This window comes from Coregonus clupeaformis, chromosome 1 (genome assembly GCF_020615455.1).
Source record: "Coregonus clupeaformis isolate EN_2021a chromosome 1, ASM2061545v1, whole genome shotgun sequence".
NCBI classification, from domain to species: Eukaryota; Metazoa; Chordata; class Actinopteri; order Salmoniformes; family Salmonidae; genus Coregonus; species Coregonus clupeaformis.
The window spans coordinates 68099936-68388293 of NC_059192.1; the positions used below are offsets into that span (position 1 = coordinate 68099936).

Here is a 288358-nt window from a genome sequence, read left to right on the forward strand (position 1 = left end):
TGAGTTGCCAAACGCCAGCCTCGAAACCTTAATAACTTGGAGAAGATCTGCAAAGAGGAGTGGGACAAAATCCCTCCTGAGATGTGTGCAAACCTGGTGGCCAACTACAAGAAACGTCTGACCTCTGTGATTGCCAACAAGGGTTTTGCCACCAAGTACTAAGTCATGTTTTGCAGAGGGGTCAAATACTTATTTCCCTCATTAAAATGCAAATCAATTTATAACATTTTTGACATGCGTTTTTCTGGATTTTTTTGTTGTTATTCTGTCTCTCACTGTTCAAATAAACCTACCATTAAAATTATAGACTGATCATGTCTTTGTCAGTGGGCAAACGTACAAAATCAGCAGGGGATCAAATACTTTTTTCCCTCACTGTATGTAACAGAATACTACCTCAACATATGGAAGCAGTAGAAGATAAAACAATCTTCCAGATGGTCAACAAACAGGGTCATCTTCTCTACCAACACCACGACTAGCTGGCGTAACTGGGTACAGTTATGGAGGAGGTCCTCCGCGTTCTCCACCACCTCGACACCACCAGAGAAGATCTTCATACCACTATCAGAGGGCCTCCTACCATGGTTCATCACAGTGAGCCAGTCCCCTAGGCTACCCAGCAGTCGGCCCAGATCAGCGATGCCCGACTGTATGACGGTACTCCATCCAAATGCCGTGGCTTCCTACTCCAGTGCTCCCTCTATTTCGCCCATCAGACGGGAGCCCCCACCACGAGAGGTCCAAGGTTGCCACGGTCATTTCCCTGCTGACCGGGCGGAAGTTGGAGTGAGTTACGGCAGTCTGGGAGAGAGGAGAGGAGGAGCTGGGTTCCTATGAGAGGTTCATGGCTCTGTTCAGGGCGGTCTTTGACCATCCTCCAGAGGGCAGAGAGGGAGGTGAGCGACTTCTCCAACTCCATCAGGGTGTCCAGACCGCTGCGGGGTACGCCCTCACCTTTCAGACTGAGGCAGCCTCCAGCGGATGGTGAGCCGGCATTCCGCACCCTATTCCGGAGAGGACTGCACGAAGAGGTCCAGACGGAGTTGGCGTGTGGTGATGACATTTCCTTGGACACACTCATCGCGATTGCCATCTGTCTGGATAACCTTCTTCGGGAGCACCGTTGACCACCTTGCCACTCACCTCCCTCCTTTGGCCGTCCTGAGGCAGAGCCTGAAGTCATGGAGATAGGGTCCACACACCTCCCCGCAGTAGAGCGGCTCTGCTAGAGAAAGCTGGGGCTCTGCGCCTATTGTGGCCAGGAGGGGCACCAGCTTCAGCGATGTCCGAACCCGGGATCCATGAGAGCAGAGGGGCTTCCCCAGGAACATTCATCTCCCAGGGAAAGGCGTGAGTACTCATCATGGTTTTCAAACAAACCATTCCTGGTTTCCATTTCACTGGTTGGCTGTCCCTCATGGGTTGTTTCTACCGCTCTAGTGGATTCAGGTGCAGCAGGGAATTTAATCAACCAGGCCCTTGTCTCCTCCATGAATATCTCCTCGTATCCGCTCTCCTCTCCTCTTCCAGTCCATGCCCTGTATAATCGACCAATGGGATCCGGCATTATCACACACATCCTACCACCACTCACCTTCACCATGTGCGCCTTCCCTTCCTCATCACCGCACCAGTGCACAAAGTAATCCTCGGCCTCCTGTGGCTCCAACGTCATGACCCCACCATGTCCTGGTCGAGGATGGAAATCAGCGACTGGTCACCCGGAAATCAGCGACTGGTTTCTCAGTTGTCTGTAGACAGTTCTCCTTGTCCTTTGTTGTCTGGTTTAACTCTTACTCCTACACTCACACATTCTAACACATTTCACACAGTTTCAGGGTGTAATAATTAGTCATTAATAATGAATCTATCAATCCACCCTTTGACTAAATATTACACACATACTCACAAAATATATGTTGTTATAGAAATGAATCGCACACATTGAAGCATATAAGTTGATTTGCATATAAAAACATTACAGATTGTCTCATTCAATACAGGTTCATCAGGGTTACCCCATGATTAAAAGCGTAACGTTACTCTTTAGCAATGGTACCTAACCTGTTTACCCACTATCTGGAAACAACAGTCTAAGCCTATAGTGAAGAACATTTGCTTCATCATATCCTGCAACATCGGTTAACTAGTACATCATACTTAAAACAAGACTTTAATACTCAAAAAATCATTACAATAACTTTTAAACTAGAGATTTATAGTTCTAGGAAAACATCCAGTCACAGTTCTTCGTTAGATTTTCACTGCAACCTTCACACATTAGAACTAAGAAAAGTTTTATCCAGTCTCAAACTATCTGAATAGTCTCACCATCTGTTGGGAAACTGCATTCTCCAACGCCTTGCTCACCAACCCTCGGACACAGGGAATAAGACAACATCCACAAAGAACAAGCATACCCATAGATGCGATTGCCGTGCCTAAAATAGTTACAATAATAGTTTTCCATTTACCAAACATTTGATCAAACCAACCGTTTAGTGAGCTATCAATACCAGTTCTCAGCCAGTTCGTTCGCCAGCGTGGTGAGTCCCTGAAGAGCTTTGGTCACGGACCCGTCCGGTGCTGTATTGTTGGGAATGAAAGTACAGCACATAGATCCAAACAGAACACAAACTCCGCCCCGCTCAGCCAAAAGCATATCTAAAGCTATTCTATTCTGCCATGCCATTAAGCTAGTTGCCGCTGTTTGCTCAGCCAATCCCTTTATTGCATCACGAGTGTGGTTTATAAATCTTTGCTGGTTATAGTAAATATAATTTATCCAATCTACGTTTTTATTAATTGTTGACCACCAGAAAATACTTGATTCAAAACCAGCTGCGATCTGATTCCTAGCTTTGAATTCTTCTGGAACCCCTCGAGGTACACCTATTCCATCAATATATATCCTTTCATCAAAGGATCCCGGGAGGAGGTCCCGTTTTCTACGTGCCAACTCAACAGTCTCTGACACATTTGATTGTTTGATGAGAGTGAAGGGCATTACCAGTTGAACTAACGCACAGGTTCCCGTCCAATTCGTATGTAGGTGAGGCCACAATCTGTCATCACAACACAACCACCAGATGTCAGCACGGGCCTGATTTTGGTTCCTAAAATCCTCTGGCTGCAACAAAGAGGAGAGATTAGTCATGGTCGCTTTAGTGGTGACATTCTCTGTGTGGGAGCAGGAGCTAAGATGGCCCACCCTGTACCCTATGTTATTTGTCCTCGAAAAACAATAATAAGAATCCCCTGAGACTTCAAACGGAGGTAACCTAGGTCGGGGTGACTTTGTTATCGGGGGATACAGATAGTGCAAGTTGCTACAAGACTCCTTCACCACATTCCCAGGTGGCTTGAACAATTTAATCATGCAGGATAAACCTGACGGAGAGTTAAAGCCCGTCAAGGGGAACGGAGTAGTTGTTAACCTTGGTTTGGCTGTCCCACAGGCATAACAGTCCTCTTTAGACATGGTTCTTGCCGTATACTGAATCCATTCCAACCACAGGTTAGGATCCCTATACCCCGTCTCCACCTGTACTACTTCCTTCAGGTCTATAGTTTGCACTATCTTCACCACAGCCCCGGTCTCACTACCTCCCTCAGAGAGGTTTACTCTTTAGGGTGCCCCAGTTGAAGAGGATATCTCACTTGTCAGGTCTGTAACATCTGCTGGGTTGATTCCTACCCAGAAAGCCACTAATTGGTCTTCACAACATTTGCGGTCAAATCCTATGTACCACATTCCCTAATCCGTAGCCTTTACCTGTTTTAGCGTAATTCGGACTTTCAGACAGTACCTACCCTTACATGGGTCGCATTGCCATTTCTGGTAATTCCCTACTTTCACAATACTCCACCTGTCCTTAAACTGTGTATGGAGATTGACATATCCCCCCCTCTCAGTATGAGCAACTACATGGTCCCAGGATGTTCATGGTGACATACATATATATCTCCCATCCTTTACGATACTACCAGCCAGTAGTCCCCAACTCCCCAACTGGTCCACAAAGACCTCGAAGGTGATGTCCTTTCCTTCAGTCACTAGTACTTCCCTTTTCCCTATGTCAAGCTGTCTCCTATGCCTACGTAGACTGTGCTCTGGTATTATTTTATCAACTTGTGTTAGGTTAACTACTACTTCTGGCAGATCAGGAGGGTTTGAGTGTGCTAGGAATATGGCCCCCACAATCAGACAGCTACCTACCATCAGGAGACTTGTGAATCCCCACCCTCGCCCTGAGAACATGTCAGACGCCAGAGGCCAACCCATTGCTTTACCTTCTATTGAACTCACACAGGGATTATCAGACAGGGTAAGGGAATCTTCGTTAAGGAGCCAACCCCGAGCCCTAGTGGTGATCGGTTCTTTCTCCTAACTCTGTGTTTGTTCGTCAGGTGTAGCTGGGTTTACCTTTTTACAATGTGTGACATGCACCCAGGTGGATCTTTCCGCAATTCTTACAGCGAAGGCCATCACCAACAGGACCTGATATGGACCTCCCCAACGGGGCTGCTTCCAGTTTTTCTTCTTAAGGATTGGATCCACACCCAGTCACCTGGTTGGATGGAGTGGGTTACCTTCTCCTTTAGTTCTCCTGTGGGGCACAAAATATTTGACATACGTGTTTGGTTAATGAACAGTCTTCAACGTGTCTTCTACCTCTATGTCTGCCTGTTCTGGCCCTGCCAACTGTGGCGTCCTGGAAGGTCTTCCAAACACTTTCTCAAAGGGGGACAATCCATTCTTATCTGGCGTTATTCGGATAGTCATTAGTACAACAGCATAACCAGTTGCATTCGTGCCATCAGGATTCTTCCTAGAAGATCCATCAACAAACATTGTTACTTCACAACATGGTATAGCTAAGTCTGTTAAGTCAGGCCTGGGTAGTACTATTCTTTCAGTTTCTTCAATACAGTTATGGGGACTACCATCATTCACAACTGGAACTAATGTTGCAGGATTGAGCGTTGTACATTGTTCAATAGTTAGATTTGGCATGTTCAGCAATATTATCATACAAGATAGGTGTCGTTCTGGTGACATGTACGCCATCTTGTGTTCCAATAGCAGAACTGACACTGCATGTGGAACTTTTAAGGATAGATCATGGTATAGTACTATTGAAGCTGAATCCTGCACTGCATTAGCAGCTGCCACAACTGATTGCAAACAGACAGGCATTGCCTGAGCCACCTCATCAAGTCTTGAAGAAAAATATGCTACCGGTTTATTTTTGTCCCCATGTTTTTGTGTCAGTACTGATGTCATATATCCCTCTCTACAATCCACAGTTTGAGTGAATGGTCTATCATATCTAGGAAACGCCAGCACCGTTGAAGAGGTCAATATTTGCTTAATTTCCTCAAATTGCAAATCAGCCTCTGATAGATGAATTATTAATGACTAATTATTACACCCTGAAACTGTGTGAAATGTGTTAGAAATGTGTGAGTGTCGGACCAGTAAAGACTATGGCATTGAGCCACTATTTAGCAATGTGAGTAAGAGTTAGACCAGACAACAAAGGAGAACTGTCTAAACCAAGATAAAGGGGCCTCCCAATTTAGGGAGGAGAGAAACTGTTAGACTTTTTGAGGAGTATGCAGGATATTGTGAGGATGCGATAACTGAAGTTTGCCACCTGGCCGAGCAAGGAGTAGGAAAAGATAAGAACAGTGTGTGACCTAATGGTCAGGATAGCAGAGGAAAACATGAGCTGAACCGAAGTGTGTGTGTGCTTACAAGATGTGTATAGTGGAAAAATATGATTTTTCGTATGATTTATGTGTATAAAAGGATTGTACCACCATTTTGTTTTAGAATTCTCAATGAATAAAGCCTGATGATTGTATGCTGGGCTACTTGGTCTGATTATTAGAGATATACAACCTCTGGGATACAGACTGAGTAATAAGTTCATTTTTGAAATATTTGGGATAGAAATTCACATAACAGCCTCGTTATTCCAGATTATTTTATCATGTGCTGCCATAACTTTTCCATAGATAAGATCACTCAATTTTCCAGTGTGTAATGAACAATGGGGAATCCATGCTCGGCAGTAATTTATCATTCCCAAAAAGCTCATCATTTGTTTCTTATTCAGAGGTTTAGGAGCTTCTAATATTGCTGTTTTTCTTGACGAGTTTAGGGTTCTCCCATCCTGCATTATCGTATGACCTAGATATATTACCTCTTTCTGCCAGAGTTGTAGTTTCTTTTTACTGACCTTGTGTCCTTGTCCTGCCATAAAGGTTAACAACTGGAGAGTATCCTTTTTACACCCCTCCTTCGAGGGGTTTGCTACCAGTATATAATCGACGTATATCAAAATTTGGCTCCCCTATTGGGGTTCAAACATTCCCAGGTTACGTGTGATATCCTGGGAAAAAATTGTAGGACTTTCCTAATAACCTTGTGGAAGTCTCGAGTACGTGTATTTCTGACTTTTGAAGGTAAAGCCAAACCATCCTTGACTATCAGGATGTACAGGTATACTAAAGAAAGCATTAGCTATGTCTATCACAGTAAAGTAAGAATGTTCTGGTTTCAATTGATTCAATAGAGTGTGTGGGTCTGGAACACAGGGTGCTCTTGGAATTATGTTCTTATTTACCCCCTGTAGGTCCATTACCATTCGCCAATCATTGCTTGGAGCTGCCTTCTTTACTGGAAATACAGGTGAGTTACACTGTGCCTCATCCCCCGGGATTATCACTCCACCTTTGAGCAAATGGTCAAATATGGGAGTAATCCCTATAATGGCTTCTGGTTTCATTGGATATTGTTTTTGGTATGGCCTATGGTTTGACCGCGGAACCACCTGGACTGGAGTTACTCCCTTAATTATCCCCACATCGGCTGGTCCCTTAGACCACAACTCTAGAGGTACAATGTCAAGGTCTCTTTCTTGTTCCTCTGTGAGGAAAATGTCTGGTCATGAATTATCACATCCTATGTCTAGGTGCACAGCGGGTGTGCAACCTGCTCTCCAATTCAACTTCCTACGATATCGGCCGGTTGATTGGCTATGTTGGTCCCCGTTAGGAGCAGTCTGCCAGTCTTAAACATACTTTGCCTGTGTCACCCATTTCCCCAGATCTAACCACTCCTCTTGAGCTTCCTTTTCCAAGGAGACATGAGGGCTCCATCTCTCTCTAGAATTGCTGACTCTGTGGCCCCAATTCGACTTCTGCTGCTGCATGGGTGTCATCATAATGAAACCATTTCAAGCCTATTGTCCTTTCTGTGGTTTTAAACAGAGCTTCCTCATATTCTTTACTAGGGCCAGAGTGTGTATTATACCACAGAGTACAATGTAAGTCATCCTTGGTCATTTTAGGTGAGTCAGGTACTAGGGTTTTAGTGAAGTCTACTAAGGTCTTTGGTATGTCTGAGTTACCTCCCCTCAACAGGTCCTGGCTATACCAATAACATGGTTCCCCTTCACCACTTACAACCATATTATCCTTTACCACATGAGCCTGCATTCCCCTCACTGTCGGACTTACTGCTATGTTTAACTGCGTCATCGCATCTCTTCCCAATAGATTAACAGGACATTGTACTGAAATCAGTACAGGCAGAGTAGCTTCACTCCCTGTCTTTACATGTTTCAGTGTTACTGGTGCAGACAGTTGTTCATTTACATTTACGTCATTTAGCAGACGCTCTTATCCGACTTACAAATTGGTGCATTCACCTTATAGCCAGTGGGATAACCACTTTACAATATAAAAAAAAAGGGGGGTAAGGGGGGTAGAAAGATTACTTTATCCTATCCCAGGTATTCCTTAAAGAGGTGGTTTCAAGTGTCTCCGGAAGGTGGTGAGTGACTCCGCTGTCCTAGCGTCGTGAGGGAGCTTGTTCCACCATTGGGGTGCCAGAGCAGCGAACAGTTTTGACTGGGCTGAGTGGGAACTGTGCTTCCGCAGAGGTAGGGGGGCCAGCAGGCCAGAGGTGGATGAACGCAATGCCCTCGTTTGGGTGTAGGGACTGATCAGAGCCTGAAGGTACGGAGGTGCCGTTCCCCTCACAGCTCCGTAGGCAAGCACCATGGTCTTGTAGCAGATGCGAGCTTCAACTGGAAGCCAGTGGAGTGTGCGGAGGAGCGGGGTGACGTGAGAGAACTTGGGAAGGTTGAACACCAGACGGGCTGCAGCGTTCTGGATAAGTTGTAGGGGTTTAATGGCACAGGCAGGGAGCCCAGCCAACAGCGAGTTGCAGTAATCCAGACGGGAGATGACAAGTGCCTGGATTAGGACCTGTGCCGCTTCCTGTGTAAGGCAGGGTCGTACTCTCCGAATGTTGTAGAGCATGAACCTACAGGATCGGGTCACCGCCTTGATGTTAGCGGAGAACGACAGGGTGTTGTCCAGGGTCACGCCAAGGCTCTTTGCACTCTGGGAGAAACTCACAACGGAATTGTCAACCGTGATGGCGAGATCATGGAACGGGCAGTGCTTCCCTGGAAGGAAGAGCAGCTCCGTCTTGCCGAGGTTCAGCTTCAGGTGGTGATCCGTCATCCACACTGATATGTCTGCCAGACATGCAGAGATGCGATTCACCACCTGGTTATCAGAAGGGGTAAAGGAGAAGATTAGTTGTGTGCCGTCTGCGTAGCAATGATAGGAGAGGCCATGTGAGGATATGACAGAGCCAAGTGACTTGGTGTATAGCGAGAATAGGAGAGGGCCTAGAACTGAGCCCTGGGGGACACCAGTGGTGAGAGCACGTGGTGCGGAGACAGATTCTCGCCATGCCACTTGCTAGGGGCGACCTGTCAGGTAGGACGCAATCCAAGAGCCGCGCCGGAGATGCCCAACTCGGAGAGGAGGATCTGATGGTTCACAGTATCAAAGGCAGCAGACAGGTCTAGAAGGACAAGAGCAGAGGAGAGAGAGTTAGCTTTAGCAGTGCGGAGAGCCTCCGTGACACAGAGAAGAGCAGTCTCAGTTGAATGACCAGTCTTGAAACCTGACTGGTTTGGATCAAGAAGGTCATTCTGAGAGAGATAGCAAGAGAGTTGGCTAAAGACGGCACGCTCAAGAGTTTTGGAGAGAAAAGAAAGAAGGGATACTGGTCTGTAGTTGTTGACATGGGAGGGATCAAGTGTAGATTTTTTGAGAAGGGGTGCAACTCTCGCTCTCTTGAAGACGGAAGGGACATAGCCAGCGGTCAAGGATGAGTTGATGAGCGAGGTGAGGTAAGGGAGAAGGTCTCCGGAAATGGTTTGGAGAAGAGAGGAGGGGATAGGGTCAAGCGGGCAGGTTGTTGGGCGGCCGGCCGTCACAAGTCGCAAGATTTCATCTGGAGAGAGAGGGGAGGGCAGTGTGAGCAGGACCAGCAATGTCATTTGACTTAACAAACGAGGATCGGATGTCGTCAACCTTCTTTTCAAAATGGTTGACGAAGTCATCCACAGAAAGGGAGGGGGGGAGGGGGAGGAGGATTCAGCAGGGAGGAGAAGGTGGCAAAGAGCTTCCTAGGGTTAGGCAGATGCTTGGAATTTAGAGTGGTAGAAAGTGGCTTTAGCAGCAGAAACAGAGGAAGAAAATGTAGAGAGGAGGGAGTGAAAAGATGCCAGGTCTGCAGGGAGTCTAGTTTTCCTCCATTTCCGCTCGGCTGCCCGGAGCCCTGTTCTGTGAGCTCGCAATGAGTCATCAAGCTACGGAGCAGGAGGGGAGGACCGAGACGGCCAGGAGGATAGGGGACATAGAGAGTCAAAGGATGCAGAAAGGGAGGAGAGGAGGGTTGAGGAGGCAGAATCAGGAGATTGGAGGGAGAAGGCTTGAGCAGAGGGAAGAGATGATAGGATGGAAGAGGAGAGAGTAGCGGGAGAGAGAGAGCGAAGGTTGCGATGGCGCATTACCATCTGAGTAGGGGCAGAGTGAGTAGTGTTGGAGGAGAGCGAGAGAGAAAAGGATACAAAGTAGTGGTCGGAGACATGGAGGGGGAGTTGCAGTGAGATTAGTAGAAGAACAGCATCTAGTAAAGATGAGGTCAAGCGTATTGCCTGCCTTGTGAGTAGGGGGGACGGTGAGAGGGTGAGGTCAAAAGAGGAGAGGAGTGGAAAGAAGGAGGCAGAGAGAAATGAGTCAAAGGTAGACGTAGGGAGGTTAAAGTCACCCAGAACTGTGAGGGGTGAGCCATCCTCAGGAAAGGAACTTATCAAGGCGTCAAGCTCATTGATGAACTCTCCAAGGGAACCTGGAGGGCGATAAATGATAAGGATGTTAAGCTTGAATGGGCTAGTGACTGTGACAGCATGGAATTCAAATGAGGAGATAGACAGATGGGTCAGGGGAAAAGGAAAGAATGTCCACTTGGGAGAGATGAGGATTCCTGTGCCACCACCCCGCTGACCAGATGCTCTCGGGGTATGCGAGAACACATGGTCAGACGAGGAGAGAGCAGTAGGAGTAGCAGTGTTTTCAGTGGTAATCCATGTTTCCGTCAGCGCCAAGAAGTCGAGGGACTGGAGGGTAGCATAGGCAATACCTGGAGGGTAGCATTGTTCAATACCTTTATGACCAGAGGCTGATCGCACTATACTTTTTTCTCCATTAATGTCAATTCCCTCTGGTGCATTATCTTTACAAATACAGGTACGGTCTGCCCCAGTATCACAGAGAAATGTTATCTTTTTACCCATTACTGTCAATGTTAGGTATGGTTTATGTTCCTGTTGTAATGCCAAATCTACAAGAGACAGATCAAACACCTCCAGTTCTCTGTCCTGCTTCTCCTGCTTCTCCTGATTTCTCTCTTCCTCCCACTCTAGTCATGCCTCCTCTTCTTCCTCTGATTCTGGCTTTCTCCCCCTGTCTCTTCCTCCTCTGCCTGGATTATACTTTCGTCCTTTTCCTCTCTTCCCCTTCTTCCTACAGTCTCTTGACTGGTGCCCTTTCCTTCCACAGTGACAACACGGTTCCTCACATTCTCTAGCAAAATGTCCCGTTTTGTCACAATTGAAACACTTCCATTCACTCCTGTCTCCACTATTACCATTGCCTCTCTTCTCTCCTAGGTCCTTCCAGTCTCTCCTACCTCCCAACTCCCCTAGGGCTGTCACTAGGTACTCAGCTTCCTTCGCTTCCATTCTCTTGTTTCATTCCTTTACATTCTGTTCATGATGGATTGCATAACGTTTAACCTCAGCTAAGGTAGCCGTCCCCCAGCCAATTAGGGTATTTTTTATTGTTTGAGAGATTTCTGGCCTCATTCCACTTAGGAAGGAAATCTTTAACTGCTGGTGATACGGACCCTCTGGTGCCCCTGGTCCTGGATCTATTAACCCACTGTTTGCATTGAACACATCTCTCAGTCTCTCTAGGTATTGACTAATAGTCTCACTGTCTCCCTGTTTACACTCATGGACTTTGGAGAAGTCGGCATGTCTGTGATAATATTCTCTCAGATTATCACAGAGTTGTGCCAACTTATCTCCTCAAGCCCCTCCTTCTGCCCACTCTATGACCTGCACATTCCCATCCCCAGGAATCCAGTTTCCCCTCATTGCTGCCCAGTCCTTTAACACTATCTGTCTGACTGCCCTCTCTAGTTCCCCTGTATTCAGCTTAAAGCTGGCGGTCAGCCCTTCCATATCTCTTCTGAATTGGTGTACCCCCGTCTTGGGGTGGGGTATCCCTTCCACTGCTCTCACTACATCTCTCTGAGTCCATGCTCTGTATATTTGTAAGGTATCAGGCTGGTTGTCTTCTCCTGCTCTGGGGTTTGGCAGGGCTATTAAGGGATAGGATTGCTCCATCTTACCCTTACCACTGCCAGCCCCATCTGACTCTTCCCCTTTTGACTCATCATTTCCCTTTCTCTTGGCCTCAACTCTGTACTTCTGTGCCTTTCTCCTTTTCTCTGCTTTCAACTCCTGTCTGACTTTCTCTGCCCTCGTTCTGTACTCCTCTACCTCTGGCTCTTCCTCACCTTCGTCTTCCCTTCCTCCTCCAGCCCCTCCTTCCTCATAGGGAGGTGGGGCCGGTGGGGGGGCGACGTTATTCCCCTGCACTCTCCTTCTCCTCACTACGTACTCATCATCTGGATTTTCTCTCCATGCCTGGTCTGCCAAGTTTGGATATAACCTTTCTGCCCTCTGCTCTGGGGGAGGCACTGAGACCTCAACCTTCACTTCTCTTTTACTCTCACTCACTTCTCTTTTCTTGCTCCCTTCTTCCCGCTTTCTAGCTTCTGCTAGCCATATCCTGGCTGTTTCTAAGCCCTCTCTTTTCTGTTTCTTTAGATCAGTACCACAATTTACATGCATTTGTTTAATCATGGATTCCAGTTTAATTACATCAAGTCGCCCAGTAAAGCCATATTTCTTTCTCCAATTAGGTCCATAATACACATTTCGTTTGTCTCACATTTCCATGTATTTCTCGTCCCCAGTAAATTCTGGGACCTCTTGTGAGGATTTGCCCCCCATGGTTGGTACTGTTAAAAAAATCCCTTAGCCACCTCTTCTATATAACAAGTTATTCAAAACAGTTTCACACAACAATTGTAATCACCCCTTCCTGTATAGGTAGTTGTCCCCCAGAATTATCTCCTACTCTACGGAGGAATTCATCCCCACAATGTAATCTTGATAATTCCTGACAGTCTCAAACAACAGGAATGGGTTCTCCCTCCTCTAGCCACCTCTTCTATATAACAGGTTAGTTAAAACAGTTTCACACCACACCTGTAATCACCCCTTCCTGTATAGGTACTAGTCCCCCAGAATTATCTCCTACTCTACGGAGGAATTTATCCCCACAATGTAATCTTGATAATTCCTGACAGCCCCATACAACAGGAATGGGTTCTCCCTCTCCTGGTGATCTTAACCGTCTAAATTTACTCAATTATATCCTCTCTTTTCTTTTTGTATTTGTTTAACCCGGATTATTTGTTGACTGTTCTATAATCTCTTACAGGTTACATCCTATAGGTGTACTTTTAATAGTTCCTTCTATTTCAACACCGGGTAGTTTATTTTGGTAATGGCCTATTACCGTGAATCGTTACGGACCCACCAACATTTCACTTAAAATGGCTACGCATTGATCAATTTGCTACTTTTCAATATTTTAGCAAGTTCTCAAATCAATTTCACCAAGTAATGAATAAAGACTACTGACCTTATCCCTGCAGCCGAGATTCAATGTAGGTTTGGATTCCGTCACCGTCTCTGTCATTAATCAGGTGTCCTCTGACCTGTCTTAACCCTTAATGTCAAAGGGCAGGACTTTCTATTTACGAATGTATCATTCGCCCGTCAACGGTTTTCAGAGTTACCTGGAATGACAGAGGCAGGTATTGGGTTCCGGCTCAGAAGTACCAAGCTGTTATGATAATTATTTAACAAACTATTTCAGTGTCTCTGTGCGTCTCCCAAAAGGATCAAGAAACGGACAGAGTCCCGGTCTGCCTAGTCAGAGATCTTTATTCATTGAGAATTATGCCATCACAATTTTAGAGTCCATCTTTTATACTCACACGTCATACAAAAATCCCTCCCCTCTTTAGGCGGGCTGTAGTTTTCCACTTTAAAACTGCTCTCCTGACCATCAGTACACAGACACACACACACACACACACACACACACACACACACACACACACATGCATACACACATACATGCATACACACATACATACATATACACACATGCATTCCTTAGTTATCGCGTCCTCACAATATCCTGCATACTCCTTAAAAAGCCTAACAGTTTCTCTCATCCCTAAATTGGGAGGCCCCTTTAGTTGTCTGTAGACAGTTCTCCTTGTCCTTTGTTGTCTGGTCTAACTCTTACTCACATTGCTAAATAGTAGCTCAATGTCATAGTCTTTACTGGTCCTACACTCACACATTCTAACACATTTCACACAGTTTCAGGGTGTAATAATTAGTCATTCATAATTAATCTATCAGAGATGTTCTCCAAGATCCAAGCCACCTCTCTCTCTTCATCGCCCCTGGGACTGTGCCATCGACCTGCTAGAAGGCTCTGCGCCACCGCGCAGCCGCATCTACCTCTGTTGGTGGCTGAGGCCATAGAGGAGTACATTCAGGAGGCTCTCCAACAGAGTTTTGTCCGCTCATCCACCTCTCCTGTGTAGGCAGGCTACTTCTTCATAACCAAGAAGGATGGGGGGTCTGCGTCCCTGCATAAATTACAGAGGTCTCAATTCCATCACCACTAAGTACCGCTACCCTCTCCCGTTGGTACCGGCTGCCATCGAACAGCTCCGCGGGGCCCATTTTTTACGAAGCTGGATCTGTGGAGTGCCTACAATCTTATCCACATCCGAGAGGTGGAAGAGTGGAAAATGGCCTTCAGCACGACGTCTGGGCACTACAAGTACTTGGTGATGCCTTATGGACTAGCCAATGCCCCATCAGTGTTTCAGGCATTCGTAAACGAGGTGTTCCGGGACATGATCGGGCGCCAGGGGGTCGTGTATGGAGGGCGCCAAGGAGCCATTCCTCATCCTCACCGACCATCAGAACCTGGAGTACATACAGACGGCGAGGCGGCTGAACCCACACCAAGCAAGGTAGGTCTTATCGCACAGGTTCTAAAAACATCAAAGCCAATGCCCTATCCCGTCTCCACGATTCAGGAGAGGTTCCGATCCTAAGTGAGCCCATCATTCCACCCTCTCGAATCGTTGCTCCCGTGCTTTGGGACGTAGACGTGGACATCCGCCAAGCTCTGGAGAGGGAACCTGCGCCTGCTACCTTCCCTCCGGAGCGCACCTACGCCCCTATGGGGGTAAGGGGTCAGCTGTTGACCTGGGCACATACAATCTTCGCCACTGGACACCCAGGTATCACCCACACCATTCAATCTCTCTCTGCTAAGTACTGGTGGCCCACCTTCGCGCGGGATGTCGCCCGCTATGTCAATATGTCAACTCCTGCTCCGTATGTGCCCAAACCAAATCTCCCCGGCACGCTCCAGCAGGGAAACTCCTTCCCCTTCCTGTGCCTCAGCGGCCTTGGTCCCATCTGTCCATAGACTTTGTCACTGATCTCCCTCTTTCTGATGGGTTTACCACAATTATGGTTATTGTTGACATATTCTCTAAATCCTGCCGTTTTATCCCACTCTCTGGTCTACCTACCGCTCTCCAGGCCGCTGAGGCACTATTCCAGCAGGTCTTCTGGCACTATGGCCTTCCGGAGGACATAGTTTCTGATCGTGGTCCCCAATTCACGTCGCGGGTATGGAGAGCCTTTATGGAGAAGCTGGGAGCTACATTCAGTCTCACATCCGGGTACTGGCCTCAGTTCAATGGGCAGCTGGAGAGGATCAACCAGGAGCTGGAGAGGTTCCTTAGGAGTCACTACCAGGACCGACAGGGGGAGTGGGCCCGTTTCCTTCCCTGGACGGAGTACGCCAAGAACTCACTTCATTATTCCTCCGCCACCAACAGTGAGGCTCCCGTGTTCAATCCTGGTGATGACGTCTGGCTCTCCACCAGGAACCTCCTGTTCAGCCTGCCCTGCTGGAAGCTGAGCCCCCGGTTTGTGGGGCCCTTCAACGTCCTCCGGAGGGTCAATGAGGGGTAACTTATCTTCTACAACTCCCCACCAACTACCGGATATCACCCTCTTTTCATGTTTCTCTCCTCAGGCCAGTGGTTCCTGGACCTCTGGCTAATGCAGTCCCCCGCGACACCACTCCACCTCCCCTGGACATCGAGGGGACACCCGCCTATGCCGTTAGGTCCCTCCTGGACTCACGACATCGTGGGGTCGGCTCCAGTACCTGGTGGACTGGGAGGTGTATGGTCCTGAGGAGCGCTGTTAGGTCCCGGTGGCCGACATTCTGGACCCCAACATCGTCTTGGAATATCCATCTCCGCCGCCCGGACTGGCCTGCTCCTTGCACACATTTTGTTCAGTTACAAAACTTTTATACAGTTGGAGTCGGAAGTTTACATACACTGGAGTCATTAAAATTCGTTTTTCAACCACTCCACAAATTTCTCGTTAACAAACTATAGTTTTGGCAAGTCAGTTAGGACATCTACTTTGTGCACGACACAAGTAATTTTTCAAACATTTGTTTACAGACAGATTCTTTCACTTATAATTCACTGTATCACAATTCCAGTGGGTCAGAAGTTTACATACACTAAGTTGACTGTGCCTTTAAACAGCTTGGAAAATTCCAAAAAATGATGTCATGGCTTTAGAAGCTTCTGATAGGCTAATTGACATAATTTGAGTCAATTGGAGGTGTACTTGTGGATGTATTTCAAGGCCTACCTTCAAACTCAGTGCCTCTTTGCTTGACATCCTGGGAAAATCAAAAGAAATCAGCCAAGACCTCCGAAAAATAATTGTAGACCTCCACAAGTCTGGTTCATCCTTGGGAGCAATTTCCAAATGCCTGAAGGTACCACGTTCATCTGTACAAACAATAGTATGCAAGTATAAACACCATGGGACCACGCAGCCGTCATACCGCTCACAAAGGAGACACGTTCTGTCTCCTAGAGATGAACGTACTTTGGTGCAAAAAGTGCAAATCAATCCCAGAACAACAGCAAAGGACCTTGTGAAGATGCTGGAGGAAACAGGTACAAAAGTATCTATATCCACAGTAAAACGAGTCCTATAGCGACATAACCTGAAAGGCCGCTCAGCAAGGAAGAAGCTACTGCTCCAAAATCGGCATAAAAAAGCTAGACTACGGTTTGCAACTGCACATGGGGACAAAGATCGAACTTTTTGGGAGAAATGTCCTCTGGTCTGATGAAACAAAAATAGAACTGTTTGGCCAGAATGACCATCGTTATGTTTGGAGGAAAAAGGGGGATGCTTGCAAGCCGAAGAACATCATCCCAACTTTGAAGCACGGGGTGGCAGCATCATGCTGTGGGGGTGCTTTGCTGCAGGACGGACTGGTGCACTTCACAAAATAGATGGCATCATGAGGAAGGAAAATTATGTGGATATATTGAAGCAACATCTCAAGACATCAGTCAGGAAGTTAAAGCTTGGTCGCAAATGGGTCTTCCAAATGCACAATGACCCCAAGCATACTTTCAAAGTTGTGGCAAAATGGCTTAAGGATAACAAAGGCAAGGTATTGGAGTGGCCATCACAAAGCCCTGACCTCAATCCTATAGAAAATGTGTGGGCAGAACTGAAAAAGCATGTGTGAGCAAGGAGGCCTACAAACCTGACTCACTTACACCAGCTCTGTCAGGAGGAATGGGCTAAAATTCACCCAACTTATTGACCCATGTTAAACAATTGAAAGGCAATGCTACCAAATACTAATTGAGTGTATGTAAACTTCTGACCCACTGGGAATGTGAAGCTGAAATAAATAATTCTCTCTACTATTATTCTTACATTTCACATTCTTAAAATAAAGTGGTGATCCTAACTGACCTAAGACAGGGAATATTTACTAGAATTAAATGTCAGGAATTTTATTTGTCACATACACGTGTTTAGCAGATGTTATAGCGGGTGTAGTGAAATGCTTGTGCTTCTAGTTCTGACAGTGCAGTAATATCTAACAATTTCACAACATATACCCAATACACACAAAACTAGTAAGGAATGGAATTTAAGAATGGGCTCCCGAGTGGTGCAGCGGTCTAAGGCACTGCATCCCAGCGCTTGAGGCATCACTACAGACCCCCTGGTTCGATTCCAGGCTTGTCATTGTAAATTTGAATTTGTTCTTAACTGACTTGCCTAGTTAAATAAAGGTACAAAATAAAATAATATATACATATATGGACAAGCAATAACAGAGAGGCATGGACTAAGATACAGTAGAATGTTATAGAATGCAGTATATACATATGAGATGAGTAGTGCAAGATATGTAAACATTATTAAAGTGACTAGTGTTTCATTTCTTAAAGTGGCCAGTGATTTCAATAGGCAGCAGCAGCCTCTAATGTGCTAGTGATAGCTATTTAACAGTCTGATGGCCTTGAGATAGACACTGTTTTTCATTCTCTCGGTCCCAGCTTTGATGCACCTGTACTGACCTCGCCTTCTGGATGATAGCGGGGTGAACAGGCAGTGGCTTGGGTGGTTGATGTCCTTGATGATCTTTTTGGCCTTCCTGTGACATCGGGTGTTGTATGCGTCTTGGAGGGTGGGTAGTTTGCCCCCAGTAATGCGTTCGGCAGACCGCACCACCCTCTGGAGAGCCCTGCGGTTGTGGGCGGTGCAGTTGCAGTACCAGGCGGTGATACAGCCCGACAGGATGCTCTCAATTGTGCATCTGTAAAAGCTTGTGAGGGTTTTAGGTGCTAAGCCGAATTTCTTCAGCCTCCTGAGGTTGAAGAGGCTCTGTTGTGCCTTCTTCACAACACTGTCTGCGTGTGTGGACCATTTCAGTTTGTCGGTGATGTGTACGCCAAGGAACTTGAATCTTTCCACCTTCTCCACTGCGGTCCCGTCGATGTAGATAGTGGGGTGCACCCTCTGCTGTTTCCTGAAGTCCACAATCATCTCCTTTGTTTTGTTGATGTTGAGTGAGAGGTTATTTTCCTGGCACCACACTCCCAGAGCCCGCACCTCCTCCCTGTAGGCGGTCTCGACATTGTTGGTAATCAAGCCTACTACTGTTGTGTCGTCTGCAAACTTGATGATTGAGTTGGAGGCGTGCTTGGCCACGCAGTCATGGGTGAACAGGGAGTACAGGAGGGGGCTGAGCACGCACCCTTGTGGGGCCCCAGTGTTGAGGATCAGCGAAGTGGAGATGTTGTTTCCTACCTTCAACACCTGGGGGGCGGCCCGTCAGGAAGTCCAGGACCCAGTTGCACAGGGCGGGGTTCAGACCCAGGGCCTCGAGCTTAATGATGAGCTTGGAGGGTACTATGGTGTTGAATGCTGAGCTATAGTCAATGAACAGCATTCTTACATAGGTATTCCTCTTGTCCATATGGGATAGGGCAGTGTGCAGTGTGATGGCGATTGCATCGTCTGTGGATCTATTGGGGCGGTAAGCAAATTGAAATGGGTCTAGGGTGACAGGTAAGGTAGAGGTGATATGATCCTTGACTAGTCTCTCAAAGCACTTTATGATGACAGAGGTGAGTGTTACAGGGCGATAGTCATTTAGTTCAGTTACCTTTGCTTTCTTGGGTACAGGAACAATGGTGGCCATCTTGAAGCATGTGGGAACAGCATACTGGGAAAGGGAGAGATTGAATATGTCCATAAACACACCAGCCAGCTGGTCTGCGCATGCTCTGAAGACGCGGCTAGGGATGCCGTCTGGGCCGGCAGCCTTGTGGGGGTTAACATGCTTAAATGTCTTAATCACGTCGGCCATGGAGAAGGAGAGGCCACAGTCCTTGTTAGTGGGCCTCGTCAGTGGCACTGTGTTATCCTCAAAGCGGGTGCAGAAGGTGTTTAGCTTGTCTGGAAGCGAGACGTCGGTGTCGGCGACGTGGCTGGTTTTCTTTTTGTAGTCCGTGATTGTCTGTAGACCCTGCCACATACGTCTCGTTTCTGAGCCGTTGAATTGCGACTCCACTTTGTCTCTATACTGATGTTTTGCCCATTTAAATGCCTTGCGGATTGAGTAGCTACACAGTTTTTTGTATTCTGTCATATTCCCAGTCACCTTGCCATGGTTGAATGCGGTGGATCGCGCTTTTAGATTTGCGCGAATGCTATCCACGGTTTCTGGTTAGGGTAGGTTTTAATAGTCACAGTGGGCACAACATCACCTATACACTTCCTGATAAACTCAGTCACTGTTTCAGTGTATTCGTCTAAATTATTTTCGGAAGCTACCCGGAACATACAGTGAGGGAAAAAAGTATTTGATCCCCTGCTGATTTTGTACGTTTTCCCACGGACAAAGAAATGATCAGTCTATAATTTTAATGGTAGGTTTATTTGAACAGTGAGAGACAGAATAACAACAAAAAAATCCAGAAAAACGCATGTCAAAAATGTTATAAATTGATTTGCATTTTAATGAGGGAAATAAGTATTTGACCCCCTCTCAATCAGAGAGATTTCTGGCTCCCAGGTGTCTTTTATGCAGGTAACGAGCTGAGATTAGGAGCACACTCTTAAAGGGAGTGCTCCTAATCTCAGATTGTTATCTGTATAAAAGACACCTGTCCACAGAAGCAATCAATTTATCAGATTCCAAACTCTCCACCATGGCCAAGACCAAAGAGCTCTCCTAGGATGTCAGGGACAAGATTGTAGACCCACACAAGGCTGGAATGGGCTACAAGACCATCGCCAAGCAGCTTTATGAGAAGGTGACAACAGTTGGTGCGATTATTCGCAAATGGAAGAAACACAAAATAACTGTCAATCTCCTCGGCCTGGGGCTCCATGCAAGATCTCACCTCGTGGAGTTGCAATGATCATGAGAACGGTGAGGAATCAGCCCAGAACTACACGGGAGGATCTTGTCAATTATCTCAAGGCAGCTGGGACCATAGTCACCAAGAAAACAATTGGTAACACACTACGACGCGAAGGACTGAAATCCTGCAGCGCCCGCAAGGTCCCCCTGCTCAAGAAAGCACATATACAGGCCCGTCTGAAGTTTGCCAATGAACATCTGAATGATTCAGAGGAGAACTGGGTGAAAGTGTTGTGGTCAGATGAGACCAAAATCGAGCTCTTTGGCATCAACTCAACTTGCCGTGTTTGGAGGAGGAGGAATGCTGCCTATGACCCCAAGAACACCATCCCCACCGTCAAACATGGAGGTGGAAACATTATGCTTTGGGGGTGTTTTTCTGCTAAGGGGACAGGACAACTTCACCGCATCAAAGGGACGATGGACGGGGCCATGTACCGTCAAATCTTGGGTGAGAACCTCCTTCCCTCAGCCAGGGCATTGAAAATGGGTCGTGGATGGGTATTCCAGCATGACAATGACCCAAAACACACGGCCAAGGCAACAAAGGAGTGGCTCAGGAAGAAGCACATTAATGTCCTGGAGTGGCCTAGCCAGTCTCCAGACCTTAATCCCATAGAAAGTCTGTGGAGGGAGCTGAAGGTTCGAGTTGCCAAACGTCAGCCTCGAAACCTTAATGACTTGGAGAAGATCTGCAAAGAAGAGTGGGACAAAATCCCTCCTGAGATGTGTGCAAACCTGGTGGCCAACTACAAGAAACATCTGACCTCTGTGATTGCCAACAAGGGTTTTGCCACTAAGTACTAAGTCAAGTTTTGCAGAGGGGTCAAATACTTATTTCCCTCATTAAAATGCTAATCAATTTATAACATTTTTGACATGCGTTTTTCTGGATTATTTTGTTGTTATTCTGTCTCTCACTGTTCAAATAAACCTACCATTAAAATTATAGACTGATCATGTCTTTGTCAGTGGGCAAACTTACAAAATCAGCAGGGGATCAAATACTGTTTTCCCTCACTGTATCCCAGTCCGCGTGATCAAAACAATCTTGAAGCGTGGATTCCGATTGGTCAGACCGTTGAATAGTCCTTAGCATGGGTACTTCCTGTTTGAGTTTCTGCCTATAGGAAGGGAGAAGCAAAATGGAATTGTGGTCAGATTTGCCGAAAGGAGGGCGGGGGAGGGCCTTATAACCATCCCGGAAGTTTGAATAGCAATGGTCGAGGATTTTAGCAGCACGAGTACAACAGTCGATATGTTGATAGAACTTCGGCAGCCTAGTCCTCAAATTTGCTTTGTTAAAATCCCCTCAGGATATGTGGTTTCCAGTCTGCATAAAGTCCAGTGAAGTATACACGGCCGTGACTATAACCGAATAAAATTATCTTGGTAGATAATAAGGTCGGCATTTGATTGTGAGATATTCTAGGTTGGGTGAACAGAAGGACTCGAGTTCCTGCATGTTACTACAATTACACCATGAGTCGTTAATCATGAAACACAAACCTCCGCCCTTCTGCTTCCCGGAGAGATATTTATTCCTGTCTGCGCGATGAACTGAGAATCCATCTGGTTGGACCGATTTCGACAGAATATCCCAAGAGAGCCATGTTTCCGTGACACAGAGTATGTTACAGGCCTTGATGTCTCTCTGGAAGGAAATCCTTGCCCGTAGTTTGTCAACTTTGTTAACCAAAGATTGAACATTAGCGAGTAGGATACTTGGAAGCGGTGGGTGGTGTGCGCGCCTCCTAAGTAGAACCAGCAGGCCGCTCCGAGTGCCTCTCCTCCGCCGGCAATGTTTTGGGTCAGCCGCTGGAATCAGTTCAGTTGCCCTGGTGAGAGCAAACAAAGGAGCTGCTTCGGGAAAGTCGTAGTCCTGGTCGTAATGCTGGTGAGTTACCGCCGCTCTGATATCCAATAGTTTTTCCCGGCTGTATGTAATGATGCAAAACACTTTCTGAGCTAATAATGTAAAAAATAATACATAAAAGGTGTATGTAAACTTCCGACTTCAACTGTACATGCCTTCCTGGTGGAAAATATATGGAATGATGGAGGGAGGAAAAATAGAAATAGAGAGAGTGGAGGAGCATGAACAGGTGGAGTTGAGGAAGTAAGAGAAAAATGGATAGATCCTGACAAACCATTTCTGTATGGACCTCGCTTTGCGCACGGGGGCATTGTCGTGCTGAAACAGGAAAGAGTATTCCCCAAACTGTTGCCACAAAGTTAGAACCACAGAATCATCTAGAATGTCATTGTATGCTGTAGCGTTAAGATTTCCCTTCACTGGAACTAAGGGGCCTAGCCCGAACCATGAAAAACAGCCCCAGAACATTATTCCTCCTCAACCAAACTTTACCAGTTGGCACTATGCATTCGGGCAGGTAGCGTTCTCCTGGCATTCGCCAAACCCAGAATCGACCGTCGGACTGCCAGATGGTGAAATGTGATTCATCACTCCAGAGAATGCGTTTCCACTGCTCCAGAGTTCAATGGCGGCAAGCTTTACACCACTCCAGCTGACGCTTGGCATTGTGCATGGTGATCTTAGGCTTGTGTGCGCCATGGAAACCCATTTCATGAAGCTCCCGACGAACAGTTATTGTGCTGACGTTGCTTCCAGATGCAGTTTGGAACTCGGTAGTGAGTGTTGCAACCGAGGACAGACGATTTTTACACGCTATGCACTTCAGCACTTGCCGGTCCCATTCTGTGAGCTTGTGTGACCTACCACTTCTCGGCTGAGTTGTTGTTGTTCTTAGTCGTTTCCACTTCACAATTATAGCACTTACAGTTGACCGGGGCAGCTCTAGCAGGGCAGACATTTGACGAACTGACCTATGTCGGTGCCACGTTGAAAGTCACTGAGTTCTTCAGTACGGGCCATTCTACTGACAATGTTTGTCTATGGAGATTGCATGGGTGTGTGCTCTGTCAGCAACGGGTGTGGCTGAAATAGCCGAATCCACTCATTTGAAGGGCTGCCCACATACTTTTGTATATATAGTTTAGAAGGCTTGAAAATGCTATAGTGTGACATATACAGTGGGGAAAAAAAGTATTTAGTCAGCCACCAATTGTGCAAGTTCTCCCACTGAAAAAGATGAGAGAGGCCTGTAATTTTCATCATAGGTACACGTCAACTATGACAGACAAATTGAGGAAAAAAAATCCAGAAAATCACATTGTAGGATTTTTAATGAATTTATTTGCAAGTTATGGTGGAAAATAAGTATTTGGTCACCTACAAACAAGCAAGATTTCTGGCTCTCACAGACCTGTAACTTCTTCTTTAAGAGGCTCCTCTGTCCTCCACTCGTTACCTGTATTAATGGCACCTGTTTGAACTTGTTATCAGTATAAAAGACACCTGTCCACAACCTCAAACAGTCACACTCCAAACTCCACTATGGCCAAGACCAAAGAGCTGTCAAAGGACACCAGAAACAAAATTGTAGACCTGCACCAGGCTGGGAAGACTGAATCTGCAATAGGTAAGCAGCTTGGTTTGAAGAAATCAACTGTGGGAGCAATTATTAGGAAATGGAAGACATACAAGACCACTGATAATGTCCCTCGATCTGGGTCTCCACGCAAGATCTCACCCCGTGGGGTCAAAATGATCACAAGAACGGTGAGCAAAAATCCCAGAACCACACGGGGGGACCTAGTGAATGACCTGCAGAGAGCTGGGACCAAATTAACAAAGCCTACCATCAGTAACACACTACGCCGCCAGGGACTCAAATCTTGCAGTGCCAGACGTGTCCCCCTGCTTAAGCCAGTACATGTCCAGGCCCGTCTGAAGTTTGCTGAGTGCATTTGGATGATCCAGAAGAGGATTGGGAGAATGTCATATGGTCAGATGAAACCAAAATATAACTTTTTGGTAAAAACTAAACTCGTCGTGTTTGGAGGACAAAGAATGGTGAGTTGCATCCAAATAACACCATACCTACTGTGAAGCATGGGGGTGGGAACATCATGCTTTGGGGCTGTTTTTCTGCAAAGGACCAGGACGACTGATCCGTGTAAAGGAAAGAATGAATGGGGCCATGTATCATGAGATTTTGAGTGAAAACCTCCTTCCATCAGCAAGGGCATTGAAGATGAAACGTGGCTGGGTCTTTCAGCATGACAATGATCCCAAACACACCGCCCGGGCAACGAAGGAGTGGCTTCGTAGGAAGCATTTCAAGGTCCTGGAGTGGCCTAGCCAGTCTCCAGATCTCAACCCCATAGAAAATCTTTTGAGGGAGTTGAAAGTCCGTGTTGCCCAGCGACAGCCCCAAAACATCACTGCTCTAGAGAAGATCTGCATGGAGGAATGGGCCAAAATACCAGCAACAGTGTGTGAAAACTTTGTGAAGACTTACAGAAATGTTTGACCTGTGTCATTGCCAACAAAGGGTATATAACAAAGTATTGAGAGACTTTTGTTATTGACCAAATACTTATTTTCCACCATAATTTGCAAATAAATTCATTAAAAATCCTACAATGTGATTTTCTGGAAAAAAAATTCTCATTTTGTCTGTCATAGTTGACGTGTACCTATGATGAAAATTACAGGCCTCTCTCATCTTTTTAAGTGGGAGAACTTGCACAATTGGTGGCTGACTAAATACTTTTTTTCCCCACTGTAATTTTAAATACATTTGAGTCATTTAGCACGCACACTCTCATCCCAATTTGTGTGTCCTCACCCACTTTACCATCTTTTAGCCCCCAAACTGATGTTGGACTGCTCAGTGGACTTGCTTTTCCTCTTAGAGGGCTCTACCACTCTCAACCTGGAGGAGTTCCTGCGCCTCAAGACCTTCCTCAAGCGCTTCTTGCAAGCTGTCATGGGTCCCGACACCCCCGCTAAACTGGGACTGGCCGTGTATGACGGGGAGGCTCGCGTGGAGGCCCAGGTGGGCAAGTTCCAAGGGGATATTAAGGATCTCCTTAAAGCCGTTTAGGGGCTTAAGTCCCCGGGTGGGTCGAGGCGAACGGGCAACGCGTTACTCTATGTGACGCACCACGGCTTCCTGAGCGCGCCAGTGTTCGCTGATGTCCAGGACGACCTCCCCCACGTGGTAGTACTGCTCACAGCCAGCCCCACCACAGACGAGGTGGTTGAGCCTGCCAAGTATGCACAGGAACGGTAAATCTTCCTCATAGGGGTAGGGCCAGATATGCTCAAAGGACAGCTGAACAACATAACAGGGAACCCCCAACGCATGCTCACCTACCCCTCCCTAGTTAGATTCAACGCCAAAATCCCAGAGCTCAGGGCCAAGATCTGCAGCGTGGACAGTCAAGGTACTGTAAAATGAAGGGATTTTCTGATTGAACAGATAGTGAGAGAGGGTGACAGTGGGGAAAGATAGAGTGAGGTTGTGTCAATGGGCAGAAGGCTGGATTCAAACCCATGCCGACACTGTAGCCTAGACGTATGCCGGTCCAGTTGCAGCCACAAACCAAAATACATTTTGATCTCTGAAATCAAATTATTTTTTTTTATTATAATTTTTTTTGTCATTTAGCAGACGCTCTTATCCAGAGCGACTTACAGGAGCAATTAGGGTTAAGTGCCTTGCTCAAGGGCACATCGACAGATTTTTCACCTAGTCGGCTCAGGGATTAGAACCAGCGACCTTTCGGTTACTGGCACAACGCTCTTAACTACTAAGCTACCTGCAGCAAAATCAAACCTTATGCTTTACTGCTTTTTTTAAGTTACACAAAACAATGATACTGGTGGATTTAAAAAAAAATTACTTCCTAGTGTAGTGGCTTCGTAGTTGCATGAAATCACACAAATAAATTACGATTCCATGTAAATGCCTGCTGTGCAATGTTAATGTAAAATGTGACCATTTGGCTTATTTTGGCAACTCAATCTCCACTTCCTCTATTGTCAACCTTATGTGCATCTACTCCAGAACATAGTTTGTGATAATGTAGTCAGTCCCACTCCTTTCATGATTTTTAGATAGGACAGTGAAATGATAGGGGGAGAAGGTGGTGGATGTGCTAGAATAGCAGTGGGTTGGTTTCGAAGGCAGTGGCTTAAGCCACTAGACCACCCGAGGCCACTTTATTTATTATTTTATTTATTTAACCTTTATTTAACTAGGCAAGTCAGTTAAGAACAAATTCTTATTTACAATGGCGGCCTACACCGGCCAAATCCGGACGATGCTGGGCCAATTGTGCGCCGCCCTATGGGACTCCCAATCACGGCCGGTTGTGATACAGCCTGGAATCGAACCAGGGGGTCTGTAGTGACGCCTCAAGCCCTGAGATGCAGTACCTTAGACCGCTGCGCCACTCGGGAGCCCACTTGATGTGATATTGTTGATGTTTGGCCCTCAGGTTGCCTGAGTCAGGCGATGGACCTGGTCATTGCACTGGACGGATCGGCGGGCATGGGCAACAACAACTTCACCAACCTCAGGGACTTTGTCCGCAGCGTCAGTGTACAGTTCGACATCAACCACGACATGGCCCGGATGGGCCTGGTAGTTTACGGCCGTCAGCCAGTCACCGTCTTTTACCTCGACACCCACGATTCGGGCTCGGCCGTGCTCTAGGCCGTTGCCGAAGCAACCTACGTGAGCAGCTCCAGCTCTACGGGCTCTGCACTCCTCCACATCCATTCCAAGGTGTTGACGGTCAAAAAGGGGGCGCAGCCAGGGGTCAACAAGGCCATCGTTGTGGTTACGGACGGCGCTGGAAGGGACGACGCAGCGGTGCCTGCCCAGAAGATCCGGGACAACGGCGTGTCTGTGTTTGTCATTGCGATCAGGGACATGCAAAGGGAGAGGCTGCTGCGCATTTTCAGGACGGAGGACCACATGATTTCGGTGCTGTCTTACGAGGACCTGAAGTACTTTGAGGATGTGCTGATGCAGATGGCGTGCTCAGGTAAAAGGATGGATAGAGACACTCTTTTATCAGAGGTGAAGAAGCCAGTAAACCTGTGTAAGCCCAACCCCTTTATGAATGACGGGACCTGCATCCTATCAGGCGGGAGCTTCCGCTGTCAATGCCGAGGCTACGAGGGCCCACACTGCAAGACACGTGAGTTGCGCATTTTACTAAGAATAATCACCTCCTTGTAATGCACATGGTTTAAAAAAGTTTCACATTAAATAACACTCCTAGATTAAAACGAGTTATACAGATTTCTTTTGCACATACCTGTGGTCTTTTGTGTGATAAAAATGTATCCGTGTGTAATATGGTACTCGTTGGTGTTCAGTATGTGTTTTTACAGGGAGTAGCAGGGCTTCATCTAGGGGAGATCTCCCCAGGCCTTCAGGACTCAAGAAGAAGAACAGGTAGAAAAATAGCCACCAAGAGCTACTGCGACTCTACAAAGTACACCACAAAAGACACACAGCCAGGGTAGCCTAACACACACACACAGACACACACGAACACACACACAAAGGGAAGCATTATAGAGAGGGCACATGCACATTTTCAGATTCAAAGTCACTCAATATCATATTCCTAACAGAATACCTTTCCTACCTATCTAAGCTCCATAACACATCATTATACTCAGACCCAGGAAGTGGACTCACATAGTGTATCAACATGAGACCTGGGTTCAAATACAGTTTGACATTTTTCAAATGTGCTTTTAGTCTGCTTTGTGGTGTACTCTCTTTATAAGTCTGAAGAAGAAGGGTCTCGCAAAAATGCAACAAAACACATTTAGTAATGATTTATTTTACAGTTCTATTTCCATTGGTATTTACTTGGTATTTGATGGCGGTACATTTTGGTATTTGTTTCAAATAATTAAATAAAACCGGTAATACCTGGTAATAAATGGTGCTTGGTGGCACCAGAATCCGCAAGAATCCCAACAACAATCTATAAGAACAATATTCCTGTATTTTATGTATATTCTCATTATCATGTTATAACCATTTTACAATGTTATGTATGAGTAAATACTGTAAGTACTGTATTGTACTGGTATAAACATGCAATTAATCCTAAAAAAATAATGCATAAGACTGTCTTACAACTGCAAGCATAACTGGTATCTTTTGCTTAGTTATTCATTCTAGGGTAGTCGAATGTTTACTATATTTTATTTAGCCATTGAATATCCCTTGTTGCACTTTTGGCAGCTCTTTTCCTGCCATGTTTTGCCTACACTGTTCCCCTTTTTCCATTCCTATTTTTATGTCTCTTTATAAGAATATCATAATGCCTCATCATGACTGAGTATACATACTGGCCGTGTCCGAATACCCATACTTGCATCCTAAATAACAGGCAGTTTGAGTATGCAATTTTTTTTACGTTTTAAAATATGCAACATTACGAAAATCGAGCATACAGTGGGGAAAAAAGTATTTAGTCAGTCACCAATTGTGCAAGTTCTCCCACATAAAAAGATGAGAGAGGCCTGTAATTTTCATCATAGGTACACGTCAACTATGACAGACAAAATGAGAGAGAAAAAAATCCAGAAAATCACATTGTAGGATTTTTAATTAATTTATTTGCAAATTATGGTGGAAAATAAGTATTTGGTCAATAACAAACGTTTCTCAATACTTTGTTATATACCCTTTGTTGGCAATGACACAGGTCAAACGTTTTCTGTAAGTCTTCACAAGGTTTTCACACACTGTTGCTGGTATTTTGGCCCATTCCTCCATGCAGATCTCCTCTAGAGCAGTGATGTTTTGGGGCTGTCGCTGGGCAACACGGACTTTCAACTCATGCTGAAAGACCCAGCCACGTTTCATCTTCAATGCCCTTGCTGATGGAAGGAGGTTTTCACTCAAAATCTCACGATACATGGCCCCATTCATTCTTTCCTTTACACGGATCAGTCGTCCTGGTCCCTTTGCAGAAAAACAGCCCCAAAGCATGATGTTTCCACCCCCATGCTTCACAGTAGGTATGGTGTTCTTTGGATGCAACTCAGCATTCTTTGTCCTCCAAACACGACGAGTTTAGTTTTTACCAAAAAGTTATATTTTGGTTTCATCTGATCATATGACATTCTCCCAATCCTCTTCTGGATCATCCAAATGCACTCTAGCAAACTTCAGACGGGCCTGGACATGTACTGGCTTAAGCAGGGGGACACGTCTGGCACTGCAGGATTTGAGTCCCTGGCGGCGTAGTGTGTTACTGATGGTAGGCTTTGTTACTTTGGTCCCAGCTCTCTGCAGGTCATTCACTAGGTCCCCCTGTGTGGTTCTGGGATTTTTGCTCACCGTTCTTGTGATCATTTTGACCCCACGGGGTGAGATCTTGCGTGGAGCCCCAGATCGAGGGACATTATCAGTGGTCTTGTATGTCTTCCATTTCCTAATAATTGCTCCCACAGTACCTACCTGCCTGAATGTAAAGTGCCAACTGTAAAGTTTGGTGGAGGAGGAATAATGGTCTGGGGCTGTTTTTCATGGTTTGGGCTAGGCCCCTTAGTTCCAGTGAAGGGAAAATATTAACGCTACAGCATACAATGACGTTCTAAACAATTCTGTGCTTCCAACTTTGTGGCAACAGTTTGGGGCAGCCCCTTTCCTGTTTCAACATTACAATGCCCCCGTGCACAAAGCGAGGTCCATACAGAAATGGTTTGTCAAAATCGGTGTGTAAGAACTTGACTGGCCTGCACGGAGCCCTGACCTCAACCCCATCAAACACCATCGGGATGAATTGGAACGCCGACTGCGTGCCAGGCCTAATAGCCCAACATCAGTGCCCGACCTCACTAATGCTGTTGTGGCTGAATCGAAGCAAGTCCCTGCAGAAATGTTCCAACATCTAGTGGAAAGCCTTCCCAGAAGAGTGGAGGCAGTTATATTAATACCCATGATTTTGGAATGAGATGTACTTTTGGTCATGCAGTGTAGTATGCGACATTTCGAAACTTGAGTATGGTTTAAATGCCAGGATGTTATACTAATTTCCGCTCTTCATCTAGTAGAATTCGATGTACACTTTTCCATAATGCATTGGAAGAGGTGCGCTGAGTGTAATCGGCCCTAGTTCTCTTCAAATAGCCAAACAACAAAACTAGGCTACTTAATTGGGAAGATGCCCGAAGCTCCTGTGGTGTTCAAACAGGCTAAGTCGTTTTTGTTCTCCTTAAAATGATCACGAGTATTGCATCGTAGGCTACATCTTTGATAACATAAGTATTTGTTTATTTTATTTACCCAAAGTGGATTTCTGTTTTTTCACTGAAAAGTGTTTTTTGTTCTCTTGGCCTTCGTCAGACCTTTTAAACTAAATACTAACCCATATTTTGATTTCTAAATGTGTCGGCATCGGGGACTCGGGATGTGGCTGCGTTATTGATGTCATGTTAATCAGGCCTTTTGGACATATGTATTGTTTGTTTTGTAGGCTAGGCTACCTATTTCATTTATGGATCAAGACTTAGCAGTCATGATCAGTTCTTTAGTTTATTATGTTGCTGTCCAGCGGTTCTGAATTTGCGATGCACCCGACTGTCCACGTTTTTATGTGCAACAGCTTTTTGAGTTGAACATTTGGTGTGTGTACTTTTTTATTTAATTTATATATGTTACATCACTTTGGTTTCACTAATAAATATTTTGAAATGCAACCAAATGATCTGTTTGTCTTAAGTCCTTTTTAAATAGAATACATGGGCAATATGGTCTACTACGGTATAGAACAGTTTAATAGCTTCAAACAATGTAAAATACAGAGTTTAGAGAAATTAATCAAATTGGAAATGAGCTATTATCAGCCTGGTTAATGTGATGCATGTCTGTTGAATTTGGAAAAATCCACCGCACTCGCCCCGCCCCACCTACTCAGTCAATCAGGTGTTGCGGACGTGGCATACTGCATACTTTTTACTAAACGGTATGTGCTAAATAGTATGTGACGATGAGTAAATAGTATTCAGTTTAAGTATGTACTACACTAGTATGGGTATTAGGACACGGGCCAATGTATCTTCTTTCTGGAAAGAAGAAGACTTGAGTATTTTTTGACTGAAAAAAATTAATATATATATCCTTAGCTACTATAGTATTGTAGTATGCAAATAAAAAATGACTTGCTTTATATACAGAGAAATGTGTTTGTGTCAACATGAGCATGATACGATGTATGAATTGTTTGTCTTTTTAAAGTCTGATTTCTGTTTTTAATTTATAAATAGAGGAGTGTTCATGAAGACCCATTTGAGTGTGCTGGCAACTTTTAATTAAATTCCATTATGAAATGCACATAAAATGTATCGGCAAGCAAGTATTTCTGTCAGTACTAAGTTCTTTTATTTGAATAAAAGTGCAAGTTTTAGCTAGCATACAAGTTAAAAAGTTAACAGAACAGAACAGTGTAATATGTATTTACATCTTGGCTATCAGCATACATGAACCAAGCTACAATCTAGACTGTACCAAATGGTAGACCTAGTAGGGGTGTCATCCCCTGTGGCATGCTGGTGTAGGAGGAAAGTGGCTCGCAGTGGTCTCATCTTTGGGTATTTAGGTGTTATTTCCATATTTCCCAAAACAATCCGGTATATTATCAAAAAACCTCAAACATTTTTTTTTTATGTGAAGATATGAAAATGTGACTATATGAAAAAAAAACGACTTCAATAGTTTTCAAATCTAGAATTGTCCAGTGGCATTGGTTTTCCAGTAGACAGGTGTGCCTGGTCTCTGATTGGCTTTCTGCGGAGCCATTCGTTTCTGTCCTATTCTCTGGTTGGACAGAGGCAGGTGGAGGGGCAGGGAGGTGGTGGGGGTGGTACCCTTTGCCTCCCTAGCCCCCCAGTGCAGCCCCTCCTTGCCAAAGCATAGCACCTGACCTGGCCATAGGTCATAATGATGACCTCAAATGTCATCAGAGATCAAAGGGAAAGTCTTGCTCACCCCTAGGTGGTGGATTTCTTCTCCCATTCCTGTGTGTGCAGAGAGAGAACAGCGTTAATGCCAACAATGATCGTTTCTGTATTTTACATTGTTTGAAGCAATTAAGTTGTTCTCATGGCTCATCCAATGAATTCATTTGAGTGGTTAAATTTCTTCAGCGTTGACCCTGAAAACAAGCTGAAAACAAAAATAATTGTACCTTTAAAGCAGTGGTCACCAACCTTTTCTGAGTCAAGATCACTTTCTGAGTCAAAATGCAAGCCGAGATCTACCGCTCAGATATTTGTTTTTGAAACATGACTTCAAAAATGTAAACCTATGCAGCATTAACCTAATAAAAACAGTTCTGCAGGAATGAGGTTTGTGCAGTAGGCCTAATACATTATCACAGCATATTGGCTATGTTTGGCCTGACAATATTGTCCTTCTCAGACCATATTATATTTCAAAACTTGAGCTACATGATAACAAAATAGATCAGTTGTTGTATTACTTGCGAGGCACTGCTGAGCATACATTTAAATAACGCAGTTTTTTATTTTACCAGACTAAATGGTACCTGCATGCATCTGAGCAGAGCATCTCAGCAGAGGGAGGGAGAGAGCAGCAGAGGGTCCGCCTCTCACAGTCCCTGCTCTCTCCCACCGGTGAGACTGACCAGAGAGAGGGGACAATGTCTTCTACCTGATGACGAAACTCGAGAAGCACCGTATTATTTCTGTCTCATGCACAAATTCATGTTGTTGTTCCTTTGACCAGAGAAAGTTAAATATTCCTCGATATTAAAATAGACACGACGAGCCGCTAATAATAAAAATGCAGGCCTATCAATATACTTGGCTACTCATTAATTGCAGCTGCAGTGCTGGTTGTAGTGCAAGTGGAAGTAGGGAGAAGCACATTTGTAAAAGTGTTGAATAAAAACAGTGTTGACAGTGCTGAATAAAAACGTAAACATGAACTCACTCTATGCTATATTCTTTGACTGTCTCTCACTGTCTCTCTCTGGTCATGGTTTTAAAAATTATGAAATCTCACATAGGCTAGTATCAACTTTGCTGTGGGTGGGGTTGTGGAAGCTGCAGGCAAAGTGATTTGAGCTATCCGATTGGTCAGTAGTAGGTGCTTTGATTTATCTCTCCAGGTCCGTCGGGTAGGCAGAGTTTGTACCTTAAGACAAATCAAATGGTTCAAAATGGGAACACTTTGCCTACCCGGCATGTAGGGCAGTTGAATCAAGTACACCTACCACCAACAGCGCAAGACTAATAAATAAAAAATAGACCCGCAAGGCTTAATCGTTGGATTTCTACAGAAATGTTTGTAGATCGACTAGGAATGCCTTGAAGATCGACTACTTTAAAGCACTGGTTCTCAAACCTCTCCTCAGGGACCTCCAGACGTTTCACACTTTTGTTGTAGCTCTGAACTAGCTCACCTGATTCACTCACCTAGTTAAGGGCTTGATAGGTTGAATCAGATGTGCTAGCTAAGGAATAAATCAAATACATGGAACGGCTGGGGGTCCCCGAGGAAAGGTTTGAGAACCACTGCTTTAAAGGATGTCAATCTCAGAGGCAGTATTGCAATAGTCTTGCATTTTGCCACCTTTCCTCTGGCCAGTGTAAGAACACTACTAAGTCAGAGTAAATGTATGTGTGCGAGTAAAAGAGTAAAAAGTGTGTTTGTGTGTGTGATCATATCAACAACATACACTGAGTATACAAACCATTACGAACACCTGTTTTTTCCATGACTGACTGACAAGGTGAATCCAGGTGAAAGCTATGATCCCTTGTTGATGTCACTTGTTAAATCCACTTCAATCAGTGTAGATGAAGGGGAGGAGGACAGGTTAAATAAGTATTTTTAAGCCTTGAGACAATTGAGACATGGATTGTGTGTGTGTGCCATTCAGAGGGTGAATGGGAAAGACACAAGATTGAAGTGCCTATGGTAGTAGGTACCAGGCGCACCGGTTTGTGTCAAGAACTGCAATGCTGCTGGGTGTTTCACGCTAAACAGTTTCCTGTGTGTATCAACAATGGTCCACCACCCAAAGGACATCCAGCCAACTCAAAAAGTGCATACATCAATGACCTTTGAAAATATGGGTTCTCTTTCATTAAATCAAATCAAATCAAATTTTATTGGTCACATGCGCCGAATACAACAAGTGCAGACATTACAGTGAAATGCTTACTTACAGCCCTTAACCAACAGTGCGTTTATTTTAAACAAAAAAAGTAAGAATAAAACAAAAAAAACAAAAAAAAAAAAAAAAAAGTGTTGAGAAAAACAAAGAGCAGAAGTAAAATAAAGTGACAGTAGGGAGGCTATATATACAGGGGGTAACGGTGCAGAGTCAATGTGCGGGGGCACCGGCTAGTTGAGGTAGTTGAGGTAATATGTACATGTGGGTAGAGTTAAAGTGACTATGCATAAATACTTAACAGAGTAGCAGCAGCGTAAAAAGGATGGGGTGGGGGGGCAGTGCAAATAGTCCGGGTAGCCATGATTAGCTGTTCAGGAGTCTTATGGCTTGTGGGTAGAAGCTGTTGAGAAGTCTTTTGGACCTAGACTTGGCACTCCGGTACCGCTTGCCGTGCGGTAGCAGAGAGAACAGTCTATGACTAGGGTGGCTGGAGTCTTTGACAATTTTGAGGGCCTTCCTCTGACACCGCCTGGTATAGAGGTCTTGGATGGCAGGGAGCTTTGCCCCAGTGATGTACTGGGCCGTACGCACTACCCTCTGTAGTGCCTTGCGGTCAGAGGCCAAGCAGTTGCCATACCAGGCGGTGATGCAACCAGTCAGGATGCTCTCGATGGTGCAGCTGTAGAATTTTTTGAGGATCTGAGGACCCATGCCAAATCTTTTTAGTCTCCTGAGGGGAATAGGCTTTGTCGTGCCCTCTTCGCGACTGTCTTGGTGTGCTTGGACCATGATAGTTCGTTGGTGATGTGGACACCAAGGAACTTGAAGCTCTCAACCTGTTCCACTACAGCCCCGTCGATGAGAATGGGGGCGTGCTCAGTCCTCTTTTTTTTCCTGTAGTCCACAATCATCTCCTTTGTCTTGGTCACGTTGAGGGAGAGGTTGTTGTCCTGGCACCACACGGCCAGATCTCTGACCTCCTCCCTATAGGCTGTCTCATCGTTGTCGGTGATCAGGCCTACCACTGTTGTGTCGTCGGCAAACTTAATGATGGTGTTGGAGTCGTGCCTGGCCATGCAGTCATGGGTGAACAGAGAGTACAGGAGGGGACTGAGCACGCACCCCTGAGGGGGCCCCCGTGTTGAGGATCAGTGTGGCAGATGTGTTGTTACCTACCCTTACCACCTGGGGGCGGCCCGTCAGGAAGTCCAGGATCCAGTTGCAGAGGGAGGTGTTTAGTCCCAGGATCCTTAGCTTAGTGATGAGCTTAGAGGGCACTATGGTGTTGAATGCTGAGCTGTAGTCAATGAATAGCATTCTCACGTAGGTGTTCCTCTTGTCCAGGTGGGAAAGGGCAGTGTGGAGTGCGATAGAGATTGCATCATCTGTGGATCTGTTGGGGCGGTATGCAAATTGGAGTGGGTCTAGGGTTTCTGGGATTATGCTGTTGATGTGAGCCATGACCAGTCTTTCAAAGCACTTCATGGCTACAGACGTCAGTGCCACGGGTCGGTAGTCATTTAGGCAGGTTATCTTAGAGTTCTTGGGCACGGGGACTATGGTGGTCTGCTTGAAACATGTTGGTATTACAGACTCGGTCAGGGACATGTTGAAAATGTCAGTGAAGACACTTGCCAGTTGGTCAGCACATGCTCGGAGTACACGCCCTGGTAATCCGTCTGGCCCAGCGGCCTTGTGAATGTTGACTTGCTTAAAAGTCTTACTCACATCGGCTACGGAGAGCGTGATCACATAGTCGTCCGGAACAGCTGGTGCTCTCATGCATGCTTCAGTGTTGCTTGCCTCGAGCGAGCATAGAAGTGGTTTAGCCTCGTCTGGTAGGCTTGTGTCACTGGGCAGCTCGCGGCTGTGCTTCCCTTTGTAGTCTGTAATAGTTTTCAAGCCCTGCCACATCCGACGAGCGTCAGAGCCAGTGTAGTATGATTCAATCTTAGACCTGTATTGACTCTTTGCCTGTTTGATGGTTCGTCGGAGGTCATAGCGGGATTTCTTATAAGCTTCCGGGTTAGAGTCCCGTTCCTTGAAAGCGGCAGCTCTACCCTTTAGCTCAGTGCGGATGTTGCCTGTAATCCATGGCTTCTGGTTGGGGTATGTACGTACGGTCACTGTGGGGACGACATCATCGATGCACTTATTGATGAAGCCAGTGACTGATGTGGTGTACTCCTCAATGCTGTCTGAAGAATCCCGGAACATGTTCCAGTCTGTGCTAGCAAAACAGTCCTGTAGCTTGGCATCTGCGTCATCTGACCACTTTTTATTAACCAAATCACTGGTGCTTCCTGCTTCAGTTTTTGCTTATAAGCAGGAATCAGGAGGATAGAGTTATGGTCAGATTTGCCAAATGGAGGGCGAGGGAGAGCTTTGTATGCGTCTCTGTGTGTGGAGTAAAGGTGGTCTAGAGTTTTTTTCCCTCTGGTTGCACATTTGACATGCTGGTAGAAATTAGGTAGAACGGATTTAAGTTTCCCTGCATTAAAGTCCCCGGCCACTAGGAGCGCTGCATCTGGATGAGCGTTTTCCTGTTGATTAATGGCCTTGTACAACTCATTCAGTGCAATCTTAATGCCAGCATTGGTTTGTGGTGGTAAATAGACAGCTATGAAAAATATAGCTGAAAACTCTCTTGGTAAATAGTGTGGTCTACAGCTTATCATAAGATACTCTACCTCAGGCGAGCAAAACCTCGAGACTTCCTTAGTATTTGATTTTGTACACCAGCTGTTGTTTACAAATATACAGAGACCGCCACCCTTTGTCTTACCGGAGCCAGCCGTTCTGTCCTGCCGATGTAGCGTGTAGCCTGCTAGCTGAATGGTATCATTGTTGTCGTTCAGCCACGACTCCGTGAAACATAAGATATTACAGTTTTTAATGTCCCGTTGGTAGGATAACCGTAATCTTAAATCGTCAATTTTATTCTCAAAAGATTGAACGTTGGCTAATAGTATTGATGGGAGAGGCAGTTTACTCGCTCGCCGTCGGATCCTCACAAGGCACCCCGACCTACGTCCCACGATATCTCCGTCTCTTCCTCAGGCGAATGACGGGGATCTGGGCCTTGCCGGGTGTCTGTAGAATATCCTTCGCGTCCGACTCGTTGAAGAAAAAGTCTTCGTCCAATGCGAGGTGAGTAATCGCTGTCCTGATATCCAGAAGCTCTTTTTGGTTATAAGAGACGATGGCATAAACATTATGTACAAAATAAATTACAAATAACGCGGAAAAACACACATAATAGTACAATTGGTTAGAGGGCTGTAAAACGGCAGCCATCTTCTCCGGCGCTGTTCAAGATTTTCAAGTTGTCAAATGCCTGTGTGTGCACGTGCGTGCCTTTGTGTGTGTGTGTGTGTGTGTGTGTGTGGGGGGGGCAATAACCTCTGACCTTAGCCTTCTGCAGGACGTTGCCTTTGCTGGATGCCATGATTGACGGGGGTCTATTCTTTAGCGAGGTGGCGGAGTTGACAGGAGAGGAGTCCCCATAGTTTGTGGGGGGAGAGGGAGTCTGTGGGGGGCCCATGGATGCTGCTTTCGCCTGTAACAAGAAAATCAAGAGCTGAATGCTTATTCTGAATGTTTATCAAAGTTAGCTGTTTAACTTAGTGATGCTGAGGGGTATACTACGATGCAAGCTATATCTACTCAGGGTTTTCTAAAGATGGCCAGCTTCAGTTAACTTCACATTCCAGCTCAGACTTCATCCGAGTTACGACGTTGGATATTGCTCGCCCGCCAGCCGCTAACTCTAGCAGGCTTGTAACTGCACATGCATGTCATAAGTGGCTAGTCGAACACCAAACTCCTCATTGAGACAATGCTGAAACATAAATCCATGGGCGAGTCAGTGCCACATTTTCATTTGTGCGAAATCAAAATGAAAGAAAAGTTATCTTGCAAATTGCACACACACACACACACACAATCCATGTCTCAAACTCTCCATGTTGAATCAAATATAATTGAAAAGCTTGTTTTCCGGAGCATATCGTTAGCTAGTCCATGCATGGCTACATCCTTTGTAGACGTAGTGCTTTGTGCTGAAAGATTAGTAATTTCCTGAAATCCGATTGGTTACTGGAATTTAAAGGCCCTTTCCGGCAACCTGATTGGTTACAATGCCTCACGTGCCGCGCAGCACTTCCTTGTTTGAAAATATCTCCCATGTAGAATCCCCGTGAAGAGAGACAAAATGAGCACATCTCGAAGAATATACCTACAGTATGTGAGTAAAAATAGGCGATCTCAGTTAGCCAATGCGAGAAAAGCAGTGAATGAAAGAAAAAATTAGCCTGATCAGCCGATCGAGGCAGTTGCAGTACAGTTAGAGGAGGAAAAGGAGGGAGCCGGCAGCAGCGCGTCGAGATGCAAATGAGTTGAGATGAAGATGACAGCTAGCAGCGATCAACCAGACAGCAGCCAGCCAACAAATAAACCAACTTGTACATGATTTGATTTGCCCTAAATGTCTAAACACTGGACTGAAAATTAACATAGACCCCACCAACCAGGGATTCTGTAATTCTGTCATGATAGAATGTGCACACTGTGAAGGTGATCATGATGCATTTAGGAGGAGTGTTTACACTTCCTCCAGGCTGCAGGAGTGCTCCAGGGGAGATGTGGGATTTGATAAAAATGGGAGGATGGTTCTTCTAGCCCACGAACTTGGACTTGGTTATGCAGCTCTAAAGAAAATAAGCAAAGCCCTAGGGATTCCTTCCTTGTGTCTCAGCTCATATCAGAGACATGACAGGAGAGTGACAGGTAAATAAAAAGGGAGAGTAGCCCATTATTGTCAGGTGAATTGCTGTGTATAAATAATATATAGTTCCTTGCTCCAGCAAATTTATTCAAAGTGAATAAACAGAGTGATTGGAAAACATAACTATACAATCAGACTGTCACATAGGCCTGCAGTGTCATAGGGCTGTAGCCTACTGTGATTACTGAGAAATTAGCTTTACATAAAGTAAATACATGCTGATATGCTAATATTTACGTAGGGTAACATGCTGATATTTAGTCCTGCAGTTATGACTGTAATGTTGACAGACATCATAATAAGTAACTTCCCCCCCCCCCCACTTTAGTTGCAGAGATTCAGAGAGGGCTACAGTCAATGGAGAGTGCTGCAAAGCTAATTAGAAGAGCATAATACGATGCTGTCAGATGGTGACAGTACTGCATACAAGGCAGTTGTCAAATTAGATCCCTACCCAGGCATTGAGATAGGGAAACTAGAATGCATCAATCATGCCCACAAGAGGATGGGAACAGTGCTTCGTAAACTTAGTTCAGAGAAACACCTTGGGGGGAGAGGTGTATGGAAACTCACTGCACAAAAATGTAAGAGTCTGCAAAACTATTACAGGGGTGTAATTATTGATAACCAGGGTGATGTAGAGGGCATGAGAAATGCTATGTGGGCTGGTCTTGTCCATTCCATGTCAACAGACAAAATCCCTAATCACGGTAGATGCTCGTCATCTTGGTGCTGGTACCAGCGAGCCCTAGAAAATGGTGAAGATCCACCCAGTCACAAAAAGCATGGAGGCCATCCATTTTTGAATAGAGAGGTTGCACAGAAAATGGTACCTGTATATCATAGGATGTCAAATGATAACCTCCTTAAAAGAATGCAGCACGGAGGAACCCATAATGCAAATTAATGTCTGAACTCTGTAATATGGTCGCGATGCCCCAAAACTGTCTTTGTGGGCAAAAGCCGCATTGACGCAGCAGCTAGTATGGCAGTAGCCACGTTCAATGAGGGAGCCACTGCTATATCAAATGTGATGGACAAATTGTGGCTTGACAGCACTTTGGTGACACTGGAAGCAATCAGAGAGGAGGATGTGAGGCGTGTTGTGAAAGCTGATGCTGCTTCAATGGAGTGTGCCAAGCGTAGGCGCAGGTCCCATGACACAGTCAAGAAAGAAAAGCGGCACCACAACTCAAAGAGGGCCTTACATATGGGGCAGGCATAGCTGATTCATGTTCTGCACATTTCACCAGCCATACAAAAGCCTTGCATGTGACAAATCGAGCAAAGTGATATGAGAATTTGTCCAAAACTGCAGATTTGCCCAACAGTCCAGTATTCAAAGCATATACTCTATTGCTTGAAACAAATGTATTAAATTTGCTAATGTATTTGTAAAAGGTATATTTGATGTTTATTTGTCAGTTTAAAAGTGATATATGAAGAAGAGATTAATTAATGTGACATTAATGGTCATATTTATGGAAAGTACATTCTAATTGCATTAGCCTATCTTTATCGGCCATTTTGTCAGAATGACCTTTCCCGTGCGCCAATAAATTTTTCTAAGTCGTCAAAGGACGTACATTCACATTATTCCACACACAGGTTCGTAGGTCTTATAGTCAGACTTATACAGAGGTTTTTTTTTTATATCTTGTGTAGTTTAGATTTTAAGTGTCATTTTATCTGTAAATATATGCAAAATATGCATCTGTCATACATGTGAATAGTGTTTTTAAATAATTCCATGAAATTACAATATTTTGAGAAACTGTTCTGTGAAAGTCTTACCATTGAGTGTCTTATCGCAATAAAACAAAAACATTCTGCCTTGAAGCAATGTGTTGAAAAACCGATTCTCGTAATATGCAAATAAGCACATATTTAAGGTATGCCTAATTTGCATATTTACATAAAAAAATAAATAGAACTTGTAATACAAAAATATATTGTATTTATGTATACTTTAAACTGGTAAAGTTTCAGTCTGATAAGAGTAAATGGACAAATAAATCCCTATTAGCCTGGCCTTAACCATAAGTGGAGAAAAATACAAAAATGACCCAAGATCAGCATCCAGGGGCAAATTTCCTATAAACAGTGTTAACCTACACACCATGGGTGTGTCCAGGAGGCAGCTGTCCAATGTGGTGCCCAGAATGAAAGGCCCCGCCTCTGCTTTCCTCAGACTCTCCTTCACCTCCATCAATCGTAGCTCCACCTCCACCCGCCACTGCTCCGCCTCCCGGCACGCCTCCTCCTTCTGCTTCAGACATGCATCCAGCGAAGCCTGCTGCACTGGGTCTGAGTAACATGGACATGTGTCAATCAGAACGTCAAACCTGACGTAATTACAATCATAATGACATGTGGATGCCAATCATGATCTCAGTGATTGAGAATGTTCTTAAGTGACATGCTTGTTTACTTTACAGCTACATATGGCATATGCAGAGGGAAAGTCATGAAACAAGCATCATGTTAAACCATGTTAACTGTTTCATACTAAAGGCTAGAATAATTCAGAATTTGCCCAATGTGTACCTTTTTAGTAGGGGATAAAATACACAAAAACAAAGATTACACATGAAGTTGTCTTTTATACTTTAATGTCTTAAAAAACAGCATAGACACTAAGTAAATGCTCGATTCAATCAGATCCGCTTTAGCTGACATTCTGCATAGTGGTTGTTTTGGGGGTGTCGGAGGTGGAACTGCGTTAGAGCTGTCAAATCCACAAGCGGCTCCCGGCGTTATACCTATTGCAGACATTGCCATTGGATGCAACGAATCCACACTCGACTTTATCATCCGACAAATCCCATGCAGCCGCGTTAGACGTTGCAGCTGCGTTACAAGTTCAAACACTCGAATGGGTGATGTTCTATTGGGCGCTTTCGAGCGGATCCATTTGTCAAGTCGGTGACCATCGTTGGTCACTGCCTTTCAAAGTGTGTTACATTTGTGCCTACATGTCGACTGCATGAACTTTACAATGTGATCAAAGATCATGCAGTTTTTGACGAAGTCGCCTTCAAGTCACTGTACTTGCTTCTCACCAACTGCACCATGCAGCCATCGCCTGGCTAGTGAGGAGATACTATATGTCAAGTAATCATTAGGGTGTTTTTGGTTGACCTGTGCTAACATGACCAAAGACGTGACTGAAACAGGAACCAATTTTGCCGCGATTCTAAAGCTACAGAGGATACAAATTAAAGAGATAATTGAGTCCTCTCTCTAAGCTATTTATTGTACACACATTATATTTCAGTTTGTGAGAGTGTGATATGGAGGTATAGACAATTATAAAGAAAAACTTCTATAAACAATAGCTGCTATGTTGACACTGCCATGTTGATCTGAGCCATTCTGTTGGAAAACCAATACAGTGTCCGTCTTTTGGCTGTCACAGATGCACCTCCCAAAATTCACTCATTGACGTTCATATACAGTCGGCTTCGTTAGCCTTACTACTCGAACACACCCATTGTCTACACCTCGATTAGACTGATAGGCTATGAATTCCCCCATCAAAATTAACATGAAAACATGCTTACATTAAAAATTCACTACGAAATTTAGACTACTCACTAATAGCCTATGATTTATCAATTGATGGCATGCCCATTGCCGTCCTTGTGATTGCACTTTGGCCATAATAATTTGCGGGATAATATCTTAATTTATTAATTCTAAATTTATGTTCAAGTGATTAATAACTTATACCTATATTAGCCTCCACACGTGAAATCAGTTGGCCATCTGCCATGGTCAATGTATAAATAGAGGACAGTTGCAAGTGTGTTTCTCAATGTCACCAACAATGGAAAACACTAGTTTTAGTTAATAAAAAAGTGTAGCCTATTTCCTAGGAATGAATTGCATGCATAAAGTACAACATGATGCTAATTTCATATCCACTGCACATGTAGAAAAAGCGAACAGAAAACAGAAAGGAAAGGAGAAGGAATCGGGGGGAAAAAAGAGGCACCGATTCACCCCTCGAGATGAGTATTATTTATATTTATATTATTTATTTATTACATTTGAGTCATTCTATCATCGACAGAGTCTACACTGTCTACCACCGTTTTTAACTAATAACGCATTAGAGATACTAAGAAAGGGAGTGGTTTGTGACACTCGATAGCAGCCGCTCACTGATATGTCAGCTCATACCTTAGTTACACCTCCAACACTACACGTCCAACACGGGTTTAAAGCTCGTTTTGATTTAATCTAGGCCTGAATCTAGGCCTAAATCGCGCCCTATGCATTTAGGAATTTAATTGGCTCAATTCATCTCCTTGCCTTCTCAACCGTATTGGAAGAGAAGGTCCAAGGTCCCTCCCCTCAGGCCTTCTTCTCCAATGGGTTTTGAGGAGCCCACTGGGCACACACTGGTTGAATCAACGTTGTTTCAACAGAATTTGTCAACATATTGTGACGTGGAATCACTTGGATTTTTTAAAAAGTCGTCCACCAATACTGTTTTCATCTCATTTCAGCCAGGGTTGTAAACATTGAAATTAGGGTAAAACTTCAACTTAAATACATTGACTTAACTTGACTAACAGGTTGTTAAATCAATCTAATTTCAACATAATCATCAGAACTATGTATACGTTGAAATTGTATTGAAAATTCCACATAGAAATGTAAAAAATATTTTGCATCCTATATTCAATAGGATATTCAACTGAGTATACAAACCATTAAGAACACCTGCTCTTTCCATGACAGACTGATCAGGTGAATCCAGGTGAAAATTATGATCCCTTATTGATGTCAATTGTTAAATCCACTTCAATCAGTGAAGATGAAGGAGAAGAGACAGGTTAAAGAAGGATTTTTATACCTTGTGACAATTGAGACATGGATTGTTTATGTGTGCCATTCAGAGGGTAAATTGTCAAGACAAAAAATGTAAGTGCCTTTGAATGGGTATGGTAGTAGGTGCCAGGCGGACAGGTTTGTGTCAAGAACTGCAACGCTGCTGGGTTTTTCACGCTCAACAGTTTCCCGTGTGTATCACGAATGGTCCACCACCCAAAACGTATGTGTTATGGCTTTACACTCCCTGCTATATTGTGGATAAAGAGTTACCTGTTTAACAGAACACAGAGGGTCTTCTTTAATGGAAGCCTCTCCAACATAATCCTGGTAGAATCAGGAATTCCCCAGGGCAGCTGTCTAGGCCCCTTAATTTTTTCAATCTTTACTAATGACTTCTAATCAAATTGTATTTGTCACATACACATGTTTAGCAGATGTTATTGGGGGTGTAGCAAAATGCTTGTGTTTCTAGCTCCAACAGTGCAGTATATCTTACAATTCACAACACTACACACAACCTAAAAGTCCAAGAATGTAATTAAGGAATATATAAATATTGTAAATATTAGGATGAGCAATGTCGGAGTGGCATAGACTAAAATAAAGTAGAATAGAATACAGTATATACATATGAGATGAGTAAAGCAAAAATATGTAAACATTATTAGAGTGACTAGTGTTCCATTATTAAAGTGGCCAGTGATTTCAAGTCTATGTATATGAGCAGCAGCCTCTAAGGTGCAAGGTTACGTAACTGGGTGGAAGCCGCCTATTGATGGCTATTTAACAGTCTGATGGCCTTGAGATAGAAGCTGTATTTCAGTCTCTCGGTCCCAGCTTTGATGCACCTGTACTGACCTCGCCTTCTGGATGATAGCGGGGTGAACACGCAGTGGCTCGGGTGGTTGTTGTCCTTGATGATCTTTTTGGCCTTCCTGTGACATTGGGTGCTGTAGGTGTCCTGGAGGGCAGGTAGTTTGCCCACGGTGATGCATTGGGCAGACCGCACCACCCTCGGGAGAGCCCTGCGGTTGCGGGCGGTGCAGTTGCCATACCAGGCGGTGATACAGCCCGACAGGATGCTTTCAATTGTGCATCTATAAAAGTTTGTGAGGGTTTTAGGTGCCAAGCCAAATTTCTCCAGCCTCCTGAGGTTGAAGATGTGATGTTGCGCCTTCTTCACCACACTGTCTGTGTGGGTGGACCATTCCAGATCGTCAGTGATGTGTACGCAGAGGAACTTGAAGCTTTCCACCTGCCCCACAGCGGTCCCAACGATATGGATAGGGTCGTGTTCCCTCTGCTGTCTCCTGAAGTCCACGATCAGCTCCTTTGATTTGTTGACATTGAGGGAGAGGTTATTTTCCTGGCACCACACTCCCAGGGTCTTCACCTCCTCTCTGTAGGCTGTCTCGTCATTGTTGGTAATCAGGCCTACTACTGTTGTGTCGTCTGCAAACTTGATGATTGAGTTGGAGGCGTGTGTGGCCACGCAGTCATGGGTGAACAGGGAGTACAGGAGGGGGCTGAGCACGCACCCTTGTGGGGCCCCTGTGTTGAGGATCTGCAAAGTGGAGGTGTTGTTTCCTACCTTCACCAACTGGGGGCAGCCCGTCAGGAAGTCCAGGACCAATTAAACAGGGCGGGGTTCAGACTCAGGGCCCCGAGCTTAATGATGAGCTTGGAGGGTACTATGGTGTTGAATGCTGAGCTATAGTCAATGAACAGCATTATTCCTCTTGTCCAGATGGGATAGGGCAGTGTGCAGTGCGATACCAATTGCATCGTCTGTGGATGCATTGGGGCGGTAAGCAAATTGAAGTGGGTCTAGGGTGTCAGGTAAGGTAGAAGTGATATGATCCTTAACTAGCCTCTCAAAGCACTTCATGATGACAGAAGTAAAGCCAGTGTGCCTATTTATGCGGATGACTCAACACTATACACGTCAGCTACTACAGCGTCTGAAATGACTGCAACACTTAACAAAGAGCTGCAGTTAGTTTCAGAATGGGTGGCAAGGAATAAGTTAGTTTCAAAAACTAAAAGCATTGTATTTGGGACAAATCATTCACTAAACCCTAAACCTCAACTAAAACTTGTAATGAATAATGTGGAAATTGAGCAAGTTGAGGTAACTAAACTGCTTGGAGTAACCCTGGATTGTAAACAGTCATGGTCAAAACATGTTGATACAACAGTAGCTAAGATGGGGAGAAGTTTGTCCATAAAGCGCTGCTCTGCCTTCTTAACAACACTATCAACAGCCTACAGGCCCTAGTTTTGTCACACCTGGAGTACTGTTCAGTCGTGTGGTCAGGTGCCCCAAAGCTGGAAAATTGCAATTGGCTCAGAACAGGGCAGCACGGCAGGCCCTTGGATGTACACAGATCGCTGTCAAATGTGCTTCAACAAAGTACTGAGTAAAGAGTCTGAATATTTATGTTTTTTATTTTTAATACATTTGCAACAACCACTTTTTTTTTTTACTTTGTCATTATGGGGTATTGTGTGTATATTGATGAGGGGAAAAAACAATTTAATCAATTTTAGAATAAGGCTGTTATGTAACAAAATGTGGAAAAAGTTGAGCGGTCTGAATACTTTCTGAATGCACTATATATACAAAAGTATGTGGACACCCCTTCACATTTGTGGATTTGGCTATTTCAGCCACAGCCGTTGCTGACAGGTGTATAAAATCGAGCACACCGCCATGCAATCTCCATAGACAAACATTGGCAGTAGAATGGCCTTACTGAAGAGCTCAGTGACTTTCAATGTGGCACCGTCATAGGATGCCACCTTTCCAACAAGTCAATTCGTCAAATTTCTGCCTTGCTACAGCTGCCCCGTTCAACTGTAAGTGCTGTTATTGTGAAGTGGAAACATATAGGAGCAACAATGTCTCAGCCACGAAATGGTAGGCCCCACAAGCTCAGAGAACGGGACCGCCGAGTGCTGAAGTGCGTAGTGCGTAAAAATAATCTGTCCTCAGTTGCAACACTCACTATGGAGTTCCAAACTGCCTCTGGAAGCAACGTTAGCACAATAACTGTTTGTCGGGAGCCTCATTAAATAGGTTTCCATGGCAGAGCAGCCGCACACAAGCCTAGTAGCCATGCGCAATGCCAAGTGTTGGTTCGAGTGGTGTAAAGCTAATTCTCTGGAGTGATGAATCACGCTTCACCATCTGGCAGTCTGAGTACGAATCTGGGTTTGGAGGAAGCCAGGAGAACGCTACCTGCCAGAATGCATAGTACCAACTGTAAAGTTTGGTGGAGGAAGAATAATGGTCTGGGGCTGTTTTTCATGGTTCAGGCTAGGCCCCTTAGTTCTAGTATAATAATAATAATATAATAATAATAATATGCCATTTAGCAGACACTTTTATCCAAAGCGACTTACAGTCATGTGTGCATAAATTTTTATGTATGGGTGGTCCCGGGGATCAAACCCACTACCCTGGCGTTACAAGCGCCATGCTCTACCAATTGAGCTACAGAGCCTACATACTAGTGAAGGGAAATGTTAACGCTACAGCATACAATGACATTCTAGACGATTCTGTGCTTCCAACTTTGTGGCAACAGTTTGGGGAAGGCCCTTTCTTGTTTCAGCATGACAATGCCCCTGTGCACAAAGCGAGATCCATACAGAAATGGTTTGTCAAGATCGGTGTGGAAGAACTTGACTGGCCTGCGCAGAGCCCTGACCTCAACCCCATCAAACACCTTTGGGATGAATTGGAACACCGACTGCGAGCCAGGCCTAATCGCCTATTATCAGTGCCCGACCTCACTAATGCAGTGTGGCTGAATGGAAGCAAGTCCCGGCAGCAATGTTTAATATAATATAATATGCCATTTAGCAGACGCTTTTATCCAAAGCGACTTACAGTCATGCGTGCATACATTACATGTTCCAACATCTAGTGGAAAGCCTTCCCAGACTTCCCAGAAGAGTGGAGGCTGTTATGGCGGCAAAGAGGGGACCAACTTCATATTAATGCCCATGATTTTTTAACGAGATGTTCGACGAACAGGTGTCCACATACTTTCGGTGTCCACATACTTTTGGGTGGGGCATAGACCCACCCATTTGCACCCATTTGGGAGCCAGGCCCACACACTGGGAAGCCAGGCCCAGCCAATCAGAATGAGTTTTTCCCCACAAAAGAGATTAATTAGAGACAGAAATACTCCTCAGTTTCATCAGCTGTCCGGGTGGCTGGTCTCAGACGATCCCGCAGGTGAACAGGTTGGATGTGGAGGTCCTAGGCTGGCGTGGTTACACGTGGTCTGTTGTTGTGAGGCCGGTTGGACATACTGCCAAATTCTCTAAAATGATGTTGGAGGCAGCTTATGATAGAAAAATGAACATTAAATGATCTTGCAACAGCTCTGGTGGACATTCCTGCAGTCAGCATGCCAATTGCATGCTCCCTAAAAACTTGAGACATCTGTGGCATTGTGTTGTGTGACAAACCTGCACATTTCAGAGTGGCCTTTTATTGTCCCCAGCACAAGGTGCACCTGTGTAATGAGCATGCTGTTTAATCAGCTTCTTGATATGCCATACCTGTCAGGTGGATGGATTATCTTTGAAAACATGAAATGCTCACGAACTGGGACATAAACAAATTTGTGCACAAAATTTAAGATAAATAAGCTTTTTGTTCGTATGGAACATTTATGGGATCTTTCATTTCAGCTCTTGAAACATGGTACCAACACTTTACATGTTGCGTTCATATTTATGTTCTGTGTATTATGAATTTTGCTATTTATAGGGCTAATGGTAACTACTTCTAAACTTCTAATGATCCAATCAACCATGAACGAATAATAGTATACCTAGCTTCACCTTGAAATGATGGTGTCCTTTGGCAAATCAGATGCCAATGTAGCCTACATAAACCCAACCTCACTCCAAATTGTATTTCAAAAAAGTTTGAGGAGTTACTTTCAACTATTCAACGTTATTAGTTAGTCTACGCAAATGAGTATGGCAGCTGATCAGTATCTAAACATGTTGACATGATAGCTCAGCTGAATCGAACACAGCTTGTTTCCAATACTAAGCTGGGTACATAGAGGTAGGCATCTGGATGGTAGACTTGTTCTCACTGAAGTGCATTACTCCTCATTTACCAGTAGGAGTCACTGTTGGACTGTGGCTTCACATTTCATTACAATATACCTCTTGATTTATGATGTTGATTCAAACATACCATTGAAAAATATTTTTAACGGAATTTCAACGTATACATACAGTGAGGGAAAAAACTATTTGATCCCCTGCTGATTTTGTACGTTTGGCCACTGACAAAGAAATGATCAGTCTATAATTTTAATCGTAGATTTATTTGAACAGTGAGAGACAGAATAACAACAAAAAAATCCAGAAAATGTCAAAAATGTTATAAATTGATTTGCATTTTAATGAGGGAAATAAGTATTTGACCCCCTCTCAATCAGAAAGATTTCTGGCTCCCAGGTGTCTTTTATACAGGTAACGAGCTGAGATTTGGAGCACACTCTTAAAGGGAGTGCTCCTAATCTCAGTTTGTTACCTGTATAAAAGACACCTGTCCACAGAAGCAATCAATCAATCAGATTCCAAACTCTCCACCATGGCCAAGACCAAAGAGCTCTCCAAGGATGTCAGGGACAAGATTGTAGACCTACACAAGGCTGAAATGGGCTACAAGACCATCGCCAAGCAGCTTGGTGAAAAGGTGACAACACTTGGTGCGATTATTCGCAAATGGAAGAAACACAAAATAACTGTCAATTTCCCTCGGCCTGGGGCTCCATGCAAGATCTCACCTCGTGGAGTTGCAATGATCATGAGAACGGTGAGGAATCAGCCCAGAACTACACGGGAGGATCTTGTCAATGATCTCAAGGCAGCTGGGACCATAGTCACCAAGAAAACAATTGGTAACACACTACGCCCTGCAGGACTGAAATCCTGCAGCGCCCGCAAGGTCCCCCTGCTCAAGAAAGCACATATACAGGGCCGTCTGAAGTTTGCCAATGAACATCTGAATGATTCAGTGGAGAACTGGGTGAAATTGTTGTGGTCAGATGAGACCAAAATCGAGCTCTTTGGCATCAACTCATCTCGCTGTGTTTGGAGGAGGAGGAATGCTGCCTATGACCCTAAGAACACCAGTCTCCAGACCTTAATCCCATAGAAAATCTGTGGAGTGAGCTGAAGGTTCGAGTTGCCAAACGTCAGCCTCAAAACCTTAATGACTTGGAGAAGATCTGCAAAGAGGAGTGGAACAAAATCCCTCCTGAGTTGTGTGGAAACCTGGTGGCCAACTACAAGAAACGTCTGACCTCTGTGATTGCCAACAAGGGTTTTGCCACCAAGTACTAAGTCATGTTTTGTAGAGGGGTCAAATACTTATTTCCCTCATTAAAATGGAAATCAATTTATAACATTTTTGACATGCGTTTTTCTGGATTTTTTTGTTGTTATTCTGTCTCTCACTGTTCAAATAAATCTACCATTAACATTATAGACTGATCATGTCTTTGTCAGAGGGCAACCGTACAAAATCAGCAGGGGATCAAATACTTTTTTCCCTCACTGTAGTTTTGATGATTATATTGAAATTAGATTGATGTAACAACCTGTTAGTCATGTTTAGTCAATGTATTTTAGTTGAAGTTTTACCCTAATTTCAATGTTTACAATGCTGGTTGAAATGAGATGAAAACAGTACTGGTCAACTACTTTTTTCAATTCCAATGTATTTTCCACGTTGATTCCACGTCACAATACGTTAACAAATTACGTTGAAACAACGTTGATTAAAACCAATGTGTGCACAGTGGGAGGTGAGGAGAAAGGATGCAAGCAATTGAGGAAAGATGAATTGAGAAAGAGCCCTTGTGTAAAGGCTAACCATGTGTTGTGCTCCAACACAAGGGGTTGATGGTCTACCTTGGCAGGTGCTGAGTTCCTCCTTGGTCTCCCTCCTCTCCTTCTTCAGGTTGGCTAGGCCGCTTCTTATCTCTTCCTTCTCCCTCTCCAGCCGGTCACGCTCTTCCGTGTAAAGCCGCATGTCCGCCTCCGTTCTGTTCTTCCCCAGCTTTACCTCGATGGCCCCGGGGCAGGCTAGGAACCAAGAGGAAGAAGAGGAAACATCTCAATACCATCCTTTTTTATTTTTAAAGGAGATTAGTGGGAGTCGAGAGTGTTACTGCTCAACCAGACTCCGGCACATCTCAATACTATCTTCACATTTCAATATAATCAATAGAGTGTTTCTCTATCATTCTTTTCTTCTTTCTTTTAAGTGTCTTTGCCTCCTCGCCTCATTCGTTTAGCTTTGCAATAATTTGATATATCTGAATACCCAATTGACCTCACAATATCCATATTGCTTTCACCTACATTTGACTGAAATTATATTGACTTTTGCACACTGACAGATAGCCCATAGGTGCATAGTTCAGGTAAAACATTCCACATGGGATGAATAGTGTATACTAACAAACACGTCTGTCTCAAGTTTATTGCCTGTCAGTTTGCACATCGTTCACTTTTTTAACTGTGTGTATAGACTATCCTAGCCTATACTAACAAAATAAACATTAATTCACTTTGATCGTAATGGGATCCACCTTAGGATAAACAAATAGATACATTTATAGTGTGCCGGTTTCCATCCACTCTGTGTAAAAAGTTTCTACTTGATTAGAGTGACTGTTCAATTACATTGCTTTCCAATTTCCTCTGTGTCTTTGGTTCATCTCTCACCTGTGGATAAGACTTTGGTCCTTTGGTCTCCACTGCTGGCACTCCGAAGTCTGAGAGGTTGGGGACTGTGAGGGGGAAGGCTGAATACAAGAGTGGTAGCTGCAGGACTCTGAGGGGTTTTGGGGGGCTGTATGTTAAGGGTGGTTGTGCTGGGGTCCTGGGGGTGCTGTATGCCTGGACTGGCCCTCCTCGGCATGTCTTGGCTGAGGAGGGAGGTCTTCTGAGTCTGGGTATGGGGCCGTAGAGGGCTGGGAGACAGGGGGCACTCCTGCTCAGGTCTGTTGGTGGGAGCAGTGGGATCCACTCCATTGTGGGATGGTGGAAGCTCTTTCTCAGACTGGTTGCTCGAATCAACCTAGGAACGTAGATATACATTACATTTAATTAATTATTTTATCAACACGTACAAACATTTCTCGTTTTATTCTAACATTGTTCAAACCTTTGTATTAAAATCAGGGTAAGCTTAATTCAATTCATATAATGAATTGATACTCACTGAATTTACTTAAGATATTCACTATCGTTCAAAAGTTTAGGGTCACTTACAAATTTCATTAAAAAAAAATAAAAAATCATTAAAATAACATCAAATTGATCAGAAATACAGTGTAGATATTGTTAATGTTGTAAATGGCTATTGTAGCTGGAAATGGCTGATTTTTAATGGAATAGCTACATAGGCGTACAGAGGCCCATTATCAGCAACCATCAGTCCTGTCAACAGTGAAGAGGTGAGTACGGGATGCTGACCTTCTAGGCAGAGTTGTAAAGAAAAAGCCATATCTCAGACTGGCCAATAAAAAGAAAAGATTAAGATGGGCAGTCTGAGATATGGCTTTTTCTTTGCAACTCTGCTTAGAAGGTCAGCATCCCGGAGTCGCCTCTTCACTGTTGACGTTGAGACTGGTGTTTTGCGGGTACTATTTAATGAAGCTGCCAGTTGAGGACCTGTGAGGCACCTGTTTCTCAAACTATACACTCTAATGTATTTGTCCTCTTGCTCAGTTGTGCACCGGGGCCTCCCACTCCTCTTTCTATTCTGGTTAGAGCCAGTTTGCGCTGTACAGCGTTGTACGAGATTTTCAGTTTCTTGGCAATTTCTCGCATGGAATAGCCTTCATTTCTCAGAACAAGAACAGACTGACGAGTTTCAGAATTAAGTTATTTGTTTCTGGCCATTTTGAGTCTGTAATCGAACCCACAATTGCTGATGCTCCAGATACTCGACTAGTCTCAAGAAGGCCAGTTTTATTGCTTGTTTACATTTTTTTTTTTACATTAGCTCAGTTGGTAGAGCATGGCGTTTGCAATGCCAGGGTTGTGGGTTTGATTCCCACGGGGGGCCAGTATGAAAAAATTTATGCACTCACTAACTGTAAGTCGCTCTGGATAAGAGCGTCTGCTAAATGACAAAAATGTCAATGTAAAATGATAAACTTGGGTTAGCAAACACAACGTGCCATTGGAACACAGGACTGATGGTTGCTGATAATGGGCCTCTGTACGCCTATGTAGATATTCCATAAAAAATCAGCCGTTTCCAGCTACAAAAGCTACAACTTTTCCATACTGACCCCCCGTGGGACATGATTACAATGGATACTGTATTAGCCTTGGGTTTAGATCCTGAATGATTTGGTTCCATACCTGACTAGGGAGGTCCTGCTGCTCCTCAGGGGGGGTGGGTGAAGGGCGGGGGGGTTCTTTGTTTGGGGACCCTCTGCCACAGGACGTGTGGAGGAACGAGCGTACAGGAATGAGGTCCAAGTAAACCTTGTCTGTTGCAACCTGCCCTGCACTGTCCACCACCACCACATCGCCATCTTGACCGCACGGTCCAGTGCTGTCCTGACGACATTGACCACTGCTCTCCTGATCATCCAAAAGACCGCTCTCCTCTGCATCCTGTCATGGCAGGAACAGAGGGACACACAGCACTGAGACACTGTTTTTCCAGTCTCCCTACATCATTATGAGTGATGAGAGGTGTTTCAGACATAATTATGCATCATAGCGGCATTTTTGAATTTTTTGCGCAGAGAGAGTTCAACCAATGACGTCAGTGGTTGATTGAGCCTGCAGTCTGATCCAAAAACGAATGGATTCATGTTTTGTAGCAATTATTGTGGCCTTAGTGTTTCACCAATTGCACAATCACTCTAGCAGCGAGTAGATATGGTTGTCCTTGTTCAATAGAGCCATTGGACTTGTCTCAACGATGTTCCTATCTGCCACGACATTGCAGGATATCTTGGTTGACAAATTTTCCCTGGCTTTGTAAAGACTACAGCCTGACGGGAGCCCTTCTTCCTTGTACAATGGTGTTCTTACCCTCGAAGGCGGGGTTTTCAAAACCGGGGCAGGACTAGTTTCTACAGGTTCACGGGAGCTATGTTACCGTGCACTGTCTATCCAAGATTATTAAATAAGTACAATGGCTGCTTCTGATGATTCATGAAGATTGATTGATTGATGAGAGGGGTGCTGAAGATGTTCTTCAGAACCTCCAAGATCAACTAGCGGCAGCAGCCTAGGAGGGCAAATGACATTGTTGTTTTTTCTGTAAAAATCTCTCTTTTTACATGAGGCAGTGTTGTTCAGTACAGTATAATTTTGTGATTGATTCGGCCATAACAGGGACCACTACAAGTTAAGCTAGCCAGGTTGAGCTAGCTAGCTTTGTTTGCTACACCCAAAATGTACTGTTGCCTAACGTTACAGCCTCAGTGCATCTCATTAGGAGCAAAAATGTATAAATGTTTTGATGATGATGACGAAGAGTAAAGGAATGACCAATCAAGTTGTAGAAACATCTCAAGGATGATCAATGGAAACAGAATACACATGAGCTCAATTTCGAGTCTCATAGCATGTCACCTGAGTGGCGCAGTGGTCTAAGGCACAGCATCGCAGTGTTAACTGTGCCACTAGAGATCCTGGTTCGAATCCAGGCTCTGTCGCAGCCGGCCGCGACTGGGAGACTCATGGGTGGCGCACAATTGGCCCAGCGTTGTCCAGGGTAGGGGAGGGAATGGCCGGCAGGGATGTAGCTCAGTTGATAGAGCATGGCGTTTGCAACGCCAGGGTTGTGGGTTTGATTCCCACAGGGGGCCAGTATAAAAAAAAAAAGATGTATTCACTAACTGTAAGTCGCTCTGGATAAGAGCGTCTGCTAAATGACTAAAATGTAAATGTAAATAGCAAAGGGTCTGAATAATTATGTAAATAAAGTCTTCCTGTTTTTAATTTTTAATGATTTGCTAACATTTCTAAAAACCTGTTTTCGTTTTGTCATTATGGGGTATTGTGTGTAGATTTATATATATATATATATATATATTTTTTAAATACGTTTTAGAATAAGGCTGTAACGTAACAAAATGTGGAAAAAGTCAAGGTGTCTGAATAATTTCCGAATGCACTGTATATCCACTAGTTCCAATATATCCATGATATTCGTGATTTCCTTAAGTGCATGAGGGTGATAGTTTGTATGTGATGTCCTTTACGGTACATTGAGGTATTTAAAACCGTATTATAATCTCGTACCATAATAATAGTCTTGTATTGCTTATAGGTTTAATAAATTATTATATATATTTTCAAACAAGCGCGGATCATCATTATTTAGACCGTATAGATTAATGAGACAAATCTGTTTATGGTCCAATAACATATTTCAAATAATCCATCTACCTTGATCTGTTTGAACAATTTGCACATTCTGATAAAAATAATTGTTAATTAATATGATCACCCCTTTTGAGTTTCTTTGCCCATGGGAGAAGTATACTCCCCCAGTCCCTTTTCCACACAACATAATCTAAAATTGTTGAATGAGTTTCCTGTAAACAATAGATATTATGTTCCTTGTCTTTTAGCCAGGTAAATATTGATGGTTGATTTGCATTTTAATGAGGGAAATAAGTATTTGACCCCCTATCAATCAGAAAGATTTCTGGCTCCCAGGTGTCTTTTATACAGGTAACGAGCTGAGATTAGGAGCACACTCTTAAAGGGAGTGCTCCTAATCTCAGTTTGTTACCTGTATAAAAGACACCTGTCCACAGAAGCAATCAATCAATCAGATTCCAAACTCTCCACCATGGCCAAGACCAAAGAGCTCTCCAAGGATGTCAGGGACAAGATTGTAGACCTACACAAGGCTGGAATGGGCTACAAGACCATCGCCAAGCAGCTTGGTGAGAAGGTGACAACAGTTGGTGTGATTATTCGCAAATGGAAGAAACACAAAATAACTCCCTCGGCCTGGGGCTCCATGCAAGATCTTACCTTGTGGAGTTAAAATGATCATGAGAACGGTGTGGAATCAGCCCAGAACTATACGGGAGGATCTTGTCAATGATCTCAAGGCTGCTGGTACCATAGTCACCAAGAAAACAATTGGTAACACACTACGCCGTGAAGGACTGAAATCCTGCAGCGCCCACAACGTCCCCATGCTCAAGAAAGCACATTTACAGGCCCGTCTGAAGTTTGCCAATGAACATCTGAATGATTCAGAGGAGAACTGGGTGAAAGTGTTGTGGTCAGATGAGACTTCACCGCATCAAAGGGACGATGGACGGGGCCATGTACCGTCAAATCTTGGGTGAGAACCTCCTTCCCTCAGCCAGGTCATTGAAAATGGGTCGTGGATGGGTATTCCAGCATGACAATGACCCAAAACTCACGGACAAGGCAACAAAGGAGTGGCTCAAGAAGAAGCACATTAAGTTCCTGGAGTGGCCTAGCCAGTCTCCAGACCTTAATCCCATAGAAAATATATGTGTTGGGAGCTGAAGAGTTGCCAAATGTCAGCTTTGAAACCTTAATGACTGCAAAGAGGAGTGGGACAAAATCCCTCCTGAGATGTGTGCAAACCTGGTGGCCATCTACAAGAAACGTCTGACCTCTGTGATTGCCAACAAGGGTTTTGCCACCAAGTACTAAATCATGTTTTGCAGAGGGGTCAAATACTTATTTCCCTCATTAAAATGCAAATCAATTCATAACATTTTTGACATGCGTTTTTCTGGATTGTTTTGTTGTTATTCTGTCTCTCACTGTTCAAATAAACCTACCATTAAAATTATAGACTGATCATGTCTTTGTCAGTGGGAAAATGTACAAAATCAGCAGGGGATCAAATACTTTTTTCCCTCACTGTAGCTACCTCAATTACCTCGTACCCCTGCACATCGACTCGGTACTGGTACTCCCTGTATTTGTAAGTCGCTCTGGATAAGAGCGTCTGCTAAATGACGTAAATGTAAATGTATATAGCCATGTTACTTTTACTTCATATTGTTATTCATTATTCACTGTGTATACATTTTTTGTGTCATTTTTTTATTTAATTTTTTATCATTATCTTAACTCTGCATTGTTGGAAAAGGACCCATAAGCATTTCACTGTTAGTCTACACCTGTTGTTTACAGGTGACAAATACAATTTGATTTGAGTTGTAAGCATACTAGGCATTCTATATTAAACTACATCAGCCTAACTGAATATGGATGTTGTGTTGGCTGAATGTTCCAGGCAGTGTCCTGAATGTTCTTCAGTTGGTGAACTTCATCTTATGTTTGGTCAATGGCAGTTGGTTTAGTAGGCGTTGGCGCTGTAGCGCTGTTGGCAGGGATGTTGGGTTTGGGGAGCTGTGACTTTGGCTGCTTGTAGACCACTGTCTTGTCCTTTCTTCATTAGGGGGTCCTGCGTGCTCTGGGCATTACTGACTCAAATGAACGAAATTAGTCGAAAGATTCATTATTTTGACTGAACTAGTCAAAAAGACCTGAGCTTCCCCTCACTATAAGATATGAGACAACCTAAACCATCTAAACTGGAAAAATCATTTCAGTAACGGGTGCAATTTGTAACAGATTGGATTAGTTTAGAAATATGTATGTTATTTATATTTGAGTAGCATAAGATTAATTCATCAAACATGCAAAAACATAAATACTGAAATAAACAATTCTAAAAATCAACCAGCAATAGAACATGCTGAGAAATATGATAATGATGGGCATGATTTTTGTTTAACACTGGCTATTAACATCAACACTGGGGTTATTTTACACCAATTAGTGTTAATTTAACACTGGTATCAACACTAGAAATGTAACACTGAAAAATCAACGCTAGGTAACACTGGCCAACTTGCTGTGAGCAAATGTAGCACGTATCAACCCACTCAGAGATACATTATGTTTCCATTAGCTCTCTGCACTCCAAACTAGCGCACACCCAGAAAGAGCAAGAAGCTATACACACTCAGCTATACACACCCCATACACACTCAGGTTGTATAACTGATGTACAACACATTGGACACAACAGATATTTCTGTGATACAACAGTGAGTTTGTCTGCACACAAATGTTTACACAACCATTGTGCTGTGTGTCTCAACAACCGTTGTGTAACCTTTGCTGTGCAGACAAACTTGCTGTTGTGTCAAATGGGTTGTGCATCAGTGGTACAAACTGTGTGTATGTGGCCAAAATAATACTCTTGAATGTGTTGTTGTATTGATGTAGTGAGCTCACCTCTTGTTCGCCCTCTATAGAAGCCACATCGTCATATATGTCATCTGAACCGTGGGGGGCCGAGGAAAGGCTGTCTATGTAGGTGCTAGGCTCTGAGTACCTCCTCTGCATCAGACTGAAGAATACACACACATATTACTGTATAAGCTCTCTCTCTCTCACACACACACACACACACACTGTGATAAATTGACTCACTACAAGGAGGTCTTGGCTGCATTGACTATGCTGGAGATCCTTTCGGAGTTGACATAATCATAGGTGAGTTCTTCAGGGTCTGTCTTAGTCCCAGTCTGGGATAGCAGAAGACCCAGCCAGTGACCCATATCAGCTGACGACTTGGCCTGGGAGTGGAAAGGGGCATAGAGGAGAGGACAGGGGAAGAGGGGAGGAGAGATGGGAGCAGAGAGGACAGAAGAGGAGAGGAGTGGAGAGGAGGGGGAGAGGAGGGGAAAGAGTAGAGGAGCAGAAAGTATTTGATCCCCTGCTGATTTTGTACGTTTGCCCACTGACAAAGACATGATCAGTCTATCATTTTAATGGTAGGTTTATTTGAACAGTGAGAGACAGAATAACAACAAAAAAATCCAGAAAAACGCAATATTATAAATTGATGTGCATTTTAATGAGAGAAATAAGTATTTGACCCCTCTGCAAAACATGACTTAGTACAACCCTTGTTGGCAATCACAGAGGTCAGACGTTTCTTGTAGTTGGCCACCAGGTTTGCACACATCTCAGGAGGGATTTTGTCCCACTCTTCTTTGCAGATCTTCTCCAAGTCATTAAGGTTTCGAGGCTGACGTTTGGCAACTCGAACCTTCAGCTCCCTCCACAGATTTTCTATGGAATTAAGGTCTGGAGACTGGCTAGGCCACTCCAGGACCTTAATGTGCTTCTTCTTGATCCACTCCTTTGTTGCCTTGGCCGTGTGTTTTGGGTCATTGCCGTGCTGGAATACCCATCCACGACCCATTTTCAATGCCCTGGCTGAGGGAAGGAGGTTCTCACCCATGATTTGACGGTACATGGCCCCATCCATCGTCCCTTTGATGCGGTGAAGTTGTCCTGTCCCCTTAGCAGAAAAACACCCCCAAAGCATAATGTTTCCACCTCCATGTTTGAGGGTGGGGATGGTGTTCTTGGGGTCATAGGCAGCATTCCTCCTCCTCCAAACATGGCGAGTTGAGTTGATGCCAAAGAGCTCAATTTTGGTCTCATCTGACCACAACACTTTCACCCAGTTCTCCTCTGAATCATTCAGATGTTCATTGGCAGACTTCAGACGGGCATGTATATGTGCTTTCTTGAGCAGGGGGACGTTGCGGGCGCTTCAGGATTTCAGTCCTTCACGGCGTAGTGCGTTTCAATTGTTTTCTTGGTGACTATGGTCCCAGCTGCCTTGAGATCATTGACAAGATCCTCCCGTATATTTCTGGGCTGATTCCTCACCGTTCTCATGATCATTTTAACTCCACGAGGTGAGATCTTGCATGGAGCCCCAGGCCGAGGGAGATTGACAGTTATTTTGTGTTTCTTCCATTTGCGAATAATCACACCAACTGTTGTCACCTACTCACCAAGCTGCTTGGCGATGGTATTGTAGCCCATTCCAGCCTTGTATAGGTCTACAAACCTGTCCCTGACATCCTTGGAGAGCTCTTTGGTCTTGGCCATGGTGGAGAGTTTGGAATCTGATTGATTGATTGCTTCTGTGGACAGGTGTCTTTTATACAGGTAACAAACTAAGATTAGGAGCACTCCCTTTAAGAGAGTGCTCCTAATCTCAGCTCGTTACCTGTATAAAAGACACCTGGGAGCCAGAAATCTTTCTGATTGAGAGGGGGTCAAATACTTATTTCCCTCATTAAAATGCAAATCAATTTATAACATTTTTTACATGCGTTTTTCTGGATTTTTTTGTTGTTATTCTGTCTCTCACTGTTCAAATAAACCTACCATTAAAATTATAGACTGATCATTTCTTTGTCAGTGGGCAAACGTACAAAATCAGCAGGGGATCAAATACTTTTTTCCTCACTGTACATGTTTGTCACGCCCTGACTTATGGGACTCTAGTATTTTGAGTGTGGCTATGTCATTATTTCCATGTTCACATTCTAGTTATTGTATTTCTATGTTTGGCCAGGTGTGATTCCCAATCAGAGGCAGCTGTCGCTTGTTGTCTCTGATTGGGGATCATACTTAGGCAGCCTGTTTGCAATCATTAGTTGTGGGATCTTGTTCCGTGTTAGAGGCTTGTATTGTGTTTAGCCAGAAGACTTCACGTTACGTTGTTTTGTTGTTTTGTTCGTGTTTATCGTTGAAATAAACATGTATGCATTTCACGCTGCGCCTTGGTCTGACCCGTCCTTAAACGAACGTGACAGAAGATCCCACCAAACACGGACCAAGCAGCGTGCCCAGGAGCAAACACCCTGGACACAGGTGGGGAAGATTTGGTCTTGGGAGGAGATATTTGCGGGGAAGGGACCCTGTGCGAAGAAGGAAGCACAGGCAGGAGTGGAGCAACGGCAACACAGAAGGCGCCGGCCGAGGAGGAAGCCCGAGAGGCAGTCCCAAGAAAAAAAAAATTGGGGGCTAAAGGGGTGGTCGGGGAGCGAGAGAGAAGAGCCCCGACCACTGCACCCGGTGGGTTTCCAGGTTGAGTCCCTACGACCATGGGAAGAAGAGTGGGAACAGTTTTATACTGAGGAGTCGGAGGATGACGACGATGAGTTTCTGTTCCCTAACTCGTGGGGGCTCCCGGAGGAGTCCTCACTGGAGGAGGAGTGCCGAGAGAGAGAGAAGGATCGGATCTGCAGGGTAAGAGAGGAGGCCACCACATTACAAGGGCTGATAGCAAGAATAGAGCGGGAGAGTTCTATTCAAGAGGAGGCACTGCAGGAGGCTCGTAGGGAGAAGGAGGAGGTAGATGCACGGAGAGAGGAGCTGGTTAGGCAACATAAGGAGCGTGGGTTAATAGAGGAACCCATGTATGCAGAGATACGCACTGTATCGCCAATGCGCATGCACAGCCCAGTGCGTTCTGTGCCAGCGCCCCGCACGTGTCGTGCGAAAGTGGGCAGCCAGCCAGGACGGGTTGTGCCGGCTCAACGCTCCTGGTCTCCAGTGCACCTCACCAGTCCGGCCCGGCCCGTGCCTGCTCCCCGCACCAAGCCAGTGTTGCGTGTCGCCAGTCCGGCCCGGCCCATACCTGCTCCCCGCACCAAGCCAGTGGTGTGTGTTCCCAGTCCGGCCCGGCCCGTTCCTGCTCCTCGCACCAGACCTGTGGTGCGTGTTCCCAGTCCGGCCCGGCCCGTTCCTGCTCCTCGCACCAGACCTGTGGTGCGTGTCTCCAGTCTGGCCGGGCCCGTTCCTGCTCCTTGCACCAGACCTGTGGTGCGTGTCTCCAGTCCGGCCCGGCCCGTTCCTGCTCCTCACACCAGACCAGTGGTGCGTGTTTCCAGTCCGGCCCGGCCCGTTCCTGCTCCCCGCACCAAGCCATTGGTGCGTGTTCCCAGTCCGGCCTGTTCCTGTTCCTCGCACCAGACCAGTGTTGCGTGTTCCCAGTCCGGCCCGGCCCGTTCCTGTTCCTCGCACCAGGCCAGTGGTGCGTGTTCCCAGTCCGGTACGGCCCGTGCCTGCTCCCTGCACCAAGCCAGTGGTGTGTGTCCCCAGTCCGGCCCGGCCCGTTCCTGCTCCTCGCACCAGACCAGTGGTGCGTGTTCCCAGTCCGACCAGGCCCGTTCCTGTTCCTCGCACCAGGCCAGTGGTGAGTGTTCCTAGTCCGACCAGGCCCGTTCCTGTTCCTCGCACCAGGCCAGTGGTGCGTGTTCCCAGTCCGGCCCGGCCCGTTCCTGTTCCTCGCACCAGGCCAGTGGTGAGTGTTCCCAGTCTGGTACGGCCCGTGCCTGCTCCCCGCACCAAGCCAGTGGTGTGTGTCCCCAGTCCGGTCCGGCCCGTTCCTGCTCCTCGCACCAGACCAGTGGTGCGTGTTCCCAGTCCGGTACATTTACATTTACATTTTAGTCATTTAGCAGACGCTCTTATCCAGAGCGACTTACAGTTAGTGAATACATATATATATTTTTTAATACTTGCCCCCTGTGGGAATCAAACCCACAACCCTGGCATTGCAAACGCCATGCTCTATCAACTGAGCTACACCCCTGCCGGCCATTCCCTCCCCTACCCTGGACGACGCTGGGCCAATTGTGCGCCACCCATGAGTCTCCCGGTCGCGGCTGGCTGCGACAGAGCCTGGATTCGAACCAGGATCTCTAGTGGCACAGTTAGCACTGCGATGCAGTGCCTTAGACCACTGCGCCACTCAGGAGACGGCCCATGCCTGCTCCCCGCACCAAGCCAGTGGTGCGTGTCGCCAGTCCGGCCCGTTCCTGCTCCTCGCACCAAGCCAGTGGTGCGTGTTCCTAGTCCGGTCCGGCCCATGCCTGCTCCTCGCACCCGACCAGTGGTGCGTGTGTCCAGTCCGGCACGGCCCGTGCCCGTTCCACCGGTCAGCAGCTCCACTCCGGAGCCAGAGCAGTCCGCTCCACCAGTGCACAGTCCAGCTCCGGTCAGCAGCTCCAGTCCGGAGCCAGAGTAGTCCGCTCCACCGGTGTCCTGTCCAGCTCCGGTCAGTGGCTCCAGTCCAGACCCAGACGTCAGCCCCTCTCCAGGTTCGGGGTCTCCCACACCAGGGTCCAGACAGGGCTTGGTACATCGTGGGAGGAAGGAGAGGGGAAGCAGCGCGCCAAGGTCCAGACCAGACCAGGGGCGCAACGGGGGAGGCTGAGAGAATGTGGTTGTCACGCCCGGAGCCGGATACGCCTCCGAGGTGGAATGCCCACCCGGACCCTACCCTGTTATGTCAGGTTTGTGTGGTCGGTGTCCGCACCTTTGGGGGGGGTACTGTCACGCCCTGACTTATGGGACTCTAGTATGTTGAGTCAGGGTGTGGAGATCTATGTCATTATTTCCATGTTCACATTCTAGTTATTGTATTTCTATGTTTGGCCGGGTGTGATTCCCAATCAGAGGCAGCTGTCGCTCGTTGTCTCTGATTGGGGATCATACTTAGGCAGCCTGTTTGCAATCATTAGTTGTGTGACCTTGTTCCGTGTTAGAGGCTTGTATTGTGTTTAGCCTGAGGACTTCACGTTACGTTGTTTTGTTCGTGTTTATCGTTGAAATAAACATGTATGCATTTCACGCTGCGCCTTGGTCTGACCTGTCCTTAAACAAACATGACAATATTCTTCACCACAACAACATTGGGCCAATCCAAAGAGTGGTTCCACACCCTGTGTCTGTGCGATGTGTGTCTGGCGGGTGGGGTTTGGTGTGTGCGTGCATTTCTAGAATGGGGACTGTTCTCAGTAAGTATATGGGAGAGGGACAGGGGCCAGGTTCTCATATGAGGTCAACTCCTGCTGTACTAGGGACTTAGTAAAGGGCTTTTACAAGAGCTGTCCTGATTACTGATTTCCATGGAATTATAAATTATATGTAATGGTACAACATGCAAGAATACAGTGTCAAGGCCAAAGATGTGTGTGTCTGTGTGTGTGCGTTCATTTGTGTGTGCATATCATCTCTCTCTCTACCCCAAAGCCCTCCCCTTGCCTACCTCCCCCCTCCTACCTCTAGCGTGGCTAGCTGTACCCCATCCATCTCGATCCGGAAGGAGTAGAGGTGCTCAGGGCTGGGGTTTGGCAGGACCATGCATCCCTCCAGAGGCACAGGCTGCTGGGCCACTTTAGTCTTGCCCTTGTCCTGGTAAAACCCCAGCTGCCCATTTTTTATCAGACACCAGCGGCTCCTCCACTGACTGTTTACCAGCACGTTGAGGTAACCTGAAAGAGAGACCATGTTGTTATATGTTTACTTTGGCAATGTAAGTTTAACTTGCCATATCAATTAAGTCTACTGAATTGAATTAAATTGTGTGGTGAGGGACAGAGAGAGGGGAGATTGTGAGCGAGAGAGGGTGAAAGAGAGAATTTGATATCCCTGTTATTACTGTACTGTACTACTAATTGTGATCATTCATTGTATATTATACTTTCCTGTCCGTCATAATATATTTAATAGGTTCCTATGGGCCTTTTGCAACCAGCATTGGGCACCATATCACCGCAGGATGATCTCTGGTTAAACCATCAATAAGCGCTAAGATCACCCGCACAGCTGATCTCAATTGCAACCACTATCGGCCATTGTATTACACTCCGTAAAGCTGATGTGGGTGTTAACGTTAAGTTGTGGTTGCTGCCAACATTTTTCTAGATATTTCCGTCCTCTGGTGGGTATTATCATTGGTACAAATAAAACCTCCGCTTTGAGCAGACTAAGAGTGAGTTATCTATTTGCCAATCATTCCATACAATACAATAATTTACCACGGCAAATCTACAGTGGCAATTTACTCTGCACATTTTTTTAATGGAAAACTCATGTTGGTGTACATACTTTTTCATTTCCAATTTATGTAATACATTAATAACAACTTGTCTTAATACAGTATGGTCATTTCTTATCAAGGGGCGAATAATAAATAAATAAATATCCCTGAACTGTCCACACCTAAAATGTGTAACCATAAACAGCCAATCATGATTGAGTTAATATAATCTCTGTTTTCATTCAATCATCGTCTAATAAAAGTATTTCAAATGACACAAATTATATTCTAATTAAGTTGAAATTCAAGATGAAATGTTTGTATGAAATATAATCCTATATTCTTACAATAAGTATTTTATATGAATTACCAGCCTTGCGATTTTCAATGTTACCGCTAGGTCAATACTTTTTGTGGGGCAGGAGTAGAGAACCTAGACACAGCTGTCTAGTATCAGACTCGCTTGACATGGTAACAACATGAGATCAACTGATCTGCTGGTTTAGTCTGGGTTTTCAGTCGCAAGGAAGTTTATTTTAACATGCAGGTACATATAATCTCCCGTTAGTAACATTTTAAGAAATCCAGCACTTATACACAGCTGCACGTTAAGTTCTGCCTCATGGTTGCAATTGGCCCTCTATGTTTGCTTTGAGAATGTAAGATTTAGAGGAGGCTGGTGGGTGGAGGTATAGGAGGATGGGCACATCGTAATCAATGGAATAGAATAAATGGAAAGGTATTAAACATATAAACCACATTGTTTCCATGTGGAATACTGTTCCATTACTTTCATTGCAGCCATTACAATGAGCCCATCCTCCGATATCTTCACCCACCAGCCACCACTGGTAAGATTATGGAATTTCATGCCAATAAAGCTCAACAAATTGAAATGAAAGAGGGAGGGGAAAGGAAAGTGAAGGCCAGATAGAGAAGAGGGGATAACAGAGACAGAGAGCAGGTGAATAAGGAGACAAGAAAAAGAAAGAGAGATAGGGCTGGATTCAAACAAACCGCAATATGCAGTCATCGTACTGCATTGCGGTTTGTTTGAATCCTTTCCAGTGACTTTGGTTGTACTGTATGTTGGCAGGGGTAATGGCTAATGTGCCTAGCCCTAGAGGCCCTCTCCATTCACCTGAGGTGTCGACACATTTCTCTGGACTGTCTAAGGAAGAGGTCTTCTTCTTGCCAATGTTCATTAAGTTACTGAATTTCAGGCCTGCACTGTATTTCTTCTTCACTGTAAAGGATGAAGGCAGAAAGGTTCTAAACCAAGAGACCCAACAACAACATTTTGGTATATACAGTGAGGGAAAAAAGTATTTGATCCCCTGCTGATTTTGTACGTTTGCCCACTGACAAAGAAAAGATCAGTTTGTAATTTTAATGGTAGGTTTATTTGAACAGTGAGAGACATAAAAAAAAATCCAGAAAAACACATGTCAAAAATGTTATAAATTGATTTGCATTTTAATGAGGGAAATAAGTATTTGACCCCCTCTCAATCAGAAAGATTTCTGGCTCCCAAGTGTCTATTATACAGGTAATGAGCTGAGATTAGGAGCACACTCTTAAAGGGAGTGCTCCTAATCTCAGTTTGTTACCTGTATAAAAGACACCTGTCCACAGAAGCAATCAATCAATCCGATCCCAAACTCTCCACCATGGCCAAGACCAAAGAGCTCTCCAAGGATGTCAGGGACAAGATTGTAGACCTACACAAGGCTGGAATGGGCTACAAGACCATCGCCAAGCAGCTTGGTGAGAAGGTGACAACAGTTGGTGCGATTATTCGCAAATGGAAGAAACACAAAATAACTGTCAATCTCCCTCGGCCTGGGGCTCCATGCAAGATCTCACCTCGTGGAGTTAAAATGATCATGAGAACGGTGAGGAATCAGCCCATAACTACACGGGAGGATCTTGTCAATGATCTCAAGGCAGCTGGGACCATAGTCACCAAGAAAACAATTGGTAACACACTACGCCGTGAAGGACTGAAATCCTGCAGCGCCCGCAAGGTCCCCCTGCTCAAGAAAGCACATATACAGGCCCGTCTGAAGTTTGCCAATGAACATCTGAATGATTCAGAGGAGAACTGGGTGAAAGTGTTGTGGTCAGATGAGACCAAAATCGAAATCTTTGGCATCAGCTCAACTCGACGTGTTTGGAGGAGGAGGAATGCAGCCTATGACCCCAAGAACACCATCCCCACCATCAAACATGGAGGTGGAAACATTATGCTTTGGGGGTGTTTTTCTGCTAAGGGGACAGGACAACTTCACCGCATCAAAGGGACGATGGACGGGGCCATGTACCATCAAATCTTGGGTGAGAACCTCCTTCCCTCAGCCAGGGCATTGAAAATGGGTTGTGGATGGATATTCCAGCATGACAATGACCCAAAACACACGGTCAAGGCAACAAAGGAGTGGCTCAAGAAGAAGCACATTAAGGTCCTGGAGTGGCCTAGCCAGTCTCCAGACCTTAATCCCATAGAAAATCTGTGGAGGGAGCTGAAGGTTCGAGTTGCCAAACATCAGCCTCGAAACCTTAATGATTGGAGAAGATCTGCAAAGAGGAGTGGGACAAAATCCCTCCTGAGATGTGTGCAAACCTGGTGGCCAACTACAAGAAATGTCTGACATCTGTGATTGCCAACAAGGGTTTTGCCACCAAGTACTAAGTCATGTTTTGCAGAGGGGTCAAATACTTATTTCCCTCATTAAAATGCAAATCAATTTATTCTGGTTTTTCTGGATTGTTTTGTTGTTATTCTGTCGCTCACTGTTCCAATAAACCTACCATTAAAATTATAGACTGATCATGTCTTTGTCAGTGGGCAAACGTACAAAATAAGCAGGGGATCAAATACTTTTTCCCCTCACTGTACATGAAGTAGTCATGAATATGAACATTTGTAAATTGTGTTAAGATCATTACAAGAGTATATTTTTATAATCAAAGAGTATATTTTTATATTAATTCATAATCGTCAATCTCCCAAAATCGATTGCCTCAATATTCACAGAAAGTACTTAGCTACTTTAACCAGGTTTTCATCCAACCTTTTTATGCGAGTAAAGTACGTTGGATAAAAAATGTCACAACAGGCCTGATGGAAACAGTAAATTTGGTGGTAAACTTTCCAAATGTCGACAAAACAAAATACGCTAGATAAGGTGGGATCTGTTCGTGTATGTAAAATTAATTATGCAAGAAATAACCAATAACCATCATGCAAATATTGATATAATAACCATCACACCAAAGTAAACTTGGAGTCACACGATGATATGTTGTGTGGTCCTCTCACTGCGACTTGGGAAAGTATGCAGTTTACTAGGTTACAGATTAAATAAATTATGATGAACTTCACAGGGTGGTGAAAGTGCATGGTGATGATTTTCAAGCTCCTTTCCAATAAATATTGAGGGTCTTATTCTGTTGACATGATGATCGATGCTTGGCTACCGTTTGACAAATAAAAATGATCTCTTGTTCATAATAATGTAATCATGTAGTAGGATATACCTTCATTGTATCTGCGAGCTGTTGGCTAGAGCAGGGTTTCCCAAACTCGGTCCTGGGGACAAAGCTTATTCCCCCTCAGGAGACTGCAAAGATTTGGCATGGGTCCTCAGATCCTCAAAAAGTTATACAGCTGCACCATCGAGAGCATCCCGAATGGTTGCATCACCGCCTGGTATGGCAACTGCTCAGCCTCCGACCGCAAGGCACTACAGAGGGTAGTGGGTACGGCCCAGTACATCACTGGGGCCAAGCTTCCTGCCATCCAGGACCTCTATACCAAGCGGTGTCAGAGGAAGGCCCTAAAACTTGTCAAAGACTCCAGCCACCCTAGTCATAGACTGTTCTCTCTGCTACCGCACGGCAAGCGGTACCGGAGCACCAAGTCTAGGTCCAAAAGGTTCTTAACAGCGTCTACCTCCAAGCCATAAGAGTCCTGAACAGCTAATCATGGCTACCTGGAATATTTGCATTGCCCACCCCCCTCTCTTTTATGCTGCTGCTACTCTGTTTATTATTTATGCATAGTCACTTTAACTCTACCCACATGTACATATTACCTTAATTACCTCGACTAACCGGTGCCCCCGCACATTGACTCTGTACCGGTACCCCCTATATATAGCCTCCCTACTGTTATTTTATATTACTGCTGCTCTTTAATTATTTGCTAATTTTTATTTTTTACTTATCAATTTTTTTACTTAACACTTCTTTTTCTTTTCTTATAAACTGCATCGTTGGTTAAGGGCTTGTAAGTAAGCATTTCACTGTAAGGTCTACCCCTGTTGTATTCGGCGCAAATTTGATTTGATTTGTTTTGGTTTTAGCCCTAGCACTACACAGCTGATTCAAATAACCAACTCATCATCAAGCTTTGATTATTTGAATCAGCTGTGTAGTGCTAGGGCAAAAACCAAAACAAATCAAATCAAATTCAATTTAAGAGTAAGGGTACACAAAAAAAAAATCTGTGTTGTTTGGATGGCGGAACCGCTGGGTTGCAGGCATTGGGTCACTTAGTTGGGTTATTTTCTTTAAAAGGGCAAGGTTGGGTTGTTGATGCTGGATGATTGATACTGGGTTCTTGAGATATGACCCAACAGGTCAGATCAGAAGATGTGACTTAGTAGGGGCGTGGCTTTCAGATAGTTCTTTTTGGCCACCCATGAGGTTAATCTGTTCTGTTGTATTGTTAAGGTTGAACACTGATACTTTTGTATTTTGTTGGGTTCTAGTTTGAAATACTTGCTATACTAGAAGTTAATGGTTACATGTATGCGGAATGTACACTACCATTCAAAAGTTTGGGGTCACTTAGAAATGTCCTTGTTTTCGAAAGAAAAGCAATTTTTTTGTCCAAAAGTATGGGTCTGAAAAGTTACTAAGTAAGGGAAAAGACAATCACATGGTTGCGGTCACTGATAAGGGTGGATAGCTGTGGATTAGTGAGGAATGTGGACCGAGGTCAGGTCAGGTAACACGAAGGGAGAAGGAACAGTTTATTGCCCACATCACTTAACTTCCTGCATAGCAACAAAGATGTAGTGTTTAGAGAAAAGGAGGAGACTCCGCCTAAAGGAGCGTTTAAATAAACTCAGCAAAAAAAGAAATGTCCCTTTTTCAGGACCCTGTCTTTCAAAGATAATTAGTAAAAATCCAAATAACTTCACAGATCTTCATTGTAAAGGGTTAAAATATTGTTTCCCATGCTTGTTCAATGAACCATAAACAATTAATGAACATGTACTTGTGGAACGGTTGTTAAGACACTAACAGCTTACAGACAGTAGGCAATTAAGGTCACAGTTATGAAAACTTAGGACACTAAAGAGGCCTTTCTACTGACTCTGAAAAACACCAAAAGAAAGATACCCAGTGTCTCTGCTCTTCTGTGTGAACGTGCCTTAGGCATGCTGCAAGGAGGCATGAGGACTGCAGATGTGGCCAAGTCAATAAATTACAATGTCCGTACTGTGAGACGCCTAAGACAGCGCTACAGGGAGACAGGACTGACAGCTGATCATCCTCGCAGTCGCAGACCACGTGTAACAACACTGGCACAGGGTCGGTACATCCGAACATCACACCTGCGGGACAGGTACAGGATGGCAACAACAACTGCCCGAGTTACACCAGGAACGCACAATCCCTCCATCAGTGCTCAGACTGTCCGCAGTAGGCTGAGATAGGCTGGACTGAGGGCTTGTAGGCCTGTTGTAAGGCAGGTCCTCACCAGACATCACCGGCAACAACGTCGCCTATGGGCACAAACCCATCGTCGCTGGACAAGACAGGACTGGCAAAAAGTGACCCCCCCTTTGTTCAGGGACACATTATTCAATTTATGTTAGTCACATGTCTGTGGAACTTGTTCAGTTTATGTCTCAGTTGATGAATCTTGTTATGTTCATACAAATATCTACACATGTTAAGTTTGCTGAAAATAAACGCAGTTGACAGTGAGAGGACGTTTCTTTTTTTGTTGAGTTTATATGTACTTGTGGAAACATGTTTTTGTCTTTGCAGCTGTTTGACCCAGTGGGTAAATAAACTTGGTTTGAGCTTTTCCTAGTCGTCCATTAGTTTTTTTCCTGTTTATTTAGAACCTAACAAGCTTTAATGAGTTCTTCAAGAGCCTATGCATATCCCAATGTTGGGATAGTTACCACTTTGTTACAATAATGTAAATTATAATGTTATTAATTAATAAATACAAATATTCTAAATATTCTATGAAAATTGCAGTGCACAAACTTAACATGATGAACAGGAATTACATTTATTGCCACGGGTGGCCAAAAATAACTATATGAAACCATGCCCCTAATAGGCCACACCTCCTAAAATTAACCTATGGATTACATTAAAAAAGACCCAGCTGCTGGGTCAACCCAGCATGAAAGTGAATAAAAACCCAACTATGGTTAAATTAAGCCATGTTTGGGTAATCCAAAAAAAATATCATAATCCAACTGCCTGGGTGAAAATAACCCAGCGTGTGTTCTGTCCAATATTTACCCAGCGCTGGGTTACCAAATAACCCAAATTGTTTTTTACCCAGCATTTTTTAAAGTGTAACACACTTTTATAACATGTTCCATCTGACATAATGCACTACCATAAAACTCTCTATTGGAGGTAGAGCATTCTGAGCGGGTTGGTCAGATTATCAGAGCACTCCTCCAGTTAGGATCACTCTGGGGGAAGCGTCCCCTAGGTACAACTCTAGGATCAACTTCTCCTCCCGCAATCCTAACCTCAACCATTAGTGGGGAAAAGGCTAAACTGACCCAAGGTCAGCCTCTAGCGGCAACTTCACCATACTTGATGAGGATCAGTGCTGAGACGTTACTCACCATCTTTAGTTTCAAGGGTCTCAGCATGGCTGTCTGTGCTGCTGCCACTTTCAGATGCAACTGAATACCTCTCACTGAGCTCCCCCTGTGTATAGAGACCGCCACACACATTTACTATACACACACAACTTAATCACACACACACATACCATACAGACACTAACTCTACTCAAACATAAACAATTGTACACAACTCTTGTGAAGCATGACTGACTATTGATTGTGTTTTTCAATCCATTCCTGGCGGACCCCCAAGGTGTGGACATTTTTGTTCTAGCCCAGCTCTAACATCACCTGATTCAATCAGGCCCTTTCTACAAGCTCCCAGTACCAAGGGAACAGAAAGCATGTCCCATATTCCCTATTGAAACCCCATTATGAAGTAGTTACTTGTACTTACACTAGTCAGATAAAACCGTGCTTGACAGCAGTTTTGTAACTTTAACATATAACCAAGTTATAACCAATCTAATCTCAGAAGCCCAGAACAAAAATATTGCGTAACTGTATCAGTTCTGGGGGTAGACGTGTTAGAAAATATATTAGAACGAGGAGTGGAAGCAGGGTGGTAGCTTCAGCTCCCACTATTTAGAAGTTAGGGGCAAGTATTCACACCCCTTGACTTTTTCCACATTTTGTTGTTACAGCCTGAATTTAAAATGGATAAAATTTAGATTTCTTTTGTCACTGGACTCCACACAATACCCCATAATGTGAAAGTGGAATTATGTTTTGAGAATTTGTTTAACTAATTAATTTTAAATGAAATGCTAAAATGTCTTGAGTCAATAAGTATTCAACCCCGTTGTTATGGCAAGACTAAATACGTTCAGGAGTAAAAATGTGCTTAATAAGTCACATAATTGTCACGATCGTCAGGGAGAGACCAAGGCGCAGCGTTGAATGTGAACATGATAAGACTTTATTAAATCAAGCACGAACAAAACAATAAACGACTCGTAACGTCCAACGGTAAACATATACCGACACGGAACAAAAACCCACAAACCCAAAGGGAAAAACATACAGTTTAAATATGGCTCCCAATCAGAGACAACCAGCCAACAGCTGACACTCGTTGCCTCTGATTGGGAGTCACACAGGCAAACATAGAAATCAACAAACTAGAACCCCCAACATAGAAATAAACACATAGAATAAACACACCCTGGCTCAACAAATAGAGTCCCAGAGCCAGGGTGTGACAGTACCCCCCCCTAAAGGCGCGGACTGCGACCGCGCCTCAACTAAACAAAACAGGGGAGGGCTGGGCGGGCATACCTCCTCGGCGGCGGTTCTGGCTCCGGCCTTGACCACCACCCTCCAATACACCCCCCATAGCGCCCCTGGTGCTGTCTGGCCCCGCCGGCTGGAGCCGAACTGGACTTAGCAGGAGCGGTTAGCTTCAGCTCCATCGTGGAGCAGTTGACCGGTACCTTACCAGGCACCGGTGACCCAGGCACAGGTTGTGCTGGACTGACGACGCGCACCCCTGGCTTGGTGCGTGGAGGAGGAACGGGCCTTACCAGGCTGACGACGCGCACCCCTGGCTTGGTGCGTGGAGGAGGGACGGGCCTTACCAGGCTGACGACTCGCACCCCTGGCTTGTTGCGTGGAGGAGGGACGGGCCTTACCAGGCTGACGACTCGCACCCCTGGCTTGGTGCGAGTGGCAGGAACAGGCCGGTCCGGGCTGGCGACGCGCACCGTAGACTTGGTGCGAGTGGCAGGAACAGGCCGGGCAGGGCTGGCGACGCGCACCGTAGACTTGGTGCGTGGAGCAGGGACAGGCCGGACCGGGCTGGCGACGCACACCGTAGGCTTGGTGCGTGGAGCAGGGACTGGCCGGACCGGGCTGGCGACGCACACCGTAGGCTTGGTGCGTGGAGCAGGGACAGGCCGGACCGGGCTGGCGACGCACACCGTAGGCTTGGTGCGTGGAGCAGGGACAGGCCGGACTGGGCTGGCGACGCACACCGTAGGCTTGGTGCGTGGAGCAGGGACAGGCCGAACCGGGCTGTGGAGACGGATAGGAGGCCTGGAGTGAAGAGCGGCCACCACCCGTCCTGGCTGAATGCCTACCCTCACACACTCTGTGTGAGGCATCCGCACAGGACGTACAGGGCGGTGTACCCCTGGCCTGGTGGCCTTCTGGATCCGCCCCCTTTTCTCCTCCGTCAGCCCCGTCGTCCATGCCGTGTGCCCCCCCCTAAAAATTTTCTGGGGTTGCCTCACGACCGTCTGACGACGACCCTGATCACGCCGTAGCTCCTCTCTACGGCGCGCCTCCACCGTCTCTTCTCCCGGCGCTTCCTCCCATGTCCAGCCCAAGAGCTGCCCCTGGACACGCTGCTTGGTCATTGGCGGGTGGGTTTTTCTGTCACGATCGTCAGGGAGAGACCAAGGCGCAGCGTTGAATGTGAACATGATAAGACTTTATTAAATCAAGCACGAACAAAACAATAAACGACTCGTAACGTCCAACGGTAAACATATACCGACACGGAACAAAAACCCACAAACCCAAAGGGAAAAACATACAGTTTAAATATGGCTCCCAATCAGAGACAACCAGCCAACAGCTGACACTCGTTGCCTCTGATTGGGAGTCACACAGGCAAACATAGAAATCAACAAACTAGAACCCCCAACATAGAAATAAACACATAGAATAAACACACCCTGGCTCAACAAATAGAGTCCCAGAGCCAGGGTGTGACAATAATAAGTTGCATGGGCTCACTCTTTGTGCAATATAAGTGTTTAACATGATTTTTGAATGACTACCTCATCTCTGTACCCCACACATACAATTATCTATAAGGTCCCTCAGTCAAGCAGTTAATTTCAAACACACAGATTCAACCACAAAGACCAGGGAGATTTTCCAATGCCTCACAAAGAAGGGCACCTATTGGTAGATGGGTAAAAGAAAAAGCAGACATTGAATTAAGCATAAAGGCCTGAGGGGGTGTGATACAGTATATGGCCAATATACCACGGCTAAGGGCTGTTCTAACGCGCGACGCAATGCGGAGTGCCTGGATACAGCCCTTAGCCGTGGTATATTGGCCATACCACAAACCCCTGAGGTGGCTTATTGCTACACTGAACAGAAATATAAACGCAACATGTAAAGTGTTGGGCCCATGTTTCATGAGCTGAAATAAAAGATCCCAGAAATTTTCCATATGCACAAAAAGCTTATTTCTCTCAAATGTTGTGTACAAATGTGTTTACATCTCTGTTAGTGAGCATGTTAGCTTTGTCAAGATAATCCATCCACCTGACAGGTGTGGCATATCAAGAAGCTGATTAAACAGCATGATCATTACACAGGTGCACCTTGTGCTGGGGAAGATAAAAGGCCACTCTAAAATTTGCACACAACACAATGCCACAGCTGTCTCAAGTTTTGAGGGAGCGTGCAATTGTCACAATAGCTGCAGAAATGTCCACCAGAGCTGTTGCCAGAGAATTCAATGTTCATTTCTCTACCATAAGCCACCTCCAACGTCGTTTTAAAGAATTTGTCAGTACGTCCAACCGGCCTCACAACCGCAAAGCACATGTAACCACGCCAGCCCAGGATGGGGGGTGCTGAGGATTATTTCTGTCTGTAATAAAGCCCTTTTGAGGGGAAAACCTCATTCTGATTAGCTGGGCCTGGCTCCCCTATGCCCTCCCAGGCCCACTCATGGCTGCGCCCCTGCCCAGTCATGTGAAATCCATAGATTAGGGCCTAATTTTTTTATTTAAATTGACAGATTTCCTTATATAAACTGTTTGACATTGTTGCATATTGCATTTATATTTTTGTTCAGTGTATTATAAGCTGGTTACCAATGTAATTAGAGCAGTAAAAATACATGTTTTGTCATACCTGTGGTATACGGTCTGATATACCATGGTTGTCAGTCAATCAGCATTCTGGGCTCGAACCACCCAGTTTATAATAACTCTTTGCACATGGTGAAGTTATTAATTACACTTTGGATGGTGTATCAATACACCCAGTCACTACAAAGATACAGGCGTCCTTCCTAATTCAGTTGCCGGAGAGGAAGGAAACCGTTCAGGGATTTCACCATGATTTTAAACAGTTGCAGAGTTTAATGGCTGTGATAGGAGAAATCTGAGGATGGATCAACAACATTGTAGTTAATCCACAATACTAACCTAAATGACAGAGTGAAAAGAAGGAAGCCTGTTACAGTTTTGACTTAAATCGGCTTGAAAATCTATGGCAGGACTTGAAAATGGCTGTCTAGCAATGATCAACAACGTAATTGACAGAGCTTTAAGTATTTAAAAAATATTAAAGTGCAAATATTGTACTATCCAGGTGTGCAAAGCTCTTAGAGACTTACCCAGAAAGACTCACAGTAAATTAGATATTTCAGTATTTCATTTTTAATAAATTTGCAAACCTTTCTAAAAGCATGCTTTCACTTTCTCATTATGGGGTATTGTGTGTAGATGAGTGAGAAAATAAAAATACATTTTAACCCATTTTGAATTCAGGCTGTAACAACAAAATGTGGAATAAGTCAAGTGGTATAAACACTTTCTGAAGGCACTGTATGTCCCCTCCTCTTCCAAAATGTTAAAGATGTGAACACCAAATGATCAGTGACAAAAAATCTGCACATCGTAACAAAGTTCCTTGTTATTCGTTGCATCCCACAGTCTGTTGACAGACGCTACGATACCAGTTATGTTATGTGTGTCTGTCCACGAGAGGTTATAACCAATCTCACCCCTGATAGCCATAACTACCAGTAAATAAATTGATTGTGCTCTTTTGATGGTGTTCTACCTTAGTGCAGATGAGTCGTGGGGAGTCGGACACAAAGTGCTGCATCTCAGAGCCCTCTGCTGGTTTAGGGCTGATCTCCTGGATCACCTGATGGGGGAGACAAGGAAACAAGACCAATAGGTATGTGCCCCCTTCCCTTTCTAAAGCATCTGGAAAAGCTCTATATCAATCCAATCCATTATCATCATTGACATTATTGTATATAAATCAGGGTTGGGGATTGATTCTATTTTAATTCAGGAAATCAACAGAAATTCAAAATGTTCTCATTGAAAAGCAAATTGTGAATTTTTTTTAATTGGAAATTCGGTTTACTACCTGAATTGACTGAATTAAAATGGAATTGACTCCAACACTGAAGTGACAACCATGCAGTCTGACTCCAACCCCCACCAATCGTCTCTCCATCTCCAGTCCCTATACCTTAAGCCACTGCTCTGTCTGATCCTTGCTCTGCAGGCCCAGAACAATGGCCTCTCCTCCCATGAGGATGATCTTCAGCTTGTGCTCCTTCCTCTTGGGCTGCTTCTCCTTGTAGACCACACTGCAGCCCAGCAGGCTCACGTCCAACAGCGGCATCTGCTCCTTGGAGCTCTTGTAGCACTATTGGAACACCAAGAGGGTACAGTGGTTGGTGATGGAAAGATGGCTTAGTTGGTTGGATCAATGTCTGCCAACTCATTCCAGGGAGGTGCATATTTTTGTCCTAGCCCAGCACTAACATACAGCACCTTCAGAAAGTATTCACACCCCTTGACTTTTTCCACATTTTGTTGTGTTACAGCCTGAATTTAAAATTGATTAAATTGAGATGTTTTGTCACTGGCCTACACACAACACCCCATAATGTTAAAGTGGAATTATGTTTTTCAAAATGTTAACAAATTAATTAGAAATGAAAAGCTGAAATGTCTTGAGTCAATAATTATTCAACCCCTTTTTTATGGCATGCCTAAATAAAGTTCAGGAGTAAAAATGGAATTAAAAAGTCACATAATAATAATGTTTAACATGATTTTTGAATGACTACCTCATCTCTGTACCCCACACATAAAATTATCTGTAAGGTCCCTCAGTCAGGCAGTGAATTTCAAACACAGGTTCAACCACAAAGACCAGGGAGGTTTTCCAATGCCTCGCAAGGAAGAGCACCTATTGGTAGATGGGTAAAAAAAAAAAAAGTAGACATTGAATATACCTTTGAGCATGGTGAAGTTGTTCATTACACGTTGGATGGTGTATCAATACACCCAGTCACTACAAAGATAAAGACTTCCTTCCTGATTCAGTTGCCGGAGAGGAAGGAAACCGCTCAGGGATTTCACTGTGAGGCCAAAACAGTTACAGAGTTTAATGGCTGTAATGGGAGTAAACTGAGGATGGATCAACAACATTGTAGTTACTCCACAATACAAACTTAATTGACAGAGTGAAAAGAACGAAGCCTGTACAGAATAAAAATATTCCAAAACATGCACCCTGTTTGCAACAAGGCACTAAAGTAATACTGCAACAAATCTGTCAAAGCAATACATTTTTGTCCTGAATACAAAGTGTTATGTTTGTGGCAAATCCAATACAACACATTACTGAGTACCACTCTCCATATTTTCAATCATAGTGGTGTCTGCATCATGTTATGGGTATGCTTGTAATCATTAAGGACTGGGGAGTTTTTCAGGATAAAAATAAAGGGAATGGAGCTAAGAACAGGCAAAACTCTATAGAAAACCTGGTTCAGTCTGCTTTCCACCAGACACTGGGAGATTAATTTACCTTTCAGCAGGACAATAACCTAAAACACAATGCCAAATCTACACTGGAGTTGCTTACCAAGAAGGCAGTGAATGTTCCTGAGTGGCCGGGTTACAGTTCTGATTTAAATCTACTTGAAAATCTATTGCAAGATCTGAAATGGTTGTCTAACAATGATCAACAACCAATTAGACAGAGCTTGAATAATTTTGAAAAGAATAATGGGCAAATGTTGCACAATCCAGGTGTGGAAAGCTCTTAGAGACTTACCCAGAAAGACTCACAGCTGTAATCGCTGTAACACAACAAAAGGTGGAATAAGTCAAGTGGTATGAATACTTTCTGAAGGCACTGTACATGATTCAACTGATCAAGTGCTTGCTATTAGTTGATAAGTAGAATCAGGTGTGTTAGTGTGGGGCTATAACAAAAATGTGCTCACTCAGGGGGTCCCCCAGGAATGGACTGAGAAACATTGGGTTGGAGCCTGGTTAGTACATTATGGTTGTGGGTTTGATTGTGTCACGCCTACTCCCGCTCCCCTGCTCTACATCGCCGGCCTAACCACCGGTCCTGGCAACCATTATTACGCACACCTGCTCCCCATCGTTACGCACACCTGGACCTCATCATCACCTTGATTACTCTCCCTTTATTTAGCCCTCAGTAGCATCAGGCAGTGTTGGTTTTGGTCACATTCAGTACGCTTCTCCTATTTTGTTTATCTGCCTCATTCTTACCTTCTGCACCTGCTTCCTGACTCCCAGCGTATACGTTACAGATTGCCACATGGTACACATAATATACTGGGTATACATACAATTGAATTGTCAATTGTTAGAATTTAGTCGCTTTGGAAAAAACTGACTAAATGACCATATTAACATTTACAATTGAGTAATTTAGCAGATGCGCTTATCCAACGCCTATACTTTAAAGGAAGCTAGGCCAATTTCGACAACAGCCCATGCCTATGGTCCATTAGGAAACAAAATTATCATTATCGTTAATGATCCCGGGGAAGGACTGCCCGCTCCATGGTCTCGCCATCACGGTTGACAACTCCATTGTGTCCTCCTCCCAGAGTGCAAAGAATCTTGGCGTGACCCTGGACAACACCCTGTCGTTCTCCGCTAACATCAAAGCGGTGACCCGATCCTGCAGGTTCATGCTCTACAACATTCGCAGAGTACGACCCTACCTTACACAGAAAGCGGCACAGGTCCTAATCCAGGCACTTCCCGTCTGGATTACTGCAACTCGCTGTTGGCTGGGCTACCTGCCTGTGCCATTAAACCCCTACAACTTATCCAGAACGCTGCAGCCCGTCTGGTGTTCAACCTTCCCAAGTTCTCTCATGTTACCCCGCTCCTCCGCACACTCCACTGGCTTCCAGTTGAAGCTCGCATCTACTACAAAACCATGGTGCTTGCCTACGGAGCTGTGAGGGGAACGGCACCTCCTTACCTTCAGGCTCTGATCAGACCCTACACCCAAACGAGGGCACTACGTTCATCCACCTCTGGCCTGCTAGCCCCCCTACCTCTACGGAAGCACAGTTCCCGCTCAGCCCAGTCAAAGCTATTCGCTGCTCTGGCACCCCAATGGTGGAACAAGCTCCCCCACGACGCCAGGACAGTGGAGTCACTGACCACCTTCCGGAGACACTTGAAACCCTACCTCTTTAAGGAATACCTGGAATAGTATAACAGTAATCAGTAAGCTATTTTCACTATAGGGCCTACAAGTAGTATGTGAACATAGTCCCCCACACACGATAAGGCACCTCACTTGACAAGAGAGTAATGTGGTTGGTTTATGAGCATGGCTGTGTAGGTAGTGGCTATATCTCTATGTCACCATCTTTCTACCCCTTTTTCCTCCTCTCTCAGTATTTACATGTATTAATGTGTGTGTGTGTGTGTGTGTGTATGTGTTTGTGTGTGTGTGTGTGGCCTCAGACGAGCTGGTAGGGACAATCTAAACCGTCTAGTCCTACAACCCACCAGGAAGCGATGTTCTCGAATGACACACAGCTGCTTGGCCCACTGGCCCAGCCACTTCTTCCTCCAGAGGAAGGCGCAGATGCGCGCATCCTTCATCAGCTCGATGGACGCCTCGGTGGACGGCCACTGGTGCTGCGCCGATAACGATGACTTCCCCTTGGTCACTTCCTCCTCATCGTAGGACTCGTAGGAGCTGCTCACTGCCTCACCGTCGTCTGGGAGACACAGGGAGGGGGGTCAGAGGTCAGGTTAGGACAAGGAGGAAGTGGAAGATGATGAGGAGGATGAATGAAGTTGTAATTGGAAATGTGTGTGTGACTTTTCGTTACCCTGGTAAGTAGGCAATTAGTTGGCTCAAGGAGGTGAGGACTACACACTCATCACAGAAAGGTATGAAAACATGCAGTTGACCCCTCGCCTCCCAAGCCCACAAGCATGCACACACGCACGCACGCACTCACACACGCACACTGATAGGAGATAGGCAGGTACCCCTTGTGATCACAGCATAGACCACATTGTCTGAGCTCTTTACACGTGTCCATGCTCCCGAGAGGAGACCAAAACAACCCACATCTACAGGGAGAGGGATAAAGAAGGAGAGAAAGAGAGGGAGAGGGAGGAGGAGGGAAGAAGAGGACAAGAGTGAGGAAAACGAGACAGGGTTGCACTATCCCAATGCTATACAGTATAAATGAAACTATGAAAAGAGAAGAGCAACTAATATATAAGTACTTAAAAATTGGAATGAAATGTATTCTATTATATATTTTTATAAACCTGAAAAGCCTGGATGCATACACTATCGGAATTAAAAAGGTAGCAAACAGAAGCTAAGCTCGGTGAGACGTTTTTTTTTTCATGGCCACATTAATACGTATAGTCAATAAATAACCTTTTAACCTACCTCTATCTAAGAAAAGATGAGTGAGAATAACCGCCCACAAACCAGCATGTGTATATGCACTCATGTTGAACAATGTTTCCGAAGGGTAGCATTTATCAATAGTATTAATTCTCATGTTGGAAACATGGCTTGCTAATTGTGACTTGTGGGTGAGCAGATTATTTTCTATGGAACCAACAGTGCATTTCCTGTGACGTGAGAAACGTCTAATGTTAGTGTCATTTTAAGTTGTGGTCAAACCAAACACACAGCCTTCTAAAGAGCAAAGGAGACTTGACCTGAATGACAGGGTTAACTTTCAAAGCTGGGTTACACTTTTGTAACTTTTAAAAATGTAACCTTCATTTAACCAGGGCATCTCGTTGAGACAAAGAATATGTTTGTCAAGAGAGACTAAAAAGTCATCTCCACAGTTTAGTTACATTAACACCGTAAAAAAACAAACACACATCATTCAAAGCATAAAGTAATCTTCCACTGACTGCCGGTGTGGGTGCAGGCTTTTGTTTGAATGAAACATGCTAACTGTCCACTTAAATGACCCGCAACTGTGCTGTCTCTGTCCTACTGTCAAGTGAATGAAAGGGGTAAAAGTTTAAATGGAAGTATACTCTTCCCTTTTGTCTCCTCCCTCCGCCCCCTCCCTTCCGCTATCCCACGTCACCCTAGGCTATAGTCACAGTTCCCTCCCTGTATGTCTGCTTACAGCAGAACAAAGGACACTCCTATGTATTCCCCTGCTGTCTGCCTCTCCCTCCTTCCTGTCTTCTCGCTTGCTTTCCTTCATTGCACTAATCTGAAAGAACTGACCAAACTGTGAAGTCTTTCTCCAATCAGTGGAGATGACGTGAAGGAGACAAGGAGGGGATGGATTTTTAAGCAATTGAGACAGTCAGAGCGACAGACAGACAGAAGCCTCGTTTATGGGGCCTCCCGAGTGGCGCAGCGGTCTAAGGCAGTGCTAGAGGCGTCACTACAGATCCAGGTTTGATCCCGGGCTGTGTAGCAGCCGGCCACACCCGGGAGACCCATGAGGCAGCGCACAATTGGCTCAGCGTCGTCCGGGTTAGGGGAGGGTTTGCCTGACTGGGATGTCCTTGTCCCATCGCGCTCTAGTGACTGCTTGTGGCGGCCGGGCGCATGCACGCTGACTTCGGTCGCCAGCTGTACAGTGTTTCCTCCGACACATTGGTGCGGCTGGCTTCCAGGTTAAGCGAGGAGTGTGTCAAGAAGCAGTGTGGCTTGGCGGGGTCGTGTTTCAGAGGACGCATGGCTCTCGACCTTCTCCTCTCCCTAGTCCATACGGGAGTTGCAGTGATGGGACAAGACTGTAACTACCAATTGGGAAGAAAAAGGGGTCAAAAGTAAAATCAAATTTGGACTGCCTGTGTAAACGCAGCCAATTACATTTTCTGCCCAATGACTGAAGACACAACGTTTTGGTCTGGGTGGGTGCGAAAGTGCTTCAGAGGATGACAGTCATTTTTACATTTGGGTTGGCTATCGATGAATCGGCTGACGGTGAACTACCCCTTTAACAGAATTGCATGTTGAAGGCATTATATTGCCACTCAACAGGGAGGTAGGATTCAGCCCATGAATACATCTACAACTGACAAAATGTGGCTGGAGAAGAGGTTTAATTTCTTACATGTACTCTGATCTTCAAGTTCTGATAGGGAATGAGGAAGCTTTGAAGGCTTGCATAAAGTAGCAGGTGTAAAAACGGTGTGGGCACTTTTATGCATATGTTTTTGTCCTGCCCTGAACTGGGCAATTATTGAGAAGACATTCAGATCTTATCACAGGTCACCCCTGCTTAGACCAGCATAAATTTCAAGCTGGTCCATGCTGGTTCATGCTGGTCAGAAGCTGGTCAAGCTGGCCGACCAGCATGGTCTAGCTGGTTATGCTGGTAGACCAGTATGGTCTAGCTTGTCAAGCTGATCTGACCAGCATGGTCTAGCTGGTTATGTTGGCAGACCAGCTTTCATTGTGTTTTCGCTGGTGTCCAGCCTTCGTTGTGTTTTCACTGGTGAGCAGCCTTCGTTGTGTTTTTCGCTGGTGACCAGCCTTCGTTGTGTTTTGGCTGGTGACCAGCCATCGCTGTGTTTTGGACACTGGTGACCAGCATAAGCTAAAGCAAAACCAGCATCAAGTCACATGCTGGCTTGCAAAGTGATGTTTAATTCCAATAGGAATCGAGCCTGAATAGATTTCCACAATCTGCATTCTGAATGACTGCCAGGGTTATAATTAATTAATTAATTAATGAGACAACCTAAACTATCTTCTTCTTCTTCTCTGGTATTATGGCAGTCCACAAACAAATGTAAAAGGTGCATGCCGCCACCTACTCTACAGGTAGTGAACAAGAAAAATAATCAATTGGGGGAAATAAAAAATAAAAAATAAAAACATCATATACAATACAAAAAAAAATAAAAAATCAGTCATAGTCCATATCTTATATTTTAAACTAAAGTAATGCAATAGGCTACAATTATAACATTATCAGAAAAAGGCACAATTTAATGTGAAATAGTTATTACAAGTGTCATTGATCCAGTAATGATAGAAGGATAGTAAAGGAAAGGCAAGGGATAAAATCTCATTTTAAGGAAAGAAGAAAAGTATGAAGATATATTATGAAGAAAAATACCATTAACTGAGGGATATAAAACATTTAGCTGAGAAAGACAACAGGAATAATTTACCTTACACCCTAATATAGACACTGAACCACACAAGAAGTAGAGATGGCAGGAACACCAGTAGCAATCATGAAGAGAAGGTTCCCAGAAAATAGTAATATTGGTAATATCTCTGACAAATGGGAAAAAAGGACCAGGAAAATAGTAACTAAATGGCCAAAGGAGGGAACATTTGATGTAACAATGTGAGAGGAAATTGATGAGATAAGGGAACAAATAATAAGAACAAAATTAGAAGAGAGAGAAAGAGAGAAAATGGAGAGAGGGAGTGAACCAAAAAAGGCTGGTTCAACTACACCACCACCATACACAGAAGGGGGGCAGTATTCTCCGGTCACAGGGTTAGTCTCAATAACAGGGCATGTAGAGATAGAAGTAGAAAAAAGGAAGCAGCAGGTTTCCACACCAAGGAGATGAGAACAATCACATTTAGGTATAAACTGTTATTTTGGACTAGGGGACAGGACTAACTTTTTGTAGGTTCTGGATTGATTACACAACAATTTATATTTTTACTAAAATCAAGGCAGCAAGTTGAAATGATTAGAATACTGGAAAGTGGTTATGGATTTGTTATGTTATAGGTGTATATTCCACTTAATGAAACATTAAAATGTCCGATGTGTCTTGATTGGGAGTCTTTCTTCACGGATTGATGGAAATCCCCTACAGTATGAATGATGAGGGAGACTCCCGAGTGGCGCAGTGGTCTAAGGCACTACATCGCAGTGCTAGCTAAGGCACTGCATCGCAGTGCTAGCTGTGCCACTAGAGATCCTGGTTTGAATCCAGGCTCTGTCGTAGCCGGCCGCAACCGGGAGACCAATGGGGCGGTGCACAATTGGCCCAGCGTCGTCTAGGTTAGGGGAGGGAATGGCCGGCAGGGAGGTAGCTCAGTTGTTAGAGCATGGCGTTTGCAACGGCAGGGTTGTGGGTTCGATTCCCACGGGGGGCCAGTATAAAAAATAAATAAAAAATGTATGCACTAACTGTAAGTCGCTCTGGATAAGAGCGTCTGCTAAATGTAAATGAGATGTAGGAGACCACGTCTCAAACAACATTTTAATAGATACTTGGGATCAAATATCACTGATTCCTTACACTGAGGAATTGACTGTATTTGTGAGAGGGAAAAGTATTACATTCAGTGGGGTTAAAGAATCCTTCCGAGGGTCAAATATAATGAATTCTGAAAGGTGAAATGTAAATTGACAGTATGTATGGTGACAGCGCGAATGAGGGTTACAAATGGTCAAATGGTGTATCATGCTGCATTTAAACAATCGCTAGAGGGGTTGAATTTGAGTGTTATGGATTGTAGTAAAGTGTTATGGGTGTTGAATGACGATGACGCTAATGGGCGAAACCATCATCACATTAGTAAATGATTTTATAGGAGGGGGGCCACAGGGCATGTGGGAAAGTACAACCAACGAGGCAAGAGATAGCATATTTGAGTTTTCGACGTCACAAAGCATGTTGGGGGTGATTGAGTGGTAGCAGTGCGGCTAAGGAAAAGCCTAGGGGTTTAAATCATATGGGATTTTATTTCATTTTATGTGCGCTGGATTGTGGAATTCATCGGAGAAGGGAGCAGTCACAAGTGATGTTCTTGAGGGTTGTCTGAAAGAAGGGATCAGGAGATGTGGCAAGAGAGTGAGAATTTCGAATTTAGATTGTGTGGACGGATTAAGAGGTATCAAAATGGAAACAAACTAAATGTGTACTTTTTCTTCCAGGAAAAAGGGGGGAGTGATTTTATTTTCTTTGAAATATTTTCTGAGACTATAAATAAGGCCTGGCCGTTTTTTGTTTGTTTATTGTTTTACTATATGGTGTTCAAATAACCACAAACAAACCACTTAGTATGAAATGTTAGCTGTATAGGATTTTTATTTGTATTTTGGTTTTTTTCACAGGATGGAAGTGAAATATCTTAAAGTGGCAAACACATGTAATTTGGGCTTATATTTACTGAGGGATAAGTAAATGCGTGTGATTTATTTTGAAAATAACTGTACTAAAGACATACTGCACACTTGGGATACAACATTTATGAAATGTTTTGATGGTTGTTAATGAGTAGTATACTATTTGATGGAAAAATTAATTGAATGATTTCAATGACCTCTGCAATCTGTCCTGGCTTTATAGTGTGGCCTGATCATCCACACTGTAAATCCGGAGGCATGCTGAATTGGGGGTTGATATTAATAAGGAATTGTAAAGAAGTATATAATTTGGCATTAATCCTATATATCATCCCAAACAGGACAAGGATGAAGTGAGAGAGTTAGTCTTGAAGGAGAGATATCATTGAATAATGTTATCGAATGCAATTGGGTTAAGATATCATCAAGGGTTGTCATTTTAAGTTCAGTTATTGTTTTTGGTTTAACAAGCAATATTGTTGTTGTTTTGTTTTTATAACACATGAATCACGATGTGATGCATGTGTCCAAAGGGGGGAAGGTGTTAACGATTTTAATGATTTTTGGGCTTATAGGGGTTTTACAGGTGTTTTAATGATTTTTGGGTTTACAGGAGTTTTAATGGTTTTTAATGGTTTTAATATTTTTAATGTTTTTGTGGTAAGATATGCAAATTGTATTAAGGATATGAGCAGTAGTAATAATGTGTTATGGGTTAGGTTAAATATTTTTTGTTTTTGTGATAGGAGGCAGGGTGTAGAGGGGGTCTGTCTATGAAATCAGTGGACTACAACGAGCTGGAAGCAGGTGCGCTTCCTAATCTCAAGGCTTCTCCTGACGGATGAGAGGACATAAGTAGCATACTGTGTCTCACCTTACCTAACAATGTTCTTAAGATTTCTTTCCCATGGGTGAAGGGAACTCTGCCCAACGGAGTAGGAGAATCTGAGTATTTTCTGCGCCCTGGAGACTATGTGATGGTAAAAGACTATGGAAGAAAGAGTTGGAAAGACCCTATGTGGAGGGGTCTGTACCAGGTGTTGTTGGCTACCTCAATGATGGTAAAAGTGGCGGAGACAGATACTTTGATCCATGTTTCCCACTATAGGAGTGTTCCAACCCTAGCCATTGGGTAGCATTGTTGTCTTTTGTGTGTGTCTGTGCTTGTGTGTCCTTGCAGCAGTAACTCCAAGCATCCTTATGGGTAGGCTGATAGAAGGACACTCTTCACAGACCGATGTCGATAGATTGAGAGGGACTCTGGCTGATCCGGAGTCCCTAGTGAAGGAAGAAGGTTAACAGCTAAAGTGACCATACATCATCGTCCAGGTTACACCAACGGCAGTACGGATAGAGGGGAGCGCGATCGGGTATCATCTAAACCATTGTACAAGAGTGAGGGGACTGATGACTAAGAGACCAGCGAGAGATTCCAGACCTCCAAGACATTCCAGACCACCGAGAGTTTCCAGACCTCCAATACGCACCAGATATCCCCATCATTGATTTCTCTGCACTTGACTAGTTCCCTGAGAATAAGGGGAATGGGGTACTGATAATAGTAAAGAGCAGAAGAACAAGACATAGAAGGGATATAGACAGGATTAGAATGTATATTCCTGCACAGGCAGGAACCATAACAAAAATACAGAAAGGGATCACTATTAAAATACAAGGGTTAAATGGTTATTGGTGTGGGAAGAACCAGCACAAGGAGTATGGGGAAATCACACGGGGTAACGGTGACCTTAAGATAATAAAATAAAAAGACAGATGGATCATAGACATTAGGATAACAGTTCAAGACTTAGATAAACAATTTGATGTAGTACTTAGTGTTAGAGTTCCAGGGGGAAGTGTTGTTGGAGTAGTTATTCCTTGGGAAGGTGCACTAAACCCTGTACATGTTAGAGCCATACCAAATACAGAAGAAAGGGAATGGAAGGAGTCGTTAAACAATGATTGGTATAGATGAGTACAATATCTTACAATACAATTAAATAAAGAAAATAGTCTAATATGCACCACATCTCCGTTAAAATAATTAACAGTAGTTCAAAATCTTCACAGTTACCAGGACTGTGTGCTAGGATTCAATCACAACTTTTGTAATATTTAGGAAATTCTAACTATAAGCAATTTTATGATCAACCAGAATGAGGAGAGAAGTGTAAGCAATTGTTAGAATAGGAACAAGGGAAAGGGAAACACCAGAGTAATATCAAATAGATTATGAGGAAATATAGGAATGTTACAATAAAACAATTGGGTTATATAATTTGGGATAATTCAAGGGAGAATGTGAAACTAGGGGGCGTTTAAACAGATAGCCTTTGGAATACAGAGACCCCTCAAAGAAAAATCTATCAGGCAGCAGGATCAAGTATTAGAAATGGGTATTAAGAATGAGTGGTGAAACATAATGATTTGTCATATAGTCAATGTTAATAGGGATGTTTTGGATTTGAAATTAACTCAACTAAACTGTTATGATCTGTCCTTTCCTGAGGTTACTACGGGTGGTGTTGTAATGCATAGCAGAGATAATTCGGTCCAGAACGGTGTAAACCTCAATAAAAACCAAAAACCCTCTACCCGGCTGAAGAGGAGCAACAAAGGCATTGAAGACGTTCCTGTCCGATACCACCTCTGCCAGGAGACCTGAATCCAGCATCAAATCAAAGCAATCAATTGCCTTCTCTTTTGTGCCTTTTCTCTCAAGAATGTGACAGGAGTCCATGTGGAGTGAGCAGGAAGAAAGATCTATGCCAATACAACATTCTTCATAGTATTGGGTATAATGGTTGGCAAAATGGACAAAACAGAATGATGGTGGAGGTGGGGCGGCTCATTTGTACTCCCGAGTGGCACAGTGGTCTAAGGCACTGCATCGCAGTGCTAGCTGTGCCACTGGTTCGAATCCAGGCTCTGTCGTAGCCGGCCGCGACCGGGAGACCCATGGGGCGGCGCGCACAATTGTCCCAGCGTCGTCCAGGGTAGGGGAGGGAATGGCCGGCAGGGGATGTAGCTCAGTTGGTAGAGCATGGCGTTTGCAACGCCAGGGTTGTGGGTTCGATAAAAGAATAATGTATGCACTAACTGTAAGTCGCTCTGGATAAGAGCGTCTGCTAAATGACTAAAATGTAAAATGTAAAAATGTAAATTTGTGACATTGGAATTGGGACATTGCCATGGGCAATCCAAGATGAATTATGAAGCTATCTGAAGAACATAAGGAGGACGCCAGAAGATTGAGTGCCGGTAGAGGAAGGGAGTGTTAGTTGAGGTAGTATGTTGAATTGAGGAGGTAGTATATACTGCTAAATGTATAGTAATTTAGACTAGGAATGCATTGGGATACTGATCTGTTGTAATTTTCGTTATGAGGAAGGTCATGTTAGAATTGTGATAATATATACAGTATGCCAGTGTCAATATGTGCCAAGGTGAGAGTTTTAACTTTGAATGATGGAACCAAGGGGACTAACTAAGAATTGTCATTCAAAATTTGTTTTTGGGTAATTAATATGAGTATGATTATGAATTGTAAGCTGACTGATTGATCTGAATGAAGTTATGTGAGTTAAAGATATTGATATTATTCTTAAACATGTCCTAGGTAGTATGGCTAAAACAACGTTACGTCAGTTTTAATGTGTTAGGATACTAACACTTATATTGGCATTGGTTGAGGTAGAAATATTAATATTGTTCATTATGAGTATAACTTTGAATGCAAGGATGGTTGTTGATAGTATAAACATAATATACTTTTGTAAATGTATGGGATTAGTAATCCCATTAGGAGGGATATGATGTGTATTCTTTATTGAATTAGGAGATAGAACTGGGTTAATCACGAACATTGAGTTAGAATTGTTTGTTACTGGGCTAGGAATTTATTTCGGACATTTCACTGTGTGTGTGGGGGAGTAGAGAGGAAATCTGCCCTAGGGTCAGATTGTTTGCTCTTACTTAAATCCATGGCGGTCTTATCTGATGAGAGACTGAAACTAGCTTGTGGCCTTTTGTCTCTCTCTTCAAACACAGTGAGCGGCACCAGGGTTGAATAGAGTTTGGGCTAGACCTTTGTCTCCTTGGTATCTTCTTGATTGATTACTGCATGAGGGGGTGAGGTTTGTGTAATTTAGTGCCTTGTCATGTTTAAACTAAACATGAGTGTGTGTGCAAGACAGGGGAGCGAGTGATTGGTTTGAGTAATAGTTCAGCCATCCTCAGAGACAAAGGAAGTGGGTGTGGAGCAATAAAAGAGCGGGAAAACTGAAAAGGACTATATAAGTTGGAGGGAGACCGTAAGGATGGGTGCCACTCTGCAGATTGGTATCGGCTTTGTTGAAATTTTAATAAAGTAATTTCTTGATGCAACAAAAACTCTGTAAGACCTTATTTGTAATAAAGTATTGTGGTTATTTTCCACAACACAACTAACAGATTGGATTAGTAAAAAAAAAAAAAAAAAGTATGTTATTTATCTTTGTGTAGCATAATCAATCAATGTAAATGCCAAAACACAGATATTGCAACAAACAATTTAAAAAAAAATCTAACTGCAATAAAGCATGTTGGCCGTGGTTTTGCAGATCAGCAAAATTCTGATTACTTGGGAGTCAACCTCACTTGGGATGGGAACTCACAACCTCTCGGTTGCCAGCAACCTGCATTTGCTGCTACACCACTGGATCTGTGGGTATGATAAAGATCATAAAACAATTAAAACCAATAGACATTCTGTCATTTGTGCCTATGGGGAAACACTTTTGGGTGCCACGTAGGGGAACCCTTTTGAGTTCCATTTAGAACCCTCTCATGAAGAACCCCATGGTTCCTGGTAGAGCCAATGGCAGGTTCTACAGTTATACTTATAGGATACTTCAGATGTGCTTACTGAGTTGCAGTAAAAATACAGTATTTCTACAGTTGAATTATTGTTGTTTACCTTACTTTTACTGCAATTTGAATGTAAGTGTGGGCAATGTGCTGGTGGGTTCTCATTAGCATATGTAGGGGCATGGTCTAAAATATGTTGTATTTGTGCCAAACATTAGTAGAAGTGTTGTACCATTATAAGTGGCTTTATCGCTATGTTTATGAAGGTTGAGCACCTCATTTGTCCACGCCCAGTTCTACAATCTTTGTAAGAGCTTGTGACAATCAAGAGCTGTTACTGTGCATTTTCCATTAGCTTAATAGCAGTTGTGATTGGGAAGTTCATTTTACATTTTCAATAACTTAATGTCAGCTTGCTGCAAGTAGTTATTGTAAAATTCACACTAACTTACTGTGGCTGATCTCTGTCACGCTCACTGACCTGATGGTGTGACAGGAAGGTCAGTTTGCTGCCAACCAAGAGGTTGAGGCCAGGGACCTAATTGATAACTGTTGCGTACATTTAACACTAAATACAAATATGGAGATTTATACTGAGATTTACACAGTACCAGTCAAAGGTTTGGACACACCTACTCAATCAAGGGTTTTTCTTATTTTCACTATTTTCTACATTGTAGAATAATAGTAAAGCCATCAAAACTATGAAATAAACATATGGAATCATGTAGTATATTTTATATTCTTCAAAGCAGTCACCCTTTGCCTTGATGACAGCTTTGCACACTCTTGGTACTCACTCAACCAGCTTCACCTGGAATGCTTTTCCAACAGTCTTGAAGATGCATCCACAGATGCTGAGTACTTGTTGGCTGCTTTTCCTTCACTCTGCAGTCCAACTCATCCCAAACCATCTCAATTGGGTTGAGGTCAGGTGATTTTGGAGGCCAGATCATCTGATGCAGCACTCTATCACTCTCCTTCTTGGTCAAATAGCCCTTACACAACCTGGAGGTGTCTTGGGTCATTGTCCTGTTGAACAACAAATGATAGTCCCACTAAGAGCAAACCAGATGGGATAGCATATCGCTGCAGAATGCTGTGGTAGCCATGCTGGATAAGTGTGCCTTGAATTCTAAATAAATCACAGACAGTGTCATCAGCAAAGCACCCCCAGACCATCACACCCCCTCCTCCATGCTTCACGGTGGGAACCACACATGCGGAGATCATCCGTTCACCTACACTGTGTCTCACAAAGACACGGCGGTTTGAACCAAAAATCTCAAATTTGGACTCATCAGACCAAAGGACAGATTTCCACTGGTCTAATGTCCATTGCTCATGTTTCTTGGCCCAAGCAAGTCTCTTCTTCCTATTGGTGTTCTTTAGTAGTGGTTTCTTTGCAGCAATTTAACCATGACGGCCTGATTCATGCAGTCTCCTCTGAACAGTTGATGTTGAGATGTGTCAGCTACATTTATTTGGGCTGCAATCTGAACTTATCCTCTGCAGCAGAGGCAACTCTGGGTCTTCCTTTCCTGTGGCGGTCCTCATGAGAGCAAGTTTCATCATAGCGCTTGATGGTTTTTGCAACTGCACTTGAAGAAACTTTCAAAGTTCTTGAAATTTTCCGGATTGACTGACCTTCATATCTTAAAGTAATGATGGACTGTCATTTCTCTTTGCTTATTTGAGCTGTTCTTGCCATAATAGGGACTTGGTCTTTTACCAAATAGGACTATATTCTGTATACCACCCCCTACCTTGTCACAACACAACTGATTGGCTCAAACGCATTAAGAAGGAAATAAATTCCACAAATTCACTTTTAACAAGGCACTCCTGTTAATTTAAATGCATTCCAGGTGACTAACTCATGAAGCTGGTTGAGAGAATGTCAAGAGTGTGCACAGCTGTCATCAAAGCAAAGGGTGGCTATTTAAAAAAATTATTATTATATTATTTAAATTTTTGTGGGGTAGAATAATCTCAAATATAAAATATATTTTGATTTGTTTAACACTTTTTGGGTTACTACATGATGCCATATGTGTTATTTCATAGTTTTGATGTCTTCACTATTATTCTACAATGTAGAAAATAGTAAAAATAAAGAAAAACCCTGGAAAGAGTAGGTGTGTCCAAACTTTTGACTGGTACTGTACAATTGCCCGACACCATGCATATGCATGTTTCCTGTTATAAAACAGACTTGTTGCACAACTGTGTGCGCGCGAACAAGCATTATAACTCCGCCTGAAAAATGCCCATCATTCAACTTTGATGGTGACAATAACAACCTTATTCGCTGTATACTTTGGAAGTATTGGAATTAGGTCAAGACAGTATCTAAATAAAATAGCAATGCATTGCAAACTTGATCAAATGTCTTTGGAGGTGTTGGCAGAATGTTTTTGCTGTATCTGATTGTTTCTGAAAGACAATTGCAAATTGTTGTAGACATGTACAAAAATTGTTTGAATGCAATAATGCAATAATCAATTTTTCCTGAACCTAAATATACTGCCTGCTAATTCTGAATCATTGTCTACTCTACCTAAAACACAAGGCCAAATCTACACTGGAGTTGTTTCCTGAGTGGCCGATTTACAATTATGACTTAAATCTACTTGAAAATATATGGCAAGACCTGAAATGGTTCTTTAGCAATGATCAACAACTAATTTGACAGAGCTTGAAGAATTTTGAAAAGAATAATGTGCAAATGTTGCACAATCCAGGTGTGGAAAGCACTTAGAGTCTTACAGTGAGGGAAATAAGTATTTGATCCCCTGCTGATTTTGTATGTTTACCCACTGACAAAGAAATGATCAGTCTATAATTTTAATGGTAGGTTTATTTGAACAGTGAGAGACAGAGTAACAACAAAAAAATCCAGAAAAACGCATGTCAAAAATGTTATAAATTGATTTGCATTTTAATGAGGGAAATAAGTAAAAAAAAAATAAAAAAAATATGCCATTTAGCAGACGCTTTTATCCAAAGCGACTTACAGTCATGCGTGCATACATTTATTTGTGTATGGGTGGTCCCGGGGATCGAACCCACAACCTTGGCGTTACAAGCGCCGTGCTCTACCAGCTGAGCTACAGAGGACCACATTTGATCCCCTCTCAATCAGAAAGATTTCTGGCTCCCAGGTGTCTTTTATACAGGTAACGAGCTGAGATTAGGAGCACACTCTTAAAGGGAGTGCTCCTAATCTCAGCTTGTTACCTGTATAAAAGACACCTGTCCACAGAAGCAATCAATCAATCAGATTCCAAACTCTCCACCATGGCCAAGACCAAAGAGCTCTCCAAGGATGTCAGGGACAAGATTGTAGACCTACACAAGGCTGGAATGGGCTACAAGACCATCGGCAAGCAGCTTGGTGAGAAGGTGACAACAGTTGGTGCGATTATTCGCAAATGGAAGAAACACAAAAGTACTGTCAATCTCCCTCGGCCTGGGGCTCCATGCAAGATCTCACCTCGTGGAGTTGCAATGATCATGAGAACAGTGAGGAATCAGCCCAGTACTACACGGGAGGATCTTGTCAATGATCTCAAGGCAGCTGGGACCATAGTCACCAAGAAAACAATTGGTAACACACTACACCGTGAAGGACTGAAATCCTGCAGCGCCCGCAAGGTCCCCCTGCTCAAGAAAGCACATATACCGGGCTGTCTGAAGTTTGCCAATGAACATCTTGCCGTCTCCCGAGTGGCGCAGTGGCCTAAGGCACTGCATCGCAGTGCTAGCTGTGCCACTAGAGATCCTGGTTCGTATCCAGGCTCTGTCGTAGCCGGCCGCGACCGGGAGACCCATGGGGCGGCGCACATTTGGCCCAGCGTCGTCCAGGGTAGGGGAGGGAATGGCCGGCAGGGATGTGGCTCAGTTGGTAGAGCATGGCGTTTGCAACGCCAGGGTTGTGTGTTCGATTCCCGCGGGGGGGCAGTATGCAAAATAAAAAAAGTATGCACTCACTAACTGTAAGTCGCTCTGGATAAGAGCGTCTGCTAAATAGCTAAAATGTAAAATGTAAACATCTGAATGATTCAGAGGAGAACTGGGTGAAAGTGTTGTGGTCAGATGAGACCAAAATCGAGCTCTTTGGCATCAACTCAACTCGCCGTGTTTGGAGGAGGAGGAATGCTGCCTATGACCCCAAGAACACCATCCTCACCATCAAACATGGAGGTGGAAACATTATGCTTTGGGGGTGTTTTTCTGCTAAGGGGACAGGACAACTTCACCGCATCAAAGGGACGATGGACGGGGCCATGTACCGTCAAATCTTGGGTGAGAACCTCCTTCCCTCAGCCAGGTCATTGAAAATGGGTCGTGGATGGGTATTCTAGCATGACAATGACCCAAAACACACGGCCAAGGCAACAAAGTAGTGGCTCAAGAAGAAGCACATTAAGGTCCTGGAGTGGCCTAACCAGTCTCCAGACCTTAATCCCATAGAAAATCTGTGGAGGGAGCTGAAGGTTCGAGTTGCCAAACGTCAGCCTCGAAACCTTAATGACTTGGAGAAGATCTGCAAAGAGGAGTGGAACAAAATCCCTCCAGAGATGTGTGCAAACCTGGTGGCCAACTACAAGAAACGTCTGACCTCTGTGATTGCCAACAAGGGTTTTGCCACCAAGTACTAAGTCATGTTTTGCAAAGGGGTCAAATACTTATTTCCCTCATTAAAATGCAAATCAATTCATAACCAGGCTCTGTCGTAGCCGGCCGCGACCGGGAGACCCATGGGGCGGCGCACAATTGGCCCAGTGTCGTCCAGGGTAGGGGAGGGAATGGCAGGGATGTAGCTCAGTTGGTAGAGCATGGCGTTTGCAACGCCAGGGTTGTGGGTTCGATTCCCACGTGGGGGCCAGTATGAAAAAAAATAAAACAATAATAATGATAATAAAAATAAGAACGTCTGCTAAATGACTAAAATGTAAATGTAATAACATTTTTGACATGCGTGTTTCTGGATTTGTTTGTTGTTATTCTGTCTCTCACTGTTCAAATAAATCTACCATTAAAATTATAGACTGATCATGTCTTTGTCAGTGGGCAAACGTACAAAATCAGCAGGAGATCAAATACTTTTTCCCCCTCACTGTACCCAGAAAGACTCACAGCTGTAATCACTTGTGATTATAACATGATATTGACTCAGGGGTATGAAAAATTATGTAAATTATATATTTCTGTATTTCATTTTCAATACATTTGCAAACATTTCTAAAAACCTGGTTTCACTTTGTCATTATGGGGTATTGTGTGTAGATGGGAAAAAATTATAACATTTAATCAATTTTGAATTCAGGCTGTAACACAACATAATGTGGAATACGTCAAGGGGTATGAATACTTTCTGAAGGCACTGTATATTTAATATCTTTAAAATGAAATATTGTCTCCTCGAGAAATTTGACATTACAGTATTCAGACGTAGCCTACAAACGTCTATTGAAAAGGTGATCCATCTGTTCTATCGTTAAACTGCACTTCGGATCGGATCGCATAGAGCAAAATACTTGAAATAGCTTAACTATTTACTACTGTGAAGTGGGTCCAATTAAATTGTACGAATGATAGCCTATCCTAACTTGTTTTAGGTCTATAGGCTATTTCGCAAGTACGAAACCATCACAGTCAGAAAAGGTGAGGAATGTATTCTGCAATGATCATGGAAATGAAATAAATAATAGGAAATATTTGCCTATTTCTAATTACTTTAGAATACAATGATAAAATACATGTATTTTCGCTCTTCTCACTAACGACAAATGATTGCATCTTGTTATTATATTTAGCTACCTGTTTTTTGTTATGAATAAGAGTGTCATCATATATTCCTGACATATATTCCCGATACTTTTGCCTTCTTGCAATACAATACTTCAATCAATAGAAACTGTGCGTACGCATGGCCTAAAGTGAGAGGATGAGCACATTTCCATGTCCAGTTTTTATAAATTCCAACTTTTGCATGAAAACTTGCGCACGCATGTTTTCAGGCATATTTTGTGCATGCACAACGTTTATAAATGGGCCCCTGATGAGGCTGGGTCCCAAGTGTGTTCACCACAAAGAATACTTAGTATTTGTAAACTAATGTTATAATCTTTCTTGTCATCAGAAAAGTTCAGTGAAGGTACAGTGAGCTACTGGCAGCTAGTTGCAAGGAAGTCACTGTGCATTGTATGATAAATTACTGACATCTGATTACCAGTTAGGTTGCCAGTTAAGCTGCCAGTAAGTTACAGGCAGTTAGTTGCCAGTGATTTACTAGCAGTTACTGGCTATTACGCTACTGTGAATTGTACAATAACTTACTGACAGCTGGTTGCCAATTAGGTCAAGCAAACTTCACAGCAACTTCCAGGCAACTAACTGTCATTAAGTTACTGTGAAATTCACAGTAACCTCTTAACAGTGCAGCTCTTTAATATCACATGCGCTTACAAATTCTGCAGAACTGACAGTGTTAAAAGAGGTGCTCAACCTTTGACAACATAACCATCAACCACACATACATACACATATTTTAGATCACCCCCCAAATATGCTAATGAGCCTTAATGGTACATTACCCCCACCTACGTTTCAAAGCACAGTGAATACCTTTTATTTACCATTATACTAGATTATCTGTACCCTAAAAGGAACCGACCAATACCATGTAAAGGTACCTTATGTGTACCTTTTACCTTTTTGTACCCCAGGAACAACAATGTGGTCTAACTGTACCCTAATTTTGGGAGTGTGTTGATATACACTGCTCAAAAAAATAAAGGGAACACTTAAACAACACAATGTAACTCCAAGTCAATCACACTTCTGTGAAATCAAACTGTCCACTTAGGAAGCAACACTGATTGACAATACATTTCACATGCTGTTGTGCAAATAGAATAGACAACAGGTGTAAATTATAGGCAATTAGCAAGACACCCCCAATAAAGAAGTGGTTCTGCAGGTGGTGACCACAGACCACTTCTCAGTTCCTATGCTTCCTGGCTGATGTTTTGGTCACTTTTGAATGCTGGCGGTGCTTTCACTCTAGTGGTAGCATGAGACGGAGTCTACAACCCACACAAGTGGCTCAGGTAGTGCAGCTCATCCAGGACGGCACATCAATGCGAGCTGTGGCAAGAAGGTTTGCTGTGTCTGTCAGCGTAGTGTCCAGAGCATGGAGGCGCTACCAGGATACAGGCCAGTACATCAGGAGACGTGGAGGAGGCCGAAGGAGGGCAACAACCCAGCAGCAGGACCTCTACCTCCGCCTTTGTGCAAGGAGGAGCAGGAGGAGCACTGCCAGAGCCCTGCAAAATGACCTCCAGCAGGCCACAAATGTGCATGTGTCTGCTAAAACGGTCAGAAACAGACTCCATGAGGGTGGTATGAGGGCCCAACGTCCACAGGTGGGGGTTGTGCTTACAGCCCAACACCGTGCAGGACGTTTGGCATTTGCCAGAGAACACCAAGATTGGCAAATTCGCCACTGGCGCCCTGTGCTCTTCACAGATGAAAGCAGGTTCACACTGAGCACATGTGACAGACGTGACAGAGTCTGGAAACGCTGTGGAGAACGTTCTGCTGCCTGCAACATCCTCCAGCATGAACGGTTTGGCGGTGGGTCAGTCATGGTGTGGGGTGGCATTTCTTTGGGGGGCCGCACAGCCCTCCATGTGCTCGCCAGAGGTAGCCTGACTGCCATTAGGTACCGAGATGAGATCCTCAGACCCCTTGTGAGACCATATGCTGATGCGGTTGGCCTGGGTTCCTCCTAATGGAAGACAATGCTAGACCTCATGTGGCTGGAGTGTGTCAGCAGTTCCTGCAAGAGGAAGGCATTGATGCTATGGACTGGCCCGCCTGTTCCCCAGACCTGAATCCAATTGAGCACATCTGGGACATCATGTCTCGCTCCATCCACCAACGCCACGTTGCACCACAGACTGTCCAGGAGTTGGCGGATGCTTTAGTCCAGGTCTGGGAGGAGATCCCTCAGGAGACCATCCGCCACCTCATCAGGAGCATGCCCAGGCGTTGTAGGGAGGTCATACAGGCATGTGGAGGCCACACACACTACTGAGCCTCATTTTGACTTGTTTTAAGGACATTACATCAAAGTTGGATCAGCCTGTAGTGTGGTTTTCCACTTTAATTTTGAGGGTGACTCCAAATCCAGACCTCCATGGGTTGATACATTTGATTTCCATTGATCATTTTTGTGTGATTTTGTTGTTAGCACATTCAACTATGTAAAGAAAAAAGTATTTAATAAGATTATTTCATTCATTCAGATCTAGGATGTGTTGTTTAAGTGTTCCCTTTATTTTTTTGAGCAGTGTATGTTCTTGGTGGCACTGCTGAAACATTAATGTACTGCCGCCCAAAAGCTTGCAAGTTCAAATCCCCAATGCATTTACACACACTTTACATCAAGTGTCCCTGAGCACTGCTATTTTTTACATTGGTGTTGGCAGATAATCGGACAATTATTGACTTGATTCTGGGCAACTTTTAGCAAAGTGTAGAAATGTATTCTTGCCATTAAATGTCACGATGTCCACCGAGGCTGCCCCTCCTCCTTGTTCGGGCAGGCTTCGGCATTCGTCGTCACCAGAGTACTAGCTACTGCCGATCTCATTCTCATCAATCCACTTGTCATGTCTTGTCAATCACACACACCTGGTGCTCATTCCCCTAATTAGTATGTGTATAAGTGTTCCCTCTGTTCCCCTTGTCTTTGTGAGTGATTGTTTATTGTGAGAGCATGTTAGCTCGGTTGAGCTACTCAACATTGTATTTATACCAAGGTGGATGTTTTCCCTTGAGCTTGTTCCTTTTGACGCTTGGGGTGTTTGATATATGTGAAAACACAACGAAGGCTGGTCTATACTTTTTTTCCAGACTAATATGACTGTACCACTAGAATAGATCAGTGGAATAAATACACAGTGAATAACGGATAATTAATAACGAGTAAAAATAATGGCTATACACAGGGAGTACCAGTAAGGAGTCGATGTGCAGGGGTACAAGGTAATTGAGGTAGATATGTACATATAGGTAGGGGTAAAGTGACTAGGCAACAGGATAGATCATAGACTGAGCTGAAAATAGTCTGGGTAGCCATTTGATTAGAAGTTCAGGAGTCTTATGGCTTGGGGGTAGAAGCTGTTTAGAAGCCTCTTGGACCTAGACTTGGCGCTCCGGTACCGCTTGCCGTGCGGTAGCAGAGAGAACAGTCTATGACTAGGGTGGCTGGAGTCTTTGACAATATTTAGGGCCTTCCTCTGACACCGCCTGGTATAGAGGTCCTGGATGGCAGGAAGCTTGGCCCCAGTGATGTACTGGGCCGTACCCACTACCCTCTGTAGTGCCTTGCGGTGGAGGCCGAGCAGTTGCCATACCAGGCAGTGATGCAACCAGTCAGGATGCTCTCGATGGTGCAGCTGTAGAACCTTTTGAGGATCTGAGGACCCATGCCAAATCTTTTCAGTCTCCTTAGGGGGAATATGCTTTGTCGTGCTCTCTTCACGGCTGTCTTGGTGTGCTTGGACCATGTTAGTTTGTTGGTAATGTGGACACCTGCCCCACTCCAGCCCCGTCGATGAGAATGGGGGCGTGCTCGGTCTTCTTCTTTTTCCTGTAGTCCACAATCATCTCCTTTGTCTTGATCACGTTGAGGGAGAGGTTGTTATCCTGGCACCACACGGACAGATCTCTGACCTCCTCCCTATAGGCTGTCTTGTCGTTGTCTGTGATCAGGCCTACCACTGTTGTGTCATCTGAAAACTTAATGATGGTGTTGGAGTCATGCCTGGCCATGCAGTCATGAGTGAACAGGGAGTACAGGAGGGGACTGAGCATGTACCCCTGAGGGGCCCCGTGTTGAGGATCAGTGTGGCGGATGTGTTGTTACCTACCCTTACCACCTGGGGGCGGCCCATCAGGAAGTCCAGGATCCAGATGCAGAGGGTTTAGTCCCAGGGTCCTTAGCTTAGTGATGAGCTTTGAGGGCACTATGGTGTTGAACGCTGAGCTGTAGTCAATGAATAGCATTCTCACATAGGTGTTCCTTTTGTCCAGGTGTGAAAGGGCAGTGTGGAGCGCAATAGAGATTGCATCATCTGTGGATCTTTTGGGGCGATATGCAAATTGGAGTGGGTCTAGGGTTTCTGGGATAATGGTGTTGATGTGAGCCATGACCAGCCTTTCAAAGCACTTCATGGCTACAGACGTGGGTGCTATGGGTCGGTTGTCATTTAGGAAGGTTACCTTAGTGTTCTTAGGCACAGGGACTATGGTGGTCTGCTTGAAACATGTTGGTATTACAGACTCAGACAGGGAGAGGTTGAAAATGTCAGTGAAGACACTTGCCAGTTGGTCAGCGCATGCTCGGAGTACACGTCCTGGTAATCCGTCTGGCCCTACGGCCTTGTGAATGTTGACCTGTTTAAAGGTCTTACTCACAACTGCTACGGAGAGCGTCATCACACAGTCATCCGGAACAGCTAATGCTCTCATGCATGTTTCAGTGTTACTTGCCTCGAAGCGAGCATAGAAGTAATTTAGCTCATATGGTAGGCTCGTGTCACTGGGCAGCTCGCGGCTGTGCTTCCCTTTGTAGTCAGTAATAGTTTGTAAGCCCCGCCACATCTGACGAGTATCGGAGCTGGTGTAGTACGATTCGATCTTAGTCCTGTATTGACTCTTTGCCTGTTTGATGGTTCGTCGGAGGGCATAGTGGGATTTCTTATAAGCTTCCGGGTTAGAGTCCCGCTCTTTGAAAGCGGCAGCTCTACCCTTTAGCTCAGTGCGGATGTTGCCTGTAATCCATGGCTTCTGGTTGGGGTATGTATGTACAGTCACTGTGGGGACGACGTCATCGATGCACTTATTGATGAAGCCAGTGACTGATGTGGTGTACTCCTCATTGCCATCGGAAAAATCCCGCAACATATTCCAGTCTGTGCTAGCAAAACAGTCCTGTAGCTTAGCATCTGCTTCATCTGACCACTTTTTTATTGACCGAGATACAGGTGCTTCCTGCTTTAGTTTAGATTGTAAACAGGAATCAGGAGGATATAATTATGGTCAGATTTTCCAAATGGAGGGTGAGGGAGAGCTTTGTATGCGTCTCCGTGTGTGGATGTGAGTGCCATGGGGCGATAGTCATTTAGGCAGGTTACCTTGGGCACAAAACTATGGTGGTCTGCTTGAAACAAGTTGGTATTATAGACTGGGTAAGGGAAAGGTTGAAAATGTCAGTAAAGACACTTGCCATCTGGTCAGGTCAGCGCATGCTTTGAGTATGTGTCTTACCCGAGGCGAATATTAACCTGTTAACCTTACTCACATCGGCTACGGAGAGCGAGATCACACAGTCGTCCTGAAAAGCTGGTGCTCTCATGCATGGTTCAGTGTTGCTTGTCTCAAAGCGTTTAGCTCATCTGGTAGGCTTGAGTCACTGGGCAGCTCACTGCTGGTTTCCCTTTGTAATCTGTGATAGTTTGCAAACCCTGCCACATTCCTCGAGCGTCAGAACCGGCGTAGTAGTATTCTTTCTTAGTCCTGTATTGACGCTTTGCCTGTTTGATGGCTCGTTGGAGGTCGTAGCGGGATTTCTCATAAGCGTCCAGATTAGTGTCCCACTCCTTGAATAGCGGCAGATCTAGCCTTCAGCTCAGTGTGGATGTTGCCTGTAATCCATGGGTTCTGGTTGGGGTATGTACGTACAGTACGTACCGGTGACTGTGGGGACGACGACGTCGATGCACTTATTAATGAAGCCGTGACTGATGTGGTAAACTCCTCAATGTTATTGGATGAATCCCAGAACATATTCCAATCTGTGCTAGCGAAACAGCCCGGACAACTTCCGTATTGAGCGCGTCACTGGTACTTCCTGTTTGAGTTTTTGCTTGTAAGCAGGAAGATAGAGTTATGGTCTGATTTACCAAATGGAGTGTGAGGGAGGGCCCTGTGTGTGGAGTAAAAGTGATCTAGAGTTTTGTCGCCTCTAGTTGCACAGGTAACATGCCGGTAAATGTGGTAAAACAGATTTCAGTTTCTCTGCAATAAAATCACCGGCCATCAGAAACGGCACCTCTTGTTTGCTTATGGCCCTATACAACTCGTTGAGTGCGGTCTTAGTGCCAGCATCAGTTAGTGGTGATAAATAGACAGCTACGAAAAATATAGATGAAATATAGATGGTCTGCAGTTTATCATTAGGTATTCTAAATCAGCCAAGCCAAAACTCAAGACTTCCTTAACATTAGAGATTGCACACCAGCTGTTGACAGGGAAGGGACAGGGCAGGGACTCACCGTTCATGGCCGAGTCATAGGGATGGGCCTCCTCGTAATATCCCTCCTGAAGCTCCAAGCAGGCCGGGGCTGGGGCAGAGGGCTGGAGGAAGGGCTCTCTCCCTACATCAACCTGAGAGAGAAGGAGAGAAGGAGGCAGGGAAGGAGGAGGGAGAGAGAAGGATAGGAGGAGAGATAGAGGGAGGTCAGGTTTCTTCTATTTTCTCTTGTACTCTATCTCAGGGTTTCCCAAACTCGGTCCTGGTGCACCCCCCTGGGTGCACGTTTTTCGGAAACCCTGCTCTCTCTCACAAAATTGAATTACACACACACACACCTCCATTAAAAAATTTAAAAATCTGGGGGTTCCCCTGAAGCACAATGATTGGTCAAAGCACCTATCTCTCGACTGGGCTCTCCTTTCTGAGTAAGAGGGGGGAATTTCACATGTAACAAATCCTCCTCTGACCTTACCCTCTGCCTGGACTAGGATGGGAATTCCACACGTGTTTGCCTTGGGGAGGTAATGCAGCACACAGCACAGGCTGGGCTACCTAGCTACCTATCCCCAGGGGTCCAGTCATCTACTATTCACACTGTTATAACATCCCCTCAGGCAAGCTGTTTGCTGAGTTTCTCCACAACGTCTACTGCTTGAACCACTTACTGCCTGGCCAGACTTGTCATTACATGAGGATGGATATATAGTAATAATTAAGACATTCTCGTCTTCCGTCAAAACAAATTGTTTGAAAGGTCCCAAACAGTCATTCTGATTCCCATTTAAAATAGCCTTTTGAGTGACTTAAATATCACCCATAATATTTTTGGGGGATAGAAATGCCCAAAATTTGAGGGCTAACGACCAGGAAGTTTGAAAAGACAGGCAGAGTGGGTGGGGTGCTTATATTCATGAGCTCTCCTTGACTGACAGCTCTTTGAACTGCCTATGTCAGGAAACTTGGATGCAGTGAGCAGTGTTGCAGTAAAATAATCTCAAACTAATTTGGTGATACACAAAGCAACTCAAACATTGAAATTGCATCAATTATGTAATTTATTTTATACATATTCCATTTGGCATGTCTCTTGTGATGAAATACACAGCAGCACTGACAGATGTCTTGACATGACAACTGCGTCTGAGTTTTTAAAGACCCTTCCTGCCCCTTTTGTTCTATGCTGGCTGAAGACCTAGATAGCCAGTAACTAGCTAACACCAGACACAGATAAAAGGGGAAACATATACATATATTTGCTATAGATTAATAGTGTAAACTTTGAATTATATTTGCTGACACCCTACAGTCAAATGTTGGCACCAGTAGAGTAGCTCTCTAGCTATATAAACCACGCCCCTCTGCAAACACACCTTCTGCGATGTGGGTTACAAGGCGGGATTTATTTAAATTAGGTAAGGGAATATCATGTTACCACTGGTGTATTAAAATTTGAGTTAGGGTGATGTCACCCTATCCCCTTAATAATCCCGCCTCCTGAGTCCAAGTGTTTGACATGGGGGAGAGGACCAGTAACTTTATGATCAAACATTATGAATCAACAGTAATTTTTCATACTTTGGTCATCATACTTTGATCTGGTTTAGGGCTGACCCCATTTAGTAGACTGGTCGATTGCTTGGTCGATAGGCTGTTAGTCAACCGAGATTTCTTTAGTCGAGCAGTAGCAAAAATATATATATACAGTACCAGTCAAAAGTTTGGACACACCCACTCATTCCAGGGTTTTTCTTTATTTTTTACTATTTTCTACATTGTAGAATAATAGTGAAGACATCAAAACTATGAAATAACACATATGGAATCATGTAGTAACCAAAAAGTATTAAACAAATCAAATAGCCACCCTTTGCTTTGATGACAGCTTGCACACTCTTGGCATTCTCTCAACCAGCTTCATGAGGTAGTCACCTGGAATTCATTTCAATTAACAGGTGTGCCTTCTTAAAAGTTAATTTGTGGAATTTATTTCCTTCTTAATGTGTTTGAGCCAATCAGTTGTGTTGTGACAAGGTAGGGGGGTATACAGAAGATTGCCCTATTTGGTAAAAGACCAAGTCCATATTATAGCAAGAACAGCTCAAATAAGCAAAGAGAAACGGCAGTCCATCATTACTTTAAGACATGAAGGTCAGTCAATAAGGAACATTTCAAGAACTTTGAAAGTTTCTTTAAGTGCAGTCGTAAAAACAATCAAGAGCTATGATGAAACTGGCTCTCATTAGGACCACCACAGAAATGGAAGACCCAGAGTTTCCTCTGCTGCAGAGGATAAGCTCATTAGAGTTACGAGCCTCAGAAATTGCAGCCCAAATATATGCTTCACAGAGTTCAACTAACAGACACATCTCAACATCAACTGTTCAGAGGAGACTGTGTGAATCAGGCCTTGCTGCAAAGAAACCACTACTAAAGGACACCAATAAAAAGAAGAGACATGCTTGGGCCAAGAAACACGAGCAATGGACATTAGACCAGTGGAAATGTGTCCTTTGGTCTGGAGTCCAAATTGGAGATTTTTGGTTCAAACCACTGTGTCTTTGTGAGATGCGGTGTGGGTGAACGGATGATCTCTGCATGTGTATTTCCCAGCGTAAAGCATGGAGGAGGAGGTGTTATGTGTGGGGTTGCTTTGCTGGTGACATTATCAGTGATTTATTTAGAATTCAAGGCACACTTAACCAGCATGGCTACCACAGCATTCTGCAGCGATACGCCATCCCATCTGGTTTGGGCTTAGTGGGACTATCATTTGTTTTTCAACAGGACAATGACCCAACACCTCCAGGCTGTGTAAGGGCTATTTGACCAAGAAGGCGTGCTGCATCAGATGACCTGGCTTCCACAATCCCCCGACCTCAACCCAATTGAGATGGATTGGGATGAGTCGGACCGCAGAGTGAAGGAAAAGCGGCCAACAAGTGCTCAGCATATGTGGGAACTCCTTCAAGACTGTTGGAAAAGTATTCCAGGTGAAGCTACACCCAAATGAGGGTTCATCCACCTCTGGCCTGCTAGCGCCCCTACCTCTACGGAAGCACAGTTCCCGCTCAGCCCAGTCAAAGCGATTCGCTGCTCTGGCACCCCAATGGTGGAACAAGGTCCCCCACGACACCAGGACAGCGGAGTCACCTGACCACCTTCCAGAGACACTTGAAACCCTACCTCTTTAAGGAATACCTGGAATAGTATAAAAGTAATCCTTATACCCCCCATCCCCCACCCCCCATAAAAAAATAAAAAAGTGGTTTTCCCACTGGCTATCATACATTGAATGCACCAATTTGTAAGTCGCTCTGGATAAGAGTGTCTGCTAAATGATGTAAATGTAAATGTGTTCTAAAACATTTGACTGGTAGTGTATTTATGACTATGCCAGAAATACTCATATCTGGCTATACATTGCTTTGACCTAGCTAGTTAACGTTATCAACCAGAGAGACATGTCTTAACTACAATTCCTAGCTAGTTGTCTAATGCTGGCTGTAAACAGCCGAGTTGACTTCCTATTTTAAAAGGCCTTGATGAGCAGAATAACTAGCTAGCTAGTTAATAAGGATCTGACCCTTTTTTTTTCAATTTTCGCCTAAAATGACATACCCAAATCTAACTGCCTGTAGCTCACGACCTGATGCGAGGATATGCATATTCTTGATACCATTTGAAAGGAAACACTTTGAAGTCTGTGGAAATGTAAAAATAATGTAGGACAATATAACACATTAGATCTGGTAAAAGAGAATACAAACAAAAAACCATACGTTATTATTTTTTATTTATATCATCTTTGAAATGCAAGAGAAAGGAAGCAATATAATATTGCTAAATTGGCCAATAGATGGCAGCATTGTGCGTGCAAAGTTTCAGGTTGATCCAGTAAAGCATTGCAATACTGGATACATTTTCAAGTATATACAGTTGAAGTCGGAAGTTTACATACACCTTAGCCAAATACATTTAAACTCAGTTTTTCACAATTCCTGACATTTAATCCTAATAAAAATTCCCTCTCTTAGGTCAGTTAGGATCACCACTTTATTTTAAGAATGTGAAATGTCAGAATAATAGTAGAGAGAATTATTTATTATTATTTATTTCTTTCTTTCAACACATTCCCAGTGGGTCAGAAGTGTACATACACTCAGTTAGTATTTGGTAGCATTGCCTTTAAATTGTTTAACTTGGGTCAAACGTTTCAGGTAGCCTTCCACAAGCTTCCCACAATAAGTTGGGTGAATTTTGGCCCATTCCTCCCGACAGAGCTAGTGTAACTGAGTCAGGTTTGTAGGCCTCCTTGCTCACTCACACACGCTTTTTCAGTTCTGCCCACACATTTCCTATAGGATTGAGGTCAGGGCTTTGTGAAGGCCACTCCAATACTTTGACTTTGTTGTCCTTAAGACATTTTGCCACAACTTTGGAAGTATGCTTGGGGTCAATGTCCATTTGGAAGATTCATTTGCAACCAAGCTTTAACTTCCTGACTGATGTCTTGAGATGTTGCTTCAATATATCCACATAATTTTCCTTCCTCATGATGCCATCTATTTTGTGAAGTGCACCAGTCCCCCCTGCAGCAAAGCACCCCCACAGCATGATGCTGCCACCCCTGTGCTTCACGGTTGGGATGGTGTTCTTCAGCTTGCAAGCCCCCTTTTTCCTCCAAACATAATGATGGTCATTATGCCCAAACAGTTCTATTTTTGTTTCATCAGACCAGAGGACATTTCTCAAAAAAAATACGATCTTTGTCCCCATGTGCAGTTGCAAACCGTAGTCTGGCTTTTTTATGGCGGTTTTGGAGCAGTGGCTTCTTCCTTGCTGAGCGGCCTTTCAGGTTATGTCGATATAGGACTCATTTTAATGTGGATATAGATACTTTTGTACCTGTTTCCTCCAGCATCTTCACAAGGTCCTTTGCTGTTGTTCTGGGATTGATTTGCACTTTTCGCACCAAAGTAATTTCATCTCTAGGAGACAGAACGCGTCTCCTTCCTGAGCGGTATGACGGCTGCGTGGTCCCATGGTGTTTATACTTGCATACTATTGTTTGTACAGGTGAACGTGGTACCTTCAGGCGTTTGGAAATTGCTCCCAAGGATGAACCAGACTTGTGGAGGTCTACCATTTTTTTCTGAGGTCTTGGCTGATTTCTTTTGATATTCCCATGATGTCAAGCATAGAGGCACTGAGTTTGAAGGTAGGCCTTGAAATACATCCACAGGTACACCTCCAATTGACTCAAATTATGTCAATTAGCCTATCAGAAGCTTCTAAGCCATGACATCATTTTCTGGAATTTTCCAAGCTGTTTAAAGACACAGTCAATTTAGTGTATGTAAACTTCTGACCCACTGGAATTGTGACACAGTGAATTATACGTGAAATAATCTGCTGTAAACAATTGTTTACACAAAGTAGATGTCCAAACCGACTTGCCAAAACTATAGTTTGTTAACAAGAAATTTGTGGAGTGGTTGAAAAACAAGTTTTAATGACTCCAACCTAAGTGTATGTAAACTTCCGACTTCAACTGTAACTATAGAGAACATACAAAAATTATATGGTAATACAAAATGTAAGTTTACACACTCCCAGGAATGTCATACATGATGGATCTTTAGCTTATACACTAACTTTCACACATCTAGATGGCCGGGCGGGGTGGGTGTGGAGCCAGAGACAGCAGGGGTTCAAACTGTAGAACCCAGTTCCTACATTTTAATATATGAATTGATTTTATCAAACAAAACTATGCTACATTGTATCTCTGGGACCCTCAGGATGACAGATCAGAGCAAGATTACTGAATGTAAGTGCATTATTTACCTTTAAAGGTGGATATATCAAACCAGTCACTGTGATACGTTTTTTGTTGTTGTGCACTCTCCTCAAACAATAGCATGGTATTTTCTCACTGTAATAGCTACTGTAAATTGGACAGTGCAGCAGTTAGATTAACAAGAATTTAAGCTTTCTGCCCATATAAGACATGTCTATGTCCTGAAAAGTTTGCTGTTACTTACAACAGTCATGCTAATCACATTATCGCACGTTAGCTCAACCGTCCCATATACGGGACACCGATCCCGTAGAGGTTCATTAACGTTAATATTTGAAACCATCCAGTCCTATGATTAAATGTCTTTCATTAACAAAGTGTTACTTGTTTCAGGCAGTGTAGATCTGATATGATGTTTTCTTTACCACGTTTTCTAGATCAAGGATATCCACCTGTAATCCACCAATACATTTGAAAGTACAGTACAACCCCAATCAAATTAAGTACAGACTAAAATATTTTTTTTTACTTTGACCCTTTACTCAATATTGTAATATTGTTATAACATGATGTTCTACTGGAAACCTGCCTTTATTTATGTACTTGGGTGTGTGTAATAATGTATACATCTCCCTCCAATGCCACACCCTCAGGTGTGAGCCTGCTTTGAGAAGGTTCTGGAGGAGGTGACCCGCTTCACCCCTCGCTACATGGAGAAGATAGAGTCTATCTTTGACCAATGACAGGAGTAGGAGAGGAAGAGGATCAGCAATGATCCGCAATGGATGCCACCAACAATAAGAGGTAGGCTACACCTGCAGTTAGACTGTTATTAGGTGGGTGTGTGTGGATGTGGGTGGTCTTTCTTAATCTCATCTCTCACTGATCATTTCTGCCATGCCCTGATCTCTCATTCCCCCTCTCTCTCCCTCCCCTTTCTATCGTTCTCTCTCTCCACCTTTTCTCTCTCTAAGTGTGAAAGCTGTGTATAATGAGCTGTAGATAGTTGTGTATCGACCAACAATGTGACCATTATTAGACTGCTAAAGGGTTATATATTGGACAGGCCTGCCTTGTTGTTCAATGGAGTCTAATGGAACCTCTCTTTCAGGAGTGGACACCAGAAAAGAAAAGAAAAAAAGGGGAGAAAGAGGTAGAGGCACAGAAAGGCACAATAGAGGTGAGCATGTCTCCATCTGTCTTTATGACCTCATACTACAGTATAACTCTATCTCAATTATGCTAAGTAGTTGGAGTCATTCAGTACTAATTTACCATCTTTTATTTTATTTTATATATTTAACCTTTAAACAGGGAGTCACATTGAGATTTAAAATATATTTTACAAGAGAGCCCTGTATACATTACAATAAAACAGAATAATAAAACAACATACACATATGTGTATAAAACAATATAATTCAGCACACAATAAACAAACAAAAAAACATATTTAATAAAAGCAATCACTGTCACGATCGCTGACAGATGAAGCGGACCAAGGCGCAGCGTGATAAGCGTACATTCTTTATTTACTTAACACACGATCAAAACAATAAACAAATGATACGTGAAGTCCTAGGTTACAACACAAAACCTTACGGAACAAGATCCCACAAAGTAACATGCCAACAGGCTGCCTAAGTATGGTCCCCAATCAGAGACAACGAGCTACAGCTGCCTCTGATTGGGAACCACCCTGGCCAACATAGATCAAAACGAACTAGAACCAAAAACATAGAAAACAAAACATAGAAAATCCACACCCTGGCTCAACAATTAAGAGTCCCCAGAGCCAGGGCGTGACAGTACCCCCGCCCCCAAAGGCGCGGACTGCGAGCGCGCCACACCAACACAACAGGGTAGGGGCCGGGTGGGCATTCCGCCTCGGAGGCGGATCCGGCTCCGGGCGTGACCACCACTCTCTCTCTACCCCCCCGTTGCGCCCCTGGTCTGGTCTGGCCCCGCTGGCCGGAGCTGGACTGAACACCGGTGGAGCGGATTGCTCTGGCTCCGGAGTGGAGCAGCTGACCGGTGCCGGACCAGGCACCGGTGGAACAGGCACGGGCCGTGCCGGACTGACGACGTGCACCACTGGCTTGGTGCGGGGAGCAGGAACGGGCCGGACCGGGCTGACGACGCGCACCACTGGCTTGGTGCGGGGAGCAGGAACAGGCCGGACCGGGCTGGCGACGCGCACCACAGGCTTGGTGCGGGGGACAGGAACAGGTTGGGCCGGACTGGGAACACACACCACTGGCCTTGTGCGGGAATCAGGAACGGGCCGGACCGGACTGGTGACACACACCACTTCCTTGGTGCGAGGAGCGGGACTGGGTTTCCTCATAAACCTCCGCTCCCTCTGCTGCCTAACCAGTTCTTCTCGCCGTGCCTCTACACTCTCCTTCTCCCTCGTGACCAATAGCCCCCGTAACCTGGTGGCCTCCTCTCCTAGTCCGCCGATTCGCCCTGTAGCTGCCTCCAGCAGCCCCGTCGTCCACGCCGTGTGCCCCCCCAATTTTTTTTTTTATTTGGGTTGCCTCTCGCGTGTCCGTCGTCGGCACGGTTGGCGCCGTTTCTCCTCTCCTGCCTGGGCATTTACTTTTGCCCATGGCCCTCTGCCCGCGAATATGTCCTCCCATGACCACCATTCGCCCACCTGAGCCATCGCCCTCTTCTCCTCCTGGGCACGCTGCTTGGTCCTCTGGTGGTGGGATCTTCTGTCACGATCGCTGACAGATGAAGCGGACCAAGGCGCAGCGTGATAAGCGTACATTGTTTATTTACTTAACACACGATCAAAACAATAAACAAACGATACGTGAAGTCCTAGGTTACAACACAAAACCTTACGGAACAAGATCCCACAAAGTAACATGCCAACAGGCTGCCTAAGTATGGTCCCCAATCAGAGACAACGAGCTACAGCTGCCTCTGATTGGGAACCACCCTGGCCAACATAGATCAAAACGAACTAGAACCAAAAACATAGAAAACAAAACATAGAAAATCCACACCCTGGCTCAACAATTAAGAGTCCCCAGAGCCAGGGCGTGACAATCACATTCAACTACATAGAGGTCCTCAATCAATCATTTAAACTGCCTGAGTGGCACCAGCACATCTGTTCCACAAATTAGAGGCAAAAAAACAAAATGCGGAGACTGAAGGGATCTCTAGTGTTATCCATTATTGAGAACGGGTTTGGTAACTTATGATTCTTAACTTAATTAATGAAGTAAGATTGCTTTGTAAATAAATAAAAGAGACCGAGGTCCATCCCATATTCTTATACAGACTACAATGATGAGTCCTAAAATTGTCCCCTGCAATAAAACATATTGCGGAATGGTAGACTGCGTCCAAGAGTTGCCACATGCATGTAAACAATATCACCAAAATCCAATACAGGGAGAAGTGTTGTTTGAACAATCTTTCTCCTATTTTCAATACTGAGGCATGATTTATTTCGATATAAAAAAACAATCTTGGATCTTAGCTTCTTAGTCAGATTTTCCATATGCGATACGAAGGACAACTTGTTATCAATCCAGACACCCAGGTACTTACAGTTGAAGTCGGAAGTTTACATACACTTAGGTTGGAGTCATTTAAACACGTTTTTCAACCACTACACACATTTCTTGTTAACAAAATATAGTTTTGGCAAGTCGGTTTGGACATCTACTTTGAGCATGACACAAGTAATTTTTCCAACAATTGTTTACAGACAGATTATTTCACTTATAATTCACTGTATCACAATTCCAGTGGGTCAGAAGTTTACATACACTAAGTTGACTGTGCCTTTAAACAGCTTGGAAAGTTCCAGAAAATTATATCATGGCTTTAGAAGCTTCTGATAGGCTAATTGTCATACTTTGAGTCAATTGGAGGTGTACCTGTGGATGTATTTCAAGGCCTACCTTCAAAGTCAGTGCCTCTTTGCTTGACATCATGGGCAAATCATTAGAAATCAGCCAAGACCTCAGAAAAACTATTGTAGACCTCCACAAGTCTGGTTCATCCTTGGGAGCAATTTCCAAACGCCTGAAGGTACCACGTTCATCTATACAAACAATAGTATGCAAGTATAAACACCATGGGACCACGCAGCCGTCATACCGCTCAGGAAGGAGACGCGTTCTGTCTCCTAGAGATGAACGTACTTTGGTGCAAAAAGTGCAAATCAATCCCAGAACAACAGCAAAGGACCTTGTGAAGATGCTGGAGAAAACGGTTACAAAAGTATCTATATCCACAGTAAAACGAGTCCTATATCGACATAACCTGAAAGGCCGCTCAGCAAGGAAGAAGTCACTGCTCCAAAACCGCCATAAAAAAGCTAGACTACGGTTTGCAACTGCACATGGGGACAAAGATCATACTTTTTGGAGAAATGTCCTCTGGTCTGATGAAACAAAAATAGAACTGTTTGGCCATAATGACCATCGTTATATTTGGAGGAAAAAGGGGGGACTTGCATGCCGAAGAACACCATCACAACTGTGAAACACGGGGGTGGCAGCATCATGCTGTGGGGGTGCTTTGCTGCATGAGGGACTGGTGCACTTCACAAAATAGATGGCATCATGAGGGAGTAAAATTGTGGATATATTGAAGCAACATCTCAAGACATCAGTCAGGAAGTTAAAGCTTGGTCGCAAATGGGTCTTCCAAATGGACAATGACCCCAAGCATACTTCCAAAGTTGTGGCAAAATGGCCTAAGGACAACAAAGTCAAGGTATATGAAAAAAAAATTAAAAATGTATGCACTCACTAACTGTAAGTCGCTCTGGATAAGAGTGTCTGCTAAAATGACTAAAATGTATTGGGGTGGCCATCACAAAGCCCTGACCTCAATCCTATAGAAAATGTATGTGGAGAACTGAAAAAGTGTGTGCGAGCAAGGAGGCCTACAAACCTGACTCAGTTACACCAGCTCTGTCAGGAGGAATGGGCCAAAATTTACCCAATTTATTGTGGGAAGCTTGTGGAAGGCTACCCGAAACGTTTGACCTAAGTTAAACAATTTAAAGGCAATGTGATTAAAGAAATAAAAGCTGAAATAAATCATTCTCTCTACTATTATTCTGACATTTCACATTCTTAAAATAAAGTGGTGATCCTAGCTGACCTAAGACAGGAAATTTATTATAGGATTAAATGTCAGGAATTGTGAAGAACTGAGTTTAAATGTATTTGGCTAAAGTGTATGTAAACTTCCGACTTCAACTGTATATTGAGAAACAAGCTCAATTTGGACAAGCTCAATTTGGATATGCAGGTCCTCAGGGTCAACATTTCATGAAATAGAGAACAGCATGAGCTTGCTTTTACTTGTATTTAACACTCATTTAAGATCTGTAAGTGATTTCTGAATTGAATCAATGTCATGCTGACGTTCACGAAAGGCCTGCTGCACTGAGGTGGCACAGGAATACAAAACTGTGTAATCTGCATAGAGATGAATGTTACCTTTTTGTACCTTTTTGAATCTCAAGAAATTCAGATTCACCCCCATCTGTGAAGATGGCCTGAGTTATGTCACTAAGATAATACTGAAACCATAAAACAGGCTGTATATCCCAGGCCTATTCTTGATAACTTCTTCAGCAAAACAGAATGATCAACAGCGTTGAATGCCTTTGACAGGCCAATAAACAAGACAGCACAGCTCTTTTTAGCATCCAAGGCATTGACAAGATCATTAACAACTAGCGTGGTTGCTGTAGTCGGACTATGTCCAGGCCTAAACCCTGATTGGTTTATATTAAAAATACAATTATCAGATAAAAAGGAACGAAGTCGTACATTAACCAAGGATTCAAGAATCTTAGCTAAACAAGGTCGTCTTGAAATTGGGTGATAGTTGTCAAGATCATATGGCACAAATGCGGATTTCCATGCTTTTGGAATACTTCCTGATAACAATGTTAAATAAAAAATGTGGGCTACTGAGCCAGCAATAAGTGGAGCTGATATGGAATCGCCCAGGTGCTTTGTTAATACGCACAAGCACGCACACATGCATGCACACACACACATATTCAATATAAACATATACAAACATATCACACACGCATGGATAGGCACATGCATGCACGCTAGCAAACGCACACACACACACACACACACACATTCTGGAGGATCTGAATGGAGCTCTTTGTGTCATGCCCAGGCCGGGGACAATGTTCACTCTGAAGGAAGAGGAAATTAATGTTCAGCCGGTTCTGTATCTGTTGGGAGAACAAGACTTTACCAGTTCAAAGGTTAAAATTAATGATCTGGCTGGTGAATCACGACAGGTCTTTATTTGAAGGGTGATGTTCTTTTTACTGATGCTTCAGCCCGCTCGCGCACACAAGCACACAGGCACATATACACTACTCAAAAGTTTGGACACACCTACTCATTCAATAATTTTTCTTAATTTTTTATATTTTTTACATTGTAAAATAATAGTGAAGACATCAAAACTATGAAATAACACATATGGAATCATGTAATAACCAAAAAAGTGTTAAACAAATTAAAATATATGTTATATTTGAGATTTTTCAAAGTAGCCACCCTTTGCCTTGATGACAGCTTTGCACACTCTTGCCATTCTCTGAACCAGCTTCACCTGGAATGCTTTTCCAACAGTCTTGAAGGAGTTCCCACATATGCTGAGCACTTGTTGGCTGCTGTTCCTTCACTCTGCGGTCCAACTCATCCCAAACCATCTCAATTAGGTTGAGGTAGGGTGATTGTGGAGGCCAGGTCATCTGATGCAGCACTCCATCACTCTCCTTGGTCAAATTGCCCTTACACAGTCTGGAGGTGTGTTTTGGGTCATTGTCCTGTTGAAAAACAAATGATAGTCCCACTAAGTGCAAACTAGATGGGATAGCGTATCGCTGCAGAATGCTGTGTTAGCCATGCTGGTTAAGTGTGCCTTGAATGCTAAATAAATCACAGACAGTGTCACCAGCAAAGTACCCCCACACCATCACACCTCCTCCTCCATGATTCAAGGTGGGAACCACAGATGTGGAGATCATCCGTTCACCTACTCTGTGTCTCACAAAGACACGGCAGTTGGAACCAACATTTTCAACTTTGGACTCATCAGACCAAAGGACAGATTTCCACCGGTCTAATGTCCATTGCTCGTGTTTCTTGGCCCAAGCAAGTCTCTTCTTCTTATTGGTGTCCTTTAGTAGTGGTTTCTTTTCAGCAATTCGACCATGAAGGCCTGATTCATGCACACTCCTCTGAACAGTTGATGTGTCTGTTACTTGAACTCTGTGAAGCATTTATTTGGGCTGCAATCTGAGATACAGTTAATTGCCGATTTCTGAGGTAGGTAACTAATGAACTTATCCTCTGCAGCAGAGGTAACTCTGGGTCTTCCTTTCCTGTGGCGGTCCTCATGAGAGCCAGTTTTATCATAGTGCTTGATGGTTTTTGCGACTGAACTTGAAGAAACTTTCAAAGTTCTTGAAATGCTCTGGATTGACTGACCATCATGTCTTAAAGTAATGATGGACTGTCGTTTCTCTTTGCTTATTTGAGCTGTTCTTGCCATAATATGGACTTGGTCTTTTACCAAATAGGGCTATCTTCTGTACACCAACCCTACCTTGTCACAACACAACTGATTGGCTCAAACGCATTAAGCAGGAAAGAAATTCCACAAATTAACTTTTAACAAGGCACACCTGTTAATTGAAATGTATTCCACGTGACTACCTCATGAAGCTGGTTGAGAGAATGCCAAGAGTGTGCAAAGCTGTCATCAAGGCAAAGGGTGGCTACTTTGAAGAATCTCAAATTTGTAAGGTGTGCTCACATGCTCCACTAAGGCAGTTATTTATCTTATAACTTGTCCTTGTGGTAAAAATGATGTGGGTAAAACAAAGAGCGAATTAAAAGTACGAATCCCGGAGCATCGTAGCACCATTAGGTGCAAAAACTTGACATACCCAGTTGCGGCCCACTTTTTGGAAACAAACCTCTAGATTTCGTCCCTACGTTATATCAGCATCGAACATGTCACCCTCCCTAGGAGAGGTGGTGACCTCCACAATTTATTGTTAAAACGAGAGGCTGCCTGGATCTTTAATTTAAAGACCCTTGCTCCCTTTGGTCTCAACGTAGACTTTGATCTGAAGCCATTCTTGTGATTCTTGTGATTTTGCTATTCATTGTAAATGTTTGTAGGCCTATGTAGCCAAATTATATATATGATCGTATGCTATCCATTCATGTTTTTTGTATGTTCTGTTTATATCTGTGAATTAACAAATGATATCAGGCCATACCAGGCCATGATTACAGACACTATATGTGTGTGTCCTTTGACACTATATAAATTAGTGACCAGCTGTCTTTGTCATTATACCCTGATGAAGACAGCTTGTCTGTCGAAACAATGGTTATTAGGTTATTAAATGATTGCATCTGAGCTCCTAGAGTGTGCGGCTCTCTTTTTCTTTTTCAAGTGTTTTACTCCGCTAGCCAGCACCTCACCTAAACAGGTGTGCGTTTCTTTCGCCTCCAGATTAAAGTTTGTTGCAGACAAGCCATGTGTAGCCAATGTGATTTATAGGATATTTATTTGTATCAGGATATTTTCTACCTGCTACAATGTTTTTATTTGTTGGCTTTATGTAGGCTATTTCTACATAGTTGGCAATGGCAATATAATGTAATGTTTAGGCTTGAAACATTTTCATTTAGATTTGGATAGAATTTTGATTAACTACATGACAATGATTTTGAGATATGAAGACATTGCTATAAATTAAATGAACTCTTTCACGAAAATGTGCATATGAAAACCATAACTGGCATGCAGATCGGTAGAAATGTAGCTGACTCCTCGTGTTGCCTATTACCGGCAACTTCAGGAGGGCAGGTAGCTTAGAGGTTAAGAGCGTTGCGCCAGTAACCGAAAGGTCGCTGGTTCTAATCCCCGAGCCGACTAGATTAAAAATCTGTCGATGTGCCCTTGAGCAAGGCACTTAACCCTAATTGCTCCTGTAAGTCGCTCTGGATAAAAGTGTCTGCTAAATGACAAAAAAGAAAAGAAAAAGAAAAAGGAGGGTAAAGGCAGAATCTGCAAAAACCAGCAGCAGGAGGAGGATAATATTTGGGTCAGGTTAAGTTTTTTTTAAAATTCTGGTTATCTAGCTTTCTAGCGCCCTTGAGGCATTTGTCTTATTTCATCAAACCATAAACTTAAAACATCAGACAAGCTCAATGCATATAGTTCCTTTTGTTAAAACACATAGGGTGTGTGTATACAGCACATGGAAAAATACATGTTTAAAAATGTTGACCAATCGATTGGTCGAAAAAACTGACGACTTTCGGTCGATCAATCAATTTTTAGTCTTGGACTGCCCTAATACACACACACACACACACACACACACACTCGTGCAAACACACTCGCACACATACAGTGCCTTCGGAAAGTATTCCGAACCCTTGACTTTTTACACATTTTGTTACATAACAGCCTTATTCTAAAATTGATTAAATATTATTTTTTTCTCAGCAATCTACACACAATACCCCATAATGATGAAGCAAAAAAAAAAATTGGGGGACATTTTTGCAAATTTGTTACAAATAAGAAACAGAAATAACTTTTTATGTAAGTATTCAGACCCTTTGCTTTGAGACTCAAAATTGAGCTTGGATGCATCCTGTTTCTTTCTTGAGATGTTTCTACAACTGGATTGGAGTCCACCTGTGGTAAATTCAAATGATTGGACATGATTTGGAAAGGTGCACACCTGTCTATATAAGATCTCACAGTTGACAGAGCATGTCAGAGGAAAAACCATGCCATGAGGTCGAAGGAATTGTCCGTAGAGCTCCGAGACAAGATTGTGTCGAGGCACAGATCTGGGTAAGGGTACAAAACGATTCTGCAGCATTGAAGATCCCCAAGAACACAGTGGCCTCCATCATTCTTAAAAGGAAGTTGTTTAGAACCACCAAGACTCTCCCTAGAGATGGCTGCCCGGCTAAGCTGAGCATTCAGGGGAGAAGGGCCTTGGTCAGGGAGGTGACCAAGAACCCACTCTGACAGAGCTCTAGAGTTTCTCTGTGGAGATGGAGAACCTTCCAGAAGGACAACCATCTCTGCAGCACTCCACCAATCAGGCCTTTATGGTAGAGTGGCCAGACGGAAGCCACTCCTCAGTAAAAGGCACATGACAGCCTTCTTGGAGTTTGCCAAAAGGCACCTAAAGACTCTCAGACCATGATAAACAAGATTCTCTGGTCTGATGAAACCAATATTGAACTCTTTGGCCTGAATGCCAAGTGTCACGTCTGGAGGAAACCTGGCACCTTCCCTACGGTGAAGCATGGTGGTGGCAGCAACATGCTGTGGGGATGTTTTTCAGCGGAAGGGACTGGGAGACTAGTCAGGATCGAGGCATAGATGAACGGAGCAAAGTACAGAGAGATCCTGGATGAAAACCTGCTCATGAGCGCTCAGGATCTCAGACTGGGGCGAAGGTTCAGCTTCCAACAGGACAACGATCCTAAGCACACAGCCAAGACAACGCAGGAGTGGCTTCGGAACAAGTCTCTGAATGTCCTTGAGTGGCCCAGCCAGAGCCCGGACTTGAACACGATCGAACATCTCTGGAGACCTGAAAATAGCTGTGCAGCGACGCTCCCCATCCAACCTAACAGAGCTTGAGAGGATCTACAGAGAACAATGGGAGAAAATCCCCAAATACAGGTGTGCCAAGATTGTAGCGTTATACACAAGAAGACTCCAGGCTGTAATCGCTGCCAAAGGTGCTTCAACAAAGTACTGAGTAAAGGGTCTGAATACTTATGTAAATGTCTATACTTAATACACCCAAAACTAGTAAGGAATGTACATATATGGAAAAGCAATGACAGAGCGGCATGGACAAAGATACTGTAGAATATTATAGAATAGAATGCAGTATATACATATGAGATGAGTAGTGCAAGATATGTAAACATTATTAAAGTGACTGTAAACATTATTAAAGTGACTAGTGTTCCATTTCTTAAAGTGGCCTGTGATTTCAATAGGCAGCAGCAGCCTCTAATGTGCTAGTGATGGCTATTTAACAGTCTGATGGCCTTGAGATAGAAGCTGTTTTTCATTCTCACATGATTAAGACGTTTAAGCATGTTAACCCCCGCAAGGCTGCCGGCCCAGACGGCATCCCTAGCCGCGTCCTCAGAGCATGCGCAGATCAGCTGGCTGGTGTGTTTATGGACATATTCAATCTCTCCCTTTCCCAGTCTGCTGTTCCCACATGCTTCAAGATGGCCACCATTGTTCCTGTACCCAAGAAAGCAAAGGTAACTGAACTAAATGACTATCGCCCTGTAGCACTCACCTCTGTCATCATGAAGTGCTTTGAGAGAATAGTCAAGGATCATATCACCTCTACCTTACCTGTCACCCTAGACCCACTTCAATTTGCTTACCGCCCCAATAGATCCACAGATGATGCAATCGCCATCACACTGCACACTGCCCTATCCCATCTGGACAAGAGGAATACCTATGTAAGAATGCTGTTCATTGACTATAGCTCAGCTATGTTGGGATGTAAGCTACATTATCGTTTTGGAACTAAACCTCCATTTGTAACACCTTTTGCTCATCATCTGCTCTTTAAGCAAAGTATTCCCATCGTTCGCGGGCGTGGAAGTATGATGTTTTCATTTGAAGAAGCCATGCTGTCAGCATTTCTCCTCTCGCTTGCTTCTCAAGTGACTTGCGCTGTGTCAGTTGTATGAGCAAGTGCATGTAGCCTGGCTAACTTACTACTGCCCCCTTGAGAAGATTCAGTCAAATTACTAGACAGATTTGATCCTCTCAATCCGTATATGACGAGACACATTTTACTAAAGTACCGAAAGTAACAAGAATTCTAGTACCAAACCATTTTTCATGTTATAGTATCGAATAAGTACAGATGTTTTGGTACACTGTGCAAAACAAATGTGTGCTGTGACTGTCTGTCTGTTGTAGCTGCCCCTCCTTTTATTTGCTCCCGCACACTCATCCTGACGTCACCCTCCTATGTCCAAACAGTCTCACTTCACACAGCGACCAGAATCCCCCCTCCCACCCTACCCCACACACATAAGCTGCGTCCTAAATAGCAACCTATTCCCTATACAGTGCACTCTCTACTTTTGACCAGAACCCTATGGGCCCTGGTCAAAAGTAGTGAACTGCATAGGGAATAGGTTGCCATTTGGGATGCATCCATACACACACTCAATAACCCCTGCCTCATCACCACGGAAACGGCAGGCCAGGGAAGCGGTTCAGGAGTCAGGGCAAAAATAACAGTAGAGGGGGAAAGAATAGGGGGGAGTGCTTTCAGAAAGAGTGGGAAAAAACCCAAATGAACACCCAGAACATGGAAAGTCCCTCATTCCATGCCAAGAATCCAGCTCAGCGAAAACACACTCACTCAGGGCTGGGAGTGAGGGAGAAGGTAGTGATAAAAAATAATCAGCAGGGCTGCTGTGTTGTTAAGCCTGGGTCCAGAGCTCTGATACTGTCCCTGTCTATCTCCCTGTTCTTTAACTCACTTAGATTTACTGTATGGTTTTATGTGACACAACTATGGACTCTTTGGTCCCAACTTTTATACTTGTCAGTAAGGGGAAACAAATTGAATTGCTCAATCATTTTCAAACATGATGAAAATTAAGTACAGTTGTTAGCATAATAACAGTCATTACAATAGAATACAAAAATGTATTTGACCATATTGTTATTGTCATCACAATATAAAATTAAAGCAGTTTTTACTGGTGGTAGCCTAGAATGTCACGCCCTGACTCAAGGGACTCGTATGTGTTGAGTCAGGGTGTGTATGTTCTATGTTGTATATTTCTATGTTGATGTTCTAGTATGTCTATTTCTATGTTAGCCGGTGTAGCAGCTGTCGCTCGTTGTCTCTGATTGGGGACCATACTTAGGCAGCCTTTTGGCACTAGTTAGTTGTGGGATCTTGTTCCGTTAAGGTATGTTGTGTTGCCTTGGACTTCACGTATCGTTTGTTTATTGTTTTGTCGTTGTGTTTATTCGTTAATAAACATGTATGCATATCACGCTGTGCCTTGGTCCGTCCCGTCTGTAAACGATCGTGACAGAAGATCCCACCAAATGAGGACCAAGCAGCGTGTCCAGGAGCAGACAGCCTGGACATGGGAGGAGATTCAGGCCGGGATGGATCGCCGTCCTTGGGAGGAGACAGTGGAGGCGCCGTATAGAGAGGAGCAGCGGCAACGCAGAAGGTGCCGGCCGAGGAAGAAGCCCGAGAGACAGCCCCAATATTTTTTTTTGGGGGGGGCTAAAAAAGGGTGGTTGGCGGAGCCTAGTGTTAGAGCAGAGCCAGCGCCCCGCATGTGTAGTGCGAAAGTGGGCAGCCAGCCAGGAAGGGTTGTGCCAGCTCTCCGCTCCAGACCTCCAGTCCGCCTTCGCAGTCCAGTCCGGCCCGTTCCTGCTCCTCGCACCAAACCAGTGATGCGTGTTCCCAGCCCGGCCCGGCCTGTTCCTGCTCCTCGCACCAAACAAGTGGTGTGTGTTCCCAGCCCGGCCCGGCCTGTTCCTCCTCCTCGCACCAAGCCAGTGGTGCGCGTCGCCAGCCCGGTCCGGCCTGTTTCTGCTCCTCGCATCAGGCCAGTGGTGCGCGTCGCCAGCCCGGCCCGGCCTGTTCCTGCCCCTCGCACCAAGCCAGTGGCCAAACTGAGCAACTCAGGGGAGAAGGGCCTTGGTCACTCTGACAGAGCTCCAGAGTTTCTCTGTGGAGATGTGGAGATGGGAGGACCTTCCAAAAGGACAACCATCTCTGCAGCACTCCACTGATCAGGCCTTTATGGTAGAGTGGCCAGGGTAGAGTGGCCCAAAGGACTCTCAGACCATGAAAAACAAGATTCTCTGGTCTGATGAAACCAAGATTGAACTATTTGTCCTGAATGCCAAGCATCACGTCTGGAGGAACCTGGCACCATCCCTACGGTGAAGCATGGTGGTGGCAGCAGCATGCTGTGGGGATGTTTTTCAGAGGCAAAGACTGGGAGACTAGTCAGGATCGTGGGAAAGATGAACGGAGCAAAGTACAGAGAGATCCTTGATGAAAACCTGCTCCAGAGCGCTCAGGACCTCAGACTGGGGCGAAGGTTCACCTTCCAACAGGACAATGATCCTAAGCACACAGCCAAGATGTAACACCCTGGCTCTGGGACTCTATATGTTGAGCCAGGGTGTGTTCTTTCTATGTGGTGTATTTCTATGTTGGGAGTTCTAGTTTGTTTATTTCTATGTTGGCCTGAGTGACTCCCAATCAGAGGCAACGAGTGTCAGCTGTTGGCTGGTTGTCTCTGATTGGGAGCCATATTCAAACTGTCTGTTTTTCCCTTTGTGTTTGTGGGTTCTTGTTCCGTGTTGGTCTATGTTACCTAGGACGTTACGAGTCGTTTGTTGTTTTTGTTCATTGTCAGTATTTATCACTAAAGGTAAATAAACATGTTCGTTCATCACGCTGCGCCTTGGTCTATTCCCTACGACGCTCGTGACAGAAGAACCCACCATACAAGGACCAAGCAGCGTGTCCAGGAGCAGGCAGACTGGACATGGGAGGAAGCGCCGGGAAAGGAGATGGAGAGGTTGGCGATGGCCCAGGTGGGCAAATCGTGGTCCTGGGAGGACATGCTCGGGGGCAAAGGGCCATGGGCTAGGATTAAGGCCCTGGCGAGAGAGGAGCAGCGGCGTCAGCAGTGTCATCGTCGGACGGACGAGAGGCAACCCCAAAACATTTTTTGGGGGGGGCACACGGCATGGGCGGCTGCCACAGGGCGATTTGGAGAGGAGGCCACCGGGTTTTGGGGGCCAGAAGGCAGGTTGGCGGAGCCTGGATGGAGAGCAGAGCCAACTCCCCGTACTCAGGCATGGCAGCATGAGACTGGGCAGGTTCCGCGGTATGCGGAGCTGCGCACTGTGCCACGAGTGGTCCGGCATAGTCCGGTACGTCCTGTGCGAGCACCCCGCACGTGTTGTGCGAAGGTGGGCATGCAGCCAGGACGGAGTGTGCCGGCTCAGCGCTCGTGGCCTCCAGTGCCTCTCCTCGGTCCCGGATATCCTGCGCCAGTGTCACGTGCTGTTATGCCAGTACGGGTACACAGCCCTGTACATCCTGTGCTGATGCCTCACACAGAGTGTGTGAAGGTAGGCATTCAGCCAGGACGGGTTGTGGCAGCTCTTCACTCCAGGTCTCCTATCCATCTCCACAGCCCGGTCCGGCCTGTCCCTGCTCCATGCACCAAGCCTACGGTGTGCGTCGCCAGCCCGGTCCGGCGTGTCCCTGCTCCTCGCACCAAGCCTACGGTGTGCATCGCCAGCCCGGTCCGGCCTGTCCCTGCTCCTCGCACCAAGCCTACGGTGTGCGTCGCCAGCCCGATCCGGCCTGTCCCTACTCCACGCACCGAGCCAGGGGTGCGCATCGTCAGCCCGGTCCGGCCCGTTCCTACTCCACGCACCAAGCCAGGGGTGCGAGTCGTCAACCGGTCCGGCCCGTTCCGGCTCCACGCACAAGCCAGGGGTGCGCATCGTCAGTCCTGTCCGGCCCGTTCCTACCCACGCACCCAAGCCAGGGTGCGCATCGTCAGCCTGGTTCGGCCCGTTCCTACTCACGCACCAAGCCAGGGGTGCGAGTCGTCAGCCCGGTCCGGCCCGTTCCGGCTCACGCACCAAGCCAGGGTGCGCGTCGTCAGTCCAGCACAACCCGTGCCTGGGTCACCGGTGCCTGGTAGGTACCGGTCAACTGCTCCACTCACGGAGCTGAAGCTAACCGCTCCTGCTACGTCCAGTTCAGCTCCAGCCAGCGGGGCCAGACCGGACCAGGGGCGCTATGGGGGGTTTATTGGAGGGTGGTGGGCAAGGCCGGAGCCAGAACCGCCGCCGAGGAGGAATGCCCACCCAGCCCTCCCCTGTTTTGCTCTAGTGGAGGCGCGGTCGCAGTCCGCGCCTTTAGGGGGGGGTTACTGTAACACCTGGCTCTGGGACTCTATATGTTGAGCCAGGGTGTGTTCTTTCTATGTGGTGTATTTCTATGTTGGGAGTTCTAGTTTGTTTATTTCTATGTTGGCCTGAGTGACTCCCAATCAGAGGCAACGAGTGTCAGCTATATGTCAGCCATATTTAAACTGTCTGTTTTTCCCTTTGTGTTTGTGGGTTCTTGTTACGTGTTGGTCTATGTTACCTAGGACGTTACGAGTCATTTGTTGTTTTTGTTCATTGTCAGTATTTATCACTAAAGGTAAATAAACATGTTTGTTCATCACGCTGCGCCTTGGTCTATTCCCTACGACGATCGTGACACAAGACAAGGCAGGAGTGGCTTCGGGACAAGTCTCTGAATGTCCTTGAGTGGCCCAGCCAGAGCTGCACAACAAGCTCTATTTTGGTATCCTCTGGTACATTCTAATGCCTGGATTCCATCCGAAATACACAGCTAAATCATTAATGCCTGGATTCCTTTTATACTTGCTTAGTCAGTGTGGGGAACCAAATAGAATTGCTCAATCATTTTCAAACATGATGAAAATGATTTAGAGTTGTTAGCATAATAAGTCGTTATAATAGAATACCAACATTTATTTTACCATATTGTTATTGTCATCATAATTTAAAGTAAAAGCAGTTTGTTCTGGTGGTGGAAATACACAGCTAAATTATTAATGCCTGGATTCCATCCGAAATACACAGCTAAATTATTGAATACTTTAATGACTTTACCTCCCAGATTGGTAAAATTAGTTTTGGTACTGAGTAGAAAGACATGACTTGACAGTTAGAATTATTGAAAATGTATGAATTCAGTGTGTTGTTAGTTGTTTTGGATATCGTCTAGGCCTATATGATCAGGACTATTTTTGAAGTAAGATAACATTTTTTAACATTAAACCTGTCTTCTCTTGGGGGGACAAAATGGTGCCGTAGCGTGAACAACGTGTTTCAGCGAGCTCCTGTGGCATTCGTTAATTTATCTATTTGTATTCATTTCTTAGCTTGAGAAAGTAGTACAAGTTGTAATATAAGTTACTCTACAATGAGTCTTGACAATTATTTCTCAAAGGTTTCCGACAACATGCCTGGCAGAACTAAGAACTTGACAAAAACCAACACCTCTGTAGATGTGCAGGATGAGCTAGCTAGCGAGGTTAACAGAATTGCGGATCCAGGCACAATGGATCAGGTGATCCAAAAGATGACTGACAACATTACTAAGGTGATCGATGTCAAAGATAGGAACTGTCTTGGAAGCAATAACAGGCCATTCAGCCGAACTACGGAAGGTTGTCAAGCATGTTGATAAGGCGGAAGGAAGAATTGCTACTGTGGAAACCTTGGCTACATCAATGGACACTAAAATAAAGGCACTTGAGAAGCGAGCGAGCTATAATTTTATAAAAGGAAAAATACAGTTGAAGTCGGAAGTTTACATACACCTTAGCCAAATACATTTAAACTCAGTTTTTCACAATTCCTGACATTTAATCCTAGTAAAAAATCCCTGTCTTAGGTCAGTTAGGATCACCACTGTATTTTAAGAATGTGAAATGTCAGAATAATAGTAGAGAGAATGATCTATTTCAGCTTTTATTTATTTCATCACATTCCCAGTGGGACAAAAGTTTACATACACTCAATTAGTATTTGGTAGCATTGCCTTTAAATTGTTTAACTTGGGTCAAACGTTTCGGGTAGCCTTCCACAAGCTTCCCACAATAAGTTGGGTGAATTTTGGCCCATTCCTCCTGACAGAGCTGGTGTAACTGAGTCAGGTTGATAGGCCTCCTTGCTCGCACACACTTTTTCAGTTCTGCCCACACATTTTCTATAGGATTGAGGTCAGGGCTTTGTGATGGCCACTCCAATACCTTGACTTTGTTGTCCTTAAGCCATTTTGCCACAACTTTGGAAGTATGCTCGGGGTCATTGTCCATTTGGAACACCCATTTGCGACCAAGCTTTAACTTCCTGACTGATGTCTTGAGATGTTGCTTCAATATATCCACATAATTTCCCTTCCTCATGATGCCATCTATTTTGTGAAGTGCACAAGTCCCTCCTGTAGAAAAGCATCCCCACAGCATGATGCTGCCACCCCCGTGCTTCACGGTTGGGATGGTGTTCTTCGGCTTGCAAGCACCCCCTTTTTCCTCCAAACATAACGATGGTCATTATGGCCAAACAGTTCTATTTTTGTTTCATCAGACCAGAGGACATTTCTCCAAAAAGTACGATCTTTGTCCCCATGTGCAGTTGCAAACCGTAGTCTGGCTTTTTTATGGCGGTTTTGGAGCAGTGGTTTCTTCCTTGCTGAGTGGCCTTTCAGGTTATGTCGATATAGGACTCATTTTGAATTTGAAGACCCCTTGAAGTATAAAAAAAAGAAACTAATAATTTTGGGCCTTACTGCTATTAGCCCATGCAAATGCATTGAATAACCGATTTACTACATGGAACAACAGATAGTCCCCCCAAAAAATTAAGTTTGTTCTGAATTGTTTGTCCTATATCTATATATGTTTTACATGTATTTAACCCTTATTTTTGGCACTAAACAGTCTCCATATATACACTTCATTAATTATTTTTACTGGTACTGGGGGACCTTCAGACGAGTCTTGTGAGGCCCATGGGCTTCCTAGAGCAAAACAACTGACGTGTTCGTGAGAGTCTCACCTTTCCAGAGAGGGGTGTGGAGCCCAAACTGTTCAGACTCTACAGACAGAAGTTGGCAGATTGGCTGTACCGAGTCCCAAGAAGGAGAACGCAATCATGTTTGTTAGTCTCATCTTTCCATAGAGGGGTCATAATAGTTTGTAGGCCAAACCGTTCGGACGCTACAAACGATTTTGTGAGAAGATGTCTCATGGTCTGACAAACACAGCTCTAGCTCTGTCAAATTCATATTTACTCCCCCCCCCCTCCACTGCCCACCGGCCTGATTTTCTCACTAAGTTGTTTCTAGACTTTTCAGAATTAAACTCAGATAATGCTGTGGTTGGAGGAGATTTTAACTGTTTATGGAACCCCCTTATTGACAAGTTTCTCAGCAGCATAGCTTCTCCCTCTCCTCAAGCTATGTCGCTTTAAGCTATTTGTGAGGATCTGGGGTATGCTGATGTTTAGAGAGACTTTCATCCCTCCAACAGAGTTTACCTTTTTCTCTGCATGGATGTCAGACTAGAATAGATTACTTTTTTATGCCCAGGACCTCTTTGCAGTCAGTTTTTTTCTGCTAATATAAGAAGAAGTCATATCTAATCATGATGAGGTGATCCTTGACATAAAACTTAATGGGGCATCCAATCCATCAAGATACTGGAGATTGAATACAACCATTCTTAAAGACCATACACTTACATCATATTTTACCACAGAGTTAAAAGCCTTTTTCTCTATTAACTCTCAATCAACAGATAACCCTTCACCTCTTATGGAAACCTGTAAAGAGTATGCCAGGGGCCTGATTATGTCATACTCTGCCACGAAAAGGCAGAACAATGCTTGAAAAGCAAAAAACAGAGGGTGAATTGACAACTAAAGAGAAGGACTCAATTAAAACACCCACTCCTGCCCTATTAAAGGAAATATCAGTCCTTAGATCAACGTTGGACTCTCTCCTAACATAGGACGCTGAAAAGAAAATGAGATATCTCAGGCAAAAGTTTTACAAACGGTGATAAACCCAAAAAGTTTTCGGCATACCTAGCTAAAAAGAGAACTAACTCTGTCTATTGCTTCTATTACTGATTCTGAAGGCAGCCATTTATAAAAAAATAAATGGACTAATGAGTCATTTAATACATTTTATGCAAATCTTTATGCCTCAGAACAGACAAACGATGCACCCATACTAATGGAATACTTATTTTTTAAGATTGAGCTCACTACTATTTCCGAGCAACAGAGGTCTCTCCTTAATGCCCTATTAACAAGGAAGAAATAAAGTTTGCAATTAAGAATCTGTAAAATGGTAAGGCCAGATGGGTTTTGTAGTGAGTTCTAAAGGAGTTCCATGGTCTGGTCCTTGAGCCATTGCTTGATATGTTTAAACCACTCATTTTCAAATGACTGTCTCCCTTAAACTCTGAGGTAAGCTAACATATCACGTATTCTCAAAAAGGGGAAATGCCCAGAGTCTTGTTCCTCGTACAGGTCTATTGCCCTTCTGAACGTGGATAGAAAATTGCTTTCTAAAATCCGGTGTTTCTATGTCAAAGGGTTTTGTTATATTTCAGTCTCCTGTGATGTATATAAAGTGTAATATTAGGATGCAAACTCAAAATGGAATACATTTCAACTCTATGTATGACATGGTACAGGTGTCTTCTATTTTTTAAGCCCATAACCATATGTGAGATGTATAATTTTCTTTCAAAGTAGATTTGTTTAAGATTACCAAGAAGCACTGTGTAACTCTAATTTAGCCCACTGCAATAAAAGGGTATTAAGGGTCGTAACTCTTGTAATAATGTCAGACGGCTTCCTAATGTTATTCAAGCCTACAAACAAAGTTCTGTAGATGGTCCTGTACTCTCCCTAGATTCTGAAAAAGCATTTGACCGTGTGGAGTGGTCCTACTTATTCTTTGCACTGAGGACATTTGGTCTAGATGACAACTTGATAAAATGGCTGCTGTCCTTACTAATGGACTAAGGTCAAATAGCTTCTCCACACACAAAGGTACTGGACAGGGCTGTCCTTTGTCCCCTCTCCGATTTGCGCTAGCTATAGAACCATTGGCCGAGGCCATCAGAGTAATGCCTGCTATTCAGGGTCTGCTCATTGGTGACATTCATCATAAAATAAGCTTGTACGCTGATGATGTTCTGATATTCATTTCTAGCCCTGAGACTTCAATTACATCTCTTGTTAATATAATTTACTTATTCAGTGTATTCTCAGGCTACAATATTAATTAAATTAAATCAGAGGCTATGCCACTTGGTAGCATTAGCTCTGTACCAAGTAACTTTTCCTTTTCAATGGTATCTGGGTATATTCGTAACTCCCTAATTCCAGAATATGTACAAAGCCAATTTTGTTCCCTTATTTGACACAATAAGACAGAATCTGGAGCGCTGGAACTCTCTTCCGATTTCATGGTTGGGCACAATATCTTACCTAGACTACTTTACCCACTCCAAATGATCCTGATCTTATTTTCCAATAAGGTAATAAAATATTTAAACGGTTGGTTAAGTTCCTTTATATAGAGTAAACGCAAGCCGAGACTTAAGATGGGAATGTTGCAGCTGCCAAGTTCTATAGGGTGCTTAGATCTGCCCAATATTAGGTTTTATCAGTGGTGTGCCCACTTTAGGTATATTTCTGACTGGGTCACAAATGATGACACCTCTATTTGGTTAGATATTGATACTTCTTTTTCAAAATACTGCTGGCAGGATCTTTTATTGTTCAGAAGCTTCAAATCTGTAAAAGATAGCTGTGATAATCCAATAACACTTTCTACAGTCAAGGCATGGAGATCAGTTCAACGTTTTGAGGGAAGGTCCAAACTAACCTCTGCTCTTACCCCAATTCTTAACAACCCCAATTTTGTACCAGGATTGCTGGATGTTGGCTTAAACCTTTGGCTTAATAAGGCCTCAGACAAACTAAATGATTTATTCACTGACAAGATCTAATGTCATTTGAGCAGATGGTTGAGAAATATCGGCTCCCAAAGTAGGACTTCTCCCACTTTCTACAAGTCAGACATTATATTTTGAAGAGCACCACTTTGTTTGGCAACCCTGTCTTTCATTTAAATAATGTTGTTTTTTTCACAAAGGAAAATGTCTATGTTATTTTATGATGCTTTAAAGTCCTTTTCTACTGTAGACACACAGGGGGTCAAGCGAGTGTGTCACGGTCGTTGAGAGACAGGTCAGACCAAGGTGCAGCTTGGTATGCGAACATGTTTATTAAACTGAATACACACTGACAAAACAACAAAAGTCAACGAAAAGTAACGTCGGAACGCTATACACAAACAAGCCAAACTCACCGAAACACAAACAAGATCCCACAACCCAGGCAGGAAAACTGGCTGCCTAACTATGATCCCCAATCAGAGACAACGAGCGACAGCTGCCTCTGATTGGGAATCCCACCCGGCCAAACATATAAATATAAATACTAGACTCTAAACATAGAATCTAAACAGAAAACTCACACCCTGACCCAACCAACAAGAGTTCTCTCGATCAGGGCATGACAGTACCCCCCCCCCCAAAGGTGCGGACTCCGACCGCAGCAACCTGACTCATTAGGGGAGGGTCCGGGTGGGCATTCAGCCTCGGAGGCGTGACGACCTCTTCCTCTCAGCCTCCCCGTTGCACCCCTGGTCTGGTCTGGACCTCGGCGCGATGCTTCCCCTCTCCTTCCTCCCACGATGCACCAAGCCCTGTTTGGACCATGGTGTGGGAGACCCCGAACCTGGAGAGGGGCTGACGTCTGGGTCGGCAATCCTCCCGCGATGCACCAAGCCCTGTCTGGACCCTGGTGTGGGAGACCCCGAACCTGGAGAGGAGCTGACGTCTGGGTCTGGACTGGAGCCGCTGACCGGAGCTGAACTTGACCCCGGTGGAGCGGACTGCTCTGGCTCCGGAGTGGAACCGCTGACCGGAGCTGGACTAGAAACCGGTGGAGCGGACTGCTCGGCTCCGGAATGGATCCGCTGACCGGGTCTGGATTGGGCACCGGTGGAGCGGACTGCTCTGGCTTCGGAGTGGAGCCGCTGACCAGAGCTGGACTGGGCACCGGTGGAGCGGACTGCTCTGGCTCCGGAGTGGAGCTGCTGACCGGAGCTGGACTAGGCAACGGTGGAGCGGACTGCTCTGACTCCGGAGTGGAGCAGCTGACCGGTGCTGGACCAGGCACCTGTGAAATGGCAATGGCCGTGCCGGACTGGGAACACGCACCACTGGCTTGGTGCGAGGAGCAGGCACGGGTCGGACCGGACAGGGAACATGCACCACTGGTCTGGTGTGAGGAGCAGGAACGGGCCGGGCTGGACTGGAGACACGCACCACAGGTCTGGTGCGAGGAGCAGGAACGGGCCGGACCGGACTGGGGACACACACCACTGGCTTGGTGCGGGGAGCAGGTACGGGGCGTACCGGGCTGGCGACACGCACCACTGGTTTGGTGCGAGGAGCAGGGACGGGCCGTACTGGACTGGGAACACGCACCACTGGTTTGGTGCGAGGAGCAGGGACGGGCCGTACTGGACTGGGAACACACACCACTAGCTTGGTGTGAGACGCAGGCACAAGGTGTACCGGACTGGGAACTGACGTTAGAGATCTCCGACTGTACCAGTCTTTTACTCTCCGCGCCCAGTCCTCCTCCAGTGAGGACTCCTCCTTGAGCCACCACGAGTGCAGTGACCACCCTTTTAGCCCCCCCCCCCAAAAAAAAATATTGGGGCTGTCTCTCGGGCTTCCTCCTCGGCCGGCGCCTTCTGTGTTCCTTTCCTTCGCCCAGGGTCCTCCACCAACCAATATCTCCTCCCAAGTCCAAAATGACTTCCCCATCTGTGTCCAGGGTGTCTGCTACTGGGCACGCTGCTTGGTCCATTTTTGGTGGGATCTTCTGTCACTGTCGTTGAGAGACAGGTCAGACCAAGGTGCAGCGTGGTATGCAAACATGTTTATTAAACTGAATACACACTGACAAAACAACAAAAGTCAACGAAATGTGACGTCGGAAGGCTATACAAAAAAAGCCAGACTCACCGAAACACAAACAAGATACCACAACCCAGGCAGGAAAACTGGCTGCCTAAGTATGATCCCCAATCAGAGACAAAGAGCGACAGCTGCCTCTGATTGGGAATCACACCCGGCCAAACATAGAAATATCAATACTAGACTCTAAACATAGAATCTAAACAGAAAACTCACACCCTGACCCAACCAACATGAGTTCTCTCGGTCAGGGCGTGACAGAGTGTAGGAAAATGAACTGTCTGTTACTACTGATGAGGAGATGTGGGAGGACATTTGGAGGTACGCAAAAACAATACAGTGCCTTCGGAAAGTATTCAGACCCCTTGACTTTTTCCACATTTTGTTACGTTACAGCCTTATTCTAAAACGGATTTAAAAAAGAATAATCCTCAGCAATTATGGTAGAATGAAACACCTATATACCTTAAATGTTTATGGATTGAGAACCAGTTGAAGGGTTAATACAGAGCAGAGACATTTCTGTGTTTTTCATAACTCCCTGTAGCTGGTCTGGGTATGTCAATGACATGTGATGGAGATACAACTCCTCGTGGTGGCTGTGTGGAGATTGGAGTAACAATGGAACTAGTGTTATCATTTGTTTGTGCTTATGACCTGACACATAGCCACATGCACATAATCTCAAGGGCCAGGGAGGATGGTAAATTATAAATGCTTAAATGTATGTGGTTGAGAATGGGTTACGGATGACATGTTTAAACCATGTTTAAGTATTAATTGATATGTTTTATAATGTGTTATGAAATGATAAAGGTAAAACAGAATGAACATGATTGATACTTTGTACTTCAGATTATGTCTGGATAGTGAATATAGAGTGTGATTGTTCTATAATGTACGTATGTACATAATTTTTTGAGTCACACCACTAATAAGATACAGAGGCCCCATTTAGAGAAGCGCAAGTAGCCCCCGTGAGTAGCCAACATGTGATAATGAAAATATGTTATTCATTCACATAGAGAGGAGTAACTATGTATGTTGACTATGCATTTGTGTCTGTATAAAAGGAGGGCTCCGGTTCAGGGCAAGCAGTTGCTCCATGGAGCAAGCTCGGCTTTGTTATGCAAATAATAAAAGTCTAATTTTTGGATTCACAAGCTCCAGTCTCTTGAGATATTTTTGAGTTGACTACTTTTGAGTCAAATATTTCTACGACACAATCTACACACAATACCCCATAATGACAAAGCGAAAACATGTTTTTAGAAATTTTTGCTAACGTATTAAATATAAAAAACGGAAATACCTTATTTACATAAGTATTCAGAGCCTTTGCTATAAGACTCAGAATTGAGCTCAGGTACATCCTATTTCCATTGATCATCCTTGAGATGTTTCTACAACTTGATTGGAGTCCACCTTTGGTAAATTCAAATGATTGGACATGATTTGGAAAGGTACACACCTGTCTATATAAGGTCTCACAGTTGACAGTGCATGTCAGAGCAAAAACCAAGCCATGAGGTCGAAGGAATTGTCTGTAGAGCTCAGAGAAAGGATTTTGTCAAGGCACAGATCTGGGGAGGGTACCAACACATTTCTGCAGCATTGAAGGTCCCCAAGAACACAGTGGCCTCCATCATTCGTAAATGGAAGAGGTTTGGAACCACCAAGACTCTTCCTAGAGATGGCCGCCAAGCCAAACTGAGCAATTGGGGGAGAAGGGCCTTGGTCAGAGAGGTGACAAAGAATCCGATGGTCACTCTGACAGAGCTCTAGAGTTCCTCTGTGGAGATGGGAGAACCTTCCAGAAGGACAACCATCTCTGCAGCACTCTACCAATCAGGCCATTATGGTAGAGTGGCCAGATGGAAGCCACTCCTCAGTAAAAGGCACATGACAGTACGCTTCGAGTTTGCCAAAAGGCACCTAAAGACTCTCAGACCATGAGAAACAAGATTATCTGGTCTGATGAAACCAAGATTGAACTTCTTGGCCTGAATGCCATGTGTCACGTCTGGAGGAAACCTGGCACCTTCCGTACGCTGAAGTATGGTGGTGGCAGCATCATGCTGTGGGGATGTTTTTCAGCGGCAAGGACTGGGAGACCAGTCAGGATCGAGGCAAAGATGAACGGAGCATCTTTGTACAAAGTACAGAGAGATCCTAGATGTAAACCTGCTCCAGAGCGCTCAGGACCTCAGACTGGGGTGAAGGTTCACATTCCAACATGACAACGACCCTAAGCACACAGCCAACACAACATAGGAGTGGCTTCGGGACAAGTCTCTGAATGTGCTTGAGTGGCCCATCCAGAGCCCAGACTTGAACCCGATCTAACATCTCTGGAGAGACCTGAAAATAGCTGTGCAGCAACGCTCCCCATCCAACCTGACAGAGCTTGAGAGGATCTACAGAGAAGAATGGTGTGCCAAGGTGTGCCAAGCTTGTATCATCATACCCAAGAAGACTCAAGGCTGTAATCACTGCCAAAGGCGCTTCATTAAAGTACTGAGTAAAGGGTCTGAATACTTATATAAATGTTATATTACCGTTTAAAAAAAAAATATATATATATATATTAGCAAAAATGTCTACAAACTAGTTTTTGCTTTGTCATTATGGGGTATTGTGTGTAGATATGGGGTATTAGAATAAGGCTGTAACCTAACAAAATGTGGAAAAATTCAAGTGGTCTGTATACCTTCCGAAGGCACTGTATCTATCTGTAATCGCACTAGAGCAATCCAATTAAGAAAAATACACAGATTGCATATATCTCCGAATCGCAGACATGTTTTTAACTCTTCCTCCTCCCCTCAGTGTCTTAAATGTAAAACTGATACAGGCACACTGACACATTGCTTATGGTCATGTTTCAAATTACAAAGGTACTGGTCTTATGTCTTTAAAGAAATGGAAAAAATTATAGGTGTAGACCCAGTTTCTTTGCTGTTAGGTCTCCCTAGTAGGCATGTTACTTCTGCCGGTAAAAGGACGCTGTACAACAGCCTTACCTTCGCAGCGAGGAAAAACATCCCCTTACAGCAGATTAGTGACAAGGTCCCATCTATTAACGGTTGGCATACTATACTATTTGAATGGGTTCCATTGGAATATTTGACATGTACAGTGAGGGAAAAAAGTATTTGATCCTCTGCTGATTTTGTACGTTTGCCTACTGACAAAGAAATGATCAGTCTATAATTTTAATGGTAGGTTTATTTGAACAGTGAGAGACAGAATAACAACAAAAAAATCCAGAAAAACTGTAAAATGTCAAAAATGTTATAAATTGATTTGCATTTTATTGAGGGAAATAAGTATTTGACCCCCTCTCAATCAGAAAGATTTCTTGCTCCCAGGTGTTTTTTATACAGGTAACGAGCTGAGCTTAGGAGCACACTCTTAAAGGGAGTGCTCCTAATCTCAGTTTGTTACCTGTATCAAAGACACCTGTCCACAGAAGCAATCAATCAATCAGATTCCAAACTCTCCACCATGACCAAGACCAAAGAGCTCTCCAAGGATGTCAGGGACAAGATTGTAGACCTACACAAGGCTGGAATGGGCTACAATACCATTGCCAAGCAGCTTGGTGAGAAGGTGACAACAGTTGGTGCGATTATTCACAAAAGGAAGAATTCACAAAATAATGAAATGATCATGAGAACGGTGAGGAATCAGCCCAGAACTACAAGGGAGGATCTTGTCAATGATCTCTAGGCAGATGGGACCATAGTCACCAAGAAAACAATTGGTAACACACTACGCCGTGAAGGACTGCAATCCTGCAGCGCCCGCAAGGTCCCCCTGCTCAAGAAAGCACATATACATGCCCTTCTGAAGTTTGCCAATGAACATCTGAATGATTCAGAGGAGAACTGGGTGAAAGTGTTGTGGTCAGATGAGACCAAAATCGAGCTCTTTGGCATCAACTCAATTCGCCGTGTTTGGAGGAGGAGGAATGCTGCCTATGACCCCAAGAACACCATCCCCACTGTCAAACATGGAGATGGAAACATTATGCTTTGGGGGTGTTTTTCTGCTAAGGGGACAGGACAACTTCACCACATCAAAGGGACGATGGACGGGGCCATGTACCGTCAAATCTTGGGTGAGAACCTCCTTCCCTCAGCCAGGGCATTGAAAATGGGTCGTGGATGGGTATTCCAGCATGACAATGACCCAAAACACACGGCCAAGGCAACAAAGGAGTGGCTCAAAAAGAAGCACATTAAGGTCCTGGAGTGGCCTAGCCAGACTCCAGACCTTAATCCCATAGAAAATCTGTGGAGGGAGCTGAAGGTTCGAGTTGCCAAACGTCAGGCTCAAAACCTTAATGACTTGGAGAAGATCTGCAAAGAGGAGTGGGACAAAATCCCTCCTGAGATGTGTGCATACCTGGTGGCCAACTACAAGAAACGTCTGACCTCTGTGATTGCCAACAAGGGTTTTGCCACCAAGTACTAAGTCATGTTTTGCAGAGGGGTCAAATACTTATTTCTCTCATTTAAATGCACATCAATTTATAACATTTTTGACATGCGTTTTTCTGGAATTTTTTTGTTGTTATTCTGTCTCTCACTGTTTAAATAAACCTACTATTACAATTATAGACTGATCATGTCTTTGTCAGTGGGCAAACGTACAAAATCAGCAGGGGATCAAATACTTTTTTCCCTCACTGTACATTACATTCTAAAACAGATCAGTTCTACAAAGTGTGGGAACCTTATTTGAATGACCTAGAACCTGATTTATCAGCTATTATACAGCTGGTGGGTCTAATCCTGAATGCTGATTGGTTAAAACCGCATTCCAGCCTGTGTCTATTCCACAAGTTACCACCGGCTAAATCTATGACGTTAAAATGCCTATTTATTATGTTCCATCTGACTACGCAATCGACTGTCTCATCAGCCCAGCCAAGCAATTTATAAACTTGATCTCCACTATATTATCTCATATTTCTTTTAGACTACCATTTCGTTTTCAACAGTGGATATTTGTATAAACCTTGCTGTATGTCTCTCCGACATTTGCAACATTGTTTCAATATTCAAATTCGATCTCCAGCTGTCACATAGTAATGAACGTGTCGGGAGTTGGGATGAGACAGACACACAGGCAGGCACCTTTTCTCTGCCAGTCGAAATAATGAATCAGCATCATTTTTATGGATATACACTACTGTTCAAAAGTTTAGGGTCACTTAGAAATGTCCTCCACAGGATATGGCATGGCGTTGCAAAATGGAGTGATAGCCTTCCTTCTTCAAGATCCCTTTTACCCTGTACAAATCTCCCACTTTACCACCACCAAAGCACCTCCTAGACCATCACATTGACTCCACCATGCTTGACAGATGGCATCAAGCACTCCTCCAGCATCTTTTCATTTAGTCTGCGTCTCACAAATGTTCCTCTTTGTGATCCGAACACCTCAAACTTCGATTCGTCTGTCCATAACACATTTTTCCAATCTTCCTCTTTCCAGTGTCTGTGTTCTTTTGCCCTTCTTAATCTTCTCTTTTTATTGGCCAGTCTGAGATATGGCTTTTTCATTGCAACTCTGCCTAGAAGGGCAGCGTCCCGGAGTCGCCTCTTTACTGTTGACGTTGAGACTGGTGTTTTGCGGGTACTATTTAATAAAGCTGCCAGTTGAGGACCTGTGAGGCGCCTGTTTCTCAAACTAGACACTCTAATGTATTTGTCCTCTTGCTCAGTTGTGCACCGAGGCCTCCCACTCCTCTTTCTATTCTGGTTAGAGACAGTTTGCGCTGTTCTGTGAAGGGAGTAGTACACAGTGTTGTACGAGATCTTCAGTTTGTGGCAATTTCTCGCATGGAATAGCCTTCATTTCTCAGAACAAGAACAGACTGACTAGTTTCAGAAGAAAGTTATTTGTTTCTGGCCATTTTGATTCTGTAATCGAACCCACAATTGCTGATGCTCCAGATACTGAACTAGTCTCAAGAAGGCCAGTTTTATTGCTTCTTTAAATCAGCACAACCGTTTTCAGCTGTGCTAACATAATTGCAAAAGGGTTCTCTAATGATCAATTAGCCTTTTAAAATTATAAACTTGGATTAGCAAATACAACATGCCATTGGAACACAGGACTGATAATGGGCCTCTGTACGCCTATGTAGACATTCCATAAAAAATCTGCAGTTTCCAGCTACAATAGCCATTTACAACATTAACAATGTCTACACTGTATTTCTGATCATTTTGATGTTATTTTAATGGACAAAAAAATTGCTTTCCTTTCGAAAACAAGGACATTTCTAAGTGACCCCAAACTTTTGAACGGTAGTGTATACAAAAAACTATCAATAGAAAACAGGTCAAACGAAACTGAAGTGCCACTAGTTTGCAGTCTTTCTAGCTTCAGTTTGAAGTGATTGTGTTAGCTGTGTTATTGTCTAGCTCCTCTGGAGAAACAATGTCCTGGAGAAATCGCACCTCAGCTCATTGTTATGGATGTATCCAAATAAATGTCACTAGAAAACAGCTTAAACAAATGCAAATGCAGCTACTTTGTTGTTATTTGGGCAGCACTGTTTCACGTGATGTTAAGTTAGCCGTAGTTAGCTAAGTAGCAAGCAAGGTATAAAAACGTTGCCAGCCAGTATGGCAATAGAACATTTAGAACGAACGATACAGATACAGAACAAAAAGACTGAACGACTGGGTCGCGTCTCTAGCAACCGAATCGATAGAACGAATGACCAGCCGGCTTGGGTAGCAACCCTAGATTTGTGTCGGGACTATATCTTGTGGAAGGATGAAATAGTATGAATAAATTCATTAAAATAACGTTCTTAATGAAAATATGTAAATAATTATTTGAATATGATGGTAAACCATTGTATAAAAGTGATAATGCCCTCGAAGCTGGTGTTTGGAGGATATATTGGCACGGTTTTCCAGCCCTAGACTTCATCTTGCACCTAATAACACCTGTGCCAATATATCCTCCAAACACCGGCTTTTCGACCATTATCAATTAATTATGCTACAAGGATTCTCTTAGAATGGTTGTTGTTTACTTCAATCATGATTATACTGTACGTTCCATGTATTGGGCCTAATTCCTTTATTTAAACTGGGCTTTACAGATTAATTTCCTTTCTTTCTTTTTTTTCTTTATTGTTATTTGATATATACAGTGGGGAAAAAAGTATTTAGTCAGCCACCAATTGTGCAAGTTCTCCCACTTAAAAAGATGAGAGAGGCCTGTAATTTTCATCATAGGTACACGTCAACTATGACAGACAAATTGAGAATTTTTTTCCAGAAAATCACATTGTAGGATTTTTAATGAATTTATTTGCAAATTATGGTGGAAAATAAGTATTTGGTCACCTACAAAAAAGCAAGATTTCTGGCTCCCACAGACATGTAACTTCTTCTTTAAGAGGCTCCTCTGTCCTCCACCCGTTACCTGTATTAATGGCACCTGTTTGAACTTGTTATCAGTATAAAAGACACCTGTCCACAACCTCAAAAAGTCACACTCCAAACTCCACTATAAGACCAAAGAGCTGTCAAAGGACACCAGACACAAAATTGTAGACCTGCACCAGGCTGGGAAGACTGAATCTGCAATAGGTAAGCAGCTTGGTTTGAAGAAATCAACTGTGGGAGCAATTATTAGGAAATGGAAGACATACAAGACCACTGATAATCTCCCTCGATCTGGGGCTCCACGCAAGATCTCACCCCGTGGGGTCAAAATGATCACAAGAACGGTGAGCAAAAATCCCAGAACCACACGGGGGGACCTAGTGAATGACCTGCAGAGAGCTGGGACCAAAGTAACAAAGCCTATATCAGTAACACACTACGCCGCCAGGGACTCAAATCCTGCAGTGCCAGACGTGTCCCCCTGCTTAAGCCAGTACATGTCCAGGCCCGTCTGAAGTTTGCTAGAGTGCATTTGCATGATCCAGAAGAAGATTGGGAGAATGTCATATGGTCAGATGAAACCAAAATATAACTTTTTGGTAAAAACTCAACTCGTCGTGTTTGGAGGACAAAGAATGCTGAGTTGCATCCAAAGAACACCATACCTACTGTAAAGCATGGGGGTGGAAACATCATGCTTTGGGGCTGTTTTTCTGCAAAGGGACCAGGACGACTGATCCGTGTAAAGGAAAGAATGAATGGGGACATGTATCGTGAGATTTTGAGTGAAAACCTCCTTCCACCAGCAAGGGCATTGAAGATGAAACGTGGCTGGGTCTTTCAGCATGACAATGATCCCAAACACACCGCCCGGGCAACGAAGGAGTGGCTACGTAAGAAGCATTTCAAGGTCCTGGAGTGGCCTAGCCAGTCTCCAGATCTCAACCCCATAGAAAATCTTTGGAGGGAGTTGAAAGTCTGTGTTGCCCAGCGACAGCCCCAAAAACATCACTGCTCTAGAGGAGATCTGCATGGAGGAATGGGCCAAAATACCAGCAACAGTGTGTGAAAACCTTGTGAAGACTTACAGAAAACGTTTGACCTGTGTCATTGCCAACAAAGGGTATATAACAAAGTATTGAGAAACTTTTGTTATTGACCAAATGCTTATTTTCCACCATAATTTGCAAAAAAATTCATACAAAATCCTACAATGTGATTTTCTGGAGAAAAATTGTTTTTCTCAATTATTCTGTCATAGTTGACGTGTACCTATGATGAAAATTACAGGCCTCTCTCATCTTTTTAAGTGGGAGAACTTGCACAATTGGTGGCTGACTAAATACTTTTTTCCCCCACTGTATATATATATATCTTGTTTAGATAAGTATTCAACCCCCTGAGTCAATACATGTTAGAATCACCTTTGGCAGTGATTACAGCTGTAAATCTTTCTGGGTAAGTCTCTAAGAGTTTTCCACACTTGGATTGTGCAACATTTGCCCATGATTCTTTCAAAATTCTTCAAGCTCTATCAAATTGGTTGTTGATCATTTCCAGACAACCATTTTCAGGTATTGCCATAGATTCTCAAGCTGATTTAATTTAAAACCATAACTGGGCCACTCAGGAACATTCACTGTCTTCTTGGTAAGCAACTCCAGTGTAGATTTGGCCTTGTGTTAAAGGTTATCGTCCTGCTGATAGGTGAATGAATCTCCGATTGTCTGGTGGAAAGAAGGTTTTCCTCTAGGATATTGCCTGTTCTTAGCTCCATTCTCTTTATCTTTATCCTGAAAAACTCCCCAGTCCTTAACGATTACAAGCATACCCATAACATGATGCAGCGTCCGCTATGCTTGAAAATATGGAGTGTGTTGTATTGGATTTGCCCCAAACATAACTGTCAGGGTATGCTGATGTGGAGGTGAAGTCAATCGCAGGACACAGAGGATAAGTCAAGATGACTATACTGAAGAACTCTATAATACACAAAATAAACGGCCTCGAAACACTGGAGGCGAACAAAATACGCGGGGTGCGTAAAACCAACAATAGATGCCAAGGTTCCGAACCAGTACGCATACGACAAGCGGACAATAACACACAACTTGCAAACATAACAAAGGGGAACTTATAGGTGACATAATCAATACAGAATACGAAACAGGTGCACCAACTAGACATAACAAAACAAACATCGAAAACATCAAGCGGTAGTAGCTAGTACTCGGGGGACGACGAACGCCGAAGCCTGCCCGAGCAAGGAGGAGGAGCAGCCTCGGCGGCATCCGTGACAGTACCCTCCCCTTGACGCGCGGCTCCAGCCGTGCGCCGACCCCGGCCTCGGGGACGGCCAGGAGGACGCAGAGCAGGGCGCGTAGGATGACTCCGGTGGAACTCCGTCAGGAGGGAGGGATCTAAAATGTCCCTCCTAGGCACCCAGCACCGTTCCTCCGGACCGTACCCCTCCCACTCCACGAGATACTGCAGACCCCCCATCCGACGTCTCGAATCCACGATGGACCGGACTGAGTACGCCGGAGCCCCCTCGATGTCCAGTGGGGGCGGAGGAGTCTCCCGTATCTCACTGTCCTGGAGTGGACCAGCTACCACCGGCCTGAGGAGAGACACATGGAACGAGGGGTTAATACGATAATCATTAGGCAGTTGTAACCTGTAACAAACCTCGTTCAATCTCCTCAGGACTTTAAATGGCCCCACAAACCGCCGACCCAGCTTCCGGCAGGGCAGGCAAAGGGGCAGGTTTCGAGTCGAGAGCCAGACTCGATCTCCAGGTGCGCACACTGGACCCTCACTGCGGTGGAGATCGGCGCTCGCCTTCTGCCTACGGATAGCCCGCTGCAGATGTACATGCGCAGCGTTCCATGTCTCCTCCGAGCGCCGAAACCACTCATTCACTGCAGGAGCCTCGATCTGGCTCTGATGCCATGGTGCCAGAACCGGCTGATACCCCAACACACACTGGAAAGGGGTCAGATTAGTAGAGGAATGGCGAAGAGAGTTCTGGGCAATCTCTGCCCAGGGGATATACCCCGACCACTCCTCCTGCCGGTCCTGGCAATATGATCTCAGAAACCTACCCACATCCTGGTTCACTCTCTCCACATGCCCATTACTCTCAGGGTGAAAACCCGAGGTAAGGCTAACCGAGACCCCCAAGCGTTCCATGAACGCCCTCCAGACTATAGAGGTGAATTTGGGACCCCGATCAGACACTATATCCTCGGGTACCCCGTAGTGCTGGAAGACGTGGGTAAACAAGGCCTCAGCAGTATGTAGGGCAGTAGGGAGACCCATGACTATGTGGAAGTGCAGCACCTGCCTGGAGGTCTATCGCACAATCCCCCTGTCTATGAGGTGGCAATCACGTCGCCCTAGTCTTGCTGAACACTAGTGCCAAATCATCATACTCAGGAGGAATGTGCAGTGCGGGCAATTGGTTCGGACTCTCCACCGTGGTCGCCCCTAAGGAAACACCTAGACATCGCCCAACACACTGGTCAGACCACTCCTTGAGAGCCCTCTGTTGCCACGAAATGGTGGTGTCATGGGCGATTAACCAAGGAAGCCCCAGCACCACGGGATACGCAGGAGAGTCGATCAGATATAACTGAATGATCTCCTCATGAACCCCTGTGCCTTCATCTTTAGTGGCGCTGTGACCTCCCTAATCAACCCAGATCCCAACGGACGGCTATCTAGGGCATGAATAGGGAAAGGCAAATCTACTGGTCGGAGGGGAATCCCTAACTTAACACAAAAATTACGATCAATAAAATTCCCAGCTGGGCCTGAATCGACTAGCGCCTTATGCTGGCAATGAGATGCAACCTGGGGGGAATACTACTGGTATACACATGTGACCAACAGAGAGCTCCATAGGGCTCGGCTCTGAGGTGCTGGGGGATGGAATGGACGGCCCCAACTCCGGACGTCCGCGGGTAGCCAGCAGGGTATCCAGACGGATTGACATGTCCACCAACTGGTCGAAGGTTAGATTGGTGTCCCTGCAGGCCAACTCTCGTCGAACGTCCTCTCGCAGGCTGCACCGATAGTGGTCGATGAGGGCCCTCTCATTCCACCCCGCATCCGCCGCTAGAGTCCGGAAGTCCAGGGCGAACTCCTGTGCGCTCCTCTTCCCCTGTCGGAGGTGGAACAGACGCTCCCCCGCCGCTTTACCCTCTGGGGGATGATCGAAAACAGCCCTGAAGCGGCGGGAGAACTCTGCGTAGCTGATGGTGGTGGCGGCTATTCCCCTCCATTCGGCATTGGCCCACTCCAACGCCTTGCCGGAGAGACAGGAGATGAGGGCGGAAACGCTCTCGTATCCCGAGGGCGCCGGGTGTATGGTTGCCAGGTAGAATTCCACCTGAAGGAGGAATCCCTGACACCCGGTTGCGGTGCCATCATATGCCCTCGGGAGCGAGAGCTGAATCCCACTGGACTCCGGAGCTGGTATGATGGGGCTGGCCGATGGTGGTGGTACGGTAGGAGGAGGTGTGGGCAAGCCTCCTCTCTCCCATCGGCGCAGGGTGTTCATGACGTCTTGCATGGCGGTGCCAAGTCGCTGGATCATGGCGTCCTGGCTGCTGACCCGCTCCTCCAGTGACTCGGTCACCGCCGCTGCACCTGCTGACTCCATAGGTGGTGTGTTATTCTGTCAGGGTATGCTGATGTGGATGCGGTGGTGAAGTCAATCGCAGGACACAGAGGATAAGTCAAGACGACTTTACTGAAGAACTCTATAACACACAAAATAAACGGCCTCGAAACACTGGAGGCGAACAAAATACGCGGGGTGCGTAAAACCAACAATAGATGCCAAGGTTCCGAACCAGTACGCATACGACAAGCGGACAATAACACACAACTTGCAAACATAACACAGGGGAACTTATAGGTGACAAAATCAATACAGAATACGAAACAGGTGCACCAACTAGACATAACAAAACAAACATCGAAAACATCAAGCGGTAGTAGCTAGTACTCCGGGGACGACGAACGCCGAAGCCTGCCCGAGCAAGGAGGAGGAGCAGCCTCGGCGGCATCCGTGACAATAACACTTTTTATTTAGGACAGAAATTATTTGCTTTGCCACATTCTTTGTAATTTTACTTTAGTGCCATACTGCAAACAGGATGCATGTTTTGGAATATTTGTATTCTGTATAGGCTTCCTTCTTTTCACTCTGTCATTTAGGTTAGTATTATGGAGTAACTACAATGTTGTTGATCCTTCCTCAGTTTTCTCCTATCACAGCCATTAAGCTCTGTTTTAAAGTCTCCACTGGCCTCATGGTGAAAACCCCTGAGCTGTTTCCTTCCTCTCTGGCAACTGAGTTAGGAAGGACGCCAGTATCTTCGTAGTGACTAGGTGTATTGATACACCATCCAAAGTGTAATTAATAACTTCACCATCATCAAAGGGATATTCAATGTCTGCTTTAAAAAAAAATTGTATCTACCAATAGGTGCCCTTCTTTGTGAGGCATTGGAAAACTGGTCTTTGTGGTTGAATCTGTGTTTGGAATTCACTGCTCGACTGAGGGATCTTACAGATAATTGTATGTGTGGGGTACAGAGATGAGGTAGTCATTCAAAAATCATGTTAAACACTATTATGGCACACAAAGTGAGTCCATGCAACTTATTATGTGACTTGTTAAGCACATTTTTACTCCTGAACGTATTTAGGCTTGCCATAATAAAGGGGTTGACTCAACACATTTCAGCTTTTCATTTTTAATTGATTTGTTAAAATGTCTAAAACCATCATTTCACTTTGACATTATGGGGTATTGTGTGTAGGCCAGTGACAAAACATCTCAATTTAATCCATTTTAAATTCAGGCTGTAACACAACAAAATGTGACAGTATGGACAGTATATAACTAGAAAAGGTGTGTATAGCAGTAGTTATAAAGGATTAGCCTTGACTAGAATACAATATATTCATATGAAGTGTGTAAAACAGTATGTAAAGATTATTAAAGTGGCCAGTGTTCAATGACTAGGTACATAGGGCTGCAGTCTCTAAGGTGCAGGATAGAGTACGGGTGGTAGCCGGCAAGTAACAGTGACTAATGTTCAGGGCAGGGTACTGGGTGGAGGCCGGCTAGTGGTGACTATTAACCACTACCCGTCCTATGATGACCTGGAGATAGAAGCTGTTTTTCAGTCTCTCGGTCCCAGCTTTGATGCACCTCTACTGTCTCCGCCTTCTAGATGGTAGCGGGGTGAACAGGCCGTGGCTCGGGTGGCTGAGGTCCTTGATTATCTTTTTTGACTTCCTGTGACACTGGGTGCTGTAGATTTCCTGGAGGGCAGGCAGTGTGCCCCCGGTGATGCGTTGGGCTGACTGCACCACCCTCTGGAGAGCCCTGCTGTTGCGGACGGTGCAATTGCTGTACCAGGCGGTGAAACAGCCGGACAGAATACTCTCAATTGTGCATCTGTAGATGTTCGTGAGGGTCTTAGGGGCCAAACCAAATTCTTCAGCCTCCAGAGGTTGAAGAGGCGCTTTTACACCTTCTTCACCACATTGTCTGTGTGAATGGATCATTTCAGGTTGTCAGTGATGTGCATGCCGAGGAACTTGAAGCTTTTTACCCTCTCCACTGTGGCCCCGTCGATGTGGATGGAGGCGTGCTCTCTCTGCTGTCTCCTGAAGTCCACGATCAGCTCCTTCATATTGTTGACGTTGATGGAGAGGTTATTTTCCTGGCACCACTCCGCCAGGGCCCTCAACTCCTCCCTGTAGGCTGTCTCGTCGTTGTTGGTAATCACGCCTACCACAGTTGTGTCGTCAGGAAACTTGATGATTGAGTTGGAGACGTGCGTGGCCAACGCAGTCATGGGTGAACAGGGAGTACAGGAGCGGGCTGAGCATGCACCCTCGCGGGGCTCCGTGTTGAGGATCAGCTTCGCGGAGGTGTTATTGGCTAACTGCACCACTTGCGGAAGTCCAGGACCCAGTTGCACAGGGCGGGGTTCAGACCCAGGGCCCCGAGCTTAGTGATGACCATTCTTACATAGGTAATCCTCTTGTCCAGATGGAATAGGGCAGTGTGCCATGGCCATTTGAGTCATCCGTGGATCTGTTGGGGCGGTATGCAAATTGTAGTGGGTCTAGGGTGTTGCGTAAGGTGGAGGTGATATGATCCTTAACTAGCCCCTCAAAGCACTTCATGATGACAGAAGTGAGTGCTACAGGGCGATAGTCATTTAGTTCAGTAACCTTCACTTTCTTGGGTACAGGAACAATGGTGGACATCTTGAACCAAGTGGGGACAACAGACTGGCAAGGGGAGAGATTGAATATGTCCGTAAACACTCCAGCCAGCTGGTCTGCACATGCCGAGGACGCGGCTAGGGATGGTGTCTGGGCCGGCAGCCTTGCAAAGGTTAATATGCTTAAATGTCTTACTCACGTCAGCCATGGAGAATGAGAGCTCACAGTCCTTGGGTGCGGCGGTGCCCCACATCGGCGGCTCAGTGTTTTCCTCGAAGAGGGTGAAGAAAGGGGTTTACTTTGAACGGGAGAGAGGCATCGGTGTCCACGACGTGGCTGGCTTTCCCCTTATAATCCGTGATTGTCTGGAGTCCATGCCACATACAGTAGGTCTCGTGTCTGAGATGTTGAATTGCGACTCCACTTTGTCCCTGTACTGTCATTTTGCCTCTTTGATTGCCTTAAGGAGGGCATAGATGGTCTGTTTGTACACATTCATGTTCCCAGTCACCTTGCCATGGTTTAATGAGGTGGTTCGCGCTTTCAGTTTTGTGCGAATCTATCCACGGTTTTTGGTTTGGATAAGTTCTAATCGTGACAGTGGGAACAACATCCTCTATATAATTCCTGATGAACTCAGTCACCGAGTCAGTGTATATGTCGGTACTATTCTTGCAGGCAACCCGGAACATCATAGATTCCGATTGGTCAGACCAATGTTGAACAGTCCTTACCACGGGTGCTTCCTGTTTAAGTTTCTTCCCATAGGAGGGGAGGAGTAAAATGAAGGGAGGGCCTTGTAGCCATCCTAGAAGGGGGAGTAGCAATGGTCAAGAGTGCTCGATGAGCGAGTAGCACAGGAGATTTGTTGATAGGACTTCGGTAGCGTTTTCCTCAGATTTTGTTTATTAAAGTCCCCAGCTACAATAAATGCGGCCTCAGGATATGCAGTTTCTAGTTTGTACAAAATCCAGTGTAGTTCCTTGAGAGCCGTCACGGTGTCGGCTTGGGTGGGAATATACATGTCCATGATGATGATCGAAGAAAACTCTCTCGGGAGAACAGAAGGACTTGAGTTCATGTACATTACCACAATCACACCCCGAGTAGTAAATCATGAAACATACACCTTCCTGACCACGCGATAGACAGAGAACCCTGCGGGCTGAATGGACGGGGACAGTATATCTGGAGAGAGCCACGATATTGTAAAACAGAGTATGTTACAGTCCCTGATGTCTCTCTGGAAGGAGCTCTTTGCCCGGAGCTCGTCTACTTTATTGTCCAGGGAATGAACGTTAGCAAGTAATATACTCGGAAATGGTGGATGGTATGCACGCATCTGGAGTCTGACTACTCCTTATTCCTCTTCTCCAGCGGTGGCGTTTTCGAGCAGCCCCCTCGATGAATGGAACTGCCTCTGGGAGTTCTAACAAAGGATCCAATTCATGTAAATTGAATTTCTGGTCGAAATGCTGGTGAGTGATCACCAATCTAATATCAAAAAGTTTTTTTTCAGCTGTAGGTAATAATGCAAGAACTGTTCTAAGCAAGTAATGTCAGTAAAAACACTAAAAGAACAAAATACTGCAAAGTTGGCTAGGACCTAGAAACAGGGCGACCACGTCTGTCGCCGCCATCTTGTAAACATATAACTACGTTGTGTGATTTATGAATAGCAAAGGGATATAGGAGATTGACTTTATTCAGTCAGTTCGACACCTTTTATAGACTAGTCAACACAAGCTGTTCGGTCGTCAATCAAAGAACAGTAAATAGCCTATGGCTATGCGCCCAGACTCTGTGGCTGGCTATAAGTTTATGAAACACGCGAAAGAAAATACATGAATGTGCCACAAAACATGAAGTGGATTTTAACTCATCGTTAGCTCTTACATTATTATTTTGTATTTAACCTTTATTTAAACAGGGAGTCATGCCGAAACCACAGTCTCTTTCGCAGGTGAGCCCTGCATGACCACATCAATAAACAACAATTACACTATACATATCTATACACACATCAATTACATAATACATGAAAAGCAAACACAAAACACGAAAAGCAAAACACAATCATATGAAACAAACACATTCTTCAGTAAAAAGGCCCTCTAACATCCGCCTGAATTGCCCTAGAGGCACCAACTCCACCAACTCTAAGGAGTTTTGGAGATCATTCCTTAGATGGGACGCGTAAACTCACTCACAGGAGACAATGAAGAAGCATCATGCTCTCCCTCCATGAAAAATGTTTGACTGCAGCCAACCACAGCACACAACAACAACATACACTGAACAAAAATATAAACGCAACATGTAAAGTGGTGGTCCCATGTTTCATGAGCTGAAATAAAAGATCCCAGAAATGTTCCATATGCACAAAAAGCTTTTTTCTCTCAAATGTTGTGCACAAATTTGTTTACATCCCAGTTAGTGAGCATTTCTCCTTTGCCAAGATAATCCATCCACCTGATAGGTGTGGCATATCAAGAAGCTGATTAAACAGCATGATCATTACACAGGTGCACCTTGTGCTGGGGACAATAAAAGGCCACAAAAAAATTTGCAGTTTTGTCACACAACACAATGCTACAGATGTCTCCAGTTTTGAGGGAGCGTGCAATTGGCATGCTGACTGCAGGAATGTCCACCAGAGCTGTTGCCAGAGAAATTAATGTACATTTTTTACTGAAAAGAAGCCTAGTTAAATTTATTAAGTGGAAAAAGTAGACAATTAATCTGTTATCGGTGTTACTACTCCTACTGGTGGCACAACATTATCATAATGGTAAAAAAGGTTTACAGTCATTAAGCTGGCACATTAGTTGATTTAGAATGAGAAGATGTACACAAATACATTCAATAAAACAAATTCTAGAAAACATATGATTTTTTTCCAAAATGCCATGTCCAAATGCTAACGCAATTCAAGAACAACCCAATAATTACTTATTCAACAAAAATGTCAACCAATGAGAGGCTTGCTATGAGTTTAAACTGCAGCCTGTTGTAATGTTCCTTAGATGTCAACAGTTTCCCTTTGCTATCTGACGCTCGTGAGCGGTGCTGTTGCTATCTTTAGCACCACTCTATTTTCAGAGCAGGCAGAGAGGCATCAATACAACTCTGCACACTCCTACCACACTTTTGAATATCGTCAAGCCTGGGGAAAACTTTGACAGTCCTAGCCCGTGTCACCTTTGCCATAGTGCATTGTCACCAGGGCACAGGTTTGGGGTAGAGGAACCAAGCTCGGGATCAGATGGAGGCCTCCAGAAGCCAGGGACTCGACAGGGCTGCCAAGGCCCAAAGTGAGAAAGGGAAGGGGCACTAGCCCCAAGCTGGGGGAGGGAGTGCCGCAGGCAGGCTCTCCGAGGGTAACGGTAGAGGGGATCGTTTTCACTGTGAACTGGGCTTTGGTGGAGCAGTGCAGAGAGTACTTCCACGCCGTCTTCCAGTCTGGCTAGGAGGATGAGCTGCATCTAAAAGGAGGAGTGTATGCAGGGGTTTCCTGATCGCTTTGGTTGTGTGCAGGGGCGAGAAGCCTTCCCTACATTGTAAACCCCAAGGCAAATTGTAAATCAAATACTTCTAGTAAGTTGAACTCAGTCAATGAAAAGTCATTATTACTTAAAATGTTTGTGGTACTACTGAATCAAAACTATTTTTTAAAAGTTATGATAACAAATTTACATTTCAGTCATTTAGCAGTCTTATGCAGAGCGACTTACAGTAGTGAGCCTACATTTTTGTCATTTTTTTTCTCGTACTAGTCCCCCGTGGGACACACAGGAACTTTTTTCCCCAGCATGCTCTACTGCAGGTTGATATTTTTTGAATTATTTTAAATATATACTGAACAAAAATATAAACGCAACATGTAATGTGTTGGTTCCATGTTTCATGAGTTGAAATAAAAGTTTGCAGAAATATTCCATATGCACAAAAAGCTTATTTCTCTCAAATTGTGTGCACAAATGTGTTAACATCCTTGTTAGTGAGCATTTTATCATTTGTCAAGATAATTCATCCACCTAACAGGTGTGGCATATCAAGAAGCTGACTAAACAGCATGATCATTACACAGATGCACATTGTGCTGGGGACAATAAAAGGCCACTCTAAAATGTGCAGTTTCGTCACAAAACACAATGCCACAGATGTCTGTTTTGAAGGCGCATGCAATTGGCATGCTGACTGCAGGAATGTCCACCAGAGCTGTTGCCAGGGATTTAATGTTCATTTCTCTACCATAAACCGCCTCAAACGTCGTTTTAGTGAATTAGGCAGTATGTCCAAACAGCCTCACAACCTCAGACCACGTGTAACCACGCCAGCCCCTGCCCAGTCATGTGAAATCCATAGATTAGGGCCTAATTAATGTATTTCAATTGACTAATTTCCTTATACGAATTTTAACTCAGCTAAATGTCTGAAATTGTTGCATGTTGCATTTATATTTTTGTTCAGTATACATTGAGTGATTGATTGATTAATGTTATGCTACACAAAGATAAATAACATACATTCTCCTAAACTAATCCAATCATTTAGTTCGATTTTTTGCACCCGTTACTGAAATGGTTGTTCCATTTCAGCCTCGTAATGAACCTATTTTCGTCACAATTGGCTGGAAAGCCAAAATGCTTCACGAAGCTTTGTTGCCCCATCACTAGTTTACAGGCAAATCAGAGAGTAGACCTCTGTCAGGTTCAAAGCCACTTAAATCAAAGAGATCACCATCAAAGAGATCACAGACAGTAAGAAAACAAAGTGCCTATATCCGCTGTAAATTTTGTGGAATGTAGTTCTCCTACTTAGCTTCTTTAGTGAATCATGCAAGAAAGCATGCACAGGACAAAGAATGTCTATGTGGTGTGTGTGGAATACACTTAGAGTCCACAGAAAGTATGTTTGGTCATCTAGAAACCCATGTTGGAGCTAGAGTTTGTCATGTTTGTGGTACATTTTTCCCTGGGAGTGCTGAGCTGAATGATCATATGAAGGTTCACCCAGGGGAGAAATCATTTCGCTATCATGATTGTGGCAAGTGTTTCAGAAAAAAATCCAGATCTCAGAGCGCACAAGAGGATTCATACAGGGGAGAGACCATACCGCTGCCAGTTTTGTGGCAAAGGATTCAGCAGTAAATCTTATATGAACACACACATGAAGATTCACACAGGGGAGAGGCCATTTTGCTGTCGTGTTTGTGGAAAATGTTTCATAAGAAACCCTGATCTGACAGTCCACATGAGGACTCATACAGGGGTGAAACCATATAAGTGCCAGTTTTGTGGCCAAGGCTTCAAGCAGAATTATCACCGGAAACTGCACATGAAGATCCACATGGGAAAAACCATATCATTGCATCTACTACAAGACCATGGTGCTTGCCTACGGAACTGTGAGGGGAACGGCACCTCCTTACCTTCAGGCTCTGATCAGACCCTACACCCAAACGAGGGCACTACGTTCATCCACCTCTGGCCTGCTAGCTCCCCTACTTCTACAGAAGCACAGTTCCCGCTCAGCCCAGTCAAAGCTATTTGCTGCTCTGGCACCCCAATGGTGGAACAAGCTCCCCCACGATGCCAGGACAGCGGAGTCACTGACCACCTTCCGGAGACACATGAAACCCTACCTCTTTAAGGAATACCTGGAATAGTATAAAGCAATCCTCCTACCCCCCCAATAAAAAAAAGAAGAAGAAAAAAAGTGGTTGTCCCACTTGCTATCATAAGTTGAATACACCAATTTGTAAGTCGCTCTGGATAAGAGCGTCTGCTAAATGATGTAAATGTAAATCACATTACGCTGGCTTGCCAAGTGATGTGTAATTCCTACTAGAAATCAACCGCAACCTGCATTTAAAATGACTGCCAGGGTAGGGAAGATTTCTTACTGAGACTACCTAAATCATCTAAACTGGAACAACCTGTCACGCCCTGGCTCTAGGGACTCTTTTATGTTGAGCCAGGGTGTGTAGTGTCTATGTGTTGTGTTCTATGTTCACGATCTAGTTTATGTGTTTCTATGTTGGCCGGGGTGGTTCTCAATCAGAGGCAACGTGAATCAGCTGTTGCTTGTTGTCTCTGATTGGGAACCATACTTAGGCAGCCTATTGTGCAATTGTCTTTTGTGGGATCTTGTTCCGTGTAGGTTTGTGTTATTGACCGAGGACTTCACGTATCGTTTGTTGTTTTGTGTTGTAATTAAGTACCTATTAAAGTATGTACTCATATCACGCTGCGCCTTGGTCCACTTTTCATGACGATCGTGACACAACCATCACTGTAATGGGTAAAATAAGTCCAACTACTAACCAATTGAATTAGTTTAGAAAAATTGATGTTATTTATGTAGCGTAAGATTAAACAACTAATCAAATGTACATGCAAAAACACAGACATTTAAACAAACAATTCTCAAAATCAACCTGTAGTAAATAGACCATGCTGAGAAATATGATAATGATGGGCGTGGTTTTGAGTGTTTTAAAAATGACACAATCACACTCAACTCTGGGGTCTTTTACACCACAGAGTGCTAAATTAATTTAACCCCTGAATCAACACTAGAAATGTAACACTGAAAAATCAACACTAGGTAAAACTGGCCAATTTGCTGTGTACCGTACAATACACTGCTGGTTCACGCATTCTCTCTTCTGAATAAAATCACAAAATTTGAAAGACAGAAATCAGGACAAAGATATGAACTATGTCAGTACTGTATATGTTAAATGGACTTACGGAAAACCAGATACATGCTAAATATTCCCATACACCTATCAGATTACTCAAACTCCTGATGTTAAAGTTTGAACACTGAGATAAACACAAATTCTCAGGCACTCTTTAAAAGAAAGAAAAATAATTACAATAAAAAAGCTTATTCCTATTCAGAAGATTTCTATGTAGAACCCCTCTTGCCTTCCAAAGAATCATCAAATAACCCTTTCTTCCAAAAAGGGTTCTTCAGAGGAAACTGGTTCTTGGTAGAACCCTATCCCTCCGCAAATAATCATTTCTAAGAGTGTACACACCCATGAGACAGCCAGTGCGCTGTATCATATTTTCACTAACTGTTTCAGCAGCTGTAACTGTTTTACGTCTGTCAGTGGGTGCTGTAGGTGGGTGTGGTGCAGGAATCAGGCGCAGGATGCAGAAACTTAGTCCAAAAGACTTTAGTGAACAATCACTTAGAACACGAGCCAAAAAAGCCCAGAGGCGAGAAAATACGCACACAGGCGTAAATAACAAAATGCGCACTAACATGTGCGAGAACCCTCTCCAAACAGAGAAGGAAACAACGAAGCACAGACAAACAACAGTAGCGCAATCACACACAACACATGACAAAACACAACGAGAACTTATAGGACAATAATGAGTGCTAAACGATAACAGGTGTACAACATAAAGACAAAACCAAACGAACATCGAAACATACAACGGTGGCAGCTAGTACTTCGGGGACGACGACCGCCGAAGCCTGCCCGAGCAAGGAAGAGAGGCAGCCTCGGCCGAAGCAGACTATGTTTTCAATGCCAAAATCACAGAGTGATGCAGCAGTAAAGGCCAGTTTCTACCTTTAAAATCAGGCCGGACATACACCAAAGGTGATTTTATGAAGCAGTGCAGAGATAAAGTTAGCAAAGTAGTGTGCCCAGAAAAAACGCAAGCATCTGCAAATGTCAGCCTTAGCAGTGGGGAGAACAAGTATTTGATACACTGCCGATTTTGCAGGTTTTCCTACTTACAAAGCATGTAGAGGTCTGTAATTTTTTATCATAGGTACACTTTAACTGTGAGAGAAAAATCCAGAAAATCACATTGTATGATTTTTATGTAATGAATTTGCATTTTATTGCATGACATAAGTATTTGATCACCTACCAACCAGTAAGAATTCCGTCTCTCACAGACCTGTTAGTTTTTCTTTAAGAAGCCCTCCTGTTCTCCACTCATTACCTGTATTAACTGCACCTGTTTGAACTCGTTACCTGTATAAAAGACACCTGTCCACACACTCAATCAAACAGACTCCAACCTCTCCACAATGGACAAGACCAAAGAGCTGTGTAAGGACATCAGGGATAAAATTGTAGACCTGCACAAGGCTGGGATGGGCTACAGGACAATGGGCAAGCAGCTTGGTGAGAAGGCAACAACTGTTGGCGCAATTACTAGAAAATGGAAGAAGTTCAAGATGACGGTCAATCACCCTCGGTCTGGGGCTCCATGCAAGATCTCACCTCGTGGGGCATCAATGATCATGAGGAAGGTGAGGGATCAGCCCAGAACTACACGGCAGGACCTGGTCAATGACCTGAAGAGAGCTGGGACCACAGTCTCAAAGAAAACCATTAGTAACACACTACGCCTTCATGGATTAAAATCCTGCAGCGCACGCAAGGTCCCCCTGCTCAAGCCAGCGCATGTCCAGGCCCGTCTGAAGTTTGCCAATGACCATCTGGATGATCCAGAGGAGGAATGGGAGAAGGTCATGTGGTCTGATGAGACAAAAATATAGCTTTTTGGTCTAAACTCCACTCGCCGTGTTTGGAGGAAGAAAAAGGATGAGTACAACCCCAAGAACACCATCCCAACCGTGAAGCATGGAGGTGGAAAAATAATTATTTGGGGATGCTTTTCTGCAAAGGGGACAGGACGACTGCACCGTATTGAGGGGAGGATGGATGGGGCCATGTATCGCGAGATCTTGGCCAACAACCTCCTTCCCTCAGTAAGAGCATTGAAGATGGGTCGTGGCTAGGTCTTCCAGCATGACAACGATCCGAAACACACAGTCAGGGCAACTAAGGAGTGGCTCCGTAAGAAGCATCTCAAGGTCCTGGAGTGGCCTAGCCAGTCTCCAGACCTGAACCTAATAGAAAATCTTTGGAGGGAGCTGAAAGTCCGTATTGCCCAGCGACAGGCCCGAAACCTGAAGGATCTGGAGAAGGTCTGTATGGAGGAGTGGGACAAAATCCCTGCTGCAGTGTGTGCAAACCTGGTCAAGACCTACAGGAAACGTATGATATCTGTAATTGCAAACAAAGGTTTCTGTACCAAATATTAAGTTCTGCTTTTCTGATGTATCAAATACTTATGTCATGCAATAAAATGCAAATTAATTACTTAATAATCATACAATGTGATTTTCTGGATTTTTGTTTTAGATTCCGTCTCTCACAGTTGAAGTGTACCTATGATAAAAATTACAGACCTCTACATGCTTTGTAAGTAGGAAAACCTGCAAAATCGGCAGTGTATCAAATACTTGTTCTCCCCACTGTATACAGTGGCCGATCGTGTGGATGAGCTAGCCACCGATCTACAAGAGAAGCTCGCTGAAAAAGCAAAATACTTTGTAGCTTACTCACTTGTTGTTGACGAGCGCATGGATGCTACAGACACTGCTCAGTTGTCAATGTTCATGCCTGGGGTGGATTCGTTAGTGAAGAGCTCTTGGATGTTAAATCAATGCATGGCACGACCATAGTAAATTATATTTTTCAACAAGTTGAGAAATTTGTAAATGACAAAGTTACCATGGGATAAACTTAATGGACTAACAACAGATGTGGCACCTGATATGTGCGGTGGGAGGAGCGGATTGGTTGGGAGGATGTGAGAGAAGATGCAGGAGGAGAATTGCCCTGACGAGCTGACAACATATTACTGTACTATACATCAGGAGGCACTTTGTGGTAAAGTACTGAAGATGGAATATGTAATGAGTACCGTAACGAAAACAGTAAACTTCATCAGGGCTAAGGGCTTGAACCACCATCTGTTTCAGTCATTTATTGATGAGGTTAATTCAGAATATGAAGATGTGCGCTACCACACATAGGTGCGTTGGCCAAGTTGGGGTAAAGTGCTGAAGAGATGTTTTGAGCTGCGTGAGGAAATCTGTCATTTCATGGAGAACAAGGGGAAAGACATCACTGAGCTCTTATCCAGCCACCAAAACAGCTCTCAAACCACAGCAACAGCAGCTGTTGCTAATCAGAAAACAGTGATGGGTGTGTCTCTCTGTGTGTGTGTGTGTGTGTGTGTGTTTGTGTGTTTGTGTACGTGTGGAGTTCAAAGACTCAGCGGGAACGCTATAATCCCATCCTCCTGTCTGTCTGTGACCCCTCCAATCTCACACAGCGCTAATTCAGTAGACCCCTAGCCTCCTCAGTCAACATTAAACACACCACTCCTCTCAAGTCTCACACACTCATTTCCACACAAATGTTCCCATTTTATCACTCAGAGGGATAAAATACCTGTTTCTGTGGGTGATTACAACACATATTAAAGCCTTAATTATTAATGTTACCTCAGGCCTGGGATTTATAGTTACGGGAAAAAACATGGCTGTGCTACTACGACCAAATGAATGTGAGTAAAACCAGGCTAGAAATGGATGCTTAACAGTCATGCTAGCAAGTGAGTTACGTTAGTGTTTGATGTTAATCGTAGCCCTACACAAGGTAAAACACATGGTGTGGATATTATTATTATTATTAAAAGTTGTATTATATTCTATGTAATAAAAAATGTACTATAACTGAAATGTATCATCAAAAGATAAGAGGTGCCAAAATGTCTTGTGGCACACCCCATTAAAGTTTGTATGGTTCAATACGCAAAGAACAATTTCCTCAATACTCATGGATGTCCCAGCATGGATGTTAGGTGTAATTTGAAAAGATGTAGTAAGATAAATGAACATCACTCACTGTTCTTGGTGGTGGCAAGTCTGGAAGACTCTTCTGTGGGGCGGGAACATGTTTTCCTGCTCTCCCATTGGCCAGGGCATCTGATCTGTTGTCTGGTAATTTTGACACAAATTAAGAAGGACATTAGATGAAAAGCAACAATGACCATCGAAAGGAAGATAGTCATTTCACAAATGCAAAGAAGAATAGTGTCTAAGAGAATCATATAATTATTAGAATATTAAAATCAGGATAAAAACAACACGTATGAGCCTTTTGTTAGAACGTAATATTTTTCACTACGTCTTAAAGGACTTTACTTTAAACATGGGATTGTCATCCCCTTAGTAACAATTTATATCGAACTATATAAACTTCCTTCTTAAACCCCAATGTATAGCATCCACCTGGGTGATGCATGCTGGCTACATTAGCCTTCTAGCCAAAATTATAATGTTAACATTTTGCCTCACATTTGCCTGATAGTTATTTGCCTATTTCTCTGTTTATCATAACAGTGGGTCCTTGTCTCTAAGCTACTGTATGGCCATGCCATAACAGCAGTCTTCCCCTCTCTTCAGACATTCCACTGACTTCCTCTCAGCATGTAGACATCTGGGTTGCCATAGGAACCCAAGCAGAGTGCTTTATAGTGGACACCTCTAGTCGTAAATCCACAGGAGTCACTGAAAGTTACAGAAATTACATTCAAACAACTCTGCAGAGCTCACAAATTCAAAACATCTGGATGTTATCACTAAATAACTATGATGTTGACTTAAACACATTCAAACCCTCATATTGAGGATGAAAACAGTTGGTTGAAATAAAGGCTTTCTTTCTAACCATGTGGGTACATGAGATGAAAGTTAGACAAGACACCCAACATGATATGTATTCCCTTTTGTGTCCATGCAGATGCAGTCTTTAATCTATGTTATAATAAATACCCTTCCCAGCCCCTCCATTCAAATAAAGAAAATGGTAGATGCATGACAACAAGGGGACAGCATCTTTTTGATCTCAAAACGCCCTTGTACTTGGGGTGGCTGTAAAAGAAAGCCTGTGGGGTGGATGTGTGTGAAGTCTAGTGTTCGGTCTGCTTATTCTTCATCACAGTCCAAACAAAATGACTGGCCTCAGATGGTGGGTTTAAGAGGGGGGACAAAGAGATAAATACTGATAAATACACAGGAAACAAGTGGGGGGGGATTGGTGTGGACAGGGACAGGATGTTTGAGGGTGGTTTTCGCACTCATTCTAAACACCACTGACAACTACTGTTGGAAAATAAAATAAATCCGTTATTACTTTCCAACCCCACCACCCCTTCCCTAATTGGAGTAAACTAGTGAACAACAATGCTTAGGCCTCTACTTCCAGCTTATACATACTATATACATTTTATGGACAGTCAATTTTACAATAATTCTATTTTGTTTGTTTTTACTCCTGAACTTACTCTACCCTCAACCTCTCCGATCATTTTCATGATGTCCATCCGGTTAGCTTCTATATGCCATATCTTTCTAACTGTGCTCTTTCACAAAAGCTCTCAACCTATAACCTATATACTTATTATGGACACAATATGCTTTACATTAGTTATCTTGTTGTTATTAGTTGTTGTTAGTTGTTATTAGTCCCATCCTTCAACTCCATTCAATACCACCCATCTATCTCTTAACACCATCCATATTGGATTTCTATTTGCCATATACAGTGGGGAGAACAAGTATTTGATACACTGCCGATTTTGCAGGTTTTCCTACTTACAAAGCATGTAGAGGTCTGTAATTTTTATCATATGTACACTTCAACTGTGAGAGACGGAATCTAAAACAAAGATCCAGAAAATCACATTGTATGATTTTTAAGTAATTAATTGGCATTTTATTGCATGACATAAGTATTTGATCACCTACCAACCATTAAGAATTCTGGCTCTCACACACCTGTTAGTTTTTCTTTAAGAAGCCCTCCTGTTCTCCACACATTACCTGTATTAACTGCACCTGTTTGAACTCGTTACCTGTATAAAAGACACCTGTCCACACACTCAATCAAACAGACTCCAACCTCTCCACAATGGCCAAGACCAGAGAGCTGTGTAAGGACATCAGGGATAAAATTGTAGACCTGCACAAGGCTGGGATGGGCTACAGGACAATGGGCAAGCAGCTTGGTGAGAAGGCAACAACTGTTGGCGCAATTATTAGAAAATGGAAGAAGTTCAAGATGACGGTCAATCACCCTCGGTCTGGGGCTCCATGCAAGATCTCACCTCGTGGGGCATCAATGATCATGAGGAAGGTGAGGGATCAGCCCAGAACTACACGGCAGGACCTGGTCAATGACCTGAAGAGAGCTGGGACCACAGTCTCAAAGAAAACCATTAGTAACACACTACGCCGTCATGGATTAAAATCCTGCAGCGCACGCAAGGTCCCCCTGCTCAAGCCAGCGCACGTCCAGGCCCGTCTGAAGTTTGCCAATGACCATCTGGATGATCCAGAGGAGGAATGGGAGAAGGTCATGTGGTCTGATGAGACAAAAATAGAGCTTTTTGGTCTAAACTCCACTCGCCGTGTTTGGAGGAAGAAGAAGGATGAGTACAACCGCAAGAACACCATCCCAACCGTGAAGCATGAAGGTGGAAACATCATTCTTTGGGGGATGCTTTTCTGCAAAGGGGACAGGACGACTGCACCATATTGAGGGGAGGATGGATGGGGCCATGTATCGCGAGATCTTGGCCAACAACCTCCTTCTCTCAGTAAGAGCATTGAAGATGGGTCGTGCTGGGTCTTCCAGCATGACAATGACCCGAAACACACAGCCAGGGCAACTAAGGAGTGGCTCCGTAAGAAGCATCTCAAGGTCCTGGAGTGGCCTAGCCAGTCTCCAGACCTGAACCCAATAGAAAATCTTTGGAGGGAGCTGAAAGTCCGTATTGCCCAGCGACAGCCCCGAAACCTGAAGGATCTGGAGAAGGTCTGTATGGAGGAGTGGGCCAAAATCCCTGCTGCAGTGTGTGCAAACCTGGTCAAGACCTACAGGTGTCACGGATTCTGCCAAGGCTGCTCCTCCTCCTTGCTTGGGCAGGCTTCGGCGTCCGTCGTCCCCGGAGTACTAGCTACTGCCGATCGATGTTATCGGTGTCTGTCTAGTCTTGTCTGTATTGTTTACACCTGTTCATCATTATGTTTGATTGTTGCCCTATAATTACCCCTGCCTCTCATCGTTATCTTGTGTGTGATTGTTTCCCTTCACGTATGTCGTTTGTGAGCGGGTATTTTCCTCCCTGTGTGGAGTTATTCTGTGTTCATCTTTTCATTATCGGATTAAAGTACGTTTCCGAGAGTTCCGTGTCCTGCGCATGACTTCTTCAACCGCATCTCACTGACAGCCGTGACAGAATCACACACCACAACATGGAGTCAGCAGGAGCGACGGCACCGACCGGATCACTCGAGGAGCGCGTCCTACAACAGGCAGCTATACTTCAAGATCTTGGTGCCGCCATGGATAGGGTGATGAACACCTTGGGACGATGGGAGAGAGGAGGTTTGCCCACACCTCCTCCAACGATACCACCACCATCGGCCACTCCTATCGTCTCACATCAGGAGTCCAGTGGGATTCGGCTCTCGCTCCAGAGGGCTTATGATGGCACCGCAGCCGGGTGTCAGGGTTTCCTGCTCCAAGTGGAACTTCACCTGGCAACCATTCACCCGGCACCCTCGGGATACGAGAGCGTGTCCGCCCTCATCTCCTGTCTGTCCAGCAAGGCACTGGAGTGGGCCAACACTGAGTGGGGAGGAATAGACGCCGCTACTGTGAACTATGCGGAGTTCACCCGCCGCTTCAGGGCGGTGTTCGATCATCCCCCGGAGGGGAAGGCGGCGGGTGAGCGTCTGTTCCACCTCAGACAGGGGAGGAGGAGCGCGCAGGAATTCGCACTGGACTTCGGGACTCTGGCTGCCAATTCGGGATGGAATGAGAGGGCCCTCATCGACCACTACAGGTGTAGCTTAAGAGAGGACGTTAGTCGAGAGTTGGCCTGCAGGGACACCAACCTAAGCTTCGATCAGCTGGTGGACATGTCGATTCGCCTGGATACCCTGTTGGCTACCCGCGGACGTCCGGAGCTGGGGCCGTCCATTCCATCCCCCAGCACTTCCGAGCCGAGCCCTATGGAGCTCGGGGGTGCTGGTAGTAGGGAGGCCCGGAGAGGGGCTGTCCCCTGCACCAACTGTGGCCGCCGAGGACACACGGCGGTTCGGTGCTGGGGAGGGTCTCCTCGGAATCGAGGCAGCAGGCAACGCACTGATGAGTCATTCCAGGTGAGTAAGGCCCCAACTCACCCAGAGCTCTCTGTTGTTCATATGTGTATTCAAGTTATGTTTCCAGAGGTTTCTTCTTACTCCCAGCATAAGGAGCTAGTAGATTCAGGCGCAGCTGGGAATTTTATCGATCACCATTTCTCTTATAAGTTAGGAATCCCTATATTACCAGTCGATGTGCCCTTCCCTATCCATGCCCTGGATAGCAGGCCTTTGGGGTCGGGATTGATTAGGGAGGTCACAGCGCCACTGAAGATGAAGACGCAGAAGGGTCATGAGGAGACTATACAGTTGTATTTAATTGACTCTCCTGCGTTTCCTGTGGTGTTGGGGCTTCCCTGGTTAACATCTCATGACCCCAACATTTCATGGCAACAGAGGGCTCTCAAGGGATGGTCTGATCAGTGTGTGGGGCGGTGTGTAGGTGTTTCCATAGGGGCAACGACGGTGGAAAGTCCGAACCAATTGCCCACAATGCACATTCCTCCTGAGTATGCCGATTTGGCACGCGCCTTCTGTAAAAAGAAGGCGACTCAATTACCACCTCATCGACAGGGGGATTGTGCGATAGACCTCCAGGTTGGCGCTGCGCTCCCTCGTAGTCATGTGTATCCTCTGTCTCAGGAGGAGACGGCCGCTATGGAGACCTACATCACCGAATCCTTGAGACAGGGATACATACGGCCGTCCACTTCCCCTGCGTCCTCAAGTTTCTTTTTTGTGAAGAAGAAGGATGGGGGTTTACGCCCGTGTATTGATTACCGTGGTCTCAATCAGATCACTATTAAATACAGCTATCCTCTCCCTCTGATTGCTAGTATGACGGAGTCATTACATGGGGCGCGCTTCTTCACAAAATTTGATCTCAGGAGCGCTTACAACCTGGTGTGCATTCGGGAAGGAGATGAGTGGAAGACAGCATTCAGTACCACCTCGGGTCACTATGAGTACCTCGTCATGCCATACGGTCTAATGAATGCTCCTTCAGTCTTCCAATCATTTGTGGACGAGATTTTCCGGGATTTGCATGGACAGGGGGTAGTGGTGTATATTGATGACATTCTGATATACTCCGCTACACGTACCGAGCATGTGTCCCTGGTACGTCGGGTGCTGGGTAGACTGTTGGAGCATGACCTGTATGTGAAGGCAGAGAAATGTCTGTTTTTCCAGGAGTCCATCTCCTTCCTGGGGCACCGGTTGTCTGCGTCAGGGGTGGAGATGGAGGTTGACCGCGTTTCAGCCGTGCGTAATTGGCAGACTCCCACTACGGTAAAGGAGGTGCAGCGTTTTTTGGGTTTTGCCAATTACTACCGAAGGTTTATCCGGGGTTTTGGACAGGTAGCAGCTCCCATTACCTCCCTGCTAAAGGGGGGCCCGGTGCGTTTGCAGTGGTCGGCTGAGGCGGACAGGGCGTTTAGTCATTTGAAGGACCTGTTCACCTCGGCTCCGGTGCTGGCACATCCGGATCCCTCTTTGGTGTTCCAAGTGGAGGTGGATGCGTCCGAGGCGGGGATCGGTGCTATACTGTCTCAGTGCTCGGGCACGCCTCCAAAACTCTGCCCCTGTTCTTTCTATTCCAAGAAGCTCAGTCCGGCGGAACGCAATTATGACGTGGGGGACAGGGAGCTGCTAGCGGTGGTCCACGCCCTGAAGGTGTGGAGACATTGGCTTGAGGGGGCTAACCACCCTTTTCTCATTCTGACTGACCATCGTAACCTGGAATATATCCGGGCAGCGAAGAGACTGAACCTTCGTCAGGCTAGGTGGGCCATGTTTCTTGCCCGGTTTGTATTTAAGATCACTTATATCCCAGGGTCACAGAACGCTAAGGCAGACGCCCTGTCCCGACAATATGACACAGAAGAGAGGTCCATTGAGCCCACTCCCATACTACCGGAGTCTTGTCTAGTGGCACCGGTGGTGTGGGAGGTCGACACGGAAATCGAGCGGGCGTTACGTACCGACCCTACTCCCCCAGAGTGTCCCCAGGGGTGGAGGCACGTGCCGCTCGAGGTCCGTGACCGACTGATTTATTGGGCTCACACGTCACCCTCCTCTGGTCATCCGGGTATTGGTCGGACGGTGCACTGTCTTAGCGGGAAGTACTGGTGGCCCACCTTAGCCAGGGACGTGAGGGTTTACGTTTCTTCCTGCTCGGTGTGCGCCCAGTGTAAGGCGCCTAGACATCTGCCCAGAGGTAAGTTACAACCCCTACCCGTTCCACAATGGCCGTGGTCTCACCTGTCGGTGGATTTTGTCACGGACCTTCCCCCCTCCCAGGGGAATACCACGATCTTGGTCGTTGTGGATCGGTTTTCTAAGGCCTGCCGTCTCATCCCTATGCCAGGTCTTCCTACAGCCCTACAAACGGCCGAGGTCCTGTTTACTCACGTTTTCCGGCACTACGGGGTGCCTGAGGATATAGTGTCTGATCGGGGTCCCCAGTTCACCTCTAGAGTGTGGAGGGCGTTTATGGAATGTTTAGGGGTCTCGATCAGCCTTACCTCGGGTTTTCACCCTTAAGGTAATGGGCAGGTGGAGAGAGTAAACAAATATGTGGGTAGGTTTCTGAGGTCCTATTGCCAGGACCGGCAGGAGGAGTGGTCGGGGTATATTCCCTGGGCAGAGATAGCCCAAAACTCACTCCGCCACTCCTCCACTAATCTTACGCCTTTCCAGTGTGTGTTGGGCTATCAGCCGGTTCTGGCACCCTGGCATCAGAGCCAGATCGAGGCCCCTGCGGTGGATGAATGGTTTCGGCGCTCGGAGGAGACATGGAACGCTGCGCATGTCCATCTGCAGCGGGCCATCAGACGGCAAAAGGCGAGCGCCGATCGCCACCGCAGTGAGGGTCCGGTTTATGCACCGGGAGATCGGGTCTGGCTCTCGACCCGAAACCTGCCCCTTCACCTGCCCTGCCGGAAGCTGGGTCGGCGGTTTGTGGGGCCATTTAAAGTCCTGAGGAGATTGAACGAGGTATGTTATAGGTTAAAACTGCCTATTAATTATCGCATTAACCCCTCGTTCCATGTGTCTCTCCTCAGGCCGGTGGTAGCTGGTCCACTCCAGGAGAATGAGATACGAGAGGCCCCTCCGCCCCCACTAGACATCGAAGGGGCTCCGGCGTACTCAGTCCGTTCCATCATGGATTCGAGGCGTCGGATGGGGGGTCTGCAGTATCTCGTGGAGTGGGAGGGGTAAGGTCCGGAGGAACGGTGCTGGGTCCCTAGATCCCTCCCTGTTGACAGAGTTCCACCGGAGTCATCCGACTCGCCCTGCTCCGCGTCCTCCTGGCCGTCCCCGAGGCCGGGGTCGGCGCACGGCTGTGGCCGCGCGTCAAGGGGGGGGTACTGTCACGGATTCTGCCGAGGCTGCTCCTCCTCCTTGCTCGGGCAGGCTTCGGCGTTCGTCGTCCCCGGAGTACTAGCTACTGCCGATCGATGTTATCGGTGTCTGTCTAGTCTTGTCTGTATTGTTTACACCTGTTCATCATTATGTTTGATTGTTGCCCTATAATTACCCCCGTCTCTCATCGTTATCTTGTGTGTGATTGTTTCCCTTCACGTATGTCGTTTGTGAGCGGGTATTTTCCTCCCTGTGTGGAGTTATTCTGTGTTCATCTTTTCAATATCGGATTAAAGTACGTTTCCGAGAGTTCCGTGTCCTGCGCCTGACTTCTTCAACCGCATCTCACTGACAGCCGTGACAACAGGAAACATATGATCTCTGTAATTGCAAACAAAGGTTTCTGTACCAAATATTAAGTTCTGCTTTTCTGATGTATCAAATACTTATGTCATGCAATAAAATGTAAATTAATTACTTAAAAATCATACAATGTGATTTTCTGGATTTTAGTTTTAGATTCCTTCTCTCACAGTTGAAGTGTACCTATGATACAAATTACAGACCTCTACATGCTTTGTAAGTAGGAAAACCTGCAAAATCGGCAGTGTATCAAATACTTGTTCTCCTCACTGTATTTTTCAACTGTACTGTGATGTTTTACAAAAGTTCTGAACCTTTCTATTATCATTGTTTCTACAAATTCTAAATTGAAAATAAACATTTTTGCTAAAAGTATTATTATATTATTGATCGATTGACTATGACATTTCAGATCACCCAGCAGCACTATCTGCAGGGTTAGCTCTAGGTAAACTGCAATCCTTTAGCCATTCCTGGACCTGTGTCCAAAAACAAGCCACAAATGGACAGTACCAAAACAAATGCTCTAATGATTCTGTCTCTTCGCAGCAAAATCTTCAGAGCTGGGAAGATTGTATCCACCATATAAATAACATTATATTGGTAGCAATAATTTTTATAATAATTTAAATTGAAAAATTATAAGTTTTGAATCCGGCGTCGTTTTACGTATCAGTTCATAAACACTATGCCATGGAATCAGTACGTCAAAATTCTTTTCCCAACTATTTTGCAATCTATATGGGACGGCTGTCAATCCTTTGGTCCTTAAATGAAACTGGTATACTTTTTTATTTATCACAATTAATTATGTTCATTAATGCAGGGCTGACATTCAAGTTCTTTACTTTTTCCCCCTTCCACTTTCCTCTTCCATTTTTGCAGTAATGCTGCAATTATTTGGTTGTAATTTTGGGTAGAGCAGACATTTCCATATGTTTTTGTTAGCTGCATGTGCGACATAACTCCACCAGTCCTACCTATGATATAATTTACGAAGATTATACATTTTTTAGACATTTTGTCAAAAAATATTGTTTTTTTATCAATTCGTAAATTTGAGTTTAACCACAATATTTGTTGCACTATTTGTTCTGCCATTTCTGGAGGATTAAATTGAAATTGCAACCAACATTCTACGGCTTGTTTTAGAAATAGTGATATTTGGGAGATTATTTCCTTTTCAAATAACTGAAAGTGAGAGGTTGTAATCTGAATAAAGGGAAAAAGGGCATTCTTGAACATTGGGTGAGACAATCTTACTAATTTGCTAGAGAACCAGTTCTGATTTAAGTATAACTTCTGTATGACTGATGCTTTTAGTGATAGGTCTAATGCTTTAATATTTAATCATTTCTGTCCTCCGAATTCATATTCATGTCACGAATTCCGCCGAGACTGCTCCTCCTCCTTGTTCGGGCAGGCTTCGGCGTTTGTCGTCCCCGGAGTACTAGCTGCTACCGTTTGATGTTCTCTATGTTTGTTTGGTTTTGTCTGTTTGGTGCACCTGTGTCTTATCACTTATTGATTATATCACCTATAAGTTTCCTTTGGTTTTGTTTGTAGTTGTGTGTTGTTGTCCGCCTGTCCGTTGGGGTTTTGGATTTTGCTCTGGTGTATTTAAGTGTATTGACGCACTGTTTGCGCATCGCTTATATTTCGTGTTTTACGCACTGTTTGCGTATCGCTCGCCTCCGTTGTTTGAGGCCCGTTCTTTTGTATTGTCATATTTTTGACTAGTAAAGTCTATTGGACTAAGCTTCTGTGTCCTGCGCCTGACTCCAACACCACATCCACTTCAAACACTGACAATTCATTATATAAATAGGCCTGTTTAATTTAGTCTGGTTTGCCGTTCCAAAGAGAACTGAATATTTTTTTCACATTATTTAAAAAACTGTTCGCTAGGCGTATGCAAGACCATAAGAAAATACAGTGAGGGAAAAAAGTATTTGATCCCTTCCTGATTTTGTATGTTTGCCCACTGACAAAGAAATGATCAGTCTATAATTTTAATGGTAAGTTTATTTGAACAGTGAGAGACAGAATAACAACAACAAAATCCAGAAAAACGCATGTCAAAAATGTTATAAATTGATTTGCATTTTAATGAGGGAAATAAGTATTTGACCCCCTCTCAATCAGAAAGATTTCTGTCTCCCAGGTGTCTTTTATACAGGTGACAAGCTAAGATTAGGAGCACACTCTTAAAGGGAGTGCTCCTAATCTCAGTTTGTTACCTGTATAAAAGACACCTGTCCACAGAAGCAATCAATCAATCAGATTACAAACTCTCCACCATGGCCAAGACCAAAGAGCTCTCCAAGGATGTCAGGGACAAGGTTGTAGACCTATACACGGCTGGAATGGGCTACAAGACCATCACCAAGCAGCTTGGTGAGAAGGTGACAACAGTTGGTGCGATTATTCGCAAATGGAAGAAACACAAAATAATGAAATGATCATGAGAACGGTGAGGAATCAGCCCAGAACTACAAGGGAGGATCTTGTCAATGATCTCTAGGCAGCTGGGACCATAGTCACCAAGAAAACAATTGGTAACACACTACGCCGTGAAGGACTGCAATCCTGCAGCACCCGCAAGGTCCCCCTGCTCAAGAAAGCACATATACATGCCCTTCTGAAGTTTGCCAATGAACATCTGAATGATTCAGAGGAGAACTGGGTGAAAGTGTTGTGGTCAGATGAGACCAAAATCGAGCTCTTTGGTATCAACTCAACTTGCCGTGTTTGGAGGAGGAGGAATGATGCCTATGACCCCAAGAACAACATCCCCACCGTCAAACATGGAGGTGGAAACGTTATGCTTTGGGGGTGTTTTTCTGCTAAGGGGACAGGACAACTTCACCACATCAAAGGGACGATGGACGGGGCCATGTACTGTCAAATCTTGGGTGAGAACCTCCTTCCCTCAGCCAGGGCATTGAAAATGGGTCGTGGATGGGTATTCCAGCATGACAATGACCCAAAACACACGGCCAAGGCAACAAAGGAGTGGCTCAAGAAGAAGCACATTAAGGTCCTGGAGTGGCCTAGCCAGTCTCCAGACCTTAATCCCATAGATAATCTGTGGCGGGAGCTGAAGGTTCGAGTTGCCAAACGTCAGGCTCAAAACCTTAATGACTTGGAGAAGATCTGCAAAGAGGAGTGGGACAAAATCCCTCCTGAGATGTGTGCAAACCTGGTGGCCAACTACAAGAAACGTCTGACCTCTGTGATTGCCAACAAGGGTTTTGCCACCAAGTACTAAGTCATGTTTTGCAGAGGGGTCAAATACTTAGTTCCCTCATTAAGATGCAAATCAATTAATAACATTTTTGACATGCGTTTTTCTGGATTATTTTGTTGTTATTCCGTCTCTCAATGTTCAAATAAACCTACCATTAAAATTATAGACTGATCATTTCTTTGTCAGTGGGCAAACGTACAAAATCAGTATGGGATCAAATACTTTTTTCCTTCACTGTAGGTAAACTGGGATAATACTAAACTAAAAAATACTAGTTAATCAGGGTGATATTTTTCCACAAATGTACAGGTATTTACCTTTCCATGGTAGCAAGATCTTATCTATTTTTGCTAACTTTCTATTAACATTTATTGGAGTGAGATCATTTATTTCATTTGGGACATGTATTCCGAGTATATCTACATCACCATCAGACCATTTTATTGGTAAACTACATGGTAATGTAAATTCTTTATTTTTTTGTGATCCAATACATAATATAGTACATTTATCATAATTTGGTTGTAATCCAGAGAGATTAGAAAATGTATCTAGATCCTCTATGAGGCTGTGAAGGGATTCAAGTTGTGGATTTAAAAAGAAAACATTAATCAGCGTACAATGACACCTTTGTTTCTAATCCCTTGATATTATTGTTGGATCTGATTTTAATAGCTAACATCTCGATGGCCATAATAAATAGATAGTGGACAACCTTGTTTCACTCCTCTTGACAGTTTAAATCTTTCTGAGAAATAGCCATTATTTACTATTTTACACCTAGGGTTACTATAAAGATTTTAACCCAATTTATAAGAGATTCTCCAAAATTGAAATGCTCCAGGCATGTATATGTAAACCCCAGTCGTACTTTATCAAATGCCTTTTCAAAGTTTGCTATGAATAGCAGGCCTGGTTTCCCAGATTTTTCATAGTGTTCTATTGTTTCCAGTACTTGCCTTATATTATCTCCAATGTATCGTCCATGTAAAAAACCTGTCTGATTAGAATTAATAATGTCCGACAATACCTTTTTAATTCTATAAGCTATACATTTTGCTAGAATTTTTTGCATCACTACACTGAAGTGTAAGGGGCCTCCAATTTTTTAAATGGACTGGATCTTTATATTTTCCACTTGTATCCTGTTTCAGTAATAATGAAATCAGACCTTCTTCTTGAGTGTCTGATAATCTACCATTTACATAGGAGTGGTTAAAACATGCTAATAACGGTCCTCTGAGTATATCAAAAAAGGTTTAGTATACCTTGACTGGTATGCCATCCAACCCTGGAGTTTTCCCGGACTTAAAGTCTTTAATTGCATCCAGAAGTTCCTCCTGTGTAATTTCACCTTCACATGAGTCTTTCTGTATGGCTGTTAATTTTACATTATCAATAGAAAAAAAATATCTACAATTAGCTTCAGTTAGAGGAGATGGAGGCGATTGAAACGAAAACATTTGCTTGAAGTACAGTGGGGAAAAAAAGTATTTAGTCAGCCACCAATTGTGCAAGTTCTCCCACTTAAAAAGATGAGAGAGGCCTGTAATTTTCATCATAGGTACACGTCAACTATGACAGACAAAATGAGAAAAAAAAATCCAGAAAATCACATTGTAGAATTTTTAATGAATTTATTGGCATATGATGGTGGAAAATAAGTATTTGGTCAATAACAAAAGTTTCTCAATACTTTGTTATATACCCTTTGTTGGCAATGACACAGGTCAAACATTTTCTGTAAGTCTTCACAAGGTTTTCACACACTGTTGCTGGTATTTTGGCCCATTCCTCCATGCAGATCTCCTCTAGAGCAGTGATGTTTTGGGGCTGTCGCTGGGCAACACAGACTTTCAACTCCCTCCAAAGATTTTCTATGGGGTTGAGATCTGGAGACTGGCTAGGCCACTCCAGGACCTTGAAATGCTTCTTACGAAGCCACTCCTTCGTTGCCCGGGCGGTGTGTTTGGGATCATTGTCATGCTGAAAGACCCAGCCACGTTTCATCATCAATGCCCTTGCTGATGGAAGGAGGGTTTCACTCAAAATCTCACGATACATGGCCCCATTCATTCTTTCCTTTACACGGATCAGTCGTCCTGGTCCCTTTGCAGAAAAACAGCCCCAAAGCATGATGTTTCCAACCCCATGCTTCACAGTAGGTATGGTGTTCTTTGGATGCAACTCAGCATTCTTTGTCCTCCAAACATGACGAGTTGAGTTTTTACCAAAAAGTTATATTTTGGTTTCATCTGACCATATGACATTCTCCCAATCCTCTTCTGGATCATCCAAATGCACTTCAGACGGGCCTGGACATGTACTGGCTTAAGCAGGGGGGACACGTCTCGCACTGCAGGATTTGAGTCCCTGGCGGCGTAGTGTGTTACTGATGGTTGGCTTTGTTACTTTGGTCCCAGCTCTCAGCAGGTCATTCACTAGGTCCCCCGTGTGGTTCTGGGATTTTTGCTCACCGTTCTTGTGATCATTTTGACCCCACGGGGTGAGATCTTGCGTGGAGCCCCAGATCGAGGGAGATTATCAGTGGTCTTGTATGTCTTCCATTTCCTAATAATTGCTCCCACAGTTGATTTCTTCAAACCAAGCTGCTTACCTATTGCAGATTCAGTCTTCCCAGCCTGGTGCAGGTCTACAATTTTGTTTTTGGTGTCCTTTGACAGCTCTTTGGTCTTGGCCATTGTGAAGTTTGGAGTGTGACTGTTTGAGGTTGTGGACAGGTGTCTTTTATACTGATAACAAGTTCAAACAGGTGCCATTAATACAGGTAACGAGTGGAGGACAGAGGAGCCTCTTAAAGAAGTTGTTACAGGTCTGTGAGAGCCAGAAATCTTGCTTGTTTGTAGGTGACCAAATACTTATTTTCCACCATAATTTGCAAATAAATTCATTAAAAATCCTACAATGGGATTTTCTGGATTTTTTTTTCTCAATTTGTCTGTCATAGTTGACGTGTACCTATGATGAAAATTACAGGCCTCTCTCATCTTTTTGAGTGGGAGAACTTGCACAATTGGTGGCTGACTAAATACTTTTTTTCCCCACTGTACTTTGTTTCCTCCTTCAAAATATAATTTGGTGAATCATGGGTGACTACGTCATTTGTAACCAGTTTCAGTAAATTCTTTCTGGTAGCATTTCTATGTTGAAGATTAAAAAAGAATTTGGTGCATTTTTCCCCATATTCCATCAAGTTCACTTTATTTTTATAATATATATTACACTTTTCCATTTATTTTTGTTTTTCCTCTATGTTAAAGTTTTTATTGCCATCTATCTGTTCTGTTAAACTTTCTATTTCCTTTGTTAGTATGGACCCTTTTGACCTAAATTGCTTTTGTTTCCGAGATGAGTACTGAATTGCATGGCCTCTAAAGGCACATTTACCTATGTTATATCGGAAAGAAATCAGTTATAAATTCCTCTGTCCTAGTTAAAAACAAGTTATCATCCAATAGGCTTTGATTAAATTCCCAATATCCTCGCCCACGTGGAAATTCAGTAAGAGTAATGTATATGCCAATTATATGATGGTCTGACCGCATTCTGTCCCCATCAACACTTTTTAAACTATTGTGTGCCAACGAGAATGACATAAGAAAGAAGTCAAGACGACTAGCTTGATTGAGTCTCCGCCATGTATATCTCACTAGATCAGGATATTTAAGCCTCCATATATCTACTAGTTCTAATGTATCCATGACATTCACGATTTCCTTAAGAGCATGAGGGTGATTGTTTGTAGTGTGATTTCCTTTACGGTCCATTGAGCTATTTAAAACGGTATTATAATCTCTCACCATAATAATAGAGTCTTGAATTGCTTGCAGGGTTGATAATGTATTAAATATAGTGTCAAAGAAGTGTGGATCATCATTATTTGGTCCATAAAGGTTAATGAGCCATATCTGTTTATGGTCCAATAACATATTTAAAATAATCCATCTACCTTGCGTATCTGTTTGGACAATTTGCACATTCGGATCGAAATTACTGTTAATTAATATCATCACCCCTTTTGAGTTTCTTTGCCCATGGGAGAAGTATATTTCGCCCCCCCCCCCCATTCCTTTTTCCACGCAACTTCATCTAGAATTGTTGAATGAGTTTCCTGTAAACAATAGATATTATATTCCTTCTCTTTGAGCCATGTAAATATTGTTCTTCTTTATTATTATCTGCTAAGCCATTACAATTATAACAGGCTATACTTATTTCACCACATACCATAATGAGATACAATTTTCAAATCTATTTATCATTATATATGTTTGTAAATTTACCAATAAAAAATACCAGTGATTGAGTGTCGATATAGCTGCACCATGATATTTGCATTGATACTAAGTAACCCTCCAATTGTTCTCCACTAATCCCCCTGCTAAAGCCCCTCCCCATCCCAAATTGGGCCGTCATCCCAGTGATCAGCATACCACCCCTGTCCCCCCGGATCCCTAGGCCCCGAGAGGCCAGGCCCCATCCATCGAAAACAGCACACAGTGCCACCCACAAAACAGAAGCAGTTGGAAACTTTGTTTAGTCTCACCTGTGGAAAGTGTGATGTAGCCTATCAAGCACATAAAACCTGCAGTTGAATGGTGAACCTGACATGAACAGCAACACAATTTTCCAGTGGTTTAAGAAGAGCACAGTCTCAACAAAACAACTGTGACTGTAAATAATTATGGGTATTCACAACGAAACTTGGTTTATTGATTGAAATTGACATTAAGCAATTTTATTCTATGTGACTCTGATTTGTGAGGGACTGTGACTTGAGTATTCTGAGGTTAAAGCCAGACCTGGGTCAAATACATAAGTGAAATACCAAAAGTGCAAAATTCTAGCTAAATTAAGCGCACCTCAAATATTGGATTATGAAAGTATGTAAAGCCTCAATAATACAAATTTGCAATGTATGAACCAAACAAATACAGAGTGCTACACCATCAAGCAGGTTCCACCTTGTAGGAAACTACCTTTGAACTCTCACCTCTGTCAGCTTTGTCCTGATCCTGCCCAGTCACAATGACTTTGTTCATGTAGATGTACTCCTCATCACCACCACCACCTGATTCATAGCAGTTGAGAGAGAAGAGTAACATCAATCAACATGAGAAATATACTTCATTATGAATGCTGCTGATACCAACCACTTTAGAATTAAGTTGTCAATGCACAGAATCATGCTATGATACTGTACATTATGGCAGCCCAGGGGAGTCAGAGGTGAAACTCACAAAATAAGACAGCGGGAGACCAATTTGTGGTAGTCAAAACAAAGTAGTTATTTAATAAAGGTTGGGGGGAACAGGGAGGGGAGAAATACAAATGAAAGGCCTCTCAGGTAACTGGTGGGTAACTCTGTGTCCAGCGTGGCGGCTCCTCAGACCGCCTGTGTTAATGAAAAAAAAAAAAGAGAGAGAGCGATGAGTCCATGGTTTCAATCCTTGCTCTCAACTTGCACCGGGTAGCGTGCTGCCCGGGAATAGTTCCTCTTCTCCGGTTCTTCTGAGGTCTAGGCGTACCCCCTGCCTGTCTGCCCCACCGCCCGAGTGACTGCACCTCTACTTATACCCATTTGGGGTAACGAGGGACAGGTGGGACCAATTCCAGGTGCTAATTGGTTGCAGCACCTGGACTGGGTAATATTGGTGTTGCATTTATCAGACATGAGTCGGAACGCTCTCCTCTTTTTGAAGGTTTTAAAGATCATAGGCCTGACTTTCTGATCCTTCTACATCTGTTTGGATCAAGGGTTACACATCCTGTAAAGACTACTCTATGGCCCTGTACACACTCAAGTTGTACAATTGAAGTACAACAGATTTGGCACAAATGTTGTGATACAACGGATAGTTTTTCTGCACAAAAATAACTACACATGTGTTGTGGAGACAGCACAATGATTGTGTAAGCATTTTTGTATCAGAAAAATATTATCAATAGTATCACAACCAATGTGTCAAATGCATTGTACATCAGTTGTCAATGCTTTGTACAACATGACCCTTTCTCTGAGGAGAAAGGGTCATATGTGGTCCTCTGTAGCTCAGCTGGTAGAGCACGGCGCTTGTAACGCTAAGGTAGTGGGTTCGATCCCCGGGACCACCCATACACAAAAAAACGAATAATGTATGCACGCATGACTGTAAGTCGCTTTGGATAAAAGCGTCTGCTAAATGGCATATTATTTATTTATTATTTATTTACAAAATATATGATAAGGGTTTTTTGAGACAGGGATAGTTGGTGTTGGCTACTGCAGTGTACACTCTTAAAAGAAAGGGAGCCTTGAAGAACCTTTTCGGTTCAAAAAGTTTCCTTGAGGAATCCCTCTAGAAAAAGTTCCTCAAGGAACCCATTTGTAAAGGTTCAAACAGGAACTTCATTTGTAATATATTATTACTGACATTGACATTATTATTATTGTTATTATTATAGTAAATGCATTATATTAGTATTTTAATATCATAACTATATATATTACTGTATATTGTAACAAAATGGTGACTATTGTAATGGAATACTACTTTGCTCTTTAGTATCACATGTACTTATGTCAGCCTTTAACCTTTAAGTAGTATGTAGCTTGGTCTTGTATGTAGCTTGGGGGCGGCAGGTAGCTTAGTGGTTAAGAGCATTGTGCCAGTAACCGAAAGGTCTCTGGTTCTAATCCCCGAGCCGACTAGGTGAAAAATCTGTCGATGTGCCCTTGAGCAAGGCACTTAACCCTAATTGCTCCTGTAAGTCGCTCTGGATAAGAGCGTCTGCTAAATGACGTAAATGTAGGATAGCTCTTTTCTATCCATTGCTTCCGTCTTTGATTGGTCGGCTTTGCGGAGGGGGAGGAGCGTGGTTGGCAAAACATTTGTTTATAGGAGTAGTGAATGGATCCTTTTCTGTTCAATTTCTAGGAAAGCAAATCAGTAGGCAGATAAATAGGGGTGGGCAATAGGTAAATAAAATAGCTATATGAATGAGTGTAACCTTTACTGACTATACAACTGAACACATGAACATGAATGACAATTACTCTCACGGGTGGCCTAAAATAACGTTTTGAAAGCCATGCCCCCAATAAGCCACACCTTCAATCTTCTGATAGGCTGTTGCTGCTACAATATATACACTTTACTATAAATACACTTCAACTGCTAATAATAAACTAGGAAATTCAATTTAGAAATTCAATTTAGTTACAGTTAGACTAGCTAAATTTCTTTACCTCAGTACTTGACTCCATTGCTGAGCATGACAGGCAAATCCAACGGCGAAATAAATTCAAAATGCTCCGCACGTGCCTTTGCTACATTGAACCATTAAAAGGATCCTCCAAGAACCCTCAACTAACCAAAGGTGCAAATATGAACCCATTGACTAGCTTTGGTTCCTTGAGGATCTCCAGTGTTCCTCGAGTCACCCTTAATTCTAAGAGTGTATGTAGCCTGTTTTGTGAATGTCCTAGAACTGTTATGCTTGATGATTTTGATATCAGGAAGATATTGATTATTAATTAAAATATCTGAAATGTAATTTGTACTCAACCCAGTTAGTGAGTTGGAAAACAATTCTAATTTGCAATGATGATCTGGCCAAAATAACAATAAACACATAAAATATAATAAAAATGAACAAGTTTGGATCATTATACAGAAGATATCATATAAAAAGGGGATTATGAGTAGCCATAGAAATATAATTATTAATGGCTAAGAGGTCCTAAAACCACTTTATTTTCCCAGAATAATCCCATTCTCAAATATATATATTTGACAATGATCTGACTGAGGCTGTACCAAGCGAGAGAACAACAGAGAAAAACCTAGGACTATGATGTTGGTGTAACCCCAGTAATACTCTAGTGACAGGCATTCCTTTTATATAAATATCAGAAGGGAAATATTACAGCAGCAGAATTAAACTATATTTTCCTGGTACAGTGAAAACAGATTTGGAGGATGGAAATGCATGCTATTTATAAGCAGCTACTCAAAGGAAGTGTGTGTCCCAGGAGGATAAACGCAGCCTTGGAAAAATGATAGTTTGTAGCCAGGGGAGGAAGTAAGGAGAAGCCCAAGACCACAACATGGAAACACACCACTCTGTGAGAGAGATACAAACTACTGAGGAGAAAAAACGATGGGTTACGGTATGTAACCCCGGTTCTCTGAAGGACATGAAGGGGGACATCTCACTATGGGACACGCTTTGTGGGTGTGAGCCCCGCGTATGTATATAACACCCACAATTCTCTGGTTTCCTCATTCAACAAACTACCTCTTACACGAGTTGTGCAAGAGAGGCAAGACGTCTCCCTAAACTCCTTCACAGAACCTGGGTTACATACCGTAACTCATAGTTCTCTTACAGTCGACTCGATTCGACGTCTCACTATGGGACTTGCAAAACGCCCCGATTGCCATTAGCCCTTTTCCTGAGAAGCCTGTGTTGTGGTACTTGGTAGTGTACCTGATCCATCCTACTCAGCTCCAGCGCCAAGGACTGTGTGTGCCAGGGCGCAGTGACGTCCAGACAATAGAACCTCACAAAGGTGTGAGGGAAAGCCCAACTAGCCTGCGCACAAATTTCTGAGATGGAGATATCAGTGGCTTGACTAGGCTACTATGAGTCATGGAAATGAATTAAGGAATGAACGCGGCATTAGGATGTATCATAACCTTTCGGGGGCAAACTGAGTGCATGAAGGTTGAACCAAGAGCACATGAAGGTCGCTAACGCACTTGGCACTGGCCAAGGCAAGCAACTGGGCCATCTTATAAGACAGCGCGCTCCATAAATAAAACAATGCACGAAAGGGGTGAGCCCCGATCGTCGTCTCACCTAATCCTACATGGCAGGCTGAGATTGCTGCCAAGTAGACCTTAACAGTGGCAGGGCTATCAGGATGAGGGCTAGATCGTTCGCTTTCACTCTGTCCAGAGTTGGGGGAATCAGGCCCACAGGAGGGAAGGTATACAGAAGCACGTCTGACCACTAGTGGGTCAGCGTGTCTACACTCAGAGGGATGTTGTGATCTCTCATTGCAAGGAACAGGCGATCATTGCAGTCTACTGTCCTTCAGACGCTTGTTGAGGTGCCGTAAATCCTTAGGCTATGCTCAAACCCTACATCCGAACCCAAGCAATCCGTTCCGCCACCTCTTGGACCTCCCACCCCTACGGGAGGGCAGCTCCCGCTCAGCCCAGTCAAAGCTCTGCTCTGTCCTGGCACCCCAATGTTGGAACAAGCTTCTCCCTAAAGTCAGGACAGTGGAGTCCCTGCCCATCTTCCAAAAACGTATGAAACCTACCTCTTTGAAGAGTATCTTAAATAATTCTCACGGCGCTTGTCTTTTCCTATTAGCATTGACATTGCTGATAAATACTTTGTTGAGGGAAAAAATGTACTTGATACGATTGTGAGGACCAAGAAATAGCCGCAGAAGAAGCCCTGGTGAGGATCCTCACTCGGCACATCGCGTGCGGCTCCCTTGGCCAACAGAGACTGTATCTTGTCTCTGAGGGCTCAGGCCACTTCCACCTGTGCAGTGGACTGCACTATTGCCATGTAGTCTGTAGGACCTAGGGGGAGACTGCACATGTGCGCCACTGCTCCATATGAGGATCAAGGGAACTCACCTGTTCCCTTGGAGGACTGCGCATATGGGCAACCTGTCCCGTGGAAGGGACGGGGAACCTGCCATGCCTGGTGGCTGGACATGGTAGCCCTCGAGAGGTTGATTGTTTGGAATGGGAACATTCTGAACTATCAACCTCGGCTCATTGGCCTGGATGTAATGGGAGCTCTTTATTAGAGAGCTGAATTGGGGGAACAGTGGTGTATACCCGCCCCAACAGGGACCTATGGGTTGTCAAGGTCAGAGGGGCTCAGCCAGCTCCCAGAGCCCCTGCGCCTTGGGTCGAGGTGTTCAGCCAGGGAAGGCTCCACGATAGGAGGGCTGAACCATCCCAATGACTCCATGCCATATATATCCAAGTGTGGGTAGTCTGGGAAGGATGGGAAGGCTGGTATATGTTGTGGGACGGATGTGGAATTACCCTGAGGGGTGATTCCAACCATCCTAGTCTTCTTTGTAGGCGAGGGTGGCGTAGGATACCCAACCTCGAGTTTGGTGGCAGCGCATTTTTTTATTTTATTTATTTAACCTTTATTTAACCAGGAAGGGCTCATTGAGATTTAAAATCTCTTTTTCAAGAGCGTCCTGGCCAAGATAGGCAGCACCAAGTCATTACAAAAAATTACAGACAGACAACATGAAAAACTACAAGTAATCTAGTAAAAACCATTCATGAATTCACAAGAGTATAACAATATCAAAAACAGCAAATTAAAAACATTGACAGGTCAGGGAATCAGCCTCAAAATCCTTCATCAGAGATTTAAAAACACCAATCGGGACAAGTTCTTCCAGTTTAAAATTATTTTGTAAGGTGTTCCAAGACGATGGCGCAGAGTACATAAAAGACCTTTTACCAAATTCAGTTCGGACATTTGGAACAGTTAGCAGGATAAAGTCCAGTGAACGAAGAGAGTACCCACCACATTTCTGAACAATAAAAATGCCCAAATAAAAAGGTAGTAAACCCAAAATGGCTTTGTAAATAAAAGTATACCAGTGACTGAGCCTACGAGTGACTAGAGAAGGCCAGCCAACCCTGGTATACAAAAGTACAGTGGTGCGTAAGGGTTTTGCAGTTTAAAATAAATCTCAAAGTACCATGATAAAGAGTGTCAATTGATCTCAAACACTGAGCGGAAGCATTCATATATAAAATATCCCCATAGTCTAGTAAAGGCATAAATGTAGCTGATACTAGCCTCCTTCTGGCTTCAAAAGAAAAACAGGCCTTATTCCTAAAATAAAATCCCAATTTCAGCTTCAATTTTTTTGTAAGTTGTTGAATATGCAATTTAAAAGAGAGGCCGTCATCAATTAGAATTCCAAGATATTTATATGAGGTTACAACCTCAATCTCCTTGCCCTGACAGGTAGTAACAGGTGAAAGGTTCAGAGGTCTATTTCTTGCATTAGAAAACACCATTAGTTTAGTTTTGTCAGTATTGAGGATAAGCTTCAATTGACACAAGGTATGTTGAACAGTATAAAAAGCAGTTTGCAAGTTCTGGAAAGCTTTTGTAAGAGATGAGGCACAACAGTAAATAACAGTATCATCAGCATAAAAATGAAGTTGTGCATTTTGGACATTTTTGTCTAAATCATTAATATAAATAGTGAATAAGAGAGGACCAAGTACAGAGCCCTGGGGCACACCATTCAGGACAGACAATTTAACAGACATAAGCCCATCAAATTGAGTGCACTGAGTTCTATCAGACAGATAGTTAGCAAACCATGCAACTGCATGCTCCGAAAGACCTACACTCAACAATCTCTGCCTTAGTATAGCATGATCAACTGTATCAAAAGCCTTAGAGAGATCAATAAAAAGTGAGACACAGTGCTGTTTTTTGTCAAGGGCTTCAGTGATATCATTTAAAACCTTCATGGCTGCTGTAATTGTGCTATGCTTCTTCCTGAAGCCCGATTGATACATTGATAAAATAGAGTTAGTAAATAAAAACTCTTTTAGCTGTTCACTTACAAGGGTTTCAAGTATTTTCACCAGGGGTGACAGCTTTGAGATTGGCCTATAATTATTTAAAAGAGTTGGATCTCCCCCTTTTTAAAAGTGGTAGGACAAATGCTGATTTCCAGATCTTTGGAATTTCATTACATTCCAGGGTTAGATTGAACAGATATGTAAGTGGTTCAGCTATGAAATCAGCTGCCAGATTTAAAAGCAGGGATCCAAAAGATCAGGACCTGCAGGCTTTCTTTGATCTAAGGATTTCAGGGCTTTATGTACCACCTGCACTGAGAATGGCAGAAAACTAAAAGTTTGACCAGCTCTCACTGGTTCATCCACACAGGGTTGTACAGAGACAAAGGACACTGGTTCATCCACACAGGGTTGTACAGAGACAGAGGACACTGAATCAAACAGCCTACCAGATGATACAAAGTGCTCATTGAAACAATTCAGCATTTCAGTTTTGTCATATATAGCAACAGAGTCCTTCAAAACACATGACGGCATCTGAGTGCCTCGAAGAAGGGGAGATCAGTCATTGACCGTATTCGAGCGCATCACAACTGTGATGTATCATGGGTAAATTGTGACTGACTGATCTACAAACAATATTGAGTAGTTATTTAGGATGCAATGTGATTTGTAGGTCTCGACTCGCCTTTAAAGTCGGCTGAAATGTCGAACGTGCCCATTGGATCCTGCCCTAGCTCCTCAGTTTGGCTAGGCAGCACAAGCTGAGCAGACAAACTCTTCCTCAGGGGTGTAGCTTAGTGGTTAAGAGCGTTGTGCCAGTAACCGAAAGGTCGCTGGTTCTAATCCCCAAGCCGACTAGGTGAAAAATCTGTCGATGTGCCCTTGAGCAAGGCACTTAACCCTAATTGCTCCTATAAGTCGCTCTGGATAAGAGCGTCTGCTAAATGACTAAAATGTAAAATGTAATCCACCTCCCGCTCAGAGTGGGTTGTTGCCTGATGCGGCAAGAGACATGCCGTCATCCTCACTTTCGGATTTGTCTGAAAGGTTCGTCCCCTGGGAAGATGGGCGACCTCCTAATTTTGCCGGGAGCTCAAGTAAAGGGGCAGATGGAAAGCTTGGACAGCTTCTCCCTCCTCTGGGACTTCGTTATAAGTGACAGCGCCGGAAGAAGATGGCTGCCGTTTTACAGCCCTCTAACCAATTGTACTATTATGTGTGTTTTTCCGCGTTATTTGTAATTTATTTTGTACATAATGTTTCTGCCATCGTCTCTTATAACCAAAGAGAGCTTCTGGATATCAGGACAGCGATTACTCACCTCGCATTGGACTAATATTTTTTCTTCAACGAGGCGTTCGCGAAGGATATCATACAGACACCCGACAAGGCCCAGATCCCCGTCATTCGCGTGAGGAAGAGACTGAGATATCGCGGACGCAGATCCGGGTGCCTCGTAAGGATCCGACGGCGAGCGAGTAAACTGCCTCTCCCATCAATCCTATTAGCCAACGTTCAATCTTTTGAGAATAAAATTGACGATTTAAGATTACGGTTATCCTACCAACGGGACATTAAAAACTGTAATATCTTATGTTTCACGGAGTCGTGGCTGAACGACAACAATGATAACATTCAGCTAGCAGGCTATACGCTACATCGACAGGACAGAACTGCAGACTCTGGTAAGACAAGGGGTGGCGGTCTCTGTATATTTGTAAACAACAGCTGGTGCACAAAATCAAATACCAAGGAAGTCTCGAGGTTTTGCTCGCCTGAGGTAGAGTATCTTATGATAAGCTGTAGACCACACTATTTACCAAGAGAGTTTTCATCTATATTTTTCATAGCTGTCTATTTACCACCACAAACCAATGCTGGCATTAAGATTGCACTGAATGAGTTGTACAAGGCCATTAATCAACAGGAAAACGCTCATCCAGATGCAGCGCTCCTAGTAGCCGGGGACTTTAATGCAGGGAAACTTAAATCCGTTCTACCTAATTTCTACCAGCATGTCAAATGTGCAACCAGAGGGAAAAAAACTCTAGACCACCTTTACTCCACACACAGAGACGCATACAAAGCTCTCCCTCGCCCTCCATTTGGCAAATCTGACCATAACTCTATCCTCCTGATTCCTGCTTATAAGCAAAAACTGAAGCAGGAAGCACCAGTTATTCGGTTAATAAAAAAGTGGTCAGATGACGCAGATGCTAAGCTACAGGACTGTTTTGCTAGCACAGACTGGAACATGTTCCGGGATTCTTCAGACAGCATTGAGGAGTACACCACATCAGTCACTGGCTTCATCAATAAGTGCATCGATGATGTCGTCCCCACAGTGACCGTACGTACATACCCCAACCAGAAGCCATGGATTACAGGAAACATCCGCACTGAGCTAAAGGGTAGAGCTGCCGCTTTCAAGGAACGGGACTCTAACCCGGACGCTTATAAGAAATCCCGCTATGACCTCCGACGAACCATCAAACAGGCAAAGAGTCAATACAGGTCTAAGATTGAATCATACTACACTGGCTCTGACGCTCGTCGGATGTGGCAGGGCTTGAAAACTATTACAGACTACAAAGGGAAGCACAGCCGCGAGCTGCCCAGTGACACAAGCCTACCAGACGAGCTAAACCACTTCTATGCTCGCTTCGAGGCAAGCAACACTGAAGCATGCATGAGAACACCAGCTGTTCCGGACGACTATGTGATCACGCTCTCCGTAGCCGATGTGAGTAAGACTTTTAAGCAGGTCAACATTCACAAGGCCGCAGGGCCAGACGGATTACCAGGACGTGTACTCCGAGCATGTGCTGACCAACTGGCAAGTGTCTTCACTGACATTTTCAACATGTCCCTGACTGAGTCTGTTATACCAACATGTTTCAAGCAGACCACCATAGTCCCCGTGCCCAAGAACTCTAAGATAACCTGCCTAAATGACTACCGACCCGTAGCACTGACGTCTGTAGCCATGAAGTGCTTTGAAAGACTGGTCATGGCTCACATCAACAGCATAATCCCAGAAACCCTAGACCCACTCCAATTTGCATACCGCCCCAACAGATCCACAGATGATGCAATCTCTATCGCACTCCACACTGCCCTTTCCCACCTGGACAAGAGGAACACCTACGTGAGAATGCTATTCATTGACTACAGCTCAGCATTCAACACCATAGTGCCCTCTAAGCTCATCACTAAGCTAAGGATCCTGGGACTAAACACCTCCCTCTGCAACTGGATCCTGGACTTCCTGACGGGCCGCCCCAGGTGGTAAGGGTAGGTAACAACACATCTGCCACACTGATCCTCAACACGGGGGCCCCTCAGGGGTGCGTGCTCAGTCCCCCTCCTGTACTCTCTGTTCACCCATGACTGCATGGCCAGGCACGACTCCAACACCATCATTAAGTTTGCCGACGACACAACAGTGGTAGGCCTGATCACCGACAACGATGAGACAGCCTATAGGGGAGGAGGTCAGAGATCTGGCCGTGTGGTGCCAGGACAACAACCTCTCCCTCAACGTGACCAAGACAAAGGAGATGATTGTGGACTACAGGAAAAAAAAGAGGACTGAGCACGCCCCATTCTCATCGACGGGGCTGTAGTGGAACAGGTTGAGAGCTTCAAGTTCCTTGGTGTCCACATCACCAACGAACTATCATGGTCCAAACAAACCAAGACAGTCGTGAAGAGGGCACGACAAAGCCTATTCCCCCTCAGGAGACTAAAAAGATTTGGCATGGGTCCTCAGATCCTCAAAAATTCTACAGCTGCACCATCGAGAGCATCCTGACTGGTTGCATCACCGCCTGGTATGGCAACTGCTTGGCCTCTGACCGCAAGGCACTACAGAGGGTAGTGCGTACGGCCCAGTACATCACTGGGGCAAAGCTCCCTGCCATCCAGGACCTCTATACCAGGCGGTGTCAGAGGAAGGCCCTCAAAATTGTCAAAGACTCCAGCCACCCTAGTCATAGACTGTTCTCTCTGCTACCGCACGGCAAGCGGTACCGGAGTGCCAAGTCTAGGTCCAAAAGACTTCTCAACAGCTTCTACCCCCAAGCCATAAGACTCCTGAACAGCTAATCATGGCTACCCGGACTATTTGCACTGCCCCCCACCCCATCCTCTTTACGCTGCTGCTACTCTGTTAAGTATTTATGCATAGTCACTTTAACTCTACTCACATGTACATATTACCTCAACTACCTCAACTAGTCGGTGCCCCCGCACATTGACTCTGCAACGGTACCCCCCTGTATATATAGCCTCCCTACTGTCACTTTATTTTACTGTATATATAGCCTCCCTACTGTCACTTTATTTTACTTCTGCTCTTTTTTTCTCAACACTTTTTTGTTGTTGTTGTTTTATTCTTACTTTTTTTGTTTAAAATAAATGCACTGTTGGTTAAGGGCTGTAAGTAAGCATTTCACTGCAATGTCTGCACCTGTTGTATTCGGCGCATGTGACCAATAAAATTTGATTTGATTTGATTTTATTTAAACAAAATCTACCTCAAGTAAGAACGAGGCCTGGCAAAAACGTTCCATGTACCTTGATCTAAGTTTGATGACACCGGGGCCCAGCTTAGAGCAATGCGCACAGCTAGCAGAGTCAACGAGAGCCGCCAAAGTGTGGTCTATGCCAAGGCAAGTAGCACAGATCTATCGGAGTCAGACTTGGACATGTAGTGGCTGCAATTGCCGGGGCAAGCCCTGCTAGGCTTGCGCTGCTTTCTCTCCTTCTTGGTCGGTACACTCGAGGACATCGTTTCAACCGAACAGACGAAAACAGATGGAATTACTGAGGAGGAGGCTAGCTAACAACACACACGTTGCTATTTGACAGGGAAATCGGACGAGACACGGGAGTAATCGGAGACTATCATAGTAACGATAGCTGGAAGACAGGTAAGCAGAAACAGAAAGCTTTATTTACCAGGGGAGTGAAAGTAGAGGTAACAGGGATGCTAGCTAATTAGCTGGCTGAGTGATGATAGCTAGCTAGCCAAGCGTGTGTTAATACCAAGTGCTGACTCAGTGTGTAAACCAAGTCACTTGAGGTAAAAAAGCACAGCTAGGTTTATCTTTTAAAGGGGAATGTAAAGGATTGTGCTTAACAGGTGGGGTAACACACTTGAAGAAACAGTACCGCTCGAGTATAGCTAGCTATATGTGTTACCCCACCTGTTAAGCACAATCCTTTACATTCCCCTTTAAAAGATAAACCTAGAGAGATAAACAGTGTGGCGCTGTTACCCAACTAGATAGCTAAGACACTCTGCAGTTCAGCTAGCTAACGCCAAACGGTGGGAACCGACGGAGAGCTAGAGACCATGACTAGAAGTAGCATGTATTAATACCAAGCGCTGACTCAGTGTGTAAACCAAGCAACTTGAGGTAAAAAGCACAGCTAGGTGTATCTTTTACAGGGGAATGTAAAGGATGGTGCAACACACTTGAAGAAACAGCACCGATCGAGTTTAGCCAAGCAAACCGAGTGGGGGTTAGCCCAGAGGTTGATAGCCAGAACCGCATGCAGCGCTGTTAAGTAACTAGCTAGCTAAGACACTCGGCAGTTCAGCTAGCAAACTATGGTGGGGACCGACGCAGAGCTATAGACCACGAGTAGAAGTAGCGAAAACTAGTGGAAACCTGCTATTAGTGGGATGCTAAAGTAGGGCTGGGCGATATGTCCCAAATATCATATCACAGTATACATTTTTTTATTGACAATATGACTGTATTTTCCAGTATTTTATGTTTTTGAATAATTAAAGTTCTAAATTTGCTTTATGAGTAGTGCGTGACCCCCAACACATACAGTCTATGTGATTTCAATGGGTCTTTCTACATTCTGATTGTTTAATACTGTTCAATTCAACTTCAACCAAAAATAATTTTCTGCATTTTCATCAATTTCTGCATTTCCTGCACTCATATGAGATCATTTCTACACTGCCATGTAGGGCTGAACGATATGGGAAAACAATCTAGGCCTTATTTTTAACCAAATGTTGCAATTGCAATTTGACTTGCGATTTATAGCAAAACAATTGGGTGAACTGTTGGAATCATGGAAATAGAATGATTATTCAAATTCTATAGTTAGAATATAATAGTGGGCACTTTGAATACAGTGTTGTTTGACATGACAACGAATGAAAATGGCAGGGAGGAGTTTTTGTGACAGGATAGGAACCAAAGTGTTGATAAGTGTTTCCTAGGGGACCCTATAATCTATAATTGAATGTTCTCTTAGCTACTTCATGTGGCGAACATATTCATGCTTTGCATATTCCTCTTTGATTTAGAAGATAATGTTGCACAAACAACATGCTGACTTAGGTCTACACCATCACTGGTATTATCAGGCTGTATAGCTAATTAAGTTTGCGCTGACTCAGTACATTTATTAGCTAGCTAGCTAGCCAGCCAGCTAACTAGTAATTAGCATTAGCGGCTAACACAATTTAGGCACAACTTACTAGCTGTTTGCAGATGTAAGAAACACAAACTAATAGTGTAATTATAGAACGCTAGTGGATTTATATTAAGAAGCAAAGTGAAAACAGCATCGTTGTTATCAACATTGTTGCATGTGCTGCATTGACCATGCAGACTGACTCGTGGTCGAGGAGCAACAAATGCGCTCCTTGAGTGAAAGGAGGTGGGGCTAGGTCTGTGTGGAAAGCAGCATGGAGAGAGAGAGAGCGGAGAGAGATGACTCAAGTAGCTAAGTGAACTATAAAAATTGAGATTACACACAGCGCATCAATCTAAGTTACATAACAAAAAAATCCCTATCAAAATCCCTCGGTTTAAACTAGAGCTATCTGTTTTTTTTGCATTGGATGTGTCTCAATCCACCTAATCCGCCAGTGTCATACTTCCGCATCTATGGTGAAAGGTGGCATAGCTATCCCGAAAATCGTTCTTCTTACGAAAACGTCTGTAGCGTCTGAACGTTTTGACCTGCAAACTACGGAAAGGGGAGGCTCTCACGAACACGATAGTGTTCTCCGTTTTGCTCTACAACCCCCACAAGTGTCAGGAGACTTGTCTGAAGTCGGTACCATCGATGTGCCAACTTCTGTTTGGTAGCTTCCGAACCATTTGGGATACAAACTAATGCGACCCCACTGTGGAAAGGGGATGTTATGTGTCACGGGACTCATCTGAAGGTAACCGGTACCGGATAAAAAATAAAAATGGAAGAATTAAAGTAGTTTTGTGCCTATCTCAAAAAAGGGGTTACAGTAAAAGTGTAAAAATATATATTTTTATATTTAGGACAGACACTTCAAAACCTTGTTTTTTAATGTATATTTTGACTGTACTTTTTGCCATTTATGAATGTGTTATTCAATGCGTTTCTATGTGCTTTAGTAGTACCAAAGGCCAAAATCAATATTTTATCAAATATTTTTTTAATATTTTATTTTGATACCTAAATGGGTCCTAAAATTCAAATAGCTAAAATGGTCCATAGTATGACCATCTTAAAACAATTCCATATGTCAGCTTAGCACCCCCCCCCCACCAAAAAAAAAAGCCTGTTATATAAGGTACAGTAAAAACCCAAACCGGTACATCGTAAAATATAGCAGTGGAGCTAGCGAGCTAATAGCACTAATTGTGTGCAGGCTAGGCTACAGGAACTGTAGCTAGCTGATGACAAACAGAGCTGCTAACAAGTTAACACTCAACATGCATGGGGCTCACACCTGCAAAACTATGATTAGCCATCTATGAGTGATTGAATAAGGTTTCAGAGAATAGGACACGAGGGGGCGTGTCCCATAGTGAAATGTTGAACTGAGTCGACTGAAAGGGAACCACACTTAACTTAACACACTAAACTTAAATCTACAGTCTATATTTCAGTGGCTAGCTTTGCCCTTATCTGGCTAACAGTAGCTACTAAGGGTAAATTATAACCTACATTTATTTTTGTTTTGTTTTTACATACTGGTAACCAGAGTCATTCAAGGGAATTCGGGACATGGGTGACTAGTTAACGTTAGCTTGGCTCTCTCTGTGTTTCGTGCCGTGGGATGAGGGGTTGGTTCGTTGGCAGAGAGCAATGGCTAGCTAGTATGCTAACTATTCTAGCTAACTAACTGGCTGAATAAGTTGACGAAGTAATCACTCAAACTGTCAAAACTAACCCAAAACTTTACACAACGTTAGACACGGACACGAATGATCTGTTTGGCGTGTTAACACGCTGGTGGTTTGTTGTAACCGAGTATTGGTGCTAAACCGTGTTATTGGAGGCTGGCATGCTAGTTGGCTATGGCGTCATAGGATTCGGTGCCCTGGATGGTTTTCACTGAAGAATTATGTACCAAGTTAGCTAGCTGAATAAACTAAGTTAGAGTCTATTCCTAGAAAACATTGGACCGCTGTAGTTTACAACAATTATAATTTATAAAGTGGAAGTTGGGAGAGTTATACTTGAGTGTTTCAGTGAAACGTAAGTGAGGGAGGCCCCGCTCTCTCGCTTTCCCAGATGTTTAGTTCATTTCATTCCGATATCCTTTGCATTATTGTAGCCTTTTTCTGTAGCCTGTCAACTATGTGCCTGTCTATCCCTGTTCTCTCCTCTCTGCACAGGCCATACAAACGCTTCACACCGCGTGGCGTCTGCCACTCTAATCTGGTGGTCCCTGCGCGCACGACCCACGTGGAGTTCCAGGTCTCCGGAAGCCTCTGGAACTGTCGTTCTGCGGCCAACAAGGCAGAGTTCATCACAGCCTATGCTACCCTCCAGTCCCTTGACTTCTTGGCGCTGATGGAAACATGGATTACCACAGCAAACACTGCTACTCCAACTGTTCTTTCCTCGTCTGACCATGTGTTCTCGCATACCCTGAGAGCATCTGGTCAGCGCGGCGGTGGCACAGGAATCCTCATCTCTCCCAAGTGGAAATTCTCTCTTTTTCCCCTGACCCATCTGTCTATCTCCTCATTTGAATTCCATGCTGTCAGTCACTAGCCCATTCAAGCTTAACATCCTTGTCATTTATCACCTTCCAGGTTCCCTTGGAGAGTTCATCAATGAGCTTGACAAGTTCCTTTCCTGAGGATGGCTCACCCCTCACAGTTCTGGGTGACTTTAACCTCCCTACGTCTGCCTTTGACTCATTTCTCTCTGCCTCCTTCTTTCCACTCCTTTCCTCTTTTGACCTCACCCTCTCACCGTCCCTCCCTACTCACAAGGCAGGCAATACGCTTGACCTCATCTTTACTAGATGCTGTTCTTCTACTAATCTCACTGCAACTCCCCTCCAAGTCTCCGACCACTACTTTGTATCCTTTTCTCTCTCGCTCTCCTCCAATACTACTCACTCTGCCCCTACTCAGATGGTAATGTGCCGTCGCAACCTTCGCTCTCTGTCTCCCGCTACTCTCTCCTCTTCCATCCTATCATCTCTTCCCTCTGCTAAATCCTTCTCCCTCCGATCTCCTGATTCTGCCGCCTCAACCCTCCTCTCCTCCCTTTCTGCATCTTTTGACTCTCTATGTCCCCTATCCTCCCAGCAGGCTAGGTCCTCCCCTCCTGCTCCGTGGCTTGAAAACTCATTGCGAGGATTACTTTATCCTATCTCAGGTATTCCTTAAAGAGGTGGGGTTTCAAGTGTCTCCAGAAGGTGGTGAGTGACTCCGCTGTCCTGGCGTCGTGAGGGAGCTTGTTCCACCATTGGGGTGCCAGAGCAGCGAACAGTTTTGACTGGGCTGAGCGGGAATTGTGCTTCCGCAGAGGTAGGGGGGCCAGCAGGCCAGAGGTGGATGAACGCAATGCCCTCGTTTGGGTGTAGGGACTGATCAGAGCCTGAAGGTACTGAGGTGCCGTTCCCCTCACAGCTCCGTAGGCAAGCACCATGGTCTTGTAGCAGATGCGAGCTTCAACTGGAAGCCAGTGGAGTGTGCGGAGGAGCGGGGTGACGTGAGAGAACTTGGGAAGGTTGAACACCAGACGGGCTGCGGCATTCTGGATGAGTTGTAGGGGTTTAATGGCACAGGCAGGGAGCTCAGCCAACAGCGAGTTGCAGTAATCCAGACGGGAGATGACAAGTGCCTGGATTAGGACCTGTGCCGCTTCCTGTGTAAGGCAGGGTCTTACTCTCCGAATGTTGTAGAGCTACAGGATCGGGTCACCGCCTTGATGTTAGCGGAGAACGACAGGGTGTTGTCCAGGGTCACGCCAAGGCTCTTCGCACTCTGGGAGGAGGACACAACGGAGTTGTCAACCGTGATGGCGAGATCATGGAACGGGCAGTCCTTCCCCGGGAGGAAGAGCAGCTCTGTCTTGCCGAGGTTCAGCTTGAGGTGGTGATCCGTCATCCACACTGATATGTCTGCCAGACATGCAGAGATGCGATTCGCCACCTGGAAAGGAGAACATTAGTTGTGTGTCGTCTGCGTAGCAATGATAGGAGATGCCATGTGAGGATATGACAGAGCCAAGTGACTTGGTGTATAGCGAGAATAGGAGAGGGCCTAGAACTGAGCCCTGGGGGACACCAGTGGTGAGAGCACGTGGTGCGGAGACAGATTCTCGCCACGCCACTTGGTAGGAGCGACCGGTCAGGTAGGACGCAATCCAAGAGTGAGCCGCGCCGGAGATGCCGGGTGGAGAGGAGGATCTGATGGTTCACAGTATCAAAGGCAGCAGACAGGTCTAGAAGGACAAGAGCAGAGGAGAGAGAGTTAGCTTTAGCGGTGCGGAGAGCCTCCGTGACACAGAGAAGAGCAGTCTCAGTTGAATGTCTAGTCTTGAAACCTGACTGGTTTGGATCAAGAAGGTCATTCTGAGAGAGATAGCAAGAGAGTTGGCTAAAGACGGCACGCTCAAGAGTTTTGGAGAGAAAATAAAGAACGGATACTGGTCTGTAGTTGTTGACATCAGAGGGATTGAGTGTTGGTTTTTTGAGATGGGGTGCAACTCTCGCTCTCTTGAAGATGGAAGGGACATAGCCAGCGGTCAAGAATGAGTTGATGAGCAAGGTGAGGTAAGAGAGAAGGTCACCGGAGATGGTCTGGAGAAGAGAGGAGGGGATAGGGTCAAGCGGGCAGGTTGTTGGGCGGCCGGCCGTCACAAGTCGCAAGATTTCATCTGGAGAGAGAGGGGAGAAAGAAGTCAAAGCATAGGGTAGGGCAGTGTGAGCAGGACCAGCCCAACACAGGCTAGCCCACACCAGCACAACACAGGTGAGCCTGTGTTTTACAAAGTAGTGACAAAAGCCTATCTCTCTCTTGTTTTAGCCTACTTTGTAAAACAATGTTCGCTCACAATAGGCCTATTGGAAGTTGATACAAATATTTTGGTAGTCTACAGCACACAGATTATAGCCTTCTTTTTCAGCAGGAGCCATTTGCTCGCAATTGTATTAGAAATATTGAAAAAGTCTTTGTCTGCATGTTGTTCACTGACAGATTTGCAGTGCATTCCCGACTGTAGGCTAGCCTTTGTTATTGGGCTTCACAATTTAAAAAAAAGATATATAGGCCTACTCATGATGTAGTAGGCTATTCTGAATTATTACATTTCTTTCTGAACAGACAGCAGTAATTCTATAACTTTGGCAAATGTATTTAAATTTATCAGTGTCAGAGTGCGACGGTGAATGCGGTAGGCGAAGTCAAACGCAGGACACAGAGCTACTGGAAACGTACTTTACTCGAAAGTAACCAGAGTAGAAAACAATCTCCAAACAAGGAGGAAATACAACAACCCGCACACGAACACTGCCGATGACGAATACAATAACACACAACACACAATGAACGACAGAGGGTTAAATAGGGAATACAATACAACATAATGGGGAACAGGTGTACACAATCAGGACAAAACAAGTCAAACACCGAAACATAGATCGGTGGCAGCTAGTACTCCGGGGACGACGAACGCCGAAGCCTGCCCGAGCAAGGAGGAGGAGCAGCCTCGGCTGATTCCGTGACAGTACCGGATGACTCCGGTGGAAGTCCCTCAACATGGAGGGATCTAGAATGTCCCTTCCACTGCAGATGGACATGCGCAGCGTTCCAAGTTTCTTCCGAGCGCCGAAACCACTCGTCCACCGCAGGGGCTTCGGTCTGGCTCTGATGCCAAGGTGCCAGAACCGGCTGATAACCTAACACACACTGGAAAGGCGTAAGGTTAGTGGACGAATGGCGGAGGGAGTTTTGGGCTATCTCTGCCCAGGGAATATATCCTGACCACTCCTCTTGCCGGTCCTGGCAATATGACCTCAGAAACCTACCCACATCCTGATTAACTCTCTCCACCTGCCGATTACTCTCGGGGTGAAAACCTGTGGTAAGGCTAATCGAGACCCCCAGACGTTCCATAAATGCCCTCCAGACTCTAGAGGTGAACTGGGGACCCCGATCAGACACTATATCCTCAGGCACCCCATAGTGCCGGAAGACGTGTGTAAACAGGGCCTCAGCAGTTTGTAGGGCAGTAGGGAGACCTGGCAGGGGAATGAGACGGCAGGCTTTAGAAAACCGATCCACAACGACCAAGATCGTAGTGTTCCCCTGGGAGGGAGGAAGATCCGTGACAAAATCCACCGATAGAAGAGACCACGGCCGTTGTGGAACGGGTAGGGGTTGTAACTTCCCCCTGGGCAGGTGTCTAGGTGCATTACACTGGGCGCACACCGAGCAGGAGGAAACATAAACCCTCACGTCCTTAGCTAAGGTTGGCCACCAGTACTTCTCACTAAGACAGTGCACTGTCCGACCAATACCCGGATGACCAGAGGAGGGTGACGTGTGAGCCCAGTATGTCAAACGGTCGTGAACCTCGAGCGGCACGTACCTCCGACCCTCTTGACACTGTGGAGGAGTAGGGTCGGAACGTAACGCCCGCTCGATTTCCGCATCCACCTCCCACACCACCGGTGCCACTAAACAAGACTCCGGGAGTATGGGAGTGGGCTCAATGGACCTCTCCTCTGTGTCATATAGTCGGGACAGGGCGTCTGCCTTAGCGTTATGGGACCCTGGTCTATAGGTGAGCTTAAATACAAAGCGGGAAAGAAACATGGCCCACCTAGCCTGACGAGGGTTCAGCCTCCTCGCTGCCCGGATGTACTCCAGGTTACGATGGTCAGTCAAAATGAGCAAAGGGGGTTTAGCCCCCTCAAGCCAATGTCTCCACACCTTCAGGGCTTGAACCACAGCCAGCAGCTCCCTATCCCCCACGTCATAATTGCGCTCCGCCGGACTGAGCTTCTTAGAATAGAAAGCACAGGGGCGGAGTTTAGGTGGCGTACCCGAGCGCTGACACAGCACAGCGCCGATCCCAGCCTCAGAAGCGTCCACCTCCACCTGAAATGCCAAAGAGGGATCCGGCTGCGCCAGCACCGGAGCCGAGGTAAACAGGTCCTTCAGACGTTTAAACGCCCTGTCCGCATCAGCTGACCACTGCAGGCGCACCAGACCCCCTTTTAGCAGAGAGGTAATGGGAGCTGCTCCCTGTCCAAAGCCCCAGATAAACCTCCGGTAGTAATTGGCAAAACCCAAGAAGCGCTGCACCTCCTTTACCGTGGTGGGAGTCTGCCAATTACGCACGGCAGAAACGCGGTCAATCTCCATCTCTACCCCTGACGCAGACAACCGATGTCCCAGGAAGGAGATGGACTCCTGGAAGAACAGACATTTCTCCGCCTTCGCATACAGGTCATGCTCCAACAGTCTACCAAGCACTCGACGCACCAGGGACACATGCTCGGCCGTGTAGCGGAGTATATTAGAATGTCATCAATATATACCACAACACCCTGTCCATGCAAGTCCCGGAAAATCTCGTCCACAAATGATTGGAAGACTGAAGGAGCATTCATTAACCCGTATGGCATGACGAGGTACTCATAGTGACCCGAGGTGGTACTGAATGCTGTCTTCTACTCATCCCCCTCCCTAATGCGCACCAGGTTGTACGTGCTCCTGAGATCCAATTTTGTGAAGAATCGCGCCCCGTGTAATGACTCCGTCATACTAGCAATCAGAGGGAGAGGATAGCTGTATTTGATGGTGATCTGATTTAGACCACGGTAATCAATACACGGGCGTAAACCCCCATCCTTCTTCTTCACAAAAAAAGAAACTCGAGGACGCAGGGGAAGTAGACGGCCGTATGTAACCCTGTCTCAAAGATTCAGTGACGTAGGTCTCCATAGCGGCCGTCTCCTCCTGAGACAGAGGATACACGTGACTACGTGGAAGCGCAGCGCCTACCTGGAGGTCTATCGTACAATCCCCCTGTCGATGAGGTGGTAATTGAGTCACCTTCTTCTTACTGAAGGCGAGAGCCAAATCGGCATACTCAGGTGGAATGTGCAAGGTGGGAATTGGTTCGGGCTTTCCACCGTCGTTGCCCCTATGGAAACACCGACACACCGCCCAGTACACTGATCAGACCATCCCTGGAGAGCTCTCTGCTGCCATGAAATGTTGGGGTAATGAGCTGTTAACCAGGGAAGCCCCAACACCACGGGAAACGCAGGAGAATCAATCAAATACAAACGTACTATCACCTCATGACACTCCTGCGTTTTCATCCGGAGAGGCGCCGTGACCTCCCTAATCAATCCTGACCCCAACGGGCGGCTATCTAGGGCATGAAAGGGGAAGGGCACATCAACAGGTACGATAGGAATCCCTAACTTATAGGTGAACTGGCGATCGATAAAATTCCCAGCTGCGCCTGAATCTACTAGCGCCTTATGCTGGGAGTGAGGAGAAACCTTGGGAAACACCACTTTAATACATATATGATCAGCAGAGAGCTCTGGGTGAGTTGGGTGCCTACTCACCTGGAATGACTCATCAGTGCGTCGCCCACTGCCTCGATTCCTAGGAGACCCTCCCCAGCACCGACCAGCAGTGTGTCCTCTGTGGCCACAGTTGGTGCAGGGGACGGCCTCCCTCCTGGTCTCCCTAGCACCAGCACCCCCGAGCTCCATAGGGGTCGGCTCGGAAGTGCTGGGGGATGGAATGGACGGCCCCGAATCCGGACGTCCGCGGGTAGCCAACAGGGTATCCAGGTGAATCGACATGTCCACCAGTTGATCAAAGCTGAGGTTGGTGTCCCTGCAGGCCAATTCCCGACGCACGTCCTCCCTCTGGCTGCATCTGTAGTGGTCGATGAGGGCCCTCTCATTCCATTCCGTGTTGGCAGCTAGCGTCCGGATGTCCAGCGCGAACTCCTGCGCGCTCCTCCTCCCCTGTCTAAGGTGGAATAGACGCTCACCCGCCACTTTACCCTCTGGGGGATGATCGAATACTGCCCGGAAGCGGCGGGTGAACTCCGCATAGCTGACCGTAGCGGCGTCTATCCCACCCCATTCGGCGTTGGCCCACTCCAGCACCTTGCCGGACAGAGAGGAGATGAGGGCGGACACGCTCTCGTATCCCGAGGGCGCCGGGTGAATGGTTGCTAGGTAGAGTTCAACCTGGAGTAGGAAACCCTGACACCCGGCCGCGGTGCCATCATAAGCCCTCGGGAGCGAGAGCCGAATCTCACTGGACTCCGGAGATGGAACGATGGGTATGGCTGATGGTGGTGGTATCGTAGGAAGAGGTGTGGGCAAACCTCCACTCTCCCATCGCCTCAAGGTGTCCATCACCCCTTGCATGGTGGTGCCTAGTTGCTGGATCATGGCCTCTTGGTGGATTACGCGCTCCTCCAGTGATCCCCTTGGCACCGCCGATCCTGCTGACTCCATGATGGTGTGTTATTCTGTCAGAGTGCGACGGTGAATGCGGTAGGCGAAGTCAAACGCAGGACACAGAGCTACTGGAAACGTACTTTACTCGAAAGTAACCAGAGTAGAAAACAATCTCCAAACAAGGAGGAAATACAACAACCCGCACACGAACACTGCCGATGACGAATACAATAACACACAACACACAATGAACGACAGAGGGTTAAATAGGGAATACAATACAACATAATGGGGAACAGGTGTACACAATCAGGACAAAACAAGTCAAACACCGAAACATAGATCGGTGGCAGCTAGTACTCCGGGGACTACGAACGCCGAAGCCTGCTCGAGCAAGGAGGAGGAGCAGCCTCGGCTGATTCCGTGACAATCAGGCTTCCCACAGCTATGATTCTACAAGGAAATAAATGAAATGCTGCTGCCAACCAGACCGAATATTGATGATGATGTAAATTAAGTGTTATCAAGTGTTAATCAAATGTTATGCTGCTGTGGCAGAAGCCTACGGTAGATATTTAAACTAGGTAGTTCGCTACACACACGACCGGTGACCACATCTCAAGCCATGCATGTTTGGATACCGGGCGCACGCAATCTCTGTACAGGGCGGACTGGGGAAAAAGGCAAACCGGGCGCACGTGTGCTCCATACAGGGCTAACCGACAGATGGGGTAGGGGGTGGCGAACTTGACGACGTCACAACAACTTGTGGGCAGTGGGTTTAGAACAACGACAAAAACTGTATACAACAACAAAAATTATACCACCACCCAAAACAGCACTTGGTGAGTGGGAGAGCAAAGGGGCATGTGCTCGGCACAGGTATACCCTTATCTGTGCACGTGCGTGGTGGGCAATACATACAGTGCCAGTCAAATGTTTGGTCACACCTACTCATTCTAGGGTTTTTCTTTATTTTTACTATTTTCTACATTGTAGAATAATAGTGAAGACATCAAAACTATGAAATAACACATATGGAATCATGTAGTAACTAAAATAAGTGTTAAAACATTTAAATATATTTTATATTCTTCAAAGTAGCCACCCTTTGCCTTGATGACAGCTTTGCACATTCTGCTTTTCCTTCACTCTACGGTCCAACTCATCCCAAACCATCTAAATTGGGTTGAGGTCAGGTGATTGTGGAGGCCAGGTCATCTGATGCAGCACTCCATCACTCTCCTTCTTGGTCAAATAGCCCTTACACAGCCTGGAGGTGTGTTAGGTCATTGTCCTGTTGAAAAACAAATATTAGTCCCACTAAGCACAAACCAGATGGGATGGCGTATCGCTGCAGAATGCTGTGGTAGCCATGCTGGTTAAGTGTGCCTTGAATTCTAAATAAATCGCAGACAGTGTCACCAGCAAAGCACCCCCACACCCTCACACCTCCTCCTCCATGCTTTACGGTGGGAACCACACATGCAGAGATCATCCGTTCACCAACTCCACGTCTCACAAAGACACAGAACCAAAAATCTCAAAATTGGACTCGTCAGACCAAAGGACAGATTTCCACCGGTCGAATGTCCATTGCTCATGTTTCTTGGCCCAAGCAAGTCTCTTCTTATTATTGGTGTCCTTTAGTAGTGGTTTCTTTGCAGCAATTCGACCATGACGGCCTGATTCACGCAGTCTCCTCTGAACAGTTGATGTTGAGATGTGTCAGTTACTTGAACTCTGTGAAGCATTTATTTGGGCTGCAATTTCTGAGGCTGGTAACTCTAATGAACTTATCCTATGCAGCAGAGGTAACTCTGGGTCTTCCTTTCCTGTGGCAGTCCTCATGAGAGCCAGTTTCATCATAGCTCTTGATGGTTTTTGCAACTGCACTTTCAAAGTTCTTGAAATTTTCCGGATTGACTGACCTTCATGTCTTAAAGTAATGATGGACTGTCGTTTCTCTTTGCTTATATGAGCTGTTCTTGCCATAATATGGTCTTGGCCTTTTACCAAATAGGGCTATCTTCTGTATACCACCCCTACCTTGTCACAACACAACTGATTGGCTCAAATGCATTCCACAAATTAACTTTTAAGAAGGCACACCTGTTAATTGAAATGCATTCCAGGTGACTACCTCATGAAGATGGTTGAGAGAATGCCAAGAGTGTGCAAAGCTGTCGTCAAGGCAAAGGGTGGCTACTTTGAAGAATCTCAAATATAAAATATATGTTGATTTGTTTAACACTTTTTTGGTTATTACATGATTCTATATGTGTTATTTCATAGTTTTGATGTCTTCACTATTATTCTACAATGTAGAAAATAGTACAAATAAAGAAAAACCCTGGAATGAGTAGGTGTGTCCAAACTTTTGACTGGTACTGTATATGGCCAGTACCATGAGCTCATATTGGGGTCCAAATGGGTCCAATAAGGGCAGCTGATCTTAACGGTAGGCTTATTTCAGGCAAAGTGACGGCTTTTCCTTGGGGCCACCTACCTTGGGGTCAATGTGGAGCTGCTGAGCAAAGGCGCACCGGCCCAATGTGGGAACCCTACATGGGGACAAATATATTTGCCCGCTTTGGGCCCACCTCATGCCAATGTGGGCATGTTTGCTGGGCCATGTCATATTTCCACTGGTTACACATACCTTTGGAGCATCTATAGGACTGCAGCAGGTCAGACAGCAGGCCTTTCTGCACAGTGGCATTCCCACTCAGGTTTTCCCGATCCAGGATAAGGAGGAAGCACTGCAGCTCCTCCAGGAGTTGGTCCAGCACTAGAACAGGACAACAGAACAAACATTGTCAGTTTTGGAGGGTCTTAGAAACTTAACTTGGCTGTGATTAAACCTAAAGAAGAAAAGGCTGCTGCTGTGGTATCACCCAGGTGGGTGCTGCTACACATTGGCAGGAGTTCTCCCCCCCAAGCATTTAAAGTTAAACAGGTTCTCACACACAAAATCCATATCAGCCAATCATTGTTTTTTCAACAGAAAGTGAAATTATAGATGGTCCCATCAGATTTACATGACACACATTAGCCCTAACCTCACCAGGTGGCAGCGATTACATCCTGGCACAACTTCTGCAGCCAATTAAAATCGTAGATTTAGTTGGACGTGTTCCAACACTTGTTCATGGAATTGCCCTTAACATACCAACAGCACGTTCTGATCATCAAAGCAACTAGGCTATCACGTGTATTTGACTGACTGGTGAAATTGCTCTCTGTGTAAAGTGCCTAGTCCATGTAATTGTCGCAGACTGTGACAAGAGTTATAATCTCACATTTGAAATGTAGATTTACATGTAGCCTATTGGGTTAGTGTGTTGAAAAGAGATGTAGCCTACAGGAAAGCATTGAATATTTACATTCATGCACTTCGAAATTAATATTGTAACTTTGCCCCAGAAGCATTTAACTGCAGGGCACTCCCACATCATATGGAGGAATGTGCCTATCTGATTTAGGGGACACAGTGAACAGTTGGGATATGGGGCCAATTTCATCGTAAAACATTTCCTTGGTGTTAATTCAGTCAGTGAAAAAACTTAAAATGTATAAATTGATGGCTCGGATTCCGGGATGTCAAGGTCATGTTTTTCCATATTCTGTTCCAGTTAAAGGGTTGTTTAGATTCAATTAGATCTGTGGACCTAGTTTTTAATGGCTAGTTCAGAATATGAGCTTTCCAAAAGTTGTTTATATATTGTAGAGATCAGTCCTTTCGGGAGCCCAGATAATTTATTTATAAATACCATCATTGGATGGTTTGGCAGTTGGGTTTCCCAAGGGACTCCATAGAACAGCATATCTGACCTAAATTGTAAATATAGAAAAAAAGGATTTGCCTGGAAATGGGTATGTATCTTTCAAATATTGGAATGTTCTCAAACCATTATTGTCCATGATATCTTCAAGGGTACGGATTCCACATTTGGACCATGGGGCGGATGCAAAAGGCCGCCCTCCAGATCGCAAGACATTATTGTGAAATATTGGAGTATGGGCATGCAATTTTGTTTCCCAGTTACATTGTTTTCCAGTTTTGTGCCAAATAGAAATTGTGTGAGCAATAATAGGACCAAAGCATAGTTTACATTGTTTATGTGATATATCAGTGAAGACCACCCCTTCGAGGGCAATAGGACTCCCAATATTTCTCTCTATACTCAGCCAGGGGGCAGAAGAATCATGTCAAAACCAATTTAGGATTGGCCGGAATGCTAGTGCCTGGAAATACAATTTAAAGTTTGGTATGGATAGTCCTCCTTACATCCTCCTTATCTGGGATCGTTTACCTTTCCATATACATTTTGAAACCGTACTATGAATTGTATTCCAGTAGCCATAAGGGGGAGCCATGGGAAGCATTGAACTACAGAAATTCAGCCATGGCAAAATATTTTAACAATAAATATTCTGCCTTTTAAAGCAACTGGGATATTACTCCATCTACTGCCAATGGTTTTATCTAAGGAAGGAAATACACTATATATATACAAAATATATTGACACCCCTTAAAATTAGTAGACTCTGCTATTTCAGCCGTAAAATCGAGCACACAGCCATGCAATCTCCATAGACAAACATTGGCAGTAGAATGGCCTTACTGTAGAGCTCAGTGACTTTCAACGTGGCACCATCATAGGACGCCACCTTTCCAACAAGTCAGTTCGTCAAATTTCTACCCTGCTAGAGCTGCCCCGGTCAACTGTAAGTGCTGTTATTGTGAAGTGGAAATGTCTACGTGCAACAATGGCTCAGCCGAAAAGTGGTAGGCAACACAAGCTCATAGAATGGGACCGCTGAGTGCTGAAGCACGTAGCGCATAAAAATTGTTTGTCCTCGGCTGCAACACTCACTACCGAGTTCCAAACTGCCCCAGGAAGCAACGTCAGCACAATAACTGCTCGTCGGGAGCTTCATGAAATGGGTTTCCATGGCCAAGCAGCCGCACACAAGCCTAAGATCATCATGCGCAATGCCAAACGTCGCCTGGAGTGGTATAAAAGTTCGCCACCATTGGACTCTGGAGCAGTGGAAACACGTTCTCTGGAGTGATGAATCACACTTCACCATCTAGCAGTCTGACAAGACGAATCTGGGTTTGGCGGATGCCAGGAGAACGCTACCTGCCCCAATGCATAGTGCCAACTGTAAAGTTTGGTGGAGGAAGAATAATGGTCTGGGGCTGCTTTTCATGGTTCGGGCTAGGCCCCTTAGTTCCAGTGAAGAGAAATCTTAACACTACAGCATACAATGACATTCTGCTTCCAACTTTGTGGCAACAATTTGGGGAAGGCCCTTTCCTGTTTCAGCATGACAATGCCCCTGTGCACAAAGCAAGGTCCATACAGAAATGGTTTGTCGAGATCGGTGTGGAAGAACTTGATTGGCCTACACAGAGCCCTGAACTCAACCCCATTGAACACCTTTGGGATGAATTGGAACACCAACTGCGAGCCAGGCCTAATCGCCCCCAACATCAGTGCCCAACCTCACTAATGCTCTTGTGGCTGAATGGAAGCAAGTCCCCGCAGCAATGTTCCAACATCTAGTGGAAAGCTTTCCCAGAAGAGTGGAGGCTGTTATAGCAGCAAAGGGGGGACCAACTCCATATTAATGGCGATGGTTTTTGAATGAGATGTTGGACGAGCAGGTGTCCACATACTTTTGGTCATGTAGTGCATTTCTACTCCCAAATATTTAAAATGGGAAACCATTGGGATTACTTAAGTAGAGATGGAGTCCTCCATTGGGGTCTTGAGAGGCAGTAGGGCTGATTTGGTTAGATTAATTTTATAACTTGAGATAAAGCTGAACTTAGCTATGATCTTCAATGCGTTTGGGAGCAATTGAGATACATTGTCTAGATATAGTAAAATATTGTCTGTGAATAATGAGATGAAGTGATCAGTAGATTTGAGGGAAATTGGTGTTATTTCCTTCGATTGACGAGTTGCTTGGGCCAGGGGTTCCATGGATAATAAAAATAGCAAAGGCAAAATTGTATCTCCTTCTCTGCTGCTTCTAGTAATTCTGAAGAGCAGATATTACCTGTTATAACTATGGCTGAGGGATTGGCATATAGGCCAGATTGGCATTTGGGCTCCCGAGTGGCACAGCGGTCTAAGGCACTGCATCTCAGTGCATGAGGCGTCACTAAAGACACCCTGGTTCAATTCCAGGCTGTATCAAAACCAGCCGTGATTGGGAGTCCAATAGGGCGGCGCACAATTGGCCCAGCGTTGTCCAGGTTTGGCCGGTGTAGATAAGAATTTGATGTGTATAGGGGACAGAGTGACAGCAAGTCTCAAACCTTTAACCTCTACTGGATGGGTGTCCCAAAATCTGGAAAGTTGTTGCTCAATACGGACAATGTGACTACAATGACGTTGTAAACAAAAGCACATTTTCACAGACATATACATGGCTTATATGGGCAGAAAGCTTTAATTATTGTTACAGTAGGTATTACAGCTACAAAATACCATGCTATTGTTTGAAGATAGTGCACAACAAACAAAACACTTTTATCAAGGCAACTGGTTTGATACATTCATCTCTGAAGGTAAATAATGTACTTACATTCAGCAATCTTGCTCTGATTTGTCGTCCTGAGGGTCCCAGAGATAAAACATAGCGTTGTTTTGTTTGATAAAATCTATTTTTATATCCTAAAACGGTCCATGCTGCATACAGCGTTTAACCTGAATTCTGACTAGTTGAACTTGCAACATAAAATTTCAAGTAATATAAACGCTACACCTTGTTTCACCCCAGTCAAGTTCGGTTTTTCTGCAATCCTCAGATACTCTAGAAGACGACCGAACTTGTTTCATGATTCTGCATGACGCATTGGCTAAACAAAAGGTATATTAGCCCACCAAGGATTGACATGATTACGCACCAATGAGACGGGCAGTGTTCACTTGATTGACTGTATCTTGGTCCAATGGCCACCTATCGTCTTGTAACCTAGATAGCTAGATAGCCAATGAGCAGGCCTTTACAGGAGTATGGGATGGTCCTTTGTGTGAGTAAAAGCCATTGTGCTGAGCTCGCGCAACAACCTACATTGGGTAGATAAAATCGAGAGAACAAAGAGGGACTCGTATTATGCACACACGCTCGATTAGTTCTACTAAGTTTATTGCTATTTTAGAAAGTAGAATATGGCTAATAAAACAGGAAAAGCTCAATTGAAGACCAAGTATACAGATTTGGACGAGATTATTGCAGAAATAGATCGGGAAAGTGACATAGAAGTTGATGAGGACTCAGTTAGTGATTACACTATAGACACGCTGATTTATTTTGGATGGGAAAGATGTAACTTTAGACTTGTAAGTAAAATACTTTCTTTCTTATCATGCTAATGCCGTTGTTTAAATGGTTGCATATTATTCATTTGAGATATTTGTCTTTGATTGCTATATACACTACCGTTCAAAAGTTTTGGGTCACTTAGAAATGTCCTTATTTTCCATGTAAACACACGTGAAATTAGTTTGAATAGGAAATATAGCAAAATGAATAGGAAATGTTGTCATTGACAAGGTTGGAAATAATGATTTTTAATTGAAATAATAATTGTGTCCTTCAAACTTTGCTTTCATCAAATAATCCTCCATTTGCAGCAATTACAGCCTTGCAGACCTTTGGCATTCTAGTTGTCAATTTGTTGAGGTAATCAGAAGAGATTTCACCCCATGCTTCCTGAAGCACCTCCCACAAGTTGGATTGGCTTGATGGGCATATCTAACCACAGGCACAGCATGTGATAGTCAACATAAAATTGGCTAGGGCTCACTCCCTGCTAAAATAAAGGTTCTTACTGCATTAAAAAAAAATATTCTATAGTGCTAGAGACTCAGTCAACATAAAATACACAATGGCTATGCTAATACATTTTAGGTCTGTATAAATACATTGTAGGTCTGTGCCCTATTTACTATTGGTAAACATATTTCATCATAATGATTGTGTTCCCCAAACTCTATAATATATATGTTTATAAATATGTGTTGTTTATTTGATGTATTGACGCAGGGCTCATCCACAAAAGTATTGATGCAGGGCTCACCCCCTGCTTAAATAAAGGTTCAATAAAATAAGTAATAGTAAACTTGAGTTCTTACAGCATTTTTACAATATTCTATAGTGGTAGAGACTGACTCAGATGACCTCTTGGAGCCAACACCAACGAGACCACATTCAAGTCCTCCAGTAGAAACTGGTTCATTCAGTCGGACCCCTGCTGCGGTCTCTGGCTCCACACCCACCCCGCCCGGCCATCTAGATGTGTAAAGGTTAGTGTCTTATGTAGGGAAGCTAATGATCCATCATGGATGACATTCCTGGGAGTGTGTGAACTTGTATTTTATATTACCATATCATTTTTGTATGTTCTCTATAGTTATGTACTTGAAAATGTATCAATTTTCCAATTCGGCAACTTGGAGGCCACTTGGAGCCAACTTGGAGGCCACTAGGAGGCCACTTGGGTACATTTGGGCAAACTCGTGAGGGACACCTGGGTGACTTCATACTAAATGTTAGGTAGCTCGCTCATTCTTGAAGGTATCAGTCTGAAACTTTGCACATACACTGTTGACCTCTTGTGGACAACATCTAAAGTACCTACAGCTTCCTATCTGAATCTATGGCTTTTATTTTCATGTCAAAGATGATAAAATAAAAATAGGAAACATATGTTGTTTTGTTTGTTTTATATTTTACCAGATCTATTGTGTTATGTTCTCCTACATTAATTTCACATTTCCACAAACTTCAAAGTGTTTCCTTTCAAATAGTATCAAGAATATGTATATCCTTGCTTCAGGTCCTGAGCTACAGGCAGTTAGATTTGGGTATGTCGTTTTAGGCGGAAACTGAAAAGAAGGGTGTGAGCTACAGGCAGTTAGATTTGGGTATGTCATTTTAGGCGGAAACTGAAAAGAAGGGTGTGATCCTTAAGAGGTTAATGGTTGAGTATTTGACATGTCATTTGGTATTTTTTGCCCTGTAGTCACTGCCAGTTTGGAAGCCTTTGTTAAGTCCTCTAGTAGTGCAAGTGATATAAAATACCAAAACGTGGTCTTTTATAGAACTTGCACTTCTAGAGGCCTTAACACATTACCTATTAGTCAACCTGCTTGCACCGATGCAATTACTGTAAAATACAAACCCCATCTCCACTCAATGAATTTATTTCATTTATTACTTAATCCATTCATTCGTTTGTTACAATTACCGTAATAAGATTACAGTAATGCACAGTACTGTTGTTTTACGGTAACTTACAGATATCCTTAAAAACAACAGTAAAAAGTATTACAGTAACAGTATTGAACACCGTAAAATACAGTACGGTCACACACTGTACCTTTTTTTACGGTAACTTACAGACAACTGGCTGCCTGTAAGTTACCGTAAAAACATCAGGAAAGGTTTTACAGTGTAGTAAGACCCAACACCATATGTCTTACAGTAACTAATTATCAACTAAAGCCATATAAATTGATGTCACACCCTGATCTGTTTCACCTGTCTTTGTGATTGTCTCCACCACTCTCCAGGTGTCGCTCATCTTCCCCATTATCCCCAGTGTATTTATAGCTGTGTTCTCTGTTTGTCTGTTGCCAGTTTGTTTTGTTTCATCAAGCCTACCAGCAGTTTTCCCCGTTGAGCCTGTCTTTCTCAAGTTCCTGTTTTCTAGTTTTCCCGGTTTTGACCATTCTTCCTGCCCTAACCATGAGCCTGCCTGCCATTCTGTACCTTGTCACACCACCCTGGATTATTGACCTCTGCCTGCCCTGTCCCTGACTCTGCCTGCCATTCTGTACCTTTTGGACTCTGATCTGGATTACTGACCTCTGCCTGCCCTTGACCTGTTGTTTGCCTGCCCCGTTTTTGTAATAAACTTTTGTTACTTCGACACTGTCTGCATCTGGGTCTTCTCCTGAAACGTGATAGTTGATTTAATGTTTAACATATTGTAGTGTTTTTAAAGTGAGGCGAGCGAACAAATAAAAATGTAATATGACAAAATGAAATAAAATGGGAACCTCTTGTCAAATACTAAACAACCTTAGTACAACACCTAGTGACCTTACCAAGATATTTTAGCCTTTTGGTATAATGGTTTTGGAATGACAGTCACAGGGACCACCGTTTGAGTCTTGCCAAGGCTACCCCCCCAATTAACTGGGCAAAAACTGGTTGAATCAACGTTGTTTCACGTAATTTCAACCACAAAAATAAATGTGATGATGTTGAATCAACGTGGTTGGATTTGCAAAAAGTCATCAACGTAAGGGCATTGTTTTAGAGTTGATGTGCTATCTGAAATATAAAGCTGTCTACTAAAGTAATCAGACCTATTCTTAGTATAACAAACTGCTTCAGGTTATATTCAGCTTGAATTATACATTTATGACCGACCGGCTCGATAGCAAAATTTGAAATCGTGTTTTTTACATTGGATAAAAGTGGAGTCTCAGAGCTAGAAAATGGTATATCATACAATACATTTGAGGAACAATGGGAAAGTAATTCTGCTTTGAAAGTTGATAAACTTCACTTTTGAGAAAATGGCCCTTGAATGTTTTGGTACACCTACTGGAGAGCTCTTCTTTGTCTACACCCATTCAGCATCGTTCCCACCCTCTTAAGCTTTAGCCCAACCCAGCTCTTTAAGGATTCCCATGTGAGGCCATGTACTAAAGAACCAAATATTTCAAGACAACATTTTATCTGGAGTGCCAGTGTGCTCTGGGCGTTCGTAAACTCAGAGCGTTGTCAGATTGTCCATTCGTAAATTCAGAGCGTTTCGCTCTTGGCGCATTCAGAGCGCACACTGGACGCTCTGGCCGAGGAGTAGGGTTGATCCGAGCGTTCTGTCCTAACAGCAGCAGTCAAGCACCCAAGCTAACTGGATAACGTTGGCTAGCTTGCTAGCTACTTCTAGACACAAATGAGAGAACAGCTCACTCTGACCATTTTTACTCGCCCTAGCAGAGCTGGTTAGGCTGTTTTTATGTTATGCAGAGCGTTGGTGACTGCAACTGTGCTGCTGGCAACAATTTAATTACGCTTTTTTGTAATATCTGAAAATGTAGCTAGCTAGACTATTTTACCCGCATACATGGATGGACGGTTCTCCCTCTCTGTCACGGATGCCATGGATGCCCTTAGTTTGCAGATGTAATCCGGAGACAGGTGTTTTTTGACTCCGTCTGCATATTTGCAATCCAACGCCAGAATTTTCCATCTCCTTAGCTATCATATTCTAATTCCATTGATTTCAAAACTCGGTCCTCCAGATATTGGAGAACAACACTTACACAGTTCTACTATGTGATATCTTTCAAAAAAAGCCACGTTAGAAAGGATTACCTACACATACTGACTAGCTCATGGTATAGACAGAAGCGTGCTCCATGGCAGACCAATCCGAACTCATCTCTCGGCATGTCTCGGCATGTCCAGCCCACTCATTATCTCAGCCAATCAAAAGTCTGCCGGTCTGAAGGTAATTGACTGTTAATTAACAAACACATTTATCATCTCCAGGCCTCCATGCATACAACCCGCTGATGCATGCCTTTGGAACATCTACATTAAAAAAAGTATAATAAATCAATTTAATATACACCATCACAATAAATCCATTATTTATTTTAGTCAGGCCTAAAGAAACATTATGATATGAAGAACATCTATTTCAGAAGAACAGAATATGAGTTGGCCTACTGTATGTTAGTTATCTGGCTATGCTCCATGCCATAGGCTGTAGGCTTGTTCATTTAGCTGACAAGATATGCTTATAAGTCCCTTGCCATTATTTTATTTTATATGATTTTATAGTTAGAAGAATATAATTGAACTTAGCTGACTAAAATAGAAAGGATATTTTCCCATTACAGAGTGAGTGTGCATATGAAGTGAGGTCCTATATGCTATATTTTGTTATTTGGCAACTTTAGTTGTGAATTATACAAACCTTAAAATGTCTTAGAAATCAAAACATATACGGGCTGCATGGTGCGACTATAGGATATTGATGATTTCCTTGCCGCAGGCTGCACAGCTGTTCTCTCATCAAGTGATCATATTTTCACCCCATCACACTATTCTCAATTAAATTTTATATTTCGGGTTACAATGGCCCATTATCAAATGGGCAGGGGCAGGAGAAAAAAGACATGTAATTTGTATGCACTCCAATTTTGTATTTGTATTAATTAGGAATCCCATTAGCTGCTGACAGTGAATGGGATCCAAACACATTAAGGCACTTACATTACACACAAAACTAAATATAACATTATTAAACCACTACATATCTACAATACAAAATGTACACTACCAGTCAAAAGTTTGGACACACCTATTCATTCAAGGGTTTTTCTTTATTTTCACTATTTTTTACATTGTAACTTTGAAATAACACATATGGAATCATGTAGTAACCAAAAAAGTGATAAACAAATCAAAATACATTTTATATTTTAGATTCTTTAAAGTAGCCACCCGTTGCCTTCATGACAGCTTTGCACATTCTTGGCATTCTCTCAACCAGCTTCATGAGGTAGTCACCTGGAATGCATTTCAATTAACAGGTGTGCCTTGTTAAAAGTTAATTTGTGGAATGTCTTTCCTTCTTAATGAGTTTGAGCCAATCAGTTGTGTTGTGACAAGGTAGAGACAAAGAGAAGGTATAGAGAAGATGGCCTATGGTAAAAGACCAAGTCCATATTATGGCAAGAACAGCTCAAATAAGCAAAGAGAAACAACAGTCCATCATTCCTTTAAGACATGAAGTTCAGTCAATACGGAAAATGTCAAGAACTTTGAAAGTTTCTTCAAGTGCACTCGCAAAAACCATCAAGAGCTATGATGAAACTGGCTCTCATGAGGACCGCCACAGGAATGGAAGACCCAGAGTTACCTCTGCTGCAGAGGATAAGTTCATTAGAGTTACCAGCCCAAATAAATGCTTCACAGAGTTCAAGTAACAGACACATCTCAACATCAACTGTTCAGAGGAGACTGCGTGAATCAGGCCTTCATGGTCGAATTGCTGCAAAGAAACCACTACTAAAGAACACCAATAATAAGAAGAGACCTGCTTTGGCCAAGGAACTCAAATAATGGACATCAGACCAGTGGAAATGTGTCCTTTGGTCTGGAGTCCAAATTTGAGATTTTTGGTTCCAACCACCGTGGCTTTGTGAGACACGCACGGTGTGGGTGAACGGATGATCTCTGCATGTGTAGTTCCAACCGTAAAGCATGGAGGAGGAGGTGTATTGGTGTGGGGGTGTTTTGCTGGATTTATTTAGAATTCAAGGCACCAGCATGGCTACCACAGCATTCTGCAGCGATACACCATCCAATCTGGTTTGGGCTTAGTGGGACTATCATTTGTTTTTCAACAGGACAATGACCTAACACACCTCCAGGTTGTGTAAGAGCTATTTTACCAAGAAGAAGAGTGATGGACTGCTGCATCAGATTACCTGGCCTCCACAATCCCCCGACCTCAACCCAATTGAGATGGTTTGGGATGAGTCGGACGGCAGAGTGAAGGAAAAGAAGCCAACAAGTGCTCAGCATATGTGGGAACTCCTTCAAGACTGTTGGAAAAGCATTCCAGGTGAAGCTGGTTGAGAGAATGCCAAGAGTGTGCAAAGCGGTCATCAAAGCAAAGGGTGGCTATTTGAAGAATCTCAAATATAAAATATATTTTGATTTGTTTAAAACCTCTTTTATTTCATAGTTTTGATATCTTTACTATTTGTTCTACAATGTAGAAAATAGTAAAAATAAAGAAAAACCCTTGAATGAGTAGGTGTCCAAACTTTCGACTGGTACTGTACATTATCAAGCGTTTCACAGATATTATCCACATACTGACTTTTAGCACTTGGTGGTCTATAGCAGCTTCCCATAAGAATGGGCTTTAGGTAAGTCAGATGATCCTGTAGCCATATTACTTCAACAGTATTGTCAGTAGTTCCGATGTGGATGTGGTGGAGGAGTCAGGCGCAGGACACAGAGGATACGTCCAAAAGACTTTAATAGTCCAAAGAGCAACAAACAAAACACGACCTCGAAAACAGACGGAGGCGAGGCAATTACGCAAACACGCGTAAACAATAATTCCAAACATAGACAGAGTGCAGACACGCAGCTCTGCACGACAGGCAGAAAATAACAACACACAATCAGACTAATGCAAAACAAGGAACTTATAAGACAAGTAATCAACACACAAATGGACACAGGTGTAAAAGACAGACAAAAGCAATCACACTACGAAACATAGAGCGGTGGCAGCTAGTACTCCGGGGACGGCGAACGCCGAAGCCTGCCCGAACCAGGAGGAGGAGCAGTCTCGGCAGAATCCGTGACAGTACCCCCCCTTGACGCGCGGCTCCAGCCGTGCGCCGACCCCGGCCTCGGGGGACGGCCAGGAGGACGCGGACCCGGGCGCGTGGGATGCCCACGGTGGAACTCAGTCAGGAGGGATGGATCGAGGATGTCCCTCCTGGGCACCCAGCACCGTTCCTCCGGACCGTACCCCTCCCACTCCACGAGATACTGGAGACCACTCATCTGGCGCCTCGAGTCCAAGATGGTCTGGACCCTGTACGCCGGGGCCCCCTCGATGTCCAAAGGGGGCGGAGGGGTCTCTCCTATCTCATCTTTGACTCCTGAGTGGCGCAGTGGTCTAAGGCACTGCATCACAGTGCTAACTGTGCCACTAGAGATCCTGGTTCGAATCCAGGCTCTGTCGCAGCCGGCCGCGACCGGGAGACTCATGGACGGCGCACAATTGGCCCAGCGTCGTCCAGGGTAGGGGAGGGAATGGCCGGCAGGGATGTAGCTCAGTTGATAGAGCATGGCGTTTGCAACGCCAGGGTTGTGGGTTTGATTCCCACGGGGGGCCAGTATAAAAAAAAATATGTATTCACTAACTGTAAGTCGCTCTGGATAAGAGCGTCTGCTAAATGACTAAAATGTAAATGTAATCTTCTTGGAGTGGGCCAGCTACCACCGGCCTGAGAAGAGACACATGGAACGAGGGGTTAATATTTTTGTACTCTATAGGCAGTTGTAACCTGTAACACACCTCGTTCAATCTTCTCAGGACTTTGAAGGGCCCCACAAACCGCCGACCCAGCTTCCGGCAGGGCAGGCGGAGGGGCAGGTTTCGAGTCGAGAGCCAGACTCGATCTCCCGGTGCGTACACCGGTCCCTCACTGCGGTGGCGATCGGCGCTCGCCTTTTGTTGACGGATGGCACGCTGCAGATGGACATGGGCAGCGTCCCACGTCTCCTCCGAGCGCCGAATCCACTCGTCCACCGCAGGGGCCTCGATCTTGCTCTCGTGCCATGGTACCAGGACCGGCTGATAACCTAAAACACACTGGAAAGGTGTTAAATTGGTGGAGGAGTGGCGGAGAGAGTTCTGGGCCATCTCTGCCCAGGGGATGAACCTAGACCACTCCTCCGGCCGGTCCCGGCAATAGGACCTCAAAAACCTACCCACATCCTGGTTGACACGTTCCACCTGCCCATTGCTCTCTGGGTGGTACCCCGAGGTAAGGCTTACCGAGACCCCCAAGCGTTCCATGAACGCCCCCCAAACTCTGGAGGTGAACTGGGGACCTCGGTCAGACACAATATCCTCGGGGATCCCATAGTGCCGGAACACATGGGTAAATAGGGCCTCAGCGGTTTGTAGGGCAGTAGGGAGACCCGGCATTGGAAGGAGACGACAGGCCTTGGAAAACCGATCCACAACGACCAAAATGGTGGTATTCCCCTGGGATGGGGGTAGGTCGGTTACAAAATCCACCGATAGGTGGGACCATGGTCGTTGTGGAACGGGCAGGGGATGTAACTTACCCCTGGGCAAATGTCTAGGCGCCTTACACTGGGCACACACCGAGCAGGAGGAGACATAAACCCTCACATCCTTAGCTAACGTTGGCCACCAGTATTTCATGCTAAGACAGTGCACGGTCCGGCCAATACCTGGATGTCCAGAGGAGGGTGATGTATGAGCCCAATAAATAAGACGATCACGAACCTCGAGCGGAACGTAAGTCCGCCCCACAGGACACTCGGGGGGAGTAGGTTCGGTACGCAGTGCCCGCTCGATTTCCGCATCGACCTCCCATACCACCGGAGCCACCAAACAAGACTCCGGCAGTATGGAAGTAGGCTCATTGGACCTCTCCTCTGTGTCATACCGCCGGGACAGGGCGTCTGCCTTACCATTCTGGGACCCTGGGATGTATGTGATCTTAAAAACAAACCGGGTTAGGAACATGTTCCACCTAGCCTGACAAGGGTTCAATCTCCTAGCTGCCCGGATGTACTCCAGGTTACGGTGATCAGTCAGAATGAGGAAAGGGTGTTGAGCCCCCTCAAGCCAATGCCTCCACACCTTTAGGGGCCTGGACTACGGCTAACAGCTCCCTGTCCCCAACGTCATAGTTGCGCTCCGCCGAGCTGAGCTTCTTGGAGTAGAACGCACAGGGGCGGAGTTTAGGTGGCGTGCCGGACCGTTGTGACAGGACTGCCCCAATACCGGTCTCGGACGCGTCTACCTCTACTTGGAATGGTAAAGAGGGATCCGGATGCGCCAGCACCGGGGCCGAGGTGAACAGGTTCTTCAGTTTGACAAATGCCCTGTCCGCCTCAGCCGACCACTGCAAACGAACCGGACCCCCCTTTAGCAGGGACGTAATGGGAGCTGCAACTTGTCCAAAACCCCGAATAAACCTCCGGTAGTAATTAGCAAAACCCAAGAACTGCTGCACCTCTTTTACAGTGGTTGGAGTTTGCCAATTACGCACGGCCGATACACGGTCTACCTCTATCTCCACACCAGACGCGGACAACCGATAACCCAAAAAGGAGACGGACTCCTGGAAGAACAGGCATTTCTCTGCCTTGACATACAAGTCATGCTCCAACAGTCTTCTCAACACTCGGCGCACCAGGGCTACATGCTCGGCTCGTGTAGAAGAGTACACTAGGATGTCGTCGATGTACACTACTACACCCTGCCCATGCATGTCCCGGAAAATCTCGTCAACAAAGGATTGGAAGACTGAAGGAGCATTCATTAACCCGTATGGCATGACGAGATACTCGTAATGACCCGAGGTGGTGCTAAATGCTGTTTTCCATTCATCCCCCTCCCTAATGCACACCAGATTGTACGCGCTCCTGAGATCCAACTTTGTGAAGAACTGCGCTCCGTGTAACGATTCCGTCATAGTCGCAATCAGTGGAAGTGGGTAACTGTACTTAACTGTGATCTGATTGAGACTACGGTAATCAATACACGGGCGCAATCCCCCGTCCTTCTTCTTCACAAAGAAGAAACTCGAGGAAACCGGGGAAGTGGAGGACCGTATGTATCCCTGTGCCAAGGACTCGGCTATGTAAGTCTCCATAGCCGCTGTCTCCTCTTGAGACAGGGGATACACACGACTCCGTGGAAGAGCCGCTCCTGTTTGGAGATTTATCGCACAGTCCCCCTGTCTATGAGGAGGTAGCCGTGTTGCCCTCGATTTGCTGAACACAAGTGCTAAGTCCTCATACTCAGGGGGAATGCGCAGTGCGGGCACTTGGTTCGGACTCTCTACCGAGGTCGCCCCTACGGAAACACCTAGACATCTCCCTACACACTGGGCAGACCACTCCATAAGAGCCCTCTGTTGCCACGCAATGGTAGGATCATGGGTGCTTAACCAGGGAAGCCCCAACACCACGGGGTACGCAGGAGATTCAATCAGATAAAACTGAATGATCTCCTCATGACCCCAATGCGTCGTCATCATCAGTGGTGCTGTGACCTCCCTGATCAGGCCCGACCCCAACGGCCGGCTGTCTAAGGCGTGGACAGGAAATGGAGCTTCTACCGGCCGAAGGGGAATTCCTAACCTACAACAAAATGCCCGATCAATAAAGTTCCCAGCTGCGCCTGAATCTACTAGCGCCTTATGCTGGGAATGAGGTGCCACCTGTGGAAATCTCACAGGAATACTCATGTGACCAACAGAAAGCTCTGGGTAAGTGGGGCGCCTACTCACCTGAAATGACTCCCCAGTGCGTGACCTGTTGTCCCCTCTCCCAGGAGACCCTCCCCAGCACCTGGCCGCGGTGTGTCCTCCACGACCACAGTTGGTGCAGGGGATGGCCCCCCCCCTCGGGTTCTCTCTCCTCCTCTCTCTAGCGCCAGCACCCCGAGCTCCATGGGAATCGGCTCGGAGGTGCTGGAGGGTGGAATGGACGACCCCCACTCGGGACGTCCGCGGGTAGCCAGCAGGGTGTCTAGACGGATGGAGATGTCCACCAACTGGTCGAACGACAGGTTGGTGTCCCTGCAGGCCAGCTCACGACGAACGTCCTCTCGTAGGCTACACCGGTAGTGGTCGATGAGGGCCCTCTCATTCCACCCCGCATCCGCCGCTAGCGTCCGGAACTCCAGTGCGAACTCCTGTGCGCTCCTCTTCCCCCTGTCGGAGGTGGAACAGACGCTCTCCCGCCGCTTTCCCCTCAGGTGGATGATCGAAGACAGCCCTGAAGCGGCGGGAGAACTCCGCGTAGGTGATGGTAGCGGCGTCTATTCCCCTCCATTCGGCGTTGGCCCACTCCAACGCCTTGCCGGATAGACAGGAGATGAGGGCGGAGACGCTCTCGTATCCCGAGGGCGCCGGGTGTATGGTGGCCAGGTAGAGTTCCACCTGCAGGAGGAATCCCTGACACCCGGCTGCAGAACCGTCATATGCCCTCGGGAGCGAGAGCCGAATGCCACTGGGTTCCGGTGCTGAGAGAGCAGACGGAGGCGAGGCAATTACGCAAACACGCGTAAACAATAATTCCAAACATAGACAGAGTGCAGACACGCAGCTCTGCACGACAGGCAGAAAATAACAACACACAATCAGACTAATGCAAAACAAGGAACTTATAAGACAAGTAATCAACACACAAATGGACACAGGTGTAAAAGACAGACAAAAGCAATCACACTACGAAACATAGAGCGGTGGCAGCTAGTACTCCGGGGACGGCGAATGCCGAAGCCTGCCCGAACCAGGAGGAGGAGCAGTCTCGGCAGAATCCGTGACAAGTATTTGACATGAGATTCTCTCTAAGCTTTACAAGAATGGCGCTTGAGTGGATGGCTGCCGTTTTACTGGCTCCTAACCAATAGTGCTATTTTTTTTATTTTTTTTGCATTGTTTGTAACTTATCTTATGACCAAAAAGAGCTTCTGGATATCAGAGCAGCGATTACTCACCTCGAACTGGACAAAGATTTATTTAATGAGTCGGACGCGAAGGATATAATGTTGCACCCAGACAAGGCCCAAACCCCGTCATTCGCATTAAGAAAATAAGGAAATACAGGAGGAGGAGACCAGGATGCCTTGTGAGAATTTGTCGGCGAGTGCGTAACACGCCTGTACCATCCGTTCTATTAGCCAATCTGCAATCACTGGAGAATAAATTGGTTGAGTTCCGTTCGAGATTATCCTACCAAAGGGACATTAAAAACTGTAATATCTTATGTTTCACCGAGTCGTGACTGAACGACGACACGGATAATATACAGTTGGCTGGGTTTTTCATGCATCGGCAGGACAGAACAACTACATCTGGTAAGATACCGTCTATTTACACCACAAACCGACGCCGGCACTAAGACCGCACTCAACGAGCTGTATAAGGACATAAGCAAACAAGAAAATGCTCATCCAGAAGCGGCACTCCTAGTGGTCGGGGACTTGAATGCAGGCAAACTTAAATCTGTTTTATCTAATTTCTACCAGTATGTCACATGTGCAACCAGAGAAAAAAATTAAAACTCTAGACCACCTTCCTTTACTCCACACACAGAGAAGCGTACAAAGCTCTCCCTCGCCCTCCATTTGGAAAATCGAACCATAATTCTATCCTTCTGATTCCTGCTTACAAGCAGAAATTAAAGCAGGAAGTACCAGTGACTCGCTCAATACGGAAGTGGTCAGATGACATGGATGCTACACTTCAGGACTGTTTTGCTAGCACAGACAGTCAAATGTTCCGTCGGATGTGGCAGGTCTTGCAAACTATTACGGACTACAAAGGGAAACCCAGCCGTGAGCTGCCCAGTGATGTGAGCCTACCAGACAGGCTAAATGCCTTTTTATGATTGCTTCGAGGCAAGCAACACTGAAGCATGCATGAGAGCACCAGCTGTTCCGGACGACTGATCACGCTCTCCGTAGCCGATGTGAGCAAGACCTTTAAACAGGTCAACATTCACAAGGCCGCGGGGCCAGATGGATTACCAGGACACGCGGACCAACTGGCAAGTGTCTTCACTGACATTTTCAACCTCTCCCTGACCGAGTCTGTAATACATGTTTCAAGCAGACCACCATAGTCCCTGTGCCCAAGAAAGCGAAGGTAACCTGCCTGAATGACTACTGTCCTGTAGCACTCACATCGGTAGCCATGAAGTGCTTTGAAAGGCTGGTCATGGCTCACATCAACACCATCATCCAGGAAACCCTAGACCCACTCCAATTGGCATACAGATCCACAGATGACACAATCAGAATCGCACTCCACACTGCCCTTTCCCACCTGGACAAAAGGAACATCTATGTGAGAATGCTGTTCATTGACTACAGCTCAGCGTTCAACACCATAGTGCCCTCAAAGATCATCACTAAGCAAAGGACCCTGGGACTAAACACCTCCCTCTGCAACTGGATCCTGGGTTTCCTGATGGGCCGCCCCCAGGTGGTAAGGGTAGGCAACAACACATCTGCCACGCTGATCCTCAAAACGGGGGCCTCTCGGGTGCGTGCTTAGTCCCCTCGTACTCCCTGTTCACCCATGACTGCATGGCCAAGCACGACTCCAACACCATCATTAAGTTTGCTGACGACACAATGGTGGTAGGCCTGATCACCGACAACAATGAGACATGAGGTCAGAGACCTGGCAGTGTGGTGCCAGGACAACAACCTCTCCCTCAACGTGAGCAAGACAAAGGAGATGATCGTGGACTACAGGAAAAGGAGGGCCGAACACACCCCCATTCACATTGACGGGGCTGTAGTGGAGCGGGTCGAGAGTTTCATGGTCCAAACACACCAAGAATGTCGTGAAGAAGGCACGACAACGCCTTTCCCCTCAGGAGATTGAGAAAATGTGCCATGGGTCCCCAGATCCTCAACCAGTTCTACAGCTACACCATCGAGAGCATCCTGACCGGTTGCATCACCGCCTGGTATGGCAACAGCTCGGCATCCGACCGTAAGGCGCTACAGAGGGTAGTTTGTACAGCCCAATACATCACTGAGGCCAAGCATCCTGCCATCCAGGACCTATATACTAGGCGGTGTCAGAGGAAGGCCCAAAAAATTGTCAGACTCCAGTCAACCAAGTCATAGACTGTTCTCTCTGCTACCACATGGTAAACGGTACCGGAGCGCCAAGTCTAGGTCCAAAAGGCTCCTTAACAGCTTCTACCCCAAGCCAAAAAGACTCCTGAACAGCTAATCAAATGGCCACCCAGATTATTTGCATTGTCCCCCCCCCCCCAGTGTTTTTACACTACTGCTACTCGCTGTTTATTATCAATGCATAGTCACTTTAACCATACCTACATGTACAAATTACCTCGACTAACCTGAACCCCCGCACATTGACTCGGTACCGGTACCCCCTGTATATAGCCTCATTATTGTTATTTTATTGTGTTACTTTTTTTTTACTTTAGTGTTTATTTAGTAAATATTTTCTTAACCAACAATACAGTTCTAAGAAAATAGAGTTAAGGGCTTGTAAGTAAGCATAACATTTGATTTGAATATAGACCGCCACACTGCCCCAATTGGCATTTGTCTTTTCTGTAGCCGTTATAACCATGTATTGCTACTACCGTATCATCAAAGGTATTATCTAAGTGAGCTTTAGAGATAGAATATGAATGTCATCTGTTACTAGGAAGTTAACTTCATGAACCTTGTTTCTTAGGCTATTTATGTTAATGTGGGCAATATTTTTGCACTTTTCTGGGACGCTTGAATTGTTTTTATTGCTTTACTGGGAGGCTTATCAGAAGTAGACATGCTCATGTTATTTATATTTGAGCTGCAGAGTGAGCTGCATACAGTGGACTTCCTACTAAGGCACACCGCCTCAGTGCTAACAGTATAACTCTGGTTCACAGGTACATGACTACTGCATACAATAGCTGTAGGATCAACAGAGGTTATTCAGGGCAGATATGTGGACATAAATTAAGTTACTTACATTGTGTCTGCCAACGCCCCTGGGATAATGTACATTTGCTGCAGCATTATGACAACTCAGCGACACAATGGTAGGGATTAACTAAACTGGTTTGGGTCATTGATAAGTAATTGTCTCAAAGCAGCCTCGAAATGCGTGGAGTCCAGGAGTCAAGATGATTTGAATGGACTCCATCATTTCTGTTTCCAGAAGGTATCGAAGTTATCTATAAAAGTGATTCCAACAGAGCTACAGTGTCACGAATTCAGCCGAGGCTGCCCCTCCTTGCTCGGGCAGGCTTCGGCATTCGTCGTCACCGGAGTACTGTGCGTGAATGTTCGTTCTTTTGCTGTCTTTTGGTGAGCCGGTATTTGCTCTTCCCTGCGTGGAGGATTTGCTCTGCTATTTTTGTTCCAGTAAAGAACTTCGTTATTATAGTTCTGTGTCCTGCGCCTGATTCCATCCTACCGCTACACCCAGACGCATGACATTTTAGCAAGGTGTGTAATGCCAGTAGGCTGCTGAATCTTTCACACCCACGGCCCAATGATTGTGCCGGACCTAAAATAATTGACCACTTTTGGAATCTTTCAGTGCTAGAATCAGTTCTTTAAAATAAATTTTCAGAAGTTCCGAGCTAGCCCTCCTGATGTCGTTTGACACCACATGGACTACGACTGCGTCAGCTCCCGGTATCTGTCGTAGAATGGTTGGAAGCAGCCTTGTAATGTCCTGTACTCGTGCTCCAGGATAGCACAGGGTTTTTGCCCCGGGAATTCAAGATCTTTCATATAATAGAACTGTCGATGACAACAGCTGGTGCAATGACTGAGGAGGTCCGGCCGTTCTTTCACCTCGAGTGGTTTCGCAAACCCATCGAGGACCGAAGGGCGGTGGGGCCCGATGGACCCGAGCCAGCTGTATTATCCATCAAGGATGATGAATGGGCCGGAGTCTCAGGCAGCCTCACGGTCTGATGAGGGTGGGAGCTCTGAGGATCTGAACACAATGAAGAAGCCACCGGAGAGGGAAACAGAACAGAGGACGAAGGCGCAGGCGGCGAAGCTGTTTCTGGTCTGTGTCCGGTCCGGGCTTAAGGGTTTTGCGCCCCCTCGGGCTCGAGCGGTGGAGGGGATCTTCATGGGTTATACTCAGCCTTGTCTCAGGGTAGTAAGTTGGTGGTCTGTTGATATCCCTCTAGTGGAGTGGGGGCTGTGCTTTGGCAATGTGGTTTGGGTTATATCCTGCCTAGTTGGCCCTGTCCGGGGGTATCGTCGGACGGGCCCACAGTGTCCCCCGACCCTCCCCTGTCTCAGTCTCCAGTATCTATGCAGCAATAGTCTATGTACTTGGGGGCTTGGGTCAGTCTGTAATATCTGGTGTAATTCTCCTGTCTTATCTGGTGTCCTGTGTGAATTTAAGTATGCTCCCTCTCATTCTCTCCCTCTCTCCCTCCCCTCCCAGAGGACCTGAGCCCTAAGATCATGCCTCAGGACTACCTGGCCTGATGACTCCAGGCTGTCCCCGGTCCACCTGGTCGTGCTGCTGCTCCAGTTTCAACTGTTCTGCCTGCGGCTAGGGAACCCTGACCTGTTCACCGGACGTGCTACCTTGTCCCTGACCTGCTGTTTTCGACTCTCTCTCTCTCTACCGCACCTGCTGTCTCAACCTCTGAATGCTCGGCTATGAAAAGCCAACTGACATTTACTCCTGAGGTACTGACCTGTTGCGCCCTCTACAGCCATTGTGATTATTATTTGACCCTGCTGGTCATCTATGAACGTTTAAACATTTTGAAGAACAATTTGGCGTTAAATGGCCATGTACTCTTATAATCTCAACCCAGCACAGCCAGAAGAGGACTGGCCACCCCTCAGAGCCTGGTTCCTCTCTAGGTTTCTTCCTAGGTTCCTGCCTTTCTATAGAGTTTTTCCTAGCCACCGTGCTTCTACATCTTCATTGCTTGCTGTTTGGGGTTTTAAGCTGGGTTTCTGTACAGCACTCTGTGACATCTGATGTAAAAAGGAGGGGAGGACTCCAATAGCGAATAGAGGACGAGCGCTTTCTTGCTGGTCTGTTTTGTAGGCTACTTCGAATATATAGCAGCACATATGCTTATTAGTATTAGTAGTTGAGAAATAAATATAATTTAAAATAAATATATAACTTATTTCACTCCAAGCATCAACCACTGTTTGAAGAGCTGCCCAACAGGTGATATTCCCCCCAAACTCTGTATGCCATGGGCTCTCCAACCTTGTTCCTGCAGCTACCAGGTGCTTCATTTGGGAAACCAAGTGAAATCTGTTCGGGAACATCAATAGTAACATGTATTCACTACGAAACATTTCACTAAACTGTTGACAGCCCATCTGCACGCTCAAGAATGGAATAAAGGAGAGAGGGGAGGAGATGGAAACGCATGGTGATGACATACCAAAAGTATGTGGACACCTGCTCACCGAACATCTCATTCCAAAATCATGGGCCTTAATATGGATTTGGTCCCCCCTTTGCTACTATATCAGCCTCCACTCTTCTGGTAAGGCTTTACACTAGATGTTGAAACATTGCTGCTGGGACTTGCATCCATTCAGCCACAACAGCATTAGTGAGGTCAGGAACTGATGTTGGGCGATTAGGCCTGGCTCGATGTCGGCGTTCCAATTCATCCCAAAGGTGTTCGATGGGGTTGAGGTCAGGGCTTTGTGCAGGCCAGTCAAGTTCTTCCACACTGATCTCGACAAACCATTTCTGTATGGACCTCACTTTGTGCATGGGGGCATTGTCATGCTGAAAGAGGAAAGGGCCTTCCCCAAACTTTTTCCACAAAGTTGGAAACACAGAATCGTCTAGAATGTCAATGTATGCTGTACTGTTAAGATTTTCCTTCACTGGAACTAAGGGGCCTAGACCGAACCATGAAAAACAGCCCCAGATCATTGTTCCTCCTCCATCAAATTTTACAGTTGGCACTATGCATTCGGGCCGGTTTTCCTGACATACGCCAAACCCAGATTAGTCCGTCAGACTGCCAGATGGTGAAGCGTGATTCATCACGTTTCCACTGCTCCAGAGTCCAATGGCTGCAAGCTTTACACCACTCCAGCCGACGTTTGGCATTGCCATGGTGATCTTAGGCTTGTGTATGGCTGCTTGTAATTTTCATCATAGGTACACGTCAACTATGACAGACAAAATGAGGAAAAAAAATCCTGAAAATCACATTGTAGGATTTTTTATGAATTTATTTGCAAATTATGGTGGAAAATAAGTATTTGGTCAATAACAAAAGTTTCTCAATACTTTGTTATATACCCTTTGTTGGCAATGACACAGGGCAAACGTTTTCTGTAAGTCTTCACAAGGTTTTCACACACTGTTGCTGGTATTTTGGCCCATTCCTCCATGCAGATCTCCTCTAGAGCAGTGATGTTTTGGGGCTGTCGCTGGGCAACACGGACTTTCAACTCCCCTCCAAAGATTTTCTATGAGGTTGAGATCTGGAGACTGGCTAGGCCACTCCAGGACCTTGAAATGCTTCTTACGAAGCCACTCCTTCGTTGCCCGGGCGGTGTGTTTGGGATCATTGTCATGCTGAAAGACCCAGCCACGTTTCATCTTCAATGCCCTTGCTGATGGAAGGAGGTTTTCACTCAAAATCTCACGATACATGGCCCCATTCATTCTTTCCTTTACACGGATCAGTCGTCCTGGTCCCTTTGCAGAAAAACAGTCCCAAAGCATGATGTTTCCACTCCCATGCTTCACAGTAGGTATGGTGTTCTTTGGATGCAACTCAGCATTCTTTGTCCTCCAAACACGACAAGTTGCGTTTTTACCAAAAAGTTCTATTTTGGTTTCATCTGACCATATGACATTCTCCCAATCCTCTTCTGGATCATCCAAATGCACTCTAGCAAACTTCAGACGGCCCTGGACATGTACTGGCTTAAGCAGGGGGACACGTCTGGCACTGCAGGATTTGAGTCCCTGGCGGCGTAGTGTGTTACTGATGGTAGGCTTTGTTACTTTGGTCCCAGCTCTCTGCAGGTCATTCACTACGTCCCCCCGTGTGGTTCTGGGATTTTTGCTCACCGTTCTTGTGATCATTTTGACCACACGGGGTGAGATCTTGCGTGGAGCCCCAGATCGAGGGAGATTATGAGTGGTCTTGTATGTCTTCCATTTCCTAATAATTGCTCCCACAGTTGATTTCTTCAAACCAAGCTGCTTACCTATTGCAGATTCAGTCTTCCCAGCCTGGTGCAGGTCTACAATTTTGTTTCTGGTGTCCTTTGACAGCTCTTTGGTCTTGGCCATAGTGGAGTTTGGAGTGTGACTGTTTGAGGTTGTGGACAGGTGTCTTTTATACTGATAACAAGTTCAAACAGGTGCCATTAATACAGGTAACGAGTGGAGGACAGAGGAGCCTCTTAAAGAAGAAGTTACAGGTCTGTGAGAGCCAGAAATATTGCTTGTTTGTAGGTGACCAAATACTTATTTTCCACCATAATTTGCAAATAAATTCATTAAAAATCCTACAATGTGATTTTCTGGATTTTTCTTTCTCAATTTGTCTGTCATAGTTGACGTGTACCAATGATGAAAATTACAGGCCTCTCTCATCTTTTTAAGTGGGAGAACTTGCACAATTGGTGGCTGACTAAATACTTGTTTTTCCCCACTGTATTGTATAACTGCACAATTATAATTTTAATTCAGGTATTTTTTTTAGTGCTTGGGCTCATAAGCCTATGCATAAGCTCTAATATGCGTATGAGAGTTTTGAATTAATCATCACCTTTAGAGAGCACTGTCCATTTAGTTGTGTTAGGCTTTGAAACAACATCCACAACAACCATGTTTTACACTGTTTCAACAAGCTGTTGAACTTCTTTCTTCAAATTGATCATCAAAGTAAGGTGAGATTTAAAAGTACAATAGTTCTACTGTTTTGATAAGTGTTTGATGTGATTTTCGATTGCATTTGCATTGATGTCAGAGTGGTTAGAGAGACAATAGAGCCCTGAGTACCAGGCCATTAGGACCTGATGGTAGTTAGCAAGTTGGGTACTACCACAGCATGTCCAGAGTGCATAAAAGGAGATTACCGTGACTCAACAGTCACATGGAATTTTACTGCGGTCATGAATCATGACTGCAGTTGTGGCGGTAATACAGTCACCACAACAGCCCTAGAAGGATTGATTTATGACCGCAGTAAAAGCATTGATTTAGGAAAAACTTCACCACAGATGGAAACCAATGACCTATCTTTGACTTCGCCATCTATTGTTATCTCCAAAGTTTTGGCATATTCCATAAATTGCGTCCGCGAACACGACATAGAAATAGTTAGAAAGAATGAGATGAAGCTCCGGTAATATGGATAACTATTGAAAGACAGCTGATATGCGTTTTTTTCTTAATTGTAATGGACACGGTGCAACCTTTGGTAGGTAGGCTGCTGGCATGCTTCGGCTGCGGTACAGCAAAGCCAAGTCAGCCCGTGCTCATGGTTCTCACAGGGGAAGTGAAATGATAGGCTACAATGACTTTGCTCATGATAATGCATGCTTGAATTTTCCTTCGTGGGTGCCTTTTCTTTATCTGGATAGACACTTGTGGTTTCTAGCTAACCTTACACCAATCAAAGCAGTGAAGCAAAACTTTAGTGGTCAAAACCATTCATCTTGGGGCGACGGTGGGAGCGGGTTTGCAAAATGCTATCATATCACACAATTAAAATGGTCAGATATATATATTTTATACAGACTAGCTAAAGAATAAGTGAAAATTGTCAAATTATCCAATGGATTAAGAATGTCTGGCACCTCCTAATATAATCTGCTCCATGGCTCAGGCAGCCAAGTGGATACAAGGCTCTTTGGCTAATCTCAGTCGCAAAGAGGAATAACTTTGTAGCTGTCTCTGATGGGTGGTGGTAACATTCAAATAAAACCCTGCCCTGAAACAGAATGTAGGCTGAAAATAATTTGTACATCATATCATAGGAAAATACACCACATTCACACAGACACTTTGACTAAAATGTAAATCGCTGCGCAACATCATGGGTAAGCTCAGGCCATCAGCTAGAAAAAGTGAATTTCTACTAGTGTGGGCGTTTAACATACAGTTGAAGTCGGAAGTTTACATACACCTTAGCCAAATACATTTAAACTCAGTTTTTCACAATTCCTGACATTTAATCCTAGTAAAAGTTCCCTGTCTTAGGTCAGTTAGGATCACCACTTTATTTTAAGAATGTGAAATGTCAGAATAATAGTAGAGAGAATGATTTATTTCAGCTTTTATTTCTTTCATCACTTTCCCAGTGGGTCAGAAATGTACATACACTCAACTAGTATTTGGTAGCATTGCCTTTAAATTGTTTAACTTGGGTCAAACATTTCGGGTAGCGTTCCACAAGGTTCCCACAATAACTTGGGTGAATTTTGGCCCATTCCTCCTGACAGAGCTGGTGTAGTTGAGTCAGGTTTGTAGGCCTCCTTGCTCGCACACACTTTTTCAGTTCTGCCTACAAATTTTCTATAGGATTTAGGTCAGGGCTTTGTGATGGCCACTCCAATACCTTGACTTTGTTGTCCTTAAGCTATTTTGCCACAACTTGCTTGGGGTCATTGTCCATTTGGAAGACCCATTTGCGACCAAGCTTTAACTTCCTGACTGATGTCTTGAGATGTTGCTTCAATATATCCACATAATTTTCCTTCCTCATGATGCCATCTATTTTGTGAAGTGCACCTCATGCACCATAGCACAGCATGATGCTGCCACCCCGTGCTTCTCGGTTGGGATGGTGTTCTTCAGCTTGCAAGCAACCCCCTTTTTCCTCCAAACATAGCGATGGTCATTATGGCCAAACAGTTCTATTTTTGTTTCATCAGACCAGAGGACATTTCTCCAAAAAGTACGATATTTGTCCCCATGTGCAGTTTCAAACCGTAGTCTGGCTTTTTTATGGCGGTTTTGGAGCAGTAGCTTCTTTCTTGCTGAGCAGCCTTTCAGGTTATGTCGATATAGGACTTGTTTTACTGTGGATATAGATACTTTTGTACCTACAGTGAGTGAAAAAAGTATTTGATCCCCTGCTGATTTTGTACGTTTTCCCACTGACAAAGACATGCTCAGTCTATCATTTTAATGGTAGGTTGATTTGAACAGTGAGAGACAGAATAACAACAAAAAAATCCAGAAAAACGCATGTCAAAAATGTTAGAAATTGATTTGCATTTTAATGAGGGAAATAAGTATTTGACCCCTCTGCAAAACATGACTTAGTACTTGGTGGCAAATCCCTTGTTGGCAATCACAGAGGTCAGACGTTTCTTGTAGTTGGCCACCAGGTTTGCACACATCTCAGGAGGGATTTTGTTCCACTCCTCTTTGCAGATCTTCTCCAAGTCATTAAGGTTTCGAGGCTGACGTTTGGCAACTCAAACCTTCAGCTCCCTCCACAGATTTTCTATGGGATTAAGGTCTGGAGACTGGCTAGGCCATTCCAGGACCTTAATGTGCTTCTTCTTGAGCCACTCCTTTGTTGCCTTGGCCGTGTGTTTTGGGTCATTGTCATGCTGGAATACCCGTCCACGACCCATTTTCAATGCCCTGGCTGAGGGAAGGAGGTTCTCACCCAAGATTTCACGGTACATGCCCCCGTCCTGTCCCCTTAGCAAGTTGTCCTGTCCCCTTAGCAGAAAAACACCCCCAAAGCATAATGTTTCCACCTCCATGTTTGACGGTGGGGATGGTGTTCTTGGGGTCATAGGTAGCATTCCTCCTCCTCCAACACTTTCACCAAGTTCTCCTCTGAATCGTTCAGATGTTCATTGGCAAACTTCGGACCGCTCTGTATATGTGCTTTCTTGAGCAGGGGGACCTTGCGGGTGCTGCAGGATTTCAGTCCTTCACGGCATAGTGTGTTACCAATTGTTTTCTTGGTGACTATGGTCCCAGCTGCCTTGAGATCATTGACAAGATCCTCCCGTGTAGTTCTGGGCTGATTCCTCACCGTTCTCATGATCATTGCAACTCCACGAGGTGAAATCTTGCATGGAGCCCCAGGCTGAGGGAGATTGCCAGTTATTTTGTGTTTCTTCCATTTGCGAATAATCGCACCAACTGTTGTCACCTTCTCACCAAGCTGCTTGGCATGGTCTTGTAGCCCATTCCAGCCTTGTGTAGGTCTACAATCTTGTACCTGACATCCTTGGAGAGCTCTTTGGTCTTGGCCATGGTGGAGAGTTTGGAATCTGATTGATTGATTGCTTCTGTGGACAGGGGTCTTTTATACAGGTAACAAGCTGAGATTAGGAGCACTCCCTTTAAGAGTGTGCTCCTAATCTCAGCTCGTTACCTGTATAAAAGACACCTGGGAGCCAGAAATCTTTCTGATTGAGAGGGGGTCAAATACTTATTTCCCTCATTAAAATGAAAATCAATTTATAAAAAAATTTACATGCGTTTTTCTGGATTTCTTTGTTGTTATTCTGTCTCTCACTGTTCAAATAAACCTACCATTAAAATTATAGACTGATCATTTCTTTGTCAGTGGGCAAACGTACAAAATCAGCAGGGGATCAAATACTTTTTTCCCTCACTGTATTTCCTCCCGCATCTTCACAAGGTCCTTTGCTGTTGTTCTGGGATTGATTTGCACTTTTCGCACCAAAGTACGTTCATCTCTAGGAGAAAGAATGCGTCTCCTTCCTAAGAGGTATGACGGATGCATGGTCCCATGGTGTTTATACTTGCATACTATATTTTGTACAGATGAACATGGTACCTTCAGGTGTTTGGAAATTGCCTCCAAGGACGAACCAGACTTGTGGAGGTCTAAAAAACATTTTCTGAGGTATTGGCTGATTTCTTTTGATTTTCCCATGATGTCAAGCAAAGAGGCACTGAGTCTGAAGGTAGGCCTTGAAATACATCCACAGGTACACCTCCAATTGACTCAAATGATGTCAATTAGCCTATCAATAAGCCATGACATCATTTTCTGGAATTTTCCAAGCTGTTTAAAGGCACAGTCAACTTAGTGTATGTAAACTTCTGACCAACTGTAATTGTGATAGAGTGAATTATAAGTGAAATAATCTGTCTGTAAACAATTGATGGAAAATTACTTGTGTCATGCACAAAGTAGATGTCCTAACCGACTTGCCAAAACTATAGTTTGTTAACGAGAAATGTGTGGATTGGTTGAAAAACGAGTTTTAATGACTCCAACCTAAGTGTATGCAAACTTCCAACTTCAACTGTATCTCCCACTACCATACAAATCTTTTTAGACAGCTGAAGCAAGCACACACATTTTCTTCAGGAAATTTACCTTTTCTAGTTTAGTCATATGTATCTTACCTTAGAAGTGTTTACTTTGCAGGTTGACTCGCATCTATTGAGTTGCAATGTCCCATAAATTGAATGCCCAAATCAACTTCAGGTATCTACAAAACAAGTTTTGCAGCCACATAATCCAAAAGGAAGGCTACAGCTAATATTTTTTCAAAGAATTGCTGTTCCCGATTCACAAATGATTATTTTGATGCACATGATTTGTTTCACCGCAATTGAACTGAATCCCAACTACTACAATAGCGAAGTTAATCGTTAGTTTCATCAAAAATAATTGTGTAAAATAATTGATTAATATGAATTTTAAAAAAGTACAAAAAAGGGGAGGGGGGTAGATATGTGAAGCGGGTCATCCATTAAACAGTAAATCAACTTTGTTAGGCCTAAATTAGTAACACACAGGGTTCTAGAACACAAATCAACTAGTCACATCAAATTTGATCTATGATATGCATACTTGAGACACAAATATCATGGGGCAATTCCATTTTGTAATTGGGCTCTCTGGTACTTTTGAAAATAGGACCCATTTTATAGATATAAATTGACATTATAGGCCATTAACCAATCACAGCCCTCCTTTAGGATTGCACATTCAGCAAATCACCAGCAGAGGAAATTCCCTTTTGAATCCATTTTCCCATTCACTGTGTTGGTGGTGCTCATAAAATTGATTATAACTTCAAAAGTAGCAGAGACCCAATTTGATGTACTTGTAGAGTATTGTTTAAAACAACATGTCTAAAAGTGAACAAAATCAAAAAGGTTACTTTTGAGATATTTACATAATAAATCAAGTGTATTCTTAATCTAAACACTATTCATATTTTAGAGCACATGGTAAGGTTTCAGATTAAACCAACACTGGCTTTGTAGCATCTACAGAATCTTCGTTGTAGTTCTCAAGAATTATTTTGGATACATATTTCAAAGGTATGCCAAACATCCTTTCCCCTAAGGACAATTTTATGGATTTCATTTCAGGAAGATCCAAAACATCATAAATATATTTGGGCCATCATGGCATGGAATTGCCCAAATGTTAAAAAGGAAGTGGACTGCAGAGCCCCAGAACGTAGCGCCATTGCATCTCAACGATCGATTCACAGTTCTATGCCACTGAGGTAGTTCTTCCAACAAACGGATCTACACAGTGGTGAAAAATGTCACCCCCACTCTGTTGAGTCAATTAAGCTGACTGTACCCGATGCCACCTCCTTCAAGCATCCTGCCCTGCCTCTATCTCTCCCTCGCTCCCTTCTTCCCGGCCTTCCCGGCACATCCTTAGGAATATCACAGTGAGGGGATTGGAGACAGATCATGAGGAATGGAAGGGTGAGATCATACACTATTCCAGTAAGATAGGACTGAATGGCGCCAGAGGAGATGGCTGCCATTTTACTGGCTCCTAACCAATTGTGCTATTGTGTGTGTTTTTTCGCGTTATTATCTCTTATGACCGAAAAGAGCTTCTGGATACCAGGACAGAGATTACTCACCTCTAACTGGACGAAAATGTATTATTTAACGAGTCGGATGCAAAGGATTTTATTCAGACACCCGACAAGGCCCAAATCCCTGTCATTCGCATGAGAAAGAGACAGAGATATCGGGGACGTAGGTCGGGGTGCCTTGTAAGGAGCCGACGGCGAATGGGTAATCTGCCTCTACCATCAGTCCTATTAGCCAACGTACAATCATTGGAAAACAAAATAGACAAACTACGATCACGGATATCCTACCAACGGGACATTAAAAACTGTAAAAGCTTATGTTTAGCTTATGTAATAGCTTATCTCACCTCGTGGGGCATCAATGATCATGAGGAAGGTGAGGGATCAGCCCAGAACTACACGGCAGGACCTGGTCAATGACCTGAAGAGAGCTGGGACCACAGTCTCAAAGAAAACCATTAGTAACACACTACGCCGTCATGGATTAATATCCTGCAGCGCACGCAAGGTCCCCCTGCTCAAGCCAGCGCATGTCCAGGCCCGTCTGAAGTTTGCCAATGACCATCTGGATGATCCAGAGGAGGAATGGGAGAAGGTCATGTGGTCTGATGAGACAAAAATAGAGCTTTTTGGTCTAAACTCCACTCGCCGTGTTTGGAGGAAGAAGAAGGATGAGTACAACCCCAAGAACACCATCCCAACCGTGAAGCATGGAGGTGGAAACATCATTCTTTGGAGATGCTTTTCTGCAAAGGGGACATGACGACTGCACCGTATTGAGGGGAGGATGGATGGGGCCATATATCGCAAGATCTTGGCCAACAACCTCCTTCCCTCAGTAAGAGCATTGAAGATGGGTCGTGGCTGGGTCTTCCAGCATGACAACGACCCGAAACACACAGCCAGGGCAACTAAGGAGTGGCTCTGTAAGAAGCATCTCAAGGTCCTGGAGTGGCCTAGCCAGTCTCCAGACCTGAACCAATAGAACATCTTTGGAGGGAGCTGAAAGTCCGTATTGCCCAGCGACAGCCCCAAAACCTGAAGGATCTGGAGAAGGTCTGTGTGGAGGAGTAGGCCAAAATCCCTGCTGCAGTGTGTGCAAACCTGGTCAAGACCTACAGGAAACGTATGATCTCTGTAATTGCAAACAAAGGTTTCTGTACCAAATATTAATTTCTGCTTTTCTGAAGTATCAAATACTTATGTCATGCAATAAAATGCAAATTAATTACTTAAAAATCATACAATGTGATTTTCTGGATTTTTGTTTTAGATTCCGTCTCTCACAGTTGAAGTGTACCTATGATAACAATTACAGACCTCTACATGCTTTGTAATTAGGAAACCTGCAAAATCGGCAGTGTATCAAATACTTGTTCTCCCCACTGTAGCTGTCTATTTACCACCACAAACCGATGCTGGCACTAAGAACGCACTCAATAAGCTGTATAAGGCCATAAGCAAACTGAAAAACGCTAATCTAGAGGTGGCGCTCCTAGTGGCCGGGGACTTTAATGCAGGGGAACTTAAATCAGTTTTACCTCATTTCTCAACACGGGGGCCCCTCAGGGGTGCGTGCTCAGTCCCCTCCTGTACTCCCTGTTCACTCATGACTGCGTGGCCAGGCACGACTCCAGCACCATCATTAAGTTCGCTGACGACACAACAGTGTTTGGCCTGATCACCGACAAAGATGAGACAGCCTATAGAGAGGAGGTCAGAGACCTGGCCGTGTGGTGCCAGGATAACAACCTCTCCCTCAACGTGATCAAGACAAAGGAGATGATTGTGGACTACAGGAAAAAGAAGAAGACCGAGCACACCCCCATTCTCATCAACGGAGCTGTAGTGGAGCAGGTTGAGAGTTTCAAGTTCCTTGGTGTCCACATCACCAACAAACTATCATGGTCCAAACACACCAAGACAGTCGTGAAGAGGGCACAACATAGCCTATTCCACCTCAGGATTCATGGGTCCTCAGATCCTCAAACAGTTATACAGCTGCACCATCGAGAGCATCCTGACTGGTTGCATCACTGCCTGTTATGGCAACTGCTCGGCATCCGACCGCAAGGCACTACAGAGGGTAGTGCGTACGGCCCAGTACATCACTGGGGCCAAGCTTCCTGCCATCCAGGACCTCTCTACCAGGCGGTGTCAGAGGAAGGCCCTAGAAATTGTCAAAGACTCCAGCCACCCTAATCATAGACTGTTCTCTCTGCTACCGCACAGCAAGCAGTACCGGAGTGCCAAGTCTAGGTCCAAAAGGCTTCTTAACAGCTTCTACCCCCAAGCCATAAGACTCCTGAACAGCTAATCAAATGACTACCCAGAGTATTTGCATTGTCCCCCCCCCCCCTCTTTTACGCTGCTGCTACTGTACAGATAACTCATCCAGAGCTCTTTGACTTCTGACAGAAAGACATAAGATATCTGATGGCAAACATTTACTAGTGAATTACATACAAGTGTAACTTCATCACCTCGTGTGCTGCACAACAGACTCGCCGATAGATATAGAACATTTACAAACAAGCACGTGACTGGCTCAACTGTTCTGGGGAACTACGGTAAGCTTCATAATGTACAATAATGTGACAGGTGACTGCAGGTATTAACTTAAAAAGTAGTTACAAATATCAGAATTTATTGAAAAACTTCAAATAAATATTTTTGACATTGACGGTATTGAAAAACCATCCAGTGGCTTTTTCCAAATACCCGGGATACCGGCCAAGCCAAATTCTTTCTAACAAAATAATCAGGATTCATGTAAACAACCGTTTTGAAAGCATAGCTTTTCTAAAATAAAGTGGTAAATTCAGCATAGGGACACATTTCTAACACTTTTAACATAGGCTCATAGGTTTAACCTCATATCCCAGGGATAATGCCTTACATTACGCTTTGGAAGAAAACACCTCAATTGTGGCCTAGAGGGGAGCAAACCCCTTTTTCATAATTTGAAATTGACTAATCACACGAATGCGAGGTGTCTTCAAAATACTATGCATTTGGGCGGAATTCCGACCGTGAGTTAAGCGCGCGTAAATGGAACATAATTCTCTTTTTATGCACTTTTCTCACTATGCGTATTCTGACCTTGAACTTTGTTTGGAGATCAAAGAAATGTAGGTGTGGCAGAGGTGTGTCTACAGATTCCGTATTCTGACCATGACTTAATTCCCTCAGAATGCCACCACCTTTACGCGTGATGAAACAATGAATAAAGTCGAGCAACCTGTCGGTTCCAAGTGGAACAACATGTGCTTTATTTTTTCCAATAAAAATTCTCCATGCACTCTAATTTTACAAATTGATAAGAGCTATTGATACAAGCTAGGTAAATGAGTAAGCCATTTGGATAAGGGGATTGTAAATATAAATGACAATTGTTTTAGATCTATTTTACCTTATGATCGCTGGAGACCAATGAGAAACCAGTCATATGGCATATCAACATATCACCTTTTCCAAAGTGAAGTTTATGAAATACTGGCCTTATAACTGGCAGGGATGAAATGTGGAGACCCAAGCTATAGGCTTCTGTAGCCATGTGCAAATGACAGTATAGCACCAAACCTACCGAGTTGATTTATAATTTCTAGAATGTTTTAAACATGGAGCCTGGCGCACGGTTCATGATGACTGGACTGTTGTTATCACAGTTCCATGATTAGTGAGTATTATTAGGGTATATTTATAGGACTACTGTTCAACCCCTACTGTATACTTTTCTCACCTTCCAATATTTCATAGATTGAACAACTGAATATGGCTACTTTCAGGAGGAATCAAACAACTGTATTTTTGATTTTGTGCGTAAAGGCTCTCCAAACCATTTAACTAAAGTATTATTCATAAATACCTTTCTAACCCTAAATACCAATTGGTGCTGAAAAGGAAACGAACATGAGTGTATTTACATGGCTTTCTTTCATTGGTCCCTAATATTCTGAACTGTTCTCTCCATATATTCTAGTAAGTCTGTCGAGAAAATTCTAATTAAAGGTTCACCAAATTTAAAGGCATGGCTTTAGATAAATTTACTAAAAACCCTATTGAATAAAAACTCCACACGAAAATCTGTTGGCCAGCAAGTGGGAGGGTTTTCAGCGGTTTAATTAAATGTATTTGGCTCACGCAAGGGAACCATGCCTGTAAAGCTTGTTACGCACCTGCATACGATAAATCTGAATACCAACTACTTAGAAGTGTGTAGGAAAGGTGTACATTTCCTAAGTCAGAATTGGGTCCTTAATGCATGAAACTGACAAATTGTAATCATCATTTGTATGGGGTATATTTATTAGTCATTGGCTCAACTTGCCCCTGGCCAAATAGCACAATTTACACCAAAGCAACCATTTTGACTATATTAGCCAACACAGCTACAAGGAGGTTAGGTTTAGGACCTCATCTTGTAGCTTATAGAGACTGCAACTGATGTATAACCCAGTCTTAAAGAGTGACTGCCCCTTAAAAGCAACTTCTCATTTTGAAAACGGCCCTATATCGATATAAGTCAGAAACATTTATTATAGTGTCAAAATTGACTACAAAGTGTAAATAGGATCATTTTGGTCATAAAGTCTGTCTTGTCCAAAAAGGAGATTTGCAAGATGATAAGAAAAAATGGTATGTAACGGAATGAAGGGTCCCTTAACCGTTTTCCTTTGGTTGGGTCATATAGAATGAGAGGCCTTTAGTGACCAAAAGGCTGTATTAGCATGGACTGTGCCATTGAGGGCTTCCACCATTTTAATGTAGTCAACTGGGTGGGACTTCCAACTTCATTGGCTGATCCCTCCTGGTGACCCTGTTGGAGTCATGTCCAACCGGGTCATCAGGAGGGGTCAGCCAATATAGAAAAATGACTACTTCAAAATGGAGATTGCCTCAATGGCGCTGCCCATGCTGTCACAGACACCATAATGGCACAGATACAAAGTCCTCTATCTATCTCTATGGGTTGGGTTTATTTCAATCCTGCCCACAGCTGGCTGCACCCAAGTAATCATCAATTCGGAGCGCAGCTGCATGAGACATGATCATAATGCCCATGGTCAATTTGGTTTGACATTCGATATCTCTATGGGGATAGTTAGGGACCATCAATAAATTACACAATGTATATGTGACCATATTTGAAAAGGCCAATAGCCTTTCAATGACTTAAAAACCTCAAACCAACTATAAATTGTAGAAATTCATATACAAATATTGAAAGCATTTAATGAGACAACTAAAAGATGTGCAACATGTGCAACATGTGTAATTTATTGACGGTCCCTAACTAGCCCCAGAGATTGGATAGCCTATGTCAAACCAACTGTTCCACCTGTCGCACACCAGCCTAGGCGACTTCAAGACACAACACCTGGTTAGACTCTTTCAAGTTATCTAGAAGGGTGAGTGACTGCAACTGTGTACTGTTTTGGCAGAGTGAATGTACAAATGCTTGCCACGTGCGAACACACACACACACGAGACACCCACATTAAAACCCCCCAAGCATCATGAAACCCATAACACAAATTAATTTGACTTTGTGAAAATCCATTTTTTGGACCTTGCTTACTAACTTGCTTACCACTTTTTCCATGTGGTTTCTTGCTTCACAGACTACATGAAATTCTGACCTATTCCTAAATATATGTGGTCACATAATTAATTTTGTGTATGGTTCCCTAGAAACAAGGGGTGGCTCAACTAACCCTTTGGCACAACTTACCTCACTCTCCCTATAAAATGGGCCAAAACTAGCAACAACAACAACAAAAAAATGCATAGCAAAGATCCCACTCTGGCACTTTGATGTGCACGTAGAGTACATTATGTTCAACAATCAGTGTAGGCTGCTGAAGGGAGGATGACTCATAATAATGGCTGAAACGGAGCAAATGGAATGGCATCAAACACATGGAAACCATGTGTTTGATGTATTTGATACCATTCCACCTATTCTGCTCCAGCCATTACCACAAGCCCGTTCTCACCAATTAAGGTGCCACCAACCTCCTGTGTCAACAATATATATTGAAATATTTGCCAAATCAAAAATGGTATAATTGCAATATTAATGTTAATATTATTCAATATTCATAAATGTATGTAAGAAATGTGTTAAAGGATGCCTGAGTAAGGCCAGAATGTGACAAATATTCCAAATTAAATTAATTATTTCTCAATTATGCTTTAAGATACAAATGTCAAATATATGTAAACAATCCTTCCACCAAAGGACCCTCCTATAGATACAATTCTATGAAAATCTCAAAAATCATGGTCATTTTAAGACTGGTTTAGTGATTAATCACCCAAAAGCATGTTTCAATGTGCGAAACACAAAGGGCAACACAGCACACACACAACCCCCAAAGAAACTCAGCGCCCCACCGCTGCTGAGCAGGAAGAGAGCCTTCTTTTCATCATTTTTATAGTCCTGTTCGGCTTCCTGAATTACCCACGCACCACTCTCCCAGTTGGCAAATAAAACCCCTGACACACTTCCAAGGTAGCAGGGGCCAGTCCCAGTGGCCCGCATCTTATAGCCAGCCTCCTCTGCATCCCAACACCAGGCAAACCCACTGAACCTTAAACCCACCAAAGCAGGTTACAGGTTCAAAGCCCATCCAGCGTTCAAACGTTGGGTCTAAATGCATTGGTAATTGAATTGTGGGTAATTGTGATGTATCATGGGTAAATTGTGACTGACTGACTGATCTACAAATCACCTTTTATCATAAATAACTACTCAATATTATTCGTAGATCAGTCAGTCAGTCACAATTTACCCATGATACATCACGGTTTTGATGCTCTCGAACACAGCCAATAACTTTGAGGTTTAAGATGACGTAGCTGGTGAAATAGATTCCCTAAAAGAGTGGTTTCTCGATTCCACCAGAGGGTGCACATTTTAGTTCTACCCCAGCACTAACATGCCAGATTCAATTAATCAACTAACTGCTAAGCCCTTGATTAGTTGAATGAGTTGTATTAAAATGTTAACAAGTGATCGAAGCGAGAAGCAAGATTTTAGTTCTGGGGATTAGGGGGGGGGCACATTTATTCACTAATTGATCTGTTGACCAATCAGATCAGCTCTGAAATAGATCTGATGTGAAAAGATCTGACGTGATTGGTGGAAAAAAAATATCAGAATTGGGCTGCCTGTCTAAATGCAGCCTTTGACATGTAGGTACATGGACATAAATCCTGCTTATATTGGCTTACATCACATAGCATAGATGTTCAGTTGTCTCAAGAGGAAGACAAATAATGAAGTGAAAGAGAACTGCGACACAACTCTCACAACTACATTGTTCTGAAGCCAACGCCTCCCACACAGTGAGGTATGTGAATAATACACAAGGGGGTTTCACAGCATCTAGGACCTCAAGATGAGTACCGCTTTTGTTTCACCTGTAGCCTAGGTCTGAGGCACTAAATTAACCATTTGATGAAAAGAGTTTCAAATCGACATTTCCCACTGGGCTAAATTCATAGATAATGATGACAGCCATATATGAAGCCCCATTTCACTTTGGTCATGGTCCTGAATTCTTTCCAATCCTACGTAGGTAGCTTATAAGCCACGTGTGTTTTATTGCTCTGTGTATGTAATGCAATGCATGCAGTCATAATAGTCAAGGTGGTGAAGTATTCCATAAACACCCACGTCTCAGGGTCTATCAGTGAATAATATTAAAGTATTAACCACTGCACACATTCTCAGGGAGAAAAGTAACCGCAGGAATCTGTGGAATCTTGGGAGAACAATTGTTGCTACTGGAATTAATCTCCAGTGACTGCTGTGAATGAACTTGTGTTTATTTAGGAGAGAGAAACCATTAATGGAGGGTTGGGAATGGAGGGATGAAACATACACATTGTTCGTCCCAGAGGAAGCAGAGAGAACAGAAGTATGCCAGGCCAGAGTAAATATTTACTGTCAAAACAGTTGACTATAGAATACTCCAGTACTTACTATAGAAGTATGTAGTAAACTGTAGAATAATATACTACACACTGTAGTATCCCTCAATCATGTGTAGTACGTACTATATAATTTTGTAGTATACTGTAGAATACTATAGTAAATACTACAGTAATGTCGGCAAAAACGCTAGTCTGCAAAAACACTTTTTTTTTTTACTATAGTAAATACTACAGTATTTAATTTGCATATACTGTACCCTGCCTATTCCCCTCCCCCATATCCAATTTGTGCCACCCATAAGTTATAGACCATATTGCGTTCCCTACAGGTTATAGAAAATAGCAGAAGTGCTGAATTATCGGTTCAGAGCCTAGACCGACCTACCTCCCGGTTATGGACAATTTGCTCTTTTAGTATTTCTCCAGTAGATTTCCTCATAGAGAAAGTCTCCACTTCTATGTCAAAGATAATAAAACAAAAACACTATAGTAAATACTACAGTGATGTCTGCCAAAAAACTACAGTATTCTACTACAGTCTGCAAAGACACTATAATAAATACTACAATATACTACTACAATCTGCAAACACACTACAGTAAATACTACAGTATACTACATTCCGCAAAAACACTACATTAATTACTATAGTATATACTACTACAGTTCGTTTACTACAGTTTTTATACTATAGTTAACTGTAAATTCTACAGTATACTACAATAAACACTAGTGTTCACTAGTTTTTTTGCAGACTTTACAGGGAATACTACAGTAAAGTGAGCAAAACACTACAGTGAATACTATAGTATTTTTTCAAGTGGGTTAACCTAACCCTGTCAGACCAAGGGAATCTTATTCTAATCTGATTGTGTTCCTGCCCTTACAAAAAAAGATTGCAGTAAAAGTGCAGTAACTGCAGTAGACAGTGGTATTTTGGAAGCAGTAATTGTAGTTGAATTGCAGTTATACTGCACTCTAACTGTAGTTACACTGCAAAATTACTGCACATTGCAAGATGCTAAGTCAGAACCAGAAGGCTACAGGGCCAGGCGCTTAGAAAAACAACACAGACTCACACGTTGTTTTCTCAGTTCACTTTGAAAGTTTAGATAATAATGTCCATACCTTTGTGCTTTTCCATTTTCAACGCACGACCAAGACTCGGTTGTCACTGTTTCGTCTCTGAGAAGACAATCCCAGGCTGTAGTAGCCGGTCAGTGAATGTGAAATCAACACTTGAAACTAGTGAAGGGACGCTTGATAGATATCTGAGCTCCGATGCAGTTTTCAAAGCACTACTGATCCGATACAATGTACGGATGCTTGTTTGAAAGTAAGATTACCACGTGATCAATGATGTCCAATGCTTCGTTTGATCACATGCTTTTTCGTAAAGTGTGTTGCAAAATGCGAGATCCCACTGATTTCGCCATGGGTTCGGTGCTTTCGATTCCGAGTTGCTTTCAAACATCGACCTCTACTGGTATTAGCTGATATTGGTAGGCTTTCGTACCATTGTTCAGTAGGCTGCTTCTAGTATAAGGCTACTGATGGGGTGCCTTCAGGATCTGATGTCCTAGGCTATAGGCACCACTGAAAAAGGGACACGTGGGCAAAATGTAGGCTACAGAACCATTTATAGACTACTAAATGAGAATATCATTACCAAACATTCTCCAAAAACATTGTTGTGAACTATTTAGCAGACCATTTCTCCCTTCTGCATATTTTTGTTTCCTCATTGAAGGCTACTTTGCCCCATGCAGTGACATGTCATGAGATACGTTTCTATATAGTCAAAATATGTTAATGTTGACAAGCTTTTGATGCCGATTTGCGGTGCCCCATCACTTTTTTCAATTTGAGAATAAAAGGAGCTGGTAAAACTATTTCTGGAAAATTCATTCTGATAAATTCTAAATAATTTGTATTTAATTACCACGAAAATTCCGTGAAAAACGATCTGTGCTCCAATCGCTTAAAACGACATCTCATCAAGATCTGTTTCCTAAGCCTAATAGTCATACTCATTATTATTACAAATATTATTATTACAAATTACAAATAGAAGATTATCACTTCTCACAATGGTGTTTGTTAAGTAAAGTTAGATCAAAGCTGAATCAATGTCTAGCAAGATCATATAATGATTAATTAGCATTTTACACAACAGAACCGAATATAATACCATAGCATAGTAGCCATATAACATTACTATTACACCAAAAACACAACATTTCTAATGAGATTTTAGGATGGTTAGCTGAAGCTGAATAGTCACATTTTTTCTCATGCCCCAAAACTCCAGGCAGGATATGCTTTAATTGAAACAAAATACAAGAATGTCTAATAGTTTGTTAACACCATGTGCTCTAATTCGCTCACAAAACAGAAATTCAAGAAGATCTAAATGCATATTCCATTGAAACTGATTGAGATTAATCAAATGATTGGCATGGAGATGCAGTTTGGACGTTTCACCAGTAAAACCTGAAGAATTATCATTCATGATTGACAGTGATTGCCTATTTTGAAATTAGGTAGCATATGCCTAACTTGGTGTTTGAGGGTATAAAACATTTATTTAGACAATATGTGTGGGCATAGGCAGACGTTGCAATTGGAGGATGCATTTTATGCATATTCTACAATGATAGGCTATTCAATTGGCTACATCTCCAATCCTCTGTAGCTCAGCTGGTAGAGCACGGCGCTTGTAACGCCATGGTAGTGGGTTCGATCCCCGGGACCACCCATACACAAAAATGTATGCACGCATGATTGTAAGTCACTTTGGATAAAAGCGTCTGCTAAATGGCTTATTATTATTATTATTATTATTATTATTATTATTATTATTATATTATTATTATATATTATATCTGTTGGTACAAACTTTGAGGAAATGTTTTTTTTTGCGCGCCCTCACCTAAGAAAGGTGGTCAGGACTTTTTCCTAGGTAGAGCACCTGAACGGTAGCTCAGTAGGAACTCTGTGACAGCTAGACAAGGGGTTGAGTCCCAACCAAGTTATAGGCCTACTAATAATACTTTTTTTTTTTTTTTGTAACCACATTGTTGTTTAAATAATTATTTAGTATATAATATTAAAGCTTTTGTCCTATGCATAAGTAATGCCATAGATTCATATTGTTTTGTAAAATAGTCAACTTGGAGGCAAAATAGGGATGCAGAATGTAAAATGCTAAGCTGATATTCAAACTGAGTATTAGATTTCAAAGCCTTCAACTAACAGCTGTGCCACAGAGTTTTGATAAACAATGTGGAAGAAACTTGTATATGAACTATAAACTATGAACAAGAAACTATCAGTCCTGTACAACCCAATAGCTGCTCCATGTTGACCATTAAACTTTACCTGCCTGTGTTTCTCTCTGATAGAGGAAGACTGTGGAAGACTTGAGTTAAATAAACCTGTTTACAAGAATCCACAGGGACAAGACAATCTTGATTATCCATGTACACATTTATTTAAACTTGGATATTTTTCTAATCAATTGATTCAGGGATTTTAAGTCAAAATCTTACAACATGCATACTTGAGCATGTCATTTAGGCCTAGCATGTCTGTATTCTTATCAAAATTCCTCACTATGTGGGTGTCAGTATCTTCACAGGTCCATCCAAGACAAAGAACCCAGAATAGAGGGGCTCAGTGAATGTAAAGGTTAATATGAATGAGGAAAACTATTCGACAAATGCAAAATGTTTTCAGGGAAGGTATATTTTTCAAACAAATCAAACAGTGTAACAAGTTACGCTGTTTTATTTTTTTCTCGTATATCATTTCAATCAGAATACAGACAAACACTGTCTTTCTCGTCATCATTGCATTATGAGGGCACTTGTTTATCATGACATCAGCTTGAGTAAAGTGTTTACAACTTATTCCACTACCACAAAAATACTTTTAAAGAGCTTTAGCAGGCCCCACAACTTTACTTGTAAAGTTACCATCTAGTTAAAGATGGATTTTGTTTTATTTTATCTGTGAGAGAAATTGAAAGGTTGACAGACAATATGTTTTTTCGCCATTTGCACCCCTAAATATTTCACATTACTTTTCACTGGTATATTCTCAATAGATTGGTCATTTTAATTATGCAGGGACAACATTTCACATTTATTTTAGTTAAGTTCCAGACCAGAAGCTGAAGAGAATGATTGGATAGTATTAAGTGCATGTCACGCCCTGGCTCTGGGGACTCTTAAATGTTGAGCCAGGGTGTGGATTTTCATTGGTTAGTTTTCTATGTTTTTGTTCTAGATCGTGTTGATCTATGTTGGCCAGGGTGGTTCCCAATCAGAGACAGCTGTAGCTCGTTGTCTCTGATTGGGGACCATACTTAGGCAGCCTGTTGGCACCAGTTAGTTTGTGGGATCTTGATCCGTAAAGGTTTGGTGTGTGTAACCTCAGGACTTCACGTATCGTTGGTTTGTTGTTTTGGTTTTGTTCGTGTTTTAAGTACTAATTAAAGATGTACGCTTATCACGCTGCACCTTGGTCCATCTCATCTAATCTAACGATCGTGACAGAAGATCCCACCTAAAGAGGACCAAGCAGCGTGTCCAGGAACAGACAGCCTGGACTTGGGAGGAGATCCTGGACGGGAAGGGATCCTGGACTTGGGAAGAGATTCAGGCCGGAATGGATCGCCGTCCTTGGGAGGAGACTGTGGAGGCACGCTACAGAGGGGAGCAGCGGCAACGCAGAGGGTACCGGCCGAGGAGGAAGCCCGAGAGACAGCCCCAATATTTTTTTGGGGGGGGGCTAAAAGGGTGGTTGGCGGAGCCTAGAGTTAGAGCAGAGCCAACTCCCCGTACTCAGGCTAGGAAGCGTGAGACTGGGCAGGCTCCGTGTTATGCGGAGCCACGTACTGCGCGAGTGTTCCGGCACAGTCCTGTACGTCCGGTGCTAGCACCACGCGTCGTGCTAAGATGGGCATGCAGCCAGGACGGGGTGTGCCGGCTCAACGCTCGTGGCCTCCAGTACGCTTTCTCGGTCCCGTATATCCTGCGCCAGTGCCACGTGCTGTAGCGCCAGTACGAGTGCACAGCCCTGTACATCCTGTGCTGATGCCTCACACATATTGTGTGGAAATAGGCATTCAGCCAGGACGGGTTGTGTCAGCCAGGACGGGTTGTGTCAGCTCTCCGCTCCAGACCTCCAGTCCGCCTCCACAGTCCGGCCCGGCCTGTTCCGGCTCCCCGCACCAAGCAAGTGGTGCGTGTTCCCAGTCCAGCCCGGCCTGTTCCTGCTCCCCGCACCAAGCCAGTGGTGCGCGTCGTCAGCCCGGTCCGGCCCGTTCCTGCTCCCCGCGCCAAGCCAGTTGGTGCATGTGTCCAATCCGGCACGGCCCGTGCCTGTTCCACCGGTGCCTGGTCCGGCATCGGTCAGCTGCTCCACTCCGGAGTCAGAGTAATCCGCTCCACCGGTGTCCAGTCCAGCTCCGGCCAGCAGCTCCAGTCCAGAGCCGGTAAGGTTTGGTCCATCGTCGTCAGGTCCAGCTCCAGTCAGCGGGGCCAGACCAGACCAGGGGCGCAACGGGGAGGTGGAGAAAAGGTGGTGGTCACGCCCGGAGCCGGATCCGCCTCCGAGGCGGAATGCCCACCCGGCCCCTAACCTCTTGTGTTTGGGGGGTACTGTCACGCCCTGGCTCTGGGGACTCTTAAATGTTGAGCCAGGGTGTGGATTTTCATTGGTTAGTTTTCTATGTTTTTGTTCTAGATCGTGTTGATCTATGTTGGCCAGGGTGGTTCCCAATCAGAGACAGCTGTAGCTCGTTGTCTCTGATTGGGGACCATACATAGGCAGCCTGTTGGCACCAGTTAGTTTGTGGGATCTTGATCCGTAAAGGTTTGGTGTGTGTAACCTCAGGACTTCACGTATCGTTGGTTTGTTGTTTTGGTTTTGTTCGTGTGTTAAGTACTAATTAAAGATGTATGCTTATCACGATGCGCCTTGGTCCGTCTCATCTAATAGCGATCGTGACAGTGCAATAGCAACTTGATCCTTGTCTCTTAGAAACAGAGTTGTATCATTTGCTAAACTGAGATATTTTAATTTATTTTCCAACTATAGAAATACCTTTTAAATCAGGGTTGTTTAAAATGCTAATGGATAGTAATTCTACAACTAAAAGTAATAAGAAAGCCAAAATAGGGCAAACCTGGCATACATAAATATTACATATTTTAAATGTGCTAATTGTAATAGAACTATTAATATATTTTTTGGTTAAAACCGCATTCCAGCCGGTGTCTATTTCACAAGTTACCACTGGCTAAATCTATGATGTTAAAATGCCTATTTACTCTGTTCCATCTGACTGCACAATCCACTGTCTCATCAGCCCAGCCAGACAATGTATATACTTGATCACTATAAAAAGCATCTAGAAATGTATTTTAGACTAAAATTTTGTTTTCAACAGCGGAGATTTGTATAAACCTTGCTGAGTGTCTCTCCGACATTTGCAACACTGTTTCAATATTCAAATTCGATCTCCAGCTGTCCCATAGTAATGAACGTGTCGGGAGTTGGGACAAGACAGACAGGCAACGTTTCTCATCCAGTCGAAATCATGAATCAGCTGGCATCATTTTTATGCAAATATACAAAGAAATATCAATTGAAAAAAGGTAAAACGAAACGAAGTGCAGCTAGTTTGCAGTCTTTCCAGCTTCAGTTTGAAGTGATTGTGTTAGCTGTGTTGTTGGCTAGCTCCTCTGAACAACAGCATCCTGACGAGAAAGCACATTTTCTATGCCAGGCGCGCCTCATTAGCTCATTGTTATGGATGTATCCAAATAAATGTCACTAGAAAACAGCTTAAACAAATGCAAATGCAGCTACTTTTGTTATTCTGGCTGCACTGTTTGACGTGACTGTAAGTTAGCCGTAGTTGGCTAGCGAGGGATAAGAACGTTGCCAGCCAGTATGGCAATGGAACATTTAGAATGAACGACTGGGTCACGTCCATAGATACAGAACAAAAAGACTGAACGACTGGGTCGCGTCTCTGGCAACCGAACTGATAGAATGAACAACCAGTCGGCTTGGGTAGCAACCCTAGATTTGTGTCGGGACTATATCTTGTGGAAGGATAAATAGTATGTTGAATACTGGCTCCTCTAAATGTTCCCAAAAGTGTAAATACAATTCCACAGAAAGACTGTCTGTTCCAAGTGCTTTGCCCTTCTTCATATATTTAAGAGCAACTCTAATCTCTACTATAGAAAACTCATCTTCACAATGGACTTGAACTTGTCAGAAATAACTGGAACATGACCATGGACATGTTTCCTAAAGTTTTCACATTCAATCCCATTAAAACTAGAATGCCCCTTTGCAAAAAATATTTTCAGAATACTGAAAAATCTCAAGGTATAAAATTAATGTGGAAAAAAACAAAATAATGGCAATAGAAAAAAGAAAAAGAATAACTCATTATTTACAGCAATCCTTTAAGTGGACCACAAAAAAATATTTAGGATGCTTAATAAGTGACACCAAACATATAAAGATAACAAATTCCATTACTCAACAATATGAAAGCAGATTTAATTAAATAGAATAATCTTCCCATAAATCTTACAGGTAGAATAAACCTCTAAGTTTTTGTATCTATTTTCAGTTAAATATCAATTACCCCACCGAATACTTTTTTTTTTTTGTATACTCGGTGACAACACACTGTATATGGGCAAATATAATTCATAGAATAAAAGGAACGTTTTACATTTTCCTAAGTCTGAGGGTGGTTTTAACCTTCCAGACTTGGAATTGTATCAACTCGCTACCCAAGGCTTTTACTTGCGACATATAGTTGAATGCACTAAAGAGGAACAATGGGTACATATTGAAGATGCGCATGCTCATCCCCAGAATATTTTACGTGTCTATTTTCAGAGGATAAACCCTAATAACATTAACAACTTTATAGTTAAGAACAATATAACGATATGGAAGAAAATGAAACGTATTTTACAAGAACCAATATCACTCCCTTGAAACACAATCTTATGGAATAATCCTTGGATAGCTTTTCAGAATACATCGATAAATTGGCCCACATGGAAATCAAAAGGCATAGAAACCGTAAATGACTTGGCAACTGGAAATACATTTATTTTCATGACAGTTTTAAAAAGTAATTTTGGACTGACCAATAGATAGTTTCAAATACATGCAACTTAAAAGTGACTGTCATGAATGTCTGTGGAATGCGGTAGGCTAGAGTCAAGCGCAGGACACAGAATGAAATGAAAATCTACTTTACTGAATAGTAAAGAAACAAGCAAAACCTCCAAACACAGGGAGGAGCAAACCCGCTCACAAACGACACTCGTAACAAGCAACAAACACGCACAACACACAGTGGGAGCGAACAGGTTAAATAGGGAAGGACATAATACCATAATGGGAAACAGGTGTGCAACACTAGACAACAACCAGGTGAACATAGAAACATAAAACATAGATCGGCAGCAGCTAGTATTCCGGTGACTACGAACGCCGCAGCCTGCCCGAACCAGAAGGAAGGGCAGTCTCGGCAGAATCCATGACAGTACTCCCCCCCCTCGACACCGGCCTTGGGGACGGCCAGGAGGACGCGGTGCGGGGCGAGTCGGATGATTTCGATGAAACTCTCTCAACAAGGAGGGATCGAGGATATCCCTCCTAGGAACCCAGCATCGCGCCTCCGGACCATACCCCTCCCACTCCATGAGATACTGCAGGCCCCCCATCCGACGCCTCAAATCCAGGATGGAACGGACCGAGTACGCCCGTGCCCCCTCGATGTCTAGTGGGGGCGGAGGAACCTCCCATATCTCAGACTCCTGGAGTGGGCCAGCTACCACCGGCCTGAGGAGAGACACATGGAACGAGGGGTTAATGCGATAATTAATAGGAAGCTGTAACCTATAACATACCTCGTTCAATCTCCTCAGGACTTTAAATGGGGCCCACAAACCGCCTACCCAACTTCCGGCAGGGCAGGCGAAGGGGCAGGTTTCGGGTTGAGAGCCAGACCCGGTCCCCCGGTCCCCCGCCCTCTCCTCCTGAGACAAAGGATACACGTGACTCCGGGGAAGTGCAGCTCCTACCTGGAGATTTATTGCGCAATCCCATGTGGTAATTTAGTCGCCCTCTTTTTACTGAAGGCGATAGCCAAATCGGTATACTCGGCAGGAATGTGCATGATGGAAACCTGGTTTGGACTTTCCACCGTAGTTGCCCCCAAGGAAACTCCTACACACCTCCCTGAACACTGACCGGACCATCCCTTGAGAGCCCTTTGTTGCCATGAAATCGTGGGGTCATGAATGGTTAACCAGGGAAGTCCCAACACCACAGGATACGCAGGAGAATCAATCAGATAGAGGCTAATCCTCTCATGACCCCCCTGCGTCCTCATCAGAAGTGGAGTGGTGACCTCCCTGATTATGCCTGACCCTAACGGGCGACTATCTAATGCATGCACAGGGAAAGGTTTATCAACAGACACAGTAGGGATCCCTAAACTACGAGCATACTGGCGATCAATAAAATTCCCAGCTGCGCCTGAATCTACTAGCGCCTTATGCTGGGAATGGGGGGAAAACTCTGGAAAAACAATATCAATAAACAGATTAGCAACAGGAGGCTCTGGGTGAGTCGGGTGCCTACTCACCTGAGACGGTCGACCAGTGCCCTGCCTGCTGCCTCGACCTCCTGAGGACCCTCCCCAGCACCGACCAGCAGTGTGTCCTCTGCGGCCACAGTTGCAGGCCAGCTCCCGACGGACGTCCTCCCTTAAGCTGCAACGATAATGGTCGATCAGGGCCCTCTCATTCCATCCCACGCTGGCTGCTAAAGTTCTAAACTCCAGCGCAAACTCCTGCGCGATCCTCATCTCCTGTCGTATGTGGAACAGACGTTCACCCGCCGCTTTCCCTTCTTGTGGATGATCGAATACCGCCCGGAAGCGGCGGGTGAAATCCTCGTAGCAGACAGTTCGAGTCTATTCCTCCCCACTCGGCTTTGGCCCATTCAAGCGCCTTCCCTGATAGACAGGAGATGAGGGCGGACACGCTCTCGTATCCCGAGGGCGCCGGGTGAATGGTGACCAGGTAGAGCTCTACCTGGAGGAGAAATCCCTGGCACCCGGCAGGTGTACCGTCATATGCCCTCGGGAGTGAGAGCCGAATCCAACTGGACCCAGGTGGCGGAGTGGTGACCAGTGTTGTAGGTGGTTGAGTGGTTGGAGATGGTGACGGGATACCACCTATCTCCCATCGTTCCATCGTCTGGAACACTCGTTCCATGGAGACACCGAGAGTCTGAATCATCAACTCTTGTCGCTGGACTCGTTCCTCCATTGTCTCGGTTAATCCGGCTGTTCCTGCTGACTCCATAGTGGTGCGTGTTTCTGTCATGAATGTCTGTGGAATGCGGTAGGCCAGAGTCAAGCGCAGGACACAGAATTAAATGAAAATCTACTTTACTGAATAGTAAAGAAACAAGCAAATCCTCCAAACACAGGGAGGAGCAAACCCGCTCACAAACGACACTCGTAACAAGCAACAAACACGCACAACACACAGTGGGAGCGAACAGGTTAAATAGGGAAGGACATAATACCATAATGGGAAACAGGTGTGCAACACTAGACAACAACCAGGTGAACATAAAACATAGATCGGCAGCAGCTAGTATTCCGGTAACGACGAACGCCGCAGCCTGCCCGAACCAGAAGGAAGGGCAGTCTCGGCAGAATCCGTGACAGTGACATATCACAACATTTTGATTTGAAATCTTTTGGACATCAAAGCAACCTTGAGGGAATCTTATTTGAGTCAGAAAAGGATGTTCACATGATAGGTATCACGATCGTCGGATATAGAGGACCAAGGCGCAGCGTGGAAGGTGAACATACTTATTTATTAAATGATACACGAACAAAACAACAAATCGATACGTGATGTCCACAGGTGCAAAACACAAACCAACACGGAACAAGATCCCACAAACACTGTGGGAAAACTGGCTGCTTAAGTATGGTTCCCAATCAGAGACAACAAGCAACAGCTGATACACGTTGCCTCTGATTGAGAACCACACTGGCCAACATAGAACTACAAAACTAGAACGAAAAACAAATGAAAACTCACACCCTGGCTCAACATACTAGAGTCCCCAGAGCCAGGGCGTGACAGTACCCCCCCCCAAAGGCGCGGACTCCGGCCGCGCCAACCAAACACCACAGTGGAGGGACCGGGTGGGCACTCCGCCTTGGCGGCGGATCCGGCTCCGGGCATGATTCCCACTCCCTCTCCAACCCCCCAAAGTACCCCTGGTCCGGTCTGACCCTGCTGGCCGGAGCTGGACTGAACACCGGTGGAGCGGATTGCTCTAGCTCCGGCGTGGAGCAGCTGACTGGTGCCGGACCAGGCACCGGTGGACAAGGCACGGGCTGTGCCGGACTGACGACGCACACCACTGGCTTGGTGTGGGGAGCAGGAACAGGCCGAACCGGGCTGACGATGCGCACCATAGGCTTGGTGCGTGGAGCAGGAACAGGCCGGGCCGGGCTGACGATGCGCATCATAGGCTTGGTGCGTGGAGCAGGAACAGGCCGGGCCGGGCTGACGACGCGCACCACAGGCTCGATGCGAGGAACAGGAACAGGCCGGACCGTACTGGGGACACACACCACTGGCCCTACGCAGGGATCAGGAACGGGCCGGACCGGACTGGTAACACACCCCAGTACCTCTCGCCGTGCCTCTACACTTTCCCTCTCCTCTGTGACCAGTGGCCCCCCTTAACCTGGCGGCCTCCTCTGCAAACCCGCTGGACCGCTCTATCGCGGCCTCCTGCTGCCCCGTCGTCCACGGCGTGAGCCCCCCCCTAAAAATTTTCTGGGGGTCTCTCCTCCCCGTGGGCCAGGCCCAGTCGAGGTTGATGTCCTTTAGCGATACCTCTGGCGCTGGCTCCTGGACACGCTGCTTGGTCCAGTGTTGGTGGGATCTTCTGTCACGATCGTCGGATATAGAGGACAAAGGCGCAGCGTGGAAGGTGAACATACTTATTTATTAAATGATACACGAACAAAACAACAAATCGATACGTGACGTCCACAGGTGCAAAACACAAACCAACACAGAACAGGATCCCACAAACACTGTGGGAAAACTGGCTGCTTAAGTATGGTTCCCAATCAGAGACAACAAGCAACAGCTGATACACGTTCCCTCTGATTGAGAACCACACTGGCCAACATAGAACTACAAAACTAGAACGAAAAACAAATGAAAACTCACACCCTGGCTCAACATACTAGAGTCCCCAGAGCCAGGGCGTGACAATAGGAAATATCTACAAAACCCTGCAGAGAGCATATACAACTGACAATCTCTTAGGAAAAAAGATATAAACTATTGGAACCAAGATAATAACTGATGTTGTCATAAAATGGAGGGAAAGTTGGAGTATAACTAACACAATTACAGTTAACTAAAATGTAAGCTTAATCCAGTATAATCAAATGTATAGAATTTATTATACAAGAGACAAAATACCCAATGGGCTGGACAATTATTTTCTCACCACTCATTTTGAAAAAAATTATACTAAAAACTTGGAAGTCAATCAATCCGCCATCATTGAGACAATGGAAAAATCTAATGATTTATTATTGAAATATTGAAATAGCATGTGCGACTGAGAAAACAAATTGGTACAATTTAAGACCAACTGGCAAAAAATTATGCAGGCACTAGGGATGGGGGTGTAAGCAGGCGGCTCTGGGCAGATGAGATGTAGTCATTGTTTGTATGTCTGTAAGATGTTGTTCGTATGTATTAGTTTGTTTTTGTTTTTGGAATGTAAAAAAAAAGAAAGGAAAAAAATTATTATAAAACCCCCCCGCACCGAATTATACAGATTTCCATAGCAACAATACACAAAGCTAGAGATGAGCTTAGGATCTTTACACAAGGTAATGTCCATGTATGGCAGAAAGAGATGTTCTCTTATAGTCCCTTTTTTCAAGTGCAAAAAAATAACTTGTGTTTTTCTCACCCTCCTCAACCCATTTTGATCAAGTTCTATTAGTCCCCTGTAACTCAGTTCGTAGAGCATGGCACTTGCAACGCCAGGGTTGTGGGTTTGTTTCCCATGGGGAGCCAGTATGAAAATGTATGCACTCACTAACTGTAAGTCGTTCTGGATAAGAGCGTCTGCTAAATTACTAAAATGTAAAAAATGTAAATGTATTCGAAATCTATTCAATTCTATTTCTTCCTCTGCTGAAAGTGTATCCTTTTTCAAAATAACATTCAATTTATTCATCAGCTCATGCTTTGGTTCTACAGTATATATCGTTTGAATGAAACGAGACCCTGATTAAGCTCTTTATGCTCTAGTTAAAGACTGGATCGTTTAGTCCCTGGACAATAAAGTAGACGAGCTCAGGGCGAGGATCTCCTTCCAGAGAGACATCAGGGACTGTAACATACACTGTTTCACGGAATCATGGCTCTCTCCGGATATACAGTCCCCGTCCAAACAGCCAGCTGGGTTCTCAGTACATCGCTCAGATAGGACTCTCAACCGTTGTTATTCTCCCTTCTGGGATGGCTACAAGGCCCTCCCCCGCCCTCCCTTGGGCAAATCAGATCACGACTCCATTCTGCTCCTCCCTTCCTATAGGCAGAAACTCAAACAGGAAGTACCAGTGCTAAGGTCTATTCAACGCTGGTCTGACCAATCAGAATCCATGCTTCAGGATTGTTTTGATCACGTGGACTGGGATATGTTCCCGGTTGCCTCTGAGAATAACATTGACGCAGACACGGACGCGGTGACTGAGTTCATCAGGAAGTGTATAGTGGATGTTGTTCCCACTGTGACTATTAAAACCTACCCAAACCAAAAACCGTGGATATATGGCAGCATTCGTGCAAAACTGAAAGTGCGAACCACTGCATTTATCCACAGCAAGGAGACTGGGAATATGGTAGAATACTAATTAATAATTATTCCCTCCGTAAGTCAATCAAACAGGCAAATTATCAGTACAGAAACAAAGTGGTGTCGCAATTCAACGGCTCAGACACGAGACGTATGTGGCAGGGTTTACAGACAATCACAGATTACAAAGGGAAAACCAGCCACGTCGCAGACACTGACGTCTTGCTTCCGGACAAGCTAAACACCTTCTTCGCCCGCTTTGAGGATAACACAGTGCCACCGAAGTGGTCTACTCCCAAGGACTGTGGGCTCTCGTTTTCCGTGGCCGACGTGATTAAGACATTTAAGAGTGTTAACCCTCGCAAGGCTGTCGGCCCAGACGGTATCCCCAGCCGCGTCCTCAGAGCATGCGCAGACCAGCTGGCTGGAGTGTTTACGCACATATTCAATCTCTCCCTATCCCAGTCTGCTGTCCCAACTTGCTTCAAGATGTCCACCATTGTTCCTGTACCCAAAAAAGCAAAGGTAACTGAACTAAATTACTATTGCCCCGTAGCACTCACTTATGTCATCATGAAGTGCTTTGAGAGGCTAGTTTACATTTTTACATTTACGTCATTTAGCAGACGCTCTTATCCAGAGCGACTTACAGTTTAGTCACATTATTATTATACTTTTTTAAAATCTTTTTTTTTATACCCCCTGTGGGAATCGAACCCACAACCCTGGCGTTGCAAACGCCATGCTCTATCAACTGAGCTACATCCCTGCCGGCCATTCCCTCCCCTACCCTGGACCAATTGCGCGCCGCCTCATGGGTCTCCCGGTCGCGGCCGGCTATGACAGAGCCTGGATTCGAACCAGGATCTCTAGTGGCACAGCTAGCATTGCGATGCAGTGCCTTAGACCACTGCGCCACTCGGGAGTTAAGGATCATATCACCTCCACCTTACCCAACAACCTAGACCCACTTCAATAGATCCACAGATGATGCAATTGTTCTTGCCCTGCACACTGACCTATCCCACCTGGACAAGAGGAATACCTATGTAAGAATGCTGTTCATTGACTGTAGCTCAGCCTTCAACACCATAGTACCCTCCAAGCTCATCATTAAGCTCGGGGCCCTGGGTCTGAACCCCGCCCTGTGCAACTGGGTCCTGGACTTCCTGATGGGCCGCACCTCCACTACGCTGATCCTCAACACAGGGGCCCCACAAGGGTGCGTGCTCAGCCCCCTCCTGTACTCCCTGTTCACCCATGACTGCGTGGCCACGCACGCCTCTAACTCAATCATCAAGTTTGCAGAAAACACAACAGTAGTAGGCCTGATTACCAACAATGACGAGACAGCCTACATGGAGGAGGTGAGGGCCCTGGCGGAGTGGTGCCAGGAAAATAACCTCAACATCAACAAAATGAAGGAGCTGATCGTGGACTTCAGGAGACAACAGAGAGAGCACGCCCCTAGTCACATCGATGGGACCGCAGTGGAGAAGGTGAAGAGCTTCAAGTTCCTCGGCGTACACATCACTGACAATCTGAAATGGTCCACCCACACAGACAGTCAGGAGGCTGAAGAAATCCGGCTTGGTTCCTAAGATCCTCACAAACCTTTACAGATGTACAATTGAGAGCATCCTGTAGGGCTGTATCACCGCCTGGTACGGCAACTGCACTGCCCGCAACCGCAGGGCTCTCCAGAGGGTGGTGCGGTCTCCCCAACGCATCACCGGGGGCACACTGCCTGCCCTCCAGGACACCTACATCACCCAATGTCACAGGAAGGCCAAAAAGATCATCAAGGACATCAACCACCTGAGCCATGGCCTGTTCACCCCATTATCATCCAGCAGGCGAGGTCAGTACAGGTGCATCAAAGCTGGGACCGAGAGACTGAAAAACAGCTTCTATCTCAAGGCCATCAAACTGTTAAATAGCCATCACTAGCCGGCTACCACCCGGTTACTCAACCCTGCACCTTAGATGCTGCTGCCCTATGTACATAGACATGGAATCACTGGTCACTTTAAATGGAACACTAGTCACTATAATAGTGTTTAAATACTGTTTAACTAATTTCATATGTATATACAGTATTCTACTGTATTTTAGTCAATGCCACTCAGACATTGCTCGTCCTAATATTTATATATTTCTTAATTCCATTATTTTACTTTTAGATTTGTGTGTATTGTTGTGAATTGTTAGATACTACTGCACTGTTGGAGCTAAGAACATAAGCATTTCGCTACACCCGCAATAACATCTGCTAAATATGTGTATGTGACCAATAAAATGTGATTTGATTTGATGTAGACTTGCAAGACATTTCGATCTACGGTGTCCACAGATTGATTTATAAGCGAAAATGGTGGTCAGAGACGGTACCAGAACCACGCTGGGGACCTTACATCTAAGAGGTATTCGTCTCCAGCTATTATAAGCCATGCATTTGTATACATTTGTATTTCTCTAAGCTTTTTTATTGTTGTCAGGTTATGCAAAATGTTGAATTCATTGCACTAAATATTGTATCTCTAAATGCTAGGGGTTTACTAGATATAACTAAACTAAAACCACTTTTTTTCTTTTCTTTTTCTAAACACACTAATGCAGATTTAATTCTTATTTTCTGATCTTGCTGATAAGCTTACTGAGCTGCAGAACAAGTATGACTCATCATGGTGCCTTTCAGCTCTGCCTTGAGAATGACGTAGGCTACTAGTAAGGGCTAACTGTCGTTATAACACCACTGAAATAATGGCATGATTATTTAGGGAAACAGATGTAATGTAGAACACCGCTGGCCTCTGAACATTCTCTTCATATGCATGTGCCTCTTCTAAATGTCAGTGTAGCTGTAGGTGGGTGTGGTGGTGGAATCAGGCGCAGGACGCAGAACGTTAGTCCAACAGACTTTAGTAGATGCACAAAACACAAGCACAAATAAATGCCCTGAGGCGAGAACTCCGCACGTAGGCGAAAACAAACGGGCACACATACAGGTGCGACAAAACACTCCAAACACTATGGAGAATAGCTCAACCGAGCAAAAAGTAGAATACTAGCCAACCGCACGACAGTAAAACAATCACACACAACACTTGACAAACACAACGAGAACTTATAGGACACTAATGACACTAAACGATAACAGGTGTAACAACAATCAGACAAAAGCAAACGAACATAGAAACATGCAACGGTGGCAGCTAGTATTCCGGAGACGACGAACGCCGAAGCCTGCCCGAGCAAGGAAGAGAGGCAGCCTCGGCCGAAACCGTGACACTAAATCAGTTGGTTGCATAGAAAATGCTTTTCTAAATGCTCGAACAGCTCTTGAATCTAGCAGGTAATCCATATTTATTTGTGTTAGAACACCAGAGATACTGTATATAATGACGAAATGGTCTCCGCCCCAACAATGGGAGTCATTGTCCTAAAGGCAGGAAGGCAGGCAGTCTGCTTTTATCGTGGACAGATTTTGATGGGAGTAAACCCTCTCGTTTCGCCTCTTCCTCTCTGCCAACACCAACCTCAGACAGTCAGAACCACTGAGCTATAATAAGAATGTCAGAACCGAAGTACCCAGATGGTAACATCCCCGAGAGATAAAATTGTAACGATAGAAGAGAAGCATGGAGAGGCCAGAGATAGCCAGACTTGTAAATTGGGCTTAGGAAGAGAAGTTGTTTTTTAGAGAAACAACATCAGTGCGTGCTCTGCAACTAATAAATGTACATTTACGTCATTTAGCAGACGCTCTTATCCAGAGCGACTTACAAATTGGTGCATTCACCTTATAGCCAGTGGGATAACCACTTTACAATATGTTTTTTTTTTTTTTTGGGGGGGTAAGGGGGGGGTAGAATGATCACTTTATCCTATCCCAGGTATTCCTTAAAGAGGTGGGGTTTCAAATGTCTCCGGAAGGTGGTGAGTGACTCCGCTGTCCTAGCGTCGTGAGGGAGCTTGTTCCACCATTGGGGTGCCAGAGCAGCGAACAGTTTTGACTGGGCTGAGCGGGAACTGTGCTTCCGCAGAGGTAGGGGGGCCAGCAGGCCAGATGTGGATGAACGCAATGCCCTCGCTTGGGTGTAGTGACTGATCAGAGCCTGAAGGTACGGAGGTGCCGTTCCCCTCACAGCTCCGTAGGCAAGCACCATGGTCTTGTAGCAGATGCGAGCTTCAACTGGAAGCCAGTGGAGTGTGCGGAGGAGCGGGGTGACATGAGAGAACTTGGGAAGGTTGAACACCAGACGGGCTGCGGCATTCTGGATGAGTTGTAGGGGTTTAATGGCACAGGCAGGGAGCCCAGCCAACAGCGAGTTGCAGTAATCCTGATGGGAGATGACAAGTGCCTGGATTAGGACCTGTGCCGCTTCCTGTGTAAGGCAGGGTCGTACTCTCCGAATGTTGTAGAGCATGAACCTACAGGATCGGGTCACCGCCTTGATGTTAGCGGAGAACGACAGGGTGTTGTCCAGGGTCACGCCAAGGCTCTTCGCACTCTGGGAGGAGGACACAACGAAGTTGTCAACCGTGATGGCGAGATCATGGAACGGGCAGTCCTTCCCCTTAAGGAAGAGCAGCTCCGTCTTCCCGAGGTTCAGCTTGAGGTGGTGATCCGTCATCCACACTGATATGTCTGCCAGACATGCAGAGATGCGATTCGCCACCTGGTTATCAGAAGGGGGAAAGGAGAAGATTAGTTGTGTGTCGTCTGCGTAGCAATGATAGGAGAGGCCATGTGAGAATATGACAGAGCCAAGTGATTTGGTGTATAGCGAGAATAGGAGAGGGCCTAGAACTGAGCCCTGGGGGACACCAGTGGTGAGAGCACGTGGTGCGGAGACAGATTCTCGCCACACCACTTGGTAGGAGCGACCGGTCAGGTAGGACGCAATCCAAGAGTGAGCCGCGCCGGAGATGCCCAACTCGGAAAGGGTGGAGAGGAGGATCTGATGGTTCACAGTATCAAAGGCAGCAGACAGGTCTAGAAGGACAAGAGCAGAGGAGAGAGAGTTAGCTTTAGCAGTGCGGAGAGCCTCCGTGACACAGAGATCACAATGCGCAATGCCAAGCATCGGCTGTAGTGGTGTAAAGCTCACCGCCATTGGACTCTGGAGCAGCGGAAATGCGTTCTCTGGAGAGATGAATCAAGCTTCACCATCTAGCAGTCCGATGGACGAATCTGGGTTTGGCAGATGCCAGGAGAACGCTACCTGCCCGAATGCTAGTACCAATTGTAAAGTTTGGTGGAGGAGGAATAATTGTCAGGGGCTGTTTTTCATGGTTTGGCCTAGGCCCCTTAGTTCCATTGAAGGGAAATCTTAAAGCTACAGCGTACAATGACATTCTAGACAATTCTGGGCTTCCACCTTTGTGGAAACAGTTTGGGGAAGGCCCCTTCCTGTTTCAGCATGACAATGCCCCCATGCACTAAGTGAGGTCCACACAGAGATCGTTGTGGAAGAACTTGACTGGCCTGTACAGAGCCCTGACCTCAACCCCATCGAATACCTTTGGGATGAATTGGAACACTGACTGTGAGCCAGGCCTAATCGCTCAACATCAGTGCCCGACCTCATTAATGCTCTTGTGGCTGAATGGAAGCAAGTCCCCCCAGCAATGTTCTAACATCTAGTGGAAAGCCTTCCCAGAAGAGTGGAGGCTGTTATAGCAGCAAAGGGGGGACCCACTCCACATTAATGCCCATGATTTTGGAATGAGATGTTCGACGAGCAGGTGTCCACATACTTTTGGTCATGTAGTGCCTTCGGAAAGTATTCAGACCCCTTGTCTTTTCACACATTTTGTTAGGCTACAGCCTTATTCTAAAATAGATTAAATAGTTTTTTCCCCCTCATCAATCTACACACAATACCCCATAATGACAAAGCAAAAACAGTTTTCTTTTGTGTGTGCTAATTTATTAAAAATAAAAAACAGAAATATTACATTTACATAGGTATTCAGACCCTTTTCTAAGTACTTTGTTGAAGCACCTTTGGCAGCAATTACAGCCTCGAGTCTTCTTGGGGATGACGCTACAAGCTTTTCACACCTGTATTTGGGGAGTTTCTTCCATTATTTTCTGCAGATCCTCTCACACTCTGTCAGGTTGGATGGGGAGCGTTGCTGCACAGCTATTCAGGTCTTGCCAGAGATGTTAGATCGGGTTCAAGTCCGGGCTCTGGCTGGACCACTCAAGGATATTCAGAGACTTGTCCCGAAGTCACTCCTGCGTTGTCTTGGCTGTGTGCTTAGGGTCGTTGCCCTGTTGGAAGGTGAACCTTCGCCCCGGTCTGAGGTTCTGAGTGCTCTGGAGCAGGTTTTCATCAAGGATCTCTCTGTACTTTGCTCCATTCATCTTTGCCTCGATCCTGACTAGTCTCCCAGTCCCTGCCGTTGAAAAAAATATACAGCATGATGCTGCCACCACCATGCTTCACCGTAGGGATGGTGCCAGGTTTCCTCCAGACATGATGCTTGGCATTCCTGGTTTCATCAGACCAGATAATCTTGTTTATTATGGTCTGAGAGTCTTTAGGTGCCTTTTGGCAAACTCCAAGCAGGCTGTCATGTGCCTTTTACTGAGGAGTGTTTCTGTCTGGCCACTCTACCATATAGGCCTGATTGGTGGAGTGCTGCAGAGATGGTTGTCCTTTTGGAAGGTTTTCCCATCACCACAGAGGAACTCTAGAGCTCTGTCAGATTGACCATCGGGTTCTTGGTCACCTCCCTGACCAAGGCCCTTCACCCCCGATTGCTCAGTGTGGCCGGGCGGCCAGCTCTAGGAAGAGTCTTGGTGGTTCCAAACTTCTTACATTTAAGAATGATGGAGGCCACTGTGTTCTTGGGGACCTTCAATGTAGTAACTGTATATAGGCGTTACTGTAGTAGACTGTCAAACTGTATCCTAGGTGAGGTTTAGGATCTACCTGAACCCCTAAAGTGTTCTTCTGTTTCAGGTTCCATAGAGGGGGAGGGGCTTCCCACCATAATGGCTGCCCATCCTGTGTTTTCTCTTGACGTGTTGCGGTGCAGAATCAGGTTGCTGACCTACTCCCAACATGTTCTCCAGACCCTGAAGGGCAGGTTACTGCCTATAGCTGTTAACCGTGTGGTCGGTGTATCAAACTAAGCAGCTCATTCGCGAAACCCTGAATATTGTATTGAATGTGGAGTGTGCAATTTGAAGAGATTAGTATGAAAATGTATGCACTAACTGTAAGTCGCTCTGGATAAGAGTGTCTGCTAAATGACAAATGTAAAATGTAAATGTAATGCTGCAGAAAGTTTTTGGTACCCTTCCCCAGATCTGTACCTCGACACAATCCTGTCTCGGAGCTCTAGGGACAACTCCTTCAACCTCATGACTTGGTTTTTGCTCTGACATGCACTGTCAACTGTGGGACCTTATATAGACAGGTGTGTGCCTTTCTAAATCATGTCCAATCAATTGAATTTACAGGTTTACTCCAATCAAGTTGTAGAAACATCTCAAGGATGATCAATGGAAACAGGATGACATTTTGGGTCTCATAGCAAAGGGTCTGAATACTTATGTAAATAAGGTATTTCTGTTTTTGTTTTTTTTCAATACATTTGCAATCATTTCTAAAATCCTGTTTTTGCTTTGTCATTATGGGGTATTGTGTGTAGATTGCTGAGGATAAATTTTTTATTTCATCCATTTTAGAATAAGGCTGTAATGTAAGAAAATTTGGAAAAAGTCAAGGGGTCTGAATTCTTTCTGAAGGCACTGTATATATATTTTTTACTAGACTGATGGCCTGCATCTGATGGTCAGTCTGAGTGGAGGGAGGGAGCAGCGGTGAGGCTGCCTCTCAGGCGACTCACCGTCCCTCCTATCTCCCTCCCTCCGCTGAGAAAAGAGGACACAGTCCTCTAGCTGATAGGGAAACTTAACCTAAGTCGCACTGCATTATTTCTGACTCATGTTACCAATTCATGTTGTTACTCCTATGACCAGAGAAAGTGAAATATTCCTTGATATAGAAAAAGACACAAGCAGCTAATAATAACAACGCAAGCATTTCAAAACACTTTGCTATAGGCTACTTTGAACAGCGCCGGAAGAAGATGGCTGCCGTTTTACAGCCCTCTAACCAATTGTACTACTATGTGTGTTTTTCCGCGTTATTTGTAATTTATTTTGTACATAATGTTTCTGCCATCGTCTCTTATAACCAAAGAGAGCTTCTGGATATCAGGACAGCGATTACTCACCTCGCGTTGGACGAATACTTTTTCTTCAACGAGGCGTTCGCAAAGGATATTCTACAGACACCCAACAAGGCCCAGATCCCCGTCATTCGCGTGAGGGAGAGACGGAGATATCGTGGACGCAGATCCGGGTGCCTTGTAAGGATCCGACGGCGAACGAGTAAACTGCCTCTCCCATCAATCCTATTAGCCAATGTTCAATCTTTTGAGAATAAAATTGACGATTTAAGATTACGGTTATCCTACCAACGGGACATTAAAAACTGTAATATCTTATGTTTCACGGAGTCGTGGCTGAACGACAACAATGACAACATTCAGCTAGCAGGCTATACGCTACATCGGCAGGACAGAACGGCAGGCTCCGGTAAGACGAGGGTGGCGGTCTCTGTATATTTGTAAACAACAGCTGGTGCACAAAATCAAATACTAAGGAAGTCTCGAGGTTTTGCTCGCCTGAGGTAGAGTATCTTATGATAAGCTGTAGACCACACTATTTACCAAGAGAGTTTTCATCTATATTTTTCATAGCTGTCTATTTACCACCACAAACCAATGCTGGCATTAAGATTGCACTGAATGAGTTGTACAAGGCCATTAATCAACAGGAAAACGCTCATCCAGATGCAGCGCTCCTAGTAGCCGGGGACTTTAATGCAGGGAAACTTAAATCCGTTCTACCTCATTTCTACCAGCATGTTAAATGTGCAACCAGAGGGGAAAAAACTCTAGACCACCTTTACTCCACACACAGAGACGCATACAAAGCTCTCCCTCGCCCTCCATTTGGCAAATCTGACCATAACTCTATCCTCCTGATTCCTGCTTATAAGCAAAAACTGAAGCAGGAAGCACCAGTGATTCGGCTAATAAAAAAGTGGTCAGATGACGCAGATGCTAAGCTACAGGACTGTTTTGCTAGCACAGACTGGAACATGTTCCGGGATTCTTCAGACAGCATTGAGGAGTACACCACATCAGTCACTGGCTTCATCAATAAGTGCATCGATGATGTCGTCCCCACAGTGACCGTACGTACATACCCCAACCAGAAGCCATGGATTACAGGAAACATCCGCACTGAGCTAAAGGGTAGAGCTTCCGCTTTCAAGGAACGGGACTCTAACCCGGACGCTTATAAGAAATCCCGCTATGACCTCCGACGAACCATCAAACAGGCAAAGAGTCAATACAGGTCTAAGATTGAATCATACTACACTGGCTCTGACGCTCGTCGGATGTGGCAGGGCTTGAAAACTATTACAGACTACAAAGGGAAGCACAGCCGCGAGCTGCCCAGTGACACAAGCCTACCAGACGAGCTAAACCACTTCTATGCTCGCTTCGAGGCAAGCAACACTGAAGCATGCATGAGAGCACCAGCTGTTCCGGACGACTATGTGATCACGCTCTCCGTAGCCGATGTGAGTAAGACTTTTAAGCAGGTCAACATTCACAAGGCCGCAGGGCCAGACGGATTACCAGGACGTGTACTCCGAGCATGTGCTGACCAACTGGCAAGTGTCTTCACTGACATTTTCAACATGTCCCTGACTGAGTCTGTAATACCAACATGTTTCAAGCAGACCACCATAGTCCCCGTGCCCAAGGACACTAAGATAACCTGCCTCAATGACTACCGACCCGTAGCACTGACGTCTGTAGCCATGAAGTGCTTTGAAAGGCTGGTCATGGCTCACATCAACACCATTATCCCAGAAACCCTAGACCCACTCCAATTTGCATACCACCCCAACAGATCCACAGATGATGCAATCTCTATTGCACTCCACACTGCCCTTTCCCACCTGGACAAGAGGAACACCTACGTGTGAATGCTATTCATTGACTACAGCTCAGCATTCAACACCATAGTGCCCTCTAAGCTCATCACTAAGCTAAGGATCCTGGGACTAAACACCTCCCTCTGCAACTGGATCCTGGACTTCCTGACGGGCTGCCCCCAGGTGGTAAGGGTAGGTAACAACACATCTGCCACACTGATCCTCAACACGGGGGCCCCTCAGGGGTGCGTGCTCAGTCCCCTCCTGTACTCTCTGTTCACCCATGACTGCATGGCCAGGCATGACTCCAACACCATCATTAAGTTTGCCGACGACACAACAGTGGTAGGCCTGATCACCGACAACGATGAGACAGCCTATAGGGAGGAGGTCAGAGATCTGGCCGTGTGGTGCCAGGACAACAACCTCTCCCTCAATGTGACCAAGACAAAGGAGATGATTGTGGACTACAGGAAAAAAAAGAGGACTGAGCATGCCCCCATTCTCATCGACGGGGCTGTAATGGAACAGGTTGAGAGCTTCAAGTTCCTTGGTGTCCACATCACCAACGAACTATCATGGTCCAAACACACCAAGACAGTCGTGAAGAGGGCACGACAAAGCCTATTCCCCCTCAGGAGACTAAAAAGATTTGGCATGGGTCCTCAGATCCTCAAAAAATTCTACAGCTGCACCATCGAGAGCATCCTGACTGGTTGCATCACCGCCTGGTATGGCAACTGCTTGGCCTCTGACCGCAAGGCACTACAGAGGGTAGTGCGTACGGCCCAGTACATCACTGGGGCAAAGCTCCCTGCCATCCAGGACCTCTATACCAGGCGGTGTCAGAGGAAGGCCCTCAAAATTGTCAAAGACTCCAGCCACCCTAGTCATAGACTGTTCTCTCTGCTACCGCACGGCAAGCGGTACCGGAGTGCCAAGTCTAGGTCCAAAAGACTTCTCAACAGCTTCTACCCCCAAGCCATAAGACTCCTGAACAGCTAATCATGGCTACCCGGACTATTTGCACTGCCCCCCCACCCCATCCTTTTTACGCTGCTGCTACTCTGTTAAGTATTTATGCATAGTCACTTTAACTCTACCCACATGTACATATTACCTCAACTACCTCAACTAGCCGGTGCCCCGCACATTGACTATGCAACGGTACCCCCCTGTATATATAGCCTCCCTACTGTCACTTTATTTTACTGTATATATAGCCTCCCTACTGTCACTTTATTTTACTTCTGCTCTTTTTTTCTCAACACTTTTTTGTTGTTGTTTTTATTCTTACTTTTTTGTTTAAAATAAATGCACTGTTGGTTAAGGGCTGTAAGTAAGCATTTCACTGTAATGTCTGCACCTGTTGTATTCGGCGCATGTGACCAATATAATTTGATTTGATTTGATTTGATTTGATTTGATACTTATTCATTGCAGCTGCAGTGCTGGTGTTAGCATGAGTGGAAGTAGGGAGAATGCAGATTTTATGGCTTATAAAAGTGTTGAACAAAGTGTTGACAGTGCTGAATAATAACTTAAACATGAACTTACTAATAAAAACAGCAGCTCTTTGCTGTATTCATTGAGTCTCTCTCTAGTCATAGTTTTAAACGTTTTGAAGTCTCACATTATCAACTTTGCTGTGTGTTCGATGCTTCTATTTACAGTCTATGGCGCGAGGAAACTATGCAAAAACTGTGATCTGTGCTATCTGATTGGCCAGCGGTAAGCCTATAAGTGCACTTCATTTGCTCTCTGGGCTTGCCGGGTAGGCAGAGTTCTACCTTCAGACACATGAAATGGTTCAAAATGGGAACACTTTGCCTTCCCGGCGCTATGGCTGCTGAATCAAGTGCAACTACCGCCAACAGCACGAAACGAATAGAAACAATTGGAACTCAAGGCTTTTTTTAACAGAAATGTTTCGTGATTGACTAGGAATGCAATGGAGATCGGCCAGTTGGTGACCACTGCACTAAGGTATTTCAGATGCCAAGCTTATGGTAATGTTGCAGCAGTGTGTAGGAGGGAGATTCCGAAATGTGAGAAGTGTGCAGGAGGGCATGGGACAAAGGAATGTGTAGTATCGGTGGAAAAACTGTGTGTGTCAATTGTGGGAGTGTCCATGTTGCTGGGGATCAGAGCCCAGTGCGAGAGAGAGGTTGAGGTTGCCAGGGCCAGAATAGAACAGAAGGTGTTGTATACTGAGGCAGTGAAGAGTGTAGAGGATGATGGGCCAAGGGTGAGTAGTAGGCCTAGGCCAATACAGAGTGATAAACGAATTTGTGTTTCAGTAAGGTTGGCTTCTTAGCATTCATTGCCATGGTTATCAACTGTACCGCAGGAATGGAACATAAATCACAGAAAATAGATGTTGTGGTGGCAGCTGCAGAGAAGTGCTTGGGTGTATAAGGTTTTACTGCAGAAGAGTTACAAGGTGTGTTGAACGAAAAAGTCCTGTGTAGGATCAGTTAGGGTGAAAGTAGTGGAATGGGGTGGTGATTTTTCTTTGTATGAAATAGTGGAATATAGATGTAGGGTTAGTTGGTGGTGCCATTTCTTCCATTTCCCCCTTCCTTTTTTTATTTTTGTATCACAAAATGTAACGTGATGGAGCCATATACCTGCCAAAAGGTTGAACGTACAAATCGCTAGGATCGTAAGAAAATCCATACGTAAATTGTTAGGATCATAAGAAAAGCCATGTCCCTTTATTCAGTTACAGATATTTTTCATGAGTACAAACTTTTGTCAGTAATATGGCATCTGAAAAGGACATGAACCGAAAGTAGCTAGTCGAAGTTAGCAAGTCAATTAAGCAACTGTAGCCCAGATGTTAGAGTTGCTTGGCAGCTTCCGGTTTCATTTCCAAAATAAAAGTCTAGAGCTTCTTTTAGAACTGCATTCAATAACGATGTTATACCAGTAGATGGCGTAGTATAGGCTTGGGCCTTCAGCAAATGATTTGTGTGAGAATGATAAAGACACAGAAGAGACTTGTCTAGAATAATCGCCTGAGCTGCAAAATAGAAAGTAAATATGATTTAGGTTAGGCCTATTCTGCTATCTAAATATGCCATGCTGTTGTGTGTTATTTAATGGCCATTTAATTGCATAATTAATTTTTTATAGCCACGTTGGGCTATTGTGGTGATCATGTATCCTAATGAATCACACTTTTTCCTGTATTTGGGAGCACGGACTGTAGGCCATATATTAGGCATTTTGACTGTTGTATTAGTGAATTCCACTGTATGTAGGCTTGTTATAGCCATTTGCATTGCACAACCCTATCACGCAGAGGCTATACCCATATCAATAATATGAATCAAAACAAAATATTGATTAAGTCTTTGCTATAACCTGTCCTGAGCGAAATAGCCAAGGGGTCCCAAATGGTCAAGACTATCTGTAGCATTTTACATTTTAGTCATTTAGCAGACGCTCTTATCCAGAGCGACTTACAGTTGGTGAGTGCATACATTTTTCATACTGGCCCCCCGTGGGAAATGAACCCACAACCCTGGCGTTGCAAGCGCCATGCTCTACCAACTGCGCCATGCTCTACCAACTACGCCATGCTCTACCAACTGAGCTACAGGAGGGCCTATAGCCTATTCTTATTGCCAGATCTGTTTTCCCTATCAACCACTGCATGTGCTTCTTCAACTATTTTGTTTACAATTTATTTAGAGGCTAAATTTAGAGGCCTGTGAGCTAGGGTCTCTTTTTAAGGGGAGACCTATAATAAAAACAGTTATAAAACACAAATAGAGTTCTAATATTATTCTGCAAGACACCAGTACCCAAAATGATAGCCTAAATTGCAATGCCTACAAGTTGAATACCTATTTTTTTGGGGGAAAGCCCTAAATTAAACATTGAATTATTAAAGTGATAGGCTAAAGAAATTTGGAGAATTTAGATAATTTTGAATACACATGGATTTCAATAAAGAAATGGATAAGGCTGTTCTATTCGTTTTGATTTAGTTCCTATTGCAACTCAGACAAATGACTGAATGGATGACATACTGACTGACTGAACTGAATGAAGGATGAATTAAATGTTCAAATATGTTGTAATGACGAGTTGCACGCATGCCTGTATTAGGATATGACTCTATGACTGCATGCCTCCAGAAGGGCATTTTCTAAGGCTGAGTGGTGCTTTTCCGCAGGAGCATGGTGCTGTGATGCTGCATGGAGATCATAAGCTTTTCAACTGGGCAGCAGTGTTGCGATGGACTACCTAAGACCACTGCAACAGAGTTATTGTAAAGTGTGGGAATAAGCTTATGCCAGACTTAGCCTACGTTTAACCTCTCCCTTGTTCATTTCAAAGTCCATATATTCATGACCCGATTCATATAAATCATATGAAATAAATGTCTAAATATTCTAGAAGAAAACTTATTTTAGTGACAGTCTCCAGTGGTCATACATAATTCATAGATTCACCAAACAACTATTATTATTCTATGTTTAATTATTCCTGGTATATACTACTGGGTATGATTGCAGACAGAGTCCAGAGAATGGGATGGTGCAATATTGAATTAGTCATATTTTGATAAGGTGCATGCATGGGGATGTCCACGTCACCCAGAGATATGCCCATGCTGTAGAGATACACCAAGTGGACTGAAACTTCACTGTTGTAGGCATAATACAGCTAGTGCTATTTAGACTTGCGCTGGCAAACAAATCCATTACATTAGCTACCTAAATGTGAAGTAAACTCAACTGAGTTTGGCATACGTATTTTTTGTTGCTGAGATGAAACTGCCAAAACTCTGAATTGTATGTCAGAATTACAACACAAGATTTGTTCAAGCCTAAAATGTTAGTCATAATCGTAACATGGTGTTTGTATGTTCACAGATGAAATTTCACGTTTAAGTTAATGTTTCATGCATGGCTTTTCTTATGATCCTAAAAATGTATGTATCGATTTTCTTACGATCCTAACAATACGTACATTAAACCTTTTGGCAGGTATCTGGCTCCATAGCGGCGGCATGCACAAACAAATGTGCGAACGCCATGATACCTAAGAAGATGAAGAAGAAGAAGAAGTAGTAGTAGTAGTAGTACCCGGATGGAACTGTCATGGCCGCCGTCGCTGACCTGCAAGGCTGAAGAGAAAAATAAGGTAAATTCATCAACAGTAAATCTTTTTTCAACTGTAATTTTAACAATCGCAAGAGTTTACATTGCGTCGCAGTGGAGATGTCTTAATAAATCATCGCTAACCATACATTTACGTTATGAGGCGTTATTTCTCGCGTGGGTGGGGGCAAGCTCTATTTTGTATTCAAATAACCGGTTATTGAACAAGTTATTACACTATAGTCGCAATATAAAGTATTTATTTGTCAGTATCAAGGATGAAGTTGATGAGGTACGTAGAGCAATGTAAATTCGCAAGATAAACATTGCCCCATGCTTTCCATTGGTGTTGTAGGCTATACGTCTGCGTTTTTTCAAAGTTAGAGAATGTCGAGGATGTATAGGTAGCTAGCTACCGGAAAAGTACATTAAAATTGTATTTTTGTCAAGTAATTAATCTGATTACAATGTATACACACGAGGTGGGATTTGTTTGTCTTTTACAAATAGTGTTAGTTGTTGTTGCCTGTTGTGTGAAGTAACGTTAGCTTACTGAGACATGAAATTGTTTGGGGCACACACTGTACTTCTTGTGCTGAACGGTGTGGGTATGGATCCGATGTTCTGTTGGTCATTGTCGTTGTTTGTAGGATGCAGGGAATAAAAATAATTTCCACAATGAACGTTATGCTAGCTACTTCCTATAGGGACCCTCTTCGATAATAACACATAGACCTACACCATTTGAAGGACATTAGTGTCAATATCATTAGCCTATCATATTGTAAAATGACAAAATTTACCACATACTGCTATTAAATGTATATTTTTTCCACAGAAAATGTAGTAGAATTAGAGCATAGTTTAGGGTTAGGATACCTTGTGAAATGCATGCATGGGAGTTGCATAGGCTAATGCAGCAAATGTAGTATTCGTTAGCAGTGATGTAAATGTGTTTTTGGGGATGATGGCATAACATGTCACTCAGTTATGTATTTTTTGAGTTGTGTAGTGCTGGGACTTTTGTAAATCCCGGTGGCCATTTTTTCAAACATGGTCGCAAGCCAATGCTCCAGGGTCAGTTCTGCTGTTTTCTTGGTTGTGTCAAAAAACATGGGTTGTGTGTTAATACCCAACCTCCAAAGGATCTGGTGCAAATAAGTCTGTGACATTACAAAACCAACAATTTAGACTGCCCTTTGTACTTGTTGATAACTATATTTTGCCCTATCAGAATTAAGTTACGTGGCCTTTTAAAGTTATAATCAAATCCTTGGAGTTGGTTGGCAGTTAGGCTATATTGGAAAAGGAGTGTCCTCTTTCAATGCGTGCCTATATCCAACAGTGTGATGTTAAACTTAAAGGTTGAGTAGGCTTGGGCGATACCTCGGTATACGGTATATTTCCGAAATACCGACAGTATGACTTTCAATACCCTGAAAAAATCATTTATTTAGGGTGGGGCACCACCGCCTTGCGGGGGCTGTGGAGGTGCGTGCTACGCCACTGCTTATAAGTAAAGTATAACTATAAGAAATGTAAGGTGTGTCAAATAAATTATGTCCAACTCAGGGCTCCAGCTATGAGTTTGGTTTGCTAACTTGCTAGCTAAGTGGCTAGATGTCAAGATCGAGCTTCTTGGTTACAGCAGATGCATTCAATCCCCTCCTGGATCAAGATCCGTGTTGCCTAATTTTTTAAATGTATTTTTTAGAAGTAGTGCCCCTTGTGTGCACATTCGGTAATTCTGTAGACCCCAGAAACAGTATGAAAATCTGGATATTGCCCAACCCTAAGATAGTCAGCGATGCATGAAGTAGACTAAATAACAATATTGGGCCGACTTCCGCAACAACTAAGAGCATGAAGTGTGAGGCTAAACTTCTGTGCTGTTGTTGTCCAGCAGCTGTATCACATTGCAGCACAGTGAAGCGTACATGTGCAGATACTTTGACTTAGTCTTGCATCGCGCTCATCTGCAACATTATCGGTTCATCCTGCTGCTTGTGGCAACGTCATATTGCAGAGTCTCAGTTCAACCATAATCTGAATCTTACCCTTCATTCAACCATATCCATACTCTTTACTTTACCTTTCATTCAATATTTTACCAATTTACACAAACATAAAATTATGATGACAATAAATGGATATCAAAACCTTTACCATGTAATCAGTCCACACAATAAATGGTAGCAGTGGTGGTGTTAATCATTTTGCAATTTTTCTGACAGCTTGCGGAGCCCATCCCCACATCACCAACCCTGAGGGAGAAGACAGAACATTCATGATAAGGCTTCCTTGGATGGGGTAAAGGTACATTCAAATAGTCATAATAAAAACAAAGGAGGTAATTTCTGAGGTTGCTTTTTGTTGAGCAAGTATTCTATTGATGCATCCAGTTCAGTCTTGATAATTTTCTAAAATATGAATAAGGCTGTTCATACAACAGACATACAGTGGTTATATATGTTTCAATCAATTTCAGTCAATACACTTTTTATCATGCTGTTCTTTAATCTTAATCTGTATAGCCTACCATAATGTATTATCTGATACGAGGCAATTGCACCAACAAATGTGCATATGCTGTGTGGAATACTGTTTTTCTTATAGTGGTAACATTGAGATATAGGCCTAACACAGATTTCAGTGCGTAAATAATCTTGATTACAATGAAAAAGCCACAAGAATAAAGTATGAGACCATCTGATCTCACATCGGAACTTTGTGAAGTCATCATTAGCTAGGTTTCCATCCAATTTGCAACAGATTTTCATACGAATATCGTCATTTTCCCACTAGAGGTGATAATTATTTAAAATTAGCATCAAGCTCATCACCGTACACTTTCACCACCCTGTGACGTTAATCATAATTTATAAATGTAATTACATCTGTGGCCTAATATGCTGGGCATGCTTTTCCAAGTCGCAGTGGAAGGACCACAACATAGCATCGTGTGACTGCAAGTTTACTTTGACATTATGGTAATTATATAAATATTTGCACATAAAAGCGGGGACGCACAGCCCCGACCACACACCTCCCCACAATTCCCAACCAACGCGGCTCTTCGTACGTGGCTCCTGTTAGGGATTATTATTTCACTATTCTAATAATATTTATTTTTGTAAAAATTGGATATGCGTGAAAAATAAATAAATGCCCTTGACCAATCAGAAGTCTACCCATAAAATATTTGGAAACCAATGGTTTGGGGTATAAATATACCCTATAGACTACAATATTATGCAAAGTTAGTATTGATCATATTGAACAATATGGCTTTATTTTCATTTACATTCTGAATAGAGGGAGTGTTTTTTGTGCTACTGTACCCTGTAAGCCCACCTGAGATAAATGTCAAATTTACAAAAATGTCATGTATGTATAACAATGCAAGGTACATTTAAAAATGTATCTTGTTGTAGTTATGTTGCTACTGTGAGACTGTGACATGCAGTCTCACAGTAAAAACCCATATTTTAAATTGGCAAGAAATTGTAATGAATGCACATGAAATACTCTACCATGTGCATATAGCAGCACATTCATCTCTTCATTTTAGATAAATTATGATCACTTATCTGAGAAGTTAGATTTTTTTTATTTATCTGAGGGTAGCCTCAACACAAGTTTTTTTTTTTTGTAGCTTTGAAATTGGCCATTTAATGGTACCTTACACAATTGTCAATAACTTAATAATAAAACATCTGATTGGCTTAGAATAAAATAAATTATGGATATAACAACCAGATTAATTAGTTGAAATATTAAACAGCAGAACATGTTTTTTATTTGAATCCAAAGATTGAAGTGGGCTTAATGGGTACATGGGCTTGTCAATGATCTCAAGGCAGCTGGGACCATAGTCACCAAGAAAACAATTGGTAACACACTACGCCGTGAACACACGGCCAAGGCAACAAAGGAGTGGCTCAAGAAGAAGCACATTAAGGTCCTGGAGTGGCCTAGCCAGTCTCCAGACCTTAATCCCATAGAAAATCTGCAGAGGGAGCTGAAGGTTTGAGTTGCCAAACGTCAGGCTCGAAACCTTTAATGACTTGGAGAAGATCTGCAAAGAGGAGTGGGACAAAATCCCTCCTGAGATGTGTGCAAACCTGGTGGCCAACTACAATAAACGTCTGACCTCTGTGATTGCCAACAAGGGTTTTGCCACCAAGTACTAAGTCTTGTTTTGCAGAGGGGTGAAATACTTATTTCCCTCATTAAAATGCAAATCAATTTATAACATTTTTGACATGTGTTTTTCTGGATTTTTTTGTTGTTATTCTGTCTCTCACTGTTCAAATAAACCTACCATTAAAATTATAGACTGATCATGTCTTTGTCAGTGGGCAAACTTACAAAATCAGCAGGGGATCAACTACTTTTTTCCCTCACTGTACATACACCCCCTGTGGATGGCAATACAACAAAACGTTGTTTTTGGTGTAGATTTTTTTGGCTGCTAAAGAAAAGAAATGTGTGAAACACGTGCGCTAGTAAGCAATGCCCCCCTCAAGTGCTTGATGCAGCCTGTGATTTTGCCTATGATGTTCGTTCAGGTGAAGACTGGAGCTGACTGGGGACAACATCTGGTAAAGACGCCAGTTCTACAAACAAGTAGCTATTACCCCTCGGTCCTAGAATAAAACAAAAATTATCTGTTTGAAGGTAATTGTCTCTTATACTTAAGTGTACATTATTTTTGTTGGTGAAAGGCATGAACTTGGCATTGCTTGCTGTCTTCTGATTTATTCATGCTACTTTACTAGCAGCTGGCAAGCTGGATCAGGCAGCTTTACATGCGAGTGGAAAAAAAGCTATGTTTGCTAAGCTATCGATCTGATTGATAAAGTTGATAAAAATGCCATTAGCTAGCTAGCTAGATTGAAACTGCTGAAGGGAATTTGGCTAACGTTACCTAACTCCCACCATCAGTCTGAGTTCACCACCGTAGCTAGCTAAGTGGACTGTAGCTAGGTTTCTAGAAAATAACTATATATTTGCTAGCTATAATACTGACTATTCTGAACACTTTTTGTAAAACTACTTCGTTCCCCTGCCTGTTTATTGATGCACTGGGGACTGAAAAAGTAGGCAAGAAAAATGCTCCTCTGATTTCACTGCAAATAGGCTGTGTTGTTTTGGTATAATTTGGCTGAATAGGCTTGTGCACATTTACATTAGTGTTTCATTAGTTAATTAAGTTAATGACTGACTAGTCTAATTCTTATTCATGTTTTTGGTGTTGTTTCATTTAAGATGAAGAGGGAGTTGGGTCACTAGAAAATCAGCATGCAGACAGACCAGGGCCCGTATTCACAAAGCATCTCAGAGTAGAAGTACTGATTTTAGGATAATTTTTGCCTTTTATATCACAATGAATGATTACAGGGTCCTAGATCACTATTCCTACTCTGAAGACGCTTTGTGAATACGGGCCCGGGAAGAAAGCTGTTGCCCAATACCTTGCACAGTAGTTTTTCACCACAGGACCCTAGAGGTATTACAGTCAATGCTTATGAACTGAATGTGTATGTGAATTTCCATATATCAATGACACTAACAAAAGGGTTGAATTGTTCAGCAACATGTGCAGTGAACATGGCTTTGGTGATGAAAGGTACATAATGCATTTATTGTAATCTCCACTGCATGCTGTGACATGGGCTTGGATGGTGACACACATCTTCAAGCTTCCTGACTGAATACTGTGGTCTTCAGTGGTTCCAGAAGCAAGGGCCTTACCTGGGAGTACAGCAACAGTCCCTCTGTCTCGCAGCCATTCTGACAACATGTATTGTATGGAACCGCTCAAATTCATAGAAACTGCTACGGACGCAAGCACCGACTTATATTCACTTTGTCCCATTCTTTAATCTTGTCTGGGATATACAGTGCCTTCGGAAAGTAGACCTCTTGACTTATTCTAAAATGGATTAAATGAAAATAAATCCTCAGCAATCTACACACAATTCCCCATAACGACAAAGCGAAAACAGGTTTTTAGAAATGTTAGCAAATTTATAAAAAAAAAAAAAACTTATTTACGTAAGTATTCAGACCCTTCGCTTTGAGACTCGAAATTGAGCTCAGGTGTATCCTGTTTCCATTGATCAACTTTGAGATGTTTCTAGAACTTGATTGGAGTCCACCTGTGGTAAATTCAATTGAATGGACATGATTTGGAAAGGCACACACCTGTCTATATAAGGTCCCACAGTTGGCAGTGCATGTCAGAGCAAAAACCAAGCCATGAGTTCAAAGGAATTGTCCGTCGAGGTCCGAGACAGGATTGTGTCGAGGCACAGATCTGGGGAAGGGTACCAAACAATTTCTGCAGCATTGAAGGTCCCCAAGAACACAGTGGCCTCCATCATTCTTAAATAGAAGAACCACCAAGACTCTTCCTAGAGCTGGCCGCCTAGCCAAACTGAGCAATCGGGGGAGAAGGGTCTTGGTCAGGTAGGTGACCAAGAACCTGATGGTAACTCTAACAAAGCTCCAGAGTTCCTTTGTGGAGATGGGAGAACCTTCCAGAAGGACAAACATCTCTGCAGCACTCCACCAATCAGGCCTTTATGGTAGAGTGGCCAGACGGAAGCCACTACCCAGTAAAAGGCACATGACAGCCCGCTTGGAGTTTGCCAAAAGGCACCTAAAGCACTCTCAGACCATGAGAAACAAGATTCTCTGGTCTGATGAAACCAAGATTGAACTCTTTGGCCTGAATGTCAAGAGTCACGTTTGGAGGAAACCTGGCACCATCCCTACGGTAAAGTATGGTGGTGGCAGCATCATGCTGTGGGGATGTTTTTCTGCGGGAGACTAGTCAGGATCGAGGGAAAGATGAACAGAGCAAAGTACAGAGATCCTTGATGAAAACCTGCTCCAGTGCACTCAGGACCTCAGACTGGGGCGACGGTTCACCTTCCAACAGGACAACGACCCTAAGCACACAGCCAAGACAACGCAGGAGTGGCTTCGGGACAAGTCTCTGAATGTCCTTGAGAGGCCCAGCCAGAGCCCAGACTTGAACCCGATCGAACATCTCTGGTAATACCTGAAAATAGCTGTGCAGCGACACTCCCCATCCAACCTGACAGAGCTTGAGAGGATCTGCAGAGAAGAATGGGAGAAACTCCCCAAATACAGGTGTGCCAAGCTTGTAGCGTCATACCCAAGAAGACTCAATGCTGTAATCGCTGCCAAAGGTGCTTCAACAAAGTACTGAGTAAAGGGTCTAAATACTTATGTAAATGTGATATTTATTATATTATAATTCTAAAAACCTGTTTTTGCTTAGACATTATGGGGTATTGTGTGTAGATTGAGGAATAAACAACAACAATTTAATCCATTTTAGAATAAGGCTGTAACGTAACAATGTGGAAAAAGTCAAGGGTTCTGAATACTCTCCGAATGTACTGTGCACCAACATTACAATCTGTTTCCCTGAATTGCCTTGTGCAAGCGTAACACTGTAAGATCTATTTTATAACTTAGCTCACTGGTGGGCAAACCTTTTGGCTCAAGGGCCACATTGAGTTTTTGAAACCAAGTGAAGGGCCACATACTAAAGGTGTGACAAAACATGTGAAGCCTTTTCATTTTCAGATTGACACGCAACTACTTGTGTACTGTAGGTGTACATATGCTTGCAGAACAGTTCTACCCTTTTATCATCTCTATCCTTGTTTTTTGTGAACAAATTTTTCACAAAACACAGATTCAGATTTTTCCAATATGGCGTAGCAGTGTGGTCATGTTTTCTGTAACGTCCTCATGTAAATAGTCTGTTTTTTTTGTCTTTTTCGTATATATATATATACAGTGGGGAGAACAAGTATTTGATACACTGCCGATTTTGCAGGTTTTCCTATTACAAAGCATGTAGAGGTCTGTAATTTTTTATCATAGGTACACTTCAACTGTGAGAGACGGAATCTAAAACATAAATCCAGAAAATCACATTGTATGATTTTTAAGTAATTAATTTGCATTTTATTGCATGACATAAGTATTTGATACATCAGAAAAGCAGAACTTAATATTTGGTACAGAAACCTTTGTTTGCAATTACAGAGATCATACATTTCCTGTAGGTCTTGACCAGGTTTGCACACACTGCAGCAGGGATTTTGGCCCACTCCTCCATACAGACCTTCTCCAGATCCTTCAGGTTTCGGGGCTGTCGCTGGGCAATACGGACTTTCAGCTCCCTCCAAAGATTTTCTATTGGGTTCAGGTCTGGAGACTGGCTAGGCCACTCCAGGACCTTGAGATGCTTCTTACGGAGCCACTCCTTAGTTGCCCTGGCTGTGTGTTTCGGGTCGTTGTCATGCTGGAAGACCCAGCCACGACCCATCTTCAATGCTCTTACTGAGGGAAGGAGGTTGTTGGCCAAGATCTCGCGATACATGGCCCCATCCATCCTCCCCTCAATACGGTGCAGTCGTCCTGTCCCCTTTGCAGAAAAGCATCCCCAAAGAATGATGTTTCCACCTCCATGCTTCACGGTTGGGATTGGTGTTCTTGGTGTTGTACTCATCCTTCTTCTTCCTCCAAACACGGCGAGTGGAGTTTAGACCAAAAAGCTCTATTTTTGTCTCATCAGACCACATGACCTTCTCCCATTCCTCCTCTGGATCATCCAGATGGTCATTGGCAAACTTCAGACGGGCCTGGACATGCGCTGGCTTGAGCAGGGGGACCTTGCGTGCGCTGCAGGATTTTAATCCATGATGGCGTAGTGTGTTACTAATGGTTTTCTTTGAGACTGTGGTCCCAGCTCTCTTCAGGTCATTGACCAGGTCCTGCCGTGTAGTTCTGGGCTGATCCCTCACCTTCCTCATGATCATTGATGCCCCACGAGGTGAGATCTTGCATGGAGCCCCAGACCGAGGGTGATTGACCGTCATCTTGAACTACTTCCATTTTCTAATAATTGCGCCAACAGTTGTTGCCTTCTCACCAAGCTGCATGCCTATTGTCCTGTAGCCCTTCCCAGCCTTGTGCAGGTCTACAATTTTATCTGTGATGTCCTTACACAGCTCTCTGGTCTTGGCCATTGTGGAGAGGTTGGAGTCTGTTTGATTGAGTGTGTAGACAGGTGTCTTTTATACAGGTAACGAGTTCAAACAGGTGCAGTTAATACAGATAATGAGTGGAGAACAGGAGGGCTTCTTAAAGAAAAACTAACAGGTCTGTGAGAGCCAGAATTCTTACTGGTTGGTAGGTGATCAAATACTTATGTCATGTAATAAAATGCAAATGATTTACTTAAAAGTCATACAATGTGATTTTCTGGATTTTTGTTTTAAATTCTGTCTCTCACAGTTGAAGTGTACCTATGATAAAAATTACAGACCTCTACATGTTTTGTAAGTGGGAAAACCTGCAAAATCGGCAGTGTATCAAATACTTGTTCTCCCCACTGTGTGTGTGTGTGTATATGTATGTATATATATATATATATATATATATTTTTTTAAATATATATATTTTAGTCATTTTAGCAGACGCTCTTATCCAGAGCGACTTACAGTTAGTGAGTGCATACATTCTTTTTTAATTTTTTCGAAACAGGATCTATAGTGGCACAGCTAGCTGCCAAGGGGTCTCCCGGTCGTGGCCGGCTACGACAGATCTCTAGTGGCACAGCTAGCACTGCGCCACTCGGGAGGTTATATATTTCTCAATCTCACTTTCCATCCTATAACTAAATATACTTTCCTGCATCCCGCCTCACCCAATGTGGAACGGATTCTATTATTTCTTTATACCTCTTTATCTAAAGCCTCTGGCTGAAACTAGCCAGCTAGCCAGCTACTTGCTGTTAGCCACCGTTAGCGGTCTTCACCATTGTCCGTGGCCTGCACTACCTACCAGCCAGCTCTAGCCTGGACAATTATCGGCCAGTCTGCACATCGCGCTATCGAGCCAGAGCATATCGGATTTTCTGCCGGAATCACCGGACCTTAACAACTAGCTAGCTGTAACCGAATGGCTGTTGTTATTGGCTAATCACCACTGTCCCGAAAGCAAGCCCCAGTTAGCCTTGAGCTAGCCACGAGCCAGGCCCATCTCCCGGCTATCTTACCTCTCTGTCAACCGGATGGGACTTCCAAGTGTTGACACGGAGCCCCGCCGATCTATCACGACTGGTCTGCCGACGTAATCGTCTGATATGGTTTCAACAGGCTTCCTGTTGCGACGACCACGAAGATCCATCTGCTAGCCCCGGCCCGCTAGCACACGCAATCAACATCCGTGCCTCCTGCTCCTCTCTGCCGTAGCAGCCACTGAACTTAACTTTGCTCGGACTCACCTATTGCTGTTCAATGGACCTTATGGTCACTCAGCTACACAGCTGATGCCTGCTGGACTGTTCCTTTACACAGTACCCCATCCTGTTTAGCCTCAGCTCAAACTTTCGTCGCCATTACCAGCTGTTGTCTTAGCTCTCTCGAATAACACCTGTGATTGCTTTATGCCTCTCTCCATTACATTTGACATTTTAGTCATTTAGCAGATGCTCTTATCCAGAGCGACTTACAGGAGCAATTAGGGTTAAGTGCCTTGCTCAAGGGCACATCGACAGATTTTTCACCTAGTCGGCTCGGGGATTAGAACCAGCTACCTTTCGATTACTGGCACAACGCTCTTAACCACTAAGCTACCTCTCCCATGTCAATATGCCTTGCCTATTGCTGTTTCGGTTAGTTCTTACTGTTCTTTTTCACTGTAGAGCCCCCAGTCCCGCTCAACCTGCCTCAGACAGCTCCTTTGTCCCATCCCCCACACACGCGGAGCCCGGCTCAATCGGTGCCTCCAGTGATGCTATCTCTTTCATCATTACCCAACGCTTAGGTTTACCTCCACTGTACTCATATCCTTCCATATCCTTATCTGTACATAATGCCCTGAATCTATTCTACAACTCCTGGAAATCTGCTCCTTTTATTCTCTGTACCCAATGCACTAGAAGACCAGTTCTTAAAGCCTTTAGCCGTATCCTTATTATTTTCCTCCTCTGTTCCTCTGGTGATGTAGAGGTTAACCCAGGCCCTGTAGCCCCCAGTATCACTCCTACTCCCCAGGCGCTATCATTTGTTGACTTCTGTAACCGCAAAAGCCTTGGTTTCTTGCATGTTAACATCAGAAGCCTCCTCACTTAGTTTGAGTTATTCACTGCGTTAGCACACTCCACCAACCCTGATGTTCTAGCAGTGTCTGAATCCTGGCTTAGGAAGGCCACCAAAGATTCAGAAATGTCCATTCCCAACTACAACATTTTCTGTCTAGAGAGAACTGCCAAAGGGGGCGGAGTTGCAATCTACTGTAGAGAGAGCCTGCAGAGCTCTATCATACTATCCAGGTCTGTGCCCAAACAGTTTGAGCTTCTACTTCTAAAAATCCACCTTTCCAGAAATAAGACTCTCACTGTTGCCGCTTGCTACAGACCCCCCCTCAGCCCCCAGCTGTGCCCTGGACACCATATGTGAATTGATTGCCCCCCATCTATCCTCAGAGTATGTATTGCTTGGTGACCTAAACTGGGATATGATTAACACCCCGGCCGTCCTACAATCTAAACTAGATGCCCTCAATCTCACACAAATTATCAGCGAACCTACCAGGTACAACCCTAAATCCGTTAACATGGGCACCCTCATTGATATCATCCTGACTAATTTACCCTCTAAATACTCCTCCGCTGTCTTCAACCAGGATCTCAGCGATCACTGCCTTATTGCCTGCGTCCGTAATGGGTCCGCGGTCAAACGACCACCCCTCATCACTGTCAAACGCTCCCTAAAACACTTCAGTGAGCAGGCCTTTCTAATTGACCTTGCCCGGGTATCCTGGATGGATATTGACCTCATTCCGTCAGTAGAGGATGCCTGGTTGTTCTTTAAAAGTGCTTTCCTCTCCATCTTAAATAAGCATGCCCTATTCAAAAAATTCAGAACTAAGAACAGATATAGCCCCTGGTTCACCCCAGACTTGACTGCCCTTGACCAGCACAAAAACATCCTGTGGTGTACTGCATTAGCATCGAACAGCCCCCGCGATATGCAACTTTTCAGGGAAGTCAGGAACCAATATACACAATCAGTTAGGAAAGCAAAGGCTAGCTTTTTCAAACAGAAATGTGCATCCTGTAGCACAAACTCCAAAAAGTTTTGAGACACTGTAAAGTCCATGGAGAATAAGAGCACCTCCTCCCAGCTGCTCACTGCACTGAGGCTAGGAAACACTGTCACTACCGATAAATCTACGATAATCGAAAATTTCAACAAGCATTTTACTACCGCTGGCCATGCTTTACACCTGGCTACCCCTACCCCAGAGCCACCAGCTCTGCACCCTCCGCTGCAACTTGCCCATGCCCCCACCGCTTCTCCTTCACCTACAAATCAGCTGGGCTAGGCAATCTGGACCCTTTCTTTCTAAAATTAGCCGCCGAAATTGTCGCAACCCCTATTACTAGCCTGTTCAACCTCTCTTTCGTATCGTCTGAGATCCCCAGAGATTGGAAAGCTGTCGCGGTCATCCCCCTCGTTAAAGGGGGTGACACTTTAAATCCAAACTGTTACAGACCTATATCCATCCTGCCCTGCCTTTCGAAAGTATTTGAAAGCCAAGTTAACAAACAGATCACCGACCATTTTGAATCCCACCGTACCTTCTCCGCTATGCAATCTGGTTTCCGAGCTGGTCATAGGTGCACCTCAGCCACGCTCAAGGTCCTAAACTATATTATAACCACGATCGATAATAGACAGTACTGTGCAGCCGTCTTCATCGACCTGGCCAAGGCTTTCGACTCCGTCAATCACCGCATTCTTATTGGCAGACTAAATAGCCTTGGTTTCTCAAATGACTGCCTCGCCTGGTTCACCAACTACTTCTCAGATAGAGTTCAATGTGTCAAATCGGAGGGCCTGTTGTCTGGACCTCTGGCAGTCTCTATGGGGGTGCCACAGGGTTCAATTCTCGGGCCGACTCTATTTTCTGTGTATATCAATGATGTCGGTCTTGCTGCTGGTGACTCTCAGATCCACCTCTATGCAGACGACACCATTTTGTATACATCTGGCCCTTCATTGGACACTGTGTTAACAAACCCCCAAACAAGCTTCAATGCCATACAGCACTCCTTCCGTAGCCTCCAACTGCTCTTAAATGCTAGTAAAACTAAATGCATGCTCTTCAATCGAACGCTGCTTGCACCCGCCTGCCCGACTAGAATCACTACTCTCGGCGGGTCTGACTTAGAATATGTGGACAACTACAAATACCTAGGTGTCTGGTTAGACCGTAAACTCTCCTTCCAGACTCACATTAAGCATCTCCAATCCAAAGTTAAATCTAGAATCGGCTTCCTATTTCACAACAAAGCCTCCTTCACTCATGCTGCCAAACATGCCCTCGTAAAACTGACTATCCTGCTGATCCTTGATTTTGGCGATGTCATTTACAAAATAGCCTCCAATACTCTACTCAGCAAATTGGATGCAGTCTATCACAGTGCCATCCGTTTTGTCACCAAAGCCCATATATACTACCCACCTTTGCTCATTTGCACCCCAGTATCTCTATTTGCACATCATCTTCTGCACATCTGTCATTCCAGTGTTAATACTAAATTGTAATTCTTTTTCACTATGGCCTATTTATTGCCTTACTTACCTCCATAACTTACTACATTTGCACACACTGTATATATATTTTCTGTTGTATTTTTTACTTTATGTTTTGTTTTACCCCATATGTTTTTATCGCACTGCTTTGCTTTATCTTGGCCAGGTCGCAGTTGTAAATGAGAACTTGTTCTCAACTGGTTTACCTGGTTAAATAAAGGTGAAATAAAATAAAATAAATAAAACAGTCAAACACACACACAGATCCTGGATCTCTACCCTTGTAAAGTACAATCAAACTTAGTCACAATATGCATACTTAAATGGATATATATTATATGACTGGAGACATGTGTAACAGCAGATGTGTGAAAGAAAACTATTCAAACATTTGAGTGAAACATATGGTAAGAGCATCCGTTTCATTTGGAATGGTCTGTTTTTGAAAGCATATTAAGGAACAATTATCATCTCCATTTTGAGCCATATTTACAGTTATCCAATCACCTCAGCCCAAATCTGACTGATTAGTTATTACCTGTATCCAAATGCATTGCTGGATAATTCTCACTGCATAACCATCACCATGAATAAGCATATTCCTTGCCTACCCCAGTCACGGTTATTCAAGTCTTAATGTGAACAATGGGTCTGGTCACCTCTCTTGGCAAGGGCATCGAAGTCTGGTGCCATCTTTGATGTAGAGATTCTCAGAACAGCTGACAAGTGGTCATTTGTTAAATTTGACCTGTGACGGGATTTGTTGTAATTCATGACTGAGAACGTTTGTTCACACAAGTGGACCCGACTAAAACAAGCATCCTTTGGGCATGCTTTTTAATGTTTGGAAACTTGGTTTCATTCAGTGAGCCATAGAACTGGTCTATTGTTGCTGTTTTGTACTTCTCCTTCAAAGCACTGTCACATTGGATGTCGATGACAAGGGGCATGATACAAGCTCCAGCTCAGTCTCAATCTTGGTGAAGCCTGAGAAGCGGCAGGAAAACTCAGCATGCAGCTCGATCAAAGTGCTACTGTATGTCTCAGTGCGGCACTGCGATGTGGGCACGTTCAGTGCCGCCAGTGTGGGAAAATGAGCAAGAGACCGGCTGTTAATTTGTCTGGAGAACAACATAAGTTTGGCTTTGAATGCGTTCACGTTGGAATACAGTTCATGCACAAAAACACAATTTCCCTGCAGTTTCACATTTAGATCGTTCAGATGCTCCAATATGTCCACACCGAAAGCAAAGTCGCCCAGCCAGTCTGTGTCTTTCAACTCGGAGAAGTCGTCACCTTTACCAACCGTATCAAGGAACATACCGATCTCCCCTCTCAGTTCCCACACACAGCAAAATACTTTTCCCAGGCTTAGCCATCGCACATTTGAATGGTACAAGTCCTGGTGCACTGCCTCTGTGTCATTGAGCAGCTGAATGAGCTGACGATGGTTAAGCCCCCTTGCCCGTATAAAGTTGAAAAGTTTTACATCCACTTTGACAACATTTTCCAGCTTTAACACACTTTTACACAGGGTTTCGTGATTTAATAATACAGTGAAGAAATATACATTCCTCAGAGTTAGGGCTTTCTTCTTTTACTTTGTCTTGTAATCTTTTTAGTAGGCCAATGTTTTTACCAGTTAGATTTGGTGATCCATCTGTTGTGACGTTTGTCAGTTTGCTCCACGGTAGATACATTTTTTCCAAGTAGGCAGACACCCTGTCATAAGTCAGAGCCCCCGGATGTTCCCATCACTCAGTCGACTTTTCTCATTTTCGTAGCACTAATTTTTCACGTCAAAAGTTGTCAAGCAATGAAGTGGCTATGATGACTGAGCGCATTCTGAATCTGACTGTAGGCCCAAATACAGAGCGCGCTGCCAGGCTACAGCGCCATCCATTGGAGGTTGTTTGTATATCATGGAATGAGTAATTTTAGGCCAAAACTCAAATATAATAATATTTAATACATTTAAAACATTTATCGCGGGCTGGATGGAAGTGCCCGGCGGGCTGTACTTTGGCCCCCCCGTAAACAACTGTAATTCTGTGCCTTATCCACATTTTTCAGGAATATTCTTATGTTACTGAATGTATCCAGAGTATTTTCAGATTTAGTTATCTACAAATGCGATGAAAAGTACAGTAAATGTAAAGTGCACATAAAATCAACAGTGTAATGTTTGGATTCAGACGTGTCAGGTGATCTGGTGTGTACTCACTTTTGGATGCCGTCTACCATAGCACCCTTCGCTTTATCACAGATGACAGTTTTAATACTCACCACTGCATCCTGTATCAAAAGGTTGGCTGGTCCTCGTTGAAGTCCCATAGATCACTTAATTACTCTCTTTTTGTTTACAAAGCTCTACTACACACGCTTCCGACTTACCTAACTTCGTTGCTAAAGTATAGAATAATGAGCTACCAAACCTGTTCGCAGGGTTGGTTAACTCTTCAGGTCTCTCTGGTCTCGACCAATTTAGGCAAATCCTCCTTTAGTTTTATTGCCCCCCATTGTTGGAATAACCTGCAACATTTCTTGCATCTTGATTCCCGCTAGGGCAGTTTAGGACTCTGGTGTTAAATTAATTCATTGAGGATTGTAGTTGTTTCGATTTGATTGTAATGGTTTATTTGTTGAAATTGTAGTATTGTAATTGTAGTTTTTTTGTGTACTTTTTTTGGTTTTATTTGGAATGTTAATTTCCTTGATTGTGAAAATGTTTGAACTCTGGGCTCACCTGAATAAATAAAAGTACAAAAACTGTTCCTTTTCAGTTGCTACCATGGTTATGCATATGCTTTTCATATTTCTTCAATTTAGCCCTATCCATATAGGCCAATTCACACAAGTGTAAATGGTTAAACATAAATGATCTAAAAACACGTAAACTCAGATTATTCTCATTTTCACATATTGTACCTTAGACCCTATTTTATTTTACTTAATCTGAGGTTTTTGTGTTGTGCCCGTCCTCAGTTGAGACTAGGGCTGTGGCGGTCATGACATTTTGTCAGCCAGTTATTGTCATGCAAAAGACTGCCGGTCTCACGGTAATTGACTGATTAAAAAAAAAAACAGTTCATCTCCAGGCCTCCACACATACAAGCTGCTGATGCGTGCCGTTTGGAACATCTACATTTTAACAAGTCTAATAACTCCATTTTAATATACACCATAACCATAATAAATCCATTATTTAGTTTAGGTAGGTCTAAAGAAACATTATGATATGAAGAAAATGTATTTCAGATTAACAGAATGAGTTGGCCTACTTACTGCGGCATGCTGTAGGTTTGTTCATTTAGCAGACACGATATGCTTACGTCCCTTGTCATTATTTTATTATATGATTTTATTGTAAGAAGAATATCATTGAAATTAGCTGAATAAAATTTTAAGAATATTTTTCCCATTACAGAACAAGTGCGCATATGAAGGCTATGTTGAGCGTAAAAGTTATAATTGAAACAGGTCATATAGGCTATGCTAGATTGACTTATTTGGCAACTTTAGTTGTTAATGAAACAAACCTTAGAATGTCTTAGAAATCAAAACGTATATGGGCTGCATGATGCGACTATAGGCTATTGATGATTTGAGAAAGTTGCAAAAAAAGCTTGCCTCCTTGCCGCAGGCTGCACACACTGTTTGTTCTCTCATCCAGTGATCATATTATCACCCATCAAACTATTCTCAATTTAATATTGTATTTACTAATATATTACATTTGTTTTGATTTAGAATGGCCCATTATCCAATGGGCAGGGGGAAAAAAGCTACCAAGTGCTTATTTTGGGAAACCAAGTGAAATCTGTTCAGAAACCTCAACAGTAAGTTTTCACAACAAAACATATTTAATTAAATAGTTGACAGCTGCTCTCTCTGCGTGCTTGAGAAAGTAATGAAGGAGAGAGAGGAGGAGATGGAAACACACAGTGGCGAGATGTTCTGTAGCTAAAGGTAGCCTAATGTGTCTCCCTATTAATTATAAATAATTCCATATTACTAGGCTCTTCAAAATCAAATACAAATTCACTATTGTAGGCTAACTCTGTAATCCGCCCTGCACAATCAATGAACCAACAGCATCGCCTAGGCCTATACGTTCTGTCCCAGACTCATGAATAAAAACTGGAGTATAGCATAAGATAACCAGTCCATTCGGTATGCATAATAATACCACAGAACAATGAGACAGATATTTCACCGGATGTATACCGGTTGGCGTTTCCAGTCACTACCAAATCTGGTGGTGAGAGGAAGCACGGTGGCCTGCAGTGGGAGATGATGGAGCGAGATGGATTTTGGCTGACATTCTGCTATTTTTCTCATCGATGGAACATTTGATCTCAATACAGTTTTCTGTTTCTGAAAGTAGAATCTGTTGCGAACGGAGTGGACACATTTTTGTAGACTTTGCCAAAGTTTCAAAAAAATGCTTTGTTTAGAAGGAGTGCAAGGGCAAATTGAGTTATTGTACACTCGCATTTCAGAGTAGGGATTCCCTAACGGAAATACTGTATGCAAATACATGCTACAACATGCCAATAGGCTCTCGCTAGCTTGTGCTTGTCTCTGCCCACCTCCTTGTTTGTTCTGCCCACTGATTAATTTGCTCCCATTGGAAACGACAGGCTGTGGTCTATCTTGGCTTAGTTATAAAAAAATATTTGATAATAGTCTACACTCAAAGGCGATTTACTAGAGTTTTTCAATATAGGCTAGACTAATTAAAGACATCTTAAATCAGATTTAAAAAAATGTTTTTCTGCTGTGCATAATATGCGTTAGGCTATGTATTGTATAACAAACGGCACAATCATTATTTGAATTCAGCATTTTTTCAGGCTTGGACTCATACAGTATTTAGCTTATGTATAAGCTCTAATATGTGTATGGGTGTTTTGAATTAATCATCACCTTAGAAAGCGCTGTCCATTTGGATGTTAGTTTTTGAAACAATATCCACAATGACCATGTTTTCCACACCAGTCTCAATGTCAACAGTGAAGAGGCGACTCCGGGATGCTGACCTTCTAGGCAGAGTTGCAACGAAAAAGCCATATCTCAGACTGCCCATCTTAATATTTTCTTTTTATTGGCCAGTCTGAGATATGGCTTTTTCTTTGCAACTCTGCCTAGATGTTTCTCAAACTAGACACTCTAATGTATTTGTCCTCTTGCTCAGTTGTGCACCGGGGCCTCCCACTCCTCTTTCTATTCTGGTTAGAGCCAGTTTGCGCTGTTCTGTGAAGGGAGTAGTACACAGCGTTGTACGAGATCTTCAGTTTCTTGGCAATTTCTCGCATAGAATAGCCTTCATTTCTCAGAACAAGAATAGACTGACGTGTTTCAGAAGAAGGTTATTTGTTTCTGGCCATTTTGAGCCTGTAATCGAACCCACAATTGATGATGCTCCAGATACTCAACTAGTCTCATGAAGGCCAGTTTTGTTGCTTCTTTAATCAGCACAACAGTTTTCAGCTGTGCTAACATAATTGCAAAAGGGTTTTCTAATGATCAATTAGCCTTTTAAAATGATAAACTTGGATTAGCAAACATAACGTGCCATTGAAACACAGGACTGATGGTTGCTGATAATGGGCCTCTGTACGCCTATGTAGATATTCCATTCAAAATCAGCCGTTTCCAGCTACAATAGCCATTTACAACATTAACAATGTCTACACTGTATTTCTGATCAATTTGATGTTATTTTAATGGAGAAAAAAAATTGCTTTTCTTTCGAAAACAAGGACATTTTCTAAGTGACCCCAAACTTTTGAACTGTGGTGTATTCTGATTTATTTAACACTTTTTTGGTTACTACATGATTCCATATGTGTTATTTCATAGTTTTGATGTCTTCACTATGCAGAAAATAGTAAAAATAAAGGAAAACCCTGTGTCCAAACTTTTGATATACACTGCTCAAATAAATAAAGGGAACACTTAAACAACACAATGTAACTCCAAGTCAATCACACTTCTGTGAAATCAAACTGTCCACTTAGGAAGCAACACTGATTGACAATACATTTCACATGCTGTTGTGCAAATGGAATAGACAACAGGTGGAAATTATAGGCAATTAGCAAGACACCCCCAACAAAGGACTGGTTTTGCAGGTGGTGACCACAGACCACTTCTCAGTTCCTATGCTTCCTGGCTGATGTTTTGGTCACTTTTGAATGCTGGCGGTGCTTTCACTCTAGTGGTAGCATGAGACGGAGTCTACAACCCACACAAGTGGCTCAGGTAGTGCAGCTCATCCAGGATGGCACATCAATGCGAGCTGTGGCAAGAAGGTTTGCTGTGTCTGTCAGCGTAGTGTCCAGAGCATGGAGGCGCTACCAGGAGACAGGCCAGTACATCAGGAGACGTGGAGGAGGCCGTAGGAGGGCAACAACCCAGCAGCAGGACTGCTACCTCCGCCTTTGTGCAAGGAGGAGCAGGAGGAGCACTGCCAGAGCCCTGCAAAATGACCTCCAGCAGGCCACAAATGTGCATGTGTCTGCTCAAACGGTCAGAAACACACTCCATGAGGGTGGTATGAGGGCCCGACGTCCACAGGTGGGGGTTGTGCTTACAGCCCAACACCGTGCAGGACGTTTGGCATTTGCCAGAGATCACCAAGATTGTCAAATTCGCCACTGGCGCCCTGTGCCCTTCACAGATGAAAGTAGGTTCACAGTGAGCACGTGACAGTGTCTGGAGACGCCGTGGAGAACGTTCTGCTGCCTGCAACATCCTCCAGCATGACCGGTTTGGCGGTGGGTCAGTCATGGTGTGGGGTGGCATTTATTTGGGGGGCCGCACAGCTCTCCATGTGCTCGCCAGAGGTAGCCTGACTGCCATTAGGTACCGAGATGAGATCCTCAGACCCCTTGTGAGACCATATGCTGGTGCGGTTGGCCCTGGGTTCCTACTAATGCAAGACAATGCTAGACCTCATGTGGCTGGAGTGTGTCAGCAGTTCCTGCAAGAGGAAGGCATTGATGCTATGGACTGGCCCGCCCGTTCCCCAGACTTGAATCCAATTGAGCACATCTGGGACATCATGTCTCACTCCATCCACCAACGCCACGTTGCACCACAGACTGTCCAGGAGTTGGCGGATGCTTTAGTCCAGGTCTGGGAGGAGATCCCTCAGGAGACCATCCGCCACCTCATCAGGAGCATGCCCAGGCGTTGTAGGGAGGTCATACAGGCACGTGGAGGCCACACACACTACTGAGCCTCATTTTGACTTGTTTTAAGGACATTACATCAAAGTTGGATCAGCCTGTAGTGTGGTTTTCCACTTTAATTTTGAGGGTGACTCCAAATACAGACCTGGGTTGATAAATTTGATATCCATTGATAATTTTTGTGTGATTTTGTTGTCAGCACAGAAAAAAGTATTTAATAAGATTATTTAATTCATTCAGATCTAGGATGTGTTCTTTTAGTGTTCCCTTTATTTTTTTGAGCAGTGTATATACAGTGGGGAGAACAAGTATTTGATACACTGCCAATTGTGCAGGTTTTCCTACTTACAAAGCATGTAGAGGTCTGTAATTTTTATCATAGGTACACTTCAACTGTGAGAGACGGAATCTAAAACAAAAATCCAGAAAATCACATTGTATGATTTTTAAGTAATTCATTTGCATTTTATTGCATGACATAAGTATTTGATCACCTACCAACCAGTAAGAATTCCGGCTCTCACAGACCTGTTAGTTTTTCTTTAAGAAGCCCTCCTGTTCTCCACTCATTACCTGTATTAA

General features: G+C 44.3%; 2 protein-coding genes, 1 long non-coding RNA gene and 1 other non-coding gene across 7 annotated transcripts; 3 read left to right on the forward strand and 1 right to left on the reverse strand.

Moving 5' to 3' along the window:
* The first annotated feature begins 14353 nt into the window (after window positions 1-14353).
* On the forward strand, window positions 14354-27926 carry vwa2 (von Willebrand factor A domain containing 2). Its single transcript, XM_045216611.1, is given in 7 exon segments — window positions 14354-14581; window positions 15318-15421; window positions 15664-15779; window positions 25138-25719; window positions 26776-27327; window positions 27361-27483; window positions 27680-27926. Coding segments are annotated over 7 exon segments (1773 nt in total). The 3' UTR covers window positions 27748-27926.
* A 3748-nt stretch (window positions 27927-31674) lies between these two features.
* On the reverse strand, window positions 31675-239240 carry afap1l2 (actin filament associated protein 1-like 2). 4 transcript variants are annotated; one of them, XM_045222487.1, is made up of 20 exons: window positions 238908-239240; window positions 199316-199444; window positions 174347-174424; window positions 158047-158138; window positions 103055-103166; window positions 80794-80877; window positions 80302-80516; window positions 76964-77143; window positions 76541-76627; window positions 71723-71807; window positions 65968-66072; window positions 64067-64278; window positions 58619-58764; window positions 58421-58535; window positions 53513-53770; window positions 51863-52217; window positions 51044-51217; window positions 41364-41551; window positions 37868-38017; window positions 31675-32332 (listed from the first exon to the last, which is right to left on the reverse strand). In XM_045222487.1, the coding sequence occupies exons 1-20, from the start codon at window positions 238921-238923 to the stop codon at window positions 32306-32308; spliced, it is 2808 nt and encodes a 935-aa protein (XP_045078422.1). In that variant the 5' UTR covers window positions 238924-239240; the 3' UTR covers window positions 31675-32305. The 4 variants fall into 4 exon arrangements, with proteins under 4 accessions (XP_045078422.1, XP_045078423.1, XP_045078428.1 ...); XM_045222488.1 differs by lacking the exon at window positions 174347-174424; XM_045222493.1 differs by lacking the exon at window positions 65968-66072.
* LOC121585167 lies at window positions 238177-238231 on the forward strand. The gene has a single exon (XR_006003808.1). It is a non-coding gene; the product is annotated as a U7 small nuclear RNA (small nuclear RNA).
* Window positions 239241-266851: 27611 nt separating the features above from the next.
* Window positions 266852-272291, forward strand: LOC121583512. The gene is made up of 4 exons (XR_006003535.2): window positions 266852-266962; window positions 269154-269235; window positions 271491-271599; window positions 272191-272291. It is a non-coding gene; the product is annotated as an uncharacterized LOC121583512 (long non-coding RNA).
* Window positions 272292-288358: the final 16067 nt, after the last annotated feature.

Excerpts from the sequence above, each read along its gene's own strand:
- afap1l2 (XM_045222487.1), bottom strand. Across the intron at positions 174,425-199,315 it reads GTCCTATAGATGCTCCAAAG|GTGGTGGTGGTGATGAGGAG; the intron begins GTATGTGTAACC and ends GCTATGAATCAG. Across the intron at positions 53,771-58,420 it reads CTATAGAGGGCGAACAAGAG|GATGCAGAGGAGAGCGGTCT; the intron begins GTGAGCTCACTA and ends CTGCCATGACAG.